This window comes from Eublepharis macularius, chromosome 3, assembly GCF_028583425.1.
Source record: "Eublepharis macularius isolate TG4126 chromosome 3, MPM_Emac_v1.0, whole genome shotgun sequence".
NCBI lineage: Eukaryota > Metazoa > Chordata > Lepidosauria > Squamata > Eublepharidae > Eublepharis > Eublepharis macularius.
Window position 1 is genome coordinate 4,377,981 of NC_072792.1, and position 232,344 is coordinate 4,610,324.

General features: G+C 45.8%; 1 protein-coding gene across 1 annotated transcript; it reads right to left on the reverse strand.

Annotated features, from left to right (window-relative positions):
• Positions 1 to 24,625: 24,625 nt before the first annotated feature.
• On the reverse strand, positions 24,626 to 162,957 carry DGKH (diacylglycerol kinase eta). Its single transcript, XM_054973702.1, has 30 exons — positions 162,856 to 162,957; positions 111,522 to 111,632; positions 110,334 to 110,414; positions 100,464 to 100,568; positions 100,082 to 100,214; positions 94,956 to 95,062; positions 93,868 to 93,993; positions 87,218 to 87,320; positions 84,418 to 84,580; positions 83,367 to 83,475; positions 83,108 to 83,247; positions 82,853 to 82,940; positions 80,937 to 81,022; positions 80,244 to 80,340; positions 77,628 to 77,904; positions 74,156 to 74,284; positions 72,792 to 72,923; positions 53,624 to 53,741; positions 50,510 to 50,620; positions 50,261 to 50,357; positions 46,556 to 46,663; positions 45,792 to 45,905; positions 45,407 to 45,541; positions 43,517 to 43,683; positions 41,843 to 41,948; positions 41,102 to 41,194; positions 40,225 to 40,344; positions 35,041 to 35,146; positions 33,481 to 33,611; positions 24,626 to 24,957 (listed from the first exon to the last, which is right to left on the reverse strand). Exons 4-30 carry the CDS (start codon positions 100,515 to 100,517, stop codon positions 24,868 to 24,870), a joined length of 3,240 nt encoding a protein of 1,079 aa, XP_054829677.1. The 5' UTR covers positions 100,518 to 100,568; positions 110,334 to 110,414; positions 111,522 to 111,632; positions 162,856 to 162,957; the 3' UTR covers positions 24,626 to 24,867.
• Positions 162,958 to 232,344: the final 69,387 nt, after the last annotated feature.

Sequence of the window (232,344 nt, forward strand, 5' to 3'; positions counted from 1 at the left end):
GTGCGTCCAATGGGAAGGGATTGAAGTGAGTCCCGTATACAATTTTGAAGGGGCTTCTCCCGTTGAAGCGTGTACACTGTTGTTATAGGAGAATTCGGCTAGAGGGAGAAGGTCCACCCAGTTATCTTGTTGAAAATTGATGTAGCAACGAAGGAATTGTTCTAATATTTGGTTTGTTTTTTCGGATTGCCCGTCGGTTTGTGGGTGGTGGCTTGAACTGATGCCTTGTTCAATATTCAACATTTTCAAAAGCTCCCGCCAGAAGTTGGCAACGAACTGTCCGCCGCGATCCGAAATCACCTTGGACGGAAAAGAATGTAATTTTACGATGTGTTTTAGAAACAGATCCGCTAGTTTTCGAGCTGAGGGTATAGCAGTACAGGGGATAAAATGAGCTTGTTTGGAGAACAGATCTACCACAACTAAAATACAATTATGTCCTTTTGAAATAGGTAGATCAGTGATAAAGTCCATGGAGATTACTTCCCAGGGCCTGTCCGGCGTTTCCAATGGTTGCAGGAGACCCGGAGGTTTCCCTTTTCTGGTTTTTGCGCTGAGGCAAACAGGGCAGGAACTAACGTATTGGGAAATGTCTTTGCGCATGCCCGGCCACCAGAATTGTCTTTGAACTAGGTGTAAAGTTTTCAGGTACCCATAATGTCCAGCAGTGGGAGCATCATGACAGCGCTGCAAGACTTCCAGCTTAAGGCTGTCTGGGACATAAAACTTGCTCCCAGCTAGCCAATCCCCCTGTGGGGATTGGGTTAGTTTGTTTCGCGGAGCTTCATCCCCCTCCTTCTCCACTTCAGTTTTAAGTTTCGATTTCCATTCTTGGTTGGCCGGGAGGGGCTGCTTAGCACGGCTGCGAGTAGTCACCACGCCCCCAAGTTGCGTAGGCGAGAAGACCGTGTCGACAGTCTCCGCCCGTTTGCTCTTATGTTGGGGCATGCGCGACAGGGCGTCCGCCAAAAAGTTAGTTTTGCCCGGGAGATAATTGAGGGTGAAGTTGAATTTGGAAAAGAATTCCGCCCACCGCAATTGCTTGGCATTCAGTCTGCGTGGGCTTCGGAGGGCCTCCAAGTTTTTATGATCTGTCCAGACCTCGAAAGGGTATCTCGCCCCCTCCAGCCAATGTCTCCAGTTAGTAAGGGCTGCTTTCACTGCAAAGGCCTCCTTCTCCCACACATTCCAATTCCTTTCCGCCTCCGAGAACTTTCTAGACAAGAATGCACAAGGCCGCAATTTCCCATCCTCCCCCTTCTGTAGCAAAACCCCCCCTATCGCCGTATCGCTGGCGTCGACCTGTACTATGAAGGGGGACTGTTCGTTGGGGTGGGAGAGGATGGGTTCCGTTACAAATTGCTTTTTAAGGCATTCGAAGGCCGTTTGGCAATCGGGGGTCCATTGTAGTTTAGAAGAGGGTTTTTTGGCTTGGTCCCCTTTATCTTTGGTTTTCAGCAATTCTGTTAAGGGGAGTGTAATTTGGGCGAAATTTGCTATGAAGTCTCTATAGAAGTTGGCAAAACCCAGGAAGGATTGCAGTTCTTTGCGGGTGGTGGGTGTTTGCCAATCCTGGATCGCCTGTATTTTGGCTGGATCCATTTTCAACCCCTCTTGGGAGATACAATACCCAAGGTAAGTGAGTTCGGTCTTATGGAATTCACATTTGGACAATTTGATGGGCAGTTTATTCTTCATCAAGGTGGCTAGGACCTTTTGTACCATTTGAACATGTTCTTCCTCGGTGTCAGAATAAATTAAAACATCATCAAGGTACACCACCACCCCTTTGTACAGAAATTCATGTAGAACTTCGTTTATCATGGACATGAATACAGACGGGGCTCCCGTCAATCCAAAAGGCATAACTAAGTATTCATATTGTCCGAGGGGCGTATTAAACGCGGTTTTCCACTCATCCCCTGCCTTGATACGAACGTGGAAGTAAGCATCTTTTAGATCTAATTTCGTAAAGATCTTACCTTGGGCCACGACGTTGAGAAGGTCTCGGATGAGCGGTATAGGATAGGCGTTGTTGGTGGATACTGCATTCAGACCTCGGAAATCCGTGCACAGTCTGAGTCCCCCATCCTTCTTTTTCACGAAGAGAACGGGAGCGGCGTGGGGGCTAGAGGCTGGGCGGATGAACCCTCGTTGGAGGTTGGTGTCGATGAATTTCCGGAGCTCTTCACGTTCATGGAGACTCATGGGATAGAGTCGTCCTTTAGGCAGTGAGGCTCCGGGTAAAATTTCTACCGCACAGTCCGTTCGTCGGTGCGGGGGTAGAGTATCAGCTTCCTCCTCAGAGAAAGCATTTAGAAAAGGCCAGTACGGTTCTGGTATTTGGTTGACTTCTTCTTGGGTGAGGAGGGCCTTTTCTTTATAAGTTGGGTCTTCGCCCCAGTTTTGATTCCAACGGTGATTTTTACAGTTGGCATGACTGAAGGTAATACATCCTTGAGCCCAGTCTATGTAGGGATTGTGATCACATAGCCATTTGCTGCCTAGAATTAACGGGTACTTGGCAGTAGAGCTGATGACAAAGGACCTCTTTTCCCAATGTTGTCCCATGCCTGTGATCACCGGGATGGTTTCAGTCGTGACCGGATTCATGTTGGTACCATCCATTTGTTCAAAGATTACTGGATTTTGTAAATCCCGAGTTGGTAAGACCAGTCCATTGACTAGAGCTGGGGCTATGATGTCTCTTGAGCAGCCCGAGTCAATAAGAGCTTGCACCCGAATGTGCATTTTTCTCTCTGGGTTGATTAGAGTCACTGGCATGAATAAAATGGACCCAGGTGGCCGGTTCCGTGCAGGGACGGGCTTGGGGCGGATCTGTCGTTTGGGCCCTTTTACGACAGATCCATCTCGTTTCCCGACTGGGGACTTTCTGGATTGACTTCTGCAGATGGGGAAGCGGGATCGTATTCCATAACTTCTTCCGCTTCCAGCCCTCTCTCTGAGGCTGGCCTTTGGGAAGCGCCGCGGCCTCTGTTTGCTCGTGGAGCTGGAGTCGGGCGTTGGAGCGTAGGGAACGGAGCAAGGGTTGGACGCCGTAATTGAAGCGGAGGTCTTTGCACAGGCCGGTAGGGGCATTGTGCTGCAAAGTGACCAGCCTGTCCGCATTGCAAACACAGCCCTTGTTGCCATCTAGCATCTCTCGCTCCACGGGTGGCGTAGCTAGCTCCCCGTGCTCCCTTCTGTAAGGTCAATGGTCTTCTTTGTCCCGTTTGTTGTTGTTGCTCAACCAAACGGACCTCTAAAATGCGATTCTCCACTTCGCAAACAAGTTGAATCCAACCTAACAGCGTAGGGGGATTGTCTTGCATGAGGGCTCTGTCCAAAAGTCTCGGATTAAGTCCTTGTTTGAACAGAATAATTTTTGTGGACTCCTCACACCTGGGGCACTTGGCTGCTAATTGCCGGAATTTTGTGACATAGTCTCTGGCTGACATGCTGCCTTGTTTGATGGCTTGCAATTCTGTTCGGGCCCGGGTTTCCTCTAAGGGGTCTTCATATTGTGCTCGGATGGCATCCACTAACCCCTGGAGAGTATCAAGTTCTGGGGCCCCAACATCGTACAGTCCTACATACCAATCTGCTGCCTTGCCCTGTAAACGAGATCCAAGATGTTCAATTTGGCTAGCCTCACTGCCAAAAAGGTGTCCCCACCGGTTGAAAAACTGTACCACTTGTACCAAGAAAAATCCCAGTTTGGAGGGATCCCCATCGAAGGTGGCTTCCAACTTCACCCAGCCCATCGGGAGTTCTTGTCTCGGAGCAGGCGCTGGGTAGAAGTCCATCGGCAGTCTTAATTGCTCCTGGGGCGCGGGAGGAGGTAACTGGAGTCTCGGTCGGGGCAACGGCGGCGGCTGTACTGGCGGCGGTTGAACCGGCGGTGCCGGCGGAGGTTGCCGTGGTGGAGCTGCCGGGGGTGGTCTCGGTTGGGCCGGAGGCTGTAGTGGCGGGCGAGTAGGTGGCGGCAATCTTGGCCTGGCTGGTAACACAGGAGGCGTTGGCGGCAGCTGTCGAGGTGGAGGCAGCTGGTGTGGTTGAGTGGAGATCGGCCGCGGAGAAGGGGGTTGGAGGTGCCGTAGAGGTGCAGGCCTTCCCGGTTGATTTGGAGGTGGTAAGACGGGCTGGTCCTGGGGCTGCTGCAACGGGATGAGCCGCGGTCGAGGTGAGAGGGGCCGCAGCGGCGAGGGTCGAACGGGTGGAAGGCCGCGCGGGCTTGCCCCTCCAGGCGTTGTTATTCTGGGAAGCATCGGCTGGCCTCGTGGCGCTGGTAGACCGTCTCCCGAAGGTTGCCCGACGGGAACAGTTTCTCGCGGTTGACCAGGGGCTCCCCCCCCGGATGGAGCCGCGGGTGCTCCCGCTTGGTCCGGCCGGACCGTTATAGGAGAAGTATGGGGGGGTATCACCGGTGTATCACTTGGCTTTTCCTCCCCTTCCGTAGGCCTCCCAACGGGGGTCTCGTCTGGCGGCACATCCCCTCCCGTGATAGGAGGTTCGATGGGAGTCTCACCGGGTGGCACAACCGGGTTATCCCGTCTCGGTGGAATTTCCCGCTGTGTGGGAAGTTCCTTGGGTTGTTCTCCCGATTCGCCAGGATAGGTGCCCCCCTCGCCGGTAGGTGACGACCGCTGCTGAACTTCCTCCATCGGATAGGAGATGACACTTTGGAGGGTAGCTATCTGTATCGCCATCTCTTCAGGAGACAGTCTTTCTCCTGCTCCCATTGAGGAAATTAAATGAATGGCGTGAGCCAAACTTTCTTCCATATCCATCAGCTTAGCTTCTAACTGTTGCATTCGACTTGGCCCCGGTTGTTCGCTCAGGGAACCTTCATTCGTTGTACTCACCGGGGAGAAAGGGCCCCACGGAGGAGGGTCCCCTTGGACTATTCGCGACCTCGCGGCTAGAATTCCCTTGGCCATACCCGTCACGGCCGAGATGCTGGTATCTACCGCATAGGTGCGACCTTGTATCTGCTCCCAACTTTGTTCAGGGACTTCCGTTGGCTCTTTCCACGGAGCAAGTTCGGAATAATCCCAACTCAGGGCGCCGCGGCGAGACGTGTCCCCCTCCATCTGCTCAAACGTCCTGTTCCAATATCGCCATGGTTGGCTGCTATCTAGCTCCGGGACGGTTTCTAGGCTTCGGCGCCCGTCCATCGAGACTCGTGGATGGAGTCCACCTGCCCGGCGCTCTCTGGTTTCTCGGGGTCTGGCTCCCCACTCCGACGGGGTGGGTACCGAGATCAAGGGGAGAGCGGTTGCTTTCGGCCTTGCCCCAAGGTCGCTTTCGGTCTCGTTCCGAGTACTGAGGTCGATGAGAGGCAGGGTGGAAGTGGAAGCTCCGGTTCCGTTCCCGGTTGCTCCCAGCTCCTGGGAGTCTTGGGCTTGCACCGGTTGATTGTCGGGAGACGCATACGGATCAAACAAAGGATCCCTGTCCGGGACAACCTTGGATTCCGCTGGGCCCGACTCAGACATGATTGGTAACAAAATGTCAGACTGTGGCTAGATAAGGCACTCTCTGCAAGATTCCCTTTAGAAGCAAGAATAAGTCCAATGTCTGGCAAAGGAAGCTTTATTGCAGAAAAGGTCCATTATAGTCCACTGTCCTGAATAGGAGACTCAGGATGGTACATGATCATTGTTACCAATGGAGAGCAAGCATAGGATACAGAGTAACAATACCCATCTGGAACAGCCTCCCCCCACAGTTCTCAAAACAATATCTTTCAGTCCTGGGAAGCTGCTCTCCTTCAAGGCCAATGCTTGGTGGAACGGTGTTAGACAAAACAGTCTCCTCTGGTGGGAATGCTGCCTGGGAACTGGTGCACCTGAGGAGAAAACACTTAAACACTAAAAGCATTAGAAAATGGAGTCAGTATAGTTTAGATATATACTGGACCTGACATCCACCACCGGGGCGCCCAATAATATCAGGAAGTAATTCAGTTTTGGAGCCCTTATCGAGGTACTTGGACCACTTTTTGCATGTTGTGAAAAAATTACCTACTTTCCTGCTAGATACAGGTGATTTTGTGAGGAAGTTTGAGGGATTTACATTACCATCTGGGGCAATACTGATTACTCTCGATGTTGCCTCACTATATACTAACATTCCACACGAGGAGGCACACTTAGTAGTGATGGAAACCTTAGATCAGAGGGAAAATCAAAAGCCACCAACATTCTTCCTGATATCACTCTTGGAAATAATATTGGAAAATAATTATTTTAGAGTGGAGGACAACTTTTTCATTCAGATTCGAGGCGTTGCAATGGGTTGCTCTGCGGCACCCTGCGTGGCGAACCTCTTTATGGGTAAATTGGAACGTAACTTTTTTTGCACCCCTGTCTGCAACCCCTTTTGGAAGGATATTATCATATTTGTCCATTTTATAGATGACCTCTTTTTGGTGACCAATGGGAATGTTGACACCCAGAAATTGGGAGAGTGGATGAATGGGGTACACCCGAATATCAAGTTCTCATGGCATGCAGGTAAGGAGTCGGTGGACTATTTGGATGTGACCGTGTATAAGGGGGAAGATGGTACCTTAGCAGTACGACCATTTAAGAAAAAGACTGACAAAAACTCACTATTGCATTATAAGTCCTTTCACCCTGGCCATCTAAGGGCTAACTTACCTTTTGGACAATTCCTGCGGATAAAAAGAAATTCTACTAGGGATTCTGATTATAATATCGAGAGTAATAGACTACAGGAGAATCTAAAACGACAGGGCTATCCAGAGAGGGTATTACTTACAGCCAGGCAACGTGCTGATGAAGTGAATAGGAAAGAATTATTAAAGCTGAAGGAACATGCAACTATTGAGCGTCTAGTTGGCGTTTTTGACTATAGTGGTAGGGCAAACGCCATCAGACGAGCAATATTGAAGTACTGGCCATTAGTTAACGACATCCCGGGCTGTGAAACTCCCCCATTGGTAGCGTTTAGAAGGACACGGAACATTAAAGATCTTATTATTCATTCTGACTTAAGCCATAGTGTCAACAAGACAGATACTGGGCTACCAAGAGGTTTATATAGATGTGGGAGATGTAAGCAGTGCTCCCTAATCATGAGCTTAGACGATATGAAACAGTTGGGGTTATATGCCATACATGAGTTTGTTAACTGCAATACTGAGGGAGTTGTGTACTTAATAAAATGTCCACGTGGCTTGCTGTACGTGGGTAGCACCATACGTTCTGTCAGAATTAGACTTAGTGAGCATCAGTCCAGAATAAAGAACAATGTATCGGAAGCCCCGCTGGTACCACATTACCAGGAAAAGAAGCACAGTGAAATTGACATGCGTTTCACTGTGCTGTTTAAGACTTATAAAAGAGATCATACGGCGGCAATGAGAGAGCTGCGCCAAAAGGAGACCTTCTGGATTCATAAATTGAACAGTCTTATGCCCAATGGCTTAAATATAGCTAACGACTTTACCTGTTTTTTAGGCTAGCAATTTATAGGAATGAGGATCACTTTAAGGGAGGATAGAGTACTGATTGGGCGTGGACGGGCTACTGTAGATAAGATTGTTAGGAGATAATGGTTTGCAAATGGTGGAAATTGGTAAATTGATTGGTGCGGAGTGGTAGCTGTATGGACTCTGGAGTGAGTATATGTGTTATCTATTACTGAATTGTAAATATATGTAATTTATTGGTAGATGGTGTGTAATATGCATTGTTGTATGTTTTTCCAGTGACTGTGTTTTTTGAGAAAGAGCTTTTGGAAATGGATTTCATTAGGATCTGGACCATCCGTTAGAAAATTGATGTCACAGAATTATCAATGTACACCTAAAGAATATCACAAAGGTTTACTTGTAATCTGTGAATCACAGTTTATTGGAACAACTTTAAGACTACACCTGATTTCAGCTGGAATATACGGCGAGCTTGTTCTTGGATGAAAAGACTAGTGTTTATATGGCGCTAGGAAGCACTTGCACTTTAATATCTATTGCAATTTTAATAGAGCACTTGAACCACTGGACACTTTACATATTGATTTTGAACACATATAACGCCTGCAAAAATAATTTTCCATGACTGTCTAAACTGGTGTAGTTCTTTATTAGACTATATAATTGTATAAAATAAATAGGGAGACATCTTTGTTGCACGGGTAATTGTTCTGTTGATGCTATTTATTACCGTGTTGCTCTATATTTGTGCTGACCACTCCTGATCTTGGCTGGGTGAAGGAAGGCAGGAATTGTCTCTTGCTCTGCTCCTGATTCTGTCCAAGTGAAGGAGGTGGGCATTGCTGCCTGGTCCGCATCTGATCTCAATGAGGCATTGCTCCGCACCTGATTCCGGCAGGTTGAAAGGGGAGCAGTCATTGCCACCTGCTCCGCTCCTGATCCCGGCTGGGAGAAGGGGAGATGAGTATTGCCACTTGGTCCACACCTAATCCTGGCCTGGGCTTCCCACCGTACCTCACTATCTTGAGGGCCGGGCTGCCTCTTCTAAGCTTCCCTCTACAGCAGCGCCCTCTGGGGGCGCACCTGGGTAGGAAGTGAGTTGTCTGGAACACAGCCTTTTATATAGTAGGATTCTCAACAAGGCCAAATCTGAGGAATTCTTAAATATGGAGATTGGAGCCATGAATGAACAAGACAGATTTTTCGACAGACCTGAAAAACGCAGAATCACAGAGCTGGAAGGGGCTATACAGACCTTCTAGTCCAACCCCCTGCCCAATGCAGGATCAGCCTAAAGCATCCCTGACCAATATTCATCCAGCCTCTTCTTGAAAACTGCCAGTGAGGGGGAGCTCACCACCTCCCTAGGCAGCTGATTCCACCTTTGAACTACTCTGACTACAGGTTTGCAGGAAAACATCTGAAATCTTAAATAAAAAACAACCCACTGGAGATTAAAAAAAAAAAGATAAAAGGAGCACCTGCACCTTTAAGAAAAGATGCCCTCAGTGATCACTGCTGCCAACAACAGTATTGTCAGAGTTCAAGTTTCAGCGTCTGTCAGAAAAAGTCAGGGGGAGGGACAGGGCCCTTTCCAGGGCTATTTTGGCCTTTGAAGGACTCATTGGGGCCAGGCCCATCAGCCACCACTAGGCTATTTGCTGCCACCCTACTTGCACGAATCACCCAGTCCCAGCTGTTTGCAACTGTTCAGCAACAGCCCCCACATGAAGGCCAGTGTGGTATTGGGTTGCCAGGTCCCCTGGCTCCTCCGACCGGAGATTAGGGGCCTGGCACATACCATGTCTGTGCGCGAGTACATGCATTCCCGGCTTGCACGATGACACCACTACCCGGAAGTGACATCACTGTGCAGGTCAAGGGGCAGTCTGAGAGCACTCCCGCGCTCACCAGGGGGCCAAATCAGCCCACTGCAGGACACGATTCAGCCTGAATTGGGTCCGCTGCGGGGCACAAATCGGGCCACTGTGGGCACAGGGGCGTACCGTGCCACCCAAAGGGGCTGTGTCCCGGGAAGCATGCCCCTCTGCCGGCCAGGTAAGTGGGGGCAGGGGGGAGTGTGGGAGCAGGGGATCCACTGCCCTGAGAAGGGGAATGGCACCCCTAGTGTGGTGCAGTAGTTAAGAGTTTCAGTCTAGAATCTGAGAGGCCCAAATTTGAATCTCCACTCTGCCATAGAAGCTCACGGGGTGCTTTTGAACCAGTCACACAGTTTCAGCCTAACTTACCTTACAGGATCGTTGTGGGGATAAAATGGAGGAGAGAAAAATGATGTGAGCTGCTTCAGTCCATGCTTTGGAGAAAGGCAGGGTATAAATGAAGTAAATCTTGGGGCAGATAAAAGGTAGGATGGTGTGTGGGTGGGAAGGAGGCGACAGGGAAAGGGCTCTTCGAGGGAGAGAAAAAGTGAGGGGAAAATGGCTGAGAGAGATGCCTTGGTCGGGATGGGGACTAAATGCAACGCTCGTATTGGGTGCTGTCTGCTGCTGTACATGTGTGTCTACTGGGGTCTTTCTGTGCTGCTAAACATGCCATGGAAATTGGTTATGCTTTGTTTCTAATAGAGTTAATCTCTGTGCTCAGCTTTCTGCTTGTTTAAAAAAAAATTCTGCTACCATTCCCTCTTGTATCTGTTTCCCTGAAGGTCCTGACTGTTGTTCATTATTGTACTTTGGTTTGTGAATGTCCTAGCTGTCGATTATATTGTATTTTCACTTGCACTCTGTAACTCGCCTTGGATCTCAGTAAGCAAGGCAGACTAATAATAGTAATAGTAATAATAATTTGGGAAGAGGTTTGTGAAACGGAGCAGTGCACTCAACTCTTACCACCACCTTCAGTGAGCCCTTAGAATTTACAGTTACCCTTCCAGCTAAATCTTCATCTCCCAGAAGACAGCCAAGCGTTCAGGCAATGCTCACGGGTGTGAAGATAACGCTCCATTTTTACATTGTGCAGTTCAGAAAGAAGGTCTTCAGCAGCAGAACTGCATGTAACCAGCAGAGCGTCAAATGTTCCTGTGATAATGCCACGTCTGCATGGCATAGGGGACTTGAGAGGTGAAGGTTTAAACCCCTGTTTGACAGGCATCTCACAGGGTGATCTTGCACAACTTGTTCTCGCCGGGCTTTTGGGAGCACAAAACGGGCAAGAGAAAAACAGGTATGCCACCCTGAGATCCTTGGAAGCCCAAACAGGATCAAAATGAAATAAAGAATGTTAGGCATGCCTGTGCTTTACAAGGCAATGGGCCGGTTTATCCCAGTTGTACTTTTCTTGCAGAACTTTATTTCTGGCAGAGGATTTCACACTAAATTCTGCCTCTGACCTGGGCCATTTCCAAACTGGGATATTCAGCCATTCAGAGATAGCAACGCTTGTGGGAAACGGAGGCCAGGGAGCACGATAATGTTGTGATCTTAGAGTTCACAAGAGTTGTAGCCACTGCCTTCTACTACAGATAGAGTGAGACATGTGGGTTCCTATCTCAACAATTTTTTCTCTTTTAAAATTAGGATATTAAAGCTGTATAATAGCAAAAAGAAACATTTTTTTTCAATTCATAAATTCTCAGACGCTTAACAAGATGGTATTCATCTGTTTATTTTAGAAGGAAGATCAAGCAGTTTGCCTTTCAAGAGAGGTATCTCTCATAAATGTTCAATAAAATCAACAATTTCTTCCAGCAACATACAAAATACACATCTCTGTGACTTCCATACAATAAATAGGTAATCATGCATTCAATAATAAAAAGGCACAAAAAAACTCATCATTTAGGAATCGTAAAATTACTCTTTACAGAGCCAGCCAAATATTCTGTACATAGAAATATATTCCAAAGGTGCAAAACACACAGAATGTCTCTCAAAATATTATATGCAATAAATACCTCCGTTGCTGTATATATTAAAAATAAACCTGTGCCATTGTAAACAGAATGTAAACGGTCAAAGCTCTCGCTTCTTAGCAGTGATTACAAATAAATACAACCCAAACTTAACAACGTCCTCTGTTGAACAGATTTCACTGGCAAGTATGTCAGGCATTTCACAACGTGACCCTTTTGCAGCACGCAGAAGAGCATGGTCTAAGACGACCTTCGCTCGGCATGTTTTCACGGCACCAACCTCTCTATGCTGAAGAGGACCTGCTCCGGGCCAGAGTATTGCGAAAACTGGTGACCATCCATGGGCAATTCACACATTACTTACACCAACATTATCTACAGTTTAACAAAGGAAAACACATTTGCAAATTAGGTATCTCCAGAATATGTTTTATAAATGAACTGGGTAGTGCGAATGGGAAAGTGGGGGAACAGATTGCTGATTGTCCATTGCTCTGAGAACAAGCTGGAGAGCAAAACCTGGCCCTTGACTTGGTGTTTCTCCAACGGGGCTTTAGTTGCCTCCACAGACCTACTTTCTTATTTTACTTACCCCTAGCCATTAGAAATATAACCACATGCACCCGCGCACTGGGAACACTCACGGTAAGAACTCATGGTAAGAACCCAGTGATGAGAAAATCTTAGATGTGAAAGGAAAAACATAGAAGCATGCTGGTGGTCAATAATCATAAGACACAAAGAATTGCAAAATGATAAAGGCAGGAGAAAAAGGAGTGCCCAGAAGAGCTCAAAGTGACTCCCTGAGAGAGTAGCTAGCCATTCGGTGTGTCCAAATCACTTTTAATTAATGTCTCCATCAATTTTCAGACTGTCTTCTATAAAAATATGTCAGCAGGTGGTTATCTGACAATTCCAAATAATTCTATGTGCCTGTGGAGGTCTGAAGCGTCCCTCGGCTCAGTGGGTCTCTCTTGCCAGAGTTTGGGGTTGGTTTTGGTTTCTACTGAGAATAGCAGACCATACAGATGAAATGCTTCAATGATCAAAACCAGGACGGAAGAAAAAAGAAAATCACCATACAGTATATTTTCTTGTTTTGTAAATAGGCAATATTTTGCATGGCCATTCTCAATCAGGATTGGCCTTTTAAGGTTTGTTCACACCAGAGAGATATCTGACAGCCAAACCGTCTTGGAGGTTTCTGAATCCCTAAAGCCTCATGGCTGGTAAAGAGCACACTTTCCATACACAGACACTGGCTGGAGCAGATATATGTAGACTTAAATATACAAAGTACACTTATAAAATTGTTTTACAGCTATTGGGCAATTAAGCTTTCCTACTCCATATGTGCCCAGAAAGGATTCAGGAAGGATTCATTGTACAGCTTGGTCCAGAGTCCTGCCATCAAGCCCATTTCTCTTTGACCCAAATTTGCCTCAAGATTAGCACTGCCACAAATACTTAGCAAGACAACAGCTAGGAAAACAGGCACAGGTAGGCATCACAAAAACCTGGGGTTATGGCCAAGGCTTTTTTTCTGGGAAAAGAGGTGGCAGAACTCAGTGGTTGCCCTCAGAGAAAATGGTCACATGGTTGGTGGCCCCGCCCCCTGATCTCCAGACAGCGGAGTTTAGATTGCCCTCCGCGCTGCCGAGCAGTGAGGAGGGCAATCTCAACTCCCCTCTGTCTGGAGATCAGGGGGCGGGGCCACCAGCCATGTGACCATTTTCAAGAGGTTCCGGAACTCCGTTCCCTCGCGTTCCCCCTGAAAAAAAGCCCTGGTTATGGCCATGCTCAAACCAACACCTGGCAGGCCATTACTGAATTCATAAGAGAGCTCCTAAGGAAGTGAAGAAGACCCATTCCAGCTACGTAAAAATGAACAAAGGTCAAAACTTCACATGCTTTATCAAGCGTGCCCAGGGGCGGGGTTGTAGCATCACATATAGTTTAGGAAAGTTCTGAGTTTAAACTGGGAGTGGATAATAGAGACTTATTCTGTGAAACATCAGACAGTACCTCAAGAGCCTCATCTTGTGTATAGATTTAAAAACACTGGATATAACAGAACCTAATTACATACTTTTAAATCCCAGCAATTTCAATGGTAAATATGTAAACACATATTTAATTGTCCAATCAAACTCAAATGGGGCTTAAAACTGTTGGACTATTATTATTGCAGAGCATATTTTCATTTGTGCAACGGGGACTTCACAGTCTGGCCCAGCATACTTTCACTGCTAACACATTTCTGCATGTTTTTAAAGCAAAGTCCTTTTAAAGAAAGTTACTGATTTTTAAAGTGCTTAATGCTTATTAAAAATATGCTGAAGGTTCATGAAGGTTGTTAAAACTGTGATAAATGCATTGTAAGAAAAAAATACTCTTCAGAATGGGGAATTAACTGAAAACAGGACTATCCTTGGGAAGCATAATGAGACACTGATTTGTTTACTTGCAAATAAATTTGTTTTTCGCATTTGAAAAACTTTGTAGGTTTCCTTTAGGTTTTCAGTTTCCAGTAGAAAACAATTATGTAAAAGTGCATAAATTAGGGACAAATTTTAGAATGACTTACTAAATAATTCAATATTAATTTCACTTTGGGAAAATAGACCTATTTCCTTTTCCCTAAAAATCGTATTAGACAATATGGTAATCAATAGAATAAAAACCTATACGAAATCTTAGGTGGCAAAAGTCAAATGTGCCGTGCCATAACTATATTTATAAATATTGAAACAGGCTGATCTTGTGCAAAGTGAAGCACACTAAAATCCACTGAAATTCATGGGTTTTGCTCCACTTAATTCTGCATAGGATTGCCGCCTAAGATTCTATAAACATTCGGAACCATCGAATTTCCATCACAATATAAAAATAGCCACTATAAAAACTATCTATCTGTATGCTTGTATATGCTTCTCTTCACATGGACTAGAACAGTGTTTTACACAACATGGATGTATAAACACAAAGGCACACACAAAGAAATATGGCTATGCTTAGTTACTTATGTACACTTTACAGTTGACATGTATACAGAGTCTGGCTTCCACCCATATAGTAGTGGTCTTAAGAACAGCTTGTTGTTGCGCTTAGCCGCACTGATACAAAACCGATCATGCATACAACACCTTTGCAGTATTCAGACTGACACACAGCAAAATGTAAATGTTTACCACGAACAAATGTAAACTAAACTGTAAAAGCTGATCAGCCCAGTGCAAGCCGAACTATTCTCCTTTCAATATCACATTCAGTGAATGGTCCCTGTAGCCAATTCATCATTCAGAGGCCCGCTGAGCAAAAACCTTACCTCCATCACAGTTCCTGCAGAACTGGACACTGGTACCAAGGACACTGTTTTTGGGGTGAGCTGAAAGCTGTGGCCGCCTGGGCTCCCGCTCCCTCCCCTAGCAGGCGCTCCCCAGGTGCACCCCTGCATCACAGAGAAACTGGCAACTGGCACAGCCTCCGTTAACGCCCAATCCCTGCCAGCAAGCCACGGCCACCATCCTTCATTCTCAAGCTTCTGCTGGTGCTTTGCGTCTGCTGGCTTTGGGATTTCATTACCATGAGAACCAGCTCAGGGTCTCATATTTCCCTACAGCACACTAAAATAAAGGTCAACAATTCAAACCTGTAACTAGAACAGTTCTTTCAGAAATAAAGAACTGGAACGTTCAACTGTTTCATGAACCTGAGTGCACCCTGCAGAGAACGTCCCGGTATGGACTATGTGCAGCAACTGTTCCAATAACTTCACAAGGCCGTAGTATATGCTGAAGCCACCGGTAAGGTGAGTACGCTGAATTCACTACATCTTCTCCCTGGAAAGCACGTACCTTTTCTCTTGACAGAAAAGGCCAATGTAGCTCGTCACAGATTCTGGTCTTTAAGTTCCTTTCCACCAGCTGTGCTGCTGCTTAACTGAAGCAGAAACAGCGAGAACTTAAGACATGGCAGCCTTCGACCAGAGGGACCTGCCCGCCTTCTACAGGAGCAATTGCTCCTCCTCAGTGTACAAGGGGAGGTGGCAGCAAGCCACTTAAGCTGCTGCTACATGTGAATGCTCCACACAGCTTACGCCAAGAGTTACAACCATACAAACAATTCAGTTTTTTTAAAATAAAAAGTCAACTGTATCTTCTGGCAAAATGTTTAGTGTAAAATAGCTATTGTCCTGCATTTCACCTCATTGCCTCCCCGCCACCAACAATGTCAGCTAAAAACCCAAAGTTTATTGTTCCACACAACTTCCTCAACTTTTATGTAACTAGAACCCACTCCAGGCAGTATTTCCTGACAAACAGGTACTTTAGGTTGCTATACAGCTTAAGGTTTTTACCAGAACAAATACAAATAATTGGAAATGGGGCAATCAAAGCAGATTGATATCAACTAGATATTTGGTTTAAAAAAACGGCTATAAAAATCTTAGAAGGTTTCTTTTCATGAAATACCCAAATATTATAAATAGTTTTTATAGCTTTTCAAAAATGCTGCTTCAATTGGAATTTAAAGAAAAAAAATACTATTAAAATATTGCTTATCAAAAAGTTTTGTTATACAAGAGGCATGTATAAACTTTTAAAAGTAAAAATAAATCTGACAGTTTGTGTTTTTTAGGTGTAATTTCTGAAAGCCTCCCCCCACCCCCACCCCAAATGGTGTTTTATTGACAGGCAAAATTGCAGGTTTCCAATGGCAAATTTTTTTGCAAGAGGTGTGATGCCCTAGAGACTCTAGAAGAAAACAGTGTCCCTAGCACCTTCCAGACTCTCAAGTGGCACGCAACAATGTTAAGCAACTAGATACTTGGGCTCATCGAGGATTGCACAAATTTGAAAGACTGGTTCCCAGGCAATCAGCCTTACAGTGAGGCTCAACTAAGTACAACCCGAGATTTGTCCTCTTTCTAGTAGGTTTCCACACACCAGGCATGACACAAACTCCACTGTTTCATCTCAAGCCTCTTGGCAACTGACTTTGAATGTCTAAATGTAAAGTTCCAGGGATTTGGTCTCCGCTACGTCCAAATTCCTTAAGAATACATTTGGAAACTCAGCAACCCAAAAAGCAAATTTAGGGCTTCCAACTGTCTGAGAAATGGGATGTTATATATGATCAAATCCACCTTTAAGGCCTATCCCATCAAGCACTAAGGAAGCTACATTTTACTTAAATGGACTCAGAAGACTACAGCTCTGCCTAGCACTACACTAGAAGTCATATTTATGCCAATTCTTCTCCCAAATGATAGAGAGGCTGCGATTCCCACAGCAGACTTTGTATGACAATCATGCAAGTTTTCTTCTGGATTCTGGGCCAAAGTTTTTCAAGAAATGAGCCTGCTTTGGTAGCCAACCACCGATCCAAACCCTACACTTACCTTTATTCAGTATGTACGGTTGAAAAATCTATCAAACAAATCTCTCACAGAGCGGAACTACAAGTGACGAATGATGCAGGTTGGACACTTGCCAACTTCCCTCAAGTTTTGATGGGAAATGTAGGCAGCTTGGCGGAATGTTGGACAAGTGACAGTTGAAAAGTCCGTTGGACAGCAGTCAGAGAGCGAAGCTGCGAGACTAAGATGCCTACATTTCCCATCAAAACTTGAGGGAAACTTGTCTTAAAGAAGACAAGAAAAGAATATCCAAGGTATACCAAGTACTGTTGAAATGGTATACCGAGGACGAGACAGTTAAAACACAGATGGTGAAATGGGCTATAAATTTTAATAAAGAAATAACAATGGAGGCATGGGAATACTTGTGGAAAACTACAATGAAGACAACGACATGTACTAATATTAAAGAGAACATTTACAAAATGATCTATCGTTGGTACATGACACCAAAGAAGATTGCGCTAGGGAATTTGAACACTTCTAATAAATGCTGGAAATGTAAGAAGCATGAGGGCTCCCTCTATCATATGTGGTGGTCATGTGAGGTAGCCAGGCAGTACTGGGGGGAAATAATAAGAGAAATGAGTGAAATTTTACAGTTTCAAATAAATAAGAACCCAGAACTCCTGCTACTAAACTTGGGAATGGAGGGAATTCCAGCCCATCATAGGACGTTAATATTTTATATGACAGCAGCAGCTAGACTTTTGTATGCGCAAAAATGGAAAGTACGAGAAGTGCCAACTATTGAAGATTGGATCTACAAATTGCTGTACATGGCCGAAATGGACAAGATGACAAGAAAACTGAGAAATCTGGACTCAGGGCAGTTTAACACAGACTGGGAGAAGCTGAAACAATATTTGGAGAAGAAATGGGAGGTGGGAGGAAAACTGTGGCAGTTTGAGAACTACTGAAGTATAATAAAATGTAGAGGGGGGTGACTTTACCGGGGGAGGAAGAGATAAATGTGAATTTATAAGCAGTTAGATTAACAGATTGATATATATATAGATATATATAGGTTAATAGATAGAACATTGATAGAAAATAATTAATGATAAGGTTTAAATATAAGGATTGAGTAACCAACAGTATTTTCTTTCTTTGATAAGATCTATATAATGCACCAAACTGAATATACAGAAGAGTCAAATTGATTGACTATGTGATGAGCTATATAGAATTACCATAAAAAGATAGAATGAGTAATATATAGAGAATAAGTCAAATTGTTTGATTTAAATGTAAGATTTTTATGGTTTATGATATATAGGTTTATGATATATAGAAATATTTAAAAATGGAAAATGGGATAAATTGTTTATCCAAGATGGAAACAAAGACTTACAGTTTGGGTATATAACAAGAAAAGTAGTTAAGGATGTACTGCTTAATATAATGGAGAATGTATATCTGTTTTAGATAGAGGAAATTAATAGAAGTAAGGGAAAAGGGACAAAGGGTGGGAAAGCTGTTGGAAGTCAACAAAAGGGGGGGAAAGGGAGGGGGTTAGAAATGAAAAATTTGGGAAAAACTGAATGTAAATGTAAAAATAACGGATTCTAACCCAATAAAAAATTAAAAAAAAAAAAAACTTGAGGGAAACTGACAAGTGTCCAACCTGTGCCTTTTGTCACTTGCAGTCTCTCTCCTGCCTGCAGCTCCCACTGGAAATGCGCCTCTTTGCCACCAATTGAAAACGTGTGCTTAGGGGCCTGGCTAGGCAGCACAGAGAAAAAATCCTATGGAATGAAACCTTTATATAAAAATAAAAAGCCTAGAATCATTCTTTTCACTACCTTTGCTTGGGTCTTCTAGGGGCTGCATGTGCAGCAGAGCCGGTGAGCTACCAGCTCGCTGTATAGGAATAAGCTTTTACATACATGGTATCCTGCCCTCCCCGGTACTGGGAAATCCTGACCTGGACAGCCCAGGCTGACCTCCTCAGATCTCAGAAACTAAACCGGGCTGGCCCTGGTTAGTACTTGGATGGAAGACCACCAAGGAAGTCCAGGGTAGCTATGCTAAGGCAGGCAATGGCAAACCACCTCTGTTTGTCTCTTGCCTTGAAAAACTCAGCAGAGGCCGCCATGCTTCGGCTGCAACATGAGGGACCTTTCCACTTTACTGGGATATCCACTATTGCATTTATTCTTGTTATTTAAAAACTCTTCAACAACTTAAAGGATAAAAATAATAAATTTGGTCCTCTACCAAAATTTTATTTGGACCCAAACATTTCTGTGGTGAATAAAATTCCAATTTGATCTTAACACCACACTTAAATGCTTGTAGTATCAAACACTGGTATAAACAACACTTTGTGTACACGTATTAATGTACAAAATACTTAGTGCTGACACACCAATAATTTAATTTCTGCATTATCCAGCTGATGAGAAGTATGTACTTAACACCAAGAATAGAGCCAATTTCTAATTAAAATACCCTTATTTATCTGGCAATTCATTGGTTGTAAATTTAAACTACTGTTCCACATTGTCCATTTGCTTGCAAAAATGCATATTGTAGTTTAAAACAGAAACATCAAAACACTTCTTACACATCAGTTACTAGAACAGTCAAGCATGTTTTATGCAAGAGCCAGAAGTCCAGATATAGGTATGAATCCAGAGCAGTAAACTTACATAGTGCAATCAAATATAAAGATCCAGACAAAACTTACTGTTTGTCACATATGTCTACAATGGTATCTACATAAAACACTCTTTCAGACTTTGTTTTTAACATACTTTAAAGAACACAAATACTTCTACCTTTTTATTCAAATAGGCAATCTGCCGTCTAGCCAAACTAGAAAATTACATCTGTGACAAAGGAACAAATGTTATTTGTACACCTAACAAAGGTGAATATAATGCTGAGGGCCCCCAGCCATTTTCATGCAGTGTTCTTCTGACCGAAAATCAAAAGAAATAGATCCCACTTGTCTGTTGGCAAATGTTAAGGAATGAATAGAATGTGAAAAAATTCCCTTTTTATCTTAACTTTAAACACTGTTTAGTTAAGTCATTGGGAAATGCTAGAGGGAAATGCAATTTCAGATATTGAACTGAAATTTTTTAAAAATATTTTCTTCCTGACAGAATATGCTCTGATTTCTCACGGCCTGTTATCTTCCCTAAATTTTGTGCCTTTAGTGGAGAGTGGGGGGTTGTGGGGGAGAGATAGACAGTACTCTCGCTCTTAATTGAAACAAGTAAGACTGCAACTTTTCTAGCTACAGATTTCTTAGTTCCAGCACAGAATGGATGGCAACAGCAGGATGCCCTGACAACTCATCCACTGAGAGAAAATACACCAACCAGCCTGTTTGGTATCAGCAGGGCTTTTTTTCAGCTGGAACGCGGGGGAACGGAGTTCCGGAACCTCTTGAAAATGGTCACATGGCTGGTGGCCCCGTCCCCTGATCTCCAGACAGAGGGGAGTTGAGATTGCCCGAGGGCAATCTCAACCCCCCTCTGTCTGGAGATCAGGGGGTGGGGCCACCAGCCCTGTGACCATTTTCTCCGAGGGCAACCCACTGAGTTCCACAACCTCTTTTCCCAGAAAAAAAGCCTTGGGTACCAGCAAGGGGAGGCAATACCAGGTTAGGCAAGGAAGTAAAGGGTGCTGCAGTTCATGCGCGCTGCCACCAAACCAGAGGTGTCACATCATATACCTCATCCCCGCAGTCCCTGAAGGAGGCCGCTCCATAAGGACATGCAGGGAATCTGCCCTACCTAGCCTTGCACTATGTTCCAGCCCAACGCCCAAGCCAGCTGTGATAGCAGGAGACAGAAAAACAAAGGAGACTGACCACCACAGCAGTAAAAAAAAACAACCCAGAGATACTCACACATTGGAGGTATGTTGGTTTTTGCTGAATCATCTCTCATGATGAGTAGCTGAAAATGGCTGCCTCATCTTTGTAAAAATTCAGTAATTACCACGGTGACCCGAGATCTCTGAATAAGCAGACGAGAGACTACAGACAACTAAGGAGTTTTCTGAAGATCAGTTTCAGAACAGATTCCAGCTAGGTAGCCATCATCACTGTGTTATCCTCTGAACATTGTATTTATTGTGTGTTGGCCATTCTGATGTGCATTTCTATTATTGTATAATTGGCTGAAGATATTTTCATATTTTTGCCTATATACATTGTCCACATCCACTTTTGTATTTATGTGAGTGTTGATACTCACAAACCCTTGTTTTGCACTAAAACTTCGTTACACCCACTTTTTGCATTATACGTCCAGTATGTGAGGACCTTTGTTTTCTATAGCACAACACAGATCAACAAAGAAAACTATTTCTTGAGAGGGGCAGTGATGAAGACAACAGCTTTTGTGGAGGCTATGATGAAGCCAAAAACTGTATCCTATGCCACTCTGGCCTCCAAGCCAAGTTCCATTTGGCCTCATTAACCAACAGCCACCTGGAGGGCCCAATCCAGGCACAGTGGCTCAACTGGGTAGAAAGGAGGTTAGCAGCAAAAAGCAGAGAGCCAGGCCCAGCTTTGGCTGCCCCTTATGCGGCAGGAATGACCAGAGGGAAGAAGTCTTTCTTCCAGGACATGCCAGACACCCTCCCACCCCCCAGGGTGGCCAGCCAGCCAAGCAGCTAACCTCCGGCTGGTCAGCCAGAGGGGTGGGCTGTGCAGAGCAGCACAGGAGCTGCAGACTTTTGCTGCCCAGCCAAACTCTTCACCGTCCACCCTCTGTGCTGGGCACAAAGGCTATGTCCCACTTAAGGCAGGGAGCCAGATATTCAGTGGGAAACCTAAAACGATTAAAGGAAAAACCACCAAGGTCAGAATGCATAAGATTATAGCTTCCCTTTCTGTGTAAAACACCTTATCCCTTTGAGATATTTTGCTCAGAAAGCTTGGCTTACAGTATATTTGAGAATGGAAACTTAATCAAAATCTTCAGCAGATAATGCTATAAGACATACACATAGCAAAACAGGTGGTGTGCTTGCTGGCTTTGGAAATCCATGCAGGGATTCAGAAACACATAAAACTTTCTTTGTGCTGCTTCATTAAAGGAGCAGGTTAAATTTAGGTCATCTCTCACAGCCCTGTTTTACTTGCACACATTTGCAGTAGCCTGAAAATGAGCTGCTTGCCTTTACCAACTAAGTTCTTCTAAACGTGTATTATCATTAAGCGGAATGTGAATTGGCTGTATTTGGCCTCTGGTTTAGAAGTGCTTGGGGGGATCCACCCATCCTCCAGGGAGGGTGTGAGAGCTACTTAAGTCAGAGGAAGTCTTCAAGCTTTGGCCAGTAGAGTGGGTAGAGAGGGGCAGGATCAACCCCCTCTGCTTATAAGAAGTAGTTAGTGAGAGTGTTGAAGAAAAGTTGTTATTCTATGCTTCGTGTCAAAAACTACTACATTCACTTTGACGGCAGAGACAAGCAACCCTGTGTTAGCTCACATTGCACAACCCATAACTCATAAAGTGGACTGTATATGCATGAGAAATCCCATGGATTTCTGTGGACCCACTACAAAAACTCCAGGTATTTTTCTACATCAGAAATGTACTGTTGCAATTATAATTGTCTACTTTAAACAAATGCAATTTTTTAACGATCTTGGGATATTTTTACAAAGAACAGCTGAAAGGCTAAGATAAATCAATGAACATATAAAAAATCAAATACCAATGAGTCATTGGCAAAGATCTGGCACTTGTTAAGGGCATCTATGATGGGTGTCACTTCATCTCTACAACCTTCTGAAGAAGCCTTTTTGAACAGATAAGAAAAAGTCTGAGACAGCTAGTTCTATTACTGAAAAAGAAAAGAAGTTCCCTTTTTTCTAAGTCATTGGACATCAGTACGTACATTAACAGCAATCTTACCTGGATCACTATAAAACCAGAAGATTTTGTGTGTGTACACAACACGCGCACGCCGCATGTGCACTTTGCAGAAGACATTTATAAAAATAAACAGCCAAGTTACCCAAAGCAGAAAGAAATTCCATGTGAAAATTAGGAGATCCATGTCAAGCACTGAATGAACACACACAAAACGTCAATACAGAAGCCCAAGACAGTCCATTTGAAATGGTTTTATCTGGTGCTGTCGGAAGGAAAGTCCCGCTAAGGCAGGGCCACAGTTCATTCCCCAGAGCAGCACTTGGTCCCTCTTCCATTTCCAGAAGACGTGGCAGCATCCCTCAAGGTGCTGCAAATGCACAAGCAACCATGGACATTGTTGTTTGTTCTTTTTAAAATATTACAGGTTGAATTCAAATTTATATTTTCCATATGTGTGTCATGAGACATCCTCTTGCGGAGGGCCAGGGGACACTTGCGAACAAAATGAACCCTCTGCTAGCAGGAGGGGAAAGTCAGCAAAATTGCCCTTTGTGAGTCTTGCACTAGTGAAGCAGGTCTCAGCGCTGAGTTTGCTACACTTGTGGAGAAGAGGAGGGGTGGGGCGGTTTTGCCTTTTCCCTCTCTTCACTGAAGCTCTCGATCCCAAGGGTCCTTGATCCTCAGCAGAAAATCTGCAGAGCAAGCAGGGGACTGGCTGGCTGCTGGGGTGTGGGGGCTGGGACCTTCTGTGTGCAGGACCTTCCGCTGGGGCCACGTTTAGACCCAACCCTCCAGAACAGACAGACAGATTCTCTGGCATCTCACTTGAAACAGCGACTTCTTTACACTGCCTGAGTGAAGACTTTTCATCGCTGCAGTCTTTAAATACATGCCCGAGTACTTGACACTGCTCCTTTTTAACGTGAAAAGTTCACTTTAAAAGACTCTGCCTCCATTGAGAAAGAAATGCAAATACATTTTATAGTTTTTAAATGAAGGGATTTAGAGGTCATAAGACAATCGGACAAACCAGTTCATTAGTCCATATTAACAACCGCACTGATTTAAAAAAAAAAAACCACTAACAGGCTTCACACACAGCCTATAGTAAATATTTCTGAAGAGGGTAATTCCTATACCGAATGACGTTTTCAGTTAATGTATACAGCAAAGACACCTAAAGGTAAGACAAATACTTCATCTGATCTGTAACTTTTACCGCCACAACCTTTTAAAATTTGATGTTATAAAAAATGTATAATCAAGCCCTGATATTCACAAAGTTGGTCCTAGGGATGCCTTCAATATGAAGCAGTTTTAAGTCACGGCTCATTAGCGGGCCGTCACCTCGGGATTCAAAGACAGCCAGTTCACCGTCAGCCATGATGCCCTCGTGCCTTGAAGGCCAGATGGTTCAGTAAACTAGCAGTTGCCAGACAAGAGGCTATAAGAGATAAAACATGGCATATTTATAGCCTATATTCTTCCTTCTCATGGAAGCCAGCTCATACCTTCATGAGGAACCAGGCTTTATCATCTTAAGCACAGAAACTTCCTATCATGTTTAGCACACTTTTCTTGATGAGGATGCTGGAGATATTTACAGCCAAAATTCTTTGCCAATTGGCACGTTTCAGTAACATACAACATACAGCAACAGGAAAAGTCTCTTAACAACATGAAAGTACAGAGTGGTAATAAATTAAATTTTCTTGAAAAAGATAGAAAAGTTGTTCATTCGTATAAGTTGTGTCATGCAAAAAAAAAAAAAAAGGCAGTCACAGTTCAGGACAAACCGTGAATTATTGTTTGCATTGCTGGGACACTCTAGCTTTATTTCTTGGCTAGTGAACGAGAAAGAGAGAGAGAGAGAGAGAGAGAGAGAGATTGACGAGGTATCAGTGTCACCTAAAAACTCACATGTGATCAGTTTCTTAGAAGACTGTGCAAGAGATTCCAGGAAGTTCTCAAATTCAGCAACCTCATTTCATAAAATTAATTGCTGCTGCCCAGATAGAGACCCCAGATATGTAATGACACCTGGATGACCTTTGTCAGATAAAGCAATATATATATATATATCATAGCATTTTAGGTGCACAAAACCGTTCCAGCTCTCCCATCCAGATCTTCTGTCAAACACTGCAGATACAGTAACATGCATGTCACATACTGATCCCCAGTCATCCACGAAGTCATGTACACAGAGGGTCACGTGCTTCCACAGTGCTGCAGAAGTGACATTTCTCCTTCCAGGGTAGCAGTACTGCTACACTTCAGGCAAAGGCGCAATCCTGCCAAGTTCTTTAATTCCCTGCAGAATTCGCTTCATATGGCCCACCTTCGTTATCCCCAGGTCCTACAAGGCAAGGAGAATGCAAAGTTCACTTACAGGAAGCAAGAGTGTCCAATGGTCATTTTTATCTTCACTCATGAGAACCAACACAGATGACCCAATTTCTACTTTAGGGTAACATGACTACACGCAGTGCTTCATTTAGCCAGTATCCATATGTGACAGTTACATGTTAAGTGCTACAGTAAACATGTGACAACCATACAGTGTTGGTGTAAGGATTATGGAGCAAATGCAGAGTATCATTATTAGGTTCTAGTTATTTTCCACTGCAAATGCATTTCCATTACTTGAAGACAGTATACTATTTATTTCTTGTAATGCAGAAAGAGACATTAGAACTTACTGAGATACCCTTTCGGTCAGGAGAAAAATTACTTAATAATTGAGAAATCCCAAAATACACAACTATGACTCAACTGTGATTCTAAAAAAACTCTCCTAGTGGTAAGCCCGATTGAATAGACCTGAGTAGGATTAGTCTCCCAGTGTTGTAGACTTGATAATCAAAAGACAGTTAAATTCAAGGACTCTAGAAAGAGCTAAACATCTGCTCCTCCGTTCTCCAGAAGAGTTCTCTGGAACGCTTCATTAGGTTGGATGCTAAAAGGGGCATGGTATACATGAGTACTGGTGCTTTTCTTTTAAAAAACAAAACAAAAATAGCACTGGAAGTAACAAAATTATCATGCTTTTGTTACTTTTTGCTATCAGTAATCACATACAACCCTGTGGTGGATTCCTAAAAGGAAAGGTCTCTTGTACCTGGAGTCAGTCTGCAGTTACGTGAGGACAAGAGTACTAGTCGGCAGGCAATGCAGCTACTTACAATAGAACACTTGACATTAATAATAAAACGGGCATAACTGCAAAAGTAATCTGTGCACCTCCCACTTGAGCACCAGCTTGTATGTGAAAAAATACCGAGGCATTAAAATACAGAGTAGTAGAAGCACATTAGCTGTCACACTAATGATAATCCAAAGAATTCTCCCACTAATTCCATGCACTCAAGACAGCTTCTTGTATAGCTACACAGAGCAAGCAACTTATGAAGAGAATTTTAAAAGTAGTTTATGATATAGCTTGGGGAGGGGAAAGTCTTGCTGTTTAGAGATAAACAAAATCAAAAAGTTATGGAAGTGCTCACTACTAGCTATATTACACCTTAAAACAACAACTTGTGTATCTTAATTGTATAATCTTAAAAAGAAGTTATCACTGCATCTAATGCTAATTTATAATTACCACAGCTTGCATATATGAGGCTGAAATGTTCCATTTCAAAGCTTGCACTGTATTAAATTTAATTTTTATTTTAAGTATTGGTATTCACCCAACAAAAATAATACAGCAATAAAATCATAGTATCAGAAGATATCTAAAGCCGTAACAATTAAAAAATAATTATTTTAAAACAAACTAATAGCAACAGCTGAAAGCAACAATTCAACCAAAGAGCAGCATAAAACCAGATAAATTAAAATTACCAGTCCAGGCATCAACAGTAACAACAAACACTGGCATGTATCCAATCCAACCACACCATGCCAATGACTGAAAGGCACTTAAGTCTTTAGAAGAGGCAGTGGAGAGTTTCACTGATTCACCCATCCCACTGAAGGCCCCCCCCCCCCTGGCCCCTTATGCTCTTTCCAAGGATCTGCTGATTCCTAGCAACGAAATTTCAGATGGTTCGGTGGACAGCAGCAGGAGAACTGGGAAAGCCCTGCTTTTCAAAGTTGTTTAGATACACCCAGTTCAAATTAAGAGAATAATCCAATAAAACCTTGGGGGAAACCCACTTGTTAAAATGCCTGCTCAGACCCGGTACCAAGTCCCCCTGGCAACTAGGGGGGGGGGTTCCTGGTACTTACTGGGCTTCTTCTCTTTCACACGCACCTGCTCTGGGCCAAGTGCAACAGCGTCACGTCCAGAAGTGCCATCATAGCGCTGCCTATGAGAGGACTCCCGTGCTTTTCACAGCGTTAATTCTTTTAAGAATTGGCCTGTTTGGGGCTGAAATTGGCCCTGCAGGAAGCACTCCCATAGGCAGTGTGATGACATCACTTCCAGAAGTGATGTCATCCCACCCGGCTCCTGTCTGCCCAGGTTGCTTACTGGAGGGGGGGTGGGGTGCACCAGCCAGGTGGCTTGCCACCTGCCATCGAGCGCCAGAGATCAGTGGGCAGGAAGCCAAACCACCAGGTGTTTGCCAACCACTGGCGGACACCTAAGAAAACTTCATAGGCAAGTTTCGCACCAGGCAAAGAGGAAGCAGAAGAGCACAGGAGCATAATAAAGCTGCCCCATACTGAATCAGGCCCTCCGTCCATCAAGTCAGCATTGTCTTCTCAGACTGGCAGCTCTCCAGGAACTCAGGGAGTGGCCTTTCCCATCACCTACTGCCTGGTCCTTTAAGTGCAGGTGCTGGGGATTGAACCTCGGACCTTCTGTATGCAAAACAGAGGCTCTTCTGCTGAGCCACAGCCCCTCCACTCAGCAAGATGCCACCAGAAGATGCCTGGTCTCTAACTGGCCCTTTCTGGGCAAAGCGATCAAGAGAGCAGGGGCAAAACAGCTCCAGGTCTTTCTGGATGATGCATCTGCTCTAGACCCTATGGGGACCCTCACACTAGCCTTTTACACACCCTGCCCACCCACCTTAAACCTCCCTTCACAGGTTTGGGGCTTCACAGGCAGGTAAGGGCTGGCCACCACATGCCCACCTGAGGCCACCTATGCGTCAGCTATAGCCCTGACCCAAATCCTCACAGAGGCTCCACCAGACAGGCAGCCCCTTCCCTGTATGTATCTTCCCTCACCCAGCTACAGCCCAGGGCTACTGGGGAAAAGTAACTTAGAGGTTATTTCCCCACCATTTACCTCACAAGAGTCTGTGTCTGTGATATTCCCCCTTAGCCAACAACTTCAAGCTGGCCAGGGTTAAACAAAACAAAATTAAACTTTATTTACAAGATGGAATGTAGGAATAAATGCTTTTCAACTCAACTGGGGTTAAACAGGGAAGGTTTCAATGTAAGAGAACAGGTTTAACTGCCAGCCATCTCTCTGTTGCCTCCTCTTAGCAGCTCCAGAAGCCTTTTCTCCTTTTCTCTCCCTCCAACCAACTCCCATTGGCCCAGCATTTTGCCCACTCCCATTGGCTGTCTCTCAAGAGAGGCAGAGCTGGAGCCAATCCTGTCCATCATAGACCTCTTTCAGCCTAGCTTCAGGTTGGACGATGGGATCAAGATGGTGCTGGGGGCTTCAGTTGATGGTCCTTGTTTGAATGTGGACAAAGGCCATGCCTTCATGTTACTGGATCTATCAGCAGTATTTGACACTGTGGATCATGCCATCTTTCTGAGGTGTCTGAAGGCCAAAGTGGGGACTAAGGGTTCTGCCTTGGATTGGTTTAAATAATTCCTTATGGGCAGGACTCATAGGGGTTGCTGCTGGAGACCAACTGTCATCCTTGAGGGCTTTCTTGTGATATTACAGAGGTGCTGAACCAGTGCCTCATTGCTGTGCTTAAATGGTTAAAAGTGAACAAACTGAAAGTGAATCCTAACAAGATGGAAGTAATGCTAGTTGGGAAGGCTGGTGTTACCAGGAATGGGTCTCCTTGCAAGTAAATGGGGGAATTAGTGGCAAGGAGGAAGGCTATGCAAGAAGGGTAACAATGGGATATCTCCACCAGTATTTACAGGGTCCCCTCCCCAAGGAGGCAAATGAAACTGGTGATCTTGAATAAAAGAGTATTTTTATTAAAAGGGGAAAATTCTCTTTCTCTCTCTCTCTTTCACACACACACACGAGATTGTTCACAAATGCACAAGATGCCTAGGAAAAGCAAGGGTGATGGTGGAATAAATCTGAGGGATTTCAGGGTGATAATTACCTATCTGGAGAGTAGGGTAGTCCACAGAGGAAGAGCTTCAAACGTTCTGCATTCTCAGCCAGGAGAGACAGTCTTAGGGAGAGCGATCCTAAGGGAGTAGCGCTTGGATCCAGAAAGAGCGCACAATTTGAATGGGAAAAGAGGCCTGGTTCTTATAGAGCGAAACGTGTCCTGAGACTGGGAAGCCCTCTCAGTCGTTGGAACAAAGACCCTAAAGGTCAGTTCCTGGGAATGTTTGATTACTTTGATTACTGTCTGCCGGGGTGTATGAAAGGAAATGCAAAGTCTCTTCTGCTGCCTCACAAAAGGGCAGTTTGCTAACGAATCTTCCCGGAGCTGAGTTGATGAATTTAGATAGGGACAGCATTTTCCCAGGAAAAACTTATCAGTGCTAATTGATTGCTCCTCGATCTTGGGATGGGGATTTCATCACGGAAGGAGGGTATCGGAATGTGCTAAGAGGAGTGACTCAACAAGATCCTGTCTTATCACAGCTCATGCCCACAGCTGAGAAGGCAGTAAATACAATCACCATGGTCACTCTGCATTTGCATGAATGTCCTATTCATGCTTGATTTCCCGGGCAGGACTCAGCAACTCTGGCTGGAATTCCCAGTGCTGCAGATCAGGCTGCATTAATCCAGGGGTCCTGTGATTTTTATATCACAGGCAGCTATCAAACAGTTATTAAATATGGTGGAGGCCAGGGCCAACTACTTACACTGGGGTCTTGAAGGCCATTATGCTCCCTGCTTCAGAAGGAGTCCAGCTGATGCTTGCTGACTCAGAGAAGTGCCTAGGGGTTATCCTGGTGCCAGCAATATTACCAGAAACGCAATGATGCAACTACAAAAAAGACTTCATTTACCCAGCTTCATTTACCCCAGAAGATCCACCACTCCCCGCCTTGACTCAGTTGATCTGGCCATGTGGATCCATGCTATGGCTCCCTTGAGGCTAGACTATTGTAATGTACTCAACGTGGGCCTGCCCATACAGACAACTTGGAAACTCCAGTTGATACAAAACACCACAGCCTGCTTACTATCAGGAACTAGGCAGAACAGGCATATCACACTCATTCCGCAGACATTCCACTAATTACTGATCAGTTTACTCACTCCAATTCAATGTTCTGGCTCTCTATAAGACCCTTATTGGAACCGGGACTCACATACCCACAGGGCCACCTCTCACTATATTCCATTGTGACTGTTTGGCTGTTCTGAACAAAACCTTCAGAAGGTCCACCCTGCAAATGGGTAAAATCAGCAGCTGCCTGTTCACATGTATTCTCAGTGGTGGCTCCCACCTTGTAGGGTGGCCTGTCTGAGGAGGTCAAGAATGCTCCCACGCTTCTATCATTCTGCAGCATGTATAAAACATAAATGTTTGGGAGCATTTTTTAAAAAGAGATTAGAACTGTAATAGAATGGAACAGTCCAGGAGGACACCTTTATAACAGAATAGGACCGAGCCCACTTAAAATTACTATTCTCCTGCTTTTTCTGCATTGCCTTCTACCTTGTAATTCCACTTTCTACTTTGTTTGCCTTAGATAGTCTATTGTTTGCATTGTTCTCTAATCCTGTAATCCTAGTCTGATTGCATTGTTCACTGCTTGTCTTACACAGACTGCACCGTTTTATATCCTGTAATCTGTGGACTATAAATAAAATCAACTGAAAAGGCCTTATCCCTTTCTCCCCCATCTCACCTCTGAAGGTTGGGAGGCATGAAGCAGGGCCCTAGACGATTAATGTAACGCTCATGCAAGCCCATAAAGAACGATGCGGTCCTTACCGTACCCTGGGCTCCCAGGCCATTTGGAGCTTTGTACCAGGAAACGGTACCCACTGAAGCTCTTTAAGCACAGGGTAATATGTATCCCATCATTAATGCCTGAGAGCGATCTTGCAGTTGCATTCTGAACTAGCTCTTTCCAAGGGAAATGTAGAGCCCGTTACAGTAATATGACCTGGAGGTGATAAATATATGGGTCGTCATAGCCAAGTATCACCACTCAAGAAAGCAGCTACAGCTGGTGAAAGAAGCTGCATACGTGGCAAGATCTGAATGGCCTCTGAAGGTGAGGATCTTAAAGTATGCCTAGACTGCAAACCTGCTCTGTCAGGAAATAGGTCAGTCTCATTTTCTTCTTTGGTATGAACATAGCACCAATCACTCCTCAAAGCAGATGGAAATGAGGACTTGGGAAGGAAAGGCTAGTTTTACCAAGATGACACATACTGGATTTCCAAATGGAAAAAGAGAGCCTTAGTGCTGCTGAGGCTGAAATTTAGAAGAATTCTTATACTGCACTGTATATAAAGCTGCTTTCTGCGCCAAAAGGTTGTACAACGGGGAAGGGGAAGGAGAGTCAAGAGAGGGGAAAAAGAGACTCCATCTTCTGGATGGGTGATTGACAGTGCCCTCTGAAGCAGAGTCACATCCTTCTAAGCCCCCCTAACTTCAATGGACCGCGAAGGGTGTAACTCTGTTTAGAGTTTGGCTCTTGTGGCCCCTTCTTACACGCCCAGGGTAATGCTGATGGCCACTTTGGGGCCAGGAAGGGATTTTCCTCCAGGCCAGATTGGCCAGGGATCCTGGTGGGTTTTTGCCTTCCTCAGGGCATAGAGCAGGGGTCACTGGGGAGGGGGGGGGGAGCTGTGACATCCGTGCATTGTGCAGGGGGCTGGATCTTTGGTGTCCATTCCTGCTCTATGTTTCTATGAAAATTTTTAATGGTAGTAGCAGTTCTGCCTTGCCAGTCTTACTTCTAGAAAAGCTTTCCCAATTCTTGATGAAGCTGGAGAATAGTGACAGTCCAGCGAAGGCTGAGAGGTAAAAGACTGTGTTTTTTGAAAGAGGAATGAAATCCTGCAAATTGGTCCAAAACTCATCTGCCTTGAAAGTGTTCATACGAAGCAGCATATTTTACAAACAAATGATGTGTGATAAACTTTGGAATGTATGCCACTTGGTTTGAAAAATCTAAGGCAAAGAGGATTTTTTGGGTAGCAGTTACAATATTACCACCCCCCTCCCACCAAAAGGCATTATACCTTTTACCTGTCTGCCTGTTCCAATGAGAACCAGTGTGGTGTGGTGGTTAGAGGGCTGGACAAGATCTGAGAGACCCAGGTTCGAATCCCCACTCTGCCATGGAAGCTTGCTGAGTGCCCTTGCACCAGTCACACCCTCTCACTCAACCCTACCTCACAGGGTTCTTGTGAGGGTAAAATGCAGGAAAGGAGAATGATCTAAGCGGCTCTGGGTCCCCAATGTGGAGAAAGTTGGGGTATAAATGAAGTAAATAAATAATAAACAGAAGGGAACTTTGACTCTTAAAAGCTTATACGCCGGCAATCCTGTTGGTCTTTAATGTGCTACCAGACTTGAATCTTGCTTTCCTGCCTATTCTGGAATCTCTCACGTTCTCCTTCAGCATCACAGAGAGCTGAGGAACACTTTAGAGAGTTTCCCCACCCCGGATGATTTAATAATCATCAGAGAATAACTGAATCGAGTTTTAGTCCTTGTATTTTCTGCCTATCAACTCTGATTAAATTGTCACCAGGCTGGACTTTGAGGATTTTATGGACTCTGGCCTGAAGTCTGGTTGGGTGTTGGCTGGAAGCTGCAGGAGTCGTTGCCTCAATGACCTCTGCCGATGCAAATGGCAAATTTAAGTACACAATTCTCCTAGAACAGGGTGGCACCTGCACTAGCATTACGTGACCAAGAGGGACAGCGAACGGGAGAGAATTTATTGTCTGTGGAGATGCTTCCTTTCTTTACCAGAAGGAATCCTGGAAGTTGCTGTGCAAATATAAAGCCTCTCTAAAGCCGCTGGAATCCACCTGAGACACTCTTCTCCCTCAGACATACTGCAGAAAGAGAAGCAAGAGGAACCGGAACGTTTGTGAATGCCACGCTGGCACCCTGCCAGGCTACCCGTGCCACTTCTCTGAAACTCTCCACTGCAGGGGTGTAGCCTCAGGTCCAGGACCCCCAATCTCAGGCGTCCCTGGCCATCAATGTTAATCATTCCTTCAGGTATCTGGCAGTTCTCCAAACAGGCAATTTTGTCCGCAGGTGGACTGTTGTTCTGCTCTACCAGCTGCACGTGTATACCAGATCCTCTGAACTTGTCCAGTTCTCCTCTTCAGGTAAGAGGAGAGTAGGTAAAAGGGTAGAAAGCTGAAGGAGCCACAATTCAGGTGAATTTAAGAATCCCTGCATCATTTGCATCTTGAGAAATCATCGTATCAGTTAATGGATTATGAATTACCTCTACCTGAAAAAACACCATATTTCAAATCAACATCATCATTCTGACAAAACTGAGCATACCTAAAAAAAAACCCTGATTTTTTCCTCAAGCTTGCTACTATTATACCACTATAAGAAAGAAAGAAATATTACTAAATGAAGGTAAAGCTCAAGAGCACAGTGTATTAGTTTCGGGGAATGTGTTTTTGCTTGTTTGTTTGTTGCATATTTGCACATTAAAAGCCAAGCTATAAGCATACAACTGCAGTGGGAACAGGGGAAAGGTTTTAATGAATCTCTTATCAAAGGACAATCCCCATGTGTGGAAAAGTAGCACAAAGAAATACCTTAAGGTCTCGCCTTTCCAGGTGCAAAAGCTCAGAGCCTCGGACGTCATGGCTGATGAAGATTTCTTTGTACTCTCCCAAACTGAGCAGATCCAGCCAAGCAGCAACTTCATCTGTGCCCCATTTTTGAACTACCAAAGTTAAGAGCAAAACCCCCTTAATTTCTACATGCTCAACTGCATGACAAGCAAAGGTTAGGTAGGCCAAGTGGCAAACAGCATAGGACACGGCAGCAGTGACAAAAGTCAGGTGTGCTTTCACAGAAATAGGCAGTTTCTTTTTCATGCAGGTTACAGGTTAACAAAGCCCGAGAATATGTGTGAGAAAAGAAGAAAAAGACGGGGCGATGCACACTGCAGCCATGCTTTCTGCTTCAGCATCAAAGCCATCAAACGTCTAAACATCAACAAATTCACTTGTAACAATATTAGGATCTGTGAAGGCTATGCCTGTTCAGCTATATACTACCCATAAGATAAGGGGGGGGGCAGCTAAGGATTCATTAAAACATCATAATTGTGGTTATTAATTAGTTCAGTAAGTATGTCATTCATTGTAGATGAGGACTAGCACTGTCTGTCAATATTATTCTCTGTTAGTGCCCTGCACTGGACAGAGAAAGCCAAGTTTAATAAGGAAGTAAACTACTGTTTCAATGCCTGTGTTTTTTATTCAGTGCTGTGGATTCAGAAGTCAAAATATGGCACACGATGACTTTCAAGTGTCAACCATTCAATTGTTACTTTTGTTTATGAATAACCCTTGTGCTCATGTTTTCTCCTGGCATTTAAAAAACATATTGCTTACCGAAAGGCCCTGATGTAAAAATCACAGCCCTTAACAGCATTAGCTTTTGAGAGAGGATAGAGAAATCTACTCCACTCCTATTCCCTCACAAACTTCCCTAGTCCACAGTTTTCTTTAATGTCCTCCCTGCCAGCAAATACAGCAAGTGTAACAGTCGGTGAGAGTGGCTCCCTGCCTCTCAGTCTGAAGACGGTACTCTCCATGTTGCTCTGCCACAGAATCTGGAGCAGTGCCGAGAATTCAGAGGCAACATCTGCCCCTGTGCGGTCAGTAGGCACTGAGCCCTCAGCCAAGCTTACTGGGCCTCGTGCCTGCAAGAACTGACAGCAAACCCTAGAAAATCTCCAGTTACTTCTTTTCAGATGACGCAGGGAGGTCAGTAAAGGAGAGCACCCTGTTTTTCAAGGAAGATTCTTCACCCTTACTGATCTGGTCAACGGCAAAGTTCCAATAAGCTTCCAAGGAACCCCAAGATTCCATGAGAGAGCCTGGAAAGCACCGATCTGAGGCGGGACTACCAAGGACGAGTCGGTGAAAGGGACCTGGACATCATCCCCAGGTGAAGGAAGGATGGAGACAAGGCAGAAGCCCTGCAGAATGTGCTCCTAAGTCACTGAGTCAGGAATAACATGTACCAACTCTTGGTGATTTAAGTATTGATTGAATAGGGAAAGCGTCATACATTATCTGACCACGTCACTGCAGACTTCCCCAAAGCAGCTGTGATTTTCTTCGCAGTATCAAAAAACATACCAGGTTGGGGCCTGGACTTCTGTGTTCTGGCCTTTTCCTTTTTGAACTTTGGCACTATACGAAATACTGTGCCTCTGTTTCTTTTAACGTATTCCAAGGAAGGATACTAAACAGAAAAGGAAAAGGAAAAGTTCAATTAAGTGGGAGGTCAGCTATTACACTTCCAGAAACCAGAATGAACTAAAGGACACGGACACCCAAAGGAGCGCTCCACCAAGATCCTGTGAAATCTGAGCTGGCTGTAAATACAAACAGATCTATGCATTAAAAAGGGTTCTTACTTGAATCACTGAAAAAACACACTTTGTGAATATTATAGGAAACATACTTGTTATACATAATAGCTTTTGCCATTATTATTATTCTATGCATACGGCTCCCAGTTCACTCAACAGCCACTCAGCACAAGTCCCTCTCTTTGTCCTACAAGCATCAGCTTGGCTTGGCTTCAGCAAGAGCTTCACCTTGCTCAGGGCAGGGGCTGGTAGGAAGGAGAAGCAATAAAGTGACCATGATTCATTTATGTTCAATGACACCCCTGACTGCAGTGGTCAGGCACATGTCCCACTCTTGAGAAATGAGATCCAGAGTATCCTTGGTTGAGAAGGCTGAACAGATTTGACACCTGCAGCTGCGCTAATCAAGAATTTGCGGGGAAGCCGTCTACATTGCAGGTCTCCAATCAGTAGCTCAAGAGATTCCGACGGTGCTGCTGAAGAGCAGCTTGTGCAGCCCCTAGAAGACCCAGGAAAAGGTCGCAAGGGAGAGAGAATGTCCTTGCGAGACTCAAAGACCCGGGAAGGCTCAATCAACGGACTCTTCTTTGTGCAAAAGGATCTGGAACCAGCACTGCCATCAGCACGCGTTCCATGCTGAAAGCAGTCAAGATGGGAGTCATAAGAACTGTGCTTATATACCGCTCTTCTGGACAAATTAGTGTCCCACCTACAGCGGTGAACGAGTGTCATTATTATCCCCACAATGCAGCTGGGGAGCTGGGCTGAGAGGAGGGGCTTACCCAAGGCCACCTACTGAGCTCACGGCAGAAGTGGGATTCGAACCAGTAGAGTGCTGATTTGCAGCCAAACCACTTAACCGCTGTGCCACAGCAGCAGTGAAAGAGAATGAGAATGGTGAATATGACCTCAAATGGGCATGACGAAGGAGCTCAGCTGGTTCCATCAGGGCCTGTGGGGCTCCACTGCTGGAATATGTGGGATTTTAGGGGAGGGGGAGATGTCAGTGGCTTACAGTGCAGAATGGTTGGCTAGGAAATGGTTGAAAAGCAACAAATTGAAATTGAACCCAGACAAGACTGAAGTGATGCTTGTTGGGAAGGCAGAGATCTTGACGGACATTGTACTCCCCACTTTTGATGGAGTTTGTCTGACCCTTGCAGACTCAGTTAAAAGCCTAGGGGTTATACTGGATCCAGCGTTATTACTAGAAAAACAAATTGAGGCAGCGGCAAAAAATGCTTCCTACAACCTCACTCTAGCCTGGAAGATGGCTTCTTATCTTGACACAGCTGACCTGGCCACTTGGATTCATGCTATGGTAACATCAAGGCTCGACTATTGTAATGCTCTATACATTGGCCTCCCATCTAAGTTAACTAGGAGGCTCCAAATAGTGCAAAATGCTGCAGCTCGATTGTTATCAGGAGCGAGCAGGAGCATGAACATCACTCCCATCCTACAGTCACTCCACTGGCTACCCATCGTTTACCATGCTCAGTTCAAAGTATTAGTTATTACATACAAAGTTCATATGTAAATCACGGCTTTAGTCCAGCATACCTATAGGACCGCCTCCCTCCCTATATTCCTCCACGGCAGCTTCACTCATCTGAACAGGGTCTCCTGCAGGTACCAGGCTGCACACAGGTGAAGTCAGCAGCAGCCCGTACAAGGGCTTTCTCTGTGGGGGCCCCTATCCTGTGGAATGACCTGCCTGAGGAAGTCGGAAGAGCCCCCGCTCTCCTGGCTTTCTGTAAACGATGCAAAACCAAACTATTCAAAAAGGCTTTTTACTCAAATGGGAGGGCTGCCTTGTAGGGATGGGGTCTCAGGTGCTTCACTAACAAGTTGGGGATTATAGACTTCATCACCATTTTTGCCTCATATATTATCTGCTGTTTTAAATATGTACTCCTATGTACAACCATCGCTCCATGCTGTCTAATGTTAGTCCTAGAATTGATTATGTGCTGCTTCAGTATCTCTCCTATGTCCTGGATCCTTGCTAATGCTATGTCTTTAAACTCGTATATGTTTACCTTACGGTATTGTATTGAAAGGTACTTACTCGATACTGATTGTTATTAACCTCATACTGTGTGATCTGCCTTGAGTCTCAGTGAGAAAGGCGGACTATAAATGATGTAAATAAATAAATAAAAATAGGAACAGGATGCTGCCAGGTCCTCCTGCTTGGGAGCCAGTGGGCGGCTTTTTGTGACGGTCATCATTGTTTCCACCATTCTCACAAGCCCTCTGCTCTCAGAAATGCGTTCCTCTGCTTCTGGACCATATCCAAAGGCAGCCCCGTGTAAAGTGCATTGGAGAATGGATGCATGGATCGCTGTGGCCGGATCCTGCTTTTGGAGGAATGGCCAAAATGGAGAAAAGGCACTATGTGCCCTGGAGGAGCTCTGGGCCTCCAGCTGTAGGTCAGTGCCCCCAAGCCATGAGCCGGCTCCCTCAGAGGCGGGCTGAATCCTGTCGGCTTTGTCTTTGACCGGCAGCACCTCAGCCCAGGGACGCCTTCCTCAGGACGGGTCGCAAGGCTGGCTCCTTCAAGGCTGCCAGAGCCACACCCTCCTGCAGGGAGGCATTTATTACCTCCTGGGCCCATCTGACCCACCCAGCCTGGCTCAAGTCCAACAGCCATGCAGGGAAAGACACGTGTCTCGATGTGCACACTTCTGAGCAGCCTGACCACTTCGTCAAGCCCCACCAACTGAAAGCCATCCATCTATCTAGGACCAAATGGCATTCCAATGGCATCTTGAGATTGAACTGCACCAAATGTGGGATCTATGTGGATGCAAGTGATTTTACCTGCAAAATGCATCACAGTCTGTTTTCCAGGTCTACATTTTCAGGAGTCTAGGATAAAAAAAGTCACTTCACAACCCAGAAAAGCTCCACTGGATGGCACAGCACAGAATCAATGGGGGTGGTGCGGTGAGCTCACCTTGCTGCCACCACTCCTGCCGAGTAGGCACAAACGATGTGCTCTCACCTGTGCTCAGTCACTGCTAAAAGTTAAAAGAATACAGCAGCTGCAACTAATGAGAAATTGGAGATAACTCCTGCCAAGGCAGACATTCAGGGAACGATTATATAATAGCTCACAGAACAGAATTTAAGGAAGGCTGAGCAGACAGGAAGGCACTTTGAACATGGGCGGGGGGTGGGGGTGGGGAGGTCACCCCTAAAGCAGGGCAGTTCTTGAAGAGGATTTTGACAGAGGACAACTGGTGATCAGATTGGGTGGAGTCACTCATGTCACTAATTTAGGAAGCACGGCTTTTGCTCCATATCAGATGTGTTTGATTAAAATGATGCCAGCACGGTGCCAAATCTGATTGGCTATGCATCACTTTGTGGTCTTTATGCCCACTACAGGATCTTTGCTTGAAAAGAAAAAGAAGTTATAAACAAATGAAAATGAAGCAGCAGTATGGGAGAAACAATAATTTAAAAAACCACTTTGGTGTAATGGTTAAGAGCAGCGGGACTCTAATTTGGAGAGCCGGGTTTGATTCTCCACTCCACTACTTGAAGCCAGTTTCTTGGAGCTCTCTCAGCCCCACCCACCTCACTGGGTGATCGTTGTGTGGATAATAACAACACACTTTGTAAACCGCTCTGAGCGTGGCATTAAGTTGTCCTGAAGGGCGGTATATGAATCGAATGTTGTTGTTGTCGTTGTTAAGCTTTGGGGGGAGGGGTTGCCCTCCACCCCAATGTATCTTTCATGCTGAAAACAGAAATGAATGAACATTTGACAAACCCAAATATCCTCTGAGATCACCACAATATGAATGGGGAAGTACTTAGATATAAACATAAATTACATACTTTCCAATGCATCAGATGTTGGTGTTTACCCGAAGTGTTGGCTTCAATTGCCTTAGGCTGAAGTCTGGACTCAAACCGTACATTTTAATGATAAATTAAGCAATTCTGGAATGAGCACGAATCCATACTTTAGACCAAGACTGAAAAAAAGGAGCTGGAGGAAGGAAAGGTGTCGCCAGGTGGCTTGAAGCAAGGCCACAGGACTGAGCAAGGATTAAGCAGCAAATAGGGCACAGGATTAAGCAGCATATAGGGCACAGGATTAAGCAGCAAATAGGGCACAGGATTAAGCAGCAAATAGGGCACAGGATTAAGCAGCAAATAGGGCACAGGATTAAGCAGCAAATAGGGCACAGGATTAAGCAGCAAATAGGGCACAGGATTAAGCAGCAAATAGGGCACAAGATTAAGCAGCAAATAGGGCACAGGATTAAGCAGCATATAGGGCACAGGATTAAGCAGCAAATAGCATTACTCTGCAAAAATGGCAACAGAAGCAAAGAGAAATATAATACACAAAAGGCTGGCAAGATTCAAGTCCAGTAGCACTTTAAAGAACAAAGGATTTTCAGGCTATAAACTTTCAAGTTTTAAAGCTCCCTTCTTCAGATACAGGGAGGAGGGGAGATCTGTGAGCCTTTATACCCCAGTCAGGAGGTGGATGGGGCAAAGCAAAGAAGGGAGTCAGGATGCTAAGGTACAATGGTACAATGCAGCTTGATTAGAGCAGAAATCAGCATCTGTAGAGAGATGCAAATCTTCTGTCTCTATTCAGCCACAATCCATTTTTCTGAATTTGTGAATGGACTCAAGTTCAGCAGTCTCACGCTCTATAATCTCCCCTCAAGGCCTCTCTGTCACTTTTTGGTCAGCAACGGAATGTGATTGCTGTAATTTTTAATATCAGATTCATGCCCATTTACCCTCTTTTGCATAGGGACCGACTTGTTTGTCCAATGTAAGGCGTGGAATAGCACTGCTGCCACTTGATAGCACGTATAACATTGGAAGATGAGCAAGTTACACAAAGGGGTGATGACAGCATCAGTGAATGCGCGTGCCTCACAGAGTGAAAGTGAGTCTGAATCTTACCCACCTCATCATCATTTAGTTGCAGAATATAATAGAGCCAAGGAATTTCAGCCAGTTTCCTCAGTTCCGCCTCCAGGCTGTGCACAGCCATTGAGAGCAGTTCTTCATGAGGCGATTCTAATTGCTACGGAAACAAACCCAAACAAGATGGCATGCCTGCGCCCTTTAAAATGACATGGCTAATTGCTGTCTTATGCAATTAAATAGTGATTTTTTTAAACTAAATTTGTACCCTGTATTTTCTCCAAAGAGCTCAGGGTAGAAGGTGAGGATGAGAACAAAGGGTGGGGGGGGGTGAACTTGGTTCTCTCTAGTCCTCGCCTAACACTCAGGAGCCACAACATTCAAAGAAATATTCACTGACTTATAAACTGACCGCCCCCTTCCCAACGTGCTAGCTTTCCACACGACGGGAGAGCTGGGCTCTGAAACGTATGGTCCTAAACTGGATCCAAGCTCAATTCTGCCAGTTTTTCCAATCTCACCCAAGCCCCCTCCTTACTCCAGCCTGCTGTACATGACTTTCATCCACGCAGGTCCCATGATTGCCAGCAGAGTTTCTTTGGTGGCCCCTCTCCTCCCTTTTTCAGCAGTGGAAAAGTGGATCAATTCAACCCATGGTCAGTTTTTTTGCACGGCTGAATTGGCACAATGCTACATCCATCCATCCCCCTGCCCCCATTTCTCCAGCCCCCCACTGGCCATTCTATCAACACCGCTGCCAACCCCTTTCCCCTAAATGCAGAAAAGTGACCACATCTTTAGCACAAGATGTATGAGCTTGTAAGTTCTGGATCACATCCTGCCTAAAGAATGGCAAAAATGGAGGTTAGAGCACGCTCAGTAAGCCGACAGAAGGCTCAGATTTATTGTCACCTTACCAAAGGAACCCTTCCTATTAGCAAAGATTCGGTTTCATCATGAAGCGCCTTCACACTGACCACTATTTCAAGAGCAATGTTTCTGGTGAGGTTCTATGGAAAAAAAGACAAGGGCATTACATTTAATTCTGAACCCCTGAAACAGCAGGAAAACAATACACCAACAACCTGTAACTGGATTTCTTTTGCTGTGAGCTGAACAGCATGTTCAGCCCAGATTTCAATGGCTAATAAAAGGATCCAATGTAGGGTATGACTACCTGAGGTCCGAAAAGGATTTTGCTCAGGCTGGAGGGGCTCGCGGTCAGGGTGCCGTTAAATCTTAGGTTGCCTGTCTGAGTCACCTGCCGCAACTTGCTCTCCAGGTATCTTCTGGAATGTGTCTGCACCTATGACACGAGGTTATCTGGACTGCATATATTCATCACGAGGAAGAGGGATGGAGAAAACTGCCTTGCTCCTTTCAAGGTTGCATGATACAGTCTAAGAGTTCAGTAGTCTAACAGCCTCAGCTATTAATTATCAACATCAGGATATCCTGAAGAGCAGAAACGCTTTTTCAGTCTCAGCCTGATTAAGTTTGTGACAAGAATTACACCAACAGTTCATTTTCCACTGTTCAGCAATCATAAAGGTCATTAAAACTACAATGCCTTTATCCGAAATGCCTCCTGTTGCGGATCTTGCTGTTTCATTTATTTCCTCTATTTATTATTGATAAAGCTCCTAAAATCCTTTTACCTCAGGAAATCTTGCACTGGCTTCATTTAATGCATGAGAACATGCATTTACTGCATGGGCCAGCTCTTGTTCCAACAAGGTATGTATTTTTGCAGCTTCACAGATTCTAGAAGAAGAGAACAAAGAAAGGAATTAGAAATGCGCTGCCAGTTTGTCCGCCAACAGCTTCCTGAATACACTGACAAGAACCGTGGAACTCTGGGCTATAGTACTTGTTTTGTAAGCTTACAGGATCCAGACGAATCACAGAGTTGGTAATATTTGCCACAGAGAATCATTCCTAGAGGAAATGGTTCAGAGGGATGCTTCGGTAAAGGGTCAGGGACAATGGACTACATTACTGTGTACCATACGACGGTGCAACTGTGCTCCTACTGGGTGTCTTCTGCATCATTTAATATGTCATGTCAAATTGCTTATGTTTTGTTTCAGCATAGTTTTGGATTTCTACTTGTGTTCAAATTCCTACCATCCATACCCTGCCGTATTGTTTAATGACTCTCCCAGCCATTGATTACATTGACTGACACTGTGATCCGCCATAGTGCTCAGTGAGAAAGGCAGACTATAAATAATGTAAACAAACAAGCATGGCATAGGGCTCCACCTCCCCCTGCCCATCACTACCTCAAAGGTATAGGGTTGTGTGGTGGTGGAGAGCGCCCTTAAGTCATAGCTGACTTATGGCGACCCCTGGTGGAGTTTTCATGGCAAGAGACTAACAGAGGTGGTTTGCCATTGCCTGTCTCTGCAACCCTGATCTTCGTTGGAGGTCTCCCATCCAATTACTAACCAAGGCCAACCCTGTTTAGCTTCTGAGATCTAATGAGATCAGGTTCACCTGGGCCATCCAGGTCAGGGCATAGGGTTGCGTATAGATTATTAAAAGTTAAGACTGAAAAAAATATCCTAAGCTTTGTGACCAAAACTGGCGGGTCTGCATGCTGCATTGCCAAGTCATGTTGTTTTTCTTCCACAATATTGCAAAAACCTGGATCTTCCCCTCTCTCTACTTGGCTAAAGTTTCCGCTCCTGCTCTAGTTCACCTCCTGCTTCCTCCTTCCTTACACCGCCCTCCTTTGCTCTTGATTTTCCTTGTCATCTCTTCTTCCTCTCTACAGAGGTCTGTTGCCAACATCTAAAACTTCTCCTCATTCAGATTCTGCAGTGCCTCTTCCCAGATCCCTTCTCTGGCTTACCAACAGTTTATGCATCCCTGCACATTTATGCATCCATGCTTCATTTTCCTACTTCCAGCCTCTCCCTTGTGCTAGACTGACTGTCTGCAATCTGCACTCTCTAACCCCATTGCCACCAGAAGGTCTTTGACACACTTCTATGACTCTGCTCATTGTCCCTTGCACATGGAACACTTCCCTGTTCCCTCAAGGGGGCGGGGGGCCAAGGGGGAGGGGGCTGCCCTCTGGGCAATGCCAGGCAGCTTAGCATTCTGGGTAGACAAGTGCAGGATGATGGAGCCTTCCCAGATCCTAGAATGGAGGTGGAAAACTCTGGCCCTGCTGCTCTGTAACAGCAACAACAACAAGATGGAACGTTGTGAGAGTGATGACAAACCTCCTCACAAACTTTCAGCATGCTTTTTACAACAGCACCTCCATTACTAGGGCTAAACGACGCCTCTGCAGATTTCAGCCGTGGTTTCTTTCTCTGTACCTGGTGATCAGTTCTTCTGCGGCCTGAGAACAGCACTGGATCTGCGAAGCCTCCTCCTCAGTGGCCAGCTCCACAGCCTGCTGAAGGTACAAAGGAGACCTCAGGACGGGCTTGCAGGAGTCATACTTCTGTTTGTCTTCCCAAGATTTCAGGGTGCTTTCAAAGGCCTGTCCAGAATTGAATAAAGTATTCAACGTTATCCCCAAGTTTTCCATTAAAAAGCACTGCGCATGCGCACACGCGCACACGTGCGCACACACTATGCATAGATTTTTTTAAAAATAGTTTGACGTTTTAAAAATTCATCATTGTTATTATGACAGCTGCTTGGATTCCTTACTATATTCAGCTTTCATTTCCATTGGTTTCAGTGGGAACCAAATGGGATGAAATACTTAGGCATTTTAGCCCTCACCAAAGAGTTCCTTTCGCCCCACTGAAACTCAGGACAAAAGGAAAAAGGGTATCTTTTGAATGTGCAACTAAGATTAATCTCTTCTCTGGATATGTGCATTACAGACCCCGCCACACTGAGAGACGTGTCCCATACACCAGCCCACCACTCCAAGGCAACTGAAGGATGTGTCACAGGTCTCAGCTGCAGGCAGCATCTCAGATCATCTTGGCACTATTGCTGTAACACAGACACCAAAATACCTGGGTAGCCAAAATTACTTGTTGGAATGCTTTATGGCGGTCCACCATTTCCTTGGAGAAATTCTGCAAAAAGTAGACGAGGTGCTGCTCTGGCCCCATGTCAGTTGACTGGCTCAGTCTGCCTCAGTCTGCACGGGCACGGCATCACAGCACAACAGTATTAAAGTTAACCCCACAGAGGGCACCAACTGGCAGGAAGGGGGGGGGGTCAAGAGAACAGCATGCAGCTGAGTTTGCAGCCATTCTCACTGGGGCGTTCCAAAGCCTCTCTTAAAAGCCTCAGCAAGTAGAATGCGGCTTGCTGCTTTTCTGCCTGCTCTGCTCTGCAGCCTTGCCCAGCGCAGGCTGGAGTGTCTGCTTCCCCCTCCAAGACCATTAACATCAGGTTGCCAGCAAAGGTGACACAGGCACAACTTCCACTGAGCGAGAGGCAGGACTGCCTCATCTCACCACACATTAGAAGTTCTGACGCATGCAGAAGCTTGAAGGGTTAGTCCGCCAGGGCACTCCTGTTGCTCACCCTCCAAGAATCTGCCAGGGCTGGGTGCTGATCAGACGGCCCCGCAGGGACCCAGCAGATGGCCAGAAATCCTGTTCTAAGCCTCTCCTGCTTATACATTGTGAGGAGCAGGAGATCAAGGAGGAGGCCCTCCATGCTTTGGCTGGCGGAAAACAGAAATGCCTGTGGAGGCAACCCCTTTAAGGAAACATCTGCTGACACTTTGGGACAGAACACACCTCTGGAGGATCGCCTACTGTCACTGTCTCCTCACAACTCCTCTTCTCACACATCCCTCAAAAGCAGCCAGCAGGGCACCAGAACAACCGCCAGTTTGAAAGATTTCCAGAGTTGATAGACAGTTGTTATTTTAGTTATACTAAAGAATAGAAAGGATTTTGTTTGGATTTTATTAGTTGATTTCTGAATGAATAGGCCTAACCAATTCATACGAAAATTCTAGCAATTACTAAAGTTACTTGGTTATTTGTTACAGCTACTACTAATATTAACAGTTTAACCCTGCTTTTGTGTGTGGATGTGAAACCCCATTGTCCAGGATGACCTAACAGCTCTGGGGAAATCTGACCTTCCAAGAAGTACACAGATTTCTGTTGATAAACATACCAAGGTGCATCCTGTTGCATTCTTCCTTTACGCAAGGGAATCAAGTTCTTCATAAAGATATTGTGTAATATTATATAATAGATAAAAAAATCCTCGCTGTAACATACTCTGTCACGGGTCAGCATCTGTGCTCTGTTTTTGTGCACAATTTTAATAACTCCTGGGGGCTGGATCCAGGCCTCTCCATCTACTTGTACTGGGACTCCTTCCTCTCCAAGTATGGTGATTTTTACTGATCGGCACTGAAAGACAATAAACGGGTTTCAGTTTGGACTAGTAACTGCCATGAAGAAGCATGGTTATGAGGAGCTGTGCCTTCCTCTGTCCATGCCTCAAGACAGCACTGCAAAGGCGGCACTTGGCCACATCTGACAACTTACAACACTCCAGAACCAAAAGCCATTGCTTCCCACGGCCTTCGGTCCTTCTGAGATTACTTCGCCAGCTCATTTTTAATATTCCAGACTATGGTTCAGAATATTCCAGACACACCTGTGCAATCCGGTGGTGCTGTAGCTTGATGACACGAGAAACCGCCATCTGCATGCTGCCAAATACCGCCACTACCTCCAAGATCTTATCATCAAATGACGGTGCTCCAAATATCTGGGGGGAGAAAAGGAAACATGAGTCCTTGCTTACGACAGGAAGAGATACCTGCCAGCAGCTTGGAGCCAGGGCTGGAGCAGTGAGTCCTGCAGCAACGTTCCCCCCCCCCTTGCACTTCTCTCCAGCTGCTGTGGGGGCTTTCCTCCACACTTGTGGCACTGCCACCTCTGCCGCTATGCCTTCTGCAGGCACAAGATCAGTGCTTTTCAAGAAGTCCTTATGCACCAGGAAGTACTTACAGCCGAGGAAGTAGCAGTGAGAAGAACAGGAAACCCTGCACAACAGCCAAAGAGAGGTGTGAGGGGAACCATGTTGCAGGATCCAAGCCTACGTCTGTTGTGAGCTGTAACTCCATCCAGGAACCCTGAATACCTCCAGACCAATATTCAATTTATTTAAACATCAGCGTCTCTTAAACATAACTGGGGGAAAAAATGACGCCTTTGTCTTATAGTTCAGGACTGCAATATTAAACACAACCGCAGGCACACCTAGAACAGTTACACACCAGAAGGGACGGAACCTGATTACTGAATAAGTGGAATACTTAATGTAGGTACACCAGAACATTTTGGCTTTTCAAACTACCTACGAAGTAGAAAGACAGGGCTCAGGGATAAGAATTCCTTTAAGAAAATACTACTTACATCATCTTCCTTTGTTCCACCCCAGAAGTTAATCCCACCAGCGTAACTTGGGATATTCAAAACAGCTATGCCCTGAAGACTTGGAAGGGGAATGTACTGTCCATCACACTGCAATCCGCAAAAGAGATCACATAACAAAACTGGTGCGTAAGTAAGTATCGTCCTAGTTTGGCCTGAACTAATAAAGGTTGCCTGTTTTCCCTCCATGGTGGCTTTTATTAAAAATTTAAAGACATTGAGAGCTCCTCAGAAATGGGACCATCACTCTTCTCTACCACTAACAGTGCAATCCTAAGCAGAGTTACACCAGTCTAAGCCCATTCATTTCAATGGGCTTAGACCAGTGTAACTCTGCTTAGGATTGCTCTGAAAGAGATGTCAAACCTCTTACACTGCATCTTCTTTGACCCTGACACTGACCTGGGGGGAGGAACTATTAATTTCTTCTTCTTAGCCACTGCAGTCTGCCAGCCTGCCTACTACCAGGACTCCTCCAGAACAACCTCCTCATCTGCAGGAGAGTAAAGGACACGTGGACTGACTCCAAGCTCTGCTGGAAGCTGTTCTTGGCCTTTTATGGCCAGCTCTCAAGCCTGCAGCCTGGTCTCCCCTCCTAATTTACAAAATAATTGGATGGCAGGCCTGAGAGGATGGAACTGTATACAAGAGAAGAGCCCAGCAACAGGATCCAGACAAAACAAGATCCAGACAAAAAATAAACAAATCAAACTGCAATTCAGCAGCTGTCTTTGTTCACTGCAAAATTTGTTCAGGGAATTAGACAGGAAGTTGATTTTAACTTCAACACTCTCTCTAAAGCGTTAACCACCCTGGAGCTGAACAGCCTTCTTCTGCCAAGACAGTGGAATGCAGCCCTGTGGGAAGACTTAGAGCAACAGCAGTAGCCGTCGTTTTGGAGCTAAAGTCTGCCACAACGGCAAGAAGTAACGATCTGGTTGCACAGCCAACTGAAGAGCCTCAGTCTTGAAGACCAAAGCTTACCCATCAGGAAGATGGGCAAGAATCAGGGAGACTGTTATCTGGCAGCTAACTCGCTTCCTGCCTTTCTTATCAGATGCTGCCACCCCTTCGCCATGGGAGGCCATCACCACAACAAAAGTAGAGGGAGAGGGACTTTGCAGGACTTTGTATCGGCTCTCCAGCCTTTGGGATGCAGGAGATGCTGCAAATGGTTTTTCCCGCGATTCCTTCACCGCCTGGAGCAATATGAGAAGTATCAAGTGAGGCCGCTGGTGTCTGCACATTGGCCTCCACGAGGCCAAAAATGGGGTCCTTTGACCGCTACTGTTTACCTCCCATTGCAAAGAGTTTGCCATACAAATCGCCTTCTCTGCATCCATCCTCACATCCTTTGTGGGGAGGAGAGTCGCAGTCCCAATCCCAATCCCAATCCCAATCCCAATCCGACAAATTTCAGGAAGACACGCCAGTTCTTACTGTGCACTGTTCCCTGCGGTGCAGGAGACACCAATTTTGGCTGTCAATCTGTCCACACTGCTAAAACTTTTTTCAGAGGCCTGGGCACCATGGAAAGACATACCAAAGGCAGGACCGAAATGGGAGAGGAGGAAAATCAGCTAACTGCATTTATTTTTTTAAGAGACAAGAGACTGTTCAGAAATTCTGATGTTGCGGGGGGGGGGGGGGGACAAAGCAAAACGGAAAGCACAACAGCCCCTCCCCCCCTTATGTCAGAGTCTGTGTAAACCTGAGTAACGCCATGTTTAATCTGTAGTGTTTAGTCTTCTTTTCCCTCTAGGCCCCACCACCTGCAAGGAGCCGATTCCATGGGACAGGATACTGTCTCATCTGTTGTCTCGACCTTGGCCAGTTCAGCATTCCCTCTGAGAAGTTTCCTGCTATGTGAACTCAGTGGGGGGGGGCCCTCTGGGAGTGTGAGATGTAACAACTTTCGCTTTATGCTTCATTCCTAACAATGCTTTGATCAGCCAGGATCTCTATCCTGGAATATGTACATCTGGACCTGAATGCTGTCATTCACAATAAACCTTTTGAAATCAAAAGACATTGTCTTCTTGCAGAAGGGAGTGAAACAGACTACCAAGTCTGGAATGCCATAGTCTGACACCTTACACATCTGCAGCAGAGAATGTCTCTCTCAAGGGAGTGGTTTTTCATAAAAGCAAACTCTTTAAGTTTCCAAACAGAAGCTCCGCACAAGTATAAAGCCAATCAGTATGATGTACAGAGTATAAAGAAGGAAATCAAGGGCCCAGAATGACAGTCATTGGCAAAGATTTCTGTAGATCACTAACTACTATTAATTTTAGCAGTTGGGACAGTTACGTTAAAAAAAAGAGGTAAAGGCATTTGTATTTCCAAGGGCAGAGCGCAAACATGCGTTACATCTGGATCTTGCACAGAACGGCACATTTTGCATTTCTCGATTGTCCAGTCCCCAGCCCAGCCTCAAACGTACCACATTAACAGGAAGGTTGAGAGGAGCTGTCAACTTAATAGGCAGCTGCTGGGAGGGCCTACAAGAAGCTACTGATCAGCCAGTAGGCGGCTGGGGCTATTTATGACCATGTCATGCTCAAAGAAGACCACTGCTGGCAGCCTAACAGCAACCAGGAAGGGGCAGGGACACCGAAAGGCCCCGGCAGCCTCTTGAAAGGCTCGCTGTCTTTTTGAGTAGCTGGAGCCTTGCACCTGGGCCTGTGTGGCTGCTCAGCCGTGCTTCGTAGGGGGCCAAGATGGCAGCCGAGGAGCAGCCGAGGAGCAGGCCTCCTCCCCTGGCTGTATGGGAGGAGCTCGCCGAGAGGAGGAGGACGCAGGCGACATCATCCCCACCCCCTTTCCTGCCTGAAGCCAAGCAGGCCCCTTCTGGAGGTGATGGAGCATGACCCTCCCCCTTCACGCCCAGGAAAGGGTCCAGGACACCCCCGCCCCAGCACCAGGTTGATTTTAACCTGTATTGATGTGGAACTACAGCATTTTCCAAGTCTTCAAAAGGAAATACTAAAGGGAAGTGAGACCAAGAAACATTCAGAAAAGATGGGATCTGTGGCCAGAAACTGAGAGATGAAGGAAACTGGCAGATACTAATTGTTTTTTTTAAAATCCTGAAAAACAACAAAAATGTATTTTAAAAGCAGAATGTGTAATTCACAACAAGATCCAGACAAAAAATAAACAAATCAGAGTGACCCACTCCCAACTTTTGAAACCTCGGAGATTGACCATTCGACTGGCAGGTGCACGTCTACTGCACACGGAGTGGCCTGACTACTCTTTTGACTGGATCTTGTTTTTATCTTGTGCCAGACATTTATACCATGAACTTCTGCGGGGATAAGTTACATTAGCCTTGAAGGTGCCACTGGATTCTCGTTTAATTTTGGCACAACAGACTAACACAATTCTCCCCTTCTGGGGTTATTTTCCTTTTCTGCCTCTTTTCCCCAGTCCCAGCTTCTCTCAGCTTCTGTCTTCTGCACGCTCCCTTCTTGCCCACTGACTTCTTTCCTAGCACCCGTCCCCCCCATCCGCTGACTTCTTACTGCAGCCCTCTTACTTGCACGGTGCTCAGTTTCTGAAGTAAGAAAACGCAGGCAAATTGAGCCACTCAAAGGTTAAGACATCTGAAGTGTGGGGTAGAGCCGGGACTCTCTGGAACCCCCAGCCCACCAATTCTCACAGCTAAATCATATAAAACCTTACCTCGAGCTGAACTTTTTGTTCGAGGTTCTTGTACGTCCGCTGCAGCAACTCTTTTGTACCAAGCACACCATACCACATCATATTCTTTGTTCTGCTTCTAAAAGCAAAAGGGAAATGAGCCTGGTGAGGGCGGATCCACCTTGCTGAACAATATTAATCATTTTAAGGATGTTAAAGGGGAAAGGGCAGCCGTTACATAAACATATGTAGAAAATACTTTGTTTCGAAGCTTAGCCGTGACTTAATTACCTGCATTTTTCAGGGTGTTCCTCTCGCTTATTATTAAATTCTAATGAAATCTTTGCATCTAATCCAATGCCAAAATAGTTGTTCATGACACACTTCTCCAAATATCCTTCCCTAGCAAAGAAATACACAATTCTATAATAATCACAACACACATCATAGATTGCAACTATTGTAGGTACAGATATTCAAGCAATGGCACATGTCTAGCTGTGCAACAGATTCAACATTCATTCTGCTCTTCCTGTAGATTTCCCCCTTCCATGCAACAGCCAGCAAATTAATCAAAGTGCTGCACTACAAAAAGATGAATTCCATAATCCATGTAAATCATGCACATATAACTTATGGTCATAGATCCTGAGGCGTTAGCTGTGTTAAGTCTGTAGCTGCAAAATAGTAAAGAGTCCAGTAGCACCTTTAAGGCTAACCAACTTTATTGGAGCATAACCTTTTGAGAACCACAGCTCTCTTTGTCAAATAAATCTGATGAAGAGAGCTGTAGTTCTCGAAAGCTTATGCTACAATAAAATTGGTTAGTCTTAAAGGTGCTCTTTACTATTATATAACTTATGCAGGCTTCTTTTGCATAACCATTATTCTGCAAGTTGTGCAGAGGAGCAATGAGCTATGCAGAGCTCTGAAATCCCATCTCTATTCCTTAAATATGGGAACTCTTATTCAGAGACTTCTTTGACTCCCAGCATTGGTCACAAATGATAACGCTGATCGTACCAGCCCATCAGGACTAGAAGCTTATTTTAAAATGCAACATGATCTTTTCAGGATGCCTAATTTTATGCATAAGAGCAGATTTCACAACTTTCACAACAGTAGCATGATAATATACCACGCTTCAGGATAGATTAGTGCCCACTCGAAATGGTGAACAAAGCAAGCATTGTTATTATCCCCATAATACAGCTGGGGAACTGGGCTGAAAGGAGTGGCTGACCCAAGGCTACCTGCTGAGCTCACGGCAGTAGTGGGATTTGTGAAGCCGTGCTGATTCACAGCTATAGCATCTCTTAGGTGATTATGTGAAATATATCTGGTCATGGGTATAAAGCATGCTGTGAAAAAACCTGGAAAAAAAATCCTTGTATGTTAAAATTGGATTCAGGCAGCTATTGCTCTACATATTTGAGTGGACTGGTGAACACTGGATGGTTTTTCATGCACATCTTCAGTGAAGCTAGAGTTAGGGTCAAGCTAAATGAGCTGCCAGGCGTGGGTTCATTCCAGTGGCCGGTGATGCAATTTTACCCGAGAACGGTAGTTTTCAAAGACAGCTGCACGGACTTGCTGAGGGGTGGGAGAGATTCTCTCACAGTCCTCCGCCACCTCTGCGGGCTGCTTGGCTGGATCCGTCTCTCCCCACTCTGCACTCTGGCTGCTCACCTGGCTCCCTCTTCCTCCACCTCACTCTGGGTGCAGCGTTCCAGCGGCCACCCACTGTCATGTGCCACCACCACACTCCCTGTGGGAGTGCAGGCAGGCAGCCACGCAGAGAGAGCGTGGGAGGGGGAGGCAGGCAGGCAGGCGAGCAGCCAGAGTGTGGGGGGAGGGAGGGAACCAGCCAAGCAGCCAGCAGAGGTGGAGGCCAGGCGGAGGGCTGTGAGGGAACTCCTCCCATCCCATCCCCCAGCCGGGCCATGCGGCTCTGTCTTTGGAAACTACACTTCCCAGGTAAAACCGTGTCACTGGCCACTGGAATGAACCCACGCCTGGCCTCTTGTCTGGCTTGGCCCTGAGTGACTGGCACTTCCAGTGCTGGGGCTAGGGCTGCCAATAGGCAGGGAGGAAGTTGTCCTGTCCCAAAGCAGAGGCTTAATATGTGGAAGCAGGCAGCTGACACTTTTCACAGCGTGGAGGGCAACAAGACCCTATGAAGCCTCAATTAAAGGGGCAGGGCATTCCCCCCCCCCCATGCAACTGCCAGCCCTAGTTGGGGGAAACACCTTCCCACCGGTGGGCACAGCTGAGGATTAGAACTCTGCCACAGCAGCCCTGCCACCAATTCAGAGTGCCCAACACTGCAGAGAGCCAAAGGCCAGGTTGAGTGGCACCTTGCCTCAAGCACCTTCCCTCCACTTGCTCTTTGGCTGCTTTGCATGGTTGTGAGAAGACGTGCCTGCTTTATGCAGATTATATACCAGCTTTCCCTCAAGGATGCACACACTTCTGAAATTGCTGGCCACCGTCTTCTACGTTTTTATTTAAACATTTAGAGGGCGCCCAAGTGTAACTCGGAATGCATTCAGGGGGGCAGGCAGAACGCAAGCCTCTGTGCTTGATTTTCCACTTCCCCTGCAAAGAGTTCTCCCTTCTCATGAACAGCCAAGTGATGCCCTCACACTGCGCATCACATACATGCACAGAAGGGACTCATTCGCCTTCAGAAAACCTTCTAATACAGCAAATCCTTTTCCTATGGTCTTCAAAATGGCCGCCACATTGCCCAATGTGAGATTTATCAGATGACGCTGTTCTATTGCTTCTTCCCTTCTCGGTAAGTGGAGCTGCCTTGGGGCCATTGTTCACTCCCATAGGGTAAAAAAATTAGGCTCCACTGTGTGAAGTGTTTCCAAAACAGAGGCCATGGTTCCCTTTGAACTAAACCACGACACCTCTGTTTGGGGTAGGGGGAGAAGAGCAATGATCCTAGGGGAGACCTATGCTTGAGCAGAGTCCCTGTCCTTACCTTCTACGTCTCCAATGCTCCTAAACCCATTTCACTGGCAAGCTAAAGGGATAGTAAAAAAAAGATACGATTGGGTGCTGCACCCCTGTCCTTCTGCTTCCCTAGATGGCGAACCAAAAAGCCCTGCCTTAGAACAGCCCCGGCAGCAGAATTGTCTCCTGTTGTCTTTTGCACAGGTTTGTTTTCAGGTTGACGACATAATGTTCTTCTCGGGAAAATTCTGAAATATTTTCAGGAAACTCTAGTGAAATATATTTCCTCTCCCTTTTTGTGCATCTCAGTCCACTGAAGTCAGACACTTTCAAAACATTTTCTGCATGACTTACCAAACATTAATTTTGTGAGGAAAAGAAAGAAAATGGCAACTAAATGAAAACAAAAATAACAACAAATTAAAAAATGGTTTTTCTTACAGTGATTCTTGATCAGGATCAATAAAAGGTGTAGCACCAAATGGATCAATGTTTGCTAGCAACATTTTGCTGATAATGGAACTCCCTGCAATAGAGGCAGCAAGGCCTGCCCTTAGACCTGATGGGAAAGGGGAAAAAATCCATGTTTTAAAAAAACAAATCTTCCTGAAACAGTCTGCATGAAATGGATACCAAGAACCATCCTCTTACACTCAAGCAAAGGATAAATGCCAGAATAACTTTAGTCTGAAAGAGTGCACCACACTTCCCTTTTCCTCTTTATAAATCTCCTAGGAAATCAACAGTACACAACTGGATGGCAACTTCAGTAGGCCTGGTGTTATTTGAAAGTGTCAGGATAATGCAAAGGTATGAAGAAAGAGAACTGAAGAAAGCAAAGTATACTCCAACTAAAGGAGTAAAATCAAAACCCGTTCAAAAGCCTCAGGAGCGAGGAATTGTAAACTATTCTCCATTATGCCCTCCAGCAGTAAGATCTCTTTATACTAACACTTGAAATGGTAGTTTACAATGCAGAGAAACATAAGGACTAAGAGACACTCCAGCCATCAGAAAGAAATGGTACTCACCATAAATCCAGACTCTCCAACAAATGCAGAGGGATAATATCTAGGATAACATCTCCTCCTGGTTGAAAGACAGGGCCCATCTGTTACCTGACAGGGGGAGGGCCCCAGCCTTCCCAGAGCAGGCAGATTGCCCCCTCGTGCCCCGCAACGCAACACAGCTCTCAAGGCGAGAGGGAGACCAAGCGCTGTACAGAGGAACAAGGAGGCGGAAGTGGACAGCCTCGCAAGACTCTCTCTACCTATGATTCGAAGGGGAGGAAGACTGCCCTCTAGACATGATGCGGGACAGGCTTTTACCAGCAACTCACTTTCCTTCTCTCCTCCCCTCATGTCCTGAGGGCAGTCTTAAGATCTTGGCCAGTTTGGTGTAGTGGTTAAGAGTGCAGGACTCTAATCTGGAGAGCTGGGTTTGATTCCCCACTCCCCCGCTTGAAGTCAGTTGGGTGACCTTGGGTCAGTCACAGCTCTCTCAGAGCTCTCTCAGTCCCACCCTCCTCACAGGGTGATTGTTGTGGGGATAATGATAACATTGTTGTTGTTGTTGTTGTTACTGTTATTGTTGTTAAGCAGCAGCGGCATTCCTTAGGGTGGGCTTCATTTTAAGGAAACCTGCCTCTAATATCAGTTCTATCAGTCAAAACTTAGAAGCCTATCATATAATCCTTGGTGAACATATGAACCAATCTCCATAAGGTAGTTCTACAAATCTTCTGCAAAGTGAATCCCCCCCACCCCCAATGGAACAGCTGCTCATCAAGTAGAATGAAGAAAAACATCACAGGGAAGGTTCTTTCCAACTTTCATGTGGTACGAACGAATACTTTCCAAGGGAGCCTTATAGCTTAGGACAAGTGTGAGAACCCTCCTAAAACCTAATTTATGGAGATTCTCCTCCCTCTGATGAGCCAGATCACGGGAACACCAGGTCCTGGGATCTACAGACCTGACGCCAGAGTCCAATCAGCTTTTACACTTAACATGAGATGGGCATGAGGGAACATGCTGGAAGAGACCACAAGGATCACCCAAGAAAGGAAGAAGAGAAGCGTCCTGTCAAACGAAGAGTCCCAAAATTCTCATGAGGACTAAAAGCAGCAGCTGATTGGTGGAAATGCACTAAAAACCAAAAGAGAGTATGACAGAAGGAGGCCTGGCACAGAACACAATCAGCCCATTAAAACACCACCAAGGGCATTGGACAGGGAGAAAGCAGCAGCAGTCCAGACCTTCCTGGCTCCTCTGATGGACATGGAAGAGCCACAAAATGCAAAGTATCCCAACGACACAAGGAGAAGAGAACAGGGGAAGAAGGCAAGATGCCCAAGAAGAGGAAAAATTAAGATAAAGTTACATCATTTGACTGATAATTAGAAGTGAGAGGAATTCCACAGCCTGGCAGAAGGGTGACTTAAAATGTATTTTGTAAGCATTAAAGAAAATTTGTTTAAACAGTGAGAGATGGCATCTCCTTTTCCTATTCAAAATATGGTCAGAGACCTGAAAGATTGTCCTTGCTGTTGTTGCTCATTCACCGCAACTTGTGAGTTTCTGCTCTGCGTGTACTTCCTTTGCTTCTTCTCACCCTTTAGTGTCTGAGTCTCTCCAATAAGTATATTAGTCTTCTGTAACCATTACACAATAATCTGGCTCCCATTCCTTTGGGTAATCTAATCTCTTTGGGGGCTATTTATGTGCTTCAGCCACTCTTCTGAGTCATTGTTTTGTTCTCAATAAGCCCATTTTGTTGACTGGCAATTGCTCCATTAATATGCCATGTACATGATTATTTACCCATTTAATCATACATTCTTTTACTTGCTCTTCTCAAACCTCATCAAAAGTTTATACATTTTAGAAATAACATGTTCATCATTTGTATGGAGCTCAATTTCAAATTCAGTTTTAGATTGCTCAGTCATAGTCAGGGCCGGCGCCGGTGAGGTAGGGGCCGCTGGGCCGGAGGGGGTGCTGGAGGAGGTTCTGGGGGGGCAGAGGTGTGCGCCGCCCCGCCACTGGCCAGCCCTGCACTGCCACCAGCCAGTCCCGCACTGCTGCCGCCACACGCCCCCCGGTGGGCGCAGCAGCCGCGGGCCAGAGACAGCAGGCGGCTGGGGCGGCGTGCAGAGCATGGGCGGCCTCCTCGCACCACCCCAGCCACCCACCAGCCAATGCCCCCGGCGTCACTGCGTGATGATGTCATCACGCAGCCTAGGGGCGCGCATGCACTGCGCGCGCACGCAAAGGTGACCTCAGGCACCGGTAACCCTGGTGCCAGGGCTGGTCATAGTGACTCTTGTCTAGTTTAAATCTCTCCAAGGTTTGCATATAGGGAAACCACTGTCAAGGAGGAATGGTAGATAAAAGTATTGGAGTTTGTGTCAATGGCAAAATTTGCTTCACTGATATTTTTGACTGAATGGAAATCGTTTATAGATTTTTTACATGAAATGGATAATAAGGACTTGATGACATCTGAATTTATGGATTAAGAACCACGAACAATAGAAAAAAGAGGTCTCTTATGTTTATCTTAGAATGTGAGACTCTGAATACGATCCATATTTGTGGCAAAGAAAATCGGAACTCAATCTGTAGTTTAGTTTAAGGGTTTCTTTTTCTTTTTTTTTCTTTCCCCCCCTTTTTTCACTTGTTTATGCATTGTTAGTGTGTCTTCTTTTTAGAATGTTGGTTTTTTACCTTAAAGAAAAAGTACAGTAAAAAAAAAAGAAATGCACACCTGCAAGTTTTGGTTAAAAAAAAAAGTTTCTACTTCGCATAGAAATCCGTTGTTGCAGAGGGGGTTGAGATAAGATAGATTCTATCAGTTTTTTCATTATTAATTGTTCCCAGATTTTATTAAACCCAGTATTTAGGTTTGATAGTCAGCGTGATTTCCATCTTGAAGCTACTAACTAACAAAGTAGAAAGTAATTCTTGTCAGATTTGTGGTAAATTTTGATCTTCCCAGAGATCTAGAAAGATTAGTTATGGTTTCAGGAGAATATTATAAGAAGTGATAAGAGTAATTTGTTGTAGAATTTCCCCCCAAAATTCTACTATGTATTTACACTTCCACCAACAATGGGAGAACGTGCCTTGCTCTCCGCAATTCTTCCAGCATAAGGGGGAGCTGTTAGAGTAGATTTTAGCTAGTTTGTGGGGTGTAAAATACCAATGGTAAACGATTTTGTACACTTTGGTGACTAAACCTTTTCAAGTAAATTCGGGAGTATCTAATAGTTGCTCTAATTCCATTTTTGATTTGTTCAATATTTCTTTTAATTTCTTTTAATTTTTCTTAATTTTCTTAATAATTTTTTTAAAAAATTCTTTTAACCTTTTGAAAAGTAAGAGTTGGAAGTAAAGAAACCATAGTATATTGTGAGAAAGTTTTGTTTCTAATTTAGATTTTCAAGGCCATCTTTGGAAGCTGTATCTATTAAACACATGTTTTTTTGCAGTTCTCTGTTCCTTAAAAGAGGTAAGGTGTATCTGGGAGATAAGCCCTCTTGTGAGGCAATAATAGTGTAAAGAGAGATTTTTGGAACCAGTTTATTTTTGTATTTGTCCCAGATTTTGAGTATTGTAACAAGAAAAATATTGTGCATTGTTGTTGCTAGGTGGCTTTTCTGGGTAGACCAAATTACATCTTGTACTGTTTTGGGGTGATGTGGTGGATGTAAGATATTAATCCAATCTGTTTGTCCATTTCTTGTAGTATGTGGATTATGTTTGTAATTCTGGTAGTCACATTGTATAATTCTAGGTCAGAATAGTTAAAACCTCCTTGGAGTCTTTTCTTTTTGATTATGGTGAAGGCAATCCTGGGTTGTTTGTATTGCCATAGGAATTAGTTTACTATAGTTTGCCATTGCTTTAATATTTGTAGAGGGATATAAATGGGTATTGTTCTAAATAAAAATAATAGTTTTGGTAGCATAAATGATTTTATTAGGTGATATCGCTCATACCAGGATAAACGTTTATTCCACTTGTGTAAATTAATTTGATTTCCTTTATTTTAGGTATATGTTAATTTGGATTAGCTGATTTAGGTTGGATGAGATGTTTACTCCTAAGTAAGATAGGTGAGGATGAGCCCATTGATATTTATGTTGTGGGTTAATCAAGATTTTCGTTGGCTCAATTATGTTTATTGGTAGTATACTAGATTTAGCCTGATTTATCGTAAATCCTGAGATTTGTCCAAAACCTGTTAGTTCAATCTGGAGCTTTGGTAGGGACTTTATCAGATGTGTTATGTAAAGTAAGATGTCATCAGTAAATAAGCATAACTTGTATGTTTTTTGGTTAATTACTATCCCCTGGATTAGATTCTTTCCCATATTGATTCTGCTAGAGGTTCAATAGCAATAATAAAAAGGATTGGAGAAAAGGGACAGTCTTGTCAAGTGCCCCTGTATAGATTTATTTTCTCAGAGGTGACTCCATTGGTTTTTATTTTAGTTGTTGGGCCTGAGTAGACTGCACTAATTACTCCAAGGAATGTATCACCAAAATTCATATGATGTAAAAAAGCTTGCAGATAAGCTATTTCTAGGGAATCAAACACTTTTTCAATATCTAATGATAGGATTATTGATTCTAATTGATTTTGTTTACAATGCGAAATAATATTTAGAGTTTTGTATATATTGTCAGTTATATCTCTTTTGGGTATAAAACCAGATTAGTCCTGTTGCATATAGTTCCCAATAAAAATGTTGAAACATTTAGCTAATAATGATGTGAAAATTTTGTAATCAACATTTAGTAGCAAGATCAGTCTATAAGAGCCAGGGTTCAAGACATTGCTGCCTTGTTTAGGAATCATGGTTATCGAGGCTTCTGACTATGATGGGAGTTGAGTGCCTGATTTTAATATGTTGTTACAAGTATTCATTAAAGGTGCAGATAGTATTTTGGCATATTTTTTATAGAATTCAGAAGGATGTTCCTCAGGTCCAGAAGCTTTATTCGTTTTTAGATTTTTTATTGAATCTAGAATTTCTTGGAATGATATGGGATTTTCCATTATTTGACGATGTGCTTCATTTAATTTCTTTATTCCTTTGTGGTTTTGTAGGAACTCCCTAATTTTTTCTTTGTTTGGGTTACAAAATGAATATAATCTGGAGTAGAAATCTGTAAATATTTGAGCTATTTCTGTAGCTTTGGTATGAATATGGCCACTGTTGTCTTGTATTGATTTAATAGTTTTGTTTATCTTTTTTTCTTTGATTTTCCAGGAGATATAACCATAAAGTTCTTGGGGAGTTACTCCAATATTTCTGCTTTAAAAACAAAAGGTTTTTTGAATTTTGTTGGTCTCTATGGTTTCTAATAATTTACATTCATTTAACAATTGTCCATACACTTTTTTGCTCCCTTTTTCTTTATGTAGATGTTCTAGTTGGTGGATTCTGTTTAGGATTTCTTATTTTTGAACGTTTTTAATCTTATTCAGATGGGAAGATAAAGATATTACTTGTCCATGTAATACAGCCTTTAATGCATCCCACAACATGTGTGGGGCAATTGTGTCAGTTTGGGTCTCCCTAACATATTGGGCAATAAATTGTTCTATCTTACCAGCAGTCTTTTCATTATAGATTAAATTCTTGTTAAATGTCCAATATTTTTCTTTAGTTGCTTCCTATGTGCATTTAACCCAGGCATGGTCAGAGTAGTCTATATTTCCTGGTTTTGCTTGTAAAACCTTTTGGGTTAAGTAATCAGATATGAGAATGTAGTCAATTCTAGTATATATGTTGCGTCTAGATGAGAAGTATGTATAATTCCTTTCTAACCCATTAATTTCTCTCCATATATCTATCATCTGAAATCGTTTTACAGTGCAATCCTAAGCAGCAGGGTGGAAACTGTACAGGGAGAGAACTAAGCCTTGCATGGGCATAAATGGCACTTATGTCGATGTAAAACCCACTCCGCCGGCGCCCACCCGAGGCACATTACTGCAGACAGGTTGCTGCCAGTGGGCACACTTGGCAGCTAGGCAGAGATGCAAGTCTGGCACAAGTCCCCACGCCAGTGTGGGAGGGGGTGGTGCAGGCGCAAGTTATTCCACTTCCAAAGCCACTCCAGCCCTGGAAACGCCCCCTGCAGAGGAGGCAAGTTAAGCCAGCAAAAAAGGAAGCGTAGCCCATAGGCGCCCATTGAATGGGAAAATTCGAGCCCAGTGCTCAACCCCACCCTTGCTGCCTGAAAAAGCATAGGATAAGAACTACCACGGGGGCCAATCTGCATGCACTTCTGGGATGGACGAGCCCCCCCTGCACCCAATCATCTGCTCATGCACCCTACAAAATGTCCAGCTGCACTGATTCTGACCTCAGGTAGGTGAGCACACGGCCAAAGGCTCTGCCCGGACTTTGTGCATGAGGCGGGAGAGTGCACTGGAGAGGACTTAGCGGGGAAACTGGGAGACCTTTGCACTCGCTTAAGGGAAGAGGGGCAAAGTCGAGAATGACTAGCTAACTAACAAAAACTACTCAAGTCTCCTTGCAGGTTGTATTGTCGAAGGCTTTCACGGCCGGAGAACGATGGTTGTTGGGGGTTTTCCGGGCTGTCTTGCCGTGGTCTTGGCATTGTAGTTCCTGACGTTTCGCCAGCAGCTGTGGCTGGCATCTTCAGAGGTGTAGCACCAAAAGACAGAGATCTCTGACTCTGAAGTTCCAGCTCAGTAAGGAGTGAGGAAGCATTTACAGGTAAGAAGGAGATGGGGCGGTGGCTAATCCGGCTCACTGATTTGTGCTGGCTGTCCCATCACCTGAACTCGCCTGACTGCTATCCTCTTCAGGTGAGGCTCAGCACGGGAGGGGACGGTGGCAGCAGCCTCTGTCTGCCCCACAGGCAGATGCCCAGAAAACTACTCTTGACTGGGTGTTTGTAACTACCTGTTGACTTTCTCCCTTAAAGGTAAAATCACCCCAAGGCAGAGCGCTTCCTCGCCAGAAGGTCTTGCATCAGCTGGTCGCTAGCTGCACCTGTGGGGCTGCTGCTGCTGCTCTCTACTATGTGTATCTTCCCAGATGTTGGAGTGTGGGTTTGGCCTCGGCCATGGACCGGGCTGGGTTACATGCAGCACATACGCCTTTTTCCCTTGCAGGTACTTCGTGACTCATCCGGGAGATTGAATCCTCCATAAGCGCCATTCAGATCCATCCCAGGGAGCCCCAAGGCAGTCCGCATCTCAGCCTTGCCCCTGGGAGAGCAGAACGAGGGCTGCACAGACTGCTTTGGCTCTCTTTCCAGCTGAGGGACATTGGCACTTTTTCCAGTTTAATGAAACATGTTGAAAAACAACAAACTTCTGTTTTTGTATGCCTGCCTGACATTGCCAGTAGCCGCCCTCTCAACTCCCTGTCAGAATGTCCTCTCACACAATCTCACAAATGTTTCAAGTGGCGCCATTTCCAGCCTCCCTTCCTCCCCTCAATGTAACTTCAGGCAGTGGGGTGGAAATTAAACTGTGGCCCATGAATGTCTGTGGGGGGGGGAGCACTGAGGACTTTCATTCTCTGATAGTCTGAGCTGCTGGCATCTGATAAGCCAGGAAGATGATCGCTGCATGTGGGAAGTTACTGCCAGGGGGGTGGGGGATGTATTTGTGAAAGGAGGGATGGACTTGGGCAATCCGGCGTGGGGAGGGCCTGTCAGTCCACCCCAGGACTCGGGCATGGCTGTTGAGGTCCAACCAGCGTTCTTGCATCGTAGAGGTGTAGCGATGTGTTCAAGTGGCGCTGCCGCAAGTTTGTGCGTGCTTTTCATTCCCCTCGCTTCCAAACGGCCTCCTGGCCTCCCACGTGGTTCCCAATGGGCGTTCCTGTCACTCATTGAAGACCCTGCCTCCCCCCACCTGCTTCTCCAGAACCTGGGGACTAATTAGGGTTGCCAGTCTCCAGGTGGTAGCTGGAGATCTCCCAGAATTACAACTGATCAGTTCCCTACTATCTGGCCCTACTTTTCAGGGAGGGAGAACCTGTTTCTTGTGGTGGTGGCGGCGGTGGCAGGGATTTGCAGGTGCACCAAGCTGCAGCCACCAGCCTGGCCCTCATCGGCAATGGGGGCTGGATGGGTAAGAGGGTGGGAGTTCAATCTGGACCTTCACTGTCACCTCTGCCCCCCTCCCTGGCAGGAATAGGATATATAGGAATCTTAGAAATTTATTAAAGCTTATTAAAGTTATATATACGTCTCTCCACTTTCCAGGGGCATTATTTATAATGCCGAGGGAGCCAAAACCTCTTAAGAGTTTTGTCTAAATTTATAAAGTAAAAACCAAGTGGCTAAACAATCCTCTATACCCCTGTGAGTGGATTCCTCAAGAGGGTTATTGTGTTAACAGTGTAGAGGACTGTTTCTATTAGGAGCTATTAGGCTGACTAAAACTTCCCAACCCCTCCCACAAACCTATGGGATTGAATGTCAATGCTTAAACATTTTCATTCCGTGTATGGAATTGTTTTTATCTTCTTCTCAGGATCAGGGCTGGCTAGCGCCTGAGGCCGGGGGGGGGGGCAGCTTCAGGACTGCTCCTGCCCCCTCATGCGAACACCCAGACTGTGGGGCAGCGGGCAGCAGATGGCTTGGCAGGAGGGCTGAGAGGCTGCTGGCCCAGCCAGGCAGGGCGGGTGGCTTGGGAGGCCCACGTGTGTCCTCCCAGCCCTCCCGCTCCATTGCTCCGCGCAGCGTCCTGAACGCCTGCCACGCCTGGCCCGTGTCTGCTGCTCCTGGCCAGGGGCGTGTGTTGGCAGCAGCAGCAGCATGGGAGAGCTGGGAGGCTGCAGTAGCTGCAGGCCAGGCGTGGCAGGCAGCTGGGGTGGCGCGCAGGTAGCTTCCCATCCCTCCCTGTCAGCCGCCCGCACACTGTCGCCGCCAGCTCCACGGTGCGTGCCCCTGCCCCTGGCGCCAGTTCTAACCAGTTCCCTATCCACCAAACTGTCCTATAGTCCAGTCCACAGTCTTCCAGTTTGCCCATCAGAATGCCATGGGGGACCTTATCAAAAGCTTTACTGAAATCCAGATAAATCATGTCAACAGAGTTCCCCCCCGATCCAGTAAGCTGGTTACTCGATCAAAGAAGGAAACCAGGTTGGTCTGGCAAGATCTGTTAGGGACAAAACCATGCTGACTTCCCCGGATCACTGAGTGGTCCTTCAGGTGCTTACAGATCGATCCCTTTAAAATCTGTTCTAATATCTTCCCAGCCACAGAAGTCAGACTGACCGGCCTGTAGTTTCCCGGGTCATCCTTCCTCCCTTTCTTAAAGATTAGGATAACATTTGCTCTTCTCCAATCTTGTGGCACATCCCCAGTCCTCCAGGAGGCCTTGAAGATGATGGACAGGGGTTCTGCAAGTTCTCTAGAAAATTCTTTCAGCACTCTTGGGTGCTGCCCATCCGGCCCAGGGGATTTGTATTCATCCAGTGCTGCCAGATGCCAGATACCTCTCTGTCAATGTCAATTAGCCACTCAGGTGTCCTGCCACATTTTCTACTATCTCTAGATGTGCCTGAGTTCTTCAGGGAGAAAACAGAGGCAAAAAAGTCATTAAGCCTGTCTGCTTTTTCTCTGTCCTGCATCAGAGTTTCTCCATCTACTCCCAACAGCGGTCCAATTGCCTCTTTTACCTTGTGTTTGCTTCTCACATATCTGTAGAAGTTTTTCTTATTGTAGCGAGCCCTCCTGGCCAGACCCAGCACGTACTGAGCTTTGGCCTCTCTGATGGCTGATCTGCAGTACCTAGTAACCCTCATATACTCCTCTTTAGAGGTCTGTCCTTCTCTCCATTTCCTGAACATTTCCTTTTTCTTCCTTAGCTTATTCTGGAGCTCTCTGTGCATCCACATCGGTTTCTTGGAGCCCTTACCATGTTTCCATCTTGCTGGGATAGTGAGGGCTTGAGCTTGCAAAAGCTCGTGTTTGAGAAGGGCCCACCCTTCACTCGCTCCTTTCCCTTCCAGCACACTCCCCCACGGAATGACTCTCATCAAGCCTCTGAGTTCATCGAAGTTGGCCCTACAAAAATCTAACCTACGAGTCTGGCTACGAACTTCCTTGGCCCCCCACAGCAACTGGAATTCAAGGAGGACATGGTCACTGCCCCCTAAGGTCCCCACCACCTTCATCTCATCTACCAATTCTTCCCTGTTGGTTAATATCAAGTCTAGTATGGCCAAGCCCCTTGTAGCTTCCTCCACCTTCTGAAAAAGGAAGTTATTGGCCAGGCAGGTCAGGAAATTGTGTGATTCATGACGCTTTGCTGAGCCTGTCTCCCAGCACACATCGGGGAAGTTGAAGTCACCCATAATTACAAGGTTCTGATGTCTGGATACTCTACCAATCTGTTCAAAGAGGGCAGCATCCGTTTCTTCTCGCTGGTCAGGTGGTCTGTAGCAGACTCCAATAATAATACCCAATAATACTGGGCTGTCCACCCCATTCTCCATAACTTCTTGGCAATCAAGCTCTCTCCTTACATACAACGCCACTCTGCCTTCTCTTCTACCCTTCCGGTTTTTCTTGAACAACTCATACCCATCCACTAGCACATTCCAGTCATGGGAATCATCCCACCAAGTCTCAGTAATTCCTACTATATCGTAGTCCTCTGTTTGCAATAGAAGCTCAAGCTCTTCTTTCTTATTACCCATACTTTGGGCATTGGTATATAGACACTTGTAGCCTTGTACCTTTGTTTGACCTGTCCTACCCAGGTGGGTCCCCACTGTTTTCACTTCGTCATTGAAATTGCCATGTCGATCGTCCCCTTCCCCTTGAGGCATCAGTACAAAGCTCTCCTGATGAAGTTCTCCAGGTTCATTCCAAACGTTTTCTTCCCTGCCCTTGAGAGGTGAAGCCCATCATGTGCTAGAAGGCCTTCTCTAAGAAAACCTATCCCAGAACCCAAAGCACTCCTGCCGGCACCACCATCTCAGCCAATAATTCACCTCAAGTATGGTTCGCTCCATGCGCGTTCCTCTTCCCATGACTGGAAGGATAGAAGAGAATACCACCTGAGCCCCCAATGTCTTCAACTGCCTTCCAAGAGCTTCATAATCCTCTTTAATTCTTGTGACAGTATTCGCAGCTGTGTCATTCGTTCCCACATGCATCAGCAGAAACGGGTACTTATCAGCAGGCTTGATGAGTTTCGGCAGCCGGTCAGTAATATCCTGAATTCTGGCCCCCGGCAAGCAACACATCTCTCGGAATAGGGGATCTGGCCCAGAGACATGGCGTTCCATACCCCTGAGCAAAGAGTCTTCGACGACTACCACCTTCCGTTTTTTTCCACTTCCGTGTGGCCCCACGTCCTCTGCACACCCTCTTCCAGATCTTTGCAGTTCTCCTTCCACTCTCATCTCCATCACCATCTCTAGCACTTCAAAACTATTCTTGAGCTCAAGTGGACCAGAGCATCTTCTTTGTTGATGTCTTCGGATTTGTACTGTAGATCTGAGAGGAGGCTCAGAAGGGAGATCGACTCTTTCTTCTTCTCCTTGACTTTCCTCTTCTTGGCTGTGCAGAGCCCCCAGGCTGTTGTCAATAAAATCCTCTCCCTCCTTGATCTCCTGAAGGGTGGTGATCCTCTCCTCCAGGCTCTGAACCTTTTCTTCCAAAAGTCTGACGTGATTCTATTTTTGGCTTGATCATTTTCTGCTTGTAATGCATAGATTTCCTCTTGCATAACAACATTGAGATCAAGTGCTTTGTTGGTTTTTTGTGCATTCACAGCAATTTTCATTTCTGTGATCTGCTCAGTAAGGGGTTTTAGCAGAGTAGAGATTTGATCCAAAATGCTTCTTCCTAAGTTCATTAATATGGTCTTTAAGGCAGGATCTGAATAAAGAGCTTCATGTTCACTTACTGAGCATCCCTTGCCGCCATTCCTGCTGCTATTTCGTCTGTCTGCTCCAATGCAGTTGAGTGCTCTGCTGCTGAGAAATACTCTTTCGAGCGCCTCACAGTTTTGGAATTTTGTTTTGTGTTATTTAAATTGTGCTTGCCTTTCACGCTAGCTGCCAGGAACAAGTAGAGAGTTTTCCTTAACGTTTTGAGGCTGAGTTGGGATGGAGCCAGCACCAGGCATCCATCTTTGCCAAGGATGACACCACGCCCCCAGCACACAGGGGATCTTAATGATTTCCAGGTCACTCAAACCCGGAGTGACTGTTGCCGTTAGGTGGAGGGAGCTGGTTTCCCTTTTGGTGGAATGTTTTGACTTCGACCATGCCCTTTTCTTAGGTGGTTCAAAGCCTCTGAGCAAACTCACTCGTCCTTGGTGACCTCAATTTCTTTTGGTTCAGATCCAATCACAAACCCAATGTCAGCATTGAAGAGAAAGTTCTCAATACTGAACGGGGGGGGGGGGGGTCTCTCAATGTCAAGTGTTGCCGGATCTGAGTGGGATGTATTCACCCTCAGGTCTGAGGCAGTCGACTGTGTCAGGTTCTGCCCTAGGCGCCCCCCTGTGAGATGCTGGCCTGCCTGACTTCCGCCTTAAAGGATCTTCAGGGAATATGCAGGATCCTGCTCTGTGGAAGGAGGAGGTTATACCTCACCCTCACACCCTCTCACTCCACTCACAAGTCCCCTCAACCTGACATTATCATGGCTGCCTTCCACAGCAGCTGTCCCCATCCAGCCATTGCTCTTGCTCTTAGTCCTCCTCCTCTTCATCTCCTTTCCTCCACCTCCTCTCTGCTGTTCTCTCATTCCTTATTTCTCTCTCCTCCACTCCATCACGCTCCTACACCACCCACCACACCCTGTGAGTGGACTTCCCTTATATCCTGTCCCTCATTCCAGGCTCCACCTGACAGGCCATACCCCTCTTTTGCCTCCTAGCACTGGACTTGGCTGCCTCAAGCAGTTGCACCTGGGGTATCTAGTTTGGCTGCCAAGCTACAGCTGTTCTCTCTTGGCTGGCTGCCAAGCTTCTTCGGCTCTGAGCTTCCAGCAACCTCAGCTGGTCTCTATTACTCCCTTCCTCCCTGTTTGCAGCTTGGGGCGTGGCCCTGTGCTGCTTCTGTTGTCCTGCCGGTAAGGTAGTTGTCTGGCTGGCTGAGGGCTGGCTGTCCCTATTTCTTGTGCCTTCTCCCTCTGCCCTGGCCCCCTCCTGGCTGTCCTTACTCCCCGTCAGGGCTCTTAGCCTCCCACTGGAGGGTGGGGCTGGCCGGCTTCCATTCGCTCCTTCTGACCCTCTGGGGCTTGGGTGCTTCTTTCTCTCCCTTGGGTGCTGGCAGGTTCTGGCCCTGGGGGTCTGTTGGGGCGGCTGGGCAGCTGCCTCCCGGCTGTCTCCTGTCCCCTTCTCCTGGCAAGTCTGGAGGTTGAGCCACAGATTCAGGACACGCTGCACTGGCTCCAATTAATCTGTGAGTTCTGCCAAGATGCTGGGCTACTGACATCAGAGAGAAAACCCCCTCCCAGAGAACTGCCTTGAGCCAGGTGGCTCTTTCAGCACAGGCTTTAGACTTGAATACCTGGCAATGTTTGCAGGTGCCTCTATTTTGCCCTTTCTCTCAAGCAGATGAGGCAAAGAGAATGACCATCTGTGCACATCTGTGCACTTCAGCCACAATCTCATGAATTTCTTCCCTCTCTTCCTCTCTGCCCCCATATCTACCCAGGGAATACAATTACAGGACCCACTGGCATCAACTACACTGTCTCTGGCTCTTACAGCTGCTCATCCTCCAATCTGATATATGCCCTCATGTGCCAACAATGTCCTTCTGATCTGTACATTGGACAAACCAGCCAACCTCTACGCAAAAGAATAAATGGACACAAATCCGACATTAAAAATGGAAACGTCCAGAAACCAGTGGGAGAACACTTCAATCTACCAGGACATTCCATCAAAGACTTAAAGGTCGCTGTGGTTCAACAGAAACCTTTCAAAAACAAAATCCAACGGGAGGCTGCTGAATTGGAATTCATATGCAAATTTGACTCTGTCAAGCTGGGACTGAATAGGGACTATGAATGGTTATCACATTATCACAGGTAACAGATTTCCTTTACAGAGGCGTGGTCCGGGGGAGCCCAGTGGCACCTGGCGTGGGCTTCCGGGGACCACAGTTCTCTTTGTCAGATGCATCTGGCGGGGAGAGCTGTGGTTATCGAAGGCTTATACTACATTGGAATTGGATGGTCTGGCTGTTTTGCTGCTACAAACTAACACGGCAAACTCCTTTGAAGCCTCACTGAAGCCAACTGACCCCAAAAGGACCCCAAAAGGAGATGTTTACATTTACTAGCAAAGGGATGTTTTGATTGCACACTCCCTCTCTCCCCCCCAACTGCATCTTCTCTCTCCTCCCCTCCTCCCCCCTCCTCTTCTATATTTGACCAGTTTCTGTACCATGCATCTGACGAAGAGAACTTGATTCTTGAAAGCTTATGCTACAATAAAATTGGTTAGTCTTAAAGGCGCTACTGGACTCTTTTTGATTTTGCTACCGCAGACTAACACGGCGAACTCCTCTGCATCTCTTCCTCTCTTGTATAGGCAATACCAAAGCTGCTGGGGGCTGTCAAAAGGAAGAGCTCGTCATTCCTCCTTGACCAGCAGCAAAAGAGAAACTGAGGTTGAGAGCACTGACCCTCCCAAAGAACAAGCTGTTTGTATGGGAAACAGCTGTGCAGGTGCTCTGGGAGGGTGCCTTCCTCTACAGTTTTAAAGCTATAGAACCTACTAATCAGCAGGCCTGTGCATGCGCAGTCCCATGTGACGGCTATTGCTGACTGTTGTAGCAGCAAATGAGATAGATGTAGCGTAGACAGTTTAGATACTTTCCCACTCCTGGTCACTTCTGAGTGTGGGTTGTACATGCTCACATACATGCACACGTAAGTATTGCTGGGTATAACCTGTCCCAGCTATCGCCTCATGCGTTAGCTTGGATGCTTTGTGCCACACACCCCACTCCCAAGCAAAAGAAGTGACCAGCCTGCTTGGGCTGGGGAAGAAATGCAGTTAAGACCCAACTGCTCCCACAACAAAAAAGGGGGTGGGTGATTCCTTAGTTGGACAGTACAAAGAAGGAAAAAGAAGAAAGACATTCAAGTCAGGAATAAAGCATTCAGAGTTCCACCCAGTCCCTGCTTCCTGTTCCAAGGGCAAAGCTCATACGGGAAGCTGGAGAGACCCTTCCTTGATGGATTCAGTTGAGGACCCTGTTTTTCAACCAGGGGAGATGCTATCATGGATGCCAAGACTGCCCACGGGACATGGGGAGAGAAAAGTGAATGGGATTGAAGTACTTTACATATATCCCAGAGCTTCAGGAGTACCTAAATTTCCCTGGATTATACACACTATAAATCAAAACCAATTACTGGACCAACTTTTGGTTGTCTGTACAGAACCTTTCAACAAGAAGAATTGGGCTGCATTCAGCCATTCTTTATTTATAAGCTCCAAGGTTTATCATATACAGCAATGCTTTAAAATTGAATGTAACAATATGATTCTACTGAGCAAAGTACTTTTGATTAAACCTTCCCAGGTACATCCAATCCCGTTCAGCAAAGAAATTCCTGCATTATCCTCAAATACTATCTAGTAAAAATTCAAAGGGAGATAAATCCCACAATGGTGAAGAAACCAACACAAACAGTCTCTGCAAGACTGTGTCATCATGACACAGTCAAGTCTTGATTCAGTCACAAGACAGCCCTTGCGTGATCTGTTATGCAAAGGTAGAGATATTGGTTGATTTCATGATATACTAGAACATGTCACTGTTCCAATAACTTTTACATTCTGAGAAAGGTTAACAAAGGATTAACATAATTTGAAACCCCTTATCTTGCAGGCAGATCCAAAAACTGAATAAAGACAATTGGGGAGGAAGTTAAAACCCTCTAATAATGGTGAATGCCAATAGAGACCATGCAAAATCTTGCTGGGTCACAACTGGCACTGTGGGGTTGTCCAGTAACCAAGGTAGTAGAGCTTAGGACTAGGAAACTCCAGCATGGGGGAAAGCTAGAGAAGTAACGGTGCGTCCAGTGCATTGAGGGGAGAGAAAGAGCTGGCGAAAGGGGGAAGCAGTGTGGGGTATGGGATTTCCCTCCCCTTGTAAGTTATATGAGTCTCCAAGCTTGATTTTGCTAATACTCCTTCTTCCAAAGGCTTGATCTTACCGATACAGAAAATCTTTTCAAACTGTAACAGGTGATACAATGTCCTATTTAAAAACTGACAGACAAATCGATTTGAAAGTTTTATACCTAATGCATTTCCCATGGATTGGCATAATTCTTTTCTCAGACTACAATCGTATCCTCAAATAAAGCTAGACAGACGAGGATCAGATCAGAACTAAGTAAGTTACAGTATTGTAGAGCAAAGTGACACTAGACAGGGAGGTTACAATGGGGTAACTTCCATCTTCAATGCTGTAACTTCAAGCAAGTCTAAATTGCATTTGTGCAAGAGGGCGGAAACGGAAGGGGGCATGCCAGGAGTGGAGCAAAGAAACGGTCAGCGTAGTCTGGACCCTACGCGCCTCCAGGATGGAGCCCTACCTCCCCCAACAGTGGAAAGTGACAACGGGTGGTAAGTAATGGCATATTCCCATTTAAGCCACCAGAGCGGCAGAATGACACGCGCATAAGCAACACCGCCTGCCGACGATGGAGCAGCATAGGGTCCCAGCTGATTCTGCAGCCAGCCACAGCACCCCGCACCATGACCCCTGCCAGGCACCTGAGTGGCATGGGGCTATGATCTCCCCAGATCCGAGGAGGTCTCTAGAAAGGCAGCATAAAATGGTTCTAAATAGGAAACAAAACGCCACGCGCATCAGCAGGGGCTCGGATGATGGGCATCTGAGGAAAGGGCACTTTGCAGGGAGAGCCGAGGCTGATCACACAACACAGGAAGAGCATTTGGACCCACCATCTTAGTCGAACCTTCTCTGGTACCCCACCTCAGAACCACGGAGGCAGAACCCCAACAGGAACCTTAGCGGCACCCCACACAAGACGTCATGTCTTAAAGGGCAGCTGCTGCAAAAACCTCCCGTCTTTTCCCCCTCCTGCTTGGAATATGCCATATCCATCTCTCTACACCAACAAACTTCTCAGCAGCTACCAGCAGTCAGCAGAAACCATCTCAGACGTGGGGCAGGGCTGTGGTTTGTGAGTCCCCAATGCTATGCACAGCTTAAGGCAATGGGGAACACAACCAACCACTTCCACTGCTGGCCAAACACACTCAGGCTGGGATGCTGTGAACACTGATGCAGAAGACAATTCCCTGAAGACCCCGGGGCTTATTTCTGAGTAAGCAGACACCCACCAGTCATGGTCTCGGGCTTCTCGGACTCAGCACCGGCTCCCAGCAGCACAAACCGCACCCGGACTACAGCAAGGTGCAGGGAGGGGGGAGGCAGCAGCACAAGAGCTGGAAGAACACACACACACACACCCCAGCTGACGTGACTCTTGTAATTGCCTCTTCAGTCCAGGCTGGTTCTGACTGCCCACGTCCAACGGTTGTCTCTTGCAGCTGCGGGCCATTACTCTTTCTTGGCAGCCCTCCAACAGGTGCAGAGGCAAGGCTGTTCCCTACTCAGACCCCGCTCAGCAAGGGCATCAGCAGCATGCTTCCTGCCGTTCTTCGGGGGAAGTGCCCTCCCTCATCCCAGCAGCACTCCTGGGCCTTCGAATCCTACTGGGCAGAGAGTCGCCTGATACGTGCAGCCATTCCCAGCACCAGGCCATGCTGGTAGGACTGGGTGGAGCCCTGCCTCCCCCAACAGCGGGAAGTGGCAATGCTGTCCTGCTCTCCGTTATGCCACTTTCAAAGACGGGAGAGCTCTGCTGGCCCAAGTAACCTCCTCAGCGGCTGCTACTCCTTCCCAGCTACAGCTGTGTGTGTTGTCTGAGCTGACCTATCAAGGCTCTCCCCTTCCCAGATTTCACTTCCCTTAGTGGTCTCCACAATGGGACCTACACTGGGAGGAGGCCCCAGGGACTGTCCCCCATGCAGCTTCTCCAGCCTCTGGCCACCTCCGCAGCTGAGAGGGTGAGGGCCAGGCTTCCACCGCCTTGCAAGCCTCCTGGCCTCTGCTGGGAGAGGGCACGGAGGGGGCTGGCCTGCCTGCAGCAGAGGAGATGGAGAGCAGGTCATCGAGCACATGGTGTCAGTTCTGCTGGCCAAAATAAAGGGCGATGAGGCAAGAGAAAGGCACTTTCAGCACGTGGGCCTCTTGCTGCCTTGGCGCATGGCCCCCGTTGCCCTGGGAAGCCGCTCCTTGCCAGGTCTGCAATGAGGACCTGCCCCACCCTCCTGGCAGTGTCCCAACATCCCCCCCAGACCAGCTCTATTCAGCTCTCTGGAGTGCAGAGATGCGACGTGGGCCCCGCAGGCCTGCCTGGACTGGAATCCTGATCTCAGATCAATACAGTTGCCTTCAAAGCTGGGGACAAAGGGCTTGCGTACATTAAACAATTAAACTTCTCTGAAATATCCTGTGGGAAAAGGCTGGTACGTTATCAAACCAATGGAAGGACCAGCCAAGTACTGAATCTGTTACCTGGACAAATTATCCTTGTGTTAAGCACTGGAAGATTTTCTTTGCTGGCTGCACAGACAGGGGCTGAAAGTGTACTTGCATGTGAAGGAATGCGACTTCTCTGTCCATCTGGAGATTTGGGGGCAGCTTTGACTGTTTAGAGGGAGCAGAAAGGAAGGGCAGATGAAGAACAAATATACGCCCCTAAATACAGGTAAATGGTCTTCTAATATACAAAGGTTTTATGTATGAGTTATACTGGTTTCATGCACAGATCTTTCAAAGTTTATTTAAACATGTTTAATATCCTGTCTCCCACATGCGAGAATCTTACTGTACTTGGATTCCAGGAGGATTATGAATGACGAACAAATAATGTATCTATTTTATTCATTTATTTCATTTACGTCCCACCCTTCTCTCCAATGGGGTCACCAAACAGTTTACATCATTCTCCTCTCCTCCATTTTATCCTCACAACAACCCTGTGTGGCAGAATAGTAGAGTTCAGTAGCACCTTCAAGACTGACCAACTTTATTGTAGCTTTCGAGAACCACAGCTCTCTTCGTCAGATGCATCTGTAGCATAAGCTTTCAAGAACCACAGCTCTCTTCATCAGATGCATCTGTAGCATAAGCTTTCAAGAACTACAGCTCTCTTCGTCAGATGCATCTGTAGCATAAGCTTTCAAGAACCACAGCTCTCTTCATCAGATGCATCTGTAACATAAGCTTTCAAGAACCACAGCTCTCTTTGTCAGATGCATCTGACGAAGAGAGCTGTGGTTCTCGAAAGCTCATGCTACAATAAAGTTGGTTAGTCTTGAAGGTGCTACTGGACTCTTTACTATTTTGCAGCTACAGACTAACACGGCTAACTCCTCTGGACCTGTGTGGTAGGTTAGATTGAGAGGATGACTAGCCCACGGTCACCCAGGGAGCTTCTATGGCAGAGTGCGGATATGACCCTGGCTCTTCCAGATCCTAGCCTGAACCACAATCAACAAAAAACAGGATGCGTGCCTAACACAAAATGAAAATGAAGCTGTGTGAATGAAGCAAAACGATTTGTCAGGAGAAATCTGAGACAGCAAGTATCAGGCTGGATCTAGAATACTGGAACGGAGATCACAGAACAGGATTTTCCTTCCCACTGCAGCCACCTAAGCCCTTCCTGGACCTCAGGGGACCCTGACGAACAAGCGTCCGAGATGAGAAGTGAGGGTCTTCGGTTTGCGGGAGGGGATCCGAATAATTAGCCCCCTTCTCTCCATCAGAAGTGTCATTACTGCAATGTGACAGTGCTTTCTGAGCCCACACATCATTTTTACTGTTCACCGTTTGATTTCAGATGGATATGCAACAGGTATTTTCTGAAGACTTACTTGGGTGAGATTCAGTTTCCTTTGTATCGTCTTCTTTTTCCTCATCTTTAGATTCATCCAACTCCTTACTATATTCAATTGGTGTCTGATTTACTTGCTCTTCTGAATGGGCATTCTGCTCATCCACAACTGCAAAACCAGAGGAATATGTAAGCACATGAGCGCTATTACCCCTTTCTGCCAAATATACTTTGTAGTACTAAGTACTGCTTTAGTTACGCAAGCAAAAAAGGAAACAGTTTACTACTATATCTCCCCAGAATTTAAGGGTGGACTTGTACACTCATTTTTTCATTGAAAAACCTTATGTAAATGAGAAGCCTTATATTCTTCCAATGTATATTTGTTGTTCTTGGAGAGCTACCTTGGAGTAAAAGAACAGTAACAACCAAAGTACCATTCCAATTTCAGGAGGAGGGTGTCTCCCAGGGCTTTTTTTCAGCAGGAACGTTGTGGAATGGAGTTCCGGAACCTCTTGAAAATGGTCACATGGCTGGTGGGCCCGCCCCCTGATCTCCAGACAATCTCAACTCCCCTCTGTCTGGAGATCAGGGGGCGGGGCCACCAGCCATGTGACCATTTTCTCCGAGGGCAACCCAATGAGTTCCACCACCTCTTTTCCCAGAAAAAAAGCCCTGGTGTCTCCCATTCACAAGGGAAGTGTGATTCATAAACTGAGTACATCTAAGGATGGCAAAGCATGGCCCCCTTCTGATTTCTGCAGGAATATTTGTCAGGGCATCTCTTGGTAAACATTTCTTACTTTGCTGAAGCTACCTTGATGGAAGCCCACAGGAAACCACTCTCAATTTTCAAACAACCATCCATGCAATAGTAAAAACTACCATAAAGTAGATTGTGTATAATTGAGAACCTAGAATCTGTGTGTGTGTGTGTGTGTGTGTCCTTATTCATGCAGCGCTGCCAGAGGACGCAGTGATGGCCACAGATGTAGGCAGCGTTATAAGGGGTGGGTCTATCAGTGGTTTCTAGTCTTGGTGACTAAAGGCAGCCTCCACATTCAGCAGAAGTAAACCTCTGGATTCCGGCGCCAGGATGTGGCCTCTCCCTCTCTTCTGGTCTCTGCTCTTGTACAGGCTGCCCTCCTCTTCTAAATGAGCCTAAGGAATGCTGAAGTAAAATCTCTCCGCTGACTGCTCCAATTAAATGAGAAGCGGCTGTCAGATACGCCTCTAGCATATCTGTCATGTGTTATGGATTTCTTGCTGCACTGTGTAGTGTACCTCGGAGAATATGCAGAGGGAAACCTGTTTTGCTGAACGGTTGCTAGCCGCTTATCTTGCAGGTGTTTTGGTTACCATTTCCTGGCAGGCCTGAGAACGTGGCCTTGAAGTTTCAGCAGAGACTGTACCAAACTCCTAAGAGACTGATCAGAGCTCATCCTTTCCCTCCTCCCCTCTTCCCAGGCTCTGTGTGCCAAAATGCTAACGGACTCTCTTTCCCACTGGGGGGCGGGGACTTTGACCTATAATTAACCTTGCTTTGCTACCTTGAGCCACTTCAGCCAATGCTCCTGTCATAGCATCTTGATACTGGTATTCTTCTTTAATAAAACCAACTTTAACTCATGCAGTGAAGTGTTTTGGGAAGTACCTGGCAAGACCTGACAGCAGCATTCTGTTGTTATACTGCTCTTGGAAATTGGTGGGATTATTGTAATCTGGTATTGAAAAGAGTTAGCACTGAGCTGAAGTATCGAGGTAAGATGTGTAAGGATTTAATGTGCTTTCTGTTTTTGGGGACTAGATCTCTTGATGAAGGAGAATTGCGGGGGGGGGGGGGGAATTAGTTTCTTGGAGAGCTTATCCTCCTGGGTTCAGAAATCTGTAATAAGAAGCTGAACGGAAGGAATGATCCTTGTTATCTTAAATTCTTCATTGTTGCATTGCTGAAATAAAATTATTAAACAGTATTTGGATTGTGTCTGGTTCCTTTCACATAGGATTTTGGCTAAGAAGAAAAAGTCCCTTGTAAATGTAAGTTAACAAGACAGGATCCAGGACCAAATGGACCACTGGACTGACCCATCTGGGTTCTTAACACACCATCAGTTCCTAAAGCTCATTGCAGCAGGACACAGCAGCCACCAGCACAGGCAGCCTTAAAAGGGGACGAGGCATATCTATGGAAGACAGTTCCATCCCTGGCTATTAGCCCTGCAGGCCAAATGGGAGTTCAGTATTCCAACATAGGCTGATTCCGCACACGTTGTATAACGCACTTTCAATGCACTTTATCAATCGTTTGAGGTGGATTTTTTGTTCTGCACACAAAAAAATCCATTCCAAAGGATCTATAAAGAGGATTGGAAGTGCATTATCCAACATGTGCGGAAAAGTTCCAAGTCTGCCCCTGAATGCTAGCACAGGGGACAACCACAGAGGGAGGTTGTCCCTTTGCTTCCTGAGCTTTTGTTTGGGAGCTTCCTGGAGCACTTGGCCGGCTGATGTAGAAAACAAGAGGCTGACTCATTATTCATGATGCCTACAAACTGCAAGCTGCTGGCCAAATATTTATCACTAATTATTTTTATCAGATAATTATTATTATATAGTTTTTTAATTATTAGATTAATTCAGTACACTTCACCACTATGTTGCCTTACGTACTACCTGTTATTTTAAATAGGTGCTCCTATGAGCTACTTGTGCTTTATGTGGACTAACGTCAGACCTAGAATCGCTTATATTCGGTTTTAGCATTTCTTCAACTCTGTATTGGATTCTAACTAATGCTCTGTCTTTGTAAAATTGTGTTTATTTACCCTTTGTTTATGGAAATGTCCATTGTTTCCATTGTTTATGGAAATGTCCTTGAAACTGACTGTACTAATCTCACACTCTGTAATCCACCTTGAGTTTCAGTGAGAAAGGCGGACTATAAATGACAAATTAAAAAAATAAATAGTTCATTGTTTTAATATTGTTGACTAATGTACACTACAAAAAGTTTTCATATTTCCACAGGGATGATCATATTGCCAATGATAAGGAAACAAAGCAAAACATCACGCATAAAAACGCATGAAGCCACCTTCCGCTGAATCAGACACTGGGTCCATCAAAGTCAGTATTGTCTACCCAGGCCGGCAGCTGCTCTCCAGGGCCTCAGGTTCACATCGCCTACCACCCGATCCTTTCAAATGGAGATGCTGCTGCCACGGGTTGAACCCGGGACCAAAGAGATCCCCTGCCATTGGGCCATGGCCCCTCCCATCTTAGCCTCATATGAAGAAGCTCTTACTTGAACTACACAAGAGACATGAAATTTAGCTTTAGGCGAATGGCTTCAGCAAACCAAGAATGGAGAGAGCACAAAACACCACAAATACAAGCAAAAGCTTTCATTATTTTTTAAACGAAGGAATAAGCTAGATGAAAATTAAAGTGAATAATGAAATTTCATCAACGAGGAAATGATGCCTAGCAAAATCTCTCTTCCAGGTGCACACCTTTCTCTGCTTGCTCGATCAGCTGCCTCAGGGCTTTCTTTAAGCTATTTGCTCGGAGCATTAGTTGTTCTCGTGGCTTGAAGACCGGGAGGGTCGAAGATGCTGTACTGTTCTCTCTCAATGGGTCCTTAACATCAGACAAAGACTCTTCACTGGACGATTCTTCGCCTTCTCTCTCTGCAACGGAGGAAGTGATCGGTGGCAGCACGGGGGCAACCTGGGCTTCGGCATGAAGGGCCTGAAGCAGCATGTTGAGCTTCTCGTTCAGTTCCGAGCACTAACAGAATCACAGGCAAATAAGGGGAACAAACACCGGGGGTCAGCACTACTGAAAACCTGGCATCACAAGCAGAATTGAAACTATGTCTGACCTTGAACCAACAGCTCGTTTAAAGGCATGTGCTATCCCGGAGTGGTGGATTTGCCTTAGCTATCTAGTGTTATTGAAGTTGGCCTCTATCAGTCCGTAAACTCAAAGGCTTTGCTTCTGGCACCTGTCTTTTATTACAAACATTTTGTGAATGTTTAATGAGAAGGAGAAGTTGAAACTTGGTATATTTACCACATTTTCAAGGAACGTCAGATCTGTCCTATTATTATTTTAACCGCAGACAGAATTTCAGACGATCAGATTTGATGGAGGGATCTAGTACAGCCCCCTCGCTGTACTAGGCTCTCTCCCTCCCACAGATGAAGGCAGGGGAGGGTTGGCAGCACCCTTCGCCCCAAGCAGCATGATGGTGAAAGTTGAGGAAGACCCTCCCCCTGCCTGCAGCGCAGACTGCCAGGGACAGGGGGAGGGCAAGAGGGCACAGTCAGGAGGGCGTTTGCAAAACAAGCACCGGGTGGAGCTGCCAGGAGGGATGAAGCTCTAGTTTCTTCTGAAGGGCTGAAGGAGAAATACGTGGACTATTTATCATTTGGTGTAGTGGTTAAGGGCGGCAGGACTCTAATCTGGAGAACCGGGTTTGATTCCTCACTCCTCCGCTTGAAGCCAGCTGGGTGACCTTGGGGCAGTCACAGCTCTCTCAGAGCTCTCTCAGCCCCACCCACCTCACAGGGTGATTGTTGTTGTGGGGATAATAATGGCATACTTTGTAAAATTGCTCTGAGAGACTGTTAGGTTGTCCTGAAGGTGGTAACTAAATTGAATGTAGTTATTATTTATTTATTTATTTATTTATTTATTTATTTATTTATTTATTTATTTAAAATATTTATTGGCTGCCTTTCCTCCAAAGGTGCTCAAGAAAGCTTATAACGTAAAATCAAAAACAGCAGTAAAAACAAAGTTAAAAACACAGTTAAAATACATTTAAAATGTCTTCAGCTGCCTCCTGAACCTACAGAATGAGGGGGCCAGACAAACCTCCCTGGGGAGAGTGTAGCACGGTTATGGGGCTGCCACCAAAAAGGCCCTCTCCCGTGCACCCACCAGCCGAGCCTCTTTGGTTGATGGACAGTCAGGAAGGCTGATCTCAACTCTCGGGCAGGAACATGTGGGAGAAGACGGCCCCTCGGAGACCCCAGTCCCAAGCCACGCAGGGCTTCAAAGGCCGAAACCAGCTCCTTGACTTGTGCTCAGGAGAGGCTCGGTAGCCGGTGTAATTGCTGCAATATTGGGGTCACCTGCTCCTGATCGCTGGCCCAACCGGGAGTCTCGCTGCAGCGTTCTGCACTAGTTGCAGCTTCCAAATGCTCTTCAAGGGTAGACCCAAGTAGAAAACATTGCAATAGTCAAATTGGGATCTTACTAACGCATGGATCACTGTGGCTAGATCTGAATGAGCCAGGGATGGGAGCAGCTGGTGCACCGGGTGATGCCAGGCAAAAGCACTCCAAGCCACTGCAGCCACCCGATTTTCTATGATGATTGCAGTGCCCAGCACTACTGCCCAGCTGCGAACCTGGCTTTTCAAGGGAAATATAGCCCCACTCAAGACAGGAAAGATATCAAGTTCCTGGCCTGCCTTTCTACTAACCCAGAGAACCTCTGTCTTGTCAGGATTGTTTCAGCTTATTAAACAACATGGGGGATAAAATAAGAGTCCTCTGGGACTCCGGAGGTCAGTGGCCTTGGGGCAGAGTAGGAGGCCCCCAGTACCACCTTCTCAGGCAACTCAGAAATTAACACAAACTTGTGCCGCTGGAATAAATATACCTTCTTCCCTTGTTTATACCCACCTCCCTATCCTCCTCAACTGTTTCCGTTATGTCAAATTTTAAATGGGAAGACTCACATGAAGGGATTGGTCGCCTTATATTCTGTAAAGCGCCAAACAGATTACTGTACATAACAACCATGCCTAGGACCAGTAAAAATCCAGGGCCCAGGAAGCACCGTGGATTCTGGACAGGGCTTCTGCAGGGCCCTGTGGTCAAGGATCTGCACTCTCTTTCTCCCTGTAGCTAGCAGGGCCTGAACTGGGGTGCTGCAACAACAACACAGTATTGCCTCTGTGGTTGCAGCTGCAGAAGAAACCAAGTTTAATCCCCGTTTTTGTAAAGTCCATCAGCACGCCAAGTACAAATCTCCTGGAATATCTCAGCGTAACAACAGATGAGAGGAATGCAGGAACAGAAAGGGGGAGGGGAAACTGAAATCTCAATTCTTACCTTCACAGCCATAGCGTCAGCTTCTGCGTTGTCCATCGGTCTTTCACAGGTCTTCCCTATTTTGGCAACAAAGCCTTTCACGGTTTCACATAATATCCTTTTGTGAATGAGACAGGTGTGCCAAAGCAAAGAGAAAGGGAATTGAACGTTAATTTTGCACACGCTATATAAAATATAACATAGCTGTTCCTTACAAAAAACCATTAAGAGTGCAGCTGTCCTGCATGTATATCTCACCACTGACACTAAAGGGCCCCTGCCTCTTGCTGCCTCTGCTCTGGCCCTTTTCTCCACTGGCTTGCGGCAGAGGCTGCAGGCGCCTCGCCCAATTGCTTCCCTGAGCCTCGGCTGCGGCAGTCAATGCCAACCCAATCCCTTGCTGGGATGAATCACAAGGCCCAGCCCCTTCTCTAGTGTTCCTTCTCCCCAGAGAAACGGGGGGGGGGGGGGCAGATGGTAGATTTATGAGGCTTGTACTTGTGGCAAAGTAGTCAGGTGAACTCATCTTATGCTCATTTGAGGTGACTGGTTTAGTCATTGTAGAATTACTCCTAGCAAATCAATGGCTGATCCGGATGTTACTTTTAAAAAGGGAGGGCAAAACAAAGTTTTTATTATTGTGTACGTTCTATAGTACATGCTCACCACAAATTCTTACAACCTATACTTAGGAATTCAGAAAATTCAGCTTACTTAGCAGACGATATGACAACGGAGTGCTGGTCAGAATCAAGTATCTTAGCAAGATGAGCAGCAACAGAATCCTCATACACAGCCATCTAAAAACGAAGAATGAGCATTTATGGTAATTGCGCAAGAATTAACTGGAAAGCCATAAACAAATAAATAAGTTCCCAGGAAGTCAGAACACCGCACCACTGTCCTAGGTCTCTACCCGGCATTACTCCCATGGAGGTATCAAAACAAACAGGGTAATAACTAGGGGAGCACACCTGAAAAAGATTTGGGTTTAGCCGAAGCAGGAAAACAATTTGGGATAACCGCTTCGGTATTCAGGTGTTTAAAAGCTTCGGTATGCTCTATAAAGATTTGGGAATCTTTACGGAGCACACCGAAGCTCAAAGCAACCCTTTTCGTGCAGCTTGCAAGCAGCAAGAAAAGGGTTGCTTTAGACTTTCCGCTCGCCACTTGGTTCCCCCCTCCCATCGGGGAAAGCAAGCGGCACAAAGTTTGAAAGCGCCCCTTTTTGTGCCACTTGCAAACGGCATGAAAAGGGGAGCTGTAAGTTTCAAACGCTGCAACGCATGCTTCACCCACTGGGGGAAGCTTGCAAGTGGCATGAAAAGGGTGTCTTTCAAACTTCCCGCCCTGCCGCTTTTTTCCCCCATAGGAGGGGGGGAAAGCGGTGGGGCGGAAAGTTTGAAAGCAAGCAGCACTTTTCTTGCTGTTTGCAATACAAACAGCAAGAAAAGTGCTGCAAGAGCGGCTGCTGCCACTTTCCCCAAAGCTATACAAATCACTTCGGAAAGCTTTACTTCGGGATTCCCGAATCGGCCCAGCACTGCTGGGCCCAATTCAGGAATCCCAAATCTACAAATCGGGCCTGATTCAAGTTAAAAACCCAACTGGAAACCTGAAGTGCACATCCCTAATAACTGCTGCCAGCAGGAAATCGAAGACTATTTCCCGCTGGACAGATTTGCACATTCAGCAAATGACACACAGTCATACAATCAGCCCCTTCCTCTTTCGTGCAAGCCACTGCTGGCACTGAACTATAGCTCTTGCATCCTAAGTGGCAAACTATGATTTACCTTTCTCTTCCAACCAAGACTGGAAACCAGGGCTTGACGCTGGTTTGTAACCCTGATTGAAGATAACATGCAAGCCACAATTTGCTCATTTCAATTTAGGTTTCTTTTAAAGAGGACTGCAGCTCAACACACATCCTTTGGAAGGTCAAAGGGAATGTTGGATAGATTTTTGGAAGGAGAAAAAAGGAGACTGTAGGAGAAGATTTTATGGGAAGTCTTGGTACATTTAAAAATATTACAAATGATGAAAGAGATACCCTAAGAGGAGTAAAATCACTACTTTTTAAGAGATAGCTATGGGCCAGAGGAACAGAGGATATTTGAAGATTCTACCATAAGAACGAAAAAGGTTATACTGTTATGAATCGTTCCAGTGCACTCCATGTTCTAGAATATGGAAGCATCTTAAAAGACCAACAAAGCCCAGATGGGTGTTATTTACAGATGGCATCTTACGTGCAAGCAATGCAACAGAATCTATAAAACCAATAGATTTGGCAGTTGGAAACACACCATAAAAATCAGGATTTTCTGGGATGTTTTTATTAATTATGAAATAACAACTCACAGTCTTAGGAAGGAGCTGAATGAAGCCTCCCTGGGAACTGTATCGAGGAGAATTTATTATTTACTATTATAGCACAAACAATTTTATATGTGAAGGACAAAACATGACAGAGCAAAAAGTTAGATTTTTCAGTCACTATCAATGAGAAGATAAGATCAAGTACAAGAAAGAAAATATGATTTACTAATGTTTAGTGGGACATGGCTAATGGCCATACATTTGTTGGAACAGATGTATGAATTCTTGTTTAAAAAAATTATATTTACCTGACATTCCTCAGACTCCTCTTCCGGAGTAACAGGCAGAATAGACTGTTTTGATATTAATTTCAGTTCATATGACATTATGCTCCATCTGAGAGAAATAACATACACGTATCTTTCAATAATTCCAAATGGCCAAATCTATACTGCCAAATCAATGGTGTGTGACAAAAAGAATTTAAAAATAAGTCTGTACTCAAAATACCAAAGAGAATTCAATCTACGTGAATCTGATTAAAGGAACAAATACAGGCTTACCTGTCAAGCATTTTAGTGCTTGCCCGTTCTAACTTTTCCAGAATCTGAGGGAGTTGTGTTTCATCATCACATGAGCCCCCCCAGCCAAGGACACGGGCGAGGTCATTCCCTGTACCAAGAGGCAACACTCCCAAATGACACTAAAATTAAATAAGAAATTCTTCTGCTGAATTGATCATAATTCGGAGCTTGGTTTCATTGCAACAACTTAAAAACTACCCTCACTCCCCCTTTACAGTCAGAAGCAGCTCATACTTGCCTGTTTGTGTAGGTTGAGCTTATCAATTTCAGACAACACCCAACCAACACTTCCGTCTCCTCCACACACAAGGATTCGAAAATTGTCAAACTTCTGAAATAACCGTAAACTGAAAAGAGAATGCTTTTTCTGAGTTCAAATCAACAGATAAATATGAAAATTCATAACAATGCTACAGTTAGTTGGATGCAATCTGGAAGTATATTGTGCTGTTTTCTGGGAAATAACATGTTAATTTTAAAAATTAAGATAGCACACACTCATCTCCATTTTCCAAAGTTCTGATAATGGATGAACTTTGTTAAAGGGCGACTGGAAGTATCTTGGGAGTGGTGGGCGGGAAATTCTTATTGGACTTTCCAGGTAAGCTCCTGAAATAGTGACAGGACAGAACTGAAGTACCTCTGCGTTCTACAAACAGAGGAACACGCTTTAACTAAAGTTTGAGCAGGCGCCTGGGGCAGGCGTCTCCTTTGGGACCAGCTGGCTATCCTTGCTGTAACTATCCCAGGCAGACACGTCATCTATCTACTGCAAATGAAGAATCAGTACTTCTGCCTGGCAGAAAAATAATAATCCAGAAATTCCATTATTTGACAAGGGAAGAAGCACATCCACAGTGAATAACTTCTTTTCTGCAAAAACAGCCATACAATTAAGCATGTCACTCATCAGGGAAATGCAGTCAATGGCTTAAACATGTCATGTGTGAACAGGCCCCAAGTCATCCTAATAAATGCAAGTATAAAGAGAGAAACACACACTCCAGCACCTCTACGGTTAAAATCAGGGCCAGCTCAAGGCGCTGAAGTGCCACAAGTCCGCACAGCCTGTGTGAACCCACATCCTGAGCCCCGAGTGGCAACAGCACTGGCAGAGGAGGCAGTGACGAGCACAAGCTGCATATAATTGCATCCCCTTTGTTGCCCCCTACCAATATGGTGCCACAAATTTTATGGAATAAAGTAGGATTTCATGGTGTCAATTTTGCAATAATTCCAGCTGAACCCATTTTAAAAAATTACAGCTGATAGACAGCAAAGTCTATTACCCTAAATGAGGTCCCCCATTCATTAAATCGAACACCTGAGCTGGATTTAGGGACTGCTTGAACCGTCTGAGAAATTTTACTCCCTGATTGTCTCCACTCTTTGAATTAACAAAAACCAAGAGAGGACTGGCACAGGACGGCGGGCACGTGGCTTTCCAAAATCCTGTAAAAAAAAAAAAGGAATACATTTTTATAAATAAGGCCAAGACATTCCCCCCTCCTTCCATGAAGTTGTCTCCTTCACTTGGCAAAGAAACAACTCTCATTCCGAAAAGCAAACTCAAATGTTTCCTTTGACAGACAACATGAACCTGCATGGAGTAACACTGCGGCAAGTCACGGCAAAAAGTGCGCCCGCACATCACCTGAGCCCGTCTGCAGCCCACGCCACCTTCACTCTCTCATCATCTACCTGGCACTGGAAAGAGCTTGCAGATTACATGTAACAACAGTGTGTGTGTGTCTCTCCCCCTCGCTCACTCTTTTCAAGGGTACATTTTGGGTAAAATCTATATAGTTTTTTTTAAACAACTTAAAAAATTATTGAGGTGGATTGTTACTCAGGAGCAGCTTGAGACACAACAAAAAGTTAATTAGGGAGCTGAAGGGAGAGGAAAATCTGCTACTTCCAAAAAACCCCTTTTTTCTATAAAAAGTGCTTTTCAAGTTAAAAAAGAAATCAACGTATTTAATTTAATTAATATTAATGGTAATTTAATTTAATTGTTTCATGAAATAATATATTAAACACACATATAAACATAGACAGAGAGCCAGTGGGTGTACTGGTTAGAGTATTAGACTAGGATCTCAGGGACCCAGGTTCAAATCTCTACTCTGCCATGGAAGCTCATTGGGTGACTGAGAGCCAATCATACACTCTCAATCCTAACTTACCTTATAAGGTTGTTGTGGGGATAAATGGGGAAGGGGAGAATATTGTAAGCCACTCTGGTGAGGTATAAATGATGTAAGTAAGTAATTAAATAAAATTAAACAGGGACTGCTTGATTTTTGAGCTTTTCCATCTCTAGACACTCTCCCTGAAGGACTCTTATATGAGTAGGTTCTGCCACCAGACATCCTGGCTGATGAACATGAGGAGGGTTAGGTTTGTCCTCTCCTACATACAGCCTTGCCAGGCTTTGGTAACTGATAAATGGGTGAATGCCTGTGGAAGACCTTCTCACCAAATGGCCAGCACAGCCAGCAAATGGCCAGCTCAGCCAGCTGCTGAGATCAAAGGAGTGGCCCTCAGGTGCTCCTATTTCCCCCTGTGATCATCCATCCAGTTGTGCTAGAAGGGGGCCCACTGTAGGATCCAGAAGCCAAAACACCCTCCCATTTTGCCCTGCCGCCCCCAAAAACTGGCATTCGTTAGTATGACATGGCTGATAGCCATTAAGAGGCCTATCACGTTTGAACTGTAGTTCCCTTTTAAAGTTATCCAAACCACGGGCCATCAATAACATTCCATGGCAGTGACTTTCACAAGTGAACTGAAGACTGTGTGACAGAGGGCTTCCTTTGGTCTGAATCTGCCAATTATTTTAAGATATATTTGATTTAAAAATCTCCTTCAAGTCTGTTGATATTTGTTTACTTGACTTTTTCCAAAGCCAGAAAGCCCCAAACTCAATGCCCTTTCATCATAAGAAAGGTGTTCCAGTCCCTTTCTGCTGCATCTTTTACAGTGCCACAATCATTTTTCTGAGATACGGTAACCAGAACTGCACAGTTTTCTAAATGTAGCCACACCACATGGGAGGAAGTGGGAAAGAGCCTACCAGCGGGCACAGTAGGCTACGGCTCACACAGCCCACTGATTCTTCAATTAATCTGTTCGTTATTAACATACCAGAAGGCTTCTACTTGTTTCAATATCAGAACAGTTCATTAGAATTTGAAAAGTGGAATTAATCACTAAATAAAAATACTATGTCAGAAATCTGTAAATAAATGTACTGAAAATGGGTAAAATTTTTAAATGTTTTGAAATAACAAATTACAGGGAATTACTCACCAATTGCAATTTTAAAATGCTGCACAATGCTATGCTCCTACACTGCATTTCCTCCCATTTTTTAATAAAAATGTTCAATATGAACTGATGTGAGGTTTTTGCATTTTGTGTTGGGGTGGGGAAAATAATGCAAAAGTTACTTTTTAAGTGGATCCTGAAAGACAGAATTAGCTTAGAAGTTGAAGAGTTTGAGAAGAACTGCTTTAAACAACCTTACTGTTGCCTGGCTTCTATCTGTGTTGATGTTGTTGACTTGTGTCTTTATGGTTTTACTGCATTTCCTGTAATTTGACATTTTGTTAACTGACATGCATGCCTGGGCAAACCAAGATAAAATATTTAAATATATGATTAAATACAAAGAAGTCATTAAAAATGCAAGTCTGCCTATTTCTGGGATATGCCTATGACAGACCATCACAGCCGCTCCTCCCTGTAAGCAGAAGCCAAGCCTCAGCCGTTGGTTTTACGTGGTTTCACGTGGTCAGGCTCACCAAAGCACCTTCAGACCTCAATAGTTGCTTAAACTGTACCAACGGTAGGCAGGATTGCATGTCTTTTATTGAATAACGCTTTGACGTTTAATGTCTTAAAAAAGAAAATTATTAAACCAGTTTTGCAGTTCATCAGCCAGCATGAATCAGAAATGTTAATGGAAGTTGGACTTGCATTAGGAAGCCCTTGCATTGGGTGCCCTCACGCCCAGCCCCCTGCTTGGTTTCTGTCCTGCAGGACACATCACAGCCATGTCACAAAGAAACACACACATCTACATACCATCCGAGTCTATGGTGTTCAGTGCTGTAGGAGGAATTATGGATACTTTACACTGGCCGAGCGGACACTTGCGAGGATACAAATCTCGACAAGCTGTGTGCACCTAGAAACAATTCAACCATGGGTTATTAATTTTTCTACCCAATATGCAATCTAATTTCATGTCAAAAGTTGGAAGCCTAAATATTCTGATACAACACAGTACTTTACTAGGATAACAATAAAGCTCTGCGCTTGTCCCAGCAGGCCTGTGCAACATCTAGTACATCCAACCAAACACGTGGCAGTCCACAGGCTAGCTTTGATGTCTGCCTGAAACTGCAACACCCCACAAAAACAATACATCCCAGTTTGCTTAGCCACAACTGAGGATCTTTAGGTGACCATCAGATATGAGCCTTGTACCTGCATAGTGCTCTCCCTGGGAACATTCTAGAGCTCTAGCAAGCGAACTCTTGACAAGAGTTTTGACTTAGCTGTGTGTGCTCCAATGGACAGGACTAGTGCTTTCCAATTCCTTACAAACTGCTGAGGATAAAGACTCCACTAGCAGTGAGAAAGACCTGCAATGGGTAAAAAGGGCATGTTGTGTGACTGAAGAACATCAGTTACAGGAACACAACTGTTTTTTCGTTGTGGTTTCTGAGAGTTCCACATATGGATAACCAGAAAATCAAAACTACTGACAAGAGGTGAATCGGTGGAGGATGGCTCTCCTGAAGACAACATCTGACACTGTGCACATACCAGTATTGCAGAGCTTCACAAAAGCTGAAGCTTACAAAAATTCAAAAGCAATTTCTCCGGGCAAAGAGGCAGCTAGCAGGATTGCCTTTCAATCACACTGAACAATTTGCTTAGTAACCTCAAAGCACACAGCAAGAGTTGACACAAGACAAGGAGGGTCTTTGCAATGACCTTTTGTCCTCTCCTCACAACTGCACAGCTAAGGAATTTTTCCTGCATGTCAGAGTGGGGCCCAAGTAAGAACAACGAGGCATCATGAATATCTAGAGTACAAAGAGTCCATTCTCCATCAGCCTGACCGTCAACCAATACGATGGGAAGTATATTAGGCCGGGGCTATCTGAGGAAAAGCACAGCACAGTAACGAGCTGCCTACGCCTGGCCCCAGATGTGTATGTGACCTCTCCTTAGAAGCCTCTCCCCACTCCTGCATATTCTGCTGTCTCGGATATAGCTGGAAATATAGGGGAACCAATACTGGATTTGAGCAAGAAGATCATAGAAGACGTCTTTGCATACAGAAACAGAGATCGCTTGACCCCAACAGTTAAGCATGCCACAAAGGGAGTCCAGAAGCCTAGAATGGAATGGCCTTGTAGAGGGGCATGAAACAATGGAGCAACACAGTTGTAAGGCCTTAGATATTGTGTTGAGGCTCAAATGCAGAATGCATCCGAGAAGGGCAGGAATGTCCAATTTCACAGAAGCTGAAAATATGATTCAAAGATAGATGTACTGGTTGAGGTCCAAACAATGTATGAGAAACCTGAAATCACTAATTTTACATAGACTTTGTTCAGATAAGATGTAGCAAGAATGAACTAACAATTTTTATATAGTTTGAAAAGATGTTTCAAATATAGATAAACTTGTCTGGTGTTTAAACTTAAAAGATAATTAGTTAGCCAAGAACATGAGTCCTTCTCAAGAGTCAGTTATTGGTTCTGAATATTTCAGATGGTTCTAAAGCCCAATAAATATGAGAAGCTGAACTGATCGAGAGCATCTTCCTAGAAGGAGCTCCTTCTCTGTGACCTCCTTATTGGACCCACGTAATCACTCTCCCTTAATGATTTATGTAGTTATAATGGATTGTATAATTTTCAGTTGATTGAGCTACTATTAAGAATGCTGAATAATCATGTTTTAATAAAGGCTTAGAATGGAACAGGGGATTCTGTGACAGTATTACTTATGTACTTTACCCATGAACAAACCTAAAACAGTACTGAGGTGTACCTCTAAATGATTTGATAGGAAAGCTAACTAGACATTCGGGGCTTCTTAGGTGCACACCTAAATCTGAGAAGAGTCATCCAGAATGCTGTCACACCTGAGGATGGGAGAGAGGCAGGACCCCAGAGGGAAGACTAGAAGCAACTCCCCCAAAAACCTCCCTATTCCACTAACCACCAGAATTAGGGAATCAGGAGCCCTCCAACTGGAATGTCTGCCTCCATATTGCACGGATCACCCCTGGGACACCAAGAACAGAGATTACAATGAACTCATGTTGAAGCCTGGACAAGATGATGGAGTGCCCATTTAGCAGGTTGAGGAATGCCACCTAATAACCCCGCTCAAGTGGAAGGAACTGAGTATGAAGTTTCTGTGGGATCAGGGCTTCAATAAGAACAATAAAAAGGGTAGGGCAACCAGGTCCAAAGTAAGAACCCTCAGCTGAGGCTTGGTCACTGACAATAAAACATTACTGAGGTGAGCTTTTGCTTCTATTCTAGCAAATCTGCCTGGACAGCTCCCTTGTTCTGGAGTCATAGCCAGCATACTAGCACCCTGGACAGCTCCTGGGCTGATCAATGCTTTGTTCCCCTCTTCTTGGTGGTGGGCAGTGCCCTCAAGTCATAGCTGACTTGGTTTCCCATGGTCTTCTTTGGCGATGTCCCATCCAATTACCAAGGCCAACCCTGCTTAGCTTCTGAGATCTGATGAGATCAGGCTCACCTGGACTATCCAGGTCAGGGCTCCCCCTCTTCTTATCTATTGATTATTCACAGCTGATCAGGAATAGCACACACATACAATAAAGACAAATAATGAAGAACATACAGCTTGCTCACTCACACACATCTAGGAGATGTTACTGCCACCCCAAAGGCCAGAGGTTCAAAGGAAGGAAAGGTCAGAGGGAAGAAAGCACGCAACCGTTTTTTTATCAGAGTAACAGCATGCAGGGCCCTCATTTTCTTTCTTTCACTCATCCTTAGTAAGTGGTACAAATGGCAATAGACAATGTTATCTGTTTATTTATAGCCCACCACGTATCAACAAACAGACACAGACCCCTGTAATACAGAAAATGCAACAGTCTAATTAAGTGCAAGTGCCAAAATTAGGAACACTAGATGCGGTTGTGAATAGGAAGCGCTCTGATTTAAATAAGGAGAATTTCCCGTGAGAAAGAGATACGAAACAGGAGAATAACCGGAGTCCTGTCGGGGAATTACGGAACAAGAAGCACGCTAGTGGGGCAGTGCCGGATATTGTGCCCTTACCACAAGGCTATTGTCCAGGAGGTACTCTTGTGGTGACTACTACATTTGGTGGACTTGTGTGGATAAGCACATGAATGGACAGTTTTTCCACATATACACCACAAAGAAAGAGCAACATCTACCTCTGGCACCTCTGGATATTTTGAGGAAGGGTTCTGTATAACCAATGTTGTATTAGTGTTATGACTGTATGGACTACTGAGCTATAGCCGTTATTGATTTGATGTGTATATTTCTAGCAGCTCTGATTAGGATGATATGGGGTCACATGGTAATTGAGTACTGTTATGTATTAGTGGTTTATAAGTACATATGATAGTGTTCCTAATTTTGGCACTTGTACTTAATCAGACTGTTGCATTGTCTGTATTATGGGGGTCTGTGTCTGTTTGTTAGCATTTAACCCATAATTGCCCTGTTTGTTCAGCAAGTATCAACAGCAGGGCACTGCCTTGCAAACCCTTTGTGAGTCTGCACTAGCCTTTTGCATTGGTGCCTAACTTACAGTATTTTTGGTGAGCTGAGGTCACTCACAAGTAAATTCTGAGCCACCAGTATGTAGGCCGTATCCTCCATCTGTGGGGTTGCCCTACCATGAATCTATTTGCCTTACTGGGGAATACAAAAATATAAGGATTTCTGCAGCAGATCTCCACACTCCAGTAGATGTACTCAGGAGGAAGCAAACGTGGTCACATACATACCTTCTCTCTCTCTTCCTCCGCACGAATATAATTAAATCATACCAACTGAATCTTAAGAGCACCAAGCTGCTCCCTAGTCCTGGTTCACCAGATCCCTCATACTAACAAGAAAAACTTGCTGCAACTTCCTGTGGCTCTAAGTCTCTTGTCTTAGCTTGGTGGTTCCCAGCCTTTTTGATACAGTGACCCACAAGTCCAAATTTACTTCGTATGGTGACCCATCAGGGCCTGGCCCAAGAGGCTGAGAAGGCATTGGGGTGGGGGTGAGTTGAGGAGATGCAGGAAGATGGCAGCAAAGATGTACATCTTGCACAGCAACTAGAGGACAGTGAAGCAATGCAGGGGGCTGGGCAAGAAGTTGGGCAGCTAAAGGAACAGTGCCAAGAAAGAGCCCTGAATTGTTGGTCCCCAAATTAAACCATTTAGATTACCAATTTTTAAGCCAAACCCTCAGAAGCTGTGAATGCCAATGCCTGCTAAAGAAGAGAGCCTGGCTGAATGACAGGTGGAGACTAAACTGAACAAAAAGGTTTTTCACAGTTTGCATCCTGAGATACTACAGAGGGAGCCAAGCAAACCATAGCTTGGCATTGCAGAAAGCCCCAGGTTCAATCCCCAGCATGTTCAGTTAAAAGAACCAGGCAGTCGGTCTCTGCCTGAGACCCTGGAGAGCAGCAGCTGGTCAGAGCAGACAAGACCTGGACCTTGGTGCACAAAGGGGCTGGTGCCGTGTAAGGCAGCTTTCATGCATTCATGCCCTTAATTCCCAAAGGGAACCCCAGAGACTAAAAAAGACCCACTCCTAACAACCATCCACGGGGTCTTTACCCCTCAACTACAGCACTTTGAAAAAAGAAACTCACCACACCAGAAGTACCCTGGCATGGCCAAAGAATAAATGCAACAAGAAAAAAAACAACTTTGGAAAAGGGCCACCTACAATTTGATAAAAGTTGTTTGCATCCATGACTGCCAAAAATCAAAAACCAAAACCAAATCACAATCCAAATACTGGGAACAGCCAAAATGACACAGGCCTTGTGAGGCCTTTTCGGTCCTGGCTCCCACCCGGTGGAATGCTCTGTCTGCTGAGATCAGGGCCCAGCCGGACTTCCTATCCTTCCGCCGGGCCTGCAAGACAGAGTTGTTCCGCCAGGCATATGGCTGAGGCTGGGCCTCCACCGGCCTGAAAAGAAAGGGGTGTATAAAATCTTAACTCTCCCTGTGAAGGCTGTCCACCATCCTTTTTAAAATGTGTATGGATTTTTATTGTATTTTAATAGGTTGTTTTTATTGTATTTCGTATTTTAATATGTTGTTATCCACCCTGAGCCTGCTTGCAGGGAGGGCAGAATAAAAATTTGAAATATGAATGAATGAATGAATGAATGAATGAATGAATGAATGAATGAATGAATGAATGAATGAATGAATGAATGAATGAATGAATGAATGAATGAATGAATGAATAGTGTGCAAGCTTTTGAGTTCACCAGAACTCTTCACCAGGCTGGATGTTAAAAAATAAAAAAGGGGGGGGGGATGCCTCTGGCCATGAACGTAAAGGCCTGTTCTTGCCTTATTCTGGCTCATAAGTAGATATAAAGTGGAACAGTTGGTGGCACCCTGTAAGCAAGAAAAAAGCCACTCTATTCCCACCTGGAAAAGCAATATAATGTCATAACACACCTCTATCAACGATAAATATGGAGAAAACTGGAAGGAGCTAACTAACAAGGTGCAGGGGAGGGTGGGGGAGCTCCTCAGATATTCTTGACCCTGGCAAAAGCTTTAACAACTGAGCAAGAAGACACCGGGCCCTGCCTCTTCAAACACGCACAGACAAACCAGAACGCTACTCTTAAGGATGGAGGCAGGAGCACTCACACACACACACACACACCCTAGCTGAAGCTCTAGAATGTTCACAGGTAGTACTTTGTGCAGGCAACAGATCTGTATGCACAGAAAATACAAGAGAAAACTGGAGGGGTGGGGGCAGGCTGCCAAACACCTGGAAAGCTCCAGTTACATGGTTAGTAGGCTGTGTTAAAGTTTCCAACTGATTCTTCTTTTAAGTGAAACAAATGTTCAAGGATTCGTTTTTGTACAACCAACCTAAGAAATGCATCAACAAACAGAAGAAGTAGTTCATGAAGAAGCCATGACAAAAAGAAATGTAACCAAGCATGAAAACAAACTTTAAGCAATGACTGTGCCATAAATACTGAAAAATAAGGAGGTGGTCCAAAAAGATCTGTTGTTTAAAGGGCAAAACTTTGGCTTGGTTCATCTGGGAATCAAAGAATCATCAACTGATTAATGGGGAGGAATAAATTTCCAATAACAAAGAAATCTGAGAATTAAGGAAATACTTTATTTTTATAGGCTTTTGATTCTGTTACATTATTCTAGAAAGAAAATATTAAGGGCATTTAAACACGTTTAAACAATGAGTGATAGTTTTTCAATACTGAACATGAAGAAATTTATTAACTTGCTTAAATATCTGATTAAACCATTGTAAGCTAATTGATTAATCTCTGACTCATTAGTCAATTCATACCCTTTGTCAAAACAAAGGTTTCCCAATGATAGAGGAAAACCTCTGTTTCCGTTGCAAAAACTGTTTGAGAGGCACTTTTTTTAAAAGGAAAGGAGACTTGGGTAAGCAATCTGAACCTACCATCGTTTTACACCAAAGGCATTTCCAATCTTGCAGACGCAGAACACTGCCGCAGGTCTTGTCACAGACTGCACATTTGGCACTAACGGGCAGGTTCCCTTCCAGCCACTGATGGGGCATGGCTATCTGCAGGGAAGAGGTCCCAAGGAAAAGAAACTAGGTAAGTCACCTTCCTTCGGCTTCCTTCCTCCTCTCCATCCCACAAATAACTTTTGCCTTCTTCTCTTTCAGTGGTCACCCCTCACAGCTAACTGAATGCTCTGCCACAGGAGCCCCAAAAGCACAGCTCAGAGATGAGACGCATCCAGAACAGGGGCGGCTGAAAGGACTGGGTGCAGCCCAATGCCGGCCATCCTCAGTGGCCTTTCACTGTAACTTGAGACTCTTTGGATCAATTACCTACAGGAGCGAAGGTTGCCTGCCAAACATTACAGCCGCACACAGCAAGAGAGAAGGCTTTCAAATCCATTCCCAAGAGCTATTCCAGGCTCCCAGCCATCTCTGTCACTTCTCAGCCCTTGCCTACAAGGAGTCTGTGACAGTTTTAATTCAAGGGCCTCATCCACGTTCTGCTTGAGCTACCAACCTACTTTCCACTAATTCCAGTAGGCAGACAGCAAGAGAGAAGCGAAGCTAAGAAGAGCTGGGTGGGGGGTGGGATGTCTTGACAAGGCCTTGAATCCCAAAGTGGAAGAACGATGGGTTATAAAGGGAATAAATACATATACAAAAATGCATTTCCATTCTTCCTTTGCAGTGCAAAACCAGGCAGGCAGGCAGCCATGAAAACACTTGCCACTTCCTGCAGACAGCAGTGAAGTGCTGGCCAGTTAATGCACGGTCTGTAACCACCTCTTGTGCTGCACAGATCGGAGGACCGGCTTCAGTCACGATCACACACTTCAAAAGAGCAGGAAAGAATATGCTAAAACTGTCAATAAACTGGCCCTAATATAATGTAGACAGTACCCCAAAACAGTTGTACTGTAAGCCGTGCTACTTAATTACTTGTTACATTTAACGTTTTTTCAAAACTAAAAATGAAACACGTTGTGCTGCATGGGCCCGCATGTATGGGACATACTTACACCGTCTTCATCTTCAATAATATCTTTTCCAATTGAAGTCAGCGTTGTCCACTTGCAGTTGTTTACTGCCCTAACTGCACATCTTTTATGAGCCTTAAATTTGCATACTAGAAGAAAACAAACGTGTATTGCTTACTGAGGCACTTCTCATCTGGAGGAGGGAAAATATCGGAGAGGCAAGATAGTTGGTAGCCCCTCAAGTCAGTCATAGAGCTGCCTCCAAACCCTCCAGCACCAGAGTGCCCACTTGTGGACCACGGTAACCAGGGCCGTCTGCTGTGGCACTCAAAGACAGAAGAAGTTCCTGCTTTACATGGAAAACCACTGAAGAAACACGGAGCAAGCAGGTCTTTTCCCACAGCTGCTCAATTCCCCAACAGGGCCAGTATTTTCTGCAGTCCAAAAGCATCAGAGATTTCCTTCTGCTTTTGCAGGTTCCCACCAATAATGTGGTAAGGAGCTTCGCAAAAGCCACCTAGTGATACTTTGGCTCTTGAAGAAGTAAGGATTGCGCAAATAATGTGAGTATCTTCAAAGCATTAGTCAAACTGCTATGGAAACATTAAGCACTGATCACAAAGCATCCCATCTTGCCATACACCACCCCAGAAAATCTGGGCTGGCAGGTTTCCGAGAACTGCTGGTCTTTTGAGCCAGTTGTGTAGTGGTTAAGAGTGACGGGACTCTAATCTAGAGAACTGGGTTTGATTCCCCACTCCTCCACTTGAAGCCAGCTGGGTGACCTTGGGCTAGTCACGGCTCTCTGGAGCTCTCTCAGTCCCACCCACCTCACAGGGTGTTCATTGTTGTGGGGATAATAATAACAACATACTTTGTAAACCACTCTGAGTGGGTGTTAAGTTGTCCTGAAGAGCAGTATATAAATTGAAAGTTATTATATTGTCGAAGGCTTTCATGGCCGGAGAACAATGTTTGTTGTGGATTTTCCGGGCTGTATAGCCGTGGTCTTGGCATTGTAGTTCCTGACGTTTCGCCAGCCACAGCTGCTGGCGAAACATCAGGAACTACAATGCCAAGATCATGGCTATACAGCCCAGAAAATCCACAACAACCATGTAAGTTATTAGTTTGTCTGACCCTCACAGACTCAGACTAGAGCTCACATACTTACATGAAAACATAAACCTGAATTGTTTAAAATGCGCGCTCTAATAAGAGGTAAACTCTGGATACCTTTTTATTAGGACCATCCAAAATACTGAATAGGGATGTATTGAATATATAACAGCTAAGTCGGCATTCTGAAGAAATGAGTTGTGACTCATGAAAGCTCATACCCTACCACAAATTTTGTTAGTCTTATAGGTGCTACTGGACTCTTGCTATTTTCAGCATTATCTGGGTATACCAACTCAAATTAGAGAATCCCAAATAAAGTCGGGAAACCAAATACGTTAATACCAAATAAAATCAAATATATTTGGTTTTATCTGTCAAACACAACTCAACCAGTTTAAAGCTGGCTGGCTGCTTCTTCGAGCTGTTTTTGATACTTTGTTTTTGGGTGGGTGGGTGGGTGGGTGAGTGGCAATGGATGCGCATTGGGGAGATAGCTTTTTTCTGGTTGTGTTAGTTTAAAGACAAGAGTTGCCTGCTTTACTGCTTGCTAGAGTTCCTTTACATATTATTAAGTTGTTCTTGGGGAGGGGGGAGAGTTGCTTAAGCAGTTGCTTATTCTTTGTTCATTTATTTATTACAGTGTCCCTTGCTTCAGTTTGGTTTTTATGGGATTCTCTGGTTTTATGTTGGTTCTGTTGCTTAGGTTCTAGTGGGATTCTCTGGTTTGACATTAGTTCTGGTGGGATTCTCTGGTTTGATATTAGTTCTATTGGTTCTGTTCTGGTGGGATTCTTTGGTTTGGTTGGTTCCCTTGCTTCAGTGTGGTTCTAGTGGGATTCCTTTGATTCAGTTTGGTTCTGTTGGGCTTTTTGGTTCAGCTTGCATGGGAAATTGCATAGGGACTGGCTTTTGGCCAGGGGTTTTTTGCCCTGGAAAGCCTTGGAATGTTTTATTCCATAGGAAACAATAGAGAGTCGCTGGGGGGAGCTTGTTCAGGGTCCACAGAACTGGGCCACTGGGTCCAATTTTCCTGAAACTTTGGGGGGGGGGGGCGTCTTTAGCAGACAGTAAGGGCTCGGTTTCCTACAAATTTGCTGACGTTTGCATAAAAATGCCCCCCCCAAGCCCCCTGACAGTTTCCCCAATAGGGAATAATAGCAGAATATATTCAGGAGTCTCTAATAAAAGCAAATTTGATTAGGGAACCTGACTCAGGTATCAAGAATACCAAATATTGATGGTATCCCTAATATCCAGATCCAAATTATACCAATTTTGTTTTGCTGCATATCCTGCCCTGAAGACCGTATTCCAGCTCTGAGCTCTCCGGAACTCTTTATCAGGCAGGATAGTCAGTATTTTTAAAAAGGCAGAGGAAAGAGAACAAGACGCTTCGGGGCACGAGGGAGCATCCCGCTTAGCCTGCAGGTCGTGGGGAGAGACCGAGAGCGGAATACCAGGTGGTGCTGCAGACGGAACTGGGTCAGGTTCCCAGACGCATCGGGGCTACAGGATCAGAGAAGCCCAAAAATGACCACTCCCCCCACGAGAATAAAAAGGCAGCAGTTTATTACGTGGTCTATAACACCTCCTCAATTCTATTTAAATTTTTTACAAATGACAGACCTAGGGACTTTGACATCACATCCCGAAACATTCTTCTCTGCCCCCAACCCTTTTTTGGTTTTTGTACTGAGCAGCTGGGCTGATGAAGGTTTTGTGGGGAACAAAAATACTTGCTCCCTGTTGTATGATATTTTGGTAGGTCTAACTCCTAATTAATAAAAGTATTGCATGAATGTGTTGTTTGGGTATTTCATATGGGCCAACATGGCTACTTTTCTAGGATACAACACAGCTCAAACCTACAATTGTCATCTTTCTCTAACAGTGATATCCTAAGCAGAGTTAGTTAGATGGGAGTAAGTCTACTTAGGATTTCACTGTAAGTAATCAAGATTGTTCACCAACTGATTTTTCAGTTCAAAGCAGGGAAATGGGGCTATTTACTTGCTAAAGGCTGTGCTACCACCTGAGAGAAGAGCTTCAATTTTGTAGGTAAAAAATACTATTTGCAACACTTTGAAAACTCAGCACCTCCTCAACAGAAATGCAATTCTACTTCTGCTGCATGAAAACCCAGCTGTGGGTGCCTCCATTTTCTCTGTTTGATCGCTCTGCATCCCAGCTGGAAATGATATTTAGCACAACCCGTTCAGTAATCAGCCTTAGTTCTTGGGAAAGCAGGAACATTCCCCCTCCACATAGAAAGTCTTACACTGGTATGTTTGTGGAGCAGTTATAATGAGGCATTTTAAAACTTCACCAATGAAAGGTCAAGATGTTATGCTAATATAGATTAAGATCATATGCCAATAATCAATACTGAACAATACTAGGCCTAGCTTCTATACTCTCTAGATGAACTTTTAAACTTTGCATGAACTTTCAGTGTATTTTTTCTATGTATAAGGTAATTCAACAGGTGTGCTTTCATCCTTTGACAATTAATTAAAATAGTGGACTCTACTGAGATTGATGTTCCTCTATCAGAGATTCAACCAATGGTGATCGTCCAACTTAACTTTTCTTGACACTTGTCAGAGATTTATAGTATTTTCCTGCAGTACAGATTATGACATAATTTTTTAACTAATTGGAAGGCTGTACTATGAAATTATGAATATTCAGTGAAGTGTCAAACCAATCAATATTTGTTTGTGCTATCATGTGAATAGACCCTAAATATTTGCATATGATTAGGTATATCATTGCAAACACAGAAAGAATAAGCAGGGTACTGATGGAAGAAATCTCTTGAGAGAATCTAGGTGAGAAACTATTTCTACCTATGTATTTCATGGAAACTTTGAGCAATGTTAAACTTAGGATTTATTGAGAAATGTTAGTGAACTTATTTCTTATTGCCTTTCTATGTTCTGTTGTTATAGGATTCATATTAATAGCCATTTATATTTTGATTGCTTGCTTCATTAAAAAACTAGGGTGTATCTTCAATAAAGTGAAATAAACTCTAGATTGGTGTCTGTGTGTTTGGTAAGGAGTTGCAAAGCAATATTGAACCCTATATAAATAAATGTACTGATAAACAGCTGGTTCAAAGAACTTATCTGTTTGACAGGTCTAAAGACTAACTGCTTTCTGCTTCCCCGGAGAGAGATCCATCTTTCTCTTGGCAAGTTGAAACTTGGTTTTAGACACGGGAACTGACTCGTTACAAAGAGAAATATAAAACAGGCCTGAAAATAAAGGTACATACTGTGCGACGGAAATTGGAAATACCCACACCTAATCTTGTGTCATTGCCTATCTAAAGGAAATTAGATCATAGGACAAGACTCTAAGAGAGCCATCCTGAGGAGGTCTACTCAGGATCTTACTCAGGCCTATTCAGTGAGACTTACTCCCTGGCAAGTGTTCACAGGATTGCACTGTAATTTACCATGTGGCTATGTGTGGGTAAGAAGCCTACGAAGTTTGCAATCTTCCAATAGAATGTGAACATGAATAATTGCTTCACTAATTGATGGCTGCTTTTCACAACCTCGCCAGGTCTTCCTTCCTCACTCAGTGGTACCTACCACAGGCCAGACAGCCCTTTTGCAAAGCATGGGACAAGCCACACGCGCCCCAGAGGCCTCTCGCCCCTAATGCCCTTGAAACAAAACAGTGGGAACCTCATCAGCTATGCTTTAAAAGCTTGTTTGAGTAAAAAGTTTGTATTGCCTGGACAGAGCTAATGAGGTCCGGTCTGAGGGCCAAGCTGCAAGTGACGAATGACACTTGAACGGCAAGTGGACAGACTCACGTGCATTCCTCCCTGTTCACTTGCCCTCCACTTGCGCTCCACTCGATCACGAAATCTTGAGAGGTTTTTATTTAAAGAAGCATTAAATTTTAAAGATCAAAGATGTGAGACGTTCACTGATATTTGATTGTAAAATTCTGACTGGTTTTAATGAGACACATTGCTGTCCTCAATGTTAGCACTTATTATAATACAAGGGGAAAATGCTGACTTTTACCTTCACACGACAGGCCGTGGGACGTAACACCAGAAAGGCTCTCTCTGCACACATTACAGAAGGTTGGTCGCGCATGGGAGCAGGCGTACCAGTTATGCATCCCTGAGAAATGTTCCACGTTAAACTGTGCAGTCTAATTAAAAAAAAAGTTAAGGTAAATGTGCAAATACTGAACATAGATAGCTACAGCACCTACCACCAACTCATGTATTAAAAGGCCATCATGCTGAAGTGATACACAAACCTATTAAATGTTTAATCAAATGCAGAGTTTTCTTTCATGGGTTTTTCGTACTACATAATTATTTCCTCCTATTTACTGTAACTTGGAAAATATTTCAACAGAAAGGACAAGTTGTACCAACAGAAGTGTTAATTTTACCTCATAATGTTCTCGGGACTGTACAGACTTGAGTGAACTGATCCAATCTTCCATCTCTTTTCTGTTCTCTGCACACAATATTAGTCTCCTGAATGGAGTGATTATCTGAAAAAGATCTCTTGGTATAATTAGTCTGAATTTCTACAAGGATCGTTTAGAACAGAATGTAAGAAGAGGAAGCTGCTTTATAAGCCACCTGAAGTAAAAATAACCCTAATTATCTTAATAAATTACAAAAGCAAGTGCTGGTGCCAACTACAACTGGATCATAAACATTTGCCTTTGTAGTGCATGAAGAACACTGGCAATTTTTTTATCTCAACGTGAGAACCATTTCAAAATAAAAAAATAACTTTTTATACACAGACACACATATAGATAGACACATACAGATATATATTCGTACATGCATATGCATAGTACAGATAAGACTACTTAAGTACAACCCGCCCCCCGCCCCCAAACACACATGTAAGCCTGTACTGGGAAAAGGGTTTGGGGCCTAGGACCTAGGTCTGATTAATACACTGCAGATACATAGATAGACCAGACTAGCAGATAAAACAGAGTTGCGCTTACCGTAACTGCTGTTCATTGACGTCTTCTGTGCAGACACACATGGGACTGCGCCTGCGCAGGCCTGCCGACCGGATTTTTCTTTCTAGCAAACGTCCACTAGGGGGCGCACGTCCTTCCCAATGCGCATGCGTGGCCGTTTCCCGCCCGAGCGACATTGGGCGACGTCGCCCCCTTTCCCCTCAGTTTCTCCTTTGCCGCCGAATGCCTTCACATCATCTGGAAGAACACAGCGGGGTAGGAGGGAGGGTTGTGTGTCTGCACAGAAGACGTCAATGAACAGCAGTTACGGTAAGCGCAACTCTGTTTTCACTGTCCGTCTTCTGTGCAGCCCCACATGGGAGACTCACAAGCCACTTACCCAGGAGGCGGGCATGTGTTCTCATCGAAAAAGAGACTGAAGCACTGCATTACCAACAGCAGCCTCTTTCCTTTCCCACACGTCTAGTGCGTAATGTTTAGCGAACGTGTCAGAAGACGACCACGTTGCAGCCCTGCAGATGTCTTGCAAGGGCACGCCCCTAAGGAAGGCTGCCGAAGCAGCCTGTGCTCTGGTGGAATGAGCTTTTAGTTCCAAGGGGCAAGGTAACTGAGCATGCGAGTAGCAGGCTCTAACAGCATGAGTGACCCAACGGGAAATTGACTGGGCTGTAGCAGCCTTTCCTTTCCTGGGCCCATAATAGCACACAAACAGTTGTTTGGCACTCCTAAACTGTGATGTACGTTGGAGGTAAAATAAGATAGCCCTTCTCACATCCAAAGAATGTAAGGCTCTCTCAGAGTTATCAGAAGGGTCAGGAAAAAAAATAGGCAGGACAATGTCCTGTGAGGTGTGAAACTGAGTGGACACTTTGGGTCTAAAACGAAGGTCAGGTCTCAGCACCACCTTATTCTGATGGACCTTCAAAAAGGGAGGGTCCCACCTCAGTGCAGCCAGCTCGCTAACCCTACGGGCAGACGTAATGGCTATCAAAAAGGCCACCTTACAGAATAACCATTTCAAATCACAGGTGGCCAGTGGTTCAAAAGGCGATTTCATAAGCCCCGCCAATACTACTTGAAGTGACCACTGGGGAACAATTTCCTTGACCTGTGGAAACATATTGTACAACCCTTTCAAAAAAGACTTTGACAAATTGTGGGAGAACACCGTCTTCCCATCTATTTTAGGGTGAAAGGCTGAAATGGCAGCCAAATAAACTTTAATAGAGGAATTAGAGATTCCCCATCCTTTAGGGACAGGAGGAACTCAAACACAGAATACAACTGGCAATCCCAAACATTAACTGCGTTGGCCGCAGCCCAGGCCTCAAATCGCTTCCATTTAGCTGCGTATGACCTGCGAGTGGTGTCCCTACGGGCATTCAGCAAAATTTCAACTACCCTGTCAGACATCCCCTCCGTCCCCGAATGTGCCAAGCAGTGAGGTTGAGTTTGGGTAGGTCGTGATACCAAACCCCCTTGTCGGACAGAAGGTCCGGGTTCAGAGTGAACCGATAATATGACCCCTGTGAAAGCTGCATGACATGTTGGAACCATGCTTGTCTGGGCCAGAAGGGGGCCACTAGAATTAAGTGCGGCCCATCCCTCTGGATTTTGCTGACAACCCGAGACAGCAGTGGGAACGGAGGGAAGGCATAAAACAGGTGCCCTGTCCAGCGTATCTGGAAAGCGTCTCCCAGGGAGCGGCGACCTAGCCCTCCCCTGGAGCAGAATTGTGGGGCCTTCTTGTTGGCCTCTACCGCAAAGAGATCTACGTCTGGGAACCCCCAGTCCAAAAAGATGGCGTTCAGGTATCTGTCTGCTACGGTCCATTCGTAGCTGTCGAATCGCATCCGACTCAGCGTGTCCGCGATGACATTGGTGGTGCCAGGAATATGGACCGCCTGAATGAATACGCCTCTGTCCACGGCCCAGTTCCAGATCCGAACGGCCTCGTCGCAGAGGGCCTTGGATGTAGTGCCCCCTTGCTTGTTCAGGTAAAACATCGTGGTGCAGTTGTCTGTGAGCACCTGAACTGCTTTCTGCTGCAGCGTGTCTGCGAAAGCGATAAGGGCATAACGGACCGCTCTCAATTCTAGCAGGTTAATGTGATTGTCCCGTTCCTGCTCTGACCAAACCCCATGTGCCCTCAGGGCACCACACTGGGCTCCCCATCCTACCGTGGAGGCATCAGTGGAGATCGTGATCTCGGTTTGGATGGACCCAAACGCAACACCCCCAAGGAGGTTAGCCTCATAGAGCCACCATCGTAAGGCCCGGATAATCCCTCTGGGGATGGAATATCGTTTATTCTGGGAATCGTGCTCAAAATCATGAACCGACAGGAACCACAGCTGGAGAGGTCGCATGTGCAACCGGGCCATAGGGGTGACAGCTGTAGAAGAGGCCATATAGCCCAATAGCCTCTGGATCGCTGTTACGGATTGGAACCTGCACTTAGAAAAAAGGTTCACCATCCTGCCAATCTTTAAAGCACGCTCCCTGGGGAGAAAACCTCTATTTACGCCACCGTCCAGTTCCATACCGATAAACAGTATTCTTCTGGATGGGGTAAGGTTAGACTTTTGCAAATTGACCAAAAGCCCTAACCGGGAGCAGGTGAGCATCACTGTACTAATCTGGGCCATGAGTGCATCAGCAGAGGGAGCTGCTAGAAGCCAATCGTCAAGGTAGGGATAGATGGTACAACCCCGTTCCCTCAAATAAGCCACTACCACAGCCATACACTTAGAAAAAACTCGTGGGGCCGTGGAGAGACCAAAGGGAAGCACTTGGTAATGGTAGACCTTATTGTTACATAGAAACCTAAGGTACTTCCAATGATCAGGATGGATGGCAATATGAAAATATGCATCCTTGAGGTCCAGGACAGTGAACCACATGCCCTCGGGCATTAACTGTAGGACCGTGTTCAAGGTAAGCATCCTGAACCTCTTGACGAGAACGAACTTATTCAGTTCTCGTAGGTCCAAGATGGGTCGTACCCCTCCATCTTTCTTGTCTACCAAGAACATCCTGGAATAAAAACCTAAGGGGGGGTCCTGAGGGAGCACCTCCCGCACCGCCCCTTTCTCTAGCAGTGCTACAACCTCAGCTTGTAAGTTATGAGAAGAGGATTGTATTGAGTGGTCAGGAAGAGACAACACTGGGTAAACATCAAACTGAATTTTATATCCAACTGTAACGATTTTAAGAACCCAACTATCGGACGTAATCTCCGCCCATGCAGAGGCAAACTGAGCCAATCTGTTCCCAAACACGACAGACTGTTCGAGCTCTAGTCAGAACTGCTTTGGTTGCGTAGCTGACTCTTTGGCATCGGAGGCATGAGGGCCGCGACGAGGACGGTAGGTAGGCTTCCGGCGCTGGTAAGAGCCTGGTGGTTGGAATGGCCGGTAGGAACCATAGCGTGGATACGGCTGGTACCGGTGCTGTCGTCCACGATAACCCTGGGCAGGGCGATACTGGCCACGATTCTCGGTGGGTGGTCTGGCCGGAAGAATACCATAGGACCTGGCTGTAATACGATCCTTGCGCTTCTGCGACAGGTAGTCATCTGTTTTGGTAGAAAACAGGGATTGCCCCTCAAATGGCAGGTTCTCCACCTTATTGCGTGTCTCCACTGGCAACGCAGTTGTGCGGAGCCACGAGTGCCGGCGCAGGACGATGGAAAAAGCCAGTGCCCTCGCAGAGGTGTCAACTGTGTCACGGCCCGCATTTATTTGTTGCCGGGAAAGCCTCAGGGCCTCATCGAGGATCACCTTCGCCAACACTCTCTGGTCTGCTGGGAGTTTCTCCAGGAAGGCCGCCATGCGGTTCCAAAGGAATATCTGATACGCCCCCATGATGGCTGAATAGTTGGAGATTTTCAGCGTGAGAGCAGCAGAAGAGTATAGCTTCTTGCCCAAAGAATCCAACTTCCTGCTCTCCTTGTCAATGGGCACCGCATAGGACCCCTGGCGTTGGCGGGTCTGCATTTCTTCCGTAATGAGGGAAGAAGGAGGCGGGTGTGCAAAGAGATATGCACAAACATCATCCCGTGTCTTGTATAGAGCCTCCAGCTTGCGGGACGTCGCGTACACAGAGGCCGGCTTCTCACAGATGTCGTGGATGATCTCCACCAAGCCTTCAGTGAATGGGAAGGCAATAGTTGGAGGGTTCCCGGACTGGACATATTGAAGAATTTTGTCCTTTGGCTTAGGATCTACGGCCGATATCTCGATGTCAAGAGAACGGGCCATCCTGACCATCTGCTCAGAGTAGAGCCGGTAGTCCTCAGATGGTGACACACGACCGGTCCCAATGATGACGTCATCTGGAGATGGGTCAGATGGAGGACTGGGACTCGGGCCCTGGTAGGGTTCAGCAGGATAGTAAGGTGAACCGTGTCTGGGAGAACCATAGTGGGAGAACTCACTTCGAGTGTCACCCCAATACTCCCTGCCAAATGATGGAGAGCTGGCATACAGGGAACCCTCTCTGTCAAGTGCAGCCCGTGGCAGGTGATAACGCCGGTCCACACGGTCTGCATAATCATCCGCATGCCACTGCTGGGTCGGAGGTGGCGCGTCGGGCAGATCACCATCATCATCAGACGAGTGGTGCAGCGGAGGCGACAGGTGCGGCGACGGAGTCAAAGGCCTCTCCCAGAGGACCTCATCCGTTTGGACCGAAGCCGATTGACTGTGCTTCGACTTTTTCTTGGATTTTTTACCGCCCTTGTCAGCCGAAGCCGGATCCGAGCTTCGGTCCTTGCCAATCGGATCCGATGTTTTCGGATCCGACCGAGCGCCCGTCTTTGGAGCGAGGCTGGTGCGCGCCGACTCAGCAAGCTTCGGAACCGATGGAGTCGGAGCCGATGGCGGATCCGATGGTTTGGGAACCGACCCAGCCGGGATGTTCGGTTCCGATGACGTTCTCGGCACCTTCGGAGTCGGTGTGAAAGTCGGTTCCGACCTCGACGGGGACCTGGAACGGTGACGCTTCCGAGTCGGATCCGACGTTGGTGCCAAGGGCTTGCGACCCGACGCGGAACTCGCAGTCCCCTTCGGATCCGGGGTTAACTGCCGGGCTTGGCGACGATCCGGGGAGCGGGAACGCGAAGTGGGCGCGGTCTTCTGGGACCCCTTCTCAGGGGGGGTGTCACCCGTCCCACCAGCCGGTGGAGGTCCCTCCGGGGTAACGGGAGCCCCCGAAACCCGCATCGCCCGTCTCCATAGCAGGGCGTTCAGCCTATTAGCCCTCTCAGCTCTGGCCTTAGGGGTGAACCGTTGACAGTGCTCACACTTTCCGACGATGTGTCCCTCGCCGAGACACTCGAGGCAAACGGCGTGACCGTCCGTCCTGGTCATCTTAGTGGAGCAGTTGGAGCAGCGCTTGAACAGCGACTTCTCAGACATCTTCACTACGCAAAAAGTTTCCTCAGAAAAAGTTTCCTCAGAAAAGCGGACAGCTAGGTCTTTACCGGTCGGCGGCAAAGAAGAAACTGAGGGGAAAGGGGGCGACGTCGCCCAATGTCGCTCGGGCGGGAAACGGCCGCGCATGCGCATTGGGAAGGACGTGCGCCCCCTAGTGGACGTTTGCTAGAAAGAAAAATCCGGTCGGCAGGCCTGCGCAGGCGCAGTCCCATGTGGGGCTGCACAGAAGACGGACAGTGAACTGAGCTGTACCTACGGTTGTGCTAATTTGTATGTTTAGCAATGGCTGATGGGACATGTGTAGAAAAAAGAGGTCACCATGACCTGGAGAGGTGGTATAACACAGGACTGGGCCAGCTGAAAAGACTAGAGAGGAGGGGAGCTGCTGCTGCTGCTGCTGCTTGGAAGGCAAAGCTTGTTTCCAAGCTTTGGAGCTAAGAACATCATAGAGCTGAAACTACTGATCAGAAGAGCTGCAGAAAAGCTGAAGAAGCAAGAGCAGGAATTGCTGGCAGCTGAACTTGTTGACTGTCTGAGACCAGCGCCCTAGCACAGAGCTGCCCCACTTCGTCTTGCTAGGAGAAAAGGGGAACGGCTCCTAGGGCAACAAGCAAGCCCCAGGATCCAGACAGCATCTTCGCAAGAAGAGTCCTGCTGTGGCAAGAGTCCTGCTGGATATTCGGGACGCTGTTCCAGTCTGGCCAAATCCACAGAACTGTCTGTGCCCTCTACCAAGTGGATTGTGAGGAGGACTCTGCTCTGGGGTCACTGGTTACTGATCCAGTATTGAGAACTTTGGGAATGTTTTCATAGTTGTGTTTAAATAAATTGCAGTTATATTTTGAATTGGTAAATATATCTCTGGACATTGAACTTGGGACTCTGGGGGTTACACACACACACACTTCTTTTTATATACAGGTCAAATTCAAAAGCAGCAAGCCAATTTTCCTAATAAAACACTACAGCCAGTTTTAAAAACAGTAAGGCCCAAATACTTCTATTAACTTCTGAAATTATTTTAAAACAAAATCAGTCAAATGATACCAAAAGTCACCAAAAAGGTTAATTTATTTCTTCTACATTTATTTATTAATGTATATATGTGCAATTATGAAGTCAAACTATACCTTATAAGCACTTCAGAATTCAGATTACATGTAATTTAAAGATAAATCAAGAAGACTTATCTTAGAAGGAAAAATGGAGGTACATTTGCCTCTTTCATTCTCCTAAACGTACACTCATCTCTTACTTACCAAATGATCTCCGTAACATGTTTGTTCTAGGCCGTCCTTCTCTAAACTGCATTTCAATTTACCTAACGGGCTTACTGAATGCAGCCCGCAAGTCACTGCATAAGAAGCAGCATAAATCTGAAGGCATCTTTATAGATACAAGAGCCTGTGGAACTAAAAGACCACCCTCCACTTCATTATTTCCTTTCATGCATTAACATCTGCCCATTTCATTAGCAAATGCAACCAAAAAAAAATCTGCATTTGAGAAACTTCGGGGCCATCCACACATTTATGATACTAAATAAAATGCCTTGGTTTAATTTATTTTTCTTTAAACCCAGATGGGGGTCCAAGGCCAAACTCATTATGGCACACAAACTCTGTGAATTAAACCTTCTCAAGGAGCTCCACATGGCTTTTCAAAAGATTGCACTAAGGCAGCGGTTTCTTCTGGCTGTGTATTTCCCACAATGAGAACTGCACACACATTCCACTGAAGCAGCAAAATAGAAAAGAGTCCAGTAGCACCTTTAAGACTAACCAACTTTACTGTAGCATAAGTTTTTGAGAATCACAGTTCTCTTCAGATGCATCTGACGAAGAGAGCTGTGGTTCTCAAAAGCTTATGCTACAATGAAGTTGGTTAGTCTTAAAGGTGCTACTGGACTCTTTTCTATTTTGCTACTACAGATTAACACGGCCAACTCCTCTGGATCACTGAAGCAGCATTCAGCTTTGCAGGGAGGGGGAAAGGCCAGTCCTGGGGGGCCATGGCACCACTTCCCCACTCTTCAGATCTGCAACATGGGGCTGCTAACAAACAAACCTGCTGAAAATTCTCAACACAGATCCTGGCCCCACTAATTTCAGTACTAACTCCCAAGTCAACATGCTTAAGGATTACTGCCTTAGAGTTACCTGTGTTGATCGAACACAGGCCATCTTTTAAGAACCTCTACATATCCTTCCTACAAATCAACAAATTATTAATATTAGGACTTCTGCTTGTGCTCCTTCTACAAGAGTCAGCTCTTCAACAAAAGCCCATTTGACAACAGTATATTGCCCCCAACAGCTGTGGATAAACTCACTGAATGAACTTTTTGGTCCCAATCCAGGAAAGTCATTTCCACTTACATTAACTTCAATGGCCAGTCTCCTCTATTCAGGTTTACGTAAAGGTATTATGACTGGCTGCCTTATTTCCAGTCCCTGTCCTAACATCAGCATAGTTGAGCGCGGAGACAACACCTCCTTGTTCACCACGACTAGTCCCATTTCACCCCTAGGGAAACTCAGCACTACACTGGCTTTTAAATAATAACTGGCGGCAGAGCAACTGCGCTGGTCTGCAGGGAAGGCCAGGCCGTCCCAGGGTGCAGCCCCCTGCAGTTCCTGGGGCACGGCGCTATCAAACTTTGCCAACTGCCTAAGTTTACTCCCATTCCCAGGACATTAAATTAATGCACTTCAGTTCATTACCTGTTCATATTTAGTGCAATACACAGCATGTGAGCATGTACAGTGTGTGCCTTCCTTCACCACCGAGCAACTACAACCTGTCTCAGCGCACAAACAGCTGGAACATCAGGGCAAACAGCGTGGCTCTCTTGCAGACTCTTTCTCTCTGTGATGTTCAGCCTCACAACTCCTTTGTGAGCATCCTGCTGAGTCAGTACAAAGCCCAGCCACATCAGTCCCATTCAGTTCTTCCTTCCCCCCCCATGCCCCCCCCAACCCCACATACATCAGCTACAGGAAGAACGAGAGAGAGCCCGCCACGTAGCTCTGCTCCATTCAACTCCGAAGTGTTCCTCAGCTTCTCAGTTGAGGGGCAGAGAAGCCATTTTACCTTTACTGCTGTAGACAGGTAAGAACAAGAAAGGCGAAAAGAAGCTGCTGCAGAGGAGGGCCGGAAAAGCCCCTGGTTTCAAGGCGCACGCATAGAAGAGCTCCTTGCTCAGGCTTCTGTACCATTAAGTGCCTGGAATGAGGCAGCTCACGCTCGGGCTGATGGACTCAGGCTGCATGGGCACTGCACTCGCTGGTCCCACCACACTCACAAAAGTAGACACAACACACACACACACACTGGGAGAAGAAGAAGAGGGGACTCAAGAACTGCAGCAGGCGTGTGTGCCTGCTCTCTCATCCCTGCAGGAGAGTAAAACGGGGCAGGCTGAACAACTTGGGCCCCAGGAGTTTTGTGCCTCTATCCCCCACTCTTCGAATAAACAAATTAGACTTCAGGCCCACCGGACCCACACCTCCTTCTCAGGTACTGGCGGTCTGTGCTGGGATATTTTACTTGTCCTATTTTGCTCCACTATGGGGATTTCCCCCCTTGATTTACGGAGCCCCCAGCAATGAGAGAGAAGCAATGGGAATAACTCCCCAAGGTAAACAAAGTGCATGAGCGGACTGTTTCTGGCGGATAAGCATACGCCAGGGAGACAATATCCACATTTCTGAAGGTAAACAAGAACTCAGGGACCTTTAGAGATTAAATCCTCTCATCCAACAGAAGACATGCTATTTTAAGAACATGGAGGGAATTTCTGTGAAGCAATGTGAAGAACAACCAAAAAACCCATTCTTGAATGCCTTTGTAGCAATTATAACTGGCAGCCTACCGTGAAGCTGTTGTTGACATTTTTGGTGCTTGATTCAGCTACGCTGGCATCTGACAGGTCAACTTCATCAAAGATCAGAGACTGTGAAAAGAACGTAAGATACATTTCACTTTTGAAGGTATTTAATCCTTCTGAGAACTCAGAAGCATGTTAACTGCAAGTTCCTAAAACGTTCTTTTTATTTTCTACATTTACAGACTGATTTTAGCCAAAACAGTCCTGCTGAATAGAAAACCAGTGCCAAAAAAAATTAAAGACAGGTGTGTGTGGTCTATATTATCATTAAGCCTAATACACAATACACTATCAGCTGTCTCTGAGCACCTTCGTGGAAGGGCAGATAATAAAGGTTCTAAATAAATAAATAAATGTGGCTCTTTCATTCCAGTATATCCCTTTTATTTCCATGGCTTATTCAAAAGCTGTTGTTATCACAGGGCTGAATTATCCACAAGCTGATTTATCCCATCCAACCCTGCTGTCTTTACAAGTGCATAAAGCAGCCACCAGAGCAGAGCTTTTTGAAGGCCACAGCACAAAACACTGGGTAACCTGAGGGGCACTAAGTAATTTTTTTCCATTATATGCATATCCCCTTTTTCCTAATAAGTACATTTTACTATTATTCAAGAATGTCTTGAGAGCAACTATACAGATAACCCTGGCCTTTGAAAAACTAAGAAATTGTTATCCTACCAAGAGGGCAAATCAGAACAGCTAAACGCCAAAAGGGAGGCTGAGCGGCATTCTCTCTGTTGAATCAGCTACAAACTGTCCTCATAATTCAACTCGCCCCCTTTGACTATCACTCCATCTTTTAAGTGTATCTTTGGGCAATGGCTGTTTTTAGAATACTGCAGCTTAGGGAGTCTTGATCAAGGTCAATTTGGGGATTAACAGTTTAACTGCCTAGCTCCAAACAGTCTCTTTTCATAAGGGACCCGATATTTCCTTCTCATACTGAGAAGCTGAACCAGACATTTAACTTCCCTCATTCCCGAAGTATCTTAGAAACCAAAGACAATGGCACAAAGCACCACAACTAATTTTTACAAAGTGGGAAAAAACTACTTATGAAACCAATAATTTTACAGCTATTTTAAAACTGTTTTCATAATCACCTAAAAATAATCATAAAAGCCAATTAGAGAGGAAGAGTGTTAATTGCTAAAAGAAACACAGGCTCACCTTTGAATCCTTGGCATAATAAAGAGTACGGCCCCGAAGTTTAAAGTAACGTTTCTTCCACCTCTGAAAAGAACTGGTTTGCTTCAAAAGTAATCCTTCCTTTATACTGGTCTGGAAAAAAGAGAAGACAATATTAAAATGTAAATACATATGTAATGTACCAACATTGTACGTTATTCTTTATAGGAAACTAGGAGTTAGTGCAATTTCTTCTGAGGGTCATTGGCAACCTCAGGAAGACAGGCTGTCTACCTGGAACAGGTGTCCTCTTGAGTAGTCATCTGTACAGTTAAACCTGTGAGTTCTGCACCGCCACACACCATCATTTGTCACCTTCTAGAGCTAAACTAACTCTTTTGGTACCCACTCTGCCTGCCTTGTGGAGAACAAGGATGCAGCACACACCTTGAGAGGCTGGGCTGCACTTCACTGCTCAGTTCTTTCCCTGATCCACTCAGCAGGCTCAACATATGCACACAGAAAGAGGGTGGTCTACTCAGGAAGATCGGTTACAGGGAAGCAACCGGTTTTCCCTTCTGCGCAATCTCTGTATAGGCATGGCAAAGCGGGGAAATCAGCACACTGATCCACCAGGAGGTAGGAATATGTGAGGTCAGGTGATGGCACTGACCGCTCAAGGTTGACCTGATCCGACTCTCCAATCCAGGCTGCTGCTTTTTACAAAGTGTCACAGGAATAGAACCAATGAAACCTTTAAGGAATTAGTTCATCAACAACTGGGCAAAAAGAGAACAAATATCCAAAGGAAGGCATCATGCCAACAGGGCTGTGAGTTGTTTTCTAAGGGTTCAGGCATCTAGTCTGTAAGAGTGAAGAAGGAAGTATTCCAAAAGAGAATTAACCGAACAGTTTAATGCAGTGATACTCACTCAGTGGCTTGGGAACCAACCAAGCCGCCTGTGGTTCTTCAGAGTATTGTTCTCTAGTGTGGCACCTGCCACTTAGGACAGAGAACAGCCTGAGAACAACCAAGGTGAATGACTGCCAACACCTGACATTCTGGCTCATGCCCAGCCGGGATTAGCATGTTATGTAGGAAGGAGGGCTCCTAAACTCACACATCAAGTGGGCCACACGCTGGATTTGATCTGCTGAGGGTCCACTACCTAGGACCCTCACTCTCAATATAGACCTTCCCACCAACTATTGTCACCAGCAACAGCTGATTTTGAAAGTGCCCTCATTCTGGTCTCCATTAGACTCAGCCAGCAGTTACTAGGGAGAAGCCAGACAATGCCCCTGTCAAATTGTTGTCTTCCTGTCTTTGTTCACACCAGATTTGTGGTTTTGAATGGATCTGCAGCACAATCCAGTATAATGTTAGACTGGCAAAGATGGATTTGGCAGAAAGAGTGTTTGGACTGGTAATGTAACTTTATAATACTCATGGTTGTCTTGCCATTTAAAAGATGTCTTGCAATGCAGCCCCTGCCCCAATTATTTTTTAAGAGCCTGGCATTGCAAAGAGGAACCGAGAGCAGGATGCTCAATTAAATGGCCCGTGGTGGTATTAACCATAGGGAGGAAGCACCTGGCAATGAGAACGACTGCCCCAGGATCACCCAAGCCAGCTTCATGACCAAGCAGCCATTTGAACCCAGATCTTCCTGGTCCTGGTTTGACAACCTACCCACTAAACCACACGCTCTAAATTTGCGTGGAATATGTACACTAAACAGCCACGCATGTGTGACGGACTGCATGTTTTAAAGAAGCCTGGAAGGGCCGGTTAGACACACATTTGCTGGACTGTTAAGACTTAATCCCTCTGAGGGACAGGAGACTCCAAGGCATCTAACTGGGTAACCTGGCACAGAGACAGAGACAGAGACAGAGACAGAGACAGAGAGACAGAGACAGAGAGGAGTGTGTGAAGGAGGGGAGAGTCGGAATCTGCAGGGAAAGCAGTTTTCAGCACCCGCAGGAGAACTGGGAAAGTTGGCAGGAGGTTTGGGTAGTAAGTGCAGACTCCCAAACGGGCCAAAAAATATAATTAATCTGTTACCCAAAGAGCAGGTCTCCTTGTGTGTAGGGAGGGGAATTAGCAACAAGGAGAAGCTTGCAAGAGGGGGTAACTGGGATCTTTTGCACCAATGTATACGAGGATCCCTTCCTCTAGCGAACCCTTTCAATAAGCAGACAGATGTTCAATCAAAAAGGGGTTTTTATTTAAAATACTACAGATCAATTGCACACAAAACACACAGCACACACTAGAAACTAGTGCTAACTAGAAAAAAGGGAGGAACGTTGAAGAGAGTTGCAGAGTTCGTTTTATAGTTGCTAGGTCCAGAAGACTGGGCGTGTCCGAGGGAGAGCAGCTTCAGTGACCAGTACATCATGGCAAGAAGAGGGAGAAGGGCTCAGACATGCCATCTGAGGGCATGTAGAAGGTCCAGAGCGCGCGCACACTGAGCACATGGCAGGAGAATCATATATACTGTGTAACATACCCTGAGGCAGGGCTCAGAGTCTCTGCCCTAAAACAATGCCTTAATGGTTCTTCCCAGGGTAGGACAAAGGACTGGGAAACTGTCTCCAGGGTGAGACAATAAGGCTGGTGAACTGTCTCCAAGGTGGGACAATGAACTAGGATCTTCTAAAGGAGAGGAGATTGTCCCTTCCTGGTTAAATAGGGAGACAGCTCTAGAGAGAGGAGAAATCCCTGGTCAGATATAATTCCTCTATATCTCCACTCCCCCTTCTTGGATACACACCTTAACGCAGTGAGGGGGTTTGAGTGTGTCAGTGAAGCTGAGAGCAACACCGCCAGGAGCACAGGCCTGGTCAAGAGTCTAAACTCCTGGAAGAGTCACTCAAGGCGGAACGGTCACAGCTGAGATACCAGACTAAGATGTATCCACCCCCCCCCCTTCAAGATTCAACGTCACATCAGTAGAAGAGAACTGAATGTTCCAATAGTGATGGGAGTGGAAGAATCCTTGAAGGTCAGCAACTGGGCAGCAGCCGTAGTGGAAGGTGACACGGGCAAAGGATCTCTCACAGACAACGGCAGTGTCACTTCAACTAACCCTGGTTAGTACTGCAAAGCGGAAGAAGGCAATGGTAAACCACTTCTGCTAATCTCTTACCTTGAAAACCCTATGACGAGACAGTCCAAAAAGACGATTGTATACGTGGAAATCACCAGGTGACCAATACAGGAACCAAACAGATTACATAATTGGAAGCAGTACATGGAGAAGCTCTATTCTCTCAGCTAAAACAAGACCAGGAGCTGATTGCAATACAGATCATGAGTTGTTAATATCAAAAATGACAAGACTAAAGCTATTGTACTTTGATTACATCATGAGAAGACTCTCTGGAAAAGTCAATAATGCTAGGAAAAGTGGAAGGCAGCAGGAAAAGAGGAAGACCTAAAACGAGGTGGCTGGACTCAATAAAAGAAGCCACCTCCTCCAGTTTGCAGGATCTGAGCAGGTCTGTTAGAGAGAGAGATTGTTTTGGAGGTCTTTCCTTCATAGGGTCGCCGTAGGTCGGAGGCGACTTGAGGGCACATAACACACCATATCTCCACTACTCGTTACACCCATCCACTCCCACATGCTCAGATACAATAGCACATAACAGGGTGGCTATTCAATAGAGTAAGATATAATAATTACTAAGTGATTGTATATGAATTGTAAATATGTTATTTATGATTGTATGAAAGTATAATAATTTAGAAAACAATGTAATAATTATTTATAGATACCTATTCTTGTAAAAGTTATTTGTATTGTTGGTGATTTTGACAACAATAAACAGAATTTGGAAAAAAAGAGAAATCCCTGGTCAGGTGTGGTTGGAAACTACCAAGGAGACGTCCGGATTCAGTCGAGGACTGAAGGAAAGCGCTGGCGTGTGCAGAGAGGGGGCTAAAAAGGCGCTAAACAGAGGGCGCCAGCTTTCCTAACCCTGAAAGTGAAGGGGAATGCTAAAAAAGAAAGTATACTCAAGTGCTTGGGGCAGGGGGGGGGGACAAGGGAACAAAGGCTAAAAACAGAAGCCTCAGCCAGCAGTGAGGCGTCTATAAAGTGAAGTCTCTGCATGTTCTGAATATTACCTCAGTAATTCTGAATGTTACCTCAGTAACTCCTTAGTTATTTTTGAGTTTGAAAAAATAGGACTAGGAGTACAAAACCGAATGACAATGCAAGCAAAAATTAATCACCCAGTATAAGAAACACAATGAATAATGCAAATGAACAATGCAATAGGACTAGGAATACAAAATTAAATGACAATGTCAATAGCCAGCTACTGTGAGCAATGCAAAATGTGCGATTACTAAGGTACAAGGCAAATCCCTCCCCCTCTCCCCCACATGAAGATGTCCCATTTTGCGGAAGGATAGTACTGTGGAAGCCTTCCTGACCTCCTCAGACAGGCCATTCCACAAGGGGGGGATCAGTATAGAGAAAGACGACGGCTGCCAATCATTCCAATTTGCATGGTTCCTCTGTTCAAATATCTGAAGTTGCTGTGAGAGCGGAGAGCAGGGGAGGTAGTCCGACAGGTATGTGGGTCCTAGGCCACGAAGGGCCTTGTAGGTGACAAACAGTACCCTTGAATTGGGCCCAGCCCATCTCTGTCTATCCAGCTGAGGGATACTGGGGACTTCACTGAATTGTTCGGATAATTTCATGTCACCAACAATTTCATTCACCTCAGTTTCAAACACTAATCAAGCACTTACCCACCGTGTTTCTAGCAATTCTGCATAACACTAGTAAAGAGTCCAGTAGCACCTCTAAGACTAACCAACTTTATTGTAGCAGAAGCTTTTGAGAACCACAGCTCTCTTCGTCAGATGCATGAAGAAGAGAACTGTGGCTCTCGAAAGCTTATGCTACAATAAAGTTGGTTAGTCTTAAAGGTGCTACTGGACTCTTTACTGTTTTGCGATTACACTAACACGGCTAACTCCTCTGGATCTATGCGTAGCACTAGGTACAGCAAAATCGAAAGCCACAAAGACTCCAAAACATCAATGGTTTATGTGAAAATTGATTCATTCCTTTGTCAAAACAATGGCTTTTGAACAATAATGTACAAACCATGCTTAGCTGTGTGCTTTGAAGAAAAAAAAGGAGTTATAGCCAATTACCACAAGGTGGTAGTGCTGCTATATTAATGACAAGTGTCTAATTGGATCCTACATGGATCATTGTGTACAGGTTATTTTATACTGTTAACAAGAACTACCATCTTATTTTTTGCTACGGGCTATCGCCACTGCACATAACCACAACTTCTATTCCTAAAACTCATTAAATTGCTGTAGAATGCTTCTAAAATTAGGTCCCATGGGGGGGGGGGGACTTATAGAAGTCTGTCTTCAAGAGCATCTCGTACATATTAAAACTACGTACAAATTATAGATCATGAAGATGACAAAGAACAGTAGCATTGTTTTCATAGGTAGCAAGAGTTTTACTATTCATAAAAACAAAATGGAATTCTTTTTCTCAATCCCAGCACATGTTCAAATAGCATGAGATTCAAACTTGGCTGCAATTGGACCTCACTTTCACCTATTTTAAAGAACTGAAATGCCAAATATTGTCCAAATATGGCTGAAAATTTATTATATTATTTGGCAGGGGCATAAATGTGTCAGTCTATCCTTGATTTCAGCAACCTTACAGAGTAACTTCTTTCCAGCATTTTTTCTAAATCAACAATTTATATGGAGTTCAAGCAATTAAAAAAGAGAGTTTGCTAACCAATTTAAGTAACAGAATGATGAATATAAGTCACACAAACTTCTTTCTTCTACTCCCCCCTCCCCAAACTAACAAAAATACAGGAACGTACATTTATTATATACCTAAGAGGAAACTGGCTGAGCTACTATCATATGCAAGGCAGGAATCTTACTTGGGAAACTCTCCAGGAATACAGGGGAAATATTTTTTTTAATTAACCAAAAGATAAAAACTGGAATGAAGTAGAGTCAGAAAATGTTTCATACTGGATGGACTGTCAAAAGAAACTCAAGGAAAAGGAGAAGTAGAGCGAAATCAGCCTCCTCAGTCCCATGAAACTAAAGAATCCTGAAGCCAATGGGGGGATTGCCAAAGTGTTCCCCCCTCCCAGAATTCCTCATGTCTCCCAGCTTGTCATACCTAATGCTAAACTGACATCTGACTGCATCAAAGTCAGGTTGGCGGAAATAGTAACCTTAAAAAATCTTGCCTTAACAGGAAAGCAGAAGAGAGGAAAATGGCTGGAATCCTACAAACAAGTTCTCTGCATGCTGAACAGTCCCTGCAGCAGAGTGAAGATCTGAAGGCCTGGGGGGGTGGGGGGTGGAGACAGAAAATTCAGGGTGTCCATTTTTTCTGAAGCCTCCTTTCATTTTTCAAATGGAAAAACTGGGGAATTTGGGGAAGCCCCCCTCCCCAAATGACAAGGCACTAGACTAAGCCCTGCCTTGAATTCCAGCGCCCTGGCATCACAGCCTGATGGGTGGAAATCGGGCCTTGCAACAACTTGCTCTCCAGAGCCTCCATGCCAGCAGATGCTGGACACATGGAAAGGATCTTGAAACCCGTCAGTTTTGCAGAGTGGTGAACCAATCTGCTATGGGTTGTCTGAGCTGGGTTTAGATCTAATTGAAGAACTCGGGGTGAAGCCTCCACCACGCTTGGTGTGCCAAGGTTCAGCAGGGGCCGTACACAACCACGCTCCCACTTCCTGTCATATGATCTGCCCTCACGGACTAAAAGTGCTGTTCTGCCCAGTTTATTTATTTACTTTATTTATAGTCTGCCTTTCTCACTGAGACTCAAAGCTCAGTCACTATGATCAACAGCAGGGACATTCGATCAACCGTGCAACAGGGACAATACAGTTGAGGGTCTGCACTATCTCCCTACAGAGAGATCACGACTTTGTCCTCCCCCTACAAACCCTCCAGAAATTGGCCAATATGTTCCCCATATAAATTAACAAATGCTTGCCCTGTTTTGCGATCAATGGGCTAATACTTAAAGAGATCTTCAGATCATGCTTAACCTGATCAATATCAGGAATTTCATTTTTCAATCTGTAGGTTCCGCACCAACTATGCACCGTTAGAGTTTGTATTTGTTTTTCACTGCTGGGGAATTCCTGGCTCAGATTTAATCAGTTTGGGGTTTTTTTGTTACTGTGAGTTTCAGCCCCGTTCTTTGCAATGTGGGCTTCCAGGCTCTCTGGGGTAGATGTTTTTGCACTGAATGGCAACAAAATCACACAGAACAGTCTTCCCTCTAAACCATCAACATGCCGAGTTTTCCCTCAGTTACACTACACACACACACACACGCGCACACACACACAAAACAACAGTCCCTGAAGAAGGTGGGTGCTGGCAAGTGCACATGGTGAAGAACTGGATGGCTACAGGAAAGCAGGGTGGGGGGGATTAAAACAATCTTGTTTGCTGTCCACTTTTTTCTTTTTCTATACTGCCAATAAATTATTGCCTTCGGTGCCACATTTGCTTGTGCTTACTTCCAAGGAAGTATCTTTAGAACTGCAGCCTCTAATGAAGTCTCCCAGGGCTCTTATCAAGTCTGACTAGTTGAAGAGACCACCTCCCACCCACCGGCCCTTTTCCTCACAGGGATTCCAAATGCCTTGATGGGGCAGGGGTGGGGGAAGACCAGAGCCTGGGTAGCGCTGCAAAAAAACCAAGATGCATCCCCAGCAGGTCTACTCAAATGCAAGTCTCATGTTATTCAATAGTGCTTACTCCCAGGGAAGTGTCTTTTGAATTGCAGCCTATGATTGAAATCTCCCTTCCAAGTTTTCAAAGCTGATAGGCAGGGAGGGGAGGGGGGGTCTCCTCTCATGAGGACCTGACTGCAGGGAGGCGATGCCGTTTCCCAGATAGCTACGGGGTGGAGGTGGGGAGAGGCGCTCATGGGCATTAGTCTCATTCCCTCTTCCTGCCAACATTTAATCAATAACGTAAGGTCTCTCTCTCCACTTGGGATCCAATTGGTGGATTCTGTTCAGGAAAACAAGTTGCTGCCCTGCGAGGCGAGCCCAGTGCCTGCCTGCCTTCTGCTGTAAGGTACAATATGAAACGAGGAACACAAACTTTTTGGTGGAAGGGACTCATACAACTTAGTTTCTTGGACTTGGTTCAGTGCTCCAGAAGCTGCTTTAACAAAACAAAACAGCGATTTCTGGATGTATTTTTGGCTTGTTTTTCCCATTGTGCACACCCTTGTGGAAACTGTATATGAATATTTAAATATTTTATTCTGTTATGTATTTTATTCTATTTTATTCTATTGATTTTTTATGCTTGGACCTCTGTTCAAAAGAGCTTATTAACAAAAGGAAAAACAGGGTTGCACCCACCTGTAACTGTTGCTCTAGTGTTCTTCTGTGCAGGCACACATGAGAACAGTTCCCATGTGGGACTGCACAGAAGACACAACGATGAAGGTAAGCCTGCTTGCCTTGAAACCCTTCCCTTGACGGAGCAGTACCTGTTGGATCAGCCTGACTCCAACCACTCTGTGCTTCTTTTGGTGTAATGAATTGTGAGCACAGACACCACCGATTCATCATGAGTGTTGCTTTGCTTTGCTGACTTGCATAGCCCCCTACAGTCCTTCCCTTCGTGAAACAGCCTTCTTAAGCACCCAGGACAGGCTCTTGGCTGTTTTGACAGCTAGCCGGAGGCCATGTGCTCAAAGGAGATTCTCTCTCTGAGATATCACCCAAATAGGTCATGTGCAAAGAGCCCTTTACATGCATAAGATCAATCATGCATCACCTGGGCAATTAATTTGGGGGTCTTATGCTTGTGTATACACCAGGGTCCCAATGGGGGCCACACTCCAAAAGAATGAGGGAGAAAACAGCTCTTAAATAAGAAAAATCTTTATTCCCCTAACAAGATTCAGAATGGAAAATGAAATAGCAAGAAGAGACAGTAAAACAGTTGCACACAATAGCAAATAGAAAACCTTTGCATAAACCTGCCTGCCTATGAGCTATTGCCTACTGTGGAAAAATCTGAAGGAAAGGGGGACCAGCCAGCAGTAACACAAGCTGGAGGGGGGGGGTGCTTTGGGGGAATAAAGAGGAGAAAGGAAGCATAAAAGCCTGATACTAAAGAGAACAAGATGACTGAGAGTCCCATCTAGGAGAGGGTGATGAAAAGTGGGTCCAGGGATGAAATGCCACAGTTCCGCGGAGGGAAAAGTTCCATGATTTCAGCCAAAGACTGGAAGGTCTAGGAACTGAACCAACCTTAATGTTGGGGAAGCAGACTTGAATCCAAAAGCCAGCTATGAAGTGCAAGGCTCCAGACAGGGAGGTTCAGTGATTTCAACAAGAGTACACCAACCATGAGGTTGGGGAAGCAGGCTAGGATCTAGAAAACCAACCACAAACATATGCGATCTGAAGTGGGATTTTTAAGCACCCTGAATTATACTGACAGGCAGCAGAGGCTTGGCTGGGACAAGATAGGACTTAGGGCTGAAATCTACTGAAATCTACAACAGTTGAAGTTCTCCCAGGAGAGGAGCCTAGGGACCAAGTCATCCAAAGAAGCAGGGGTGTCCGTGGGATGTACCCAGGCCAACCATGGCTGGGGCAGGGCTGGAAATTCTACCCTGCCGCCTGAGTCCATCAAGCTGGAGAGCAGAGAGACTGAGGGAGAGCCAGGAACCTCAGTTACCACCCCCCCCCCCAAACGCGCTTGAGTCAATTGGTCATAGCCAGAGGCTAAGGGAGTTTGAGGCATGAGGCAAAAGGCCTTTTAGCAATGTACAGCATTCCACCAGGTGGGCTGCTCCCTTTCTAGGATGTCCTGGGGAATTCTTGCCAACTTCAGGGGTCCTCAATTTAATATAAAGCTGGATATTTTGTCCAGGCCTCTGGCAGCCTAGTCAGAGGAACTTCAGGGGTTAAAAACTATGAGGGTCCCTGTGTGGGGAGAGCCTTGCAGGTATCCGAGGTGTTCATCCCTGCCAGTGGCATCCTGGGTATGAATTCAACCCCTTGTTGCCCCCATGCCAGCCTTCATTAGGAAAAAGAGCCCAGTCAGAACCCCAAAGTCTGTAAAGCTCCATTCTCAAGGAACTCAGGCATGCTCACTTCCTGGACTTGCTCAGCAGCACTGCTAGGTAGGATAACTTCTACTGCAGCTCTTTGTGGAAGAGACACAATCTCTAATAGGGCCATTTGTGTGAGTGCATCTGAAGGTCCCAGAAGGGCAAAACAAAACAAACTCTATAGCATGCCTTATCAGCGATGGAATATAATTACACCATAACATTGTACAGTAGTAAAGAGTCCAGTAGCACCTTTAAGACTAACCAACTTTACTGTAGCATAAACTTTCGAGAATCATCAGATGCATGGAGGGTATGAAGAAACTGGCCAGACATATATAGGTGGGGAGGGGAGGGGGGAGTAGATGCAAATCAGTTGCAAAAGTCACAAAAGAGGAGGAGTGCACAATCCAGGCTGTGTGTGACCCTCCCCTCCATAGCCGAATCTGAACGTGGAACGCCTGAAAGGCAGTTACCTTAACCTTGGGTGCTGCAGTCCCCTATCAAAACAGACAAGGGTGGGGAATAAGCAAAGCCGGGGAGAAAGATTCTGCCTTGAGGGGCCTGGGGATCCAGAACACCAAGAAACTAACTGGTTGCGGATCTCAGCTTCTGGACACATCCCAAGAGCATCACCAGTTTTACTGCTAAAGAGCCTCTGACCTGGCCGAGGAGGTCAGAGCGGCTGAATGAAGCCAGCCATCTCTCTTCAGGGCAACAGAACTTGCCACAGTTTACAAGGCACAGCTTGCCATTTGTCTTTGAGGTGAGATGCAGTGCCTTACTTTGGAAAAAAAAATAAAGCCAGCTTTTTCAGTGAGAGAGCTACTTCCTTCCCCCAAAATACGGCTCACAGGCCATGCAGGAGAGGGCGGTTTTCAATCCAAAGAGAGGCCTGCAGGGGAACAGAACAGAAGGCCCATAACGTTGTGCTTCCTGCCGTCGTTGTCCGCAGGGGAAGAATGGGGGTTTTGCTCCTCTTTATTTGGAGGTGCTTCCACTCCAGTGGAATTGGCGGTAGGACATGAGAAGAAAAAGGAACATATCGGGTTCATCTTGTATGTATAGGCTTAATATACTTCCTATGTTGGCTCATTATAGCCATTTTTAGAGACCAAAGCAAAAGAGAGATACTTTCTCCCTTGTTTCTTCTCTTGTGCATCGATCACATTAGAAATTTGATTAAATAAAAGCATCCCTCTGAATGCTGGTGCCAAATTCCCTGGAACTCTTCCTACATTTTCCCATTCATGTTATTATACCGGTGAGGAGGGGTTCATGGTGCTAAGTAAAATTATCTTATACAAATTACTTATGAGACTTCCCAGTCTCGTAAGTGAAAGAGTAGAAGAAATTTCTCAGAAACTACTTAGGAACCACCAGCCACAAAATACCACACTGGACTCGGGGTCACCAGAGAATCAACTCTCACTCAACATTAATATCAGAGAAATAGTTCTACGGCAACAAATAACTGTTTCACTCTTTAATGATGTGTACAGCTTTGTATTTCTAGTTTATCACAGCATAACAAAACATCAAGATAATTTTGGGAACATTATCTCTAAAATAAACTTTTTAGACATAAGTGCCTGTTAATGCTAAGCCTTTGATCATGTTTGTTCTTAAAAGACAGAAACATTTCCGAATGCATTCTACGATGACACAGCTCTTATTAGTATGATTATAGCACCAAAGGGACTAGCATTGAGTCATGGTAACAGCTACCAATCTTGTTTTTCCTTTCCCAGAGAACCTGCTAGGGTTGGGGGCAGTGGTAGGAACGGACACAGCACAACCATGGGTTTCTATGAGTGAGGATACAAAGACCGCCACCCTGGGGCTACTCTTCTCCTACTCACATTCTCTTTCTTTGATCACTGGCACTGCGACCAGAAGGAAGGGGCAGGAGAAGATGGCAATCATTATAATTCAAAAATGGAGTGTAGCAGTATTGTGGAGCTGGGGTATGGGGGGAGGAGATGGCATCTGGAAGAGGAAGTCAAAGTAAACAGATCAGCAGATAAACAAATACATTTGCAAATTTGCTTGAGAGTATTTTTGATTTTCAAGACTGAATAACCCAAATATGGCTCACAAATTCCAAATACAGTCATTGGATATCGAACTAAAGTAGTATCATCATTATCTGCAGTCATTTGACTCAGTTGCTTGTTCAGTGGACTCAACTAGAAGGCCATTAAAAGATTGCACCCTGATGAATTTTTGTAGTAACTGTAGGGCAACTGAGGCAACTTATACACAAACTGCAAACTTGATATGGCCATCCAAAACCAAAACCAAGAAAAAGCCTATATAACATCATTCAAGAAAATGTCCAGCAGTTGACAAATCCAAGGTGCCAAGTAGCCATGGCATCTAGAAATTTCATTGTGGTGTTTTCAGCAATGTTTTTTCTCTCTCAGAAATTCTCAGTAGAAGTACAAAAGGTTGGATCCAACTAGTTTTTCCACTGGTAATAGAAGAAGGGGTCCTCTTTGGCCACAAAAAAAAAAGCTATGTTCAGGATCATGGGACCTGCCTTGTGAAACAGATGAAACAAAGAGGGGAACTGGTTGAGATTGAGCAGAAGAGCTGACTGGATCAAACCCAAAGCTTATTTATCATTTCATATCAGTGTGTTTTGTTTTATGAGACCAAAAATATGCATGAACTTCTTATTCTTTATATATAAATTTAATTTTATACCATCCAAGAGTAGCAAATTAATTCCTTTCATAACCAGCTGTTTTCCAATATTCAAATAAATGAAGGTTGGTTTTTTTAAATAGGAATTGAGTTAGGAGACATTGGGGAGAAGTTAAGGTTAGGGTCAGAAGTTAGTTTTTGGTCATGGTAGTGACAATTGGGATACCTTGGTATTTATGTACATACTACAGTACTTTTGCTGCAGCATTAATAAAACTATGTGATGATGTTAGGATTAGGTTCAGCACAATCAATTAGCATGTTATGATTAACTCTGGTTAGGATTTCCCTTAAGGGAAAAGCAGAAATGGGATGAAGTGATCACCTCTTCTCCCTCTTACACACACCATCACCATTCTGTATGGTTTGGGGATTGTGAGAATCCTGATCGGCTTTTCGGGCGGGGAGGGGGGCTCAAAGAACAGATATTACAATATCAAGTTCTTTGGGACAGCTAAATAGCTGAAAAACCTTTTTTCCATTTTTGCAAATTTCAGATACATGTTCCTGAAAATAAAATACTGCATAAAACACAGAACAAGAATTATTAGTTTATTCTGGAAAGAGGAAGGGGGATTCTTTTGAGCTGGAAATATAGTTGGGTAAAATCCACAATATCATTACACATTTCTATATATAACAGAGGAGAAGGAGGAGGAGAACTTGAGGCCAAGATTGCTGGCTTTAGCTGCCGTCTCTCATCTTCTATAACATCTCATCCTACAGTCTGATCTTCAGGAGAGAGAAAGATACAGGCAACAACACCAAAGCTTTTCTGGCTTGAGGATGCTGATGCAGAGCTAAAAAGTTATATAACTCCACATTTCTGAAAAAGGAGTGTTTACAAATGAACATAAAGGAACCTACACTACAGGAATTGAACTGAGTTTTGTATAAACGGCATTATAGAATAGCCTGGGTTTACTTCCTGGCTGTGTCTGCATTTAAGTAAAAACAAATGCGTCAAGACACCTAATAACTAGGTTCCAGCTTTATCCTAAATTTCTTAAGTAGTGTTTTTAAAACTCTTTCACTCAAGGTAAAAGCAAGCCTTCTGCTTAACCACTAGAAAGTTCACTAAAAGCTGGCAGTATGCTCAGAGATCACCATCCACTAATGTTTTCCTGGACCAAGACATATTGCTCCCCCAAAACCATGAGTGACATCCAGCATCTGCCAGAATCAAACTTCGTATTTTGTATTGAAACACTGTATTATGAATGGTTTCCAAATTGTGACATTCATATTTGCTGTATAAGAAATGTAACAATTCACTATCATTATAGTCTAAACTTAGCCCTCTTCTACACAGGTTATGAGCCCCAGTCCAATGGAGTTGGGTAATGGTTTTTTCCTGCTTCTCCCAGCATCATGGGGCATTCATGCACCTCCAGGAGTTTTCCTGGCTTTTCGCCTGTCTTTCCCAAACCAACTTCCTGAAAAGTTTTGGGAAAGATCGCTGCAAAGCCTAGATGGCTGCCATGTAGACTGAGAGTTTGGATTTTCCAAGCCCCGCCATACAAGTACACCCCTGGATGAGCAGGGGCATTTTTGTTTTTTAAAAATCAGCAATTGAATCTTACTATATAATTGAGTGAGCGTATTTCAGACAACTCACTTTATACCCTGGTGCACCACCAGGGGGTGCTACCATGGAGGGAACTCTAGGCAAGGCACCATGTCCCTCCAGAAAATGTGCCATGGTGGGAAGCCTAGGCCAGGAGCAGGATGGGAGCAGGTGGCAATGCCCGCTCCTGCCTTCACCCAGCTGGTATTAGGAGTGGAGTAAGTGGCAATGCCCACACCCACTTTAACACAGCTGGTATTAGGAGCAGATTCGGTGGCAATGCCCACCCCCCGCCTTAACCCTGCCAGATGGTATTAGGAGCGGAGCAGTGGCAATTCCCACCCCCTGCCTTAACCCAGCTGGTATTAGGAGCAAAGCAGGTGGATATGCCTGCCTCTCTTCAGCCAGCTGGGATCAGGAGCGCAGCAGGTGGCAATGCCTGCCCCCTGCCTTAACCCAACTGGTATTAGGAGCAGAGCAAATGGCAATACCCATCCCTCACCTTAACCCAGCTGGTATTAGGAGCAGAGTTGGGGGCAATGCCCTCCCCCTGCCTTAATCCAGCTGGTATTAGGAGCAAAACAGGTGGCAATGCCCACCCCCTGCCTTAACACAGCTGGTATTAGGAGCAGAACAGGTGGCCATGCCCACTGCCCACCTTAATCCAGCTGAAATTAGGAGTGGAGCAGATGGAATTTCCCCTCCCGCCATAACACAGCTGTTACTAGGAACAGAGCAGGAGAGAATGCCACCCCTGACCTTAAAACAGCTGGTATTAGGATCGGAGCATTTGGCAATGCCCACCCTCCTTTCACCCAGCTGGGATCAGAAGCAGAGCAGGTGGCTTTACCCACCCACTGCCTTAACACGGCAGGTATTAGGAGCGGAGCATGTGGCAATGCCCACCCTCCACCTTAACCCTGCTGGGATCAGGAACAGATCAGATGGCAATGCCCACCCCCTTCAACCGGCTGGGATCAGAAGTGGAGCAGGTGGCAATGCCTGCCCTAACCTTAACCCAGCTAGTATTAGGAGTGGAGCAGGAGGCAATAACCTTGCCCCACCTTAACCCAGCTGTTATTAGGAGCAGAGCAGGTGGCAATGCCACCCCTGACCTTAACCTAGCTGGTATTAGGAGTGGAGCACTTGGCAATGCCCACTCCCCTTTACCCAGCTGGGATCAGAAACATAGCAGGTGGCTTTGCCCACCCACTGCCTTAACCCAGCAGGTATTAGGAGCGGAGAAGGTGGCAATGCCCAGTCCACACCTTAACCTAGCTGGGATCGGGAGCAGAACAGGTGACAATACCCACCCCCCTTCACCCAGCTGGAATTAGAAGCAGATCAGATGGCAATGTTCGCCCTTCTTCACCCAACTGGGATCAGGACTGGAGCAGGTGACAATGCTCCCCCGCCTTAACCCAGCTGGTATTAGTAGTGGAGTAGGTGGCAATGCCCACCCCCCACCATCACCCATTTGGGATCAGGAGTGGAGCCGGTGGCAATGCCCACCTCACGCCTTCACCTGGCTGGGATCAGGCACAGAGCAGGAAGTAATGCCTTTCTTCCCTTCACCCAGCTGGGATAAGGAGCAGAGCAAGTGGCAATGCCCGCCCTCTTCAACCTACTGGATTAAGCCATTGAGTAGGCGGCAAGGCCCACCTTGTCTTCATCCTGCTGGAGTCAGGAGCCAAGCATGCAGCAATGCCTGCCCCCCTTCAACCCGCCAGAATCAGGAGCAGAGCAGGTGACAATGCCCGCACCCCCTTCACCCAGCTGGCATCAGGAGCAGAGCAGAGCAGGTAGTAAAGCCTGCCGCCCACCTTCACCTGTCAGGATCAGGCACAGAGCAGGGGGCAATGACTGTTCCTTCCTTCACCCAGCGCGGAGCAAGTGGCAATGTCCACCACCCCACCTTCACCCAGCTGGGATCAAGCTCGGAGCCGGCATCAATACCTGCCCCCCTTCACCCAGCCATAGTCAGGCACAGAGCAGGAGGTAATGCCCCCCCCCCATCTGGCAGGTATCAGGCAAGGAGCAGGTAGCAAAGCCCACCACCCCTCACATAGCCGAGATCAGGCAGATCAGGCGTGGAGCAGATGACAATGCCCACCCCCCTCCTTCACCAGCTGGAATCAGTGCTGGAGGAGGAGTGAATGCCTGCCTGCCCGTTCTCCCCTTTCTAGAGCCCATTGTATTTTTCCCCCACAACAAGCTTTGTTGCTAGTATCATTATGTTACAATGTCTGGTTCTCTCAACACAGCTTCATTTTTAGAAAAAGAAAGTCTATAGCTCTTCATTGTGGAGGCACACCTTTTACCTTACTTTGCCGCAGCTAGAATTTTTTAAATGGAAGCTGGGAATTCACAAGTGGTGAACCTGATTCACATATCATTATAACATTATAACAATATTCTATTTCCACATTTTCTTTTTTAAAAACCTGAAAAGGCCTCTGTAGGGGCAATGGAGACTGGGGCAGGGAAAATGCAAGGGATTTTGACTGACTGACTAACTGACTGACTGACTAGGCTTCCATCCCGTACTCTCCCTCCCCGCAAGCAGGCTCAGGGTGGGTTACAGCAATAAAAACATGTAATTTACGGTAAAATCATAGCATTTCCCATAAAAAACCACCCTCAGAAAGTGACCCTACAACCCTCCCCTGCCGATAATACACAGGGGATGGAGAGAAGGAGGGGGGGAACAGGCCATTCAGTTTGCATTCCAGATCAGATCCCACCCCCCTGACAAAATACCAGCTGGGAACCTGCCATGTGGAAGTCCTATTGTCACTGTGCGGTATCAGCAACTGCAGCATCAATGCAGAAATCACACAAACTTGCCCCCAAAACCCAGCTATGAAATGCAAGGCTCCAGACGGGGAGGTTCGGTGATTTCAAGCCTGCTTCCCCAACATTAAGGTTGGTTCAGTTCCTAGACCTTCCACTCTTTGGCTGAAATCACTGAACTTTTCCCTCCTTGGAACTGTGGCATTTCATCCCTGGACTCACTTTTTATCACCCTCTCCTAACTTGTCCCCATTGGAAAAAATCTCACATCAGACCAAACACTGCAATAACTAACCATGCAATAACTAATTAACCTGGTATTGTAGTATTTAATACATGAATAACTGGACTTCAGCTAGTGGGTCAGAATTCACAAGTAGTGATGTCGGTTTTCTGTAAAAAAATGGATCCAGAGTAGGGCACGAATCACAAGTGGGGGGATGGGGGGCTAAGTGGGGGTGGGGTGGGGTGGGAGACAGCTTCCCCCCCACTTTGGTATGCTCCGAATATTTATGGAGCATACCGAAGCAATTTAAATTCCCAAAGTCGAAGCAGCTTGCTGCTTCAGCTTTCAGTTTTTTATGGATCATTTTCCTGTTTCTGGTAAACCGAAGCGGGAAAACCGAATTTTTACCCCCATGCACACCCTTATTGTGGGCTGAAAACAGAGACACTGTCAAGGAAGGATGTGCAAAGACTATTTCTGTAGCCAAAGAAAATAGAAGCCTCAACGGCTGATTAATGAAACTCTTAAAATTGCTAAAGACAGACAAAAGCAAAAGTAAAGGTGATAGAAATGGAATTCTAATTGCAGCTTTTCAGAAACTTGCGCACAGAGACAAAGAAATCTATTATAATAACCAGTGCAAAGAAACAGAAGAGAATAACAAAAAAGTGAAGAACGAGAGACTGTTCCACAAGTTCCCAGAAATCAACACAAAATTCAAACCACAGCTAGGGATGCCGAAAGATCAATGCGGAAATACAGTATTCCAATCAGGTTAAATTAAACAAGAGATGGAAACAACACACTAAAGAACTATACAGAAGAGATGAAAGGATGATAGATTCTTTCAAAGAAGAATCTTTTGATGAAAAGCCTACAAAGTTTAGAAAGTGATGTGAAAGCTGCACTCAAAGCAATTGGGAGAAACAAATCACGTGTAGGTGGATATCAACGAAGTTATTTCAAACTACAGAAACCGAGTCCTTTAAAATCTTAGTCAGAGCATGTCAACAAATACAGAAAACAAAGGAATGGCCTACAGACTGGAAATGCCCAATCTACATTCCAATTCTGAAAAAAGAAGATGAAAAAGAGTGCAGCAACTACTGGGGCATAACATTAATTTCCCATACAATACATGGAACAAGAAATGCCAGATGTTCAAGCTGGAATCAGAAAAGGAAGAGGCACTAGAGATAATGTTGCAAATTTACGATGGCTAATGGAGCACATCAAAGAATTTCCGAAGAAAATCAGCCTGTTTTATATAAATTATAGTAAAGCTTCAACTGGGTGGACCATGAAAAGCTATGGATGTGTTAGAAGAAATAGGTGGGCCACAGCATCTGGTTATGTTGATTTGCAACCTGTACTCTGGACAAGAGGCTACATAAGGACAAAATATGCAGAATGGCTTCCAGTTGGCAAAGGTGTCAGACAATGATGCAGAATATATAAGGAAAAGCTGGATTAGATTGAAAATTGGTGGAAGGAACACAAACAATTTGAGATGTGCAGATTAAACCACATTACTGGCAAAAAATAGTGAAGACTTGAGATGACTACTGATGATGATTGACTACTGATGAAGGTTAAAGGAGAAAGTACCAAAGAATTATTTGAGCTGAAAATCAAGAAAACAAAAGTAACAACTACTGAGGCTAATATATAAGGCAAATAATGAAAAAACTGTATTTGTTAAAGATTATCTATTCTTTGGCTCAACCATGAACCAAACCGGTGACTGCAACCAAGAAATCAGAAGATTCTGGAAAGGCAGCCTTAGAAGGGCAGCCACAAAGGAACAAGAAAAGATTCTTAAGGATAAGAATGTGTCATTGGGAACCAAGATAAATATAATTCACACTATGGTACTCCCCATTACTATGTATGAATGAGTAATTTACAATAAGACAAACTTCTACAGATATATGAGAAGCAAACGCAAGGTAAAAGAGGCAATTGGACCACTGTTGGGAGTAGGAGGAGAAACTCTGATGGAGTACAGAGAAAAAGCAGACAGGCTTAATGACTTTTTTGCCTCTGTTTTCTCTCTGAAGAACTTGAGCCCATCAAGAGATAGCAGTAGACGCGACAAGACATCTGGGGGGCAAGTTGACATTGACAGAGAGGTTGTGGAGAGGCACCTGGTTGCACTGGACGAATACAAATCCCCTGGACCGGATGGTGTGTACCCAAGAGTGCTCAAAGAACCTTCTAGACAACTTGCAGAACCCCTGACCATCATCTTCAAGGCCTCCTGGAGGACTTGGGATGTGCCACAAGATTGGAGAAGAGTGAATGTTATCCCAATCTTTAAGAAAGGGAAGGAGGATGACCCAGGAAACTACAGGCCGGTCAGTCTGACTTCTGTTACTGGGAAGATACTAGAGCAGATTTTAAAGGGATCGATCTGTAAGTATCTGAAGGACCACTTAGTGATCTGGGGAAGTCAACATGGTTTTGTTCCTAACAGATCTTGCCAGACCAACCTGGTTTCCTTCTTTGATCGAGTGACCAGCTTACTGGATCGGGGGAACTCTGTTGACGTGATTTATCTGGATTTCAGTAAAGCTTTTGATAAGGTTCCCCGTGACATTCTAATGGGTAAACTGGAAAACTGCGGACTGGACTATAGGACAGTTTGGTGGATAGGGAACTGGTTAGAGGACCACACCCAAAGAGTGGTGGTCAACAGCATTTCATCAGATTGGAGGGAGGTGTCCAGTGGGGTGCCGCAGGGCTCAGTTTTGGGCCCGGTACTTTTCATTATTTTTATCAATGATCTGGATGAAGAGGTAAAGGGGCTACTCATTTAAATTTACTGATAACACCAAGTTGGGAGGAGTGGCAAACACCCAAGAAGACAGAGTTAAAATTCAACAAGGTCTGAATACTCTGGAGAAGTGGGAGGTTGTGAACAGGATGCAATTCAACATAGATACCTGCACAGTATTACATCTGGGCCACAAAAATGTGAAGCGCAAATACAGGATGGGGGATACACTTCTGGGTAGTAGTGTATACAAAAGAGATCTTGGAGTAAGAGTGGACTGTAAACTAAATATGAGCAGTCAGTGTGATGTGGTGGCAAAAAAGGCAAACAATCTTGGGTTGTATCAAAAAGGCCATTGCATCGAAATCGCAGGAGGTCATAGCCCCTCTCTATACTGCCTTGGTCAGGCCGCACCTGGAGTATTGTGTGCAGTTCTGGAGGCCTCACTTCAAAAAGGATGTGGACAAAATCGAGAGGGTGCAGAGGAGAGCGACGAGGATGATCAGGGGTCTGGAGACTGAGCCCTACGAGGAAAGGCTGAGGGCCTTGGGAATGTTTAGTTTGGAGAAGAGGAGGTTGAGGGGGGACATGATTGCTCTCTTTAAATATTTGAAAGGCTGTCATTTGGAGGAGGGCAAAGAGCTGTTCCAGTTGGCAGCAAAGGGTAGGACACGAAGCAATGGGCTAAAACTACATGCACAAAGGTACCGGCTGAATATTAGGAAAAACTTTTTCACGGTCAGAGTAGTTCAAAAGTGGAATCAGCTGCCTAGGGAGGTGGTGAGCTCCCCTTCACTGACAGTTTTCAAGAAGAGGCTGGATGAATATTTGTCAGAGATGCTTTAGGCTGATCCTGCACTGGGCAGGGGGTTGGACTAGATGGTCTGTATGGCCCCTTCCAACTCTGTGATTCTGTGAAGTTGGACAATGAAGAAAACTGACCGGGAGGAAATAGATTCATTGGAAATGTGGTGCTGGAAGAGAGCTTTGCAAGATACCATGGATTGCCAAAAAGTCAAATAAGCAGATTCTGATGAAATCAAGACTGAATTCTCCCTAGAAGCTCAAATGACAAAACTGAGGCCATCATACTTTGGACACATCATGATATGACAAGACTCACTGGAGAAGTCAATAATGCTAAGAAAGGTTGAAGGCAGCATGAAAAGAGGAAGACCCAGAAAATCTATTCTTTTTATTACACGGTAGTTATTTAATTCTGTATCATATGAATCTCAAACTGAAGGCAGAACATGTGGTACTTCCAGTATTTGGCTCCAGGAAGATGAAGTCATATGTAGTCACAGAATATTTTCATTTCAATAGTTTTAAATTTTGTGTTCTTTATTAAAAATTAAGTTGCAAATAATTTTAAGCTCTCATTTGTTTCTTATGTATTATTATATAGGAATATCTAAGTAAAAGCTATTCTTTGAATTTTACCCTCAAGGAAACAAAATCATTTTTCTCAGCAGTTCCAACCTGCAATTAAGACCACTCCTCCAGTCAAGAGTAAAATACGCTTTGATACTAAAAAGAAGCCACTTGAAGCGACACATTTTTCATTGTTAAAGCAGCACTACAAACTAATTCTATCTTGTCGTTGGCTATAGCAGTTAATCAAACTCTTTTAACACCCAGTTATTTTCACACTCAACATCTTGCCACAAATGGTAATTAAGTCTCCAACTTGCAATCTTCACTGACAACCTCCATACTATAAAGCCACAGAGATGAGAACTCAGCTCAAGATCTTAAAATAATGAAAAATTCACGAAGGAGGCATTTTTCACAACTGGACATTTACTCTTCAAAGTGAAGGTTATTCAATGCTTTCTATGCATGGTCCTACAGAGAAATCACACTAGCAACAGAAGCGTGACCCAACTTGGATTTATCTATAAAGAAAAGTGTCCTGACTGACTCATCAACGCCCAGCCTAAACCCCTGGACCTAGAACCATGAAATTTGAGAACATTCCTTTCATGATGTAAACACCCCACTAAGAAGAGATTTTAAGAAATTTGCCCCCTAATGGGGTAAAAAGGGGTCAAATGTGTTTTCCCAAAGGGATACAGTTTCCCTGCGTGGCTAGCAGGCTGCTGCCTGCTCCCCGCCCCTCCCTGGCCCAGTCAACTGCCAACTTGGCCACTCTTTCCTGATTGGGCCAGCCTTTCAAGGTCATTTGCATATGTGGTCTGATTGTTCATCACCCCAACATTCTAAACAATATGCAGTTGCTGTTGGGAGTCATTGAATGTGTCCTGAGGTAAAATACACCTCCCAGTCTTCCTCCTCCCTGTGGGGCCTGGCTTTCCTGTGTGGCTGGCAGGCTCCTGCCTGCTTGCACACACACACACCCCTCTGATTGGTCAGCTGTGAAACTGTGTTCTGAGGAAAAAATCAGGTAACGGAAACTGCACAGTTGAAGAAAGAAGGTACAAGACTCCTGAATAGGGATAACGTGCTTCACTTTATTCAAACACCTTTGTGAAGCTTGGGTGCTATGTTATTATACTACAAAACCAACTAAAAAAAACACAAACCAAAAAATGTTACATACTCATAATATGTACCCATGAGTATGTATTTAAATTAAATACCGTAGTGAAGCACGAGTATCAAGCTAGTAGCTTATATAATTCCAAAAGGATACCAAATATTCATAGCAAGGCTTGCTCTGCTTGCCAACCCCATAGTTCATTCCATTTGCAACACTGCTTTAACAAGGCTCTGCCCCACATGCTCTGCAGACTAACCCTCAACGTGGTTGGCCATTTCCCCCCCTATAATTAGTATTTTCACTGCAGTTGCTTCCTCTAGAGCTTCCTCTGCTGCTTCCTCTAGAACAGTGGTTCCCAAAGTGGGTAGTACTGCCACTAGGGTGGTGGGATTACCTGGGGAGGGGCTATAAGGCAAGGGAGTGTTAGGGGGCACCGGAGTCGGGCTCCTCTGAGCACACTGTTCACTTATTTATGATTGACCAGGCTTGAGCCTAAAGTTAAACACTTTCCTCGCTTCAACTTTCTACTTCTACATGGTGCTGAAATCTGGAGGAAACTATCAGAACTTTAAGTAAATGCACCACCAGAGCTCTAGTCAGAGCAGAATATCACGTTTTGAAAAATTATCATCACCGTGTGTGTTTTTGTATCTGTATTTTTCAAGTTTGCCGATAAGTCTTTAACATAATAGTATTTAATCACTGGTGGTGGAGAGTGCCCTCAAGTCAGAGTTGACTAGTGGCAACCCCTGGTGGGGTTTTCAAAGACTACCAAAAGTGGTTTGCCATTGCCTGCCTCTGCAACCCTGCTCTTCCTTGGAGGTCAGAAGCTAAGCAGGGATGGCATTGGTTAGTAATTGGATGGGAGACCTACAACGAAGACCAGGGCTGCACAGGCAGGCAATGGCAAACCTTGTTAGTCTCTTGCAATGAAAACCCCACCAGGGGGTCGCCATAAGTCAGCTATGACTTGAGGGCACTCTCCACCACTCACCAAGCAGATCTTTTTATTATAAAGGAGCCGCCCAGCCGCTCACCAATCCTGCACCATATTTAATGGTGGTGCGAATACTGAATGAGAGTTCAGCCTCCTGCCAAAAGAGTTACAGTAATACTAGATGAAGCAACAGTAAGAGTATAAAGAAAATGCCTGGCTTGGCTAAAGTCTGTTTGAATTGTGGGAAATCAATGCCCTTGAGAGGATGTCCAATATCACCACTACAGTTTATTATCACATTAGAAATTTTGGCAGTGAAAATCAGGTAGAACGCTAGAATTGTTGGAATAAAGGAAGGTAATGAAGAACATAAAATGAAAAGTTACATGGATGATGTTGTTATATCAGTGACAAAACCAAATGCTTCCCTGAAATATGTAATGGAACAAATATCAAGATTTGGATTACATTCCCGATACGGATTGAATAAAAAGACTAAGATAATTTTATTATTGACAGAGACCCAGACCCAACCACCCTCCTACTCTTCGCCATGATGCTCACTGGGTACCTTGGCCAACCCCTTTCTTCAAGCTCCACCCACCTCAGGGAGTTGTTGTGTGACTAAGAGGGAGACATGTGTGGCCTTCTAGCCCCACTGGAGAAAGGGCAAGCTAAGAAGCAGCGGGTGGATCGAGTCTTCGAGGGGGCAGGGGGCAGCACAGGCTGCCTTGTCTCTCCTCACCCTTCCTCCCCTGCTCTGGGCCACTCGCATCTGCGTCTGTCTGATTTCTGCCAGTCAAAAACCAAGAAGGGAAGTCTCCAATAAACGTATCAAAAACAAGGGGAACCCAGTCCAAGGAGACTCTAAAGAATATTCCAGCCATCAAGCCAAAGTAACAATATAGTATCTTGGTTGTTGGGGGTTTTCCGGGCTGTATTGCCGTGGTCTTGGCATTGTAGTTCCTGACGTTTCGCCAGCAGCTGTGGCTGGCATCTTCAGAGGTGTAGCACCAAAAGACAGAGATCTCTGTCTTTTGGTGCTACACCTCTGAAGATGCCAGCCACAGCTGCTGGCGAAACGTCAGGAACTACAATGCCAAGACCATGGCAATACAGCCCGGAAAACCCCCAACAACCATCGTTCTCCGGCCGTGAAAGCCTTCGACAATATAGTATCTTATTTATAAAGTGCAGGTGCTCAAAGTGCAAAAGAGATAATACAATTGCAGTTTATAGACTACTATAACTACTTTCTGCCACTAGGATAGACACCCCTGAAAATAAACTGTTAAGTCCAACCAATGCTCTAATCTGTGGTACATATACCAATCAAGTACAAAAATATAAGGTAAATTCATAGAATATAGTCCTTTTCATCGACATAATCCTTATGCTTATTTCCTTTAGCAGGCAAATAACCATTGTGAAGGACCAAGTTTCTTCTGACAGGAAGCAGTGATCTGGGAGAGTTGGCAACGGGTGCGCTAGCAACTAAAACATCCCGTTTTGCAAAGCTTCATATTCAAATTGCCTGAAGAATATAAAAATGTTTATAGGACTAACTACAATAAATGTACAATAAATATCAATATATTGTCTCAATAGTACTTAATAAAGTTAAAGCACACACATTACAGTGGCCACAAGCAAAATGGCCCTGTGGAAATTGTTGTTCTGAGGAGACCTCTTTAAAGTCTGAATGTACCCGGATGTCTCTTAAGCTGTTAGTTCTTCTGTACCTACGGTGGGAAGAGACTCACAACCTGGTATGCTCTGTATGATGTGCCAGTTTGATGACTTTAGAAATCTGTGGTGCCAAAGAAGTAAAATCAACAGACCATTTGATATTATTATCTGCTGTTGTGTTTCTTGGTGACAATAATGAGCTCCTTTGGACCTGCCCAGCTTGAATCCTAGCAACCTTTTCTCTCCACTCAGTAACTAAAAACTGCATTCACTCCGCCCACACTCTCAGTCATCAACCAATCATCTCACTCCCTCATCCCTCTCTTTCACCCCTCTTCATTTGTACCACACCAAGCATTTAAAGACACACACACACACACACACACACACAAAATCATTACACATGTCCATAACAAAGACTTCTGTGAGGCCACATAACTCAAGACTCCCTGGCTCTTATTCTTGTTTTTCTTTGAAGCCTGTCTTCTCGGCCAGCAATGATGGCTCTCCCAACAGACTGCACTCCTACCACAGCACCCAAACAGCAATTCCTAAACCAGATCTCACCTAGCGGCGTAAAATAAGAATCCAGTCTGGAATTAACATCCAGGATCAAGCCTACAGGTGAGCTCAGAATGAAGACAACACTCAGTCCCAGTAATAAAGCACTTCTGAAGATAAGTGGCTGGAAGTGCGGGCAGGAAGAAGAGATTTTAACAGCTTTCTAATATGGAAAAAGAGAGAAAACTGTATTTGTTAAGGGTAAGAACCAAACGAATATGTTTAACTTAAAGAAAAAGACATTTGATTACACAATACACATTACTTGGCATATGAACTTGTGCTGAATACTCTATCGTCAGTCAAGCAATGCAGTGATATCCTAAGGCAGATTTTCCTTAGGATTTCTGTGGGTAGATTTGACAGAAATACACCAGAAATGCCAGACAGAAATTCACTATGGAGGTGATCTTGCTAGGGAGGGCCAGTAAACCATCTGCCCTTATGAGTTACAACTTAAACTGAATGGCCTGTTCCCCCCCCTTCTCCCACCCCTCCGTGTGTTACTGACAGGGGTGGGTTGTAAGGTCACTGTCTGAGGGTGGTGTTTTATGGAAATTTTGTGGTTTTATTGTGAATTGTAATGTAAATTCTATGTTTTACTGCTGTAATCTGCCCTGAGCCTGCTCACAGGGAGGGTGAGATAGAAGCCCAATAAATAAATAAATCAGACTCCCCAAGGATCCAACCTCTGACTTACCCCAGGGTCCGACAAAATGGGCGAGTCGAAGTGTTGACCCTCAAGTGTATCAGACAGCAGGGATGCCTTGGGGGGCACCCTCAGGCCTATCAGCAGTGTGTCTGGCAGTTGGACAAGAAGTTGGTCACAACTCCTCTGTAGGTCTCTTGGCTTTTTGTTTTAATGTTTGGGAGGGGCCACTGGCAAATTAACTTTTCCTGAGACAGCCTGTTTTGCAGCGAAAATGAAAATGAAACTCTCCCAAAACAACAAACCGAAGATGTCTTTAGGAGATAGTCCCAGTGTGTACAATATGTGTTCCAACAGCAATGTTTTCATCTTTGCTTACACCAGGGCTCATTTGGAGGGGGAACGCACAGGAACGCAGTTCCGGCAGTTCCCCAAAGAGGTCACATGGCAGGTGGCCCCGCCCATCTGACTCTCAGCCATTTTGGGCCCGTTTCGGCCTGGATTGGGGCCAAAATGGCCCGGATCGGGCCTCTGATGGGTGGTGGATCACTCTCCCGCTTTGCAGCGGCCCGATCCTGACCATTTTGGGCCCCTTGTCGGCCATTTTCAGCCCCTTTTTGCCATTTTGGGCCCAATTTTGGCCCTGAATGGCCAAGATTGGGTCCAAAACAGCCAGGATAGGTGATGCCAGGGGTGTGGCATATGCAAATCAGTTATGCTAATGACACACTTCTGGCGCTAACAGTCATTCTGCTAATGAGTTCCTCCAGCTCTTTTTCTACGAAATGACCCCTGGCTTACACAATATGTAAAAAAGACTTTTACTACCACCAAGAATATTAATTTGTTCACAACCTTCTTTTCTGAACCCCTTTATCTCTGTACTTGCTTTTTATTCCTTCCTTTTCTCCCCCTTCCCTGTGACAGCATTCTGGAGCTTGCCCACTGCCAATTACTGGATAAATTGCTACTGAAGGATTACTGCAGCCAAAAGAATGGAAGTAGGTCAGAGGCAGCTGTGATAGGGGGATGGGAGAGCAAGAATACTTGCTAAGGAAAAATTGAACATTTCTCATTTTTCCTTTTAACGTGGGGCAGCAGCTAAGACTTTGCTAGCTCCATCACTGCATTCCAATTCATTTCCAGCCACACAATAAAAGGTTTTAAGGGCAAAAAGGTTGCATCCTAACGTGGAGAGATCTGAAATGATTACCCAATAGGAACACACTTTTGAGGGCAAACAAAGAGAAAAAAAATAGCAGTACAAAATCATCAGCTAAATATAGAACATTGACAGTTAACCCAGGATAAGCAATGGTATTCGGCCCATTTAGCATTTATTCAAGGAAAGAGGCATGACAGCTTTTATCTGTCAGTTAGAAAGTCATATTGACTTTTTGTTATTTCACTTACATATGGTCTGCTGTGATGAGCTACCTGGCGGGGCAGGTGCCTGTGCCCAGCAGTAAGACTTACCTGATGGGAGCAGGGTGGGCCCGGGCTGTAGGGCACAGCCAGGGTAGCACCCACAACAGGACAGCTCTGGCAGTCTGCCAGGGGGAGGCTAAGAAGGCATGGAAGCCCCGGAATGGGGGGAGTGACAGTGCGGCTATGAAGAGGAGGGAGCAGAGAAGAGGAGGACGGAGCTGAGCACTACGACAAGGTGTGGAGCTGGGGGTACAAAAAGGGAAGAAGTGAAAATGGGGAGGAAGAGAGGGTACAAGAGCAGAGGCAGAAAAGGAAAATCCAGCCAGCCAGGAGGGGAAGAAGCAGCCAAAGAGAGGGAGGGTTGCTGCCTCAGGGAGGCTCCTAGGTAAGGAGGCAGGTTATAGTGTCATGGCTTTTCTCCCTTGCAACGTACTGTAACCATGAAATGGAGGAAGCGAACCACAGCTTCAGGTGCTTGGATTTGGTCAGCGTCCATTAAAAAGGCCTGTGCAAGAAAACAGTGATTGGCCTAGTGCTTTCCAGGCACGACGGACCCCAGGTACAATGTTCCCCTCCCCCCCAGAAACCACCACTCCTGCTTTTGATTCAAGACAATTCTCTCCAAAAAGTACCCTATGGCACCATTCACCTCTTTTGCTATTCTCTGTCTTAGTCTGCATTATACAAATACATTTCACATTTGAGTTTAGAAAACTGTAGGAGTTTTCACTGACTGAATTCCTAAGTCACAGTAGCCCTCGATGTCCTTGGCGCCACGCCTCCACATACACCCCGCCCGCCCCCCAACCATGCACAGAGTACTGCCACAGGGGGGGGACATTTTTTTCCAGCAGGAGGGGGAATGTTGAGGAAAAACAGGAATTGTGGAGGAAATTGAAATAGATGCCAAACTTAACTTTCCTACCAAACCTAAACTTTTTAGCTATTTAACAATCTAAAGTTCATCAATTATAACTTCAGCATATAAAATTATACTATTTGACATATCAACAGTATTTAAAATGTTTTTAAAGTCTTCAAAATGTTTCTTCAGGAAAAACTGCAAATACATCTAATACTTGAGAATGAGTGGCAAACTGCCACAGTCTGTGTGACCATAGCCTATGTGCTAATTTTTGCACATATGAGGCAGGAAAAAATAAAGGGTGAAGGTAGAAAACAAATTCTGTAGTCAGTCAAAAAAGTGTTATCTTTGGACAGAAATGCTCTCATCAGGTAAGTCTACCAGCACATTCAAATATTAAACTTTGGACCTAATTTCCTTCAATGGTATGAGTTCAGAAGCTCTGGAACTATCCCACGTCACTGCTGGCGGCACCTCTGCCCCCCTGACTCCCAATTTAAACTCATCTTTGGTAAGCCTGATGGTAAGCAAGCCTTAAAGGGTCTTTTCTCTGGGAGGCCTGCACCATGGCATCCTCTGTCCCAGAGCCACTTTAAGACTCCGCCTCGAGGCTGCCTTTACCACCTCGCTCTGACAAGCTGCCACAGGAAAAAGGCATTGCATTTCTGTATGCTCGGGGAAGGAGGAATCAGCTGCCCTCTCCCCTTGCTTCTCCTTCGGTAAACATGTCAGGCGTGGCTGTGGAGAACAGAAGTCACATTAGTAGCACCCAATTTACAAAGGTTTAATGAAAGAATAAAGGATACACTCTGAATTCTCTAGGCAGCAGAACTGAGCAAAGAAGGAAAACAAACTAGGAAACACATTCCTTCTCACTTCGTTCTAAACTTGTCCCCAATAGATTTTTTTTAAAGGTGCTTTATTCATAGAGGTACAAGACTTCAGAAAAATTCCATTGCCTTAGTTTTTTTATTCATTGATACCTCACCTTTCTTCCCAATGGGAACCCAAAGCGATTTACATCGTTCTCCTCTCCTCTATTTTTTCCTCTCAACAACCCTGTGAGGTAGGTTAGAGTGAGAGCATGTGACTGGTGCAAGGTCACCCACTGTGGTTCCTTGGCAGAGTGGGGAATTGAACCTGGGTTGCCACTCTATGTACTACACCTCACAGACTCTCAGTGTTGGTATTTCTTCCATTGTCCGTTGATGGAGACCCTCAGTAAAGGCTTAAGTCATTCAAGGATAGAGACATGATGGTTAAGAGCAACTTCCTTGCGTCTCCAGAATCTATAACCTCTGTTTGGGGGGCTGCCAAATTGTCCCCAACAATTTGAGTTTGCGGGCACCTCTGAAATTCTAACACAGGGTGCTGGGTGCAGGCAGCACAGCCAACCACAAAATGGCTGCCACAGAAGGTAGAGCTTACCAAAAAAACGTCCAGGAGTGCGGTCATGCATAACTCTACTAGTAGTAACTCGACAACATTTCAGGCAGAAGCTCTGGTTAACAGGATGCCTTTTAAAATGAATACGTTGCTTTATAAAAAAAATTATTGCATACACTCAGCTTACCCTCATTCATGCAGTGAAGATACTTGTGCTGTGAGGGCAGCCACTGCTGAAGAAACTTTTAAAAAATCTGCCCAGCAAAGATCTCCGCTGGCCAATCAGAAGCCCCAGCTGCCCCCACTCACTTTCTAAAAACACCCAGTAGGTGCCAGGAAAGAGCCCATGGGCGTCACACCGGGGACCCCAGCAACTCCAGTCTTCATTCCCAGCAACACTAGGATTAGACATCATTACAGAAGTTGCCCTCATAAGGCAAACTGTCTCTGCGCTTAAAACCAAGCATTAATTTAATGCAAAAAATCACAATGGGAACTACCCCACCCGGCATAATTCCACAATACTCTTAATTTTCACTAAACTAGGGAAAGCATGAACTGCAGAATACGCCTGACTTATTCTAAACAAAAAAATTAAAGGTAAGTTTGATCTGCAAAATAAAGGTTGCCTGCAACACAAAAGCCACAGCTCACCACATTTACTTGAAAGGCAGCCCTGAATGTAAGATGACCCCTTAAAATGTTACACACACACACACACACACACACACACAGGCAGAATTGATGTAATTTGTATGCAAATACAAAAACACTCTGTTTTCTTTTTCTTTTTTTTTCTTGATGGCAAACATGGCAAAGACCTAGGCTTGCATTTGAATAAATATTATACCTTTTCTTAAGAGCAACCAAAATAGCAGAATGGTGTGCAAGCTTTCAAGTTCACCATGACAAAGAATGTCTTAGAGTGCACAGAACTCATTCATAGGACCCAAGCCATAATACTTTACCATTATTAAGAAAAACAAACCTTGGTTAAGTGTTACACCAAGATTTTCTGAACCTTAGTTAACAAAAGCAAATACCAGACAGTTCCCAGCTACCTGTAGGGCGACTATCAGGCCTGGCTGATATCTCCCTTTACATGAGGGATTAATGCAGCCAAGATGTAGCATGGTTTCACTATACTTCTGGGATCTTAACTAAGGTTGGTAACAGACCATGGTTAAGTAGTATATTTATTGTGAACACACTAATACCGTCTTGAGGCTACAGTTTGGAAAAGCTATGCACAACAGCAGGAAAATATAAATCAATTTAAATCAGAAATTAGGAAACATTCTGTTTAACAAAGGAACATTTGGAATCTGGCATGGAAATTATGCTTGCAACTTCACAAACAATTGTGTACAACACAGTGCCACTGCAACTGCCTCGTTGGCATAAATCATATATTACACAAGATACCCTGCGCTTTTTCACTTTGAAGTTCACTCTCTTGGATGTTCCATTCTGCTAAAGCAGAACAGGTTAATGGCAAACATCAACCAAGTGCCATATAATTCAATACTACATTACACAGAACAAACAACATCGGGAAAATTATTGCTCTTAATAAGGTATTACAAGTGTATTACCTATTAATTTGATTTCATATTCTAACAATACATAATCTGGCCATAAATCAGAGATAAATTACCCCTCATTTAACAGGACAGCATGCTACACTCAAGTGGCTCATTAGGAGCTCTACAGCAACCAAAATTTCTATTACCAATGAATAATATAATATTTATTAGCATAGTACATTTCAAAAAGCTAGTCTACGCATACAAATCACCTGCCAATTTTCTCCACAATCTCTTTTCCACATACAGTATCACACAAACACTCTGTGTTAACAGCATTCAACACCTTTCTATAACTAGGAAGAGTTAGTAGCATGTTTTAGGGGTGCACAGTTTGGTTCGGAATCTGTATTAAGATACTGAATTTGGTCTGAGTTAGTAAAATCTAGTATTTGGAATCAAAAATCAGGTATCCTGAACTTTTACAGAATTTTTTTAAAAAAGTAAAATTTGGCCATTGTTTTCTATGGAAAAATCACTCTGAGAGCTATCTGGTAAGCTGGAGGGGTCATTTTTCAACCAAGCCTCATTAAATTTGATAGGAACCTATTTCTAACTGTTCTCTAAAGACCTCCCCCAAGTTCCATGAAGATTGGACACAGGGGCCAATTTTATATGCCCCCAAAGAAGGTGCCCCCATCCAGTCTCCATTATTCCCTATGGGGAAAAATATCTGGGGGTGGCATTTTTCATGAAAACTCCACTAAATTTTCAAATGTACTACTCATGACTGTCCTCTAAAAAAACCCCAAGTTTCAAGAAAATTGGACTCCAGGGGCCAATTTTATGGGCACCTGAACAAGGTGTCCCCAGCCACTCCATTGTTTCCTATGGGAAAAAGTCAAAGCTGACTCCCATTGCAGAAACACACTGGGGCAAAGCTGCCGTGGCCAAGGAACACACTCATTGAGCACATCTCACAGAAAGCCCAACAGAAGTAAATTGAAGCAAGGGACTGGAATCCCCCCAGATACAAAGTGAAGCAAGGGAACCAACATCACATCAGAGAATCACATCATTTCCACCCAAACCAAACTGAAGCAAGGGACACTGTTGCAACTTAGCCCAACAGAACCAGTGTCATTCCCAGCAGCCAGATGCTGCCTTGAACCAGTGAGGAAACACCACAGAACAGAACCAAGCAGTACCCAACCACAAGCACAAGCCATTCCCTTGCTTCAGTTTGCTTCTATTATGCTTTGTTTCACAAAGATTTCATCTCTGTGCTCAGCTTTATGCTTGTTTTTTCAAATTTTCTGCTACCATACCCTATTGTATCTGTTTCACTGAATGTCCTAACGGTTGTTCATGATTGTACCTTGCTCAGTAAATGTCCTAACTGTTGATTATATTGTATTTTCACTTGCACTGAGTAATTCGTCTTAGATCTCAGTAAGTAAAATGGAATCTAAATGAATAATAAAGAGGTGAGCCATTAGGGTTTACAGTGTTATGTCGATGTCTTGAAAGTGGTAGACTCAAAGGGTCTCAAAATAATTATAATTATATATCTAGTTAGCAGTGTGAGGAAAAAAATATCCACCTTGTCTAAGAATAAAGATATTAGGAACATCTCCTCCATATAAGTGGGCTGTAAGATGCAAGGGAAAAAACTAAACTACAAACCCACAAATATGTGTGTGTGTGTTGGAAAACTAGGCAAAGTTATAAAACATTGACCTGCTAGTCTCTTTACAAATTGTTGCTTACAGTAGTAAACTACTATTTCCCTAGGAAGTTATAATATCACTTGGCCCGAGCTTTATACATCAGTAATCCTGAGATACCCATTGCCGAAAGCATATTTGCATGCCCACTTTGTGCACATTAAAGATCTCAGTCAAATACTGAAAAAAGCTTCTTGATACTCCCAGCTCTTACCTTGACATCAAATGGAAATGAGACAAATGGCTTTGTAAAAAGTAAATAAATAAGAGATGCACCAGTAAAGGGATAGGGGCTATATACTTTACTACTGTGTACTGTCTGTTGCTTTAAGTATGATCCTATTGGGTTGGTTGTATGTTGTTTACTATGTCGGGTTGAGAATTGCTTATGCTCTGTTTCAACGTTTCTTCTACTGTGTATTCGATTTCTGCTGGTTTTAAATCTTTGCAAATTTGCATGTATATCCCTTATTACATGTGTATTGAAATGTCTTTGAAATTGACTGTACTGACTTGTAGTGTGTAATCTACCTTGAGTCTCAGTGTGAAAGGCAAACTATAAATAACATAAATTAATAAAATAAAACGCAGTATCGTGTGCTTTGATTTGCAGAATCTGACAGAGTTCACAATTCATCACAGAGCTTCAACGGGGGTTGCTGACTTGGAAGGAAATTGGGTATCTCAGATCATGGGAATAAACATGATACATTCTAATTTAAAGTCAATGTCAATTCATTGCAAAAGTGCAGTTTAGAGCCAGTCCTCACACACAGCAAAATGCAATTTTTCCTGGACTAACCTGCCTCAAACAGCAAGTAAGTGACTCATACATCTGAATACTAGCCCATGAAGGGGGGGGGGGACAGGGACGGGATCCTAAACACAAAAAATTAGACAGAATACTGGCTAAGAACTTTCTCCCTGCCGTGAAACTTCCCTATATGATCATTTGGATCTGGGATTTCGTTGCCCTTGGCTAATGTGGTGTGAGAGCAAACCTGGTGCCAAAAAGAACTGGACCAAGGAGACCAGTTGCAAATCCAGTAAAAACTATGGCTGAGATCACCGGATGCCCCTGATCCAGTCACTATGTCAGCCTCATGTACATCACACGACTGCTGGGAGCATAAAGGGGGGAAAGAACAGCATGTGGCCTTAATTTTCTTGAAAGAAATTTTCCAGGACAAAGGAATTAATAAATGTAATGAATAAATTATACATACAGTGCAGGAAAATCTCTATGCTGTGGTTCGGCTGCTTATCAAGCTAAGCAGTTAGACAATGTCTGCCGTCTATTTCTGGTCTCCTTTCAATGAACAGGAGTATCAGCTGTAACCACCATCATGTTTCACACAACTTTTAACTGAAAATAATCATTTAGATCCATTTAATTCATTATTCTGGCAAAAATTCAAGCTGACAAGCTAAACTCAGTCAAAAGCTCTTTGTGAACTTAAGAAGCTTTTATTTCAGAAGGAAGGTTTCAGTTCTTCTAAGAGGTCAACAAATACTGCAGGAGCTACTTACTACAGACACGCTGCCAAGAAAATGTTACAGTTCTGCTTGAGATAAATGTACATTACCCCTCCTTGGAAGAGGCTGTGAACAAGATCACAAAATGCTCAATATTCTCACCTCCCATACACATTTATTTTAAGCATATGATTTTCTCTAATGCAGGCTGTAATGTGGATGCAGAGAAAACGTACCAGGACGGGAGGGAGGGAAGGTTGCTGGGGGAGACAGAAGACATTCTCCTGAAACGGGGCGGTGTGTGAAAGTGTCTATGGGTGTTACGCACTAAACAAAGGAATAAAGATTAAAACAAAATTCTGTACCAGGGTGATCCACGTTTGCAGCATGAAAAGCTAGGTTCTATAAGCCATTCCAGTCATTTACTATATATAAAACAATTTAAACCCAAGCAAGACTTAATTGGTAGTAAAACAAAGCCATAAAACCAACATTACATCAGCAGCAAAAAAAGCCAGGCTGCTTATCTGTAACTTCTGTGCAGCCACATCCACTGGTGTGATGTTCAGAGGCCAACAGAGAGCAACGGCAGGGGAAAAAACATGAAAGCAAAGTGGAAAACCAACAGGCAAAGCACAGTCCTTAGAATCCATAAGGGCAGGCCTTGGCGAATTCTTTGGATCTAGGAGCCAGCCCCACAATTCAGAAGCCAGGCAATGCGTTTGTCACAGATATTTCCATTGCAAATGCGAGCCACCTTGAGCAGGTCTCCAACGAGGCCTATTTGTATAATGGAATTTTCTTCATGAACAAAATCTTATACCATCTTTCAAACGTACACATGTAAAACAAAACAATTATATACTACAAGTATGTCTCCAGTTGTTTAAAACTTTTATCCTGCAGTCATTTATCTAATATTTCTTCATTTACTTTATTTATAATCTGCCTTTCTCGCTGAGACTAAGGTGTAAAGCTATTAGCATGAGAGATCTAATAAGCAATGCAGTAAAAAATTAGGAACAGTGCAAAAGAACCATCTGATATGATATGTCAAGCAATTTAACTTCCTACAAAGAACTGGCAAAGCCTCTTGGTCTCTGGCAACCTGGACTGCTGGACTCTTGGTAGTATGAGGCACCTCTGGGAACCAAAAGATCCCCTTTTTTCCCTGCTGTTATCTCATCTGGAACAGGAGGGCACTGCCTTCTTATCTCTGGCTTCAAATAATTCCTCAGCGAGACTGTTACCAAAAAATCTCTCTCCTAAGAAAAATGTCGAAGCCAAATGGAACTTGGATCCTGGGTCTACAACCTACAATTCCGTCCCCAGATTATGTCTCGCCACCACAACCCGAGCCATGAACTTGGAATACAATCCATGACAGCCTGCCATGAATACAGTTTCAGGTGGGTAACCATGTTGGTCTGTAGTAAAAGAGCAAGATTCAGGTCCAGTAACACCTTGAAGGCCAATTAAGTTTAGAGCCCTCTTGGCGAAGGGAGCCCTGACTCTCAAAAGTTCAGGCCCTGGAAACCTAGTTGGTCTTCAAGGTGCTCCTGGCCCCAAATCTTGCAATGAATACGACCTTTTTAGTCTTTGTAAGCCATCCCCATTATTGTACTCAGGAACTGATATGGGGATTCCCCTGGACCGAGGAGAGGCTCTCACAAACAGGGAGGCTGCGGCTGAGGCCAAGGTTGTGTGGGCCTTGCACAACGCAAATAAGCTTTTCCTGACTAAGGCATTCCTGAGGAAGGCCTCTGCATTTTGGACTATGGAGGCCTCTGGGAAAGCAGCCACTGGGGAAGCCATCAATGATGTTCAGAACATGCAGTCGCCATCAAAGGCATGCTGACTGGAAAACAGTTTTATTTGTTTCATGTATTTATATTATTTAGAGTCCGCTTTTCCAGCTGAGACTTAATATGATCAATGGCTGGGACATTCAATAAACAATTCAACAGGGCATGGACTGAAGAAATTTGAAAAAACAAGCAGAAATCCAGTACAGTGCTGAAACGAAACATAAGCCATTTAACATGGCATATTAAACAGCAAAGAAGCTTCACGGTAGCAGCAGTGGGATAGTCTACAGTCCCACCCCTTTACCAAAGCGTCTCTCTGACCCGTTTCCCCTTCATAACCTCATTCTCAAAAAAACTCAGGGAGAGGAAAAAACTCCCTCTACAAAGGGAGCATGAGGGGAAATGTCTGACATTTGGGTGTGGAGACGTCGTCTGTGCTCCTCTCTGACAAAGCTCTTGAATCCATAAGCCTCTGTACAGCAGTGGTTGACTGTCCTTCTGGGGAAAATACCGGCCGGTTTTTATTGCGGCATTTTGCTCTCAAAAATCTTTCCCTCCTCATTTTCAGCTCCAGGGTCTGAAGCTTCAGACTCACCAAAAGGGAGGTGAACAGATACACAGGTGGAAACATCACCCTTGGAAGGAGGATTTTGCTTTTCTCATTTGTTGAGAATAAGGAGGAAGGCAAAGCTACACAGGCACGTTCCTATTCTCCCCCCACCCCCCTCTTTTTCTGGACCTTGGAGTACTCTCCAAGGGGGAGGGAGGGAGGGAAGGAAAATTATTCTTGTTCTTCCCTCCCTTTGAATCTGCAAGCCTTGAGGTTCCCTCTCTTCAAAATGGGGTATTTTAATCACTCATAGACTCTCTGGTCCTAAGCAGGAGTGGCCCAAGTGCCGTCGCAGCACAGCTTATCCTTCCAGACCTTGCTTACAACCCTGCAGGCAGTGAGGGCACGTTCTCTGCGCAGGCCGGTTGTTTCTCCCACAACAGCTTGCCCGGCATCTGGCAGCAAGCACTGGTTCATGCTCTGACAGGGCTAAAGTCCTGCCTCTCCAAAAGGACTCTGACTGAATCTAGCCCAAAGTCCCCCCCCCGCTTCACTTCTGCTTCCCCAGAGCCTGCAGCGAAGCACTCTGGCAACAGGACTGACAACCAATTCAACCTTTCAATTGCCTCAACCAATGCAGGGAGCAAGACTTTCTTCTTTTAAGGGCCCACACATCTCCAGAGGTGAGACCTTTCTTTTATCTGCTCCCATCAGTCTCCATCATTATTAATTTACTTCCTTTATATCCCACCTTTCTCCCAAATGGGGACCAAAAGGAGTTTCAACACACAAATGCTCTGGTCACATTAAATGGGCCTAGTCTAAATGGTTACTGAGGCAAAGTAACTTCTGGGTTCCCTTTTCCCCAACAGCCCTGGGCATTGGCTGGGTAAGGAGAGGTATGTGCGGGAACCAGCTGCCTGTCTGGTGGAGCCTCTGGAAGAGGAGAGGGGGGACCTTATGAAGATTTGGGTCAGGGCTCTCTGCCTGCTGTAGTGGAGGCTAGACAGGTAGTGTGTGGCGGGGGACTCCCGGTCTTTACCTGCCTGGGTGGCAGGAGTGTGAAAGGCTTGTATGTCTGTGAGGTGAGACACACTTACCCACCTGCACTTGCCATAGTGATATTATTGTGTTTGCGTAGCAACCCCCACAATGGCCACTGAGATCTCAGAGGGCATACACGTCTTAAAGATACAGGCACTTCTTCTCAGGCCCAGGGTGAGGGGCGGGGGAGGTGTTCAGGTTTTTTGATTTCTGCACTCCTGGGGCTTTCTGTCTCTTCATGAATCTCTTCATGAAAATCTCTGAATTTAAGTATCCAGAAATAGGGCCATGTTGACAATTAGATAAATTGATTAGTGTGTCTCTAAACGAGAAGCATAGCAAATAACCCTGCTAACATAAACACATCTGTTAAGTACTGGGATATACACATTAAGATCTCCACTAAAGAACAATTCCATTTGCAAAAATACCACCCCGTGCCAGTTTTCAGTTATGATTAACTGTACCAAAACAGCTAAAAATATCTTCCTACACTGAACATGCAAAACATTTACCAAACATAAGCAATAGACTATTATTAAAATTTACAGAGGTGTAAACAACCACCGACAAAGCAACAGCAACACGTTTACATTATGCTTGTCAATCATGAGCGAACATAACGTGATATGTACATTTTGTTCTCTTTTTAGCTGTAAATCAAACCAGATCTGTGTAAGTAAAAAATCTTACCTTAGTCTACATGCACATTCATTCTGTGAAATGAAGTTTAATGAACTTAAGCATGACAATCTATGTAAAGGAACAATTCTCCTGATTCTGCATCTTTCCACTACTTACAAGAAACCATAAACCAACCTCTAACAGAGAACTAAACATACCTTAAACCAGCGATACTCACTCAGTGGCACGGGAGCCACACACGGTTCTTCTAAGCACCGTTCCCCAATGTGGCTCCCACCCTTACGTTTCAGGAAAGCGGGAAAGGCCTTTACAAGGTGAGGACAGCAGCTGACAGTTCGCTCTCACCTCGAAGCATCTGCCATCAGCGGAACAGAAAAGCTGCGAGCCTCCTTGAGGCACAGGCCTTGTGCCAGGAGTGGAAGTAAATGTGGCTCTTTGGCTGGTGGCAACTGCAGACACGGCTCTCTGCAAGCGGTGGAGGGAATACCACTGCGCTAAACTAAATGGGAGTTTCATGTCTAAATATAGCTAATCTAAAATAATGCATAGTGAGTAAAGAATCCGTGAATAGTTTGTTAAAGCTTTTGCCTTTAACAAAGTTATCTACAATAATAAACAGAGGTGTCCATTTGTCCTTCTGTCTATGGCAGGTAGAACACATCAGCAATTAAAGGCACCAGTTCCAGGATGATGGAGGAACTGGCCACCAGTTCCAGGATGATGGAGGGCGTTCAAGTTCCACAAGTGAAGGGAATCAGAACCTCCTGGCAAAGATCCCTCCCTCTGCTATTTGCAATGGAGGCAAAGATTTACTTGTGTGCAGGTGCAGGCAGCTCAGATCAGGAAAGTAGAAAATAATCCCTCCTTCCTTGGTGGTGCTTAAGAAGAGGCTAGGTGGTCACTGACAGCTGTGATGATTCTCTGACTTAATAAGAATGTACACAGATCAGGAGAAGAAGGGCGGGAAGGGATGAGCTGGCACTGGGCTCTCGTGGCCCTTTCTCACGTGCCCAGAGTAATGCTGATTGCCACCTGGGGGTCAGGAAGGGATTTTTCTTTGGGCCGGATTGGCCAGGGATCCTGGAGATGTTTTGCCTTCCTCTGTGACTGCAGGAGTCACTAGGGGAGGATGGGGGGAAAGACAGCTGTGAGTTCCCTGCACTGTGTAGGGGGCTGGGCCAGATGACCTTTGGGGTCACTTCCAGCTCTGTGTTTCAGAACAACTTCCCTGACCGACCAGAGCCTGTGTGGTGTAGCGGTCAGAGTGTCTGACTAGAGTCTCAGAGACCCTGGTTCAAATCTCCAACTGGCCCACTGCTGGGTGGCCTTGGGCCCGTCACACCCTCTCAACCTAATGGGGCTGTTGCTTTATGGATAAAATATAGGACTGGAGAATAACGTGAGCCACTTAAGGGCCGCCTTGTGGAGAAAAGCAGCACAGACAAGGAGGGAGGAAAACAGCCCCTCCTTTACAAAACAAAGGGGGGTTAAGTATACACCTGAACTATCAGAAGCAGTGTTATATAGTGGTTAGAAAGTCTAACCAGGATCCAGGAGATCCAGGTTCAAATCTGCCACGGAAGCTCGCTGGGTGACTCCGGGCCACTCATACATTCTCAGCCTAACCTGCCTCTCAGGGCTGAGGGAGAAAGATCGAGTGTGACATTGGTCAGTGCAGCATCAGCCTAGACGCCATGGTCAAGGTGATACATGTGCTGGGAACACGGACGTAAGAACTGTTCGCCGCCAGCATAACAAAATCTCCTAGTTTAGCCGTTCAGATTCAGAATGCTGTCTAGTCAGGTCTAGTTGACAGGCATCAAAGCTCAAACCTCACCCTTTGTGACTGGATATATTAAGCCAGAAGGGACTGTCCCCAAACGGGTCCAAGAAGCAGTAAATAGCTCCAGCTAACCTGAGGGAGGCAGATGTGAGACCCTTCCCAAAAAAACCCCTTCCCCAGAACCAGGAACATGAGCAAGAGGTGGTGGTTGGCTGACTTTAGGCTTTCTTAAGTGAGAAAGATAATATGGATCCATTTAAATTTAGGTTTAAGCCTGGTTTTTCAAAATGCTAGAAGTTGGCAAAGGGAGGCGGGGAGAGAAAACCAGGAGTGGAGTTTTTTTCCGGAGAGAAAGCATTTGTGTGCTCAGCCCTCATACCTAAACCTTTTGTCTAATTTTGTGCCAAAAGGCACGAATCCTAAAATAGATGGAATGAAGGCCGGGAAGATACTGCATTTAGGCGAAGGTGAAAAGCACCCTGCGCAAGCTCATTTCCAAGACTCAGCCCTTATGTTGAAAATAAACTCTTGGCACAAATTACACAATTAATTCCAGAGACAAATTCCAGCGGGGCAGCCAGGTCATAGCAAAACCCAAAAGGGTTCTTCTGCCATTCTAAGGACTAACGTAACCTTCATGGATATCGCCTATTTAATTAGAAACAATGAAGTCAACTCTCGGTCAAAATATATCCGGAGGACAGGGCTTTTTTCTGAGAAAAGAGGTGGTGGAACTCAGTGGGTTGCCCTCGGAGAAAATGGTCACATGGCTGGTGGCCCCGCCCCGATCTCCAGACAGAGGGGAGTTGAGGTTGCCCTCCGCACCGCTAAGCAGCGCAGTGGGCCATCTAAACTCCCTTCCGTCTGGAGATCAGGGGGCGGGACCACCAGCCATGTGACCATTTTCAAGAGGTTCCGGAACTCCATTCCACCGTGTTCCAGCTGAAAAAAAGCCCTGCCGGGGGATACAGAAGAGGCACAAATTTTGAACAGTGAGTTTAAAAGATCATGAAATGAAAAGACATTGTTGGTGACATGTCTATGCAAAACTCAGAAAAACAAAATAGTACAATGACCAATCACACCAATCAGAATGATATTTTAGGCTAATCTTTAAGATGCCCCCAAACTCATTTTTGTTTATAAGACAAAAGACTGATTGTAACAGCCATCAAAGTACCTTTGCTCATTACGGATGACAAGATCATCATACCAAATGTACTCTGCAGGCAAACAGACCATTTTTGACAGCCGTCGCGATTGAACATGAACTAAGCCGTGGATCTCCTGGTCATCCACCATGAGTAGTCTGCCAACCAGCTTTGCTACCTTGCTGACTTTTGTCTATGACTGCAGCCTTCTTTGATGCCTGTGGAGTAGAGGATATCAATTTCCTCCATCGCTGTTGGGTCATGGCATTAAAGCACACAGATTAGCGTGCACCCTCTTGCAGATACACCAAATGGTGCCGATCCAATCCAATTAGTAGCTATTAACACTGATAACATGGAGTTAGACAAACACCAACACTGATAACACAGAGTTAAATAAACATAGACTAACACCAAATGATAACATGGAATTAGACAAACACTCAGTGGTAAGACCTTTTCCACTGAGTGAATAACTGGCTTGCTCACTCTTTAAACAACTTGTCAGGTTGGGGCGGGGGGAGGTTCATATTAGGCTGTGCTGGAACACACATGCGCTGCACTGTAATATGCTGTTTGAATACATGGAAAGTAGCCGACCAAACTGGCGCACACCACTCACAAAGAGCAAAACTGCCTCTGTGCTCATGGCATAAGAACAAACATGAGCCAAACCAGAGCCAAAAGTCCCTATCTGGTATGCAACTATGGATCCTGAGAAGGTAATATATTTAATACAAAGGAAATTAAAAGGAAAATTATTTCCCATGCTGGGCTCTCTAGGAACTAGCTCTGGGAGTGCGGGCTACTGCACTTTGCATTAGATGACAAATTAAGTTAGCCTTACATTTATGTTATGAAATTCCACAGGGTATTGTTCTGGCTCCATGCTGTTTAAGATCTGCATGAAGAAAGGTTTTATGAATACTGAAAGTGAAGTATAATCAATACAGTAAAGATACCCAGCTCTACTTCTCCTATTCAACAAGATCAAGATGTCTTCAATGAGCGACTAAAGACATTAGCAGGCTTGGATGAAGCCTAACAAACTCAAACTCGATGCAAATAAAACAGACGTGCTTTTTAATCAAGATTAAACCTAACCTGGATAGTCCACCAAGACTGATCTCGTCAGATTTCAGAAACCAAGCAAGGAAGACCACCAAAGTCCAGGGTTGCTGTGCAGAGGCAGCCAACGGAAAACCACTTATTAGTTTCTTGTTTTAAAAAATCCAGCAGGGGTTGCCGTAAGTCAGCTATCACTTGATGGCACCTTCCACCGCCAAACCTAGCCAGGGATTGAACAGTCAAGTGTTCGGGGAGGGGGGCAGGGGGGGTCACACGTTTTCTAGAACAGCAGGCACATTGTTTGAGAGCACCATTAGACTTGTGCTTGCTGAAAGAGGTAACCGCTCCCTCTGTGAGACGTAGTACCTTTAATCCTTATTTGCCAACTGCAGCCCATCTGTGATTAGTAAGGTAATAATGATATATTTGGATTTTTTTTTTGGCTTTAAGACATGTTTTTATTATGTATGCTTCAATCTGTTAGCTGCCTTGGTGACCTTAATGAGGGAGAAAGACAGGGCATAAATATTGTAAATAAATAATCAATCTTTGAAAGCCTTATTCATTCGCCACTCCTGTCAGAGACAAGATCTTTTCTGTGGTGGCCACTTGTTCGTGGAACACTTTCCTATCAAGCTGGCACTGAAGCATCTGCAGCTTCTGACATGATTAAAAATATTTTGATTTTGGCCAACTTGTTGAGCTTTTTGGGTACAGTGGCTAGTTTGGGTATTGTTCTCTGAATTGCTGTGCTATAAAGTGTTGTGTTTGGATGTGCTGTTACCTAATTTATTTTGCTGCTTCACTATTTTTAATTAATTGTTTACTGCTGCTGTTTTGATATTGTATATTTTATTCTTGTTGATACTGTTTTATTTAAATTCATTTTATGCTTTTTAATGGTCTCTGTTAATCACCTTTGTAATACTTAGAGCAGTGTTATGCACACCAATCACACTTATACTATGACTGTGATTTCAGTTTCAAATAATTATCCTACTATATAAAAGGCTAACCGTGTTCCTGGCAACTCACTTGCTACCCTGGTCTGCCTCCAGAGGGCGCTGTTGTGGAGGGAAGCCCAGATGAGGCAGCTGATCCCTCCAGAGAGTGCGTCGCAGTAGGAAGCCCAGGTTGGGATCAGGCGCAGAGCAGGTAGCAATGTCTGATCCACGCCTTCACCCAGCCAGGTTCAGGAGCGGAGCAGGTAGTGCCTCCCCTTCATCCAGCTGGGATCAGGAGGGGAGCAGGTGGAAATGCCCACCCCCACCCTCACCCAGCCGGGATCAGGAGCGGAGCAGGTGGCAATGCCTGCTCCCCGCTTCACCCAGTTGGGATCAGGAGGGCAGCAGGTGGAAATGCCCACCCCCACCTCACCCAGCCGGGATCAGGAGCGGAGCAGGTGGCAATGCCCTCCCCCGCTTTACCCAGTTGGGATCAGGAGTGGAGCAGGCAGCAATGCCCACCCCCGCCATCACCCAGCCGGGATCAGGTGTGGAGCAGGTGGCAATGCCCTCCCCTGCTTCACCCAGTTGGGATCAGGAGTGGAGCAGGTAGCAATGCCCACCCCCGCCATCACCCAGCCAGGATCAGGTGTGGAGCAGGTGGCAATGCCCTCCCCTGCTTCACCCAGTTGGGATCAGGAGTGGAGCAGGCAGCAATGCCCACCCCACCTTCACCCAGCAGAGATCAGGCACAGAGCAGGTGGAAATGCCTACCTCCCTTCACTTGGCAATGCCCCCCCGCCCCGCCCCCCCCACGCACACATTCATCCAGCTGGGATCAGGAGCAGAGCAAGTGGCAATGCCCCCCCCCCCAGTGTTGTTCTGCTATAGGAATAATTTGTAACCGCATTTTCCTGTATGGACAATTTAGGAGGAAAATGAGGGCTTTGGCACAACACCAAGGGAAATGTGGATGCAGCCTATTAAAAAATCTGATTGCATGAGGCTCCTCGGCCATCAACTGCCAATAATTCCCTCAGCTGTTTGAAGAGGCTGAAAGGAAAGGCTCTGCCTCCGTGACCAGCACAAACCAGACACCAGAAATGGAATAACACCCAAACAAGCAGGGAACATAAATCTCCCTGAATACTCTTCCTGACCTTTGCTAAACTTAAAGAAGCATCTGTAATTTAAAAACAAATAATTAAAATTCATGAACAAAACTGGCATTTCTCTCTTAACTTAATTACTTATCTTTTGTTTCAGTTCTGTATTAGACTTGATAGTTTTCAAATTTCTGCAACTCAAACCCCCTTGCACTGTTCATTAGATGTCTCAGCTGTTTGTTAATTTACACCGTGTAATCTGCCTTGAGTGAAGGAGAGAAAAGGAGACTATAAATAACCTTAATAAATATATACATTATAAGGTGGGGCTTTTTTGTGGGTGGTACTCACCAATACAGAGTAAAGACACCCTTTGGCAGGACTCTTGCATCCCGTGGGGGGAATTGGAGGAAATCAGTGCAAATTTTTATATGAAAAAAGCACCTTTTTCTTTTTTTAAAGCACTGTTATAAAGATTAGGCAAGTTCATTTAGTGAAGTGAACCCCTCCTCCACATGGTATTACCGCAGCATCTTGGCATTTATTTGGTCCAGCAACTTTGCATTCACTACATGAACACCATAAACAACAAAGCCCTGGCAGAATCAGCGGGGCAGGGAGGGAGACACACACCACACACAACTAGACTTTGGCCCACTTGGAGGTCAGGGCCTGCTGCTAGATAAGCGGTGCTGTACCAGTTAGGAATACTAAGTGTTCTGCTATTTAATTCAACACATGTATAAATGGAAGTTGACCCAGCATGGCCACAGTTGATTTCAAAAGAGGAAATTTCTTAGAAACGAAGGGATTAGTTAAAAGAAAAGATGTAAAGGAGAATCTAGATACTCTTAATATGCATTGGGGTTGTTTGGTGGTGATTAGTATTCTGAAGAGTTTAACTAATTATTTTAATTTAATTTTTTTAAGCCACCTCAGTTACAATTTTGCAGAATCAGGTTTAAAAATATAAAAAGAGGAGTGCCTGCTTGCTCCACTCGCCAACCCTGTAACTCATTGCACTCATGATATTTAATGGCAGTTTGAATACCAAATGAGTAGTTTTGCCTTCTGCCGAAAGAGTTGCAGGAATACCGGATGAGGCAAAAGCGAGGACTTTCATTCATTTTGGGCAAAGTGTAGCTAACATCAGGTTTATGACAAATTTCATATCCCGCCTTTCTCCCCAAGCCAGGAGTCAGAGCCACGCAGGAACATTCTCTGCCCCTGAGCGGCCATAATGCCTGCCCATCCCACTGTTCCGCTCAGCCCCTTGGGCAACGAAAAGCAGGAACTCCAGTGCCCTTGTTCTTTACATGCATGCCAGAGCCAAGCTACAAGTGACGCCTGACACAGGTTGGACACTTGTCGGCTTCCCTCAAGTTTTGATGGGAAATGTAGGCATCCTGGTCTTGCAGCTGTAATGGAGAGCCAAGCTGTAAAACCAGGACGCCTACATTTCCCATCAAAACTTGAGGTAAGCCGACAAGTGCCCAACCTGTGTCAGGCGTCACTTGTAGCTTGGCTCCCAAGGCAGCCAAAAATGGTAGCTCTAGAGGGACTTGTTGTAACACACCAGGTGAGGCTCCAACACCCACCTGAAGGTCCCAACCCCTGGAGTGAAGATGACTGCTGTACACCACATGCAATTCTATAAATCTCTATCATGCCTCCTTTTAGTTATCTTCTTTCAAAATTAAAAAGTACCAAACTCTTTACGCTTTCTTGATAGGGAAGGTAATCCCCTTCCCTGATCACTTTGGTTGCATTTTCTGAATTATTTTTAGCTCTACATTTTGTGGGGTGATCAGACCTGTCTATGTTACCAGACATTCCAAATTCAGCCATTCTATAAATTTGTACAATGACATTATGTAACTGGCCATTTAATGTTTGTTTCTTTATAACCCATGGCATGGAATTTGTCTTTTTCACTACTATGCAATGAGTCGACATTTTTATTGAGCTACCCAACATTACACCAAGATCTTTTCATCGCTAGTTATTGCTAGTTTAGACCCACCCCCCATAAAAGTAAGAAATTTTTTCCTAATTTGCATCACTTTACACTTACTTACTTTCAACCTCATCTGTAATGTTATTGCCCACTCATGCTATTCTGAGAGATGCATCTGAAGCCCTTTGCAATCTGCCTTTGTTTTCATCATTTTTAATAATCTAGTGTCATTTGCCAACACAGCTAGTTCACTGTTCCCCTGGATTCCATGTCATTTATGAACACATTAAAAAACACCGTCTCCCGTTCAGATCTCTACCGAATTCCACTGCTTGCCTCTTTCCTGTGTGCATCCTCTGTTCAATCCTCTGTTTCCTGCTGCTTAACAAATTACAGATCTGCACGAGGACCGGTCCTCTTCTCCCAGGACTTCACTCTGCTCAAGCAGAACAAGGATGCAACCAGCTCAGCATCTTTCCTGTCTCCAACAGTGGCTAGCCAAATACTATTGAGCAGCCTACGAGCAGGGTATGAAGGCAACCGTATCCCCTCCCCGCTATCAAACGGGGGGGGGGGGCAAGTTGTTCTGCCTATCTGCTGGAGCGATGTTTCCCAATCAGGATTCCACAGAACGCTGGGGTGCACGGGACATCGTCGGGGGATCCATGAGAAATAAAAATGTTGAAATGCCATGAAAAATGCCAAATATCCCTCGAAATACCACAGTTATTAAGGTTATATTTAGTTGCATTATGCCTGGGTTACAGAGCACTGACAATACAAATAACAATAATTGAATTGAACTCCCTGCCATCAACTTCTTTTGGCCTGTAAATGTTCTCATATGTAGGGCTCCTGGGGACTTGAAAAATTAATTTAGGGGTTCCTTCATGGAAAAAGGGTTGGACCACACTGAGCTGAAGGTCCAGCCTAGCCATCATGTGGCCTCTCCTCTACGAATCTGCCTAATCCCTCACTCTGCCTCTGTTTCTTATTCGAATTGTCTTTTCTCAATCCTCTTAATCCTAATTAAAAGATACCTTCTTACCTACAAATAAACCACTTTCTCCACAACAGACCCATGCAAAAGCTACAAGCTAATAAACATTTACACGCATGTGTACCTATTAGTAATATATGGCGTAAAACTGAAAGAAAATAAACTTTAGTAGAACTCACTATTCTTGACCAGGTCCATTCCCGTTTTAAATACTGGATCTAACAAGCCAAAGCACGAGTTCAGCCTTTTCACAAGTAACACAAATTGAGCTTTTGCTACCTATCATTCAGACTCAACATCTACAATGGCAAGTATTCCCACCTGCTGTTCTCTGTTAACATTCACACAGCTGGGTCAAGAAAAGCTACACAGTATATTTCATGCCAAGTGTTAAAATGCTCCAGTCCCTTTCACCAATCAGGCGTCAAAAGGCTCTCTCACACACTTACCCATTTTATTATGTACAAAATCCACAACACAGCTAATGATAAAATGAATTCATCCAAGAACTAAGAAATGTGTATTTTCAAAGCCACTTAGATACTGAGAGAATATTTGCAGCGAGAACTTGTATAAGCTTTGATGTTGTTCTACATTTAACAGTAATTGCTTTTGTCCCCCACAAGCACCAGAGTTCAAAATACTAATAAATATAAATGGACTAGCAAATTGCCCATCATTATGACAGGCAGGGTGTGTGGAGGGGCAACTTGTCTATTACTGCAATCCCAGCCAGCGAAGAACGGGTCATGTAGTGTCAGTAGGAGAAGGCACATTTACCAATACGGTTCACTGCTCCAGATGCAATTTTACTTTGGGCATTGCATCTAAACTAAGAGCCAGAGGAGTCGGCCGCGTTAGTCTGTACTTGCAAAATAGCAAAGAGTCCAGTAGCACCTTTAAGACTAACCAACTTTATTGTAGCATAAGGTTTCGAGAACTACAGCTCTCTTCGTCAGATGCATCGACTGGACTCTTTACTATTTTGCATCTAAACTAAAAAGCTACTGATTCTTTACAAGTCTCTTCAATCATAAATCCTGTTTGCTCTAATATGTTATTTTCAGAAAGGATCAAATGTTGACACTCCTATTTAAGGACAACCTGTGACAGTAAAGCTTTCCCATAAAACAACAGCTGAGCAAACTATAAATGAGGCTTTAGCCATTTTCAACCAAGCCCAAGCCCATTTTCAACCATTTTCAACCAAGCAAACGGGCAGATCAGGTGCCAGACATTTCAGTTGAAATGGTCGAAGCAGTCATCACAAAACATAAGTGAATCACAAAACATAAGTGCACACCACACAATGTGCTACCGGGGCGGGGGCGGGGGGACAAAACACTGCTTGCCAGGAAGCACAAGGTACCTCTTGTCTGAAAATGTACACAAAACTGGAGTTCAGAATTAGCATCCAGAAGCAGGGGGCCTGCAAGGACTTGCCGGGGCATTTCATTTTCCCCACCCCCACAATTCCTTCTTTCCATGAAAACCCCTGTCCCTGCTTCCTCCTCTCCTTCCCACCCACCAGCCAACCTACCTTTATCTCCACTCCTGCTTCCCTCGCCTTGGCAGCCTCTTCCCAGAAAAGCTATGGCCAAATTCCATGGCGACAACTAAGCCAGGCCCAGCTGTGCAGTAGTGAATCTTCAAGAACTTGCGGGGTGGGCACCTCATTTCCCCCTGTAGCCTTCCCGACGCCATTTCCTCTTTCCCTGTATCCTCTGCTTCCTTTTCTTCTCCCACCAACCCATGTTTTATCTGCCTCCCCCATCTTCAACTATAAATTTACTTCATTTATACCCCACCTTCCTCCAAAAGTAGCGTACGGTGTTCTCCTCTCCTCCGTCCTCACAAAACCCCTGTATGCTGAGGGTGTATGACCGAGCCCAGGGTCTCCCAACAAGCTTCCCTGGCAGAGTGGGGATTCGAACTTGGGTCTCCCAGATCCTAGTCTGACACACTAAACACTATACCACACTTGGTTTAGTGGGATCGCTGCTGCTGAACAGGCCTGGGTGAATAATGCCAGCCGCACAGCAACAAATCAGCTGGGGGCTGCTTCCGGCCTGGCCCTGGTGAGTCCCTCAGCAAAAGCCAAAACAGCCCAAGAAAGGGCCCTGCCCTTCCACCTGTGTTTTCAAGGCAGAAATCCAAGCGGGTAAGGCTGTGGTGCTTGCCTAGCAAAAGCCACTGAGGCTTTCATTGTGTAAAGCTACAGGTGCTCCTATCATTTTGTCGGTTTCTATGGCCCAACTTTTCTCTTAATTTCAGATTTTTCTGCAACCTGCTTTTCGTAGGAAGGTCGGTCTTGTCTGCCTGTGAACCCCAGGCTCTAGATTTAAATAACCACAAATCTGGCCATGCATTGATGCCAATTCTCCACAGAAGCTCCTGGAGCTTTGCCCAGCAACGTGCACCATCTCAAAGGAAGCGTCCCGTGGCAGCCGCCCTTCCTCAGATGTGCACATCTCATACCAGGAGCCTACAGATCCGAGTCTTAAACGTGAAAAGGCCGCCTGGCTGTAGAGAACGGCTCAACGTCCCGGGAAGCGGCCTGGGCAGCGGTAAGGGGCAGAGGCTTCCTGCCTGCGGCTGGGCTGCCCCCAGGGGCGACGTAAAGCCCCTTCAACGGACCTGCTGCCCCAAGGATGGCGACCGTGCAGGCCCTCCGCGGCCGGCCACCAGCAGAGGACTAGCCCCCCACGCCCTGCAACGAAACCACTTCTTTAAACTGATGCTTCTTTAAACCGGGTCAGTTTTAATGCGCGTCAAAGAACGTCCTCGGCCAACGACAACCCGAGCCCGGCTGCGGGGCGGCTGGCGGCCAGGGAACTCCCGGGCTCTCCTGGGCGCCCCTGAAGCGGCGAATGGGCCGGGCGGGGGTGGGCAACGGGCGCCGCTTCAGACGCCCGCCGCCCGCCGCTCCAGAGCGCCGCCGCCGCCCCGCGCAGGCAGGAGCGACGTGCGAAGGAAGCACGTGGAGAGGCGGCGGCGGCTCCGCCGGGGCAGGGCACGGCAGGGCAGGGGCAGCCTGGCTGGGCACATCCCGCTCGCCTCGCGGCTTCCCCTTGGCACGCTCGGACCGGGAGGGAGCGACAAGCGGGCTGGCGCACAAGCCGGGCAGGCGCAAGCGACCAGCCGCGGAGCCGCCCGGCGAGGCGACGGAGCGGGGCGTTCGTGCCCCCCGGGACGGGAAGGGCAGGGCAGGCGGGAGGCGCCGGGCGGAGGTCCCCGCCGCGGGGGAGCCGCTCGCGTTCCGCCGGGCTTCGCCCCAGGAAGGGCGGCGGCGGCGGGCAGCATCGGCGGGGCGCCTCGGGACGCCCGCGGGGTCCGCCCCAGCCTCGCCCGGCTGCCGCCTACCTTGCTGCGGATCTGGCCCGAGGTGGAGACTTTGCGGATGAGCTTCTGCGGCCCCTCGTGCTCCCCGTCGCTGTCCGACGACTCCTCGCCGGCCGCGGCGCCCCCGGCCTCCCCTGGCTGTGCCGGGAGCCCCGCGCCGCCCAGCCCGCCCTCGGCCTCGGCCATCTTCTCGGCCCCTGCCCGGCAAGACGGAGCCCAGGCCAGGGAAGGAAGCACGCGAGTCCGGCTCCCTGGCTCGCTCGCGCCGCGGCCGCTCCCTCCTGCGCCTCCTGCGCCTCGCGGCCGCTCGCTCTCGCCGGGGCGGAGACCAGGAGGAGGAGCCGCCCAGGAGCCCCGCCGCCCGAGGAGGGGCCCGGCCACGACCGGCCGCCCCTGCCGCCATCTTCGGCCCGGAGGCCGCTCGCGGGGCGCCGGACGGGACGGGCTGAGGCGGCGCGCTCCTCTCCGGGCCAAGGCATCGGGCCTTTGGGGCGGGACCCCCGGCCCCGAGCGGAGCTGCCCGGCGCCGAGGAGAGGCGGCGGGGGCGCGCCCTTGGACGTCAGCCCCGCAGGGATCCCTTCCGAGTCCCCTTCCAGCAAACGTGGCGAGGCAGCGGGAAACGCGCCCCAAAGCCTTCCTCCGAGGAGGACGCTCCGCTTCCGCAGGGACCAAGGCAGCCGCCGCCCAGTCCCTCGGGAGTCAGCGACTGGGCTCGTGGGCTCCGTTCAAACGGCCACGGCTGACTCGCGGGAACTCCGGCGCCCGCGCCCGAGTCTTGCTGTTCTACTAGGACCCACAGGGCTACCCGGGATGCCCAGAGACAATACATGGCTGCCCAAAGAGAGGGCATGATTGCCAATAGAGAATTAGGGAGAATTTGCTTGCCCCTAGAAAATAATGGAACTCATCCTTGCCCATAGGGAATAATGTGGAAAGGCACTGCCCATAGGGTATAATGAAATACACCAAAGTAGCGTAAACTACACGTGAAGGAAAGAATTAATATACAAATACTATAGGATGAAAGAATCAATAAACATATTTACTCAATGAAAAACATGTCAGTCAGAAGATAAACATCAATGAATCAAACAGCAATGGAATAACGGAGACAGCAATTGCTCTTTGGGAATAATGGAAATGGTGCTTACCTGTACGAAATAATGGAGAAAGCAACTGCACATAGGAAATAATGGAAAACATGGTTGCCCCTAGGGAATAATGGAGACAGCAATTGCCATAGGGAATAACGGGAACCAATCTTGCCCATAGGGAATAATGGAGACAATTATATTGTTGAAGGCTTTCACGGCTGGAGAACAATGGTTGTTATGGATTTTCTGGGCTGTATAAGCGTGGTCTTGGCATTGTAGTTCCTGACCTGTAGCACCAAAAGCCAGAAATCTCTCAGTGTCACTGTAACGCTGAGAGATTTATGGCTTTTGGTGCTACACCTCTGAAGATGCCAGTCACAGCTGCTGGCGAAACGTCAGGAACTACAATGCCAAGACCACGGCTATACAGCCCGGAAAATCCACAACAACCAATGGAGACATAGGGAATAATGGAGACAGTGATTGCCCACAGAGAATAATGAAAACAGCAATTGCCCATGGGGAATAATGAAGACAGCAATTGCTCATCCTACTATATAATTGAGTGAGCATATTTCAGACAACTCACTTTATACCCTGGTGCACCACCAGAGGGCACTGCCATGAAGGGAAGTCTAGGCAAGGCACCATCTACCTCCAGAAAATGTGCCATGGTGGGAAGCCCAGGACAGGAGCACCCTGGGCTCTGGCCCTGCTGGAGTCAGGAGCTAAGCATGCAGCAATGCCTGCCCCCCTTCAACCTGCCAGAATCAGGAGCAGAGCAGGTGGCAATGCCCGTGCCTCCTTCGCCCAGCTGGGATCAAGCTCGGAGCAGGTGTCAATGCCTGCCCCCCCCCTTCACCCAGGTATAGTCAGGTACAGAGCAGGAGGCAATGTCCCCCCGCCTTTACCCAGCATGTATCAGGAGTGGAGCAGGTGGCAATGCAAGTAGCAAAGCCCACCACCCCTTCACATGGCCAAGATCAAGCAGATCAGGTGTGGAGCAGATGAAAATGCCCACCCACCCCCCTTCACCAGCTGGAATCAGTGACAAAGGAGGAGCGAATGCCTGCCTGCCCGCTCTCCCCTTTCTAGAGCCCGTTGTATTTTTTTCCCCACAGCGGGCTTTGGTGCTAGTAGGAAATAATAGAGACAGCGATTGCCCATAGGGAATAATGGAAAGCAATCTTCCCTATAGGTAATAATGAAAACAGCAATTGTCCAAAGAGAATAATGGAAATCATGCTTGCCCATAGAGAATAATGCAGACAGTGATTGCCCATAGGGAATAACAGAAAGCATGCTTTCCATAGGGAATAATGGGGACAGTGATTACCCATAGGGCAGGGGTGGGCAATTGTTTTGGCTCGGGGGCCACTTTGTGGGAGCGGAGGTTAGCAGAGGGCCACACCTTTTAAAATGATTGCATTCATTAGTTAACTTTGCATTACAGAAAAGGTATAAATTGTATCAAGGCGGATTTTTCTGACTGTCTTGGCGGGCCACAAAAAACTCTGTAGTGGGCCGCATGTGGCCCGCGGGCCGCAATTTGTCCACCCCTGCCATAGGGAATAATAAAAACTGTTTGCTTCTATGCTCTAATGGACACAGCGATTGCCCACACGGAATAATGAAAACAGCACTTTCACATAGGGAATAATGGAGGCAGCAATTGCCCTTAGGGAATAATGGAAAACATGATTGCCCTTAGGGAATAATGGAAATCATATTTACCCATAGAAAATAATAGACACAGCGATTGCTCATAGGGAATAATGGAAACCATAGTTGCCCATAGGGAATAATGGAGTAAGCAGTTGCCCAGAGGGACTAAAGAAAACAGCGATTGCCCATAGGGAATAATGGGGACAGAGATTGCCCTTAGGGAATTACGGAAATGATGCTTACCCATAGGGAATATTGAAAACAGCTTTTGCCCATAGGGAATAATGGAGACAGCAATTGCACATAAAGAATAATGGAAAGCATGCTTGCCCATAGGGAATGATGAGAACAAATGATTGCCCATAGGGAATAATGAAAATGATGCTTGTTCCTAGGGAATAATGGAGACAGCGATTGCCCTTAGGAAATAATAAAGACAGTGATGGCTCATAAGGAATAATGGAAAGCATTCTTGGCCTTAAGGAATAATGAAAACAGCGATTTCACATAAGGAATAATGGAAATCATGCTTTCCCATAGGGAATAATGCAGACAGCAATTGCCCATAGGGAATAATTGAAATGATGCTTGCGCATAGGGAATAATGGAGACAGCAATTGCCCATAGGGAACAATAGAAACTGCTTGCCTATAGGGACTAATGGATACAGGAATAATGAAAAAGGCGCTTGCCCATAGGGAATATGGAGACAGCGATTGCTCCTAGAGAATAATGGGAAGCATGGTTGCCCATAGGGAATAATGAAAACAGCGAGTGCCCATAGGGAGTAATGGAAATCAAGCTTGCTCGTAGGGAATAATGCAGACAGCCATTGCCATAGAGAGTAATAGAAACTGCTTGCCTATATGGACTAATAGACACAGTGCTTGCCCATAAAGAAGAATGAAAACAGTGCTTGCCCATAGGGAATAATGGAGACAGATATTGCCCATAGAGAATAGTGGAAATCATGCTTACCCATAGGGAATAATGGCTATAGCGATTGCCCACAGAAAATAATGGACATAGCGATTGCCCACAGGGAATAATGGACAGAGTGATTGCCCATTGGGAATAATGCAAACCAGAGTTGCCCATAGGGAATAATGGAGACAGCAATTGCCCATAGGGAATAATGGAAACCATGCTTGCCCATAGAGAATAATGGAGACAGTGATTGTCCATAGGGAATAATGAAAATGATGCTTGCTCCTAGGGAATAATTGAGACAGCGATTGCCCATACGGAATAATGAAAAAGGTGCTTGCCCATAGGGAATAATGAAAATTATGCCTGCTCCAAAGGAATAATTGAGACAGCAATTGCCCACGGGGAATAATGAAAAAGGCACTTGACCATAGGGAATAATGGAGACAACGATTGCTCATAGGAAATAATAGAGACAGCAATTGCTCATAGTGAATAATAGAAAGCATATTTGCTCACAGGGAGTAATGAAAACAGCGATTGTCCATAGGGAATAATGGAGACAGCAATTGCCCTTAGGGAATAATGAATATAGCGATTGTGACACTGAGAGATCTCTATCTTTTGGTGCTACACCTCTGAAGATGCCAGCCACAGCTGCTGGCGAAACGTCAGGAACTACAATGCCAAGACCACGGCAATACAGCCCGGAAAACCCACAACAACCATCGTTCTCCGGCCGTGAAAGCCTTCGACAATACAATATAGCGATTGCCCATTGGGGATAATGGAAATGATGCTTGCCCATGGGGATTATTGAAAACAGTGATTCCCCATAGAGAATAATGCAAACAGCAATTGCCCATAGGGAATAATGGAAATAATGCTTTTCCATAGGGAATAACAGAGACAGCAATTGCCCATAGGGAATAATGGAATACATCCTTGCCCGTAGGGAAGAAAGGAAAGCATGCTTGCCCATGGGGAAGTAATGTAGACAGTGATGGCCCATAGGGAATAATGGAAACTATGCTTGCCCATAGGGAATAATGCACACAGCGATTGCCCATAGGGAATAATAGAAAGCATGCTTGCCCTAGGGAATAATAGGAACAGCGATTGTCCATAGGGAATAATGAAAACAGCACTTGCCCATAGGGAATAATGGAGACAGCGATTGCCCAAGGGGATTCATAGAAATGATGCTTACCTGTCGGAAACAATGGAGACAGCGATTGCTCCTAGAGATTAATGGAAAACATAATTGCCCCTAGAGAATAATGGAAATCATGCTTGCCCACAAGGAATAATGGAAACAGTGATGGCCCGTAGGGAGTAATGGAAATCATGCTTGCCCATAGGGAATAATGGAGACAGCGATTGCCCATAGGGAAGAAAGGAAAGCATGCTTGCCCATCGGGAGTAATGGAGAAAGTGATGGCCCATAGGGAATAATGGAAATCATTTTTTAAAGAATTTTATTGGATGGGTTTACAAACATACATATAGAAATCATTATCATTATTCACTCCATTGCATTTTCCCCATCCTTTCCCCCCCCCCTTTTCTGGTGACTCCCAGCAGTTTTCCATACCCAACTTAATCTAAAAAGTATATCATATAAATTCTTAAAGTCTATAATAATAATGTAATAATGTAATATATATCTTTATTATACCTATCAAATCTCTTTAATTATCTTAACAATCTACACTAACTATATTGCTTATCTTAGTTAAAAATATAAAAATTATATAAGTAATAATAGGTACATATACTAACTAAAAAAAACCCACATATATATATGTAACATACTATTCCTTACATACCAATTAACTATATTATCTATATTTCACATATACTCCCTATAACCTTATTACTCATAATTATACTCCCCTGTAAATATACTATACTAATCCATAAAATACAGTAAAATATACCCCTTTTTAACCTTAAGTAAGTTTCTATCTCCCCTACTTCTCCAAAGACCACAGTTTCCCCTTCATGTCCCACTTTTTCTCAACATATTTCTTAATTTTTTCCCAGCTTAATGTATAGTCCAATTCTTCTTGTTCTTTCAATTTCCTTGTTAATTTGTCCATTTCTGCCATATTCAAGACTTTCAGAATCCAGTCTTCCATAGATGGTACCTCCTGAGTCTTCCACATCTGTGCGTAACACATTCTTGCCGCCGTAATCATATAAAACACCATAACTCTGTCCATTTTATCAAAAACTTCTAGGTTCATACATAATAACAGCAATTCCGGGGTTTTATTTATATTCCTTTGTAAAATATCTGACATAACTTTAACTATATCCCCCCAGAACTGGGGAGGAATAATGGAAATCATGCTTGCCCATAGGGAATAATATAGACAGCGATTGCCCATAGGGAATAAAGGAAAGCATGCTTGCCCATAGGGACAAAGACTCCCATAGCGTGCTTACTCCCTATGGGCATGCTTTCCCATAGGGAGTAACGAAGACTCCCATAGCGATTGCCCATAGGTAATAATGGAAAGCATAGTTGCCCTTAGGGAATAATGAAAACAGCGTTTGTCCATAGGGAGTTATGGAGACAGCAATTGCCCCGTAGGGACTAATGAAAACAGTGATTGCTCATAGGGAATAATGGGGACAGTGATTGCTCATAGGGAATAATGGGGACAGTTATTGCTCATAGGGAATAATGGAAAGCATAGTTGCCCATAAGGAATAATGAAAACAGAGATTGAGACAGCAATTATCCATAGGGAATAATGGAGGCATAGTTGCCCAAAGGGACTACTCAAAACAGTGATTGCCCATAGGGAATAATGGGGACAGCGATTGCCCAAAGGGAATTATGGAAATGATGCATGCCGATAGGGAATATTGAAAACAGCGATTGTCCATAGGGAATAGTGGAGACAGCAATTGCCCATATGGAAGAATGGAAATGGTGCTTGTCCAAAGGGAACAATGGAAACCATGCTTGCCCGTAGGGAATAATGAAGACAGCGATTGTCCATTGGGAATAATGGAATTCATGCTTGCCCGTAGCCAATAATGGAGACAGCGATTGCCCATAGGGAATAATGGAAACCATGCTTGCCTGTAGGTAGTAATGCATACAGCAATTGCCAATAGGGAATAATAGAATGCATGCTTGTCCTAGGGAATAATAGAGACAGCTATTGCCCATAAGGAATAATAGAAAATGCTTGCCCATGGAGACTAATGGACACAGTGATTGCCCATAAGGAATAATGAAAGCAGCGCTTGCCCATAGGGAATAATGGAAACAGCGATTGCCCATAGGGTATAATGGAAAACATAATTGCCACTAGGGAATAATGGAAATCATGCTTGCCCACAGGGAGTAATAAAGACAGTGATTGCCCGTTGGGAATAATGGAAAGCACAGTTGCCCATAGGGAATTAAAAAAACAGCTATTGTCCATAGGGTATAATGGAGACAGCAATTGCCCATATGGAATAATGGGAATAGCGATTACCCATAGGGAATAATGGAAATGATGCTTGCCCATAGATAATATTGAAAACAGTGATTCCCCATAGGGAATAGTGGATACAGCAGTTGCCCTTACGGAATAACAGGAAAGATGCTTGCCCTAAGGGAATGATGGAAACCATGTTTGCTCATAGCGAATAATGGAGACAGCAATTGCCCATAGGGAATAATGGAATACATGCTAGCACATAGGGAATAATGGAGACAGTGATTGCCCATAGGGAATAATGGAAAGCATGCTTGCCCATAGGGAATAATGGAAACAGCGATGGTCCATAGGGAATAAAGGAGACAGTCATTGCTATTGTCTGTAGGGAATAAATGAGACTGCAATTGCCCATAGGGAAAAATGGAAATCATAGTTGCCCATAGGGACTAATGAAAACTGTGATTGCTGATAGACTTCCGACTTGGGAATCATGGTGGTCTGACGCAGTTCGGGGAGCTGAGCTGTCCAAGTTGCTGTTTGTCAGGGCTGGTGGGGTGCTAGATCGCCCAAGGCCCCCTGCTCTCAGGCGGAGAGCAGGCAAGAACGCTTGAGACCCCGAGGGCGTGTAGATCTCGGCTGAGGGGGGGTTCTGCGCAAAGGATTCCCTCCCAGCCCTGAGGTACCGCTCTAATAAGGGTGGCAGAAAGCTCTGCAGCAGCTTTGGAGTAATTGAGTTGGCATAGGATCGCCATACCCAAGCTTCAGTAACTAATTTGGACTAATCTGAACATTTGAAACAGTGATTACAACCCAGAAAAGACCTGACAAGGTTGAGATCGTTATCTCTTCTATGAGTTTGAAATTGGATTAGAAGATTTAAATTCAAGCAGAAAGCTGAAGTAGAAAGTTTAAAAGGACTAATTAAGTTCACCCCAGTAAAAGAATTGTATGAAAAGAAGCTTTTAGAAAAGAATTAGAGGCAAAGAAAGGATTATTATTTACATACCTGTGGTTTAAAGAGATAGCGAACTGTGGGAACGGAGAAACATTGCGAGAGAAAGTAGCGGTGCGACGACGGGGAAGGAACAGGAAGTGCATCATAAATATCGAGATGCGAGGCTAGAGTGGCTGTGAAGGGAAAGGTGGAAGCGGAAGTGCGCCATTTTGAAAGAGGGCAAGGGCAAGCCCTCATTGCAACCGGAAGTGGGCCATCTTGGAGAAGGGTAAGGGCAAAGCTTCGATTTAAAACCATAGAGAAAAGACGCCCGCCATTTTGGACAGTTAAAGCACTAATTTTTGGACAAAATACTAGTAAAACAAGAAATTTAATTTGGGAACTTAAATATTTAAGCCACGGAATTGCGAAAGAGAGCAGACTCGTGGGAACGGAGCAAATTGAGCCCCATGATGTCGAAAAAGGATTGGCAGTTGGCATTTGATAACTTGGATAAGAAAGTGGCTGAAGGCGACAAAGAACTAAAAGATGTAATACAAGAGATGATGAAGGATCTCAAGGAGACAATTAAATCTGAAGTGACGGAGTTAACAAAGAGTATCGACGAGGTCAAGAAGGAACTACAGACGACGCAGCAAAAAGTTAACAAGGTAGAAGAAAAGACGGAGAAGCTAACCACTACATTTAAAGCAGAAACCACAGGCTTGAATGAAAGAGTGGCGGTGATGGAATGTAAATATATGGAGAGACAACTTAGATTTTGTGGCGTCCCGGAGGAGGAGGGGAAGGTAGCCCAAGAACAGATATCGGAAATACTAGCAGAATTCTTGAATAAAACTATGGAAGAGATCGTAAGACATGTGGACGTGGCGTACAGAATTAATTCAAGATATGCAGCTCAAAACAATTTGCCTAGAGATATGATTGTGCAGTTTACTACCCAAAAAATGAAAGAAGACATTGTGAGCAAGCAATTTCAAAACCCACTGGTAATGGAAGGAAAAAAGGTGAGAATAATGAAGGAGTTACCTAAAAAAATCCTGATAGAAAGGAAAAAATATAGAGATCTGACTCAGATTTTGAAAGAGTTGAATATAAGATACAGATGGGAGATTCCAGAGGGTCTGAGTTTTGAATTTCAAGCAATTAGGAGAACAATCAGATCGCGGCATGAGATGGAGATGTTCTTGTTGGACAATGATAAAGACTTACCTAAAAGACCCAGAATTTGACTATGGAGTGTAAAGTAATATCATGGAATGTAAACGGACTTAACTCACTTTCCAAGCATAAAACTATTTTTCATTGGCTGTCCAAGCAACATTGTAATATAATTTGTTTACAAGAGACCCATGTTAAAAAACAAGATCAAAAGTACTTAAAAAATTACAAATTAGGAAAAGAATTTGCCGCCGCAGCAAAACAGAAAAAAAGGGGAGTTGTGTTATATATCAAGGAGGAGCTGCAATCTAAAATGATAGTTACTCTGAAACCAGATATCTTGCGGTGGAAATTATTTGGAACTCCCAAAAGACACTAATAGTAGGGATTTATGCACCAAATGGAGCTAAAGACAATTTTTTAAAAGAATTACAGAAGCAGTTAGACGGAGTGACTTATTCACAAACAATCCTGGCAGGGGATTTTAATGCAGTGGTAAACTTACAGGAAGACAAGAAAACAAAGGGGACTCAAAAGAAACGGGGATTATTGCCAAAATCTTTTTTTGAAATACAAAAACAAGAAAATTTGGAGGATGTGTGGAGAAAAAATAACTCCAAAGCCAAGCAATTTACCTATTATTCGGCAAGGCACTCGTCGCTATCGAGAATTGATATGATCTGGGCCTCTAAGGAATTGGCAATATGGACTAAAGAGGTTGAAATTATGCCCAAAGTAAGCTCAGATCACAATCCAGTTATGTGGAGATTTGGGAAATATGTTAAAAAAATTTAGATGGAGAATTAACAAATATTTACTGCAACAGGAGGGCAATTTAGATTTGTTACAGAAAGAAACCAGATTTTTTATACAATATAATTTGGATAAATCTGTACCAACGTATAAAGTATGGGATACGTACAAAGCTGTAATGAAAGGTGTCTTAATGGACTTAAATGCGAGAGACAAAAAAAAGGAAAGAAGAAAAAAGGAAAGAAATTCAGGAAAAGATAAAAATCAAAGAGACTCAATTAAAGAAAAGACCGGGGGGAAAGAAATTACACCTGGAGATAAAGATTCTGCAAGAACAATTAAAAGCAATGGAAAACAAAGAATTGGAATGGGAATTGAAGAAACTAAGACAAAAAACATTTGAGGGTGCCAACAAGCCGCCCCCCCCAAATGGCAGCAAAGAAGCAAAGTCCCGCTCTCGGTAAGTCAATCTCGGCTACCTTGCAGAAGGGGGAGTCGCTCAAAGAGTTGGTGCGCAGGGCGGTGGTGGAAGCCATAAAACCCTTTGTTGACAAGTTGAACGAAACTGATCAAAGGGTGGGCTTAATTGAAAGCGAGGTGAAAACCATTAAGGCAGCAGCGGGGGGGGGCAGAGAAGTCTGCTCTGGAAAGTGCGTCACTTGTGAAGGCTACAAAAAAGGAGCTGAAGTTGGTGGAGAACCAGCTGATCGGGCTACAGGTGGAACGAACGCAGACAATTTTGCGTCTCCAAAACGTGAAAGAGGAGGAAAATGAGGATCTGTGGGAGGTGGTCTCGGAACTATTGGCGATACCCGCGAGGACGACTAAAGAAGAGGTTAAAAGCGCCATTTTGGAGGTCCGTCGGGCTTCTTCAAAATATGCAACAAAGCGACAGTTGCCTCGTGAGATCATTATTGACTTTTCATCTAAAAAGATTCGGGACACCATCCTATATAACTCATACAATGCGGATTTGGACTTTATGGGTTTGAAAGTCAAGATTTTGAAGGACGTTCCATTTCTAGTCCGGAAACGGCGTTTTAAATATAAAAAGTTTGCAGCTCTTCTGAGGGACCATGGAATAAAGTACAAATGGTTATTCCCGGAAGGAATATGGTTCAGATATAAAGATCAGGCCTATAAGATATTATCAGAAGATCAACTAAAGGATTTTGAGAATAAAAACCCAGAACTCTGCTGCACCAAGAACGAAGAAAAGGAGGAGCCGGAGGGGGGGGGAGGAGGAGGAGAGCACCGCAACAGCAGTTGCACAGAGAGAACTGCGTCCGGGACCTAGAAGGGGGAGGAAAGTTTAATCAGAATTTGAAATGTTTATTCTCTGTATGACTAACCACTCCATCATTATCCTATGGAGCTATTTTTGTATTATGACAGTATGAAGGGAAACATTGAAGTGTAGTGTTTAGTGTTTGTAGTTCATTCCCCCCCCTTTTTCTTTTCTTTTTTTTTTCTTTTTCCACCCCCCTTTGTCCCTTCCCTCTCCCCTTTCCTTGTGATAGTCTTGTGTAGTGCTGTGTAGTGTTTTGTAGTTATGAAAAATAAAAAAAAATATTAAAAAAAAAAGAGGGTGCCAACAAGCCGGGGAAATATTTAGCTTGGCAATTAAAGAAGGGGAGGGAAAAATGAGTGATAACTAAGATTATAGAAGAAGATAAGATGTTAATGGATCAATCAGCCATAAGTAGAGCATTTTATAAGTTTTATGCCAAACTATATCAGAGTAAAGTGGTAAAGGAGGATAGTATTGATCAATATTTGAGCAAAATTGACTTACCAAAGCTATCTGAGAAGTGGAAGCGAAAACTAAATGCTGAAATAATAGAAACAGAAATTATGGATGCAATACAGTCAACTAAATTGGGGAAGGCACCAGGACCTGATGGAATAACGGCTAAATTTTATAAAGTAATGGCAAAAGTGGTGGTGCCTTTCCTGAAAAAAGTGATGAATGGGATCTTAAAAGGACAAAAGATTCCGGAAACCTGGAATGAGGCTAATGTATCACTGATTCCAAAAGAAGAACAGGACCTATGCAATGTAAAAAATTATCGACCTATATCACTTAAATAATGACTACAAGATTTTTGCGAAAATATTGGTGGAGAGGCTGAAGGAATGGCTGGCTGAATTTATTGCAGAAGAGCAAGCAGGATTTTTACCAAACAGACAGATTAAAGACAATCTAAGGATTGTAATAAATGCAATAGAATACTATGACAGACACTGTGAAAAGGAAGTTGGTTTCTTTTTTGTGGATGCAGAGAAGGCTTTTGACAATTTAAATTGGAATTTTATGTTCGCCACAATGGAGAAGTTGCAGATGGGAAAAGAGTTCATCCAAGCGGTAAGAACTATATATAAAGACCAGTGTGCAGCAATCGTAGTAAATGATGAATTAACTAAGAGACTGGAAATACGGAAGGGTACAAGGCAAGGTTGCCCATTGTCTCCACTGTTGTTTGTCTTGATATTGGAAATTTTATTGATGCAGATACGAGAAGACGACGCCATAAGAGGTATGAAGATTAAGGGATTTACATACAAAGTCAGAGCTTTTGCGGACGATGTAATGGTTATCGTAGAGGATCCAATCCAAAATATGCCAAGATTGTTGGATAAGATAAAAAAATTTGGTGATTTGGCTGGATTTTATGTTAACAAAAGAAAATCTAAGATATTATGTAAGAATATGGTGAAACAAAGACAACAAGAATTAACGGAAATTACCAACTGTGAGGTAACACATAAAGTAAAATATTTAGGAATAGAGCTTACTGCTAAAAATATTGACTTATTCAAGAACAATTATGAAAAGCTGTGGCAACAAATTGATAGAGATTTAATCAAATGGAATAAGTTGAATTTGTCTTGGCTAGGAAGAATAGCAGTAATTAAAATGAATGTACTTCAACAAATTATGTTTTTATTGCAAACAATACCAATAATAAGAGACAACAAGCAATTTGACAAGTGGGAAAGGAAAATATCAGACTTTGTATGGGCAGGGAAGAAGCCTTGAGTGAAGATGAAAGTTTTATGTGATGCCAAAGAAAGAGGGGGATTACAATTACCAAATATAAGATTATACCATGAAGCAATATGTTTGGTGTGGCTTAAAGAATGGATGTTGTTAGAGAATCTTAAACTCTTAACTCTCGAAGGATATAAAAAAAATTTTGGTTGGCATGCGTACTTATGGTACGATAAAATCAAAGCGGACTCTATGTTTCTGCATCATTATATTAGGCGAAGTCTCTTCACGGTTTGGCAAAAATATAAAAAATATTTGGATGAAGGTATCCCGACGTGGGTGGTGCCAATGGAAGCTATTGATCCGAGGATAATTTATAATAGGGAACAATGTGTGTCATATAAAGAGGTGTTGAAAATGGAGCAGAATATGATTAAGCTTAAAACAGAAGATGAAGTATCTTATTATGGATGGTTCCAATATAGGCAGATTAAAGACTTATATGATTCGGATTGTTTAAAATCGGGATTTAAATGGAAAAACTCGGAATTGGAAGAATGTATACTACAAGAAGGCAAGAAAAAGTTTATAAGATGTTGTTAAAATGGTATACAGAAGACGAAACTGTTAAAGTCCAGATGGTGAAGTGGGCTATAAACTGTAATAGAGACATAACAATGGAGGCATGGGAATACTTGTGGAAAAATACATTGAAGATATCGACTTGTACTAATATTAAAGAAAATGTTTATAAGATGATATATAGATGGTACTTAACACCGAAGAAAATAGCATATGGGAATAACAAAATGTCAGATAAGTGCTGGAAATGTAAAAACCATGAAGGTTCATTATATCATATGTGGTGGACCTGTGAGGTAGCAAAGCAGTTCTGGGGAGATATTATAGAAGCTATGACTGCGATTTTACAAATTCAAATAAATAAGAACCCAGAACTGCTGTTGTTGAATTTGAATATGGAGGCAATATAGAACATTACTATTTTACATGGCAACAGCGGCGAGAATTCTATACCTATATCTATTGAAAATTGGGTACAAAAATTGCTGTACATGGCAAAAATGGACAAAATGACAAGAAAGCTGAGAGAACAGAATCCAGAGGAATTCTTTAATGACTGGGGGAAATTGAAACAGTATTTGGAAAAGAAGTGGGACGTAAAGGGAGAAATGTGGGTGCTAGATAACTATTAATTTGGCAGAAGGGAAGAGAGGGCGATCTTTACAAGAGGAGAAGAGATAAGTTAGAAACATGTTGTAATTGTTAATTTGATATTAGGTTTTTTATAGTTTAACATATAATATATATTTTAGTAGTATACTAGAATGAATAAGAAAAGAAAAAGAGATATAAGTAGTAGACTTAGACAGCGGGTTGGAAAACTGTTGGAAGTCTGAGATAAAGGGAGGAGGGGAAAGGGTGAGGGAATATGGAAATGAGGGTATTAATCAAAAAATTTGTAATATTAAATTTTACTCACCCAATAAAAATCTTTTTTTAAAAAAACAGAAAAAAAACTGTGATTGCTCACAGGGAATAATGGGGACAGTGATTGCCAATAGGGAATTATGGAATGATGCTTGCCTAAAAGAAATATTGAAAACAGCGATTGCCCATAGGTAATAGTGGAGACACCAACTGCCCATACCGAATAATGGAAATAATGCTTGCCCATAGGAAATAATGGAGAGAGGGATTCCCTTTAGGGAATAATGGAAAGCATAGTTGCCCATAGGGACTAATGAAAACCGCGATTGCCCAGTCGCGGTTCCCTGGCCATAGGGAATTATGGAAATGATGCTTGCCCACAGCAAATATTGAAAACAGTGATTGCTAATAGGGAATAGTGGAGAAAGGGATTCCCTTTAGGGAATAATGGAAAGCATAGTTGCCCATAGGGACTAATGAAAACCGCGATTGCCCAGTCGCGGTTCCCTGGCCATAGGGAATTATGGAAATGATGCTTGCCCACAGCAAATATTGAAAACAGTGATTGCTAATAGGGAATAGTGGAGAAAGCAATTGCCCGTACAGAATAATGGAAATAATGCTTGCCCACAGGGAATAATGGCGACAGTGATTGTGCCTAGGGAATAATGGAAATCATGCTTCCCCATAGGGGAAGACAGTATAACGGAGACAGTATATTGTCGAAGGCTTTCACGGCCGGAGAACGATAGTTGTTGTGGATTTTCTGGGCTGTATAGCCATGGTCTTGGCATTGTAGTTCCTGACGTTTCGCCAGCAGCTGTGGCTGGCATCTTCAGAGGTGTAGCACCAAAAGACAGAGATTTCTCAGTGTCACAGTGTGGAAAAGATGTTGGCAGGTCATTTATATCTACTCAGGAGGGGTGGGGTTGAGCTGAGTAATCCTGTAAGAGTTTCCCAGGGTGTGGAATGCTAATGGCGGGAGGCTTCACTGTATCCTGAGGAGGTTCTTTTGCATATGGATTGGTGCTTGATCAAGAGTTATTGAGACGTGAAACAGAATGGATTTTCATGTTAAACACCTTAAAACCTCAGGGGTTATACAGTGATTTTTCTTTCCGGTGTTTTCTGGGTTAGAAGATGTTACTGCACCTTTCTGATGTTACTGCACCTTTAAATCAACATGGTTTTCTTATGTGTTAAGAGGCAGAAGCCTATATATACAGATTATTAACACCTGGAGAGACACGTGGACCTGGGATTCTGCGTCACTCTTTGGGTTTTCTGGAATGAGTCAGTTTTCAGGGTAAGCAACCCAGAGTGGGGTCATTTAGTAAATAATGAAAAACAAGAGGCATGTGGATTTAAAATCTTTATGGGCAAGTGCATGAATTAGTGTGTATATGCTCTTCATTGTGTTTGTGTAGTGATCCACCAGCCCCTGAGGAAGTCGTACTGATGAAATCTGCCACTTAGCCGGCTGCAGTTAGGGCTGCATGTGGTTGGACTCCTTGTACAACATCTTTATGAACATCGTGTGAGGCACCTGCAAGGATAAAAAGATAAAAGCAGATGGATTTTGTTTTGACTCATACTTACCATTCTTCTTCACCCATGGAGATCTTGCCTTGTTCATAGAAGAAACGGAACGGGGCATGCAGTTCCCTGCGGCAATTGGACTATTGGGAAATGATAAATGTATTTGGCATGTAATAAGCTAACATATTTGCACTGTTTGCACATTGGACAAATTTGTATATAACACTGCTATTATTTTGCATAAATGTTGAGACTATTTTTGTGAATATCCGGGTGGTTTTCCACTTTGTGCTTTTCTGGGATAAGGAGCAGAGAAGGTGGCAATACCTGTCCTCTTCAACCTACTGGATTAAGCCACTAAGCAGGCAGCAATGCCCACCCTGTCTTCACCCTGCTGGAGTCAGGAGCCAAGCATGCAGCAATGCCTGACCCCCTTTCAACCTGCCAGAATCAGGAGCACAGCAGGTGGCAATGCCCGCACCTCCTTCACCCAGCTGAGATCAGTAGCAGAGCAGGTAGTAAAACCCGCCGCCCACCTTCACCTGTCAGGATCAGGTGCGGAGCAGGGGGCAATACGTGTTCCTCCCGTCACCCAGCATGGAGCAGGTGGCAATGTCCACGCCCATTTACCCAGCTGGGATCAAATGGGGCAGGTGTCAATGCCTGCCCCCCTTCACCCAGGTATAGTCAGGCACAGAGCAGGAGGCAATGTCCCCCCCCTTTACCCAGCATGTATCAGGCACGGAGCAGGTAGCAAAGCCCACCACCCCTTCACATGGCCGAGATCAAGCAGATCAGGCGTGGAGCAGATGAAAATGCCCACCCAGCCCTCCTTCACCAGCTGGAATCAGCGAGGGAGGATGAGTGAATGCCTTCCTGCCCGCTCTCCCCTTTTTAGAGCCCATTGTATTCCCCCCCCCACAACGGGCTTTGTTGCTAGTAGGGAATAATTGAAAATATGCTTGCCATAGGGAATAATGGGGACAGCGATTGCCCATGGTGAATAATGGAAAACATGATTGCCCCTAGGGAATAATGGAGACAGCAATTGCCCATAGGGACTAATGAAAACAGCAATTTTCCATAGAGAATAACAGGGTCAGCGACTGCCCTTAGAGAATTATGGAAATGATGCTTTTCCTAAGGGAATAATGGTAACCATACTTGCCCATAAGGAATAATGGAGATAGCAGTTAGCCATAGGGAATAATGGAAATCATGCTTGCGCATAGGGAATAACGGTGACAGCGATTGCACAAAGAGAATAATGTACACCATGATTGTCCGTATGGAATAATGGGGACATTGATTGCCCTTACAGAATAATGAAAACAGTAATTGGCCACAGAAAACCATGGAGACAGGAACTGCCCATAGGGAATAGTGGAAAGCATGCTTGCCCATAGGGAATAAAGGGAACAGTGATTGCATATTGGGAATAAAGGAAAACATAGTTGCCAGACAAGGGTAAGGGCGGTTGCCTCAAAACAAAACCATAGAGAAAAGACGCCTGACATTTTGGACTTCGTAAATATCAGTTTTTACAAAAATAACCTAAACTTTGACTTTTAAAAATAAAAGAAAATAATATAATAGCACCACGGAGTTAAGGAAAAGAGCAGACTCGTGGGAGCGAAGTAGAGCTAGCCCCACGATGTCGAAGAAGGAATGGCAAATGGCGCTGGAAAACTTAGACAAAAAAGTTTCAGAAGGGAACAAAGAGCTTAAAGATATGATGCAAGAGATGGCGAAAAATTTGAAAGACTTTAAAGAGGCACTTAAATCGGAGATGGCAGAACTAGCTAAGAATATGGATCAAGTTCAAAAAGATATGCAAGTTACACAGCAGAGAGTTAACGCAGTAGAAAAGGCGGCCGATACCTTGGCAGATGTGCAGAGAATGGAGCTGAGAGGCGTGAAGTGTCACACTGAGAGATCTCTGTCTTTTGGTGCTACACCTCTGAAGATGCCAGCCACAGCTGCTGGCGAAACGTCAGGAACTACAATGCCAAGACCATGGCAATACAGCCCGGAAAACCCACAACAACCACAGCGATTGCTCTTAGGGAATAATGGATACAGCAATTGATGGGGACAGTGATGGCCCATAGCAAATAATGGAAATCATGCTTGCCCATAGGGACTAATGGAGACAGCAAATGCCGATAGGGACTAATGAAAACAGCGATTGCCCTTAGGAAATAATAGAGATAGCGGTTGCCCGTAGGGAATAATGAAAATCATGCTTGTGCATAGGTAATAATGGAGACAGCGATTGCCCATAGAGAATAATGGAAACCATGCTTCCCCATAGGGAATAATGGGTACAGTGATTGTGCATAGGGAATAACGAAAACAGCGATTGACCATAGAAAATTATGGAGACAGGGATTACCCATAGGGAATAATGGAAAGCATGCTTTCCCACAGGGAATAATGGGGACAGTGATGACCCATAGAGAATAATGGAAATCATGCTTTCCCTTAGGGACTAATGAAAACAGCGATTGCCCATAGGGAATAATGGAGACAGCAATTGCTCATAGGAAATAATAGAGACAGCGATTGCTTATAGGAAATAATGGAAAGCATGCTTGCCCATAGGGAATAATGAAAACAGCAATTGTCCATAGGGACTAATGAAAACAGCAATTGCCCACAGGGAATAATAGGGACAGCGATTGCCTATAGGGAATTATCAAAATGATGCTTGCCCATAGGGAATATTGAAAACAGCGAATGCCCGTAGGGAATAGTGGAGACAGCAGTTGCTCATAGGGAATAATGGGGACAGTGAGTGCCCATAGGCAAGGCTCATTTGGAGGGGGAATGTACCGGTACACTATTCCATCAGTTCCCCCAACAGTCAGGTGGCCCCACCCACCTGCCTTGAGGCCATTTTTGGCCATTTCAGCCTCAATTTAGGCTGAAACAGCCCACATTGGGGCCAAAACAGCCTGTATTGGATCCATGCCGAGTGGGGGAATGCTCCCCTATCCAGCACCGACCGGATCCCGGTTGTTTCTGCCCCTATCCTGGACGAAACGGTCCCAAAATGGCCATTTTAGGCCTTTTGGGGCACATTTTGGCCTGGATCCGGGCCAAAACGGCCTGGATCCGGCTGAAAATGGCCCAGCTTAGGTCGGTGCTGGGTGGGGGAACCCTCTCCTGTCTGGCACCAATCTGGTCCTGGACGTTTCAGCCCCAATCCGGATCGAAACAGGCCTAAAAAGGCCATTTGGGGCCTTTTTGGGCCAATTTTGCCCTGGATTGGGGCCAAAATGGCTCGGTTTGGTGCCAAAATGGCCCAGATCTGCCGCCTGGCACTGACCAGGTCCAGATTGTTTTGGCCCTGATCCAGGCCCAAACAGGCTTCAAATGGCCATTTCTGGCCCTTTGGGGCCTGTTTTGGCTGGGGTCAGGGTCAAACCCACCAGGATTGGGTGTGTGTCTGGCAGGGGACCCTTCCCCTTCCCGGCACCGACCCAATCTGGGCCTTTTGGGGCCCTATCCAGGCCACACGAAATGGCCATTTTGAGCCATTTGGGGCCCTTTTCAGCCTGGATTGGGGCCAAAATGGCCCTGATCTGGCCACTGCCAGGTGTGGGAACACTCCCCCATTGTCAGCTGGCGCCGCTGCGGCCTGCAATGCTTGTCCTCCCAGCCTGCAGGCTGGTTGAGGCAGCCCACGGCCCACAGTGGCCTCCAGAGCTGGCATCCGGCACTGCTGCGGCCTGTGCTGCCTGCAGGCTGGTCGTGGTGGCCAGCGGCCCGCAGCAGTATCCAGAGCCCATCCTCCTGGCCTGCAAGCGGTGAGTATATCTTCCCTCCTCTCCTCACTCCCGGTGTGTTTTGCTGGCTTTGTTGTCTGTGTGGAGCTGCTCTAATCTGTCTTGAAATGCATAGAAACACACTGTTCTTGAATGTTACTGTATGTCCCCCCTCCCCAGATGTACAGAGTGCACTGACAACATTAATTTTTATTTAAAAATCTGTGCTTTGCTGGCTTTGTTGTCTGTGTGGGTGTTGCCTTCTGACGCACTTCTGGTGATGTCAGGGGGTGTGGCACATGCAAACCAGTTATGCCAACGACACACTTCCAGCGATGTCGATGGGCGTGGCAAATGCTAATGAGTTATGCTAATGAGTTATGCTAATAAGTTCCTGCGGCTCTTTTTCTACAAAATGACCCCTGTCTATAGGGAATAATGAAAACAGGGATTGCCCTTAGAAAATAATGGAGACAGGGATTGCCCATAGGGAATAATCAAAAGCATGCTTGCCCAGAGGGAATAATGAAGACAGCAATTGCCCATAGTGAATAGTTATTTTTTATTTACAACAACAACAACAACAACAACAACAACAAAGCCTTTATTGGCTTTTCTCAGGTTATCGATACAGGCAGTAAATAAATATAACGGTAACAAGGGCAATTCGAGTGAAAGCAGTTAGACGTTTTTCAATCGATCCTTGATTACGAGACTTAAAAATAGGGCTATCTTTTTAGTTGTTTCGCATGACGAATCATTTAGAAGATGGTACACCATTAAGGCCTCCGAATGGCCCAGCAGACAACCTAAATTTGAGCCTAAAAGATTAGAACATATATCAGCATAGTGGGAACAAAGGAGTAGGATATGAGGAACCAACTCAACTGAATTTGAATTACAAGCACAAAATCTTGCAGAATATGTGATGTTATTATATTTACCATAAGTGACTGCTGAACAGATAGCATTGCACCTAGCGAGTGTGAATGCTCTGTGCATTTGTGGGGTATAAGAGGCAGATAAGTAAGGAGCCAGTTGGCCAGTAATTAAAGGGATTTCAAAATTCAGAGGAGAGCAGGATTTGGGGGCAGAACTGGCAAGCTTTTGCAATTCGATGTCCAAAATTCTGTGTTTAATTGATTGATATGCATTTGGAAAAGGGAGCATAAATAATGAATCTAAAGATAAGCCCATTGTTGTTATTTTTTTTCTCTATGGAGGCAGTCCAGTTGGAGATGGTAAATTCTGACAGCATTTGATGTAAAAGGCTCCTAGGGCCAGCATTATAGTGCACTCGTAGCCAATATTTAATTGACATAAGCCATGCTCTCGTTTCTACCATGTTAAGGCCAGTTTCTAAATAAAGGACTGCGTATGGAACACAGCATGGGAGACCCATGATTTTTTGCACAAACTTGGATTGAACTCTTTCAATACCAGTCTTGAAGGCACTTATCCATGCTGGAATACCATACAGTAGCTGTGGGATCACTTTGGCCTTAAAAACTTTTAGTGTGGCTGGAACAAACTAATTGCCTCTATTGAAAAAGAAGCGTGAGAGGGCTGATGCGCTAATGGTAGCTATATTAATTGCTGATTTATGATGTCTTAAACAGGACATATTATAAGTAAAGAGAAGACCCAAATATTTAAAGTGCTTTACCTGCTCTATTTCTTTCCCATCAAATATCCATTTTTGGATTTTACAGGACTTGGCAAATACTAATATTTTGGATTTCTCATCATTCAGCTGTAATTTGTTTGTAGAGACGAAGCTACGGCATCTATTCAGCAGACATCTGAGCCCCACCCTTGCACAAGAAAGTAGTACTGCATCGTCCGCATAAAGTAGAATAGTTATGTGGGTAGAACCCAATTTAGGAAAATTACAATCTTCTACTAAAAAAGGGGCAAAATCATTGAGAAATAAGTTACTAACACTATTAGTGTCTGTTGAAACAGCAGATTTTGCTCCTGTATTTGTATATGATAAAAGATGGAAAAAAATAATATAAATAAATGATCTGGAAATGGGGGTGAGAAATGTAGTGGCTGCGTTTGAGGGTGATATGGAACTATCCAGGTACGAGAACTCCAGGAGGATCTCTCTGAGCTGGGTGAATTGGAAGCAGGATGGCAAATTGAGTCCAATATACAAAGGTGCAAGGGGATGAGGACACTGGGGGAAGGAAAACCTGTAATTTTAAGTATATCCTGTCAGGGTCTGAACTGGTGATGACCAGAAAGAAGAGAGTTTGTTGGTGTGTAGTGGGTACCTCAAGGAAAACGTTGCCCCAGGCTACAGCAAACTTCATGTTGGGAAACAGATTGAAAATAAAACAGCCAATAATATAATGCCCTTATAGAGAGCCATGGCAAGGCCTCCCAGGCAAACTCTGTACATTTTTGGTTGCCCTATCTCAAAAAGAAAAAAATTGCAGAAGTAAGGAAAGTACAGAAGGTAGCAGCCAAGATGATTAAAGGGTTGGAGCTCTTTTCCTACAAGGAAAGGTGGAAGAGGCTGTGGCTTTTCAGTTTAGATGCGTTAATGTGGAAGGAGGCTACCTTCAACGGTGAGCCCAGAAAGTTAGGATTTTTCATAGTACAAGCACTGCAATTTTTCAACGAGTGGGGACACTTGTTTCCAACGGAACAAAGCTGCGTCATTCACCTAGCATCAAGGCTGGAGGGGACAGCGGCGGAATGGTATGTAACCCTTTAACGATATGGGGGCCCCAGAACTTTGGGACTTACAAGTGTTTATAACAGCTCTGAGAGCCCAATACGAAGATCCCCGGGAAAGTGAGAGGGCTCGCACGGAGCTAAGAGTGATCAGACAAGGTTCCAAACCTGTCCAAGAGTACGTGGCCCAATTCCGTCAACTGGCCACCAAATGCCCAAACTACCATGAGGGGGTAAAAATCGAACTGTTTCGCAATGGAATAAATCTGGATTGGGCTCTGATGCAAGATGATCCACCCACCTTACTAGGGTGGATTCAGTTAGCATGTGAAGTTGAAAATCACACTCAGGTGGTCCGTCTGGTAAAACAACACCAAGCCGGTGGCAGGAAGCAGCCCACTCCAACCCCTGGGAGAGGCAGGGGAACACCGGGAGGTCCTGGACTAGTTAGAGGAACCCGGGACACACGTTGGAGACAAGGATTGTGCCTGCAATGCAGGAGCGGAGGACATTTTGCGGCCTAATGCCCACTTAGAGTGACTTCTGAGCCAGTTATTCAAAGACCAATCCCGGCCCCGCGCACGGGACAAGTAGAACGGAAACCTCTGGTACAGCGCGGACGGTCAGAGGCTGGGCTGGAAGCTGAGGAAATAAATGGAGAAAATGCCTACCAAGCTCAAGAGCCATCGTATTCGCAGGAGGGAAACGGAACAGGATCTGTCGTGAAGAGGCCCCCATGGCAGGTCGAAGAGGAAACCACCCCTAAAGAGGTGAGGGAAAGCGGGGCCATACTGTTCATGCCAGTGGTACTGGTAAATCCTAAGCGTGGGACGCATGTAAGAGTACAAGCTCTGATAGACTCTGGCTGCTCTAGAGACATTATATCTCCTGCTCTAGTGAATGGACTAGGATTGGAAACCCACGAATTGGAAAATCCCATAGTGTTTGAGCAAATGGATGGATCCAATATGAACCCTGCCAATTTTGAAACTGAACCTATAGCGCCCGGTGTGGGAAAGCATTGGGAGGCTCGACCCTATATTATTAGCCAAGTGGCCAAATACCCCCTAATTTTAGGTAGCCGCTGGCTTTGGGATCATAACCCCTACATTAAGTGGTCAGAGGGGATGATGGTCTTCAGCCGTGAGCATTGCCAACACCACAAATGGAATGGGGAAAAGAGGCCCCCTCTCCTTTAGAAGTTGTGCTACTCAGCAAGGAAAAATTAACATGTATACCTTCGGAATATAAAGATTTTGCTCAAGTGTTTAATTTAATTTAATTTAATTTATTATATTATATTTATATTCCGCCCTCCCCGCTTTTGCAGGCTCAGGGCAGATAACAAAATACAAATATCACATACCATTAAAAACATTTTAAAGCACTATGTCATATCATATATGATATCATCTATTTACATATAAATAATTAAAAAGCAGCACATAACATAAATTTGGTGTTTTGCACAGCGGTTCTACCAGAGCAAATACATGCAGTAGTAATGAGTGTGGCAACAGTATCTGTGTTCACATAGGGGCGATGGTTTACCCCCCCTCCAAGGGGGGGGACCGCTGAGTGTCAGCCATATGCCTGGTGGAATAGCTCTGTCTTACAGGCCCGGCGAAATGCAAGCAAATCTTGCCGGGCCCTAGTCTCGCAAGACAGAGCATTCCACCAGGCCGGGGCCAGGACCGAAAAGGCCCTGGCCCTGGTCGATGCCAGGCGGGACTCCCTAGGGCCAGGGACACTTAAAAGATGCTTTACACCAGATCAGAGAGTCCTCCAGGGCTCATATGGTGAGAGACGGTCCCGCAGGTACGTCATTAGTGAGGAGGAAGCAGATGGACTCCCCCCACATCGCGCCACAGATTGCGCAATTGAGCTGGTGCCAGGAGAAAAACTACCCAAGGGCAAATTATGCTCAATGAGACCGGCAGAACGCCAGGAATTACAAAAATTCATTGATAAAACCTTGGAGACAGGTTTCATCCGTCCTGCTATCTCTCCCCATGCAGCTCCCATGTTATTTGTAAAGAAAAAGGATGGGGGACTCAGACTGTGCACCAACTTCCAAGGAATCAACGCAGTCTCCATGTCAAATGCCTACCCCATCCCGTTGATCCAGGACCTCCTCAGTGTGGTGGCGCCGGGTAAGATCTTCTCGAAATTAGATCTTAAAGATGCTTACTTCCATGTCAGAATAAGGGAAGGGGATGAATAGAAAACGGCATTTAATATGCCCCTGGGACAATATGAATACCTAGTTATGCCTTTCGGCCTTAAAGGGGCCCCATCTGTTTACATGACGCTCATAAACGAAGTATTACATGAATATTTATATAAAGGTGTGATTGTGTACCTTGATGACGTTTTGATCTATACACAAGATAAGACTTCTCATGTGGAGTTGGTCCAAAAAGTACTAAGAGCATTGATTAAGCACAAGTTGGCTGTCAAATTATCTAAATGTGAATTCCACAAAGAGGAATTGGACTATCAAGGCTACCGTATATCGGATCAGGGGCTAAAATTGGACCCAGCCAAGGTCTTGGCAGTCAATAACTGGGCGGTGCCCACTACCCGAAAACAATTGCAATCATTCTTAGGGTTTGCCATTTTCTACAGACCCTTCATAGAAAATTTCACTCAAATCGCCTTGCTCTTAACTGATTTACTAAAAACAAAAGGGAAGGAATTGCAGGCGAGCAAGCCACAGGCGAGGTTAAATTGGTCAGCAAGCCTTTGAATGCTTAAAAAACAAATTCACTTCAGAGCCGGTGCTACAGCATCCTGACAAAAACCGTAAATTCATTGTGCAGGTGGATGCTAGCGACACGGCCATGGGAGGGGTGCTGCTGCAACAAGACGAGAGTAAAAAACCACCCATGCTCCTATCTCTCAAGAAAATTCACTGAAGCAGAAAGAAATTGGAATGTATGGGAAAAGGAAGTGTTTACAGTGAAATTAGCACTCACAACCTGGGGACAATGGTTGGAAGGGGCTTGTCACCTCTTCAAGGTGTGGACAGATCACAAAAATTTAGAAGCTCTCCGCACCCCCTGCCGCCTCAATGCTAAGCAACTTTGGTGGGCAGAATTTTTTTCTAAATTCAACTTCACACTGAATTATTTGCCTGGCAAATCCAATTTCTTAGCGGACACCCTGTCGCGCATGCCCCAACATGATAGCCAGAGAGAGGAGATCATTGACACCATCTTCTCACCCACCCAATTGGGAGGGGCAGTGACCATTTGTAGCCAAGCAACCAAAGCACAAATGGGAAGACAACTTGAATCCAATGGGTGGAGAGAGAAAGTGAAAAGCGAGGTGGAAAAAGAGGGGGAGAAAGTGCCCACAGCTGAGCTCAAGCAAATGGAGGCAGGGGAATGGCTCAAAGGTTCTAAACTCTACATTCCCTTACGTTTAAGAAAGGAAGTACTTCAGCAATGCCACGATACCAAACTTGCTGGACATTTTGGCTATCTTAAAACTCTCCACCTAGTCCAAAGACAGTTCTGGTAGCCAACTATGAGACGGGACGTCTCCCAATATGTATCCTCTTGCCCCATATGTACAATGGCCAAATCAAGGAGGGGGGAGCCCCCGGGATTATTGCAACCACTAGAAACCCCCTCCAGGCCCTGGGCGGTGATTTCAATTGACTTTATAACAGATTTACCTCCCTCAAAAGGATGCACTTGCATTTTAGTGGTTGTCAATTTGTTTTCCAAACAAGCTCACTTCATACCGTGTACCACTATCCCTACGGCAAAGAAGTTGGCCAGCTTGTTCATGAAACACGTAGTAAGATTGCATTCTTTTTCCACCAAGGTGATTTCTGATAGAGGCGCACAATTCGTTGCCAACTTCTGGTGGGAGCTACTACACATAGCAGGCATAGAACAAGGTTTAAGCTCCTCCCACCACCCAGAAACTGACGGGCAATCGGAAAGAACAAATCAAGTATTGGAGCAGTTTCTCAGATGTTATATAAATTACCAATAAGACAACTCGGTAAATTTCATCCCTTATGCCGAATATGTGTACAATAACTCTGTTCACAGTTCTACTGGAGAGTCCCCCTTTAAAATTGAGCACGGATATGAGGGACAGGCCATGCCATTCAAAATCACCCCAGAATCCAAGAAACAGGGAGATTTGGGAGAATGGTAGTCCTCCATAACAGAACAATGGACTCTTATTCAAAAGACATTGAGTAGAGCCAAAGAGGATTACAAAAAATACGCCGACTGCCACCGTGTGGAGCAATGGAAATTACAACCTGGGAATAGAGTGTATGTTTCCACAAAAAAACTTTAGAAGCGAACAACCCAGCAAAAAACTAGGATTGAAATACATGAGACCTTTCCCAGTAAAGCGAGTAATCAATGACGTGACAGTTGAATTGAAATTACCAAAGAATCTACGTCAAATGCACTCTACTTTCGACTTCAGTCTACTGAAAAAGGCACCGCAACCAGATGAATGGCACCCAGAAAAGGCGGTGCCCCATCCCACCCTCATAGATGGACAAATACACTATGAGGTGGAGGAGATACTAGACTCCAAAAAGAAACACAACAAACTGTACTATCTTATCAGATGGAAAGATTTTGATGAAAGTTTCCGAGAGTGGGTAGAATCCTCCCATGTAAACGCCCCTAAGCTCATAGCAAAGTTCCACAAAAAATACCCACACAAGCTGGGGGTTGAGGGGTGAAGGGGGGCCTTTGGAGGGGCAGAATGTCAGGCTTGCTATCCACAGTACTGCCATATTGTTTCCTATATGATGTCTTTAACTGCTGTATTTTCCAGTGTTATTTATCTGCAGGTTCACAGAGACAGCTGTGTTCCTTATCTAGCGCGGCTAGCCACAGACCTTGGAGGAGTTACTTTCGCATTCCCAAACCTCTGCTTTAGCTAGACATATGGGGGGAATAGAAAGGAGGGTTTGATATATTGCAACATGTAACTAACACGTCATTCTCAACAAATCTTTGTGTTCAGCCAGAAGCTTTCTTGCCTTTGGATTATCTATGGACACCTGTACTTTGAATATAATCTTTCAATAAATAACCTTTGACTCAAGAGACCTTGGATTTCTTGCAGCAAGGGGTGGGAGACGAAATCAGAGTAACTTGAACTCCATAGACAGACAATTTGGCTAATAAGTTCTGAGATCTTGTCTTGGGCATAGATCCAGAGGAGTTAGCCGTGTTAGTCTGTAGTAGCAAAATCAAAAAGAGTCCAGTAGCACCTTTAAGACTAACCAATTTTATTATAGCATAAGCTTTCGAGAATCAAGTTCTCTTCATCAGATGCCTGATCAAATTTGACTGACTGACTGACCATTAAATTGTGACTGCTCTATAAGGGTCCCATTCCCCCGGTGCGGGCAGAGGATCCCCCGCCTTCACCCTCTGCCCCCTGCCTCCACTTATCTGACTGGCGGGGGAGAAAGCATGGAAACGGGCCTCCTGGGCACTTTGCAGTGGGCCTGTCGCTCCTAACCACTACACCAAACTGGCTCTCAATTGTGAAATACTATTTACAGAGACTTGTTCAATGCCTTGACTGTGTGTGTAATTGTGCAATATATTTTTGAATGTGTTAAATGCACAAGCAGTTTAATGCTCTGAGATACTCTCTTTGGATACACAAGATTTAGGTATTCTGTTAACAACACCCTTAGAGGCTTGAGTAGTATTTTCAGCAAATTGGAGATTAATACAACCTACCTTAGAAAAGAATTCCACCCAACGGAGTTGTTTAGCATTAAGACGCTGGGGTGTTCGGAGCGCTTCTAAGTTTTTGTGATCAGTCCATACCTGAAATGGATGACGCGCTCCCTCCAACCAGTGGCGCCAGGAATCTAAAGCAATTTTAACAGCAAGCACTTCTTTTTCCCACACACTCCAACTCTGTTCTGCCTCTGTAAATTTCCTGGACAAAAACACGCAGGGTTGCACCCGCCCATCCTCCCCTTTCTGCATGAGGACGCCTCCAATGTGTCAGGCTATGGCATTCCAGTTGGCTAGAGTCTGCCTTCCTCCCTTCTGCAAGAAGACAAGGTCTTTTGATTTCAAAAGGTTTTATTAGAAAGACAGCATTCAGGCCCAGGTGTCCACATTCCAGGACCAAGCAGATCCTGGCTGAGCAAAGCTTTGTTAGGAATGAGATACAAAACAAAAGTTGTTACACATCAAACCCTCAGAGCCCAGCCTCCCCCCAGAGTTCACATAGCAGGAAACTTCTCAGTGGGAACGCTGGTCAGCCAAGGTTGGCTGAGAAGGGAACAGATAAGATGCAGTATCCTCTCCCATGGAATCAGCTCCTGGCATCCCACGGGCCTAGAGAGAGAGGAAGACTAAACAACTACAAAAATAAGTATGGTGTTACTCAGGTTGCATTTCTCTATAGTAACAGACTCTGACACAATGGCTGAATCGCTTGCATCCACTTGTACTATGAAGGCTTTGTTCTCATCGGGATGTTGTAGGACCGGTTCGGTAGTAAATCTATCCTTCAGCGTTTCAAACGCTAGCTGACAGCTTGGACTCATAGAATCATAGAATCATAGAGCTGGAAGGGGCCATACAGACCATCTAGTCCAACCCCCTGCCCAGTGCAGGATCAGCCTAAAGCATCTCTGACAAGTATTCATCCAGCCTCTTCTTGAAAACTGCCAGTGAGGGGGAGCTCACCACCTCCCTAGGCAGCTGATTCCACTTTTGAACTACTCTGACAGTGAAAAAGTTTTTCCTAATATCCAGTCGGTACCTTTGTGCATGTAGTTTTAGCCCATTGCTTCGCGTCCTACCCTCTGCTGCCAACTGGAACAGCTCCCTGCCCTCCTCCAAATGACAGCCTTTCAAATATTTAAAAAGAGCAATCATGTCCCCCCTCAACCTCCTCTAACATTCCCAAGTCCCTCAGCCTTTCCTCGTAGGGTTTAGTCTCCAGACCCCTGATCATCCTCGTCGCTCTCCTCTGCACCCTCTCGATTTTGTCCACATCCTTTTTGAAGTGAGGCCTCCAGAACTGCACACAATACTCCAGGTGTGGCCTGACCAAGGCAGTATAGAGAGCCCGAGTTGGGCTGTAGGTTTGGCTGCTTGCTCCCCCTTCCCCTTTGTCTTAAGTAACTCTGTTAGGGGGAGGGCAATCTGGGCAAAGCCTTCAATGAACTGTCTGTAAAAGTTAGCAAAGCCCAGGAATGACTGTAATTGTTTGCGTGTGGTGGGCGCCTGCTACTCTTGCACTGCTTTAACTTTGGCTGGATCCATTTTTAGTCCTTGCCCTGAAACGTGGTAGCCTAAATAGTCCAACTCTTCTTTGTGAAATTCACATTTGGACAGCTTAATTGGAAGCTTGTGGTGCATGAGGGTGGCCAGGACTTTTCGGACTAATTTTACATGTGCCTCTTTATTTTCTGAATAAATAAGCACGTCATCAAGGTAAACAACAACCCCTTTATACAGAAATTCATGTAGGACTTCATTTATCATTGACATGTAAACTGAACGGGCCCCAGATAAGCCAAATGGCATGACTAAGTATTTGAATTGGCCGAGGGGGGTATTGAACGCAGTTTTCCATTCATCCCCCTCCCGTATTCTAACATGAAAATAAGCATCTTTGAGATCCAATTTCGAAAAGATCTTACTCTGTGCCACTACACTTAGCAGGTCTTGGATTAATGGGATCGGATAGGCGTTGGTCATAGACACAGCACTGATGCCTCGGAAGTCTGTACAAAGTCTGAGTCCCCCATCCTTTTTCTTCACAAACAACACAGGGGCGGCATGTGGGGAGATAGCTGGGCGAATGAATCCCCTCTCTAGATTCTTGTCTATGAAGTTTCTGAGTTCTTGCCTCTCCGCCGGAATCATGGAATATAACTTCCCTTTGGGGAGCTTTTCCCCTGGGATTAATTCAATAGCACAGTCTGTGTTCCGGTGCGGCGGCAGGCTATCCGCCTCCTCCTCATTAAAGGCTTGAGCCATGTCTTGATACTCTGGAAGGATTAGACTTAGCTCCTCAGTGGTTAACAGGGCGACTTCTGGATTTGTGGGGGCTACTGGACCCCATTCTGCCTTCCAACGATGTTTTTGGCAATATTCTGGATCAAACACTATCATCCCTTTGGCCCAGTTGATGAAGGGGTTATGATCCCATAACCACCTACTGCCTAGGATGAGTGGGTATTTGGCAGCTTGGCTTACAATAAACGGACACATTTCCCAATGCCTGCCCATGCCTGTGGGCACTTGCTCCATTTCTAGGACTGCTGGGTTCATATTAGAGCCATCCATTTGTTCAAAAACAATTGGGACTTTGAGTTCATGCATTTCTAGCCCCAGCCCGTTTACTAGCGCTGGTGCTATAATATCTCGAGAGCACCCTGAATCAATTAACACTTGGACTCGAATGTGGGTCCCCCTCTTATGGTTTACTAGCATAACGGGAACAAATAATATGCCCCCTCTTTCTCTCACCTCCTCCGGGGTGGTTTTTTCCTTGATCTGCCGTTGGGGCCTCTTCACGACAGATCCATTTCGTTTCCCGAGGGTGGGCTGAGCTCATCAGCCTCCAGGACCTGGGCTTCGAATTCCATGCACACTTCCTCTGCCTCCAGGCTTGTCTCGGGGCGCCTCCCGCCATTAGCATTCCACACCCTGGGAAACTCTTACAGGATGACTCAGCTCAACCCCACCCCTCCTGAGTAGATACAAATGACCTACATCTTTTCCACACTGTGACACTGAGAGATCTCTGTCTTTTGGTGCTACACCTCTGAAGATGCCAGCCACAGCTGCTGGCGAAACGTCAGGAAGTACAATGCCAAGACCACGGCAATACAGCCCGGAAAACCCACAACAACCATCGCCCTTATTTAGTTACACCCCGGCCCCTGCCGGATCGTGGGGCCAGAGTGGGATGCGCCAGGGGCGCCGGCGCCTGCATCCAGAGGGGGCATTGAGCTGCAAAATGTCCACTGTTGCCGCACTGGAGGCATAGTCCTTGTCTCCACCTCGCCTCATAGTCTCCTCTTGCAGTGGGAGCACCCCGTCCTCCCCTCTGGCTCGGCGTTGCTCGTCGGGTCCCCGTGGCCTGTTGTTGCTCCACCATTCGGACAACTTGAGTTCAATTCTCCATTTCGCAAGCCAGCTGTATCCACTCCAGGAGCGTTGGTGGATCATCCTGCATTAGTGCCCTGTCCAGTAACTTGGGATTCATCCCATTCCAAAACAGCACAATTTTGGTTCCTTCCTCTTGCAGGGGGCACTTGGCTGCCAACTGATGAAACTTGGCTGCATAATCTCTCACTGACTGGGGTCCTTGCCGCAAGGTTTGTAGTTCCGTGGGGGCCCGTTCCCCTTCTAGAGGGTCTTCATATTGGGCTCTGAGTGCGGCAATAAAGGCTTGTAGACTTCCAGCTCTGGGCCCCCCGTATAGTAAAGGTTTACATACCACTCAGCTGCTAAGCCTTCCAGGCAAGCCACGAGATGCATCACTCGGCTCTCCTCATTAGGGAACAGGTACCCCCAGTGATTGAAGAACTGCAGGGCTTGCACCACAAAGAATCCCAACGTACAGGGGTCACCGTCGAAGGTAGCTTCCAGCTTAATCCAACCCATTGGTAGTTTGCCTCCACCAGTTTCCCCCTTGCGGAGAGGCTGAGGAGGTGGCAGTTGCGGTGCAGGCCCTCTTGGAGGTATGTCTTGAGGAAGCTGTTGAACCGGCAAAAGTGGCCTTGGTCTCGGCGGTAGTCTTGGTGCGCCCAGACGTGGTTGAGGTGGCAATGATGCTGGAAGGTGAGCTGGTGGTCCTGCTCCCCCTTGTCTGGGTCGTGGCCCCGGCTGTGGTGGTGGCGCTGGCCCCTGAGGTTGAAGCGCTGGTGCCACAGGTGCAGCATGTCCCAAACCTGCTGGAAGACCTCCTGGGGCTGGTCCTACTGGCACACCTCCCTCCTGCGCCCCCAGGCCGGCCGGTCCCAGAGGTGGTGGTAAGGGGACGGGCGGCCCCAGAGTTGGCTGGGGTTGAGCCTGCGGACGAGCTCTGGGTGCTGGCGAGGCAGGGAGTTGTCAAGGTCTCGGCTGGATTTGATCCCTGGGTTGCACCGTCCTCGTTGCGGACCCGAGTGGGGTCGGTTGCGTCTCGCCCTCGTCTGTCTCTACCCCAGACTCTTCCTGTATCATTAGGCCAATAAGATAGGTGGTCTGAGCTAAGTCCTTCCTCATCGCTTCCACCCGCACCTCCAAACATTGATAGTGGTCCCCCGCCTGGTGGTTCAGGTCCGGTTCTCCCTCTCCCAGGTCAGTTCGCTCCGCCACCCGGTCTTCCTCCCGACCTTGCTGAAGCAAGGTCTCCTCCCAGGCTTGTTGACGGCGATCCGCAGCGATCACGGCCTCCTTGGGCAGCCCCGGTTGCCAGTTTGGGGCCTCCAAATCCGCTGCGGCCCCCTGCGTCACTTGGGCTTGCTGGCTAACATCACTCCGACGCTCTTCTCCGCCAGGGACTGCCAACCCGCTGCCCCTACCTAGCACTGAGCACAGTGCCTCCCAATCCGGGAGACTCTCCTCATCCCAGTAGTCCCGGGGCTGGGCGACAGTTCGGAGGGTTTTCCGATCCTGTGGGCCCTCCAGCATGGAGCAGAAGAATGTGCTGCCGACGAGTCGTTATCGGGCATCGTGGCGTCTCGAGTCCCACTGCCAGGGTGTAGGCAATGGTACTTGTGGGGGGATACCTCTTCCCACGCTGATACCCCAGGGTCGTTGGGCCCCCTGCTGGGGTGTAGGCCTGGACATCTGGGGGGTAAATCCTCGTCCCATGCTGGTCCGGGGCCTGGTGCCTTCTCTGTTCGCTTGTGCCTAATCGGTACCACCGTCAGGTTGTGTAGGCAGCCCCTCGCCCTCCATGCCTGGATCAGACGGGTCTGTCGGATGTGCTCCGGTATTCATCTCTCCAGTTGAGGGGTTGGGGAGTTAAAAGAGGATTCTCAACAAAATGTCACTGTGGAATCCCAGTTATCAGGAGTTCGTCTCCCCCCTTTTGCAAGAAGCACAAGGTCTCTTGGTATCAAAAGGTTTATTGGAAGATTATGCTCAGGATACAGGGGTCCATGATCCAAGGACTTGAGACCCTTGGCTGAACCAAAGCTTTGTTGAGAATGACACGTAAAATGAAAGTAACAACACTTCAGACACCCATTCCCAGCCCCCACCCCCCTTTGTCCTGTCTGGAGAGCCTGGGAAGGCGAGGACATCAAGGTCGGCCGGAACTGGGTGATAAGAGAACTCTTCGCTCCCATGGATATGGGCGGCCTGGACAGCACCTGGGCCTGGAGGGAGAGAACTAAACAGCTACAGATTATAACATGAGAATATGGCATAGCTTTGGCTCGAGACCTGAACAGCAAACTGACACTCTGACACTAATTGACAAAGGAGAATGGTTGCTAAAATTGATAACGATTCAGTCCCCTTCTCCTTAATTTGCTCCTCGGTCTTCCCCTTGCCTTTACACTCAATGGCAGAACGCTGGAACAGATAGGTAGATTGGTTTTTCACAGAGCTGTTAGGCAGAATATTGGCTCTGCATTTTTAATCTCATATGTGAAAGGGACATGATTTGCTTTTTCTTTTTTATACACATCTGAAAATTGAAGTGCAAGAACCTGGATTCTCTTTCTGGCTATGCACTTTAATCAGTGGATAATGCAACATAGCATATATTAAAGAGCAATCCAAGCTGTGTGCAGGAGCAAAACGCTCTGTGTTGGTCTGCTTAACTCTCCTCCTCCTACCTACCACAACAGGTCCATGATCATAGAGATTCTGTCCAATTATCATTAATTTGTCTAATGCCTTTTTGATTGTCATCTAAACTACTGCTCATAAATTGGGTTTTGGGTTCAGACATTTCCTTTTATAGTTTCCTTTGCCAGAAGATAACATAAAGACCTGCCATGAAGAAAACATAACATCTTAACATAAATCTTAAAATGCTTTAACCAACTTTCTGTTCATATACAAGTTTTTTAAAATACTTGTAGCATGACATATTTTACCATTTTTAATGGTAAATACTCCTGTGTCGAATCATGTCAATATAATTTAATCAACTCAATGCTCTCTCAATCAAATGGAAAAAATAGTCCAAATGTTTTAAGCTGCCACCATTCTGCTTTAAGTAGGACAGCGCTTCTCCTTTCCACAATCCCAAATAGACTCGCTGTTGGAATTTTGTTCCCATTGAGCAAATACCCACTCATAAGGCAATTAACATTTAACTCTTAGCTACTGGAGTACAGGCAACCCTGCTATTGTACAGCAAACCCAAATATCCACAGCATAGTTGAAGGGCAACCCTCAAGATACAGTTTAAGCAAGAAGTACTATACAGCCCCGTACCTGCCTCCCACTCTGGATCATTCCCAGCATCTGAATAATGCCACTGACATAATACATGCCTGAGCTTTAATACCAGGGCTTTTTTCCCAGCTGGAACATGATGGAATGGAGTTCTGGCATCTCTTGAAAATGGTCACATGACCGGTGGCCCCGCCCCCTGATCTCCAGACAGAGGGGAGTTCGTGCCGCTCTGCGGCGCGGAGGGCAATCTAAACTCCCCTCTGTCTGGAGATCAGGGGGGGCGGGGCCACTGGTCATGTGACCATTTTTGCTGCGGGCGATTTAAACTTTAAAAAACTCCCCCCTTGTTCCAGGTGACCCAAAGTGACGTCATTGTGCGGTCCTGAGTTCCACCACTGAGTTCCACCATCTCTTTTCCCAGAAAAAAAGCCCTGTTTAATACTATTATTTAAAAAAAAAAAAGTCCTATTGAGTACAATGGGGATTATGTTTCCAAAGGACAGCAGCCTAAGTTTGATCAACAGACTACTTTCCATTCAGGATGTGAATTTTGTTTGGCCGAATTCAGCTCAGTTGGTTTCTCGATAATTAATCATAACGTTGGAAATGCTTCTTATAGGTCTCTCCAACTCCCCCCACCCCACTCTATGCAGGAACCCCAACACTGGTCTAAGAAAACCCAATGCTTCCTGACAGACAGTTGTCCAACTTCTATTTGAAGATGGCCTTGGGCGCTCCATCACCTGCCTGCAGTACAGCTGGGATCAGTCACCTCAGCCTATTAAGGCTAAGGCCTGGGAAGACAGCCTTGTGGGCTCAGCTGGTGCACCAGGAGCAAGCCCCGCGTTTCTAGCTCCATGCCTCTGTTTAAGCCTCCAGCGTCCAGCCCCAAGCTCCAGCCTATGCCCCACGCTTTGCCAGCTCAAGGGCTCTATTTTGTAGATAACCTGACTGGGCCTGGCTGCAGATATTTATTTATTTCTGCCCAAATAGGATCCCCAAGGTGGTGAATATCAAAACATTAGAACACTTAACCATTAAAAATACATTAAAGATGGATTTGGTTTCGTTTTCCCGGCCATGTCAGACGCTCCTCTCCACAGGTCCAGGAGGAAGCGGCTGAGCAGCGTGACCGGGTGGCTGACCTGAGAGGGTTAACCCCCAGGACTCCCAGGTAGGGGGTCAGGGTCCGGAGCACTGCGGGAAGAGCCCCCTGAAGTCGATCCAGGGGGTAAATAGCCTGTCTGCTCCTATGGAGGCCAGCAGACATGCGCAGCACATCGCGTGCTGACGGGCCATGGAGAACGGCAACAAGCAGATTTAATGTGAAAACCTGTAAGTAAGCGGATCCCTTCTGTTACTCTAAGCGTATGCGAAGGATTGGTGGGAGTTGAAGCTTAAGAAGACTCGGATATCTTCCCCTTCATTGAGTTTTGGAACTTAGTTGGCGGACTCCCCCCCCCCTAAGATGGCAACAAAAAAGCAGAGCCCTGCTGTGGGCAAATCGGTTTCGGCTGTGTTGCAGGGGAAGGGAGAGACTCTTGAAGAGGTGGTTAAACGGTCGGTCGTTGAAGCTATGAAGCCCTTTGTTGATAAGCTAAATGAAATCGGACAAAGGGTTGGCTCAGTTGAAAATGAAGTGAAAACCATTAAAGATGTAGCGCTCGAGGCAGAGGAATCTGCTCGTGAAAATGCAACACTCATGAGAGCTACAAACAAAGAAGTAAAGCTTTTGGAGAATCAATTGATAGGACTACAAGTGGATCGTGCTCAGACGGTATTGCGTTTACAGAATGTGAAGGAGGAGGAAAGTGAAAATTTAAAGGATTTGGTGTCGGAACTTTTGGCGTCATTCGCAAAGGCAACTAAAGAAGAATTAAAAAGCGATATTCTGGAAGTCCGTCGGACATCTTCAAAATATGCAATGAAGCGTCAGCTGCCTCGCGAGATTATTATTGATTTTTCATCTAAGAAGACTCGGGACACCATTTTATACAATTCGACCAACGTGGACTTGGATTTTCTTGGCAACAAGGTTAAGATATTGAAGGACGTTCCATTTTTAGCTTGGAAAAGAAGATTCAAATACAAAAGGTTTGCAGCTCTTCTGAGAAAGCGTGATATAAAATACAAATGGTTATTTCCGGAAGGCATCTGGTTTAGATATAAAGACCAAGCCTACAAGATAATATCGGAAGTACAGCTGAAGGATTTTGTGCTTAATCATCAAGAGTTCGAGCAAGAAGATCCAGAATCTGAAGGGGGGAGTGGGGAGGAGGGAGTGAGCGCAGCTATTGTAGCTGTTCACAGAGAACTGAGACCGAGACGCAGGGGGGGGAAGAAGACCTGATCCTGACTGTAGTTTGTATCTTATAAGATCTACCAATCTAATAGCATATTAGAAAGTTTAACTTTAAATAATTGTATTATGAAGGGAATTCAATACTTGTAGTTGTAGTTTGTGTTCTTATGTTGTTTTTTCCCTCTCCCCTTGTTTCCTTTTTCCTTTTTCTGTTTGTAGTTTTGATGTTAGTAATTAGAAAATAATTTTTTAAAAAAAAATACATTAAATATAAAGTACATAGAAAATAATTCAATAAAAACACAAACACAAATAATGCCAAGACCAGGGAGGAGGACCAATAACTGTACTGTAACCACATCTTAGAAAGCCTCGTATCTGTGTAGTCAGAACTATGTGCTGTCCCTTTAACAATTGGTACTCATGGGAATTGTAGTCCCCCCTCCAATATAGAAATTTATTGTAGGCTTCCTGTGAAGGTGTTAAAAGTTTATGGTCCTCTTCCTCCCTTTGTTTGGACCCTTTCCCTCAAGCAAGGATGCAACAGCTATAATGAATTTACCGCTAGTCTACGAATAAATCTGGACCAATAAAGATGTATCTTGCTTCTGATGGAACCATGTCTCGTTCACTGGCTCTAACTGTAAGTAAGGATTCCTTTAAATCTGGGTTGAAAGAGGCTGTGCGTTAGAGCTATCTGGAAGCCAGCATCTTTCCCAGCTGCTTCCAGAATAATAACAGTTATTGGGGCTGCCAAGCCAAACAAAAAAGTCTTCACCCACTGGCAGAAGACAACGATGGAGGGAGATGAACAGATCTCCCTGGGCACGGAGTCTGAAAGTTTTCATGCCATGACTGAGAAGGCCCTTTCTTGGGATGCCACCTGTCTAGCTTCAGATGGTAGAGAGCACCCAAAACAGGGTCTCCAAAGATGACCGGAGTGGACGGTAGACTCATGCCACAGATGGTGGTGGAGAGTGACATCAAGTTGTAGTTGACTTTTGGCGACCTCTGCTGGCCACCTCTGACTGAGAAAGGTCATTTGCTATTGTCTGCCTCTTCATAGCGACCCTGGTCATTGTTGGAGGTCGCCCACCAAGGCCAACCCTGCTTAGCTTCCAAGATCTGATGAGAGCAGGCTTGCCTGGGCTATCCCGGTCAGGGCACCATATCACAGAGTTTATTAGATATAACTATTACAGCTTTAAACATGCAAGAAAAGAACATGGTATAAGTAGAGATCTGAAATGCTATGTATGTAGGAGGAGGAAGAACGGGATACGGTATGGAGGTGATTGGGGAAAAGGGATGAGTCTGCTCCTCTCCTCCTTGGGCAGCTATCACTAGACCCTATTTTGTGCTCAGATTTGATTGTGGCAAGACTGTGAGTTCAAGATTGTTCAGGACGAATGATGGAACTGGAGCTAAATGGTGGAGGAAGTCCATTCCTGTTGGTTCTCCCAGGGCATTGAAAGGGCTTTGGCCCAAGAACTTCTGCAGGCTGGGCATAAAGCAAACCGGCCATCAACCAATGCTTCGTCCTGGCTGAGTGTTTGCACCTGCTGCCAGAAAGACTCCCCAGCTGTGAGAGGGCTGAACACCCCTACAACCCTCAGCCCCCAAGAGCCTTGCTAACTCTCACCATGACATCTCTCCCTCCCTGCCCCCCCCCCGCACATTTTTACAAATACTAGATAATACTCAGTGTGAAAACATTTTTGTGAGAAGGCTTCGTCCCATCTGCACCCTCTTCACCAATATGGGGATATTTTTTTTTAAAAACTGCCATTTATCACACATTCAGAATTTAAGGTTTATGAACTATATTTAAATTCACAGAGACACAAACTGCAGCTTCAGTTAAGCTGTTGACAGCTTTTTCAGACAGATTCCTTCAGATAATTTTCCATGGAGTGATATAAATTCCAAATAACTAGATGAAATGCAGAGTTTGGAACATGTTGTTCTAACACCAGGAAGCAGATAGAATTAAAGTCACGAACTTAATTCTTCATAGTCCTTTTCTGATTGTGGTTCCTAAAACTATCCTGTGGATTGCCATGCAATCTCCCTAAGGGATGCCCACAACATTTTATATGTTTAATACCAATATTCTGATAACTTGAAAAGTTCACTCTGTAAAGCTTCTATCTTAGGCAAGTCACTATCTTTTAGCCTCAGCTTCCACCTGTAAAATGGAGATAATAGTGCAACCATGTGAAGTAGGTTAGAAATATCTACATAAGTTAATAATAGTTCAAATGGGATAGAAATCCTCATTCAGCAATAGCCTCCTAAAAGTGCAATTATCTGGGATGTCTAAATGGAAGGGTTTTGTCTCTAATTGCAGAAAATTTGATTCTTTCCCTCAAAGTGATTAGATTTTTTTATAATTAATTACTCTGTGATCTGCTGATAAAATGTAAAGCGCTGAAGGAGGCAGCCTAAATAGATTAATAATCACTAGTATTATTAGCATATATTAAAAGTAATGGACTACAATCTGTTAGATGTACTTTTATAGAAATAATTATTATGCCTGTGGTACAAAACTAGCTTTTAAATAATTCTTACTGATTTTCAGCACAATCCTGAGGGCCACTGAGGCGGAAGCAGCTGGCCGCGGGTCCATTCCCCGTAGACATTCTGCAGGGGGAAAACAACAATGTCCCACTCCAAGGACGGATGGCATAGCAGGCACGGCAGAACCCCTAGCTACCCTGGCAACGTCCACCAGTCAGGCAACAGCAGCCGAGGACACGCCTGTGAGTGAGACTCACAGGCTCAGCCAACCACCAGCTGATCTGGCCACTGCCAGTCTACACTGCTCCCACCCGTACCACGCGACCCCACAGAGAGAGCCAATAGAAAGACAGGGAACAACCCCAGCAGAGGCATGTGACCTGAGAGTCCCCACAGCCCATCGGGGATGGGCCAGGGTTGCCAGGCCCCTGGGGCTTAAAGGGATGGGTCATGCCAGGGGCCAATTTGGTAAAAAATCAGACCCCAGTCTGCATTTGGAGTCAATTTGGGCCACAACCCCATGCTTCCTCATGGCACCAGGAATGGTGTCAATTCTGACACAAGACGGAAGCATTCCAGAGCTCATGGGAGGGGTTTCTTGGCCTGTTCCCATGCCTTCCCTCCCCCACTAGCCAGGTGAGAGGAGGCTGAGGGCAGAGGCTGAGAGTGGGAGATCCCTTGCCCCCACTGGGGGGGCTGGAAACCCTAGGACCGGCACCTATGTGACAGACAAGGCACCCCCCTTCCCTGGCAAGGGCCTGACTGGGGGGGAAAGTGCTGCCCACACACAACTATTCCTGCTCCAAGCCACACAAACTCACCCCCCCCCCGCAAGTAAATATAGGAAGATAAAAAAAGACAGAGGCCAGGCTTTAACTGACAGCCCCCACACCCAAGACCACCGTCCTACCCATTGGACCACAAAGGGGCCTGCCAGCAAGCAGCAGGCACCCCACTGCTGCCCTGACGTCACCATCAGGCACATGGGGCGATGCAGAGAATATTGCCCTGACCAGCACGGGCTCCTGGTCTGATCCATGCCACATGGGGAGAGGCCAGAGGCACCATGAAGCTTTGGAGCTGCTGTTCTCCCCTGAAAACTGCCAAAGGGGGAGCAGGATGACCCAGCCTATGGACCACCCTGGATGTCCATCACTTTAGCCAGAACGCCGTTCAACACCCCTCCCCCTGCTGCACCCATGCCAAGCAGCAGCTCCCTTGACCCCCCCCCCCCCCGTGAGTCCCCCCCCCTGCACCAACAAGCTGCTTGGCTTATCAGATGCCAGCATTGCTATGAGAGAATTGTTACCAGAACTGCTCTTTATTGTAATGGGGAATTAGCTGTAGCAGTCTGTAACTATTAATATTAAGCGAGGATCATAACCTATGTATACGGAGGTCCTGATCCCAGACACTCTAGTGAAAAAGAGGCAGACAACGAGTCAGGTCCAAACACGTGTATTGAGTGTAGCGTAAGCCTAGCTTGCACAATCATACAAGGAACACACAAGGTCTAAGAAATACAGAGTAGGAAATACAGAGACGTTCGCATTAGCTGGTTCCCAACGATGATAAGGGAAATACTCACAATCCTGGAGCGAAGCAGAGACACGGCAGCGAGGGTGGCCCAATGCCAGCACTGGGACCACAGACGGACAGCAAGGAGGTCTGGATAGGGAATGGCCGAGGCACCGAGTGGTCTGAGAGACCAGCTTAAATACCCCAAAACGTACCCTGGGGCTGGTGCTGTACTTGGTGGTTCTCACAGTTTAAGACAAAGGGTCTAATGGGTCACTGAATGGCTTGGATGGGCCACTTTGGTAATCAGATTGTGATAAGTGACACCTCAGGAAGAGGGGACAAAAGAGGGAGGGGGAAATCCAAGTGGGCTGAAAGGATGTTCCAGCGGACAGGGCTTGTCCTGATGTCATCAGTTTTGGAATGCGGAGGTTTCTTTGAGATGCATTCTTTAAGTGCTTGGGATGGTCGGCACTTAGTTCCTTCTCCGGGGCGGCTCCTAAGATATGCAGAGCGGGGCGAGGGGCTCTCGCTGCGGACGTGGTGTGCCCGCTTCGCCGAAATGGCTTCTCAAAGCAGTCTTCTTCCCAGGGTCTTCTGGGTGCCTGAGAACATGGATGCCGGCTGGGCATAGCTGGGGCTGGATAGCAGGCTGCCCGGTAGCAAGGGCAAGCTTGGCGACCGGCCCGCGGGAGGCTCCAGGCGGGAACTGACCAGGGAGCGCCTAGCCAGGCTCGCTGGAGGTTTCCCCGGCAGGCGCCCGGCTGCTAGCAGCGGCTTGGGCCCATATGAGGCAGGCTTCCATGGAGGCAGGGGAACAACACTTTAAAACACAGTCCAAAGCAGGGAACAGGCACGGTCCGTGGCAGATGGCAATGCAGGCACGGGGCACACTTGTAACAGAGTCCAAACGCACACAGGGAATTCCAGATACAGGTCAGGGCAGGGCTGCCCAGAAAGAGAGTCCTTTGTGCAGTTAACCAAACATGGAGTCAGTAAACTACACAGTCTATAACAGCAGCAAGGTAATTGACACGCAGGCAGGAAACTGACACGTGTATCAGAGCACACACGTGCAAAGCAGTCTTTGGTGCAGCAGTGAAACAGTAACGCAGGAAACTTTAACACAGTTCATAGCAGGCTTCAAAGCAGGGGAGGGGGCCTACTTGGCAACAATTCCCCCCCTCGGAGACCCCGGGACGTCAGGCGCGCGGGTCTCCGAACTTGACTTCAAAGGCGAGGTGGTCGGCAATGTCCGGTGGTCGAGCTTCGAGCGAAGAAGGAGTGGGAAGGGAAGGAGGGGGAGGCGTCACTCAAAAATTTAGTTTGGAGAACCACCTAACCGAATAAGTGCAATTTAGATCAGCCAATGGGCTGCAGGTCTCTGGGTTCACACCAGGGGGTGTGCTAAGTGCAATTGTCAGAATAAATAGTAATAATTCATAGCAGTAGCAATTCATAGTAATAGGCAGCAATGATCAATTCATGCATATAAATAGCAATAATTCATAATTGGGTACATTGATTAATTCATGGATGAAGGTAATTCATATGGAATTCATGACGGGTTAAAAGCATTAAAAACCAGGAGCAATTGATATACATGGATCAATTCATGGATAGTTAAAATAAATAGATACATAGGATTAAAAGCAGGGACAATTAAAAGCAATTCATACAGGGTAAAGTGAAATGTGCAAGCATGGCATAATTCATTGAGGGTAGGCTAATTCATAAATGGTTAAAATCATAAATACATATATGTGATTAAAAGCAACAGTTCATGAAGTTAAAAGCAGCAAGAATAAAAGCAAGTGCGTGGAAACAATTCATGAGGGGGGGGGGAGCGACGGAAGGGCTCATAGGGGACAGAAAAATAAACTCTGCAATTAAAAGACCAATTCATACAGTCAAATTAAAACCAAATTCAGACAGTCTAAAACCAATGTTTAAATACCCAGTAAAAGAGACCGTTCAGGAGGGGTCTCATTTAAAACCAAATTCATAAAACGATAGATATGCTAGAATTACCTCGGCGGAGGGAGTCGGGTTAAAAAGGCAATTCCTAAGGTTAAAATCAAATTCATAGGGATAAAGTTCATGGGCGCACTTGCAATAGATAGAGAGAGAGGGACTAGTTCGGGGCTAAATTCATGGGAGTTAAAATTCATAAAAGCAAATGGAAGGAAATTCATAAAACCATAGAGTAACAAAGATCACAGGCGGCTCAGTCCGCAGTACAGCTGCTGGACTGGGTTGCATATATACAGGAACAAGCAAACTTAGTCCATGTGCTCCAAAACACACTTCCACCCCCCCTTGTTGTCTGCGACAATCCGCAGAGCAGGGTCGGTGAGCGGCGAGAAGGGCTTCAGGCACACAGTTCTAGTCCTCATGGAGGTGGCGCTGCTGGCGGTCGTTTGGAGACGGGCCGTGGGCTGGGAGGCAGAGAAATAGGTCCCCCCCTAGTCCACAAGAGGGCCTCGGAGCGGTGTCCAGCAGCAAATCGTCCATGGGGCCGGTGCAGGATTCATACACATAATAAAATCCAAGCATAGTTCATAACAACGTAAGCAAATAAACAAGGGTTAAAGGAGGGCGCCAAGAATCACCCTTAGGGCAAGAGTAGGTCTGGATTGTAATGGTCCAGGCGGTGGGATAGTTGGAGTTGCTGGAGCTGTCGGCGGCTCCAACAGCCCAGATAAAGTAATGAGGCACATAACAAGGCTTGAAAGGCCAAAATCACAACGATCGGGTGCAAAGCCAAATTGTAAATTCCAGTGGCAGTGGGGCTCCAACCAAAGAGGGTTTCCCACCACGAGTGCTCTCCGGTGGTCTTAATCCGCTGGGCAAGATCCAAAATCTCCTTTCCGTTGTGGGACACAACCAGAGCAGTGGTGTCCCCGTCCCTCTGGATGCTCTGGAGGGTGCGGTGGAGCTGCGGGTGGGCCAGGAGCTCATGGATTAGCTCCAGACCGATGCCAAGGGGGACTGGCTTCACATGTCGATAGATGGAGGGTGCCACCAGGATCTCTTCTTGGGTCCAGACCGGTACCGTGTAAGTGAAGTCGCAGGCTGCCACCGAAGATAGGTTGCAGAAGCAGCGGTTGACTCCCGGGATCACGGGCTTGAGCTGGAACAAGTTCAGGATCACAAAGTCGCAGGCCGTTCGCACGCAGGCACATCCTTTCCCAAGGTAGACCACAGCGGAGCTGTTCTCCCGGACGACCTCGAAAGGGCACTCATTGAGGGCGTCGACTTGCGGGGCTACACAGGGGTGATGAGGTGCAAAGGCTTGGTCCTGGCAAATGAAGCCGGTCTGGTCTCGATGCTGGCACCCTTGGAGGCTGACGAGCTGCCATCCGGTCGGGGTGAAGCGGGCCCAATGGTCGGGGTGTCTGGCGTAGAGGACCTCGGTGTCGCTGACTTGGAGTCCCAGAGGCACGACTGGATACACGTGGAATGACTCGTGCGCACTGGCCGTTAATAAAAATAATTTAAGCTCCTGGGTGGTCGGTGAGAATGAGGAATTTACGAGAGACCACCAGGATTCAAGCTCCAGTTCTATGGGTGACAATTTGGGCATAATCAATCTTTTAATTTCCAGGGGCAAATGCCCGTCCGTGGCTTGCCGAATCAGCCCCATGGCCACAGCCTGATTCAATTGTTGGGCTTGCATACATGCCATGGCTATTGACACGTTGAGTTCAAAAGACTGTGTCCCTTTGAGCAGCAGAGAAAAGTCTCTTTCAATTTGACTCTCCCAGTTAACTAAAATGGAGCTGATCTCGTGTTGCCCATTCGCAATGGAATTTAGGGACTGCACCACCGGTTTACCTAAGTCGGAGATGCTAGTCGTGACATGGGCAAACTTATTAGCGAGAGTCTCAATGTTGACCGAATCCATGATTGCTAAGCCTCCGGCTGCAGGAGCAGTCCAGTCGGCAATGCTTCGTCTGGCACGCGAGAGAGAGGGGGAGGGATCGATCCACAGTTGTAGCCATGCATTCCAACCCTTGCTACCGGCCTCCAGATAGGGAGCGCACTGCGGCAGCCTCTGGGTTATATTTAGCTCAGCTAAGTCTATGCGGATCTCTTTTAAAGACATTTGCGGGCGGACTAGAACTCTCTCTCGAATGTCAGTCTTCAAAACATGGGAGCCCACTATATGCGTGCCGCCTTGGCTTAATTGTTTATTGCTAGCAATCAAAGGGTCAATTTGGATGGTGTGGGTCTCCTGGGTCCGGATCAGCAGGGAATAATTGCCTGGTTCGTGAGTCAAATTTACAAAGAGCAGCCCAAGCCGGTGAAATTTCTCTACTAGGGGCTTGGTTTGGCATTCGGGCGTCTGTTGAACCAGAATCCAATCGGGTGGGCCATGTTTGGCTAGGTCTTCCTCTTTTACAATCCAGGTCAGGTTCTCCCAGCGTTCTATAGCAAAGGAGAGAACTGCGCCTGAAGGGGGCGTGATAGTGACTGATGCAGGTTCAATGGTAGTGGTGCCTAGTAGGATGGTCATTCTAAAGGGGTCTCCTGCCTTCCATACTGCGGCCGACACTAAAATTACTTCACAGTATGGTCCGAAAGCCTCAGTGACAAATGGCGAGGTTTCGAAATTGGCAGGGGTGGTATATTTGTCTACCACCGGGACTGCGGTGGGGGCTGGCCTGATACGGGGAAGAAACATACAAGGAATCGGAGCAAGTGGTGACACGGTATCGGTGGGCGAGTAACACACTAGTTCTTGGGACATAGTTTTTACTCCCACACATAAAATAACAAGCTCTGGGGGTCTGATCCACTGCTCTTCACAACTGCGGAAGTTAGTGCGGTCCGTGGGGGTGGTCATATTGCTCTGCTGCACAACCTTGCAGACCATCATTTCGTTTCCTGCTAGTGTATTAATACATCTCCAGTGGGGGTAGGGCATTAATTTGGACGGGCGTCCCTCTGTTAGGGTGCCTGCCAGCATGAGCAAACACAGGGTAGCCAGGTGCCTCATCTCCTGGCCTTCCTTTTCCTTTTTGTAGTGAAAATATCCTGGGGAGACCTGCGGATATAAGTACAGGTTCCCTGAGTTTGTTGCAGCATAATAAATGAATTGAAGCAGGGAAAAAGAAAAGGGAGAGCGTTTTTCTGCCAGCACAATATGTTAAGCGGGGTTCGAACGAGAAGTCCCAGAGCACTAAGCGAGCCTTCCAGCTTGTTGCTCTGGGGAACTCCTGTGCGAAGGTTTCTTTCTAAAGCGTGTATATTTCGAGCAAGGGTCGGCGGAATGTTAGGCGGGACTATGCAAACTTGCCCCGGGGGTCCCTGGGTGCTTAGGCTATGTGGCCTTCAGGTGCCCCTTGCTCGGTGGCGGGCTATTTTTATTTTGCGGGCTGAGAGCTATCGGTCCGGCTCGGCCTGTCCTTGCCGTTTTAAAAAGAAAAGAAAACTAAAGAGCGGCTTACATTAACTATAAGGGTTGCTGCAGACGGGGGCCCTCGTTTTAATTTTTCAAAAATAGGCCTTCGTCATATGTTTGCAGGACAACCAATTTTTGGGGGGGGACTCCCTCGGGAGGCCCCATCTTCTAGTTAAGAGAAAAACGATACACCGGGCAAAAAGGAAAAATACACTGAGCAAAAGAAAAATGCACTGAGCCGAAAGAAAAATACACGGAACAAGAGGCATACGGGTATGGGGTACTTTCGGGTTGCCCTCACTTGGAAGGCCTGGCAGGGCTTCATTATAACTTCAATATGTCTCCCCCCCTTCTTTTCCCTTATACGGTACGGGCAAGGGAAAAGATTACGTGGGGCGGGCGGCTGCTGGCGGAAAGGGCCGAAATGGAGCCGAAGGCGCTCGGCGGCGTTTATCGAAAAGCGGCGGAGGCGGCCGAGATCTGCCGGCGCCACTGAGTCTGGGTGAATCGGGGGGTCATCTTGGCGCAGGGGATCCTGGCTATGTAAATGAGGTACGCTGCCCCTTGTGCGTGGCGAACGCACCCCAATAACATATTCCAGAGGGCACATATTTACAAAATACTGGCGGGTCTTTTACCTTTGCACTAAAGCGTACTAGATGGTGGCGCCGTATAGCAACTCACCATGACGAATATGAGCATTAGTAAAAGAGGGATGTTGGGCTATCTGGGGGACCTTTTCCAGGGGAGGCACGGCCCTCAAAGCCAAAGCCGACCATCATGCGAAAGCGTGGGTCTGGCAGGTGAGACCCCGAATCTACGTAGATGCGGGATCTTCACCAGCACGGCGGGTGAAATGTTTTCAAACAAAGAAATCACCTTATTTGGTGGTTTCACCGTTGGAAGACTGCATTCACTTTTGGGCTAAAGCCTCTCCAAACACTTTCACACACAGCAAATCTCTTTTGCCTGTGCAATTTTTTCCGAACATGCGGCTTACAATCCAATTGAGAATCACTTTCGGTGGTGGCCCTATTTGGCTTTGATTGCCGTGTCTTCTCCTAAGGGTCCCAACTGTGGGGCCCGCCTAATGAGGTCAAAGAATAGAACTGGAAAAACTTTTACCATTTACACCGATATCTACATATTCTATTGTTTCTTTTATTCTAAAGCTACAAAAGTCTGATCTAAGGGGACACACGGTATCTCTGGCCCAGGGTGGAGTGATATCTGGCGAATCACTGGGCAGAGGGGGGCTGGGCTGGTGGTGGTTCCCCCAGGGTCATACACAGGGGGGGCGGTTTGCAGCGGCTTCCCTTTCCATTCTTTTAATTGAGAGGCATGAAAGTATTTTAGCCACGTTCCTCCTGTCTTTCTTTGGATGGCTACCTGATAGACAGCTGGGGAGACTCTTTTTGTGATAGGGACTGGGCCTTGCCATTTGGCTGCTAGTGAATGCGCCTTTTGCGAAAACTTCCTGTACAGAACGAGCTGTCCTTCTTCCCACTGCCTGGGGTTCCTGACCCATCCTAGTTTGCGGTCCATATCTTTCTGAGCTGTGCCCAACCTCTGGGCCACTTGCATGTGGACGGCGTGTATGGATGAGAGCAGATCCTGGACCCAAGCATCATTAATCACTACGGGCTGCATATCGGAAGGGAGCTGCGTATCTAGCCAGAAGGCTTCCGGGAGCTGCATTCTTCGCCCTGTCATTACCATATGGGGTGTGAGCCCGTGAACTGCGGTAGTGCCTCTAATGGCCATTAGGATTATGGGGAGTTTTTCATCCCAGTCTCTCCCGGAGGAGCGAACCATCTTGCGGAGAGCCTCCTTGAGGGTCCGGTTGGTTCTTTCTATGGCGCCTGAAGCTTGAGGGTGGCCTGCTATGTGGAAGCGTTGCTGGATGCCCAGTGCTTTACAAAGCTCCTGTGTTACTTCTCCGATGAAGTGTGAGCCTAAATCAGAGTCCATGACTCTCACGATGCCCCATCGCGAGAAAACATTATTAAACAGTAATTTGGCTGTGGTGGCTGCATTGTTGCGCTTGCACGGAAACGCTTCGACCCATTTGCTGAAGGGGTCTATGACAGTGAGGCAGTAGCGATTGCCGCGAGCAGTGGGGGGAAGGGGGCCGATAAAGTCAATCTGTATGCGAGCCCAGGGTCCATCAATTCTCTGATGCTGGAGGGGAGCTCTAGGTCCGGTGGGGTCTGCATTGACCATAGCGCAGGACAGACAGTTGTCCACCCATTGCGCTACTTCGGTGCGCATGCCAGGCCACCAACCAACCTCTTTTACCCTTTCCAGAGTCAGATCCTTGCCTCGGTGTCCTTGCTCGTGGACAAACTGAATTAAGTCAGCCCTAACTTCCAATGGCACTACCCAATGGCGTTCGCCGGCTGCATCTACTGCCCAAACTATGCCTTCCTCTTCTCTGATCATGAGTCTCCCTGTCTGATCCCTTCCTGCGGCTAGGAGGTTAGTTATTTCTGGGTCAGATAGCTGCAGTCGTGCTAGGTCTAGTGTTCCTGCGGTTCCCTGAGCTTGGCTGCGGGCTTGTGCCCGAGTGGTGACAGGGCGGAGGGGACAGTCGGTGGCTGATTCCGGTAGGGGAGCATTTTCAGTGGCGGCTGCCTTGGCTGCGAGGTCTGCCTGGTCATTCCAGTAAGCGGTCTCTGAGTTTGTCTTCTGGTGTCCCTTGACATGGGTCACCTGCGTTGGGCCTGAGCGGGACTGGAGGAGTGCTGCTACCTGCTGCCATAGCTGTAGGTGGGCTACGGGTTTCCCATCGCTGGCTCTCCACCCCTGATTCTGCCATACCGGGAGCCAGACCGTGGCGGCTTTGGCCGTCCAATCCGAGTCTGTATAAATGGCAAGTGGGCTTTCTGGGGGCTCAAACTCAAGCACTGCCAGAAGCGCTTGCACCTCAGCCGCTTGGCTGGAATGGGGGCGGGCTGGACCTTTGAGGGTATGGGCGTCGCTCACTCGCACGGCGCCGTAGCCTGTCCGAGGGGAGCCTCCAACGTGAAAGGAGGAGCCGTCACAGAACCAGCATGTGAAGCCGTTCTGTCGGGCTTCCTCTAGCGGGACTCCCCACGTAGCTGGCCAGACAACTTGTGGTGGCGGGTCCAGGGGGCACTCGTGCTCGGTCCCGGTTACCAATAGGCCATAGGGGGCTGGTGGCTCAGTGGTTTCCTTTTTGAATTCTACTCCGCGGTTGACCAGGGCCAGGGTCCACTGTGCTATGCGGGCGTTTGAGACTTGTCCGTCTTGTATTTTTCCCGACAGGATATATTTGAGGGGCGTGTGAGTGGTTTGAACTATTGTACGGGAGCCTCCTATGATAAATTCCCAATGGGTCAGACTCCAAACTAGAGCAAGGCATGTCTTCTCGCATGGGCTAAACTTAGCTTCTACTGCGGTTAGGTTGCGAGAGGCATAGGCTACTACTCTAGCGGTTCCCGCTTGCTGCTGGGTGAGCGTGGCTCCTATACTCTTGTCTGATACTGCTAACTGGATAAAGAATGGCTGAGTTACATCTGGATGGGCTAGGGCCGGGGCTGCGGCCAGGCTGCGCTTTAGCTCGGCTAAGGCTGTCTGTTGCTCCGGTCCCCACTCCCAGGGAGTGTTCTTCTTGAGGAGAGCATAAAGGGGGCGAGCTTTGTCTGCAAAGGACTCAATGAAGTCTCGGGAAAAGTTAAAAGTTCCTAGAAGGGCTCTGAGGGAGGGGACATCGGTGGGTGCAGGCAGCTTGGAAATGACCTCCATTCGCTGGGCGTCCGGGGCGCGACCCTCGGGTCCCAGGGTCAGACCCAGGTACTTGACGCTGGTCTGAACCAATTGGGCCTTTTCCCTGCTTGCCTTGAACCCAGTCTCGCGGAGGAGTTCCAGGACTTCCCTGGTGATTTGGCGGGCTAATTCTTCCGTGGGGGCGTGGACTAAAATGTCATCCACGTAGCTCAGTACGTGTGGCCTCGAGGAGGGTTGGAGGCGTTCCCACATCTGGACTACATGGGCATGACAAATGCTGGGGCTGGAGTGGAATCCCTGGGGTGTCCGCTTGAATGCGTATTGCTGGCCGCGGAAAGTGAACGCGAACTTGTACCAGCAAGACTCATGCAACCGGATGGAGTGGAAGGCATTGGCCAGGTCTATGACCGAGTAGAACCGGGACCCAGCGGCAATGGCCGTTAGGATCTCATTATACTTGGCCACAACCGGGGCAACTGGAGGGGTGGTGGCATTCAGGGCACGGAAGTCGACCGTCATTCTCCAGGTCACTCCATCTGCTTTCAGAACTGGCCACAATGGGGCGTTGCAGATGGACTGCATCGGGAGTATGACGTCCCACTCAAGGAGTCCTTCTATAGTTTTGGCTATCCCTGCCTCAGCTTCTGCTGGGTACTTGTACTGTCTTTGGGGAGGGGGATCCTTTCCTTCTATCAGGACGCAGGCGCCCTTCACTATCCCACACTCGGCTTTATCTGTCACCCACACTTCGGGGAAGTCCTGAACCCAGGGATCTCCGGTGACGGGGGCGAGAGGAAGGGGGGCCTTGAGGGCTGCGCATCGATGGACTGCATTAACAAAGTCGGGGCCTCCCGGGATGCGCCACAGGAGCCCGTTCGCTAGGTCAATGGTCAGTCCCTCGGCACGGAAAAATGGCATGCCCAAAAGTCCATCGTCTTCTCCCCGGTTTGCGCACGCTGAAATCCGGGTGGCCAGGTTCCCAACGGAGAGGGGGATATCCTGCCAGACCGGGGATTCCTGCGTGCCGCCTCCAAAACCGGCGAGCTGCATGGTTGTGGGGGTCTGGGTGCCCTTTGCAACTAAGGTGGGCCGGAGTATATTAAGAGAAGCTCCGGTGTCTATAAGGAGAGTGGCAGGCTTCTTCTTTTCCCCGGGAGTCCCGATCCCTGCCTTTACTGTCGGTCTCCCCCATGTGTCCGGCTTTAGTTTGGCAACTATGCCCACGGAGGGAGACTGGGACTCGGGGCAACCCTATTCTGATCCTGCACTCTGGTCGGTGGAAGCGGCGCTTCTTCTAAAGGGGTTGTTGGGGCTCGGGTGCTCTTGAACCGCAGCTATCGGGGGACTCGAGAAGGGAGGGTCTGGCGGCAAAGGGGGCGCCGACGGAGGTACTGGGGGCTGCTGCTGGTCTTCCCACTCCATGATCGCCTTCATTAGAACGGACGTGGGCTTTCCGTCGAAGAGCTCCATGTTCGCTCCAATGTTTTTGAGGCGCATCCAAAGTTCCCAACGGAGGGAGTCCCTGGACTGGGGCGTGCTGCCGCGGTCCCGGTAGCCCTCGTGGTCGCCCTGCGATGCTCCCCAAGCATTAGACTGATCTGGAGGCGGGTAGACCTGATGGTGGTACGGGTGCGATGCTCGCGAGTGAGAAGGGGCTATGGGTACATCCTGCAGTCGGGGCTCGTGGGGTCCTTGCTGGGAGGAGGAACTGTAACTCGGGGTAGGCGCAAAGGAAACTCCCGGGCGGTAGTCCCTCGGCCCTCTTCCCCGGTTAAAGCTACTGCCCCTTCCCCTCAGGATTCCTCCCCTTGCCTCCGGATACGGGCTGCGTCCCTGTGGTCGGTACTGAGAGTGAGGGCCATGATTGGCATAGGTAACCGCGCTAATCGGCTCGCTTTCCTTCCTACGAGAGGCCGGGGACTTCACATGGCGGATGGCGCCGGTCTCTCGCAACAGGCCAGCAATGCTTCTGATGCGAGCCTCCAGGTCTCCCCATGAGATGCTCCCGGGCTCCACTCCTGCTAGTGCTAGGCGGGTGGTACTATTGAGTCCATCTAAGACTGCTCTCCTGAATTCTAATTCGTCAAAGTCGGGTACATCGCTGGCATCCAAATCTACTTCATCTGCTAGCTCAGCAAGAAGCTGCTTTCTGGCTAAATATGCCTCTGGGTCCTCTCCGGGTTTTTGAGACTCTGCGATGTACAGGGCTTTCAAACTTTTGGTGGGCCACAGGAATGCACAGATCTCCTTAATTGCTCCATACTGACTGCGGGTGGCTAACCTTCGGTTAGAGATATAGGCATTCAGGGCCGAGACTATTTCAGGGGCAGCGCATTGGCGGGCCAGCTGGGCCACATCGGAACCACTAGCGGAGGGCTGGGAGGTGGTCACATGGGTGAACCACTGGATGGCCGTGTCTCGGTTTAGGGGTCCCATACGGTCTGCTATGGCTTGGAGCTCATCGGGCCTCCAATTGCGGGTTTCTTTAACGACCCGGTCTGTTTTCCTGCCATCCTCGTCCATGGATACAATTTCCTTGGTGGCTATTGGGTGGAGGGGCTGTGGAGCTTCCGCAGGCTGGGGCGAAGGGGGTGACCAGTTGTCGGTACTACCTTCGGGGAGGGCCAAGAGGGCTGCGGGATGCACGGCGGAAATTACGGCCTGCTGCATTCCCAGGTGCTGCTTTAGAGCCTCTAGCTCCCTCTTACAAGCGGAGTGGTCTGCGGAGGTTACCTTGGAGTGGTTATGCTCTGCCATGAACTGGGCGGCATGGGTTAGCTTAGCGATTCTTTCCTGTCCCTCGACTACTGCATGTTCAGCCATATCGGCACGAGCGGTGGCCGCCTCAGCCTTGTGCTGGGCGTCCTGGAGGGCGGTAGTTAATCCTTGTTTTTCCAATATGAAATTGACGCGTTCAGCGCGCCACTCAACTGCTTTCTCCTCATGGTCTCTTTCCTGTTCGACTAGTTTGGCCCTGAGACTCTGGATTTCTAGGTGCAGGGCGTCCTGTTCTCGCGCTGCCTTCTCCTCTAGCTCCTTCCTCTCTTTGTCCTGGGCTATTCTGAGCCTCTCTATTTCCTGCTCACTATCTTCCTGCGCTATATGTAATTTATTTATCAGGGACACGCTGTCCTGTAGGGCGGTGAAAAGTGCCCAAGCTCCGTATCTGTCCTTCTTGCTCGACTTGGGTTTCTCTTTCTCGCAAAAATCTTGGAAGGCGCTTCTGACTATCTGGAGTGGGTCGGGTCCCTTGAAGGAACCGGCTTCCCAAGGGCAATCTCCCTTCTTAACTAGCCACTTCTCCAGGCGGGGCACGGTGGGGTTTGCCCGGTACATTTTTACTTTTTAGTTTAAGGCTGATCTCGGGGGAGGTTAAAGAGTGGATCAGCGACAACCAGGGGTGGGGCGATTAAAGCTGCTCAAGGGTTTTAACAACTTCTTCCTCTCTATGTTCCTTTTGGGAGGTTTATCCTTCCCTCAGGTCCTCAAGGGTTTTTACCAGGGGGTTTTAAGGTTCTACTTTTAGGGTTTACAAGGGGATTTTTAAGGGTTCTACACTCGGCTCTTCTCCACCGGGGGAGAAGGAAAATTCCTATTCCCGTTTCAAGCTTGCCTACAAGCCACGGGACCAGGAAACGTTTACTGGCTCAGAGGGTGCTCTCAAGCTCTCTAAGCCCAAGAACCAAAAACGCTCAGTGCTTCCAAGCCTCTACCTAGAAGCTAAAGCTCAGGGGTCTCCCAAGCCTCTACTCGGAGAACCAAAGCTCAGGGGTCTCCCAAGCCTATACTCGGAAACCAAAAGGTGTCCCCAAGCCTCTGCTCAGGAACTGCTACTAAAGGGGTCTCCCAAGCCTCTGCTCAGAAGCCAAAATGCTCTCAAGCTCTCTGCCCAAGAACTAAACTCAAAAAGTCCCCAGGCCTCGCGCTCAGAGACAAACGGTTAAACAGTCTCCAAGCCTCGACCAAAAGACTAAATGCGCTCAAGGACTGCCTCTGCAAGTCCCCAAGCAAAAGTGCTCAGGAGTAAATTTACTGTACTCCCAAGCGGAAAAGCGCTCAAGAGTTCTAACAACTCCCAAGCAGGGTGCGCTCAAGAGTCCCACTGACTCCCAAGCGAGGTGCGCCCACGAGTCTGACTTAAAACTCGCAAGCGGAAAGGCGCCCAAGAGTCTTCCTTAAAACTCTTATGCACGGTGCGGCCGGCTGCCGCGGGGCTTCAGGAACCTGGCTTTAGATTCCCAAAGCTAAACTGACTGAACAACCAAACGGACTATCAATCCCTTCACGTTTCCTCCGGAGCGGGGATTGAAGCCTAAGTGCTGGCAGGAGCGGGGTTTGGACGGACTTAGGAGAGACGGGGGGAGGGCGGAAGAGAATTTTATATGTGCTGCTTCAGGATGTATATATCTATAGAGAGCCTACTTCTGGGATCCCACCCACATAGACGCGTTTAGGCGGCCCGGAAGGTGGCCAGGAACTTCACCAGTTCAGAGGTCCTCACCCACAGTACACCGGTTATAACGGCTGGAGGGCCTCGCGGTGCACCACAAAAGGCAAGTAGTCCAAAGCTGGCTGAAGGAGGAAATGGGGGAAAAGCCAACCCACAAGATAGAAATGCTCGCTAGAGCCACACACACTCACACTTTTAATTCCCTGAGCTAAATTGCGCTCTTTACACTGAGGTCTGGAAAATTTTCCTCTAAGTCAGTTCGCTGAAGACACGCGTGTCGACTCACGTGTATTCACACGAACTGGGTTATGCCCGCATTCTCCACCAGTAAACTGTTACCAGAACTGCTCTTTATTGTAATGGGGAATTAGCTGTAGCAGTCTGTAACTATTAATATTAAGCGAGGATCATAACCTATGTATACGGAGGTCCTGATCCCAGACACTCTAGTGAAAAAGAGGCAGACAACGAGTCAGGTCCAAACACGTGTATTGAGTGTAGCGTAAGCCTAGCTTGCACAATCATACAAGGAACACACAAGGTCTAAGAAATACAGAGTAGGAAATACAGAGACGTTCGCATTAGCTGGTTCCCAACGATGATAAGGGAAATACTCACAATCCTGGAGCGAAGCAGAGACACGGCAGCGAGGGTGGCCCAATGCCAGCACTGGGACCACAGACGGACAGCAAGGAGGTCTGGATAGGGAATGGCCGAGGCACCGAGTGGTCTGAGAGACCAGCTTAAATACCCCAAAACGTACCCTGGGGCTGGTGCTGTACTTGGTGGTTCTCACAGTTTAAGACAAAGGGTCTAATGGGTCACTGAATGGCTTGGATGGGCCACTTTGGTAATCAGATTGTGATAAGTGACACCTCAGGAAGAGGGGACAAAAGAGGGAGGGGGAAATCCAAGTGGGCTGAAAGGATGTTCCAGCGGACAGGGCTTGTCCTGATGTCATCAGTTTTGGAATGCGGAGGTTTCTTTGAGATGCATTCTTTAAGTGCTTGGGATGGTCGGCACTTAGTTCCTTCTCCGGGGCGGCTCCTAAGATATGCAGAGCGGGGCGAGGGGCTCTCGCTGCAGACGTGGTGTGCCCGCTTCGCCGAAATGGCTTCTCAAAGCAGTCTTCTTCCCAGGGTCTTCTGGGTGCCTGAGAACATGGATGCCGGCTGGGCATAGCTGGGGCTGGATAGCAGGCTGCCCGGTAGCAAGGGCAAGCTTGGCGACCGGCCCGCGGGAGGCTCCAGGCGGGAACTGACCAGGGAGCGCCTAGCCAGGCTCGCTGGAGGTTTCCCCGGCAGGCGCCCGGCTGCTAGCAGCGGCTTGGGCCCATATGAGGCAGGCTTCCATGGAGGCAGGGGAACAACACTTTAAAACACAGTCCAAAGCAGGGAACAGGCACGGTCCGTGGCAGATGGCAATGCAGGCACGGGGCACACTTGTAACAGAGTCCAAACGCACACAGGGAATTCCAGATACAGGTCAGGGCAGGGCTGCCCAGAAAGAGAGTCCTTTGTGCAGTTAACCAAACATGGAGTCAGTAAACTACACAGTCTATAACAGCAGCAAGGTAATTGACACGCAGGCAGGAAACTGACACGTGTATCAGAGCACACACGTGCAAAGCAGTCTTTGGTGCAGCAGTGAAACAGTAACGCAGGAAACTTTAACACAGTTCATAGCAGGCTTCAAAGCAGGGGAGGGGGCCTACTTGGCAACAGAATGCAGGACCCAGAGATACCCCCTCCACAGTGCAGCCCCACACACCCTCAGACCATTCAACAGCCCATTCCCCATGCACGGTACATGCAGCAGCCAGTCGAATATGCGTGGCGTCACTCTGCATGATGCTGCAGGACTTCTGCTCTGTTAGACAGCTGAACAAAACAGAAGTCCAGCGGCACCTCAAAGACCCACCAGAACCATCCCAGCATGGGTGTCCCCGAGTCAGAATCCGCTCCCTTGGATGTGTGATGGGGCAGCCCTAAAGAGGACTCACAGATGGGGGGAGGAGATGGGGCAGGGAGGAGCAGGCAGCTACTCTCATCCAGTCACAAACAGATAGGGACAGAGTTGTTTGGTGTAGTGGTTAAGAGCAGCAGGACTCTAATCTGGAGAACCGGGTTTGATTCCTGTCATGGCTGTGCCCCATCCATGCCACTATTTGATGCTGACCTGTTGTTCTAAACCAATGTTTCATGCTGTAACTTGATGTCATATTGCCAATGCCATAACTGTTTCTTTCACAGGCTTATTGAAGCTACCATCCTGCAGCCAGGCTAAATCAACAACTGCTCATACATGCAGTTTCTCTGTGGTAGCTCCCCCCCAACCTTGTTGAATGGCCTGCCTGAGGAGGTCAAGAAAACACCACCACCCCTTTTCCTGGCTTTCCACAAACTATGCAAGACTGAATTATTCAAGAGGGCTTTCTACTCGGATTATAAGAAAAAGCTTGGTAAGGGACAAAGGTTGTAGAGTAGGCTATTGGGTGCTGTCTGCTAATGTAGATATGTTCCTACTGGGTAGTTCAACATTGCTAAAGATATCATGTTAATTACTTATGCTTTCAGAAAGGTTTTGTCTCTGTGTTCAGCTTTATGCTAGTTTTCAAATCTGTGTCTATAATAGCTTATTGTATCTGTTTTCATTGACTGTCCCAAATGTTGATCATATTGTATTTTTGCTCTGTGAATGTCCTAGCTATTAATTATATTGTATTAATTTGCAGTATGTAATCTGCCTTGGATCTCCGTAAGGAAGGCAGACTATAAATAAATAGTAATAATCAGACTTCATGGAAGGCCTATCAACATAACCATCATTCAAGTTTATGCCCTGACTACAGATACGGAAGAAGAAAAAAACTAAAAGTTTTTATGCAAGAGCCCAAGAAGAAACTGATCATACACTTAAACAAGATATGCTAATAATCAGAGGTGAGTGGAATGCAAATAGGAGACAAAGCCGAATCAAACATTGTTGGAAAATTTATTTATTTATTAGACTTATAGTCCACTCTCCCCACAATGCAGGCTTAGAGTAGACTAGGATTGCAAAATGAAGTAGGAGAGAAACTCAGAATTTTATGAAGCCAACAACTTGTTCATTGCAAACACATACTTTAGGCAACCGAATAGAGTCTATTCAATAGACTATTGTATACATAGAAATCACTGAATGACCAGTTCAGGAACCAAAGAGATAACATAATTGGAAGCAGAAGATGGAGAAGTTGTATACTCTCTGCTAAAAAGACTTGGAGCTGATTGTGGTAAAGACCATTAATTTAATATAAAGAATTAGAATAAAGTTGAAGAGAAACATTAAAAGAATCATAGAGCTTAAATGTGATCTAAATGATGATGAGTTTTTCCACGGTATAAGCTTTCAGAAGTCAAACTCTCTTCATCAGATACAAGTAGGAATGGAGATTCCCGAGCCCTCTTCTATTCCAGTCAGAAGGTAGGAGGGATGTTGCAAAGAAGGAACTCAGGATGTAAAGGTAAAGCGCAAAATGTAATCAGCTTGATTTAAGAGAGGAGCAGAAATGCACAAATGCACATGTTTCGAAACAACGGACATCCCGGGGCTGAATAGGACATAGGATTCGTATGTCAGTACAGATGTTTCCTGTAAGAGTTTGACTCTGGAAAGCTTCTATTTGGGAAATCTTGTTAGTCTTTAAGGTGTTACTGGGCTCCAATCACCTTCACCTACTGCAGACCAAGAGGGCTGCCCACCAGAGACTATTTCCTCCAGGGGAACTGATCTGCGTAGACTGGGCACGGGTTGCATTTCCGGAACTCCGGGTCCCACCTGGTGGTTAGTAACCTGAGGGAGATTAGGAAGGGTTACAATGAAACGCCCTGCGAGCCGTACATGAAAAGTCCATTTCAATCTTCTATTTCACATGGACAATTCCGGTTCATGTATACATTCAGTCACTCAGTCCCGTTCCCAATATACATATATTTTACACATATCATTAAATAGTCATGTTATTTGAGATTCTCTCAGTCTCTTCAATTGCTCCAAGAAGCTACTGGCTGTCACGCACCGGACTTTTAAATGGGTAAAGGATCCTTCCCCTTTAGGTCTGCCATGGCCCGGCCCTCGCGGGTCAAAACATTTTTGTCCCCGTTTATTTGATAAACGGCGTCGAGCAGGTTCTCGGCAGGGGCCGCGCAGGCCCTTTCCCGCCCGGGCGGGGAGCGCCTCGTGCCCACCCAGCGTCCTCCTCGCCGCCCCCCGCGCAAGCATCCCGGCCGGCGGCGGCTGCGCGCCTGGTTCCGCCGGAGAGGCCTGCCGAGGGAGCCCCGCGCGAGCGTCGCCGCCTCGGCGGGCCCGAGGCGCCCGCGTGGCAAAGGCCGGCTGGCCGGCGGAGCTCTCCGGGCGCCTGGCGAGGCGCGCCTGGATTTTCTACCCGGCCGGCTGGACGGCGGGCAGAGCGCGGCGGCGCCCGAAGCTGAGAGGGGCCTGCCTAGTCTAGGCGCCCCGGCCCGGTTCTTCCCGCCGCTCCTCCTCGTGCCGCTTGGCCTTCGCTTCGCTGTGCCGGGTGGGGAGACTTTTTCAAGGGAAAGCCTTGGGAAACGGAGCTTCGTCCTGCCGCGGAGGCGTTTTCTGCGGTGCGCCCGTGGCTCGTCTGGCCCTGGCCGCAGGGGTGGCCGCCGCAGCTCTGGCGCCCGAAAGCCCCCGCCCGGCTGCAAAGCGCGCCGGCCTTGAAGGCGCTGCTGGGCCCGCCGCTTGCGCCTCTGCTCCGGACCGAGGCGGCTCCCCGTCTGAAACAGGCCAGGCCGCGGAGGCATGGCTGGCTGGCCCGCTGCGGGCTCGGGCCTTCAAAGCGGGCTCTCCCAGCGCCAGTGCCGCGCTCGGACTACCCCGCACGGGCTGCACTTTACATTTTGACGACAAAAGGGGCAACAAAACAGCCCCTCACAAAGCTTATAAGGGCGTGCTGGCGTTCAAGCAGGGAGGCTGGGAAGAGCAAGGGAGGGGCAGCGGGGCTTGGCGTGGATCGGGGTCCTGCCAGGCTCCCGTGCGGAGCGAGGCGTTTCTCCCAGATGACAACTGGTCTCCAGACTACAGAGATCAGTTCCCCCGGAGGAAATGGGGGCTTTGGAGGGAGACATCGAGGGCGTCCCACCCCGCTGAGCTCCCTTTCCTCCCCAACCCTCTCTATAGTCCTGCCACATCCCCCAGCCACACAGCTGCCCATACAGAAGGGAACGAGCGGGCTGGAAGGAGGCGGGGGTTCCGAGAGTCCAGTTGGGGCAGGACCCTGGAGGCATAGAGCCACATAGATATTGGTGGGGCGGGGAGCAAAAATTCCCAGGCCTTTGCAAAGAAGACCCCAAAGTCAAAGGCTCACAATTCTCCTCCATTTGTAAACCGCGGGACAGCAAGGCAAGCCTTGAGCTCAAAGTGCCTGAGGGTGAAGAGGGAGCCCCCCCCTTCCTCTTTGCTTTCTTTCTGTCCTGGATTGGGCTAGTAATGCAGACATCCAGCAGGAAGTGTGGCACCTCCTGCATCTTCCACCAAAGGGAGGTAATGGCTTCCTATCTGATTTTAGGCAGCCCGGCTTTTAATAATGTGAGTGCCTGGAAATGTCTTTTGCACAAACACCCACCCAAGGTTCAGGACTTGTTTGGGCTTTTATCTTTTCCAAGCAACCGCAGAAGCACCACTATTAAACAGGAATGTGATACTCACTGATTTCAAAAACTTAATGGCATCTCAGCTCAGAGATTTCTGAGCAATTAATGGCTGCTTGGAAGCCTGGAGGCTTTCCAACTCCTGGCGTGCCTGGAATCGCTTGACCCCAAGACTCCTCGGCTCGCAAGTGGTGGGGAATGTTGAGAAGCATGCAAGCAAATGAGGGGGCCACGACTGGGACTGAAGGGCCAAAGAAGGAGCCTGAGGGGCACCATCCAGTGCAGCAACAACTCTTTGCTCATAAGCTGTAAATGTGTGACTTGCTAGGGTTGCCAGCCTCCAAGTGGGGCCTGGAGAACTCCCAGAACCATCTCCAGATGATGGAGATTCATTCTGGAGAAAATGACTGCTTTGGAGAGTGGATTCTATGGCATTATATCCCACTGAGGCCCCTCCTCTCTCCAAACTTTACCCTCCATAGACTCCACCTCCAAATCTCCAGGAATTTCCTAAGCCAGAGTTGGCAACCATAGTGGCTTCTTATTGTTGCACAGAAGACTTGCCAAGTAGATGCATGAGCCAAACACCTCTGCTTGTTGTAGCTCTGTGGAAAGCAAAGCTACCCTATATCTAATCTACAGCCTTGGATAATGTAGCCCAATGAGACTGAAACAACTGAAGGGAAGTTGTTATTTCAGGAAGAAATGCCTGCGACCCCCTTTCCCATCGCCACCCACCATAAACCTCCCTTCGCAGGCAGTTAAAGGCAGCCACAACAACCACCTGTCTAACCTCTTACCAGGCAAAGAGCCGTGGCCCAAATCCACACCAGGTCCCCTCTTTCTCTTCCCAGAGGCTCCACCAGACAGGCAGGCAGCTCCCTATATTCACAGCTCCTCACCCAGCTACTGCCCCGGGCTATTGGGGAAAGGGAACTGTGTGTTTATTTCCCCTAATATATGTTGCCACCATTGAATTAAACTTGGCCTATTTGTGTGACCAGAGTGAGTTTTATGTGTATGTGTTTCCTCTTAGCCAACAACTTCAAGCCACCCAGGGTTAAAACAGAAACAAAAATGTTAAACACTGGAGTGAAAGATTTAAAAACATATAAAGTAGTTAAACAGGGTGTGATTACTGTGTATCAGTACAGGCATTAACTGCCAGCTATATCCCTGCTGCTTCTCCTCAGCATCTTCCAGAACCCACTCCTCCAGTAACTACCTTTTCAACGGACTTTCAGTTGTCACTGGCCCTGCATTCCTCCAGCTCTCACTGGCTGTTTCTTGGGAGAGGCAGAGCTGAACTGTTCCTCTCTGTCCCAATGCCCTTCATCTGACATCCCCAGGTATCAGAACATTCAGTCCTCAAGTCAAGTTGGCTTCCGTTGACTTGGTATCTAGTAGGTCTTCTGCAATCAGTCCTTTGCTAACAGAGTTTCAGGTAGGTAGCCATGTTGGTCTGCAGTACAACAGCTCAGGAGCTTTGACTTTCAAAAGCTTATACCCTGGAAATCTTGTTCGACTCCTAATGTGCCACTGGACTCAAATCTTGCTTTACTAACATCCTGTCTGTTGTGCTTTTCTTTTACCTCCTACTCTGTGCCTTATAAAGATCCTGTGTGTTGATGTCTATGCAAATGGCAGACATGGCACAACACCGGATTTTACATTATTTCATGAGCTAGGCCACATTAGAGACCTTTTGTGGACACGGGAAGGACAGAAATTTTAAATAAATGAACATTAAATTTGTAAGAGGAAATCCAGAAAAGGTACTATAAACTGTACTAATATAGCACTTCTTTTGGTTATACCATATGCACCAAAGCTACTCCTCAGAGGTCCCTTCCAACCCCACTCCCCAGCCATCCTAGAGATGATGGAGTTGTGAAGAGATCTTGGCACCATGCTAGTAGGCCCCTTAAGATGGTCATTGTTTAGAAAAATAGTTCTTAAACCACAGGGAGAGATTATTGCCCTGGGGTGAGAGAAAGGCACATTTCACATGCTCATGCTATAAAGGCCCCGCTCATGTAAAGGCCCCGCTCGCTCTCCCACTGTGATGTTGATTTTCCTTCCAAAACCAAGGTTGTTGTTTACTGGGCCTAGGAAGCGTCAGGTAGTGTGTATTTGGGTGTAACTTAAGAGTTCCTGTTGTCCCACACTTCAAGCAGGTATATATAACTGGTTTATTGCCCAGCCCAAGTTTATGTAGAGGAAAAGCAGAGGCCCCTGCTCCTTTAAAATGAAATGACACTAGAGGCTAAGAAAAATTCAAAAAGATAACAGATTTATTCAACAGGCAGGATTGATATGAAGATAGACAGGGAAAGGAGAACTGAGGTAAATTTTGTTTGTTGAGCAGAATACTTCACCAGCATGAGGCACAATAGTCTTCTTCAAGCTTAGTTTCAAATATTTACAGTACTTAGATGTGAAAAGTTGGTATTTTCAGACTTAAGTTACTTAAAGCTTAGTTCCTTCAGTGATTTTACTTCACAGGTTAGGTCTACAGACTTTTACACACACACTTTTCCTTTTACTGCAGACCCAGGGTACTTCACAGAGTCCAAACCTTCTTTCCAGACACTGGGCAGGAATCATTCTTCTGCTAAAGACATAACTCTGTTTTTTTGGCTGAAGGGGGTCTCCTTTTACTACCCATGTCCTCTGCCAACCACACATGCCCAGTTCTATCCAGTCTGAGTAAAATCAGCACTCGCTTCCCTACTCTAGTTCATCAACAAAAAGCTTTTCATAAACGTTAAGCTGTCCCAGTAAGGGCAAACTTTCCCCCTCATTTTCCTCACATAGAGGAATCTCAATCTGCCCCTCTTTGGTCAGATTCCAAGCTTAGACTCCCCCCTCACACTCCTGTCAGCTCCAGTTTGTGACCTCTTCACTGGCAAACACAGAGAGGGAGGAGCAGCCTGCCAATCATCCTCCCTTCAAGGAGGTGTTGTAACCCGCTCTCCCTGCCTCTCTCTGGATGCTGCAGTTGGTAATCCTTCCATTTAATGCCCATTCCGTCACACATGCACACTTCTTTCAGGTGGCAGTGCCCCTCAGAATTTTGTGTTTGGTAACACTCCACGCCGATAATGGTGCAGGGCCGGCCAGTGCTGCAGCAGTTGCAGGGAGCGCCGTTTCCATGTCCTCCCAAGATTCTTCTCTGGAAGCAGCCATCCATACAAGAAGATACCATTCTGCAGGTGGATGTGCCTGCTGGGGCTTGGAACACGTTGCTTTATAAAAGCTTCAGGGGCCATCTCATTTCTCATGAATCAGCTTTGATGATCCCCAGAAAAAAGGTTGCAACCTGCCCAGCAAAGAAAACTATTTCTCGGCTTTATACAATAGCAAATAATGGCGTAACATTATTACAGAGTGTTTGAAGTTGCAGATCCAATCCCTAATGTAATCAAATTTGTTGCTGCTTAGCGCATTTGGAGGCAGCGTGCCATATAAGCTATTTGCTCATCAATTATTTTCTCAACTACGTTTCTCTCAGGGCTGTGGAGAACACTTATTTTCTAATGATCCAACTTTCGCTTAATGGTGTAGCTGTGTGCTAGCCAGTGGTCTGCTAGCTGCTGATAGATCTTCACATTAAAAAAAAAGACAGATATCTCCACAAGCATCATGCTTTATGCTTCCACATACATTTATTAAGCTGCACAGCTCCATACAGAAATTAGGCATTAGTGTTATCAATAATATATCGCTACAACATAATACTGGGAAGTGCGACCATCTGTGATAATTGTATGAGGGTGCCAATATTAACATAGAGATTTAAGAATGGCAGCTGATCTCATGATCCAGCCAAGATAGCCACAACTGCACTCCGGCAGGCTCCTGTCCAAAAGTCTTACTCCTGGCTGGCAGCAACACACCAGCGCAGAGATTTAGACTGCAATTCCATGCAGAGTAACCCAGTGAAATCACAGGGCATAGACTGAAGTAACTCTGTAAGGATTGCACTGCCAAATAAATATCTATGAGTTAGGGTTAGGAATTGGAGCTCAGTCAGCTGGAACTCATCTCTGTACATGATGCCATGCAATGCTATGCACATTTACTTAAAATGCAGTCAAGAAAGCGATCAGGTCACAAATGTTAATACCCTCAAAGGCAAGGGACTCAATACAGCATAGTTTAGAAATTCTTGGAACCTCCAGATTAGGAAGAAATGTAGCCTACAGTTTGGAAGAATTTAAAAAATCCATGTTGTTTTATAAATCTATTAACATGGACTAACTCCTAGGTTGAAATCCTGTCCACCACCCTATATATGAGAGCTATGCCCTGAAATGTAGTAATTCATTTTCGCCATCTGAATTCATTTTCGCCATCTGAAGAGAAGTTGTATTGTATTTATTGTATAAAGTTGTTTTAGTGTTATTTGTAAAATGTTTTATCTGGTTTTAACTGTTATTTATATAAATTGAAATGTTGTACTCCGCCCTGAGCCCGCTTGGCGGGGAGGGTGGACTCAAAATTTAATATAAATAAATAAATAAACGGACAGTGATTTTCACACACAAGGTTGTGAATAAGCTAGAAAAAAAGGCCTAAAGGTAAAGGTAGTCCTTTGTGCAAGCACTGAGTCATTACTGACCCATGGCGGGGACATCGCATCACGATGTTTTCTTGGCAGACTTTTGTTACGGGGTGGTTTGCCATTGCCTTCTGGACGCTACTGAGGGGCACATCCCCGGAACCCAATAAACCACAATCAATCTATTCAAACAATGTTTAGTAAACCATTATTAAAATTTACAATACAGTTCATACTATGCACAATTATTCATATAACAAATCCAATGTCAATAAAGCTCAGTCCAATTCAACAGTATAGTGTCCCGTTTATGCTGTGGAGTGAAAATTACATCCACAGCCGTGTTCCAATTCCACTCGTAGGACTTTTCCGGAGTAATCCAATCCGAAGGGAAGAAGATCTCTACCCCGCAGATAGATTCACTTCTTCTGTTAAGTACATATATCAGTGGCAAATATATACACCAGCGGCAATTGAATCCACAGGCACTACTGTTATCACAGTTGATAAGAGTATTCGTCAACAGTTCGGCAGATCTAGGGGAGCAGAACAACTCCCACTGAATTTACAAACATTAAACCCATACATTATACTCACATAATGATACAGTCACAATCACTCCTTCCTATTCCAAATGCTGCTGATTGGAAGCAGGTGCTATCCATTAATTCCGTGCTCCTTTATATTCCATCCCATTATCGTTGCTATCCCTATTTAAAGCTATCCCACCAATTATGGAATGCCTATACTCATTATATTCCTTATATTTTTTACTATTGGTCAGTTTCATAGGAATACTGCAAAGTTGATTTCGCTGTTCAGCCCCCGTGGGGCTAAACAGTCCATCCTATGAATCCATTGTGCTTCCATCTGTAACAATTTAATATTGTCATTACTATTAGATTTCACAGCCTCCAGCACAGAATATCTCAAATCACGTTCATTCCTATGATGTCTTAGAAAATGCTCTACCAAGGGGGCTTCTAAATTCCTTGTGCGTATTTTAGATAGGTGCTCCCGAATCCGGATTTTCACGGGCCGTGTCGTGCTCCCTACGTAGCTTAAAGGGCAAGGGCATTGAATAATATATACTACCTGTGACGTAGAGCATGTTGAGTAATCTTTAGAATAAAGTGGTTTACCCGTAAATGGGTGCTTGATGGATCTCACCGGCATGCTCAATGCGCAAACATTGCAATGCCCACATGCATAATGTCCAATTGATGCGTCTAAATCCAATTTTTAGGGGCACATTACACCCAGGTATATCACGTATAATGTGCCAGTGTTTCCTTATAATGCTTGCTATGTTGCCGGCTCCGTGGGAGAAATCCAAAGCCCACGTTAGTCCCAGGTCATCATTGTTCCCTTTATCCCTGGGATATAAGAGTTCCCGTCTCGGTGTAGCATGCGCTCTCATTAGCGCCCTTTGCACAACATGATCGGGATAGCCCCTAGAGGTGAACGCTCCAGTCATCTTATGTGCTTCCCGTTTGAAATCTAAGCAACTCATAGAGTTGTGTTTGAGGCAGAGAAACTGTCCATAGGGGATATTACTTTTAAGACTACTCCTATGGAACGAGGAATAATTAAGGTAAGCAGACCGGTCTCTTGGTTTTCGATATGGTCGCACTTCCAACCTAGTCTCTGTGCATTTATACATTACCATATCTAAAAATGGTATGCATTGCGGATGACCTTGATGGGTAAATTTTATGTTAACATCTATCTCATTTAGCCAGGCCACAAAGGCATCTACATTGTCCCACCCCTTCATCACAAGAAAAATGTCATCAATTAATCTCTTCATGATGACAATCTGCTCAAAGAAAGGATTATTGGTATGGTTCAAAATAACCCTATCTTCCAGATCTGCCATAAAAAGATTTGCTATACTGGGGGCTGCCGAACATCCCATGGCAACCCCCTTTACTTGATAGTAAAATTGATGGCCAAACCGAAAATAGTTCCTTTCTAATATGGTGTCTAATAAATTCAATAGGAAGGAAGTCGGGGGGGTGATCTGTTTGTCTAGTCTGTAAGATGTTCTCAATGACTCTTCTCGCTTCCTGATGGGGGATGGAAGTATATAGTGCTTGCACATCTAATGTCATCAGGTAAGCGTTCTCAGGCACCTGTAAATGCTCTACAAAATTTATGAACGCGGTGGTGTCCTTAATGTAACTAGTAGTCCTACCTACAAACGGTTGTAGTATTTTATCCAAGCATATAGCCAAGGGTTCCAATATCGAATTTGTGCCAGAGACGATAGGTCTACCAGGTGGGGGACGGATGTTTTTGTGAAACTTAGGAAGGCAGTAGAAGACTGGTCTCCGTGGATTAGTGTTAATGAGGCTCCGGTGTAATTCTTGTGAAATATGATTCAGACCCAGAGCCTCATCCACAACCACTTTAATGACCCTAATGATGTCCTTAATTGGGTCATGATCAATCATTCTATAGAATGTCTCATCTGACAACTGTCGACTGACCTCACTTACATAATCCTCAGTATTCATCACCACGATGCCTCCCCCCTTATCCGCAGGTTTTATAACTATGGTTCTATCATTACTAAGCTCTTTCAGAATTTTACATTCCTGCACATTCAAGTTGTTCCAGACCTTTTATGCTCATTCTCCAATGCTGTAAGATCTCTAACTACCAATTTCTCTTATATCCCAGGGATAGAGGGAACAATGATGACCTGGGACTAACGTGGGCTTTGGATTTCTCCCACGGAGCCGGCAACATAGCAAGCATTATAAGGAAACACTGGCACATTATACGTGATATACCTGGGTGTAATGTGCCCCTAAAAATTGGATTTAGACGCATCAATTGGACATTATGCATGTGGGCATTGCAATGTTTGCGCATTGAGCATGCCGGTGAGATCCATCAAGCACCCATTTACGGGTAAACCACTTTATTCTAAAGATTACTCAACATGCTCTACGTCACAGGTAGTATATATTATTCAATGCCCTTGCACTTTAAGCTACGTAGGGAGCACGACACGGCCCGTGAAAATCCGGATTCGGGAGCACCTATCTAAAATACGCACAAGGAATTTAGAAGCCCCCTTGGTAGAGCATTTTCTAAGACATCATAGGAATGAACATGATTTGAGATATTGTGTGCTGGAGGTTGTGAAATCTAATAGTAATGACAATATTAAATTGTTACAGATGGAAGCACAATGGATTCATAGGATGGACTGTTTAGCCCCACGGGGGCTGAACAGCGAAATCAACTTTGCAATATTCCTATGAAACTGACCAATAGTAAAAAATATAAGGAATATAATGAGTATAGGCATTCCATAATTGGTGGGATAGCTTTAAATAGGGATAGCAACGATAATGGGATGGAATATAAAGGAGCACGGAATTAATGGATAGCACCTGCTTTCAATCAGCAGCATTTGGAATAGGAAGGAGTGATTGCGACTGTATCATTATGTGAGTATAATGTATGGGTTTAATGTTTGTAAATTCAGTGGGAGTCGTTCTGCTCCCCTAGATCTGCCGAATTGTTGACGAATACTCTTATCAACTGTGATAACAGTAGTGCCTGTGGATTCAATTGCCGTTGGTGTATATATTTGCCACTGATATATGTACTTAACAGAAGAAGTGAATCTATCTGCGGGGTAGAGATCTTCTTCCCTTCGGATTGGATTACTCCGGAAAAGTCCTACGAGTGGAATTGGAACACGGCTGTGGATGTAATTTTCACTCCACAGCATAAACCGGACACTATACTGTTGAATTGGACTGAGCTTTATTGACATTGGATTTGTTATATGAATAATTGTGCATAGTATGAACTGTATTGTAGATTTTAATAATGGTTTACTGAATATTGTTTGAATAGATTGTGGTTTATTGGGTTCCGGGGGGGGTGCCCCTCAGTAGCGTCCAGTGTATTTGGAACCCCTCCTGCTTTGGGAATTGCCATTGCCTTCCCCAGTCATCTACACTTTACCCCCAGGAAACTGGGCGCTCATTTTACTGACCTCGGAAGGATGGAAGGCTGAGTCAGCCTTGAGCCGGAGGCTTAATATGTGGAAATGGGCAGTCGAAGCATTAAAAGGACAAGACGCTCAGGATATTCTCCTGCTTGGATGCAGTCATTTTATTTGTCCTTCTGAGGAGCCTCCCCCACTCGATCAGAGCCAGGAAACCCACAGATGCTCATTCTGGACACCGCCCCCCCCTCCAGCCCCAATTCCTGGGCCTTACAGTTACTTCCTTGGTATCATTTTGTGCTGCCTGGTATATCTGTCTCTGCTCTGCCAGCCAAAGCGTGATGACCTCTTCCTGTTATCTTGCACAGGGGCTGCGGACTGTGCTGTTCTTTCTTTGGGACAATGCACTCTACCCAGCTCAGCAGACTAGGAAAACTGAGGCAAGGAAAGCTCCTTCTCTCTCAGTGGATTTAGACTGTTCATTTTCTTTTCTCTTAAAAACTCTTTCTCCCTTCTTTAAATGCCTCTCTCCCCCTTATTCCTCATGGC

Bases quoted from the DNA above. Each gene is read 5' to 3' on its own strand.
- DGKH (XM_054973702.1), bottom strand. From the start codon at position 100,517: ATGGAAGATTGGATCAGTTCACTCAAGTCTGTACAGTCCCGAGAACAT. The intron at 83,476-84,417 runs GTAATAGACTTT...TTCTCTTTTCAG, and splicing joins AATGGGGGACCTCATTTAGG to TTTACGGTTATTTCAGAAGT. The intron at 24,958-33,480 runs GTATTTCTTTGT...CTTGCCTTGTAG, and splicing joins TGGAAAGGCGAGACCTTAAG to GACCTGGGGATAACGAAGGT.